At 38.5% G+C, this 256,759-nt stretch overlaps 5 protein-coding genes across 6 annotated transcripts; 3 read left to right on the top strand and 2 right to left on the bottom strand.

Moving 5' to 3' along the window:
• Window positions 1-29,112: 29,112 nt before the first annotated feature.
• LOC140233431 (neuralized-like protein 2) lies at window positions 29,113-30,554 on the bottom strand. The gene is made up of 3 exons (XM_072313539.1): window positions 30,011-30,554; window positions 29,735-29,953; window positions 29,113-29,231 (listed from the first exon to the last, which is right to left on the bottom strand). The coding sequence occupies exons 1-3, from the start codon at window positions 30,552-30,554 to the stop codon at window positions 29,113-29,115; spliced, it is 882 nt and encodes a 293-aa protein (XP_072169640.1).
• A 7,806-nt stretch (window positions 30,555-38,360) lies between these two features.
• On the top strand, window positions 38,361-55,973 carry LOC140232480 (nucleoporin SEH1-like). Its single transcript, XM_072312574.1, has 12 exons — window positions 38,361-38,492; window positions 42,587-42,637; window positions 43,868-43,973; window positions 44,539-44,579; window positions 45,340-45,420; window positions 46,662-46,739; window positions 47,541-47,593; window positions 48,799-48,891; window positions 49,459-49,599; window positions 50,957-51,029; window positions 51,602-51,680; window positions 52,357-55,973. The coding sequence occupies exons 1-12, from the start codon at window positions 38,382-38,384 to the stop codon at window positions 52,581-52,583; spliced, it is 1,134 nt and encodes a 377-aa protein (XP_072168675.1). The 5' UTR covers window positions 38,361-38,381; the 3' UTR covers window positions 52,584-55,973.
• A 13,651-nt stretch (window positions 55,974-69,624) lies between these two features.
• LOC140233463 (guanine nucleotide-binding protein G(s) subunit alpha-like) lies at window positions 69,625-170,641 on the bottom strand. Its single transcript, XM_072313582.1, has 12 exons — window positions 170,190-170,641; window positions 169,879-169,951; window positions 165,216-165,270; window positions 163,469-163,588; window positions 138,559-138,656; window positions 88,302-88,356; window positions 86,077-86,150; window positions 84,471-84,529; window positions 77,502-77,622; window positions 72,837-72,967; window positions 71,792-71,859; window positions 69,625-71,171 (listed from the first exon to the last, which is right to left on the bottom strand). The coding sequence occupies exons 1-12, from the start codon at window positions 170,326-170,328 to the stop codon at window positions 71,025-71,027; spliced, it is 1,140 nt and encodes a 379-aa protein (XP_072169683.1). The 5' UTR covers window positions 170,329-170,641; the 3' UTR covers window positions 69,625-71,024.
• Window positions 170,642-195,019: 24,378 nt separating this feature from the next.
• LOC140233521 (enoyl-CoA delta isomerase 2-like) lies at window positions 195,020-227,844 on the top strand. Its single transcript, XM_072313641.1, has 10 exons — window positions 195,020-195,150; window positions 211,197-211,353; window positions 212,113-212,211; window positions 212,930-213,124; window positions 214,417-214,489; window positions 216,449-216,551; window positions 217,690-217,810; window positions 220,810-220,899; window positions 222,631-222,774; window positions 224,714-227,844. Exons 1-10 carry the CDS (start codon window positions 195,083-195,085, stop codon window positions 224,864-224,866), a joined length of 1,203 nt encoding a protein of 400 aa, XP_072169742.1. The 5' UTR covers window positions 195,020-195,082; the 3' UTR covers window positions 224,867-227,844.
• On the top strand, window positions 195,260-208,299 carry LOC140232928 (caveolin-1-like). Of its 2 annotated transcripts, XM_072313039.1 has the most exons (5): window positions 195,260-195,393; window positions 204,073-204,292; window positions 204,731-204,969; window positions 205,608-205,700; window positions 206,498-208,299. In XM_072313039.1, the coding sequence occupies exons 2-5, from the start codon at window positions 204,250-204,252 to the stop codon at window positions 206,837-206,839; spliced, it is 717 nt and encodes a 238-aa protein (XP_072169140.1). In that variant the 5' UTR covers window positions 195,260-195,393; window positions 204,073-204,249; the 3' UTR covers window positions 206,840-208,299. The 2 variants fall into 2 exon arrangements, with proteins under 2 accessions (XP_072169140.1, XP_072169138.1); XM_072313037.1 differs by lacking the exon at window positions 195,260-195,393 and having other exon boundaries at window positions 204,007-204,292.
• Window positions 227,845-256,759: the final 28,915 nt, after the last annotated feature.

The raw sequence follows: 256,759 nt of genomic DNA, 5'->3' as shown, positions 1-256,759 counted from the left end.
CACTTCTTTTGTGACAAATCATTTCAGTTTGTCCGCTGCTTGTGTTGATGATGCTGGAGTCTTCTGCGTGGTCGCAGAGTGGCAGCTTTGCCACCTGCAAACAGCAAGCCGCCAGACATGGAACCCCTCCAAAGTGTCTTCGACGATGATGATCATTTAACTCGCCTTCCTAATGGGACCTTGCCGTCCGAAAATATCGAGACTTTGCTGCAATCGCTTCGTGTTGTCTGCATGTTACCCACCCTTGGAAAAAAAAACACAAACCAAACAGCAAAGATTTAATGATGCCGTTGAGTGCTGTCATTTGTGTCATTGCTGTTGTTAGATTTGTCCTTTATGATGTTTGTGTAGATGAGCGTTTTGGCAGAAAACAAAACTGTCACCTTAATCATGCTGAACATACAGGATTGTTGTGTCAGTTATCAGCCATGGGGCTGGTCAGTCTGTACAGAGTCTATGCAGTTGAAGTCTTTCTGCTTTTCAACCGCAGACGTGAAGTTCTCCTATAATGTGCTCACTCAGGAAAGCAATGCCGTAGATTAGCCAGAGCAGAAGTGATGGTGTGGGTGGGGTGGGGGGAGGGGAGGGGAGGGTGGGGGGCAGTACAATAGTAAGGAATGGAACAAGTTTGAGGTGAATTTTAGACCAGGAAAAAACAGGTCGGTGACAGGAGTGGTAGGACAGTTAAAAGTAAATGTAGAAGTGGTAATAATAGAGTTAAAGAAAGACTGCATGATAATATTTTGGATGGCATCTATAAAATTGTGAGACAATAGTAATTTTAATATAATTATACAGTTAATAATTAATGATAATAATTTTGCCTGTGTGTAATCAGCTTTTATCAGTTTTATTGCACTGAAAAAGAAATTTATGAATGAGTTATTTGGGTTGCAACAAAGAAATTTGTGGTAGCTCATAGTTGGTTTACAATGACCATTGTGCTCTTTTCACGATCAAAACTTTTTTTTTTTTTTGCTCTAGGTGCTAAATGAAGTATTTTAATAAAAAAAACAAGGAAAGAGAGTGTGACAATTATACTTCATCTTCACCTTATATTTTTTACTTCTGTGCTACACTTTCGCTTGATTGTGATTTTTATTTTTTGTTTCTCTGTATTGTGGGTAAAGGAGGCACTATATGCTGATTGAGTTATTTACAGGGTAAATTGTTCCTATTTTGTATATTTTGCTTCATGTTTTCCTCAAGATGTCAGAATACGTTCGGAGGTTAATTGTATGTGACGTCTTTGGACATTTTGGCCTTGGATATTCGAATTTTGTATAATTAGCACAAACAGAAGAGAAGCATGTTTGAATGAGGGGCTGTAAGTGTATTCTGCTGTTTAAAATTAGCCACCCCAGTACAGATACTATGGAAATTTCCAAACCCAGTGACTGTTAAACTGCAAAGTAACGAGTAATATGTGTTTGCAAATTTTAATTATGAGATTTACATTTGAAATTTATTGCATGTCGTGAACATGACAAATGATGGAAATCAAGCAACAAAGTTGCAATTACAAATTCAGATAGGTTTTGAGTCATCCTTACTATGGCAATTAAGAAGATTTATTGATGTTTCAATGGTCCTAACTCTGTTAATGTTTGTCAAACTTTGCTACGGTGTTGGCCAGTATGTCTCCTGTTTTCCCCCCATCATGTTTTCATAAAATATGTTTCATCTATGGAGGCAAGTTCTATACAGTGCAAGGTTTACTGCTTTAAATTGAGCATGATATTATCTCCGACTCAAGCTTAACCCCCTCCATCTCTTCTTTGTTATGTAAAATTATATTGTAGAATGATATTATTTTCCTTCTACCCACTCCTATGGCATTAAAGCGCACAGACCTCCCAGCCACTCTGACTTTTGTCTACAGTATGTATGCCAAAGTCTTCAAAGTTTGTTTTCCACAAAGACACGGCAATGCGCACCAATGCAAAATGTGGTATTATGGCAAATTTTGAATTAAAATACTTCTTAATTTTTGCTCAGATAGGTTGGGAGGTCCAGGGCACATTATTGGAAGTGCATTATAGTCTTGGTCATCAGCTAAGATTGCCAAGTTGACCACGCAACTGGAAAATTCTTGCTTAATGCTACCACTAGATTGGCAATTATCTTTTGTCTAATATCCTCTATATGCATTTCATTTTGGATGCTTGCTCCATGACTGATAGTTAAGCGTAGTTAAAGTGCGAATGTATGGAACCATGTGACTTATCCATCTCCAATGAAAAATGAAATAAGTTGAGCAATATTCATCGCTGCATTATCAGCAATTCCTTTTCAGAAACAACATCAAAGCAGAAATGAAATGAAAACAAGATTGGAAAAGGGGGGGGGGGGAAGAGAAAATCTGCTCAGGAATCAAGAATTTAAATCCACTGGACAGCTAGCCAGTCTAGTCTTCTCCTGTTGCAAGATGTGTTGGGATTTTGAAGGCTGTGAAGTGCGCCATTTTCTTGCCAGGATTTCGCCCTGCTGTGTTGAGTGCAGTGCGTATGAGAGAGGCAAGGAGCATAATGTACACATTCTTCATGCAACCTTTTGCCAGTTTGACTCACTTTGATTGACTTTAGTTTCTTGTCTTTTTTTCATTTATGAATTAATTTAGAGTAAAGTAGATGAGGATATTTGAGTGAGAGATTTCTGCAAAACTAAGAGATGGAAATTCATTTTTCTCCTTTGCATCTTGTCCTTTCATTGAACAGCTGTTGTGGCTAAATGTTAAGCCCAATTAAGCAAACAAAACACATACACACACACACACAGGATTAGCAGAGATGCCAGCCATTCATTTTTTGCAGTATTGTACTGTATTGGCCAAAAATAATGCAGTTTTTATGGAAAATACTGTCCCCCCCCCCCATAGTATTACTACACACATGTATTGCAAGAAAGTTTAAGATATTGTTTTCCACTCAAAATATACCTTTTCAGCCCTCAGAATATTTCAATGCTATTTACAAGGTTGGCATTCCTGGACTAGATTCTTACAATTGAAAGGTGAAAATTTTTATTTCTTCCTACTCTTGGAATGGGCGAGGCAAATGTGTGAAGTGTGACTTTAATGTTGAATTCTGCATATAAAATGTTAACAAGCCATTTAGTCTATGTGAAATTTGTTGTGAACATTAACACATTTATAATTTTCTATATCTTTGTCATTGATCCATGTTCCTGAAGGAAATGGATGATAGCTAACAAAGGCTAATCTCAAGAGCAAGTAGTGCGAAGGACCCATCATTTGATTCTGCAAACTTAATGGCAGAAGCTCTTCAGTTAGCCTGCATACTAAGGTACTCGGACATGTTAATACTTTTTAAGGATTAGTGTGTTATTTTTGGAAAGTTTTCTTATCAAATTGTGGTGATGACAGTCACTCCAGCGTGCCGAGAAAGTATTTAAAAGAGAAAGAAAGAAAGGGTAACATATAGCAACATTTTGTACTGCAAAATCAATTGAAAAATCATGATCAGCAATCAACGCTTGAAATGAGCTGTACCGAAGCATGCAACAAATATCATGTAGTGTGAGGAAGAAAAGCAAAAATTTCAGTGGAAGAATGTCATTATGTGGCCATGGTTGTTGCACCAGAGGAAATTTGATAGTAAGGAGTATAATGCTGTGATGTGCAACACTCTCTTCTAATTATGATGATTTGTGTATCAGAGGATTGGGATTTACCACAAATGTGGATTCAGTGAATACAAAAATATTGGTTGAACAGTATCTGAGAGGTGTGAGGAAAATCAGACCATCCAAGTTTTTAGAGTTACACTATGTGCCATATTGCTGTATGGGGAGGCTACATAGTGGGGTGGCTTAGTGACAAATATATTGATAATCGTGACACGCCGGACAAAAGTGTAATTTTTTCCTCAGACATTTGTATATATATGAGGATCAAAATTAGGGGGTGCTCCAAGAAATCCGCTAACAGAAAAAATGAGAAAATGCCCTTAATTTGTACATAACAATAATGTCTGAATTCAAAGACTATACACAGAGCATTCGCCAGGTTTCTGTACAATGCAATGCAATGTACACGGTTGCTAGTCTTAAAATTCAGACCCATAATACGACATATTATGTGCATGTTTACAGTAATGCACCATTTTTACTGGTTTTCCTATGGTAACAGGTGGTTAGTCTGTGTTGCAGACCTGAGGGAGGTGTGTTGGAATAGTCCAGTTTTCTTAAGCACCTTTTCATTAAATAATTTGATATAATTTCTGGTAAATGATTTTTTTAGTACTGTCTACCTCCTGTAGAGAAATGGCAAAGAGTGACATGTGACTCTGGCTCAGATAATTTAAATCTTGGGCAATGACTGAGCCAGGTGTAGGACTATGTCACAGCTCATTTTTTTCTCCCAGAACTACTAGTTTACCAGTAGAAGAGCTGCATATCCCATTGAGAACTTAAGGTTTTGGGTATTGCCCTACATACTTCCTAACAAATTTAACCCGTTTCCCCCAAGATTGTGTGAATTCCATAGGTTTAGCGCAGGGATTACCTGGTTCCAGTAAGCAATTTTTATAGTCTGCACTTCCCCTCTCTATATGTTTCTTATTTCTTATGGGGGGGGGGGGGGGTATTCAAATGTTTAAAAAGGTTAAAAGTTTGTTTTCATAGATGAAGTTGAATTTAGACAATTTGAATATTTTTAAAAATATATTGATATTTGTAATTTCACTCATAAAGACTTAAAGCGGTTTGAATATTTTTGGTCTGATAGCTATGTATAGACATGTTATTAAAAAGTAAAAGCAATGTTTGATTGGTTCACATTATCCAAAGAGGGTGGGATGTAGTTGGCTGGTGAACAAAGTCTATGGGGAAGTTTAAAAAGTTGATAGAAATAAAACAAAATCGGCTTAGAGCAGAATCTAAATCACAATATAATATGACAAAATTCCCGACCCCAAAGGCGGTTGATTCTATGATGCTTTATGTCAAAATACATTTCACCCAAAATACATGTGATTGATAGGAGGAAAAAGTATAGTACATTAAAAACAATATAGTTAACTAACCCCATTAGTCCAGCAGCATAATGAAATGATTGTTAAAGGGAAGATAAATCCCAAGAACAATGTGGATTGAGTGAAAGCAGCAACATTAGTAGAACACATCAGTGAAAGTTTGAAGAAAATCGGACAATCGATGCAAAAGTTATGAATTTTTAAAGTTTTGGTGTTGGAACCGCTGGATGAGGAGACTACTAGAGGTTATGACGTATGAGTGGACTACAATATCAAGAAAATAAAAAGAAAATACTACAAAAATCCATTTTTCATGAAAATTACAAATTCCATCAACTTGATATTGACATATGTTAAGGGTAGCAATTATTCCCCCTGCTTTCTGAAAGCGGTTGGTCCACTGCTCTTTCATAATTCTAGAAAAGTGAATTTTTGTTGAATATCCTTTATATTTTCTTTGTATTGTTGTCCACTCATACGTCATATCCTTTAGTAGTCTCCTCATCCAGCGGTTCCAACACCAAAACTTTAACAATTCATAACTTTTGAATCGATTGTCCGATTTTTCTCAAACTTTCACTGATGTGTTCTACTAATGTTGCTGCTTTCACTCAATCCACATTGCTCTTTGGGTTTACCTTCCCTTTAAGTTTTATCGCCTTGTCAATTGAGGATGATGTTACATAATGACAACTATCAAAGTCAGCTAGATCTACTAGTATATCAAGAAACCAAAAAGAAGGGGTGGGGTGGGGAGAGAAGAATGAAGTAAGTTATTAGTATCTGTAGTTTTGGTTTTCAGTATATTCATTTTAATTTCCTTAATTTCCGTTGGGTCATCATGGATTGGAGCATTTGTGTACTAGTAATCTGCCAGGAACAAACACAAGAAAAACTTCAAGGTCCTATATATACACTTTTGGGAGAGTGACTTGAAAAAAATGTTCAGGATATCACATTTTATGCATAATAGGTGTAGGTCTGGGGGCATTTCATGAAGCATTTTGTCCGACAAGTTGTCGGACAAATTTGCTCTCTGCCAATCAGATGCAAGGATTTCTGTAGTTTGTAACAGTTTGTCAGAAAAAAATATCTGACCAAACTGCTTCATGAAATGCCCCCCTGTTGTATCACAAGACATCCTACCATATACAGTTTTTGCAATCAAAGTAAACATATAAAGAGATATCAGTATTTTTCTCCTTAAAGCATAAATGCGGACGGTTTAGTCTGGAAACATGTTATCATAGAAATATTGTTCACATTTTGTGTTATTAACAATACTTAACATTGATTATACAGATTCATTTTTTACAGAGGTTCTTTCTATCCGTAATAATTTTCAAGCACTAATTTGGGGTTTTGCCTTTAATTATCCACAAAAAGGAGGACTCAATGCATAAAAGGTGTATGCTTTATTTTTGGAAAATGTTGAGGAGATCAGGAAAATTATATATATTGATGTAGATTTTGGACCTGAAGGAGCAGTTGAAGCATTTTTAAGAAACAATGCCTTGTGGCATCGTTCTTATCATCAAAAATTAATAATGACAAACTCAAATGAAAATTGGAGGGGGGGGGGGGAGAAAAGACGAACATTATGACATGCGACAGCTTGGTAAAGATTAAACGCTAAAATAGACAATGCAGCCTCTTTTCTCAGTTCATGCTTATCCAGAGTGTGTGCTTTCTTTCCAGTACCAGTATTATTATTTAGATAGGTTAGGGGAATCCCTTTGAATTGTGTGATACATCATTTTAAAGCTTACAGTCTGCTCTTTCAGAATCTGTCCTTAAAGGACAAGTCCACCTTCATGCACACGTGGATTCAGTGAATACAACAATATTAGTAGGACACATCACAGAAAGCTTGGAAAAAATCGTACAATCCGTTCAAAAGTTATGATTTTTTAAGATATCTGCACAGTCGCGGCTGGATGAAAAGACTACCACAGTGTATGATGTCAAATGCGCTCATTCTAAGGAAAATAGAATGAGAATTTCACAAAACCATACTTTTTGAATAAAGTTCACATAGTTTCTTTGACTTGCTACTGACGTATGTTAAGGGTAATATTGTTCCCCCTGCCTTCTGAAAGAGAAGTCGAGTATCCTTTTGTAAGCGAAAATAATTTATGTTGAATTGTCTTTATTCATTCTTTATATCATTGTACACATGTGACATTACAAGGTACAGTAGTCTTCTCATCCAGCCTCGACTGCATGAGCAGAAACTTCAAAAATTCATAACTTTAGAACGGACTGTCCAATTTTCCTCAAACTCTCACTGATGTGTTCTACTACTGTTGCTGCATTCACTCAACCCACATGCTATAAAGGTGACAAATCTTTGTCTGGCGACTTTTTTGTTGATCAATTACACCAACCCTGATGGAAATCTCTTCAAATTCATAAGTTCTGAGTTCTCCTTTAAGTTTAACCAAAATCTATATATATGTAGTTGCCATGGCAACATACCACTTAACACTAATGAAAAGTATTTCAAACCTCTATACATCCCGTCGATCAGTTGTACCTATTCAAATGGAATCTCTTCCAAACTGGAAAATAGCCTCCTGTAACTAACTTCAATTAAAAACCCTAGTTTTGGGTTGCCATGGCAACGCACAAATCAACAATTATATTTGACCCCTGGTTTATATTCTTGGTACCTTCTATACAACGTTCATATCAAATTTTGTGAAAATTGAATCTTCCTACCTGGAGAAATTAACAAAAACATGATTTTTAGAAAAATTTCATTGACCTTTGACCTTTGACCTTTGGAAAATTCACTCCAAATTCAATCAAAATATTTTACTTGTTCTCAATATTCTTCCTGCCAAGTTTTATCCAGATTGGATATTCCTGACCTGAGAAATAGCCAAAAAACCTATTTCACAAATAAAGGTCATTGACCTTTGACCTCTGACCTCCTTCCCAGCATCAATTTTCTTGGAGCACCCTATTTTTTGAGAAGGTACATCATGAAGTACCTTTGGTGAAAAAATCATGCTTTTGTCCGCCGTGTCACGATAATTTCACTAAGCCACCCCACTAACAGCAGTTAGCAATGTCCTAGTAGTGAAATCTACAAAGAAAGCACAAAAAGAATTCCATATATTTTCAGTTTTGTAGCATATTGAAAGAGCACTGTTATCTTTGACATATGCAGTGATGCCAAGTTCAAAAAATTTTTTATGAGTGAGATTTTCATGACTCGGCGTCGTGGCGCTCATGAATTAGGGGGTTACCTCACATTGATATATTCTGGATAAATTTCCATCTAACAAGATTGGCAATCAGTATGTAACCCATTGCAACAGTTACAGCTGTCTGGTTAAGTTCTATTTAGATTACTCAGACCTTTGTGTCAGTGGTCTCCTTCATGTCTTTTTTTTTTTTTTTTAAGTTTTAAATGCCTCTGCCACCAAGTGTTGCAGGAGGCATTCTGTTTTTGGGTTGTATGTCTGTCCTTTAGTCTGTCCATAATCAGTTTTGTGAATGACGCAATTAATGAACCATTTCAGGTATCCAGATGAAACTAGTCATATATATATTTGTGTGAGTAAACAAAGCGAAGCCTTGTGAGCACACATGCACATGGTCAAACGTTATATGTCAAGGTCAAATTCTAACATTTCACTATTTTCCCACATATTTATGTATGTGTATGTCTGTCCTTAGCTAGTCCATAACTGATTTTGTGGACGACGTAATTAAACCGTTTGAGGTATCCAAGTGAAACTAGGAATATGTAGAATATGTGTGAGTAGACAAAGCTGAGCCTTGTGGGCACACAAGGTCAAAGGTCATAGATCAAGGTCAAATTCTAAAATTTCAATATCCCCCCCCCCTGTATTTCTGCAATCATTTACATTACAATGTACACATACATATATTACTAGATCAAGATTTTGTAGAAAACGTTTTGGGGCATTGGGTTAAAGGTCAAGATAAAGATTCTAGAATTTCTCTTTTTTTCCCCTCCATATCCCCGAAGTGACTTTAGGCATCTTCATGAAGCTTAGCACATGGCAATGATGCTCTGAGAAAGTTTTGGGTCATGGAGTCAAAGGTTAGGTTAACATGCTAGGATTACGCTACTTATCGATGAAATTATACTATTTTCTCCATGCTTTTTTAAATGTATACACTCAATAGAAATTAGTGTATACATGCATGATTCTGTAAGGAAAAGCTTTGAGCTATGGGGCCAAAGGTCAAGTGAAAATAGTTCAAAGTATTGTCATGAAAATTATCTACTGTATACGCCGAATATTTCGCGAGGTTTTTATTTTCGCGAATTTCGCAAGTCAGCTGCTATTCGCGAAATTTAAGACACGCGAAAATATTGAATCTAAAGCCGATATGAATGTGACGCACGTGTATACATTTCTCCATTAGGTACAGGACTCCACGATCGCGAATTTAACCACTCGCGAAATTGTTGGGAAGTCCTGATTCGCGAAAATTTAGACTCGCGAAATATATGGCGTATACAGAATTCAGGTTACCAAATAGAGACTATTTGCCAGTCATTGAAACTGTTGTCTCACATTGGCAAGGTGGTCTGTAGATGTATGGAGAGAATTATGGGATATAGTGGAGGCACACCAATTGCCTAAGTGACATTTCTAGTTTAGATGGGGAACACATCTTCATTCGCATTCAGATAGAACGAGTGTGTGCTATCTTATTATATTGTGTGAAACTACATTTGAGGTTTGAAGTCTTCCAATATCACATGAACAGTAGTTGGCATGAATGGTAAAAAGAAGACAAAAAAAAAGGACCCCATTCCACAAAGTTAATGGTCCTGTTTACCTTTGGAAGCAGTGATTTGAAAAATTTTCAAAATATCACATTTGATGCATATGTGTAGGTCAGCTGTGTCACAAAACATGCCACCATATACAATTTTCGCAATAAAACCTTAAAAAAATTAGATATCACTATTTTTCGTAAGAAACTATAACTGTAGACAGTTTAGTCTGGAAACATTCTTATTATAACTATTGTTCACATTTTGTACATTTAACAATACTTAACATCCATTATACTGGTTCAAATTTTTACATTGGTTGTTTCTATCTCTAAATCACATTTTAGAACTATTTTGAAGCACTAATGCTGGGTTTTTGTTTCATCTGCAAATGGTAAATTATGCCTTTAAGTGGGTATCTCATTGGTTTGGAGACTATTTGATGACCTGGGGCCCCATTTCATAAAATGTTGATATGATAGCAACTCTTGCCGGAATGGCAGTTGTCATGGTAATAACAAGAATCCAGCTTCCTGAGTGGCTGTTGCTATTAGAAGTTGCCATTCCGGCAAGAGTTGCTATCCTGACATCTTTCATGAAATGGGGCCCTGGTGGTGGCACGAGTCTCACTGGTCGCAGAGTTCAATTCTTTTTAAAAAATTTTGGAGACTTTTTCCAGTCTCTAGCTGGTCGTGGAGTCGACTCATTCCTGAGTTGCGGCCATGTCACAGAGTCTGCAAGGTCGCTGAGACTTCTCCGCGACCTTGTGGAGACCCATTGGTGACCTACCGGAGACTTCGCAGCGACTTTCGGGCAAATAAGTTGGCATTATATTTGGAGGTGTTTTGGTCGTTGCCCTGGAGTCGCCTTCTTGGTGAAAGCGCAAGCCATTTCTTGGTCTTCAGAATCACACAAGTCGCAGCAGTCATAGCAAAGTCTTCTCTCGTGAGATAGGTCCTTTACCAGTGAGATAGGCCCTTTACTGGTAGTTTTGTGTCAAATGGGGCCTTGCTTTCTGTATGTATTTAGTGGCCCAAAGGACACCAGTGGAAAAGGTCCATGTATACTTGAAAATTTCTGCCATTAGTGTGACAGGGCATCCACTAAATGCAATCCTTCAGAGAGAGAGAGAGAAAAAAAAAATGGGTAATGGGCCATGAAAATGTGTTATGGATTTGTCAGCCCATCCCCAATCACTACAAACTGTCTAAGACTGAATGGTGTTGCTCGACCAAAGAAATGTATTTAAATCAGGCACAGAGCTCAAAACTATCAGTGAGGGACAATTGATGTGACATAAGAAGGAAAAATGCACAAACCAGTGAAAAATATTGTGATTTTATATGCATTCTCAACATCTTTAAAAGATGTAGGTATGATATATCACTGACAGGTATTTCTGTTCTTCATTTTTTATTTTTCATTCCCATGGTGTGTTGATACTCTTGTGTGACATAATAATCAATCATGCACTTACTCAGCAGTTGTTGACGTCATTGTGATTGTTTTATTCTAATTTCTTTCTTCTTCTTTTTTTTTTTGGGGGGGGGGGGAGGATGTGGAATAAAAGTGTGCAAATCTATGGTTAGACAATAACAAGATGTGACAAAAATGGCATGGATGCTGAAAACTTTCCTACTCCTTACTTTCCTTTCTAAGAGCTTTCAACCAGCTTTCAACCAGATGTCAAAAAGTGAGAATGTGTTCTTGGTGTGATGTGATACTTTAAATCAATAGCTCCAGCTCTTCAAGGAGGATGTGTGATCTACTCATTTTGTTTGTTGTTGTTTTGTCATGTGTGCATCCTGTACAAGATTTTGTTTGTTTGTCAGGCTCTTGAGATTTCTGTATCATGGTGGAGTCTTTATAGAGCAGGTAACCACTTACAGAAAGTAAATGTATGAGGTTACATGTTTTTCCAAAAAAGTATTTTCATTTTCATATTTTGGGTAATAAACATCTATTTTTTTTTTAAATATATATACTGATATTATCATTGTCACTGTATACATGGAGAAAGTAATAGCTCAGATAGTATTGAAAGCATAGGAAATTTCTGGGTACCATGCTTGATACAGGCCATTTTCCTTTATTTTTGGTTTGTTTTTCATGGGTAGGAATGGTCCCAGTCCTTTACTGTGTTTGCACTGTGAGGGCAGGGAGGTGGAAAGAATATGAAAAGTTGTTGGTTGTTGAAGCTGTTGAAGTAATGATATCAACTAAATACCAGTAGAACTGAAAATATTGATGGCCTACAGTGTAGCTTGTCCTACACAGTGGCACACTGTGATTTGGAAATGGTGTTCTAGAGGTTGAGGGATGCAATGCACTGCTTTAGAGCTAGAAAATATTTTTGCAAAAATGTCATGATTCAAACTGCAAACAAGATGTTATGTCACATTTTAGATGTTACATTCTGAGTTCAATAATGAAGTTGTCACCAGGAAAATGAAATTTGTCATAGAGTATTTTGCTTTTGTTTGGTCACAGCTATATGTAGGTACCCTTGTGCTTATGGAGGTACATGGAGAGAATATGGAATATTCAAATTATGTGTATATGTAGAGTCTTTGAAATCACGACATAGAAAACACACACAAACAGAATCTTGCTGACACACACATACACACATACTCTTGCAGTTACATTTAGCAAAATGTCCTCGTCTTCCAGAATGTCAAGATTGTTCCACTAGAGTACATCTACAAGAACCAGTGCAGAGATCACTAGATTCATTCACATTGTGATATATGTCACATAGATTAGTCACTCTCCTTAAAAACCTGTGTGTCATGTGTGAAAACCACCACCAAAAAAAAAAAAAAAAAAAATTACCAGGTTATCCGTGTGCAAAGAAACCCTGTCAAAACAAGGTTGCCAGGGCTGCAGATTTTACCTCGCTATACCTGGTACCTCCTCATAAACATATTGTAGAAGTGGAAATTTTTCTGCATTTTGCACAGCCAGAGACTAGCGCAAAAATAAAAGCATGCAAATATTTTTGCTTGCCATATGTTCCAGTAGTTGTCTTGCTTCTGCAGGGTTAAAATTAGGCGAAACTCATCTTACTAAACCGGGGCATGAAATATTACTCATGCGAAAATTTCCACTTTTACAGTACTTAAAGAGAGACAAGTTAATAGATACAGTAATGGAAAATTTGGACCACCAAATTCAGCTACATGTATTTAAATGGTGGAACCTTGTATTAAAAGCGAGCATGTAGTAACAAAGCTTCCCTGGTCTACACACACTAATTCACACGTGGCAATATATTATGATGCTGTCTCAGAGGTTACCTACAGAACCCCATGAACTTTCCGGTAAGTGTATGTTAGCTTTCAAGAGCCTCGTTGCATTGAATTTTTCAGTTTTGGATAGATAGTGTATTAAAAAAACAACCAAAGACAGCAGTTGATGTTATGTAGCTCGAGACCAAATTGAGGTACAATTTGTATTACAATTTTTACAATTGTTAATTTGCATTTTCAGTTGGTCACAATGCGATGGCCCACACTAGTTTGTTATACACCATACTGGAATTCATATTGTAGACAGTAATCGGTGCATATGTTTTCATTTTGGCATTTAAAATCGGAATGATTACTGTAAAAGGAGGAATGTTCACATGCATTTTAATTTCGCGAGAGCCAAGATTGGCGAAATTAAAATGCATGTGAAAGTTCTTGTCGCAACTGTATGCATTGAATGTTAGAGGCAATGCGCGAAAATTTCTTGAGGCGAAAAAGGCCATCGGCTCCAATTTGTGAAAATTTCATGCAGCAAAAATACAATATTGTATTGTGTTTTACAGTATCATTGCATGTTGACATCGGCACAATGGTTGTCTTGCCAAAGGTAAAGCTTGAAAAATTCCTGTCGCCAATGCATGGTGCAACTGTGGGTTTGGTTAGAACTGCTGGTGTTATCCAGAATCTGTGTGAATGTATGCAGTGGAAAGCAGTCCTTGTATGTATGAGGGATATTTCTTGTTTCATTTCCTCGAAACAGTTGCCCAATCTATCTACTTTCTTTGTGCTGTATGCTAGACTCATCATTCAATGTATTTCCTAATCAGATATTGTAGCTTTACGTTTGGAGTTTCCACTTACGTCAAGAACTCGCAAATCTGACGAAATAAATGGCAAGGAGATTTGTATAACGTGTAATTGTATCAGACAATGAAGAATACAGAGAGAATTGGAGAGAGTATTGATTGATGAACTTTGTTGTGATAGTTTTTTTCTGTTGCTTTGTTGAGAATCCATATATTGAGGTATGCATGTATATACAAAGACATAGCACATTATTTATTTAAAAAGTCTGAATGTTGCATCATAGAATTTGGTTTGTAGCGAGAACATCGTACGTCCAGGGCCCCCCTCTTACTGTGCTGGGCGGCCGTAATGCATACGGTGCACTGGAGAGATTGAACTGTATGTGTGAATGCACACTACTAGGTTTTACCAGTAGTAAGAAGTAGCATTCTAGTTTATGTAATATGGAATGTCATTTTATATAGAAATATTGTGGAGCAGAGGTTTTTTTTTTTTCCCCCCTCTCCATTCCACATGAGTAAATATTGATATTTTAAATGCTAACATTTTGTCGGTGTATATAGCAGACTTTACGTTCTGCATTATTGTATTTCAATGTTTACAAGCAAACACCACAGAGAAGAGGGAGAGAAGATTGAGACTGAACATGAAAAATTTGTGAAGAAAAAGCAAAAGTTTTGTAAATAAATTTATTTCACTGTTGTGTAGACATTGGTTTCAATAGCTGTGTGGTTTTTATGCCTCTGCCAACGAAGTGGCCGGAGGCATTATTGATTGATGCATTCCTTGTTGTCAGTGGCATGTGACATTTTTGAAGTACATGTATGGTGTGATGTGAAAGTGTGCTTAAGAATGCTATGAAATATGGAAAGCTGTCCTTTTTTACGAGTTCATCCATCTCTCTGCATGAAAATTGAAGACTACAGTGGGCTCTTGTAACAAACTCCCTGTAACATTTACCAGTGAAATAACTTTGTCACATTGAAGGTTTATTAGTGGAAAAGTTGAGCAAAGAAAATGGGATTCCATCGGGATGCGTTTGTTACATTTAAGGTTTGTTACATGTGGGTTCAATCAGTTTCATGGTTCTAATCAAGAGCTTGTTCGCTATGTTCTTAATATTTCAGGTGTACTGTATATGATCAGAGTGTAGAGAGCACGCTAAATCCTTGTCTCAGAAATCTTTCTCTCTCCTGCATCTTCATAAAGAATTTTCCAAGCCAGACAAGTAACGGGTAGTTGCCCTTTTGTAGTAGCCCAGTTCACTTACTGTTGCCTACATCTTGTTCTTCCAAATCACTGCTATGTTCAGTTTACAAACTTTTTTTTTTTCATTTGTTTGTTAGGAAATTGCATTGAGAGAGAAACTGGTACATCAATTTTGTAACTAAATTTAGCCCACAGACTTTACTTATTAATTTGTGTTTACAGGGACATGGGCCACATAGTAAGCCAGACTGGACATGGGTCTCTCCCAACTTTATGGCTAAACCAAACTGCCTCAAGATATTATTTCTTAAAGACCCAGTAGTGTGGGGAAACACTGTACCATGAAGTGGGAAGGCTGGCCCGAGTCGAATATGTTAACGAATCCCCATAACGATTGCATACAGCTTTATCACTGTTCTCTATGCAAGTACACACAGCTGTAGAATCTCGACTTGGGTCGACCGTCACCGATGAGCGTATGCTTTGATGCACATACATGTACAGTGCATTCCTGTTATTACAGAGTCCTCGGAACCAGCAATTTTGTTTCATTTTATTGACATTTTGTTATAGCTGAACAGGAAATTACATGAAGATATATAGATGATAATTTCAGAACCTGAATTTTTGCTTTATTGTAACAAGAATTTCTTTATAATCGTGTTTGGTAAAACGGGAGTGCACTGTATACACTGATGGGTGCTATTCATGGTTTTCGAATGTACCCCGTTGGACAGAAAATGAAGATACCGTAGTTCAATCAGGCTACCCATGTCCTATAACCCCACGCTACCCGGGCCCTGTTTCATTATTATCTGCAAATCTCAACTTTAGCTATTGAAATTAACAATGATTAGGAAACCCACTTGGCTTGCCATATTCCAGACATTCATAAAGTCGTGCATAACTTCACGAACAGCTTTTTGTAACGGGGCCCTGCCATGTCTTTAAATCCTTTACAAAGGAATACTGCAGCAATTTGCAGTTGAATCAAACATCACCTTAAAGGGATTGTACAGTATTGGTGGAGATGAGAATTAGGCTTTTAACTTTTTGCGAGATACCATGAAAACACTTATATGATATAGTACAGAGCATACCATTTTAAGAGGAATTCAAAGTTTATTTGATGAAAATCGGGTTTGGAATGACTGAAGCATCCAAAAAACAAAGTAAAACTAGAAATGTCGCTACGGCGACTGATGCCTCCGCCATAATGCATGATTCTCCCAATAGATGTATAGTACAATGTCTTGACAATGTGTGATGACAGTTTCACATAACTGGCAAAATATCGAAATAACAGGTTTGTCAGAAATATCTTGAATGTTCACTTTTCACGAACTGGGTTTGCTATAATTGTCTATTAAAGAGTGCAGGTACACATATTTGGGGAATTGAAAATTTTTACTTGACTTCTGACAGACCTTATTATAAGTTTATGCATTGAGTATAATTTTCAAGGTATGAAGAAAGAGTGTAATCACAGTACAAAATATTTTTTTTCATTTAAACCTGACCTTTGACCCTTAACCTTTGACCTTTGACCTTCTGGCTGGAAATTTCCAAGAGAATCTCCATCAAGTAATACATGTACATATTTTAAACACTTTTAAAACTAATAATGCAATCATTGCATATACTAGTATACATGTATGAGGGAAATACAGTAGTAACATTTTGAGGAGTTGACCTTGACCTTTGAACCCCTGACTATTGACCCATGACCCCTAAATTCCCTAGATAATCCCTGCCAGTCAGTACATGCATATGTACCATGTTCCATGAAGATACATTGAACCATTTGCGAGAAAAGTGATATTGCAACATTTTCACCTAACCTTTGACCTTTTGACCTTTGACCTTATGACATGAAACTCTCTCTGGAGAATCCTTACGCAGTAGTACATGTCTACACTAAGTTTCAAGAAAATAACTGCGGGCATTGCATAGATATGGGGGAAATAGCAACATTTTTAGCATTTGACCTTGACCTTTTGACCTTTGACCTCTTGTCAATGTCACTAGAATCTACTCAACTAATTGTCCCATCATACATCATCCTTGGACCAAGTTTGGTGAAAGCTGCTTCATCCAGTTTTGAGTTATCACATAAACAGATAAATTTTAGGATTTGACCTTGATCTTTGACCTTTGACCTCTGTCCGATTTCACTGAAAAACTAATCAAGTAATTGTCCCATCATACATCATCATCCAACAAAGTTTGGTGAAATTTGCTCCATACAGTCTTGAGTTATCGCGTAAACAGATACAATTTCATGATTTGACCTTGACCTTTGACCTTTGACCTTTAGCCGATTTCACCCAAAATCTTATCAAATCGTTGCCCCATCATACTTCATACTTGGACCAAGTTTGGTAAAATTCCAGTAAATAATACTCAAGTTATCGCGTAAACGAAAGCGGACGGACGTACGGACGTACGGACGTACGTACGGACGTACGTACGGACGGACGGACAACCCGAAAACATAATGCCTCCGGCACCACTTCGTGGCGGAGGCATAACAAAGCGATCGTAATAAAGTGTGGGTCCCACACTTTATTAGAATCGCTCTTTTTTGGATGTCTCAGCCATTTCAAAACCAATTTTCATCAAATAAATGTTAAATTCCTCATAGAATTACATGCTCTTTCATATTTCATAAGAGGTTTCTCATTATCTCACAAAAAAATGTTAGAAACCTGATATTATGTCTCAGCCAAAACTATACGATCCCTCTAAGATTAGTTCACAGCTTTGCTCCTCCATGAAGAACATTTGACTTTGTAACCAAACCCCTACAATTAATCACCAGGGGGGTGTCTTATAAAGCTGTTCTTGAAGTTAGGAACGACTTAAGAATGACTGGTGATCCTTTCTTGTGCTGAATTACGGAAATTCTGATAAGTATAGCACATCAAAACTGATCACCAGTCATTCTTAAGTCGTTCGTAACTTTAAGAACAGCTTGAAGAAACACCCCCAGGTTCAACAGCCTCAAAGCAGCCATGCTCTCAAATTCATCCTCAGCACACATACAGTTCAAGTCCCATACTGTAAAAGTAAAAATTTTCATGGTGTTGAAATTTTTGCGCATTTCGCGCAACCAGAAGCTAGCACAAAAATGAAAGCACACAAATATTTTTGCTAGCCATATGTTCCAATAGTTGTCTTGATTTCGCAGAATTAAAAACACAGGAAAATCTTCTTACCCAGCCGAGCGTGAAAATATCCACTTTTAAAGTACTTTACAGGATTTGCCTTGAATATCTAGCCATTATCAGAGAACAAATTCAAACATCTTCAAACCAATTTTGTTACCATGACAATTTACCAGTCCTTAAATCTGGCTATAATCCTAAACATATCTGCCAGGACTTTCTTCAAATTTCCTTTTTGATTGATACTGTGCGCTTCATTTACATATTTAAACTTAGGAAATTACGATGACAGTAAAGGAAGTTAAAAACACTTACTTACATGTCATTAGGGTGGAGTTTTCTCCCATCCAGAGTTTCAACAGTATTTGAGGGCACACTCAGGGAAATTTATTTCCAAACAGACCCAACTGGACCAAACAATGCACATACATTTTTGTAGTTGTGGACTCCTTTATTTTAGTCCTGCATTTATTGGCCATTCAATACAGATAAATACTGAAATTCCACAACTGAACTGTTATAGAGCATGTGACATGTCTTTAAAACTGAGAGATTGACACATGTAAAACCATTTATGATATAAGCCTAAATCAACAGCCAAGTCTTTCGGCACAAACCAAATGAAAACGAGTCGTCTACTTGAGCCGAATTAATACTGCCATCTAGCCTTTCCAGTTTCTAATAGTCTTGGTGCACATATGACATTGGTTCCACAAACTAAATGACATGTGGCCCCATATTCTTTGTATGTTAAAAACAGCCACCATTAGAGGGAAAAGTCATATCATACCCTCTATAAATATTCATAAATAAAGTTACATAGTCTATAGCAACGCCATCCTCAACCTGCTCAGAAATTTCTTTCACAAACAGAATGGACCACTTTGACCTAGGATTAAGGACAATGGAAAAAAACCCTAATATCAGAAAGTGGATTGAAAATCTTACTTAAAAAAGATGATAGGTGAGAAATATATCTACAGGTGCTACTCTCATGATTGGACATCCCAGTATTGATCAGCGGCTGAAGTGCAAACAAACCCATGGCCATGATCACTGTGTTTGTTGTTAAGATGAAATTGTCTACTCTTCTTCCATACTTGGTTTTGAAGTTCCATAAAATTTTCAAATATGGTCAATCTTAATTAACAATTCTGATAGCCTCAAGAAATATTATTGACAAATTATGGAAAGAATGTACATCAAGGATTCTAAATGTCAATGCCAAACTGTTGTCTACATCACCACATAGATTCGTACACTGCATGCTTATTGTGCATGCAAAGCATTCACGCTCAAGTTCCCTACTTATACTGTGGGTACAGTATTGAGACATAATGGAAGTGACGTGTACCTGACTATGAGGAAATATCTGTAGGTAATAATAACACTGATATCCCCCCCCCCCCCCCCACATTGTCATACAGAAAAAGATACAATGAGGCAGAGTTGAATATTGAGTTGAACTTGAAGTCCCATTAACATACTGACAAATGAAGTGGCTTGCTATAACGGTTTGTATTACAAGAAACAAATGAGGTTGCAACATCCTGAGCAAAGAGACATATTGGACACAGAACTCTGAATGTATGATGCTAACATGGCTCACTATACTGCTATAGGTGCATGTAAGCACTGAGAAAGATGCATATAAGATATACAGGCTGAGGCTTGTATCACAAACACTGATTATAGTGAGATCTTTCATGGTGGAATACTCATTGTTTCCCTTAACTTGCTTTCTTGTTTTGCTCGGGTGGGGGATGATCAACTTCCCAATACATGTATTGTGACTGTTTGTAGTCCTACATGTGTATATCTACGTAGCATCCTGTGGGCACTCGTTTTGAAAAGATTTCTTCATAACAAGAACATATTTGTGGTCCTGTACATCTCAAACTGGGATTTGTCCATCTTTAAAAAAAGGAACAATTTATCTAGCAGTAATATGCCATGTATTACATTCATGTTGCCGTGATAAAACAATGAAAAAATAAAACAGGAAAAAATAAAACAGAAAAAACAATCAAGGTGCATTCTCTTCCTGTTATGTAAATGACAAAACATTTCTCAGTATGAAATGAGTGGTTACATAATCAAACTGACTGAATACTTGTCATGTTGATGTGAAGCAGGTTAACACTCTTAAAACAAACCAAGCATCATCTACTGATGTCCAATAAGGAACAGAAATTGCTTGCCTTATTCCTTACATATAAAATCTCTTGTGGATCATTAATATATCATTTTGAAAAACAATATCACCCCCTCCTAAAAACAAAAAAAACAAAAACAATTCAGCAACACTATGAAGGTGAGCATTAATGGGTACATTAATCCTTATGACTACTGGTACAATATTGTCATTTTTGCTCATATGGTATTGACATCGTCTTAAGATCACTACTAACACTCTGTACACAGGGCATTATTTTCTGATATATGGGGCTGCTCAACTGCCAAAGTATACAATATACAAATTACACGTTGTAAATTCTGTAAAAAACATCATGGGAAAAATGTTGTCTCCAAACAACAACTAGATCAAAACTGGGTCGGTTCTATAGCTATGGCAGCTCCCTTTAAACATTGAATAGAAATGAAGTACTCATTTCAAATTCACCTTCAGCAACAATTTATTACAGTGATACAGCCTTTCTCTTGCTTAGTACAGATAAAGTGGTTATTGAAAGATAGTTTATATGATAATGCACAGTAGGCCCAGGTGGTGTGAGGAATCATGCATAAATGTGTAACATTTTCCAAGAGCCTGCATCAGGCTAGGCAGTTGCCATGAAGGCTACAGGCTCTGTCATGTTTATGTATGGTTACCCAAGAATGAGAGGTCTTGCTGCTTGAAGACGTGATATACTTTATTCAGGTGACGTAGTCGACTGCCGCTTACAACAGCTGTTTCTTACGACATTAAAGTTCCATAATGAATTCAGTGAAAGCCGGCATATTTTGAAAGAGTGCGGCTTTGGTAATATGATGATGTGATGGACAACTATGAGCCATACTGCAACCTCCCTGCATCGTACCTGAACATTCAAACATCATTGATGAATGAAAAAAAAACCCCAAAAAAAAAAACAACAAACAAACATATGGTTTTATTTGTGATGAGTTGTACATGTACTTCATTCTATTCTATAGGATATAAAAAACAATGCCTCGGGCACCCTTCGGGCGGAGGCATAAAAAAAAAGAGAAAATATTTGTTGGCCAGTATTAGGCTGGTTTCTTCTCTCTTTCTCATTTTTATCTAACAATAAAATACTTTTTTTATCACTTGCTCAAATGGACATTTATCATGCCTTGAGCCAGAGGATATCACGCAGAGCCTTACTGCTGCATGCACACAATTCAGCAATATGGTACAAACTCAACATTGTTTAAAGCTGAACTTTTAAGAGAATCGGTATGAGTTGAATTTCTCCATTGTTAAGTTTGTGCTATTCTTTGTTTTTAATGTTATCCTTGGTACATTGGTGTATATTTCACCAAATGAAAAATGTATTTCACTTTCAGTGATAACTACTCTCACATTTCAAAAATGCAGGCAATAATAACTCAGTACAAAAACCTTATCATTATCATAATCATCATTTTGGCCAGACAGGTCAATTGAAGAAGCAGTCTTTTGAACCATCATTAGAACAAAAACAAACAAACAAATGCACCCCTCATCCTTAAATTCAAATCCATCTCATAACCCTACCAAAATACACTATAAACATCCAGGGTGTTCATAAGGCCAAAAAAAAAAAATTGTTGCATTGGCGTAACCCGCCCGACCCTAAAAATTCCGCCGACCCCATGTTTTTTTATTTTTTTTTTTGCTATCGATATCAAATATCTTGTTGATTGCGATCGCGATCGCACAAACCCGGAAGTGGAAACGGCTCTGGGGATATCGGATGTACGAGGGAGAGATCTAGCGCCTCGCATAAGCCTTCCTTGATCAGTACGTCATCTGTTTCCAACACGGACATGTACTCTACAAAGATTTATTCAGTGTATACGTAGCATTCAGACTGCGATGTATTGTGCACAGTTTTGCCATAGATTTCTTGTGTGGAGAACTTACACGAATCTGTATATGTGGGACTGTAATAGAGATCGCCGTGTGCGATGAAAAGATCGTACATATGGGTCAATTTGCATCTATCTTATCTAAGTCAAAATAGTAAAATATGAAGTGAAAACATTCAGGATAGGGATTTCAACATCTTTAAATTCTGTGAAGGGGTATAATTCCAGTAATATCGGCCTCATAAATGATTTGTAGAATAGATGAACAAAGCACATTCGGTGCAGCAGTTGTAACTGTTTACTGAGCTGAGCACGAGTTTTACACGTAAAATGCAGGTAGCAAAAAAAAAAAAAAAAAAAAAAAAATCCGACCGACCGACCCTATTTGAAAATCTCATGTTACGCCAATGCAACAATTTTTTTTTTTGGGCCTAACTGCTCAGTACATTCTTATGTATACTGCCCTCTATGGCAGCCATGATCATCACATGACTGCAAGTGTGTAGCTCCTGCCTAGATACTTCTCGAAATGTCAATGGCCATCGTCAGAAATCTAGACAGGCCTTACTCCCTGGAGAGTAAAATGTTATACATTCACAACTAAGAATAACATAAAATCATAGGGGGGGGGGGGAAGAAGGAAATTCAAGTTGCATTCATATACATAGTCACAATCTATATATTTTTATACAGTATTCTATTCCAGTTGGCTATGATAATATGTCCCCCCCCCCCCCCCCCCCCCCACCCAGGTTAGGAACACCTAAAACTGTGCAGTTATTGTCAGGAACGACTTTTTTCTTGACCAGTTACACATTAAGTGGATTACATTACTGACATTTCTTTGTGTACAAATGGATGTGACTTTATTTTTGTCAATGTTTGTATCAATTTATTCATTCTTGCGTTGCTTCATGCTTCAAGAAATGCTGAATAAATCACATCATTTGAAAAAAAAAATATTGCACTCTTCAGAAGGATTTTTTAAAAGCGACATAAAAAAAAAGAATCATAGCCCACAAAACAATTATTTTAATGTGATTGTGCGAGTCTTGCAAATATCCTGCTAATGTCCAAGTTCTACATCTTTTTAACAGCTGAATAAGACAAACAAATTTGACAATGGAGTCCTCATCCTAGTATCATTTGCTGATCACAATTCTTGTACATTTTGCAATAATATGGTACAAGAATTCACCAACTAAAATGTGCATGCAGATGCCTAAAAATAAAAGGAGGTAACAGCTACTTCTCAATTAAATACTCTTCCCTCTTTAAGTGAAGAGCATCCGGAGAGGTACAGAACATTGTAAGACAAAACATGAAAGGAAATTGATGTCTAAGAAAATCAAGTCATCGAAACAGAAAGAAATGATTATCTTGTCCTCTGAGAAGATTGCATTGAAATGGATACTTTCAACTTGGAAGGATTTAGCTTATCCTCGCTTAACTCAGGACTGCTAAAATCTTTTGGGAATACCTTAAACTTGAATACATTGGTTCAAGCACTGATTGATAATTATCAATACCTGATTCCCAAACAGCATCAACTCTTCTATCTGTGGTGGTCCCATCGTTCTCATCTGTTGCCAATTTGTGACATAGTGTAAAACGAGGAATGCTCACGTGCATTTTAATTTTGCAAATTTTGCGAGAGCCAAGATTCGCGAAATTAACGTGCACGTAAAAGTTCTTGTCTACACTATATGCATTGAATGTTAGAGGCAACTCACAAAAATTTCATGCTGCGAAAAAGGCCGTCGGCTCCAATTTGCGAAAATTTCATGCCGCGAAAATTTTGTGTTTTACAGTACCATCAGACTGGTGGGACCTCAAATCAATGGGAAGCGTATGTGAGGAAGCCTTCCAGTACTTCTCTGCATAATCATAAATTCCCTTCCCACGGTAACAGAAACATTCATCTGATGCAACATAAATATATCAATGCTTTGGTCAAATGCTGAATACCACAGATGATCATAGGCTACAGTTGCCTTGCTTGAAACATACTGCATGTTTGACGTCTCTTGCGCTCCTTTTTGAAGAGACTCACAGCTTTTGAATACTGTATACGCCATATATTTCGTGAGGTTTTTATTTTCTTGAATTCCGCGAGTCAGGCGCTATTCGTGAAATTAAAGACAAGCGGAAATAATGACTGGTCCCGATATGAATGTGACACACATGTATAATACATTTCTCTGTTCAGCACTCCAAGATCGCAAATTTGATCACTCGCGAAATCGTCGGGAAGTCCCGATTTACGAAAATTTAGACTCACTAAATATATGGCGTATACAGTAGTTGAGTAATTCATACCCGTCATTGTTTTTGTTTGTCATTAACATCCCTGGTATCATTACTATTGGACACCTGCATGCATCTGTTGAGATGGTGATATTTATTTGAATCAAGAAAGTGGAAATTAGCTCATTTATAGTGACATTTTGCCAATCATCAATTGGCTTCCTCAGACCAAAGAAGATCCCATGTATGGAACAGTCCTTACAATAGTGCAAGATTGTGCACAGGCAGTGCACACTGGACCTTGTCCAGCATGCATAGATGGTTTAGAATCCTGCGAACGGTGTGGTCTCATGTGTGTGACAAATTGAAAAGGAGGTCTCCTTTCTTTCTTTCCAAGGTGTCTTTTGCATGCTGGACAAGGTCCAATGTGCCCTGACTCTGCACAACCTTGCACTATATAAGGGCTGGTCCATATGCGGGATCTTCATTCTTCCGAGGAAGCAAATTGATCACTCAAAAACGTCGCCACAAATGAGTTCATTTCCACTTTCTTTATTCAAATAACTACACATGTATCACTTTCTTGTACTTCGACTGGATGAAAGAGAAGAATTTAGCTCAGTCTGTTGGGATATGCTTGGTAGAGGGTCTACAAAAATTTCTTTGGGCATGCACATGTAGCATACCACATACCTATCACTGGGATAACAATCAAGCCACTTACAGTCTACATGTTACATGAGAAAACCTGAGAATAAATCATACTCTAAGTGTAAGACAGTAGTTTAAAACAAAAACAAAAACAACAACAAAAAGCAGGTAGTGCTCCGTCATACATTGTTTGAATATTGATATCTAGTCTTCTGATATGTTCTTCACAAGTGAAAATGATATTCCGCCCCTCATCCCTCGATGTCTCTCTCTCTTTCTTCTCTGAATTGTAAGAGACCTGTAATTCCTTTCCATGAGGACACATATGGCACGTTAATGACAACATAACATTTATCCAACCATATGAATGCAACATTCCGAGTGAGAACGAAGTGGGGAAAAAAGGAAATTTTTGCATGATGAGTCATTATTGGTGCAATTAGCCACTTCCTCTCTTCCACAGAAGATGAACCCATTGCATGGAAGTACATGTACGTGCAATTACCGACATTAACAGTCATTGCACTTGTATGGCAATCATTACTAAATGTTCTCAGTTCATTGTATATTGTCACGCTGTTGTCATGGTAGCTGTAATTGTGGCAAATTGCAACTGTTTTCACTGCTATCCAGAAACAAGTGTCTTAATGACTGCATTCTCTTGCACTGGCAATATATTGCTTGTGTTTGACAATGAAATGAAAATTAATAAGCTCGAAAGGAACTTTTCAACAATTGTTATTCTTCTTCAGCTGTTGAATGTCGTAATATGCACATTAGCAGCGGTGAATTCTCTTAACATACTGTCCAATCATTTTTCCACTTTTTTCACAGGAGAAATGCCATGCATATTGTACATGTACCTTACAGACATAAGTCATAATCTCACAGTTATTTTAAGTCTTGCCATAAGTCCACAATGACCCATGTTTGCAAACTGGAACCTGTATCTGTGAGCAAGACAATCATACATACAATCTTATACAACTTTCTTTGGAAGCTGTTAATTTGCTTCCTTTTTTTTCTTTTTTTTAAAGAGTTGCACAAAATGATTCAAGCCAACTGAATATCATTGGTAACGTGTAGGCAATTTCATTTTACACAACCTACACCCATACCAGGCCACTGGGACATTTTGAGATGTAAACTGACAATCCAATGTGCATCAATAGATAGAAGAAAAATGCTACAGCACGCTTGCAGGTCATCAAAGACATGGTACATCTATTCTTTGTGAGCTTTATCACACTGAATTTGCGCAATGGCTGTCATGTTCAAATGTACTTTATTCAAATGAAACATTTTATCTAATGTCTCTTTTCTTGCTGATTTCCAAAGGAAGTACTATTGGAGTAAATCATTCCAGCCCTCCAGATGACAGCATTAAACTTAAATGACTAATGCTTTCCTCCAAAAGTGTATCTGCCTACGTAACATTACTAGTTTTCCCAAGCAGTTTAGTTGGCATAAAATGCAATCTTTTTTAATGTTCTTCTGATTTTTCTGTAGATTTTGATTAATTCAACCTGTTCATATCTACGCTTTCTCCAGGTTCCATGACATTTGCTCTTGCGACAATTAATGCTCCCATGCAATATCTGCATACTAAGCCAAACAAATTCTACGGGTCAACAAACATAACCCTAACCCTAATTCTAATCCTCACATCAATCTAAACCTAAAACCTTAACCCTAACCCTAACCTAAGTCCTAGGAGAAACTACCGTAAGACCCGAGGCAATTGTTGCTGGAGCAAATGTTGTGTTACCCTTTGTCCAATACTGGATGAGCACTTAAAAATCAGAGGTGCTGAATAATCATTTCAACAGGAAAATTTTCCACACACTTAACCCGTCGAGGACGGACTGATTTTGCTACAACACACATTTCCCTTAGACACCTGCCCGAGTATACTCGGGACTCATCCTCAACGGGTTAATGGGCTAATTCTAATAGTCTGAGTCAAGTTCTTGATCTTGTGTAGATGTAATAGCTTGAGATATATGAGATCTGATGAGAGGTTCATTTTGGAAGTTAGTGGAACTCAAATATCAAAGAAACAAGTAGATATCGGTAAGTGTTATACATACAAATATGGCAGTACAGATTCTCCCTTCCTGGAATCTTAACCATGCCAAAGATATTGTCACTGATATCATTATTCAGCATTTCAAATGGAATAAATTCAGAAAATATGATGCAAAATGGGAACAAACTGAGCTTCCCCGAGTGTGCTTCTCCAAGTTCACGAGCAGGGGGAAAAAAAAAAAACAGTTTTGATGATACCATGGCCCTTGTCTAACTAAAGTATCTTTAGGTGACAGATCCAGGTGTTTGATCCCAAAGTCACAACCACTTGTCGCAAGAGGGGCAGGGACATAGATCTATGTTTTGCCTTCTTAGAAAGCTAGATTACAGAGCAGCGAGACACTTCTGCTTTAATGATAATAACCTTCTTGTTGGTTGTGAATACTGTCAATGGCCTGCAAAGGCAATATCTGTGGGTATCATGCAAACAGTACTGAGGAGATCAAATGAAGACGCATTGTACACAAAAATTGCACAAATGGCCAAGATAATACATGCACAGATAATTGATGGTTTCAAGGAAAAACTTATCTTTGGTAAGCCCTCCATACTTCTGTGAAATCCTGCTTGAATACGGCAATCTGATAACAATAATCACTGCCGATTCTGACAGTGTCTTTTCACAATGCCATGGTGTTTCAAAGTGCTTTGCAAAATATTTGTATAACTGGTAACTGGAATTAATTCTGCACCCTGAGTGCACTCAATCCAGCCACATTTCATTTGAGACCCAAATGTGCCATAAAAAATGAAATAATAATATTAAAAAGAATAGTGATAACATCAGCCCACATACAATGCCACAAAGTTATCATAACTAGGATGTGAGCGGTAATTCTATTTAGATGAAGTTCATTTCTGGTAGAGACCACATTCATGTACTTAGAAATGTAGCCATTGAGAGTTACCTGCTTCCAGGCATTTTATCCATCACTGACATCAAATTTCTCTGCCACAGAATTGAAGTTTAAAGTAAAAAATCTGCAGAAAAGCAAAAAAAAAAAAAAAAAAAAAAACCCAAACAACAACATGTCAGCCCATGTACAGCATCAAATTGTCATAACTCTTATAGGTGATCTACCAGGTGAGTCGTCATTCTATACTGAAGGTGGTCCACTTCTGGCAGAGACTAGCGTATGATGCTTTGCAAGTTACCACTGCATCCTTTGCTACATTTCTTTCACCATGGGCATGAAATTTCTTTGCAAACAGAACAAAAAAAAAAAAAGAGAACTTCATGTTGTGTCCATCACATGAGAGTATCTGGGCCTATCCATGTGTTAATGGATAGAGAAAAGACTGGAAATTGTTTTATCTCTCTTTGCCTTTAAACATAGCACAGGGAATCGGTGATGTATGGTTAGCATTACGCTTTTCACTGGACTGGCAAGATTCTACAAGCAGCTTTGGCTACCAAAGGAGGGCATCCCCACTACTTGACCATTACAATCCAGGTTTCAGATATATGCATGGGCCTTGTGATTCTTTGAACATTCTGTGAGACTCTCCCGTGAGTGGCCCAACTTACACTAGCATCGTTATGCTCCTTGGAGTTTGGGAGATCACTGTAAGAATACTGCAACACTCCGGCGTGCAAGTCGATTATTGGGCAGCCAAGACATTTTTGTGTGACGATCTTTTCTTGCAAACCACAAAACATGCAGTCAATCCCACATGGAGAGTTACAGTGACTGTCGCTCACTACATCCCGTACGTAGCTACATTAGCGTCGAAGGCAGCTGCACTGATAGATAAATACACAACGTCATGCTTCACACAAATTAGCCTAGCATGCAGTAACAACGCAAAAGCACAGACGAAGGAAGGAGGCAAGAGCAGTAGGGTAGGACCTGGCCGCCAGATCACCATTGTCCTGCTCTCTCCTTCTCCTGCTCATCTCAGAGCAGTTCGAATCGGAGATAGCTCTTGAGCTTGGCTGGCAGTGGTAACCTCTGCACCTCCTGCTCCTTGATGGCCGTTCGGATGCGCATCCGACAGCACTCCTGCAGCGTGGGTACTGTGAGGGAGAGAAGAGGAAACTATCCATGAGGCCGTTATCAGCACACAAATTGTGTTGCATTTGGATATATCACACAAATGAGATTAGAAATTGGCTGTATACAGTTTGCAAAGCCTCAAGTGGGTGGAACAATGTCGGTGTTTATGTAGACAATATATGGTGTTATAACAAGATTTTGAATATCAAAATCAATATCATCCATAAGTACATCACCTTGTTTAAAGACAAAGAATGGTCCTCTAAAATACAAAAAGGCATGCTACAATATCCAGTTCAATCACTATTCACCTTGCATATATACATAATTATGTTTTGTACATATAATTTACAGCCAAGTTCAATTTTATTACAGATAACCACTTTATTCACACAAAAACAACATTGTATCATTTTCACAAGCCACCCATGCATTTTTATTCTTAAACTCTACTGAAAATGGTTTGTTTCTACTAGTACCATCACTATTTCCAGTCCACATATGGAAGAGTACTACAGCTTACCATAATTCAGCTGAACAATTCTGACTTGCTTGGTAGTGCCATAGACATCCACAATAGCGTAGAAGGGGCTGTGCAGGTCTGCTTCCTCCATCAGTGATGGCCCCTGGTCTTCCCCATTGATGATGAGGTGCATGTACGCCTTGCACTCTGCATTCACATTCTGCACTTCGTAGGTGATCCCGATTCTGCTACCAATGGATGTTGCATGGAACCTCACTCCTGGCGAGGTTGGCGAGTATGGCGCAAACTTTGCACGTGACCCGAGGGGATCGTTACCGTTGTGGGTGCCCAGCCCCTGTCCGCCATGTGCAGTGTTCAGGGCAATGTTGCAGAAGTCTTTGACCAGGAGGGACTGTGGTAGGATCTTGTTTCCGACCTGGAGAGCATTGCCGCAGTTCTGGATGAAGGAGCTGGTCTCTACCTGCTCTTCATCATCATCCTGTATGGTGCGTGGCACCTTGTTGTGGTGTTTGGTGATGGCAAAAATCCAGGACCGACCCATGCTGGTCAGGTCCGGCATCGAGTACTGCGGGATCAGTGCCTCTGTTCCTTCAGCGGTCATTTCTGTTGGCATAAATGGTTCCCCGTGCCGCACTGGCATCATCTTGGAAGGACAGTGCTGGGTGAGTCCGCATCGAAGATGGCCACTCCATCCAGACTCCTGCTCATCTATCTCTACCATGAATATCTCTCCCGGTTGTAAGGGTTTCTCGCTGAAGGTGATGGCGTTGGCAAAGCTGGTTGTCCGCTTGGCCACCTCGCCATCTGAACTGAGGCGGACGTTGACGCCATGGTTCTCGTGAAATCGGTACAGGGGCATCTCAAAGTTGTTTTCTTACAGCGCCATCTGTAGTAACATTAACATCAGCAATATACCTTTTAATTATTACCATATTAGTATTACTTACAACATGTATAATAACTACTGAATTTATCATCAGGCAATATGTCACAAATCTTACTACTTTTTGTGAAATCAACTTGTAAGATTCTCATTAAATTCTCTGCGAGCATGAGCATTGACAAACTATCCTCAGTTGCTTGATAGAGATATATTGCTGGACTAGACTATACCTACCAGTTCAATTGATACTGCACTTATGTTCTGTCCCATGTTTCCATTCTTTTTTAAATGAAATATCTTTCACATTTCTTATGAACATCTGCAATCTGCAATTTTCTGTAATGTAGAGTAAGTGTTGGGGAATAATCAGTATGAAGTGATTAGATCTTGTTTTGGGTACTTTGTCTTTAGCAATACTGGCAGTAACATGCCCATATCATCACCTCAGGGTTCAGGTTCTGTCTGTACTCCCAAATTGGTATAAAGACAGCTTAGCTCCACTTCCAGATCACACAAGACGGAAGAAAAGAAGATGTACACAAAATTACTAACACTACATTTTCTTCCATAAAATGCAGGTTCCTGGCTTTATGCTTAAAGATTTATACACACTGTTTTTATAAGGGTAGGAAGGTGGGCCACTTCAATTGGTTACCACCCTGCACTTTAAGATTAAGATGAATGAATGAAATGGGATCTTTTATGTGTGTGAGCCATGACTCTCTCACATGTTGAGTACATAACCAGACTGTAAATAGCATGCCTGCCCTTCATTCTCCTTAAAATGGTATTAAATTCTTTTCTGTGCATCATTATCTATGGTCAATTTGTCATAGTAATTAACAGTACGGTATTCACTGGTACTGTAAGCCGCCCAAAATTTGACCATAAAGCCATCCAAAATAAGAGCGCCAGCTACAAGTAGATACCTCGATGCTTTTGCCGCACAGTTGAATTTTGGTACGGGAGGTCGAACTCTGGTACAGTATTACAGGTACTGATTACCGAGTATAAGTCGAGTACTGGTAACACTAAATTATGTCACATAACAAAAGCTGCCCATAATTCAACCACAACACTGTCCAAAATTTGACCGCCTGCTATATACATTTGTATGTAGAAACCTATGAGCTTTTGCGCACAGTCGAACCTTGGCACGGGAGGTCAAATCTTGTTGCTGGTGCCGTACACTATGCTGAGTACCAGGTACTGTTAGATTTATATCCCTAAATTCTATCCTTGCACTGTGGCAAGTTGCAGCATGTAGCTCGGATTAGGAACTTTATTTAGACTATTTGTTATTAGCAAAAACTATCTCTAACTTATGGCATTGGTGTACTTTTACACCTCCTCATCAATTGATCTCCAAACATGCAAAAACTCACTCTAAATATCCAACAATCACGAATACTTGCATCTCAGTGAGACCCAATCCGGAGCAGAAAGCACAGCATGGTATCATACAGGTTCAGGGCACAGCAGGGAGCACCACAAATGCAACTGATCTGAATGTAGTGATGTCATACTATAGCAATCACAGCAAGTTCTTCTATAGTATCTTTAGACAGATAAACCTATTTTTCGGCCTTTCCCTCAGCTTGTACCAAGTCTTGCGGTAGCGATTGATTGAGGTTTAAGGTTGTTATTCGAGTTGTGTGTGTATGTGTGTGTATGTGTGTGTGCTCGTGTGTGTGATGGTGTATGTGTGTGAATGAAAGAAGATTGTGAAAAATGTGGTTATAAGACATGGGTGAAAGAATATAAAGAGAAAGGATGGAAAAAGGGGGAAATTAAATGAATGAAAAGAGACCAAAAAGGTAAAACTGGAAAAATGAAACAAAAGGTTTACAAAATAGAAAGTACACTTAAAATGAAAACAAAAGATAATGGAAGGAAAGAAAGAAGAGTTTTTTTGCATAATAAAGGAAAGGGAGAGATGGATATGTTTGAAAAGAAAAGCAGAAAAGCAAAGAAGAAATAAAGATTGAAAACAAAGCACTAGGTAGAATAACAAAATGAGAGATGAATCAACACTGGATAAAAGCAAACTCTAAAGATGAATAGGAAGGAAAGAAAGAATGATACAAATTTAAAAAGGAAATAAAGAAAAATAAAAATAAAGGAAAGGAAATTAGAGAGGAAAGAAAGGAAAGGTAGATGATGGGAAAGATAAGTCATAAAGGAAATAAAGAACAATTAGGCAGAAAGTAAGATTGAATAGGAAATTGAGAAAGTTAGTCAAGAGGAAACCCACAAAGAAATGATTAAATAGGAAGGAAAGAAAAAGTTAGAAATACCTGAAAATGAAAAAAAAAAAAAAAAGAAAAGAAAGAGAAAGATATAGGGGGCTGTACACACACACACACACACACACACACACACACATTCAACCGCTTTGTGTAGAAGCTACAGCTGCTATCGCAAGCCTTGGCTGAGGAAACAGGAAAACACATTTTAGCTTTTCAAAGACAACATAGAATGTAGAAAGCTAAAGAGCTAGTGTGATCGCTACATTCAGATCAAACAATCGAGCGCTGAACGTATTAGCCAATTGCTGGTGTACAGAGCAGCATTTCAAGTGATCAAGATTTTCCAACACTTGTAAAAGACAACTAGCTGTGTTAAAACTTAACTTCTACACTCTAGCTGTAGACTAACTTAACTATACACAGCCCAGTTGCTGTACGATATAGGTTCTGTAATACGTTCTCAACGCACACGCCACGCTCGCTGAAGGCGCCATTTTGAATTCTGCAACGATGAACCCCGACGGTCAAGAATTGCGCCAGAAATTGTCATTTTTTTGTTCCACGGACTTATCACAAGGGCTCTCTATGGACCAGGTGTGGCGAACAATGCTTCTGTAATACATGCAAGCATGCATTTAGCGTGAGTAACATATTCTGTTTCAGAAGAAAAGTATAAATTTTCATAAGTTTTGTAGTTTTGTTGAGGTTCCCCACTTTGAAGCTGCCTGCCTCGCCTGTCAGACGCTGTTTTCGCACAGCGTAGTAACAGCGTCCAGTCGGGCTAGCTGTAGACCATCTACTTGACTTTCAGAGACTCAGATGCAACTATTTTTATTATAGGTTACTGAATTAAATTATGGAGAGTTTGTGCATGTTTTCGTAATCATTTGACAAGGAAGTGCAAAAGTACACTAGCGCCCTAATTTATGAATAAATTTGTTCAGTAGAAAGAATCTCCTTTCTGCTAACAAGCCCCAGCTTCTTTCAATTCATGAATGTTCAATCAGGATGCACTTGTCGAAATCACAACACACAACTTCACACAAGACAGAGCAGAGCAGTGCCAGAGGTGTATACAAGTTACAACCAGCTGACAACCCTGTAAATTAGCTTAATTATGCCAATGGTTGGATTTGACAATAAATAAACATTTGGACAGGGACAGAATATCCATTCAGATACCTGTCGTCAAGAAGTTTACGTTGAAGTTTAATTGCAAGGACAAAGTTGCTTTGCTTGCTCACCTTTGTGCAGACCCCTGGCCCTGTGTTGTTGGCTCATATAGCAAGAGGGTCCGGTCTAAACCCTCAGTCAGTACGCAGTAGACTGCAGGCTTATACTACACGAATCTCCTGCAGCAGAGCAGGGGCGTCCCTGTACGTCGTGGCGGTGGTGGTGCGACTGCCTAATTTGGGCCAAATATTACGCGTCGGATGAATAAATTGATAAATGACGTAATTTTCTGAGATGCTAGTCATCGGATGGTGTTAGTGGAGGAAGTCTTCAAAGGACAAACTCTCAGAATTCACTATTTTCCCTAACATCTTTGTTGCTACTGTCCCGAACGATATAAACATCGTACATCAAGTTGATTTGCCACGAGATTGCATTGCACTGAAACGATCGCGAAATTGCATACAGTACGTACAGTGCGTATCACTTTAGCGCGTCGAAGTAATCGGCCTAAAATAAATTACATGGAGCTCGGAGCGCGTCCACACATCTCGATCGATTCGGGTGGCTACGTGTGTTCGATGCAAATAAAGCGTGCATACAAGCATACCACAAGAATGCTCTACCACTAACATAATTGTACTCACACACCTTTTTTTTTTTCCATTTTTTTTTTTTTTAATCAAGTGATGAGGAATGAAATAATACGCTTATGATGAACAGTAACAAAATTAAACATTTGATCATTATCGATAAAGCATGTAAACAAAATCGGGAAAAAACGCATAGATTTAATTATACATGCCTACTTTTTATGCAAACATACAAACCAATGAGAAACCAAATAGGTGCTTATTGTAATTGCATTTTCTACAATGTAAACAAATCTACATGCAGAGACTCCAACCCCAAGCACCTTCTGACCGTTGCATAAAACTCCAACCCCAAGCACCTTCTGACCGTTGCATAAAACTCCAACCGGATTTTTTTTCCGGTTGAAATCACAAAATTCCGGTTGGAAGCTCCCAACCAGAGTTTTTATGCAACGGATTTTACATTCTTAGATTAGCAACCTTAAAAAATTCAGGTTGGGCAAATCCCAACCTGAATTTTTTAAGGTTGCTAAAAAAGTTTTATGCAACGGGAGGCTGGAGATTCTCCCGCCCGAAACCCCTAACAAACGGGAGACTCCAAGTTGATGTGTGCGAAGCGCGAAGTTCCTAGGGTAGATGTTCTCTGGTGCTACCTAAGGCTTATTTTTTAAACATACGATAGCAATAAGTAAGAAATGCTTTCCACCGGGAGACACAGAGCCAGGGCGGGAGAAATCAAATCTCAAGCGGGAGAACGGGAGATCTTGCAAAAATGGGCTTTCGGCGGGAGATCTCCCGTCGAAAACGGGAGAGTTGGAGTCTCTGCAAATGACTAAATCAATCAACAATTGTGGACTATGGGGAAAACATATAAATGTTAAGATGCCATAATTATCGTTGTTTTGTTGATTGTTTGTTTTTAGATGTATGATTTCAACTAACTTCTACTATTATGTCTGTTTGAGTTTTATAGTCTTTGTTTTTAAGTCCTTGATGTGGTATAGTCTAGAACACAGAATTCCAAAATTCTTCAGTTTTGTTTCTCCACTTTTACAAAGATGACATCATTTTGACAAATCAACAATGTTCACATCAAAATACGTCAGTGAGTAGGCCTATCTGACATAAAAGAAATACCAGAGTAGATATACATGTATCACAGTACAAGAAGATAATAGCCACAAGTGGACGAGACTGTTATCAAGAAGCAATTTGTTTGACTGATTGGGATAACAGCCTCTGCTGGACTGTTTACAAGTCTTTTGTAATGCTCTCTCTAAACAAAAACAAAAAATAAATAAATAACAGAAAGAATAAAACACAAACTGGCCTGTTTGAACTCCTTGAGTATCTTCAATATCATGTCACTTTGTATAAATAGTATATTCCTACTGGGCATTTTACCCGATATAGGTACCTGGGTTATAACAGGTAATAACGTTGTTATAACCACGGTAACACCAGTGGGTAGTAATGGGGAAATAGTAGACCAATCTTTCCCCGTTATTACCCAAACCTACTCCATTTACCAAATATTACCCAATATGATGTAACCGATATTTCCAGCATTTCCATGTTATTACCACCAAATATTACTGCACTTACCCAATACACCCTGATTTTACTGCATTTACCCAATGTTACCCGTTATGATGAAACTGATATTTCCGGCATTTGCATGTTATTACCATTATATTACTCTATTTACCCAATATTTATACCTGGTATGATGTAACCGTTATTTCCAGCATTTCCACGTTATTACCACTCTATATTATGGGTAAAATAAAGATTAAGGATTGAATTGGATATATTAGTTATGAGATTATGTTAGGCACAATTTTGGGATTAATATGCCCTACTCCTAATCCTATCCTAACCTAACCCAACCTGTTCCTAATAATGTCCTATACCGAGGCGTCTACAGTATATACCTACTACATCCTATTCCTAACTAACGTATACCTTGGTACATTATCACATTTTGTACCATATACCTGCAAGATGTTGCAATGCGTGAAGACATGGTTACTATTTATCTATTACTAGTAGGTCACAAATTTTCTCATTTGAATATCATGAATATTCATGATACGGAACCACTAATTACCCCATTTACCCATCTATAATTACCCGGGATGATGAAGCTGATATTTTCGGCATTGCCACGTTATTTCTGAGAGGGCTGAAATGATGCCCCCCCCCCCCCCAAAAAAAAAAAAAAAAAAATGATAAATAAAGTTTGACATTTTATGTAAATTTACAGCCAATGTAGGAGTGCGTGAAGATTGGGAGCCGCTGGCATCTCCATCCCTTCAAGAGGTACTAGTATGATCACAGACACACACACCTCCTTTGACCCCTTCTAATACAAAGTCATATGTAATACAAGATCACTGAAAATTTCTTGGTTTGGTTTCCTTATCATTTATTATGTTAATGAAATTGCAGCTCCTGTTGTTTTATTATGAACTTTCACTTTCTGGAAGAGAGAAGTTTCCTCAGCTCTGTTAATATTAAGCCCCCGTTCCACTATGCCGTTCTCGCTACGATTTGACAATTTTCTCAGGTCGGGAAGGATCGGGTAAAACCTGAGCCGATCTGGACACAGTACGATGTTAGAACGCTTTAAGTACGCTGCAGTTACGACTACCAAGTGCTTGCTACGCTCTTACTACGATGATCGGGAATGAGACATTGCGATATCTGCCGCTGCCGGTACGCTTTAGAACGATGTAGCTACGCTGTCAGTGCGATTTTGCCGATGTTATCCGATCGATGCAGGCTGTATCTACGCTCTGAACGATCTATACGATCTTATCACGCTGTTACCCCGTTCAGAGAGCTGAAAAGTGCCCGATGTGCCCCGATGTACCCCGATTCGACTGTCGGTCTGCAGTCAGTCAACTTATTAGCATGCAGAACCGAAGAAATTTACTGTGGACCTCGAAGAGGCTCCTCAACTCAATGTTCTTTTGCAGCAATGCATTAAATAAACAATTAAAGACGTGCTGATTTTTCCAAGGCTTTTTCTTGATGTCCTTGCTTTTATAGTCAGTCTTCCTCCAGTTGTAGATGATTTCATATTCTTCAAAATTATGCTATGCCCTCTTCCTCCTCTTTCAGCATCACGTGCAGTCTCTCTTTCTTCGCCTTTTGGGTAGCTGCTTCGCTGCTTTCTTCTCTTCTTTTTCTTCATCTCTTCTTCTTCTTCGAAAATTACAGCTAAAATTACTTCCCGTTCTTGTGCCGATGTTACTACGCTCAGAAAGACCTTGTTACGCTCATCCCGCTGCGTTTACGCCGTCACTACGCTCTCCCCGCTGCGTTTACGCTGTCACCACGCTCTCCCCGCTTGCTGTACGATTAAAAATATGTCAGTTTTGATCGGGGAGATCGGGAAGAAATTTTGAACTGGTTCAAAATTTCTCCCGATCTGAAAAAATGCCCGCTCCAACCCCGACCTCCACACACGCTGCTGCTACGATGCTTCCGATCCCCGTACGCCTTTGCCGCTCTCTCCCGATCTGCTAGATCGGGACAGATCGGGGTCCAAATCGTGATAGTGGAACGGGGGCTTTAGTTCATCAGTCTCACAGCGCGCCAACATTCGCTCGCTCGTCAATGCTCACGCTCCGCTCAACCCATACAAAATTGTACACACAAAGTATCGAACGCGAAGTGCATTGCATCGCACACTAGGCGGCGCGGCGCGGCGCGGCGCGCTCGTTTATATACTTTATTACTCGGGATTATTCGCACAGGGACAGGTGAAAGAAGGAACGATCATGTTCACGGCGAAGAGTATCTCAGCAGAACACAAGGATCTGATCCACGATGTAGCCTTCGATTTTTATGGCCAAAGGATGGCCACTTGTTCGAGTGATCAAAGTGTGCAGGTAACATGTAAACAATCACCCATTTCCTGCAACCACAATAAATGGCATATTGCTCGGGATTATTGAAAGTGCCTAGTCCCATACATTGCATGTGGTGTGGTTAAATTAATGTGAGGATATAGCCATTGGCATTGCATGCATTGATTAGTATTAGCCTAACTAACCTAACCCAGCCCGGCCCAGCAGGGGCGCTCCTTGCGACCTTGTACACAGTTATACTGTCGCGTTCGGCGTTCGGGCTGTGTTTCGCAGTTATACTTGGCCTAGGTAGACATGGCATGGGTTCTACAATTTTTTACAATGACTGTATTTTGTATGGTAGGGGTCCAACCCACCGACCGGGTCCATAACGACCGGCCGCGCATTATAATGGCATTGCGCGTACAGAAAGAAAATGTACGCATGGGACTACGCGCAACGGTGTTCGATTCTTCACTGGGCTACGCTACCGAGTAAAATGTGGCGAAAACAACTAAGTATTCCCTCTAAATTATCGAAATTTAGCAAAATCGAATAAGGTTTATCGTGTAACTACATATAACTAGGCCTACCTTTGCTGACTCGTTGTTAGATGTAGAGGCGTATCCTTCCGTAATAAATTTGACGATTTTGACCGCAAAATTGTCACCGCCGCTTGTACGATCGTGCACAGTACGTTACACATACACATGACATAAACATTTTGTCACCCGCTTGCGCTACGACCGTACGAGTTGATGCAGAAACGAGAAATGAATACCGTGAAAAAACAAACCGACTCATCTAATTTATTTCAATTACGATGAAAAGTTTCCTAATGAAAATCAAGTCAAATTCATCAAACAGTCCTTCAAAAGTAATATCGAAGGATTCAAAATATATTCAAATATTATTGGGGAAAAAATTACGACTAGAAAAAAACAGCAGCTTGTCGAAAAAACGCGTTTAAGTACGCTTTATACGTATTGTCAATAGAGGGCGGGGTGGTCGGTCGATATGAGCCGGGCAACTGAGTGCGGAAAAAATGACACCCCACGCGTTCGAAGCCGCCATCTAGAACGCGTACCTCAGATTGCATTTTCAGTGCGCGCTTGTGAATCCGGAGTATTTTCTCCACACGTGAGTAAAATTTCAGGCAAATTGTGAGATTTTTCACGTTTCTATTGATAGAAAAACGTTAGGTGTCCGATATTATGGACACCCAACCATACTGTGTAGGACCTAGACCGTGTAACGTTAGACGCCTATCATGTAACCACAATGTCATGATGTGACTGAATTTGAGACATGCCGGACTTTACCATACCACTAACTGACCCACCTTATGATATAGTCATACGTTAGAACTTACTAACTGCGACCAGCGCCAATGCTATCGCTACGCGTTGGGGCTGGGCATTGTAGGATTTGGAATCTGGAAAGGCATAGTAGGCCTATTGCAGTTAAATTTAACCTTGTATACTAAAAAATGTGTCAATTTGAATACTTACCGATGTATTCCAATTATTGACAAGAGGAGTCTCGGAACATAATAGTCCGTTAATAGTCCATTTCTGTCTAAATCGATGACTTTAAGTGATTCGGTCAGCAGGGATCTCCGAGATCAACAACTGCTCACGAAGACGGGGATTTGAACCAAAGAATGAACGGGAGGTACATGTATATGGAGATGATCTTGTAGAAAAAACATCTTTTCAAGACTACATGGGATAAATGTGGAAATTAACAAGTGAACATCTCGTATGAATAAGGTAAAGAAACGTACGTACATTATAAAAGTAAGCGTTTTGTTGGTAAATTACGAAACTTATAGTTTCCTAATTTTCGCAAAAATTTACATTGCTTTTCCAACTTACAGAGATAGCACTCTTTTGACTCAGGGCGCTCCCACAGTATAACTGTGTACAAGGAGCGCCCCCTTAAGAACTTCATATCTTTCTTTGTTGAAATGGCAAGGAGAAAAATGTGAAATGCCATCAATTTAAAGGTATTTGTGTATGTGTAGATCTATCATCTAGACTAACTGCGAAACACAGCCCGAACGCCGAACATGAAGCGTTCGGGCTGTGTAGGGAAGGATATTGAGTCATGGTATGGGGGAGTATCGCGGTTAAATTCCAACTTTGATAACTCAAAATTTCTTCAATTTGAATACTTACATATTTGGTCCAATTGTTGATAACACTCACCGTGGAACGTTTTGCTCCTCCAGTAGTTCCTTTCTGAAAATATTGGAGACTTTAAATGATCCGGTCAAGAGGAATCTGTGAGAATGACAACTGCTCCGTTCGACGGATTTGAAACCTGTACGCATGCGCTAACCAGAGTGCAATGTAGCCTTTTCACAAGGCCTTCTCGCTGTATTGCGTTGCTTTCTGGGCAAATGAAGAAGCGATATCCCAGCCGAGCGTGACAGCGTGAGAGCGAAAGAGCGAAAGGGCCTTGTCCAAAGGCAAAAAAAAACGTTGCGCCTTTCATGCATATTCATATCGTCAATGCGCTATGTGCCTTCGCAAAGGTCGTTTCGAAAAACGAAGGGAGGAATGGGGAGAAGGGAGATGGACTCGTACTAGTTGTAGTAAAGTATCTTTTCAAGACCATAGGATCAGTTTCAAAGTGTGCATCAGAACGGCAAGTATGAAGCAGATGAGAGACTTATGTAGAGTATAAAAGTAAGCCTTTTGCTGGTGAAATACGTTACTTATAGAGCTGCTAATATTTGGGTTTGTCTTCCAACGTTCAGTGACAGCACTCATTCAACTCAGGGGTGCTCCCACAGTATAACTGTGTACAAGGAGCGTCCCGGGGTTACATCTAGACCTACTTTATCATGTTTGATTTATCTAGATCTAGATTTTCTAGATTCTAGATCTATTAAACCATGAACCTTGAACCTTGATGAGATAATCCCTGAAGCAGCTCTTTCCAAACTAAGCTGGAATGGGATGTGCTGTGACAGTAGGTGATGGTGCAGTCGTAGCATATTTTCAATAAAAATAGTGATGTGCACGCTAAAAATTCTGTAAGATTTACAACAACATGGAACCCACAGGAGGTTTCAGCCCTCTGATGAAAGGAAGGGCAGCCTCCTGGAAGGCAGCTACTATTGGGGCAGTAACTGCCATGGTTGGCAACTGGTTCCAGATGTGAGTGGTTCGGGGATAAGTTCGGGGATAAACATTGATTACCAATAAGTTGCCACTACCTGAAAGCTAAAGTCGCCAGTGCAGACATTTGCATCGCATGTAACGTACGCTGCGATCGGAGATCAGCTAGGGCGACAAATTTGCATCGCTCTCAAAAGACATTTCTAATTCACCTTTTTCCTCCACAAAAACACAAATAATTGTAATCCAAATGGAAATTTATTTTACCATGTATGTAACAGGTGATAAAACCATTTTTAATGCGAGAATGTTTTCTATTTCAAATGGATTTCATGTGGCAGATTAACAAAATTTTTCAAACGCTATGATGCCCAATGCATCCTACATTGAAGTATGTGTAATAACACATGCACAAATAATACGTGGAGCGCTATAGGCGGCGAACTAATGCAGTGCCTATTTCATTTTTTCATTTCATTTTGTTTATTTCATTTCCAACAGTGTAGAACATTTTCATACACAAAATAACAACATTAATACAATGTAGCAACAAAGAAAAATATGTGTAGTTAACAATACTACGCATCACAAAAGCAAATGACAATTGAATTAAAACTAAAGTTGCAGGAAATGGAGGAGACGTGCTAAAAAGCTAAGCTTGTATTTTGCAGTCTCCTCGTGGACAAAAAGACTAAATAGCATCAAAGAAGAAATTTGCTAGATAAAATATAAAAGGTGCACAACACATACAGACCTATACAAACAAACAAACAAACAGACGGACAAACAAAAACAAGCAGCCTCTCTTGTGTAAAGAGAAAGATAGAGCAAGATAGAGAAAAAAAAAAAGAATATGCTAGTTCACCAACCCGGGAGTGCATAGAAAATACACGCAAGTGGCGACTAAGCAGTAATTGACGTTAGATCTACATCTAGTTCTGTATAACCTGTCAATGTGCACTTTTTTTCTCTCTCTTCATTTAATTTGTCATTTATTTCATTTTGCAGGTGTGGGATCTTGGTGAGGATGGAGAATGGCACTGCACAGCAAGCTGGAAGGTAAGCAATAGTAGAGGGACCTAGTGACCATCGCTAGGGCATAGGGGATTCACCACAGACAATGACTATAGAGCTTACTGTAAAACAAGAAATGTTTTACATGCATTTTAATTTTGTGGATTTCCGCAAGAGCCAAGATTTGTGTAAGCTCTTGACTGCACTACATGCAGTCACAATCACAATCACAATTTGCGAAAATGTCACGCTGCGAAATTGTCTTGCTTTGCTGTATTCACCTTTGATTTTTAAACTAATGGCCAATCACATTAGGAAGGGAACTACCGCAATTATTTGGAAACTTTATGCAAATGCTCCTCAGCGGTAGGTGTGGATACATGTTGCTGCTCTTGTAAAACCAGTAAGCAGTTAGCCAACTCACTCTACATACTTTGATATGCATGAGAGGAGTAGGCTCTGCTTTAAAATGACAATTGTTTGTTGAAAATTTAGGACTGAGACTTTCTGTGGTATAGGTAATATAGTTATCAGAAGAAGGCAAGTGACCAACGGAACAAGGAGAGTAAAGGATTCGCAGAAATTGGTCAATGTGTAATTTCATTTAATTTTACTCACATCTTTTTACTGTGAAATAATGAATAGGCTGTTCAATATAGCTATCTTCACATGCTTGCCAGAATATGATCAGATTGAGCCAGTAATCTCTCAGTAGAACTGTTCCTAAATTCAAAACATATTTGATGAAAAGAGGCATGTGTTGCCTGACACTTTGTTTCAAAGAGAAGTCTCCACGAATAAATACGCTACAGTTTTCAAGCATATGATTGTTTATTTTCATTTCATGTTGTTTTATTTATTTCATTTCCAACCAAAATGCATTGCAATAAGACATTTGAATACACATAAATGCACAAAATCAGTTCAACATTATTACAAAGGAAAATACTATGAACAATAGATATTGTGAATTTTATGACAAAAATTATGCAGATTCAAAATTGTTTCAAAGGAGGGGATTGCTAAAAGGAGGGCCTGTAGTTTGCAGACTCCTCATAAACAATAACATAATTAACTAAAAGATTTGATTCATAACTGTAGAAAATTAACTAAATTGAGGTCCACAGTATCAATCCTATGCTTGTTTTGTTTTTGTTGCTGGTTGTTGTTGTTGTTATTGTTTGTTTGTTATTTTTTTTGGGGGGGGGGGAGGGTTGAGGGTATTTACTTCTGTTCTAAACGTTACCGTCATTTCTGTCTGTTGTGACCCAACAGACACACAGTGGATCAGTGTGGCGTGTGACGTGGGCTCACCCAGAGTTTGGTCAAGTCCTAGCATCGTGTTCCTTTGACAGAAGTGCAGGGGTGTGGGAAGAGAGAAGTGAGTATGATGATTGTCCAGTTTTCATAAGTGTTGGGTTAGACCACTCCTGCAATCATGTAAAGTTTGGGAGTACGGTAATGAAGAATTGTGCAGTATTGTTTATTGAATGACAGTTATCATAATCTGGACCTCCGATTATGGATTATCAAAGTTTTTATTTACAGCAACAGTTGCAAAAATGAAAATTACCTTTCTAATGAAAGTTATATCTAGATTCAGATGAAACATGAGTCGACACACTCATTTCATTCTGGAGTGTATGTTACATAAAAATTATACTTCCCAGTGAATGCATGGTACTGTAAACACATATCTCAGTACATTAATTTTTGTGTATTTAGCGCTTCTTCCAGCCAGCGCAAATTCTAAAACCTGTGAAAATATCTTTTTAATGAGTTGACAATTGCACAGCGCGAATTCAAGAATCTGTGAATATGTTTGTGAGCCGCTCAGCACAAAAAATTATAGAAAAAAAAAAATATAGACGTTTCCAGTATTCAGCATTATGCAAATGCACAAAGCTGTTATTGACTGTACTTTGTTTGTCTTTCTGCTTTTGCAGTTGGAGATTCAAGACCAAATGAAAGAGGAAAACACCACTGGGTAATAGGAGCAATGCATTTCTCTCTATCTGTTTAATCTAACAAAGCTCAGAATCTCTTCATTTCCAAGTGTAAATACCATCTCAAAATGTATCTTCATGAGAACACTTAAGTCCTGCTTGGCATACAATAAGAGCTGAAATGAAGGATTGCAAAACAGGGCAGATGCAGAATTTAAAATGTTCCTGTGCCATGTGAGGTAATTTGCTGATTTGCCATAATGTCCCAACTAGTCTAGTGTCATCCAACTTGCTACTGCATCATTTATGTAGCTTTAGTGCATTTCTTTGAAAAACAGCTGTCTGTTATTGTTATTCCCCCTTTATTATCTGTTTAGCATGGTAAGAAAACCCCCTGAAAAGAATAGAAGTCCTTGGGGAAGAAATCCTGTATAGAAATGGATGTAGATTATTGTTACAGAGAGATTGGTTTTCACTCACAAAAAAAAGGTAATTCTTTCGTAACTTGGTGTTTAATTCCTTTTTTAAAAAATCCCTTTTAAGAATTGGCAAAAAAGTACTTCTGTAAAATTTACACACAGTATACGGACCATTCTGCAATAGTAGGGAATGCGAAGCTTAATGATATCAATCGCTGATCTTGTCACAATGCATGAACATTATTGTTTTATCGTGAAGATATCATATGTAATGGAGTTTGCAGTACATTGTATGTAAGGGATGGAAGCATATAATGTACGTTCAGCCAATATCCCTTTCATTCCACATTGAGAAACATCTACTATTTTCCTGATGACCTAGGCAAGAGGGGCCATGCTTGTAGACAGCAGAACATCAGTCTCAGATGTCAAGTTTGCACCCCGTCACCTTGGTCTACAGCTGGTAAGTGTGTTTGTGACCCCTCACCTCAAAATCCAGCTGAAGTTGCCAATATTTTTATTTTTCAGAATCTCTAGACTCTAAGCCTTCTTAAGTAGTGATGTACGATTTTTCACACCTTGTTTCCATAAACCTATTTCTGAAATTGACTATGTGACCACTCGCTAGATAAGCACAGTTTGTGAGAAAATTGGTTTTGAAGTGTAGGTGCAGATTACAGATTTTGTAGATGATTACAGATTTTGTAGATGGCCTTCAGCAATACCTTTCCAATTATCCTTTCACTGGCAATTTTTTTCATTCATCTTTTCTAGCTGACCTAAAATCCTAATGAACATGGTGTACTACAAAAAGCTGGTCATCATCAGTGCCCAGTTTTCTACTTGTTCTTCTGCTCGTTCCTGTGTCTTCTTCTCCCTTTTTGTCTCTCCTTTTTCCTTTATTTCTGCCTCCTTTCCCCTATGTTTGTTGTTGTTGTTGTAGTTGTTGTTTGGCTGTAGGAGAATATGCTGCAAATTTGTCATTGTAGGAAATATAGAGACGTTACCTAATGATAGAAAAGTGATAATGGAGTGGCATTTTAAGGGCTGACCGGGTGTGAAATGTAGCAAAACCTTTTTGCGAATACAGTATACACTTCATTGCTGTCTTTGGGCCACAAGTGTGTGATTATTAAAAGCTGATCTATTTACATAATGGTCAGTGATTAACTAGATGGTCTGATATGGTTTCAGTTACAGTGCATAATGTTTGTACATCATAAAGCTGCCTACGACATGATTTTGGGCTTCTTTTCTGTATCAGTTCACATTGTACCCAACTTGCATCATATTAGTTTTATTTATGTATTGTACTTGTCACATTTTGTTTGTGTGATTGTGGGGTATTTCTGATTCACATAAAGCCACTTTTGTAGTAAATATCAGTGCCCTTCAATGTCTCACATTGAAGAAAAGTATCTAGTACTGTATTCGCCAAATATTTCACAAGATTTTTATTTTCTCGAATTTTGCGAGTCAGGTGCTATTCTCGAAATCAAAGACATGCAAAAATAATGACTCTGATCCCCGATATGAATGTGATGCACACATATTTCTCCGTTCAGTACAGTACTCCACGATAGCGAATTTAACCACTCACAAAATTGTCAGGAAGTCTCAATTCACGAAAATTTAGACTTGCTAGATATATGGCTATAAAGTATCATAATTAAAAAGTGATGTTCATTTCATTTGTATCTGTAGGCAACCTGTTCAGCAGATGGCATAGTCAGGATATACGAAGCTCCAGAAGTCACAAATCTAGCAACATTCAATCTTCAGGTAAACTGATATGACACAAGTCTGTAGCAGCCAAATCTCAGTCTTCTCTGAATGCCTTTTCAATTTGATCTCTCTGATTTAGAAGTGCCAGCTTTGTGATAGCCCCCAAGTGATTTTTTTTTTCCACCAGCAAAGTTATGTTGAGAGAAATATATTTGTTGCTGTTGAGCAAAGAGAAAGAAAAATCATATTTTACTAAAGAATGTAGGAGACATGAATGTGGGTACTTGGCAATGCGAGGTGCTACAATTCAGCTGTCTAGTTGAAAGTGAATTTGCACACATTTCTTCATAGTTTTTTTGGGGTTTTTTTGAGTATGAAAGAAAGATAAAGTTTCATAATCCTATAATTCAGGTTTTCCCACAGCTATGATCATAATGAAGGGCAGGGTTAGGAATTCCCTTGCAGAAAAATGAAAATTGTTCAAGAAAAATATACATGAATGAGATGAATGATTAATTATAAAGATGTGAAAAACAGAGAAAGTTACAGATGTTTAGATCATGATACCAACTTGATATTTATGAGATTTACCGATGTAGCAGTTATGATTTAAGATTAGGTGTGGATATATCTGGAGGCAGTCAGTTTGTTGAATAGCCAGAAGATTGATGTATCTCCAGAGATGGTGCCTCTTTAAGTCATGATTACTTCAGTTGTGTGTTACTTATGTACTTTTATTTGCAGTGCTGAGTACAGGGTATGTTGCACAATAAGGAGTGTGATTGTTGATAGGCATTAGAGGCAGAAATCCGTTTCTATGAGACTGAAGTGAATTTTCTTCATGTTTTTGCCTCACAGGAAGAAATCCACACCAAACTGAATTGTAGTTGTTTGTCATGGAATCCTTCAAGGTACTGTAAAACTAAAAATGTTTGCATTTTAATTTAGCAAATTTCATGAGAGCCAAGATTCGCAAAGTTCAAATGCACGCCAAAGTTCTTGTCTACATTACGTGCATTGAATGCCAGAGGCAATTTGCAAAAATTCTCACAAAAAAGGCCGTCGGCTCCAATTGGTAAAAACTTCATGCAGCAAAAAATATCTTACTTTACAGTGAGTGCTGGAAGTCTTGATATGTGCATGAAGTAGAATGTTAACCTCTCTTTGTGAAGCTCCTTATGTTGCACTCCAGAATTTCATCTTACACTATGTTTGGTACCAAAAGAGAATTTGCCAAATTTACCTGTATGAGCTTGCGAATGCTGAAGAAAGGAGTAACAGTATCATTGAGTGTATCTTTGAATATTGTGTGTTCACATAATTCTCTAAAATCATGTTGGACCACATGATCTGTTTTTTCAAGTAGCTTTGAGCTCGACACTGGTCAAGATTCTCTGCTACCACTAATAAAGTCTGTAGAAATGCTTATCAATGAACATGACATAATCATCAAATTACCAATCTGCATAAGAAACATACTTTTTGTAACTAAGTGTCCACTCTCTTGACCATTGGTAAATAGATTGAAAATCAGTGCTATTGGTTTCTTTTGCCCATCCCACTGTAGCAAATTACAGTTTTGCTCTGGATAAATGAAAACCTAGTAAAGTGGTTTGACTCTATGGGGTTATGGAAAAAGGGATGTTCCCACATTTCTAAAGATATTTTTAGTGCTACAGTTTTTCATTTTGTATGTTCTGATTTGGACTCAGAAGCATCTTGTGTGTGTGTGTGTGTGTGTTTGTGTGTGTGTTCTGCACAGAAATATAGGAAATGGGTTCTGAATTTTGTGTTAACAGGATGTACATGATCTCCCATTTCAGGAGAAAAAAAAAATGCAAGCATTATTTGCTTGTTATCAGAGGTTGATTTTGCCTGTTAATTCTCAGTCTCACAGATCTAGTGTCTTCTTGTAGCTGTCTCTTGAATAGAGAAAGTGATTTCCACATGAATGTTTTGGTAATCGGGGTCCTTTATTGTTGTAGTATGGGAGCTTGGCATGACAAACATGAATTTATATTGTCTTGAAGAGAGTGTGAGTGAGCCAGTCGGTAAATTGGCCACTTCTTGTTGTGTCATATATGTGATGTGTAAACCTCTGTTGACATGGTTTCAGAGTCCACCCACCAATGATCGCAGTCGGAAGCGACAGCTCTGACCCCTCAGGAGGAGGCAAGGTTCAAATCTACGAGTACAAGGAGAGTGAAAGGTCAGTCTCTCTTGTGTTTCATTAAAACTTGTGCATACATTGAATAGTGAGATACTACAAGCTGTGTAAACCCTACGATATGTTACCAGTCAGCTCAAATAACACACAAGTATGAGTTACATGATCAAGATCCCAATTTCTAGATTCAAGAAGAATACATTGCTTAATCATCTTTTTAAATGTTTTACTGATAACCAGAATCTCAGGATGATCTTTTATGTTTGACATTTCCCAAAGTGTTTTCATCATGCCTATTCGATTGGTATCATTTTTATCTCCGAGATCTATATTCCTCATGGGGGATGAGTATGGTGTGTCATATATGCAGAAATTCAAGAGGATTTTTTTTTACATTTTCTTTCAGTGTTATAGGGTGTCTCCCACCTCTGTCATTGTCTGTTCTTGCTATCTTTCTCTGAAACTTATTGTCTATCCTCTCTCCTCTGTCTTCTGCTTTTTTGTTGTTGTTTTTTTTTTTTTGTCACTCTCATGCCTTCTTGTACTTTTATTCTTGCTCTTTTTAATCTCGTGCTGTTTTTGTGCTTGCGCATTTTCCTCACGGTGCAGAAAATGGCTGAAGATCGAGACGCTAAATGTCATCACGCAGGCCGTCCACGATCTGGCGTTTGCTCCCAACCTGGGCCGTTCCTACCACATGCTGGCGATAGCTACCAGGGAGATACGCATCATGACCCTCACACCAATCAGGTAGGCTAGACTTCTGTTGTTGTTGTTGTTGTCGTCGTCGTCGTCGTCATTGTTGGAATTTATTTGGCATTTATAATTCCCCCAAGAATATTTCGTTGCTGGGGCGACAAGACCTCGTATCTACAAAATGTCAAATGTTCAGGAGAGCAAAGAGACCTGGCAGCCAAAGCACTGTATCCAATGAGATAGACATTTCTTTGACATGCCGTGGTGGCTTTATTTTTGGGGTAAGACATCTAGGATTTGTACAGGACATCACTTAACTGATTATCTGACCATTAATCCAAAAAAGTCATTTTCACCAAAATTGCAGATACAAGGTCTTGTCACCCCAGCGACGATTTGTGCCAAATATTTACTTATAAACTTACTTTAAATTTCAAATTTTACCTCACATTATTTTCATTTTATTAGGAAAATAATCTATAATATCAACTAAGTCTCGCTCACTAGCCTTAGTTCAAGTTGCCCAATCGAAGATCGTATTTTCTGGTACCAAAAAAGTCGGAGTTAGTCTCGGTCCCAGGCTGCTCATTGATTTGTTTATATACTTTTTATCAATATCTGCTGTGGTTTATGTGTCATGCATGGATGAGTGTCACATGTGGCCAGTAACTGCTACCAGTAGTGTTGTTGTTGTTGTTGTTGTTGTTGTTGTTGTTGTTGTTGTTGTTGTTGTTGTTGTTGTTGTTGTTGTTGTTGTTGTTGTTGTTGTTGTTGTTGTTGTTGTTGTTGTTGTTTTTGTTGTTGTTGTGGTGTGTTGGTGGTGTGTGTTGGTGTTGTGTGTTGGTGTTGATGTTGGTGTTGGTGTTGGTGTTGGTGTTGGTGTTGGTGTTGGTGTTGGTGTTGGTGTTGGTGTTGGAGGTTTGGGTATTACAGCGGTTGTCACTCAGAACTGAATATTTACACCATAACAGTATTATGTATCTTTCATAGTCTGGATCTGAGGCTGTGCTTTATTTTTGTCTTTGTCTTTTTCTGGCATGATTCTATGTCATGTATCAATGAGCATCTCATGAGCACATGCAAGTCATACTTGCCATCACCAGTCATCACAAAGTACTTTATAAAGATGTTTAGACTTGCTTTTGTCAAGCAATTTCTTCTTGGGCCACATATGCATAGATCTCCCAATGTGCAGCAGATCTTATGCTGTACGTATCAATGTCAATTCCTGTGAGCAAGTGCTATCTGTTCTCTCTGTGTGTTTAGTTTGCTTATTATAGATAGTCTCACTTTCAGGATGGATGTGTTTAGGAAAAAATGAATCCCACATGTCCATTCTCTCAAGGCTGCCATCTGTTAAAATGACACAATCCTAAAGTATCTGCATTTGGCTTTGTCCCCCTGATTTTAGGAGAGACCAGTCTGTGGGGTCAACCAGGTTTGAAATCAAGCATGCTGCCCAGCTGGATTTCAAGCAGAGTCAGGTGGGTATATTGACAATGAAGCCCCCTCTCTCTCTCTCTCTCTTGTTTCTTCTTCGACAGAAGGCCTATTACGTATCTTATCTCCCAAGTTGACTCTCATTTTCATACAGTATGAAATGCCACATTTTGCCACAGGATGACATCATGCAGAGTAGACTGCTTAAAGGCATAATTTACCATTTGCAGATGAAACAAAAACCAAGCTTTGGTGCTCATGAATAGTTCTACAATGTGATTTTAACTGAAATAGGGATAAAAACAACCAATGTGAAAATTTGGATCAGTATTGTTAGACATACTAAATGTTAACAATAATTAGAATAAAAATGTTTCTAGACTAAGCCGTCTACAGTTATGGTTTATTGAGAAAAATAGTGATACCTCCTTATATTTTAGGCTTTATGGCTGAATTTTTACATGGTAGGATGTTTTGTGATACAACTGACCTACACATATGTGTCAAATGTGATATCTAAAACATCTTTTAAATCACTGCTCCCAATGGTAAACAGTACTTTTAGATTGTTTCATCCAGGCTTTCTCATTTTTTTTTCCTTCTATTGTCATCTCAGGTCTGGAGAGTCAGTTGGAATGTGACAGGAACCATACTTGCAGCTTCAAGTGACGATGGCTACGTTAGATTGTTTAAAGGTGAGATAACAAGATTCACCAAGGATTTCAAAAGACTTTTGATAAGGTCGTGATTCATCTACTGTAGAAGCTTGATAAAACAGATTTGTAAGCTCTTTGTTTGTTTTTTTGTTTGTTTGTTTGTTTGTTTTTTACTGTGGCCTATCAATTGCCAAACATTGTATTGTCAATTTATGACAGAGATTGCCTCCAGCATCACCAAAAAATGTTTGTTTGACTTAACATCAAAATTTCCATTCTTACATACTGCAAAGCCTGTAACATCATGGACAAAGGAGGAAGTTGCTGTCATCTTCCCATTGTATATTTTGAATTTTCGGTTTAACGATCTGATTTCCAGCGCAGAAGATGAACGCATGGACAAATTACCAATGCATTTCACACTTTGTGGTTAACATGCGTGAAAGTCAGAAGAATTCATTCTCCAAGCGGAAAAGATAGTAGTTGGAATTAGATCTCTTTTGCCTTGAAAACTTTTGTTTGTGTGTAAAATATTACATTTCTTGAAACATAATGTGTCATTTTGTATGACACTGATATTAGGATGTGTTGGAATTTTTTATGCAGTTGTTTGTTGTTTCATTGGATAAAATTTTAGAAAAGAAAAATAAATGAAACAGAATAAATACGAAGCCAAAGTATTATTTACAGCATATCTCTTTTTTTTTGTGTGCAGCAAATTACCTCGACAAGTGGAAGTGCATCCAAGAGCTAAAGGGCAGTGACACAAACCCCACGGCTGGACTCATATCCAACATGGCTGCAGTGCACAAGGCTGACCACCAGTCACAGCAGGGGCGTGGCATGGTGGGCGGAGTCGCCGGCATGCAGACCAATGGATTTCCCACAGACCACCCTGCTCCGATGGGCGGACGCAGCAGGTATTCCTTCAAAACCCCGTGAGGGCGCTGTAAGACATCAACTCCCTTCACTAGTCGTCCTGTAAATGACGAGCAACATCATCACGCCCCCCTTATAGGCAGAAGCCTGCTTCAGCCAATTCCCACGATTACTTCATTCTTAGATCTTTAGTCGGTTGTTTGCATCCAAATGATCTGTTCAACTTTTCTGAGCAGGTGTTCCACCTTTAAAGTTTGAAGAATCTTCCACTGAGCGCTAATATGTGTAGAATTAGCTAGCACACTCTTCTTCACAAAGCATGAGAGACTGCAATCTTGTACATTAGGTTCAATGTAACATCATGTAATGACATTAGATGGATATATTACAAAATTTGGGGTCCAAATGGTCATCCAACAGCAGCAGGTGGAGGATGCAGCATGTTTAAGAAATGAGGAAAGAACAGCCAAAGAAATGTTTGACATTACTCAGGTGGAAAAGGAGACTGTTTCAAACCTCTCCATATGATACCATACTGATGATTATCACTATTTTCATTATGCAATATTGATAAGGCTCGCAAAAGATGATATTTTAGCCTCTGCTATGCCTTGGTTGTGTGGTCACAGAGATCAAGAGGATATCATCCCTCGTGCAAAATGGCTGTTTGCAACATTGCTCTTTACCCTGTATTTTTGCAAGTGGATTTCAGGCTTCTCATTTCAAGAGAACAGTGCAATTTTGTTCTTTTTTTATACAGTTTTTCCATATTAGCTGTGTAGCGGAAGAAAGTTCTTATGATTGGCCATAGTGCGAATCCCTCTCTATTTATCTATTTGCCGATATTTTTTCTTTGGGGCAGATATGGGGTTTATACCCTCCTATCGCCAAAAACAGAGTCTGTTATTTGTGTTCATTTATGGTCGTGCCTCAAAGCATTTTTTTTTTCCTGGTCTTTTCTTTAGAGTGGGATCATTTGGTTTTGCCAGCCATTCTGCAAAAATTTCCAACATTTTCACTGTTTCCCTGCATAAGATGTAAGGACATTGCGCTTAGGCAGTGGCAGTGAGAACATTTCAAATAAATATACGAACAAGAAGCAAAAAAACTTAACAGGAGAAAAAAATGAAATCCCCAAAAGCATTAAATTATGGAATGATAAAGTTTAAAGAAGATAACTGTGATTGCAGTGTGTGGCTATGGGTATTTTTGACAAAGGTGTGTGTACCAATGGTTGCACTAGCCAATGTCAAAAGAACCCACATTGCATTGAAGACAATAATTGTAGCACCCTCCCCCAAAAGTTGCAAACCTTCCTTGCTGCACTGACATAGCACCCACATGTCCATGGTAAAAATTGTACAGCTGGTACAGTGGTAGATATTTCCCGTCAGTCTTCAGTGTGCTGTGTAGACCATCACCCTGTGTTGTAAGTGTGCTTGTTTGTTTGTATGCAAAGCTTATCATGCCTATTGGTAGTTCAGCAATCTCAGACATTATTTTGGCCATGTTGCTAGAGTTTAAGGCAGATAAAAGAGATTTGTAAGATGTCGGTAAAGGGAATGAGAATAAAAGTAGCATGACACTTTCATGGACAAGTGTCAGTTCAGCACTTCTTATTGTGATGTCATAATTTGAATTGCTATGCCTAAAAGAAGTGCAGCACAATCAGTTTCAAACTTGAGTTTTTGCATTGAAGGAAACATTCCAAGAACACATTTTTCTCACTGTATTTCCTAGCACATTTGAAAATGAATGGAAAGGGATATATTTGCTTTTTGTTTCTTGAACACAAATTGCTGGTTTCATCTACCTGCCTTAAATGTAGTATGTTCAGTTTGTTGTGTGTTTTCTGTCGTGTTATGGAAATGTTGATGTACCCGGTATTTTTATGGTGATTTCTCCCAGTATCACACTTTGTTAAGAAAATTGCACTAGCAGGTATCTTTAGTTTGTTGATTGCTTAGTTTTGTCAAATTATAACTTGTGGTGTGGCCCTTGCTGCTGCTTCATCATCGCAAACCATGTATGTGCTGCTCAATGGAACAATTTATCCTTTTGAGGATGAGTCTTGAGTATACTCGGGCAGGTGTCTATGGGAAATGCATATTGTAGCAAAATTGGTCCATCCCCATTGGGTTAAAGGAACAAGTCATTTTGTTTTCATTTAAACACACTTTGTATTTTCCAACAAAGACTTTCTCTTCTTGCTACATTTTGCTGATGACTATACTCAGTATCACCATGACTATTATCCAGCGAGTGTGTCTGAGATAAACTTGGCCCAAATTGTCATTTTGCTTACAGTGTTGCATTGTTTACAATTTTACCCCCCCCCCCCCCAAAAAAAAAAAAAAAAAAAAAAAAATACAGTGCACTCCCGTTACAACAGACATGGCTATAACGAAATTCCAGTTACAATGAAATAAAAATTCAGGCTGCAACATTATCCTCTCTCTGTTTCTTTATTGTTTATTTGTTCGGTTTTAACGAAATTTCGATAAAACAAAAGAAAATCGCCAGTCCCAAGGACTTTGTTATAGCGGGAGTCCACTGTAAACTAAATTTACAAAATGCATATACTATACATAGATATTCTAATGCACTGCAAGAGCATTTCATGTGTGTGAAATAATCACTTAGACCAAGAAATATGTCATAAGCTTAGATTTAGATATACTCAAGGATGCTGATTTCTGTAAGTAGGTTGTTTCCCTCGTTTCAAATTGAATTTCTATTTCTGTCATTATTAGTCTAATATCGTGTTGGGCAAATTTATTTTGTGAACATTGTGGGAGATATGTTTAGTCTTTACACAGCAGATAAATGGGATCATGAGCTATTTCCCATTGAGTAGTGACCTAAATATTCTTATCAAAATGCTGACACAGGAAGTAAATATATACCAAAACTCTGATCAAACTGTCTTTTTTCACTTTTTTTCACTTTTTTTTTTTCTTGCATATTCAGTTTAATTAAATCAGTGAGATTTGCTGTCTTTATGAGCTCGAAAAATACAATGTGATTGGCTGATATTAATGTACCGGTATGCAGACAAACATACAGCTTGGGATATACTTTCCTTTCCAAAGTTTGCGTAAACAGAAAAATTAACCTTCAAACAGTCTCTCGTGGCTTTGTTTTCATAAACAGAAAGATCAACCTTGAGACAGTCTCGTGGCTTTGAAGGTGATTAGCTTCAAATTTGGCAGGGAACTGTGATCATTTTAATGGTGCGTGTCGTCACCACAAAATTCATGCAGGAAATATTTCTTCCACACTTTGTATCCTGAGTTTACTACCACAAATATGTGAAAGAGTGTTGGGTATTTCTTGTACAGTGTCATCATCTTTTGTTGGCCTTGCCTTGTAAATGGAACTTTGAGATGAGAGATGGAATATTTGTTCAACCGTTGGAACACATTTTGTAATAAAATTTGAGAGGTGAAAGAACCATAGATTGCCTTCTCTTTTTACTAGTTGTCTCACTCTCATGAGCATGTTGTTGATCAACTGGGGCATACAGAATTGCTTGCTTAGAATGAGGAACGTAATTTGTAAATCAGAAATATATTTGAATGTTAGACTTCTGTCCCCAAGCTGCAGTCAGTGTTATATGGGAACGATAATTCAGCAAGAGTTTTATCTTTTTATCCTCAAGCCTTGAGCTCTTTAATTGCCCTCAGATGCCCCTCCAAAACTCACTATATGCAAGAGTGTCTATGCGTGCCTCTTTAGAATGCAGTGTGTGGACAAAATGTAAATGTGTGTGTGTGCGTTTCTTTGCCTTAATAATTATCATTTCTGTGTCATCCTAATCTGCAAGTTTATCTTCATGAGCATATAATCTGATTTAGGTAATCGTAATCATGTGACATGCACTGCTTATCTTTATTGTGTGGCAGCTGGCATAACAGGAAACTTTCAGGTGTGCAAGGGTTAATGTAATGGAAACAAAGAAGAGAACTGAGAGGAAGAGTTAGAAGGGAGAAAGAAAAAGCCTCTATGGGAAAATTACAAAAGCTTATGAGTGCCACATTTTCAATTCCAAAAATGTGAAATGGTGAGATTCGAGATCTCATCTTCTTGACTTCTTTGGACCGCGAAGGCGAAAAGGCTAGTTGTGAGATGCTGTCTTCTTGGCATCTTGAGTCCGAGAAGGCAAGAAGACGAGAGCACATGGTCATATCTCACCTTCTGGCCTTCTTGCCTTCATGGGTCCAAAAATGCAGAAAGACAAAGATGGGTCTCTGACCCCAGAAGTCGAGAAGAAAAGATCTCACAATCCAAATTTTTGCCATCTCAGACCAGGATATGTTGAGAAGGCGGGGAGTTACCTCTACTCAAAGGCAATCACAAACATTTGTAGAACACGAAACGTACAAAGACGTGTGAATATATGTACATAATATGCATAATATGATATATGCATATGTATGTATATGTACTGTATATAGTTCACACAGGGAAACTTATTATACTGACAGTGGTTAGTGCTGGCTCTAAAAAGTGTCGCATACATACCTTTAAACAGAGTGATTCCTTTGATATTTAAGTTAAGAGTTTTGGAAAAGATGGAGTGAAAGTGAGAAGAGGAGAAACAGAAAGAAGAGCAAAGGGAAAGAAAGAAGGAAGAAAGAAGAAGGTCCATCTTGGTGATTATTACAGAGACAAAAAGTGTGAGTTACAACTTACAGTGCAATTCCACACTATGTTCGAGTTGATTCAGATGAATAGAACAGTGTAGGTCATACTGTAAAAGTGGATATTTTCGTGTGACTTATTTTTCGTGCTTGGCCGGGTAAGAAGAGTTCTATGTTTTTTTAAGTCCGCGGAATCAAGACATCAACTACTGGAACATATGGCATGCAAAAATATTCGCGTGCTTTTATTTTCGCACTAGTTTCTGGTTGCACGAAAAGTGCAAAAATTTCTACTTTTACAGTAATCCGACAAAAAAGAGCAAGGAAAGAAATGGACCCCTTTTGACATGTTTTCATTGAACAGTGATTGTGGTTGCAGCTACAGATGCATAATAGCTGAGTTGCTAATGTCATGCTGTCACAACGTTTTCCTCAATTTGTGCACAAAAATATCAATAGAAATGAATGTTTTGAGTTAATAAATTAGTTCCTCCCTAACTTGAAATAGAAAAGAGGAAAATCATTATCATTAGGCTATTGTAACACAATAAAGATTTGACATAAAGGAATTAAATTTCTGTTTATTTCGGGTCCAGAAAGTTTAGTGATGATTTGTGCATAGGTCAGTGGTAGACTTGTGAAGTTGTGACAGCACCTCGTCCAATTTGTATACGTGATTGCTACTAATTTCACTGTATCATGAAAACATGAAACACTTTTAAGATTTCATAACCGTATGTCCGCTCTTGATGAGGCCTAAGATTTTGTTTGTTTGATTTTAAACTTAAACATGGTGTGAAATTGTACATTATTGCCGCCGTATTTCTTGAGCTTTGTGATTTCTTTTTTCTGCCTCTCATTGTCGGCCATCCGCATGTTTGCTCGCAACAAAGAAACGCACAGGCATTGGCTGTTTACATTCAGCGACTACATGGCCCAACAAACACGCAACATGTGTGCGCCAAATTGCTGTTTGACTGATGTTTTGCATGAGTGTGAAAAGTGTAGAAGCTTCTTTGTGCAAGAAAACGCCTTTTAAAATAGCATTATGTTGTGATATAGCAGTATATTTCAATTTCTTGGTGCAAATGTTTTCAGCTGGAATTTTTGTCATTTGCTGCTCCTTCATGCAGTCCTCACAGCCATCATTCATTCAAAAGTGTGACAAACCCCTCTCAAGCTAAAGTTGAGTTTTCTTTTCCGATGACTTGTGAGTATTTAGTAAATGCATGTGACAGGAAGAACTTTGCAAATGATTATTGAGGGAATCCCTTCATGGCATCGTTTAAGCAAAAATTTAACTTCACTGGCAATTTAACATCCATACAAACCACACTGTCTTGCCCCCTTCCTGGCTGCCAGCTAACTTTCGTTCTTGTATACATTCCAGCTCAACAGAGGACTACGCGTTTGTGCGGCTTTCCCCAGAGCCTACGACACCCTCTTCCTCTCCGATATCACGCAGCATCCAGGAGTCCTTCCTGGTCACCCCCTTTCGTCTCCTCAAGGAGCAGTCCTCTGCCCTCTTCTCGGACCGGAGTGCCGACAAGCAGACCACCACTGCCCACCCCATCTAGTGCCTGAAGGCCTCCAAATTCCCCTCTTTCCCCTCTTAGACCATTACACACACACACACACACACACACAGACACACACACACACACACACACACACACACACACACACACACACACACACACACACACACACACACACACACACACAATCAAAGGGAATCACTTTTGTTTTGTTCTCTGGTTTGGTTTGAAACTTTTCTCATCTTCTGTAGAGGAGTATAACATAGCATTTTATCATGTTGGTACATAGAGAGATACCAGTATTGCTATGCTTGTCCAGTGATGGGGAACTGCTTTATTCTATGCAACAAATTTTGCTCATTGCCATTAGACCATGCTCCGCTCCCCGAGGTCACTTTTTGATTTACACTCTAAACACTATCCCTTGTTATGAATCCTGATATCAAAATAATCCAGATGAAATCATCACATGGCTAAAATTCAATTTTTCTGATCATAACATCTACCTCTTAAAGTATCTCAAACAGATCACAGCTGATTATGATGCTTTAAAATTGGTAACGTGACTGTCTCTCTTGGTAGCACAGTGTGTGTCTATCAATTGCCATGATTGTCAGGAGGCATGACAATTCCGAATGGTTTGATGTTGTTCCCATGTACAGTCAAACCTGTCTATAGCAGCTACCCAAGGGAGATGAAGAAAGTGGCCGTTATAGACAGGTGGCCGCTATAGGCAGGTTATCCAACTTTGTGCGCATTGCCTGCATGTACATGTATCATTGTTGCGTACATCTATACAATGTACTTACATGTACGTGTATTGTATGTGTGTACATATGCACACGTGTGTTTCATGCATTGAACAATGCCGGTGTTTATGAAATTGTTGCACAGTAGCATGTGTACAGTCGTGAAGAAAGCTTAACACTAATGCAGTATTATGACTGAGTGAGTGATGAATGCAGTGGTGGCGATCCTGGAATGTTGCCCATGAATGACTGGCATGGCTACAAAGCAGAAAAACACGCTGAATTACTGGCTCGGCTACGGCTCCATCGGGTCTGCGGCCGCTATAGACAGATTAAAATCTACCGTGGGAAACAAACTTTGTGGCCGCTGGCCACGTTAAACAGGTGGCTGCTATACACAGGGTCTTTAACAGGGTTTTTCTCTCGGGGGATTTTTCAGTGGTTGCTATAGACAGGTGGCCGCTAAGGCAGGTTTGACTGTATTGTTTTGTGTGGGATGATTTGTATGGGGCACCCTTTTCAGCAAGAATCCTGCAAAAGGGACTTTGGGATAATATGGTGGGTTAGTTGATCCACTTTATTCTGAAGTTCAGCCCTTACTGTATAAGTGGATATTTTTGTGCGACTAATTTTTCGCGCTTGGCCGGGTAAGAAGAGTTTTGCGTGTTTTTTAATTCCGCGGAATCAAGACATCACGCACAGGAACATCATGGCAAGCAAAAATATTCGCGTGCTTTTATTTTCGCGCTAGTTTGTGGATGCTCGAAATGCGCGAAAATTTCAACACCGCGAAAATTTCCACTTTTACAGTATATTATTTGAAAGCCAATTTTCAGTGGAACTTAAAGAGCAATATGTAGGGCATATCATGTCGTGCTGATTAAGAAATATGCATTTGTACCTGTATTAAGTGGTCCCACAGACAATTTAAAAATGTTTGTAAAGTAGCACAATTAAACCTTCTGGTGTGAACTGAGCTAGGGCATTGGGTTAGTTGAACCAGATCTGAATTATTCAAAGAGGAATGCAAGAAAACACACAATTTAACTCTAGTATGCATTTTCATTGAAACACAAACACATTACAAGACATTCTTTACGTTACAAGATTAGTTAGATTTGTCATGAAAAATCTGACAATTTCTATTCTATTAGCACGATTGTTTGTGTTTTGTTTGTTTGTTGTTGCTGTTATTTGTTGTTTTTTACTCTTACACCAAGATTACCAGTACTCATACAAACACCATTCCAGGTAAATGAAGCCAACAAAGCATGATGTACAAATACTTATGAACAAAAATATTGAGATTTGTTTTTTAGTAAAGCACATATTAAGTTGGTCATATGTGGCTCAACAAACTCTCCACTCTGTGCTTCAACTAACACCAGACCCTATTTTACATGAACATGCCTTTAGCAGGAGATATGAATCTAAAAATTAAACCAAAACAAACAATTCCTCTTTTTTTTTTTCGTAAAGATTATTAAGATTAATCTATGTAGTGATGAAGATATGATTTTACCAATTGTTTTTCCGCCATAAATCAACTTGAGAGGCAAAAAGCACTTTTTTTTTTCTATATTAGAGATACTAGGGATTTCAGTCACAGTCAGAACATACAGTTGCGAGCTCTCTACGTGACAGTATGTGGCAGTCAATATTTTGCAAGCTTTTTGGAAGGGGTAGCCTATAATCTAGGCGAAGGATGCAGCTATTGTCTTTGCTGTTATGCAAAACGTCTGATGCGGTGAGACGACATACAGTGGATGCCTGCAAAGCATCTACCACCTATATCCACTCATCTTGCTTTAGTCGTTTTTTAATTATCGATTTTAAATCGGTGGCAGTTTTTGTACGCAAATCTACAGCGATTCATAGTTGATAATAAGAAACCGACTAAAGCAATACGAGTGGATATAGGCGGTAGATGTTTCCTCTGTTCGTAGTGTGGCCGCATCAGACGTATCGGTTAGCAAAGACAATAATCTCATTGCACCAGACAGTTAGTGTTACAGCAAAGACAATAGCTGCATCCTCCACCTAGATTATAGGCTAGGGATAGGGTGGCTCACCTAACCCCCTTTCTTCCCCACTACATTGTTTTTATCTGAAAACATCAATTAAGTACCCAGAATAAATTGAGCGAAGGACTGAAATACTGAAATTTGTGCTTACTTCCTCTGTAGATGTCGGGAGTCAGTGGATGGTATCCAGTTTCATGTAAATATCGACTCATTCTGATTTTTTCTTTGTTGAAAGGTTTTTCCCTTAAAAGTGAATGAAACCCAAATATATACGTATGATATTCATTCATTCATTTATCATATGGATTGAGTAAATGCAAGAATATTAGTAGAACACATCATTTATGTTTGAGGAGAGTCGTACAATTTGTTCAGACCGTATGAATTTAAGTTTCGGTATTGCCATTGTTGGATAAGAAGACTACAGTTTCTGATGCCACAGTAGGACAATATAAAGAAAATATTAGAATTCCACAAATTTAATTTCTTCATGAAAATACTAATTCTTTCCACTTGTAACCGAGTCATGTTAAGGGTAATATTATTTCCCTTGCCTTCTGAAAGAGGCAAGCCAAATGCCTTTTCATGATGCCAAGAAATATGAATATACATTGTATGTTGTTATTGTTATATCACAACTGTTGTGATCTTCTTATTCAGCGATGGCGGTTACAAAACTTAATAAAATTCATAATTTCTGAACAGACTGTCTGATTTTCTTCATGCTACACTGATGTGTTCTACTAATATTTCTGCATTCTATTAATAAACATGTATTTTTGGGTTTTATGCGCCTTTAAGATCAATTATTTTATGTATGCACGTATGCCATGTGTGTTTGTGTGTGTATGCTTGTGTGTATATACATTTATTATTTAGGACACCATCATCACACACACACACACACACACACACGTATAAATGCATGCATACCTCACACACAGACACACACACACAACTAAGAACAAATGTCTATCTAGCAAAACTTAAAATTGTGCCTTATCCAATGTTTCCCATTCAAGGTAATAAGTACTACTGCCTTTGGAGTTTAGTACGATTCTATACACCATGTTATTAACTTTTTAAAAAAACTCCGTATCAGTGCAATGCCAGTGTGTTCAAGCTGATTTGGTTGAATAGAGTAACATCAAACATGAAGAATGGTAGAAGTGCCATCATAATTGGACATGAATTAATAAAAGTTACAGAACTTCAGCTTGCACTATGTCACCGAGCAGTGGATGTCATCGCATATCGTCGCTGGGGCGACAAGACCTCGGATCTACAAAATGTCAAATGTTCAGGAGAGCAAAAAAACATGGCAGCCAAAGCACTGTATCTAATGGGATAGACATTCCTTTGACATGCCGTGGTGGCTTCATTTGGGGGGTAAGACATCTAGAATTTGGACAGGACATCACTTAACTGATTATCTGACCATTAATCCAAAAAAGTCATTTTCACCAAAATTGCAGATACAAGGTCTTGTCACCCCAGCGACGATATGCTAATTGAATAATCTGTCATCATCATACAACTTGAACTTGCCCTCTGGCTTTAGCACCAAATTGGTTCTTTTATGTGTTTGTTTGTTTTTCCAATACTTTGACATTTACAACCTCTTCCTTCCTTAAAAGTCATCTAGGTTATTACAACACACTGATAATTTGATGTCAATAATACACATTTTTTTCATTTTTCATTTTTCATTCCTAAAAGATACTTAGCTCACATTGAATTTTGATAAGCATACTACCATTCTGTTTGACTGCACTCTATAAATAAACCGACTGGAACACACAGTCGAATTGTACTTTACTATGAACCCACACATACACACACAATCAATGAAAATGCATATGCACATGTACAAACATATGCACACAAACACACAATTAATGAATATGCATACGTCATACATAAGTATACCAGGGCTTGACATTAGCAAGGAGGTTCAAGAGAATGGAGTCACAACTGTCGTATTTCCTTTGAAGTCACGTTTGATGCCGCCACTCGAAAGTATTTGAAGCATGTGGCAAACTGGATCTGCCGCGCAGATAGGAAGACAATTGACTCATGTCTCATTGCATAATCATCAGCCACTTTCTAACGAAAATATGTCTTTGTGATGGTAATTACTTTTCGCCATCCCTACTTATAAAAGATAGGTGGTATATAATGGTGAAGACACAGGGATGCGCGAATAGAAATTGCGCAAAAAATGATGAAATGAAAATGAAAATTACTCGACTGGCCGTGCCTGGCCACTAATCTGATATATCTATTAATATAGAATTATACTCGAAGATTATTCCATATCAGTTTCATTTGGAGGAATTAAGTGGAAAAGTGATAAAAACCTGCTTTCCGGGAGGGTACAGTTTTAAACACTTTCACATGATACAGCTCTGATTTACACTTTTGCACATATTTCTTGAAGGGATTGACCTTTGTTTAATGAGCTTTATCATTAAGTGAGATTCTGTTTCATTTAATAGATAAACAAGCAAAATATAGCCAACATTAAGTTCACGTTCAAAATGAATCTTCAGATTGCTCAGCAAGACGGCGGCATCAAACCCCGCCACCAAAGGCACAGATGCACCTGTGGAATTCTTTTGTACATCAATAGAAAAGTGACAACTGTTTGAATAATTACAGCCAGTTGGAACTCCATCTCTTAAACCTCCTTGACATTAGCAATGGCCTGGTGGCCCAGGGCCACAAGAAATAGATGTCCAGCCTGCACTTTTTAAGAAACTGCACTGTATGTTTGGTGGCCCAAATGGGCAACCAATTAATTTTATTGTCAGGCCACCACAAAAAAAAAAAAAAAGTTAATGTCAAGACTTGAGTATACACACACATGATTAATGAATATGCTAACATGCATGCATATATGCACAGGATACAATGATCAAGCATATATACTGTAAAAGTGGATATTTTCGCACAACAAGTTTTTTTGCATTTGGCCGGGTAAGAAGAGTTTCATGTGATTTTAATTCAGTGGAATCAAGACATCAACTATTGGAACATATGGCAGGCAAAAATATTTGTGTGCTTTAATTTTCGCGCTAGTTTCTGGTTGCACGAAATGCACGGAAATTTCAACACCGCGAAAAATTCCACTTTTACAGTACCCATACAAACACACACAATACCATTAACATACATACACACATACATACATACCACAACTAAAGGAAGGAGTCAATGACACCGGACAAGCATGTTTTTATTTTTTTTTTCTTTTTTTGAACAGAATGAGCTAGTCTATATTTGACTCAATGAAACTTGTCGGCAGCAGACCTATGTAATAGTCAATTATGTGTACAGTACAGACTTGTAATGTAACCGGGCATCGTCCAATCAGCATCAAGTCATGATCCCTTAGAGACGGTCACCACAAATCAACACCACTAGAATTTAATCAGTTCAAAACGACCGCTGGAACTCTCACAATGACACTGAAGTGGGCTGCTTTTGTTGGTAGGTTTGTTTTGTCCATTCGAGACCAGCCACATTTTCTTGGTATCAAACTAACGAACTGCACATAAAAACATGATTCTAGCAGAGATTTTTTTTTCCATTTTTCTCTCAAGACGTGATATAAATGTTTACATACACGAGGATTGCAGGTTTGTGTTTATACAATTTGATTATTACACCCTCTTAAATGGAAAATTGTTACTACTACATACAATACAACGCAAGATCCAGTCATGATTTTTTTTCCTTCTTGAAAAAATTTATACATTTTTTTTTTTTTTGTCAACACCCATCACTTATACAAGTTTACCTTGAGGAAAAAAAAAAGAGACGTTCAATCATCAATTCTGATTTTCCATACACATGTATTTACAACAGTTGTCATGCCTGTATTGTTGACAGTTTGATCTGTATCAACAACTGCTTCAGTGAAAGCATTCGGACACAAATCGGTAGAAAACAATGACTGCACAATTGGCACTGGTTAACTGAGGCTTTCAAAAATCAGCAAACATCAATAAACTGACAGCTAGAAATAAATGACAGACGAGCTGTGAAAATCTTTGAAAAAAAGACAACAACAACCAAAAACAAGCTGCAATAAATCTCTTAAAAGGGAGGGTTTGGGGGAACAAAATTTGGATGAGGGGGGAACTGACAGTAATGACCCAAACCTTCTATTGTTTCTTCCGCATGGCCAAGTCTTTGACAAAGAATAAATGACGAAGATTTCTGAATTTTATTCATAATCTCATTCCACCAGAAAAGAACAACGTTTAGGGTTGGCTAGGACAAAACGGACCATTACACGCTGGCTGTTTTCACTTGGGGAATTTTTTTGGCATACCGGTACAGTATGCTCTCTCCTCCCCATCCCCAGAAGTTCCCCTTGACTGCAGTTTCCAGAACAGCCCCCCGATACTCTGCTTTCGGTGTGGGGATGAAATCTTACACAGAGCTGTCTACTGGCATTAAGATGAACATAACCACTTTTCTCTCATCTGCTGCCCCCGAAACCAGAACAGTTCTCCCTCAAACTGATCGAACATTGAAGTTATCCATTGCAGCTACGTGTCGTATTAGTCTCTTGTGGAGAGAGAGCCTAAAGAGTTCATAGCGAACATGCACACAATATTCCAAGTCCACAAAATAATATTTATTGTCTACTTCTTGTCGCATATCATAGAGGAGGATATTTCTTGAAATGCATAAGGTAGCTGATACACAAGTGACCAATGTTGGATATACACCCCTTCTTCACTAAGTTAAAAAGGAAAAAATCAAACAAGCAAAACTTAATGCAAAAAAAAAAAAAGTGTCACACAATACTTGCAATACTGGAGTCTACTTGAAGAACAGAAACCCTTCTATGCAACTTTACGGGAATGATAATAAACTTATTTCTAGCAACCTGTACAGAATTATATACAAATTACATATGTCGGACAAGAAGGAAAAAAGTGATCTCCACCATTTCAGGGGGAAATATAAGAAGAGATCTTATATATTGCCAAACATTATCTTTTCCTTCTCCTTTCTTTGCCTTCTCTTATTTTTTTATACAAACATTCAAAGACATACATCATCATGCATTATACCGACAAGCTGCTGTTTTACAAATTAAAAGAATTTCAAAAAAAAAAAAAAAAAAAACATACAGAGAGAGCGTGAAAAAAAAAAGAGTGTCTGACAATAATTATTGGCATGAAAGTTAGGGTTTTCGGGTATTGTTGTGCTGTATAAAAAGCCCCCTGGGCTTGAGGTGATTTGATGTCTGTGAGTGGTATTGGAAAGTCACTGGTAGTCTGTGCCATACTGTTTCTCTTCTCATATTAGCTGGTCGGACACAGAAAATTCTGGGTCTTCTCCTCCTCTTCCCTTATTCTGTTTATCATGGAAAACATATTTTCCCTTTTGAAACACAAGGGGGTGGGGGAGGGGGGCAAAATGACCAAAAATTTTGTCCACGCACAAATTTCACTACTACCCCTGCTTGGGTGTGATTGCTGACAAGGATTTGCGTTCCTGCTTCTACCTCAAACTGGCCAGCATTCGGAGGCATACTGTCACTCAAGGCAACACCCCCAGATTGTGGATTTTGCTTGTATGCCCTCAACGAAGTTGGGGAAACCTTGACTGCATGAAACCATGGGTCACCACATATTGTTTGGCAATTTTTTTTCTCAGTACATTCCTTGGTAAAGAAGGCAACCCACATTGTGCTCAGGTGGGATACAAAAAATACAAAAACAAAAGGCTGCATTTCAGTTGCAAGCACTAGCTAACAGGGAACATGTCATACACAAAGTGTGATGCCACACAATATCCCCCCACAAGAGAAGATGCAAACACACATTATGACATTGCGCAATAATTTCTGCTCCCCCTCCCCCTTCCCCCCAAGAAAAGTACGCACCCCTTAGCAAGGAGTCCCTAGAGTAGAGAAGTGTGACAATGGCGTCACAGACTCTAACACACTAAGACATACATTCCATAACACACTGAAGACCTGCCACCAAACACACGTCTGTTACCCAGGTCTGCTGCACAGTGCATTGCTTACCAATTCACATCATCAAAATTCCTGGCTAAACTCACAATAAAACCAAGAGATAGTAGTAACAGTAGTAGTAGTAGTAGCAGTAGTAGTGGTAGTAGTAGTAGTAGTTTCTTTTTTTGTGTAAGAGTTGACAACAGTATGTACGCACTGCCCTGTTTTCTTACTTTTTTCATTAAATATGTCATCAATACTGACACAAACACACTTTTTGCTAGTTTTGTAAATATCTACAGTTCAAAGTCATTTTTGTTTATCATTTCTTCACATACAATTATGGGTACATGATTTTCTTTTTTTTTTCATACAAAAAGCTTGAACAAGGAAAAATGGCAAAAATCAAAACAAGTTTACAAAGGTTGTCACTGGTTATTGATTGTTTTGAAGTCTCCTGTCTATACTTAAATCACACTGTACAACTAATGACATTGCTCCGCGTTTTTGTTTTCCCCCTTCTCCCTCCGATATAATCAATCAAATCATTTGATCTCAATTATTAACACACATAAGGCTATGAACAAGTCTTACACACAACAATCCCAGCGGACGACGTCAATTCTGGAATCCCATATGCGAACAAGTTCTCCTCTCAGCTAGAATATGACACAAACACGATAAGACTGTGTACAAGTCCCATCACACAAGGCTGTTGAATGTTTCACATACATTCCAAAACAACACATAGTTCATATTCTCCGTGATTTTCTTTTTTTCCCCCCACTGCTACAGCTTTGAAAACAGAAAATAAAAATATCAAAATCATTAAAAAAAGAAAGGAGAAAAAACAAACATTGTACTCGATACTGTAGATGTAGCGTGATAAATCTAAGCAGTCGGGTAGAAGCACTAAGGCTGTCAAATAAAACTCCATGCCATTTCCTTGGTGCGGTATGAGGTAACCCTCTTACGAGATATGGATTTTCCTTTAAACTGAAATTTGGGAATGCTAACTGAGAAAATGTTTTCTCATTTTGAACATCCTATGCCCCTATTCCCTTTACACTGCTCCTCTCAGTCCAAACGTTCTGTTTACACGTGATGAACACCATAAAATTACCCCCCCCCCCCAAAAAAAAAAAAAGGGGGGGGGGGGAGAGAAAGAGGGAGAACCCCCTCCCCCACCCCACTCGTGTCACTGGGGCTGACAGTGAGCCATCAACAACTACATGATTTTCTCCTCTTTAAATATTGAGAAACATTTCCAGCGTATGAGCTCCTGAAAGTCTATCGTTTCAGGCTTACATATATACCTTAGGGCAGCCCCTGAATATGTTATTGCTGTAGACACAAGAAGGAGGAGACTATGAGGAATTGTTTTCCCGGGTTTTTACTTGACAGTATGCTCTCTGCAGACGTTTGAATTCAATTCAATATGTAAGACTTACCATGAATTAAATAAATAAAAAAAACAAACACATAAACTTTGTGTTCCCTTTCCCATTCTAAATTCCTTCCAGTATGCAAGAATGAGATAAAAGTTCCCTCCAAGTCACACGGGTGTATCACAGACATCTGTCAATGTCATTTTCCTCCTGTTCTTCCACCATTGGTGATCTTAACCAGATCTTGAGGTTAACGAGTCAAGTTTGTGTCAAATACTGGTATGCATACAGATGTTCCCTTTCACCCCATCCCCCCTTTGGTTTGGACAGATGACCTAAGCATGACTCAAAGACTATATCGTAACGGAGGGTCAAAATGTCAGGTGCGTTTTGTTGTTGTTGTTGTTTGTTTGTTTTTACACTGACCTACCCAACCCAAATATTTGATGTGTATCGATCATATAAATATCCTCTCCTTTTTTCCCCTCACTTTCTTCTTGGTGGTGCTACTGGAGTATATCTTGTCTCACAGTGGTTCGACAACAGGCGCGACTGCCATGATACCTCAACCGTGTGCGCCAAGGGCCTATAGGTGGAATGGAGGGAACACACGAGGGCGCACTTCCCTATTAGCTGCCCAGTCACTGAGAGGTGTGCTCCCATGGCTACCTTGACCGAACGAGAAGGGAACAAATTCATTCTTGTTTCACCTCCGTGGTGCTAGCAAGGGTGTGTGTGTGTGTGGGGGGGGGGGGGGGAGAGGGGGAGGGAGGGGGACAGAAATGACAAAATATTGTTTGTGTGTGATGCTGCCTTTGATTTCACAGTAAATATCACACTTCTATGGGGGACAGCCATTGATATAAATATAGATAGATAACACAGAGAAAAGACAAATGGACAGATGAAGACATAATATTTACATAATTCTGTGCTTACATATGCATTCTCTACCAAAAAAAAAAGAAGAAAAACCAGGATAGCTGTTTGATAAAAGAAATGTTTGCGCTGAAAAAGTGCAATTATTCGTTATTTCTCTCAAACATTGATCTCCTGGTTTTTTTGAAATTTGTATCAACTGTTTTTTTTTTCCTTCAGTTTTTTTTTTTGAAATATTTACATGTTCTGCATGCTTAGAATAGTAAAAAGGACACAAATGATTACTTACGAAGTGTGGTCCTTATCAACCGATCTGAGGATTATTAAAAACACAGACTACAACTCTGCTGTTGTAATACAAAAAGAAGTCTATGAGGAAACACAAATTTTTGAACTAAAATGAGAGGTTTTGTGCCATAACCTGGATATGGCCCTGCAACTGTTACACTGGTACAGAGAGCCATGAAATTCTCTTCCTCTCCTTCTGTCAATCTCTCACATTCTCTTTCTCACTCTCTTTCACCTTGTTCTTACACTCTTTCTCTTTCACTCGATCTCTCTCTCTCACTCTCCATATCTACAGCTCAACGTAGAGCAATAAATGTTTATACGCTCATAGCTTCTACAATGCCTTGATGCTTACTACTCATAATTGCAACAGAATGACCTTTTAAAAACTCTTCAGATTTTTCACATACATGTATGTTCATAATTGTATTTTTTTTTCGTTTTTTGTCATTTTTTTTAAACCTTTGATATGCCACACATGCCAACTCCAAGAACAAATGTCCATCTAGAACAATCACCACTGTGTTGCTCGATCAGATCAGATTCTACGTCAATTACAATAAAATAAAAAAAAAAGAAACGAACATGAACAGAAAAGTTACAAAAATCAAGAAATGATTCTCCACATCCAGCACAGAGCCTTTATACAGCCACTAGGTATGAAAAAATGTCTTCCACTCACAATTCATTCTTCGCTTCTTCTGTCAATCCACAAAATCTGGTGGAAGGAAAACACAGCAGCTTGGATTGTTTAGTTGATTTTTTTCCTTTTTTTTACAAAGTTGGCGATTTATCTGTCTTAATTCCTAATATTTTCTCTCGTAACTTGCCCCACATCCACCTCTCATATCTCTTTCCTTCTCCTTCTCCTCCTCCTCCTCCTTCCTCTCTTGCTCTATCCTTCCATCTCTCCACAGGGGCAAGGGAAGGGGGCATCTAATAGAAATAACCATTAGTGCTGCTGCGCGTCGAGTCACCCCGCTGGCTCCGCGAGGGACTGGTCGGTCAAAGGTCACAGCAGCTCGTACTGCCGGAGGTGCATCCTCTGGATGATGTCCCGACAGTCGTCGAAGACCCGTCGGATGTTCTCCGTGTCCACGGCACAGGTGAAGTGAGGGTAGCAGTAGTGTCGGCCGTCGCCGCTGGCTGTGCTGATACGCTGTTGGTGTGGGTAGGGTTGATTGGGTTCGGGCAAAGAGATGACACAAGATTATTGGTGAGCTATCCAGAGTTTTCTTACATGCACATGAACTGTTTTGCATGCATTTTTTCTCTGGGTGGAATATGACCTATTTTATTTTCCATTAGACCTATTTCCCTCCAGACTTTGCTCTAACAATCATACTAGGGACAATAGAACAAGACAGAGAAAGGTAATTCCAGCACACATGCAATTCACAAAGAAATCTCAGTATGGTCTTTTTTGGAACTGAATAAACATGGGATTCTATGCAAGTTCAAGTAATTTACAATCACATTACTATGACAGGCATTAACAGTTCCTGTTGATATACAATAAATGAGTAATACGATGAGACAGAGTGAAGACCATGTGGATAGAGAAATGGGGACATGCTACCAGAAGAGAATAGGAGAAAGATATAAGATTGATAGATTAGAAAGATTAGATAGGATAGTTAGAGAAACAGAGAAAGAGACAGACAGACAGACAGACAGACAGACAGACAGACAGACAGACGGGAGAGTGACACTTCATTAAAATGGGTATAAAGAGTTGAAACTTTCAAGTTATGGGGGAGGGGGTAGAGCATGGCTTACCAGGAATTCATCGCGGATGAAATACTTTGCTCGCAGGACTTCCTCTGGCTCACCAGTGTCAGTTGCGGCTGTACAATACAAAAAATGGCGGGTTAAAATGATGTAGTTAATTCGAAGAAGAACTCTTTATTACATGTTTACAGAGCTTCAGCATTGGCTGCACTGAACAAACAGTTGGTTAACTGATATATGATCAGTTTTTGACAAACACTCACACCATGTTGAGATATCTCATCGACAGCCACTTAATTCAGGTCCTGCCTTCACACTCCCGCCACTATCACAGTTAGAGAGAATATCTCAGCACGCTTAAATGTGAACTAACATTCTTTTCTCTTTTCACTGTAACAGTTAATTAACGTACAGCTGAGAAACACAATATGGGCTGCTAAGTTAACCTTCTTTTTTTTTTTTCAATTTCATGAAATTTGTCTCTCTAAACTTTGATAGCTTTATTCATGTCAGTAAATTGTCAAAAGTCTAAGGATGAGTTTATCTTTTCCTCACACTTAATTGTTTCTTTCTCTCTATCTCGCCACTCCAAGACAGAGTTATCTGACTATCCTTCTTGAGATACATACAATATTCAGATTTTATTGAAGGAGGCAACTGTAGAAAACACTACATAAATTTCATTTGGTAATCACATATGCCATTTTGATCACTCCCAATCCTGTAAAGCATCTTCTAAATAGCCGACAAGAAAATCACATCGAATTCAACTTGCAGATATTCCGATGCCACTACACTACCACAAACTCTATATTGTCAAAAATGATGGCAGCAGAGTACGACAAGCAAAGAAACGATCAGGGCACCTGTCTTCTCTATCACACACACAAACACATCCTGTTCTTGCTCTGGTAAAGATTCTGGGCAAAATGATTCCACTCTCAATTCATTCGAAGCAAAATAAAAAGGAATAGACCTTCACGTTTCTGCTTTGATAAGGATTATCCTCAAATTTTCCCTACTTTCCACTCACATTGAAGCAAAATGAATATGCATACACTTTTGTGATATACGCTGGTGGAATGTTCCTTACCGTCGGGTGGGATTGTATACATTGCATACTCGCTGAAGTAGTCCTCGATCTTGGACCTGCCTGCAAGGACCTTCTCTGCCAGTAGGTCCTGCTTGTTGAGGAAGAGGATAACTGAGATTGTCCGCAACCACCTGCAGCCAAGAGGAAACACGATTAAGATTCAGATTAGATCAAGGAGATCACATTACGCTAATTCACACAGCCACTCTAATAGTCATATATATTTGCAGTGCAAAGTGTGTATGAACTTTGTGCGATATCACATTGAATGCAAGGTGCGTGGGAAAGTCAGGTCAAACGGGGCGACTTAATGTACGCATGTGCGGTTTGGCCTTGCTTGATCTGGTACAATTTGAGTTGTAATTTTTCTTTGTGAAATGACACCATTTGGATCACAATTTTTGTACTTGCTTGTGTACATAGGAAACAGAGTGCAAAAAAAAGTTTGACTCACACTTTTTAGGTGTTTGCAAATGGGCCTATTTAGCTCTCTTCCACCTTAGCTTGTCATCCTAGCAACGTGTTCTGCAGCCAACTGTCTACACAGACCATGAGAGTGCTATTGATCTCTTTTTCAGGAAGTCCTGTGAAACTGGGGATTTACACTTACATAATGTTTCTACCCACTTGGCCAGCAGGATGAATTTTACCAATGGCAGTATGTTATGCATAATATTTTGTTTGGATAATTCTTGTGGACAAAATACTACGGGCAAAATATTTGCATGTTTTTATATTTTCACATTGGACTCATATGGTGTAAAGTGTGTGAAAATTTCTATAAGACAAAATATGTTGCCTCTATTGTAGTGTATAATGACCATGTAGCAAGAATAACCTACCATAATTTATAAAGTATTAAAACATCTTTTTACCAACATTCAACCCATCAACTGACATTTTTTACTCTCACATGGTTGAAGGCTGAATTCTTGTTTAATTCCAGTAATGAGCAAGTTCTCGGGTGTTAACTCACCAATGACTATATCTGCATTTATCTGAAAGTACAGCTGTCAAAGAGCACAAGAGACATTTCAATAATGAGTAATTACTGATAGTAGGCACAAAGTCTTATGCAGTGATACTGAAGGCACTGTGTGTTTTGGTATGGTCTGTAGAGATATTAAATCCATGTTAATAGAGAAAATCTGGGGGGCATTTCATGAAGGAACTTGTCGGACAAAATATCTGACAAGTCAATTATATCCGACAAGTTCAGAGAAATCAGCCAATCAGACTAAGGAATTTCTCAAAACCTGTCGGATATAATTGACTTGTCAGATATTTTATCCGACAAGTTCCTTCATGAAACGCCCCCCAGATGTGTTCATAGGTAAGCTTATCTTCTCATACAGCACTGGTCTAGGGAGTATCCACTGATGTAACCACCACACACATAGACAATTTCTTCTGTGACACAAGCAGCATTAGGGTATCCAGTTGCTCACGCCAACTGAAAAGCAGATTTTGTAGGAACTTTGCTTCCATCTTCTCTTTCGGTAAACCTTCTCTTAGGGTAAATCTTCTTGTCAGCGAAGACAAGTAGGTTGTGTGAAGGTGAACGCCCTTGTGGTTACTCAACTTGCCTGCTCAAACCTTCTGAGATTTTGGGAAGTCTTTCCAGGAAGGGGTGCATCATAATGACTCCCAAGGCGAGCCGGAAATGGGCACTTTGTTCAGACGGGAAAAATTCACAACAACAGGAGAAGACTTACAATACTTTTCCTATTTTAATATTTGAGTTTAAAAAAAGAGGAAAGAAACTAGAAAAGCACTTGGAGAGTGCAGACCTCCACCAAGGAGCTCATTTCCATCCATATACGCATGCTGAAAATTGCTCAGTTTCCCCATATAGAAGCCTTTTGTTTACGTCATCACCTTCCAGCTGCACGGCGCCTAACCTGAGCAGAGCATGCACTTTAGTGCACATATGCAAACCTGAAATATGCACAGCTTGAACCCCCAAGTTCATTGACCCTTATTTGCCAAAAGATTCTTTGAAAAATCCTTCAAAAATTCATAAATTTCCTGTATCACTTCCAGAATTAAATCATCTGTTCCTTGTGTCATTAACAACTTTTCCTGCAAGTTTCATCCAAATCCATTGCAGACAGACAAACCAACAAACCAACCAACAAACAAACAAAGCAACGCCGGCAAAATATAACCTCCTTGGCGCCGGCAAAATATAACCTCCTTGGCGGAGGTAACCTAAAGAAAAAAAGTCTGTATATATTGCCAGATGACAGGAACTAGTAAAGTACGCAACTAATTCATGCACAGAAACATCGTCTGGCTAGAACCTGTTCTGAGGAGTATGTACTCATTGAATAACACATGGAATCGAAACCATTGATTTCCCCCCTTCACAATTCTCAGTCCCCCCCCCCCCCACAAAAGGGACCTTCTTTCCAATACATTGGAGATGTGTCCCCTCACATTTATTTTTTCATGCTCATGCAGACACAGATACGATTTGTCACGTGGCCAACACACACACTGTCAAGTCACATGACATGCCAGGGGTCTACACCAACGGCTATATTTCAACATTTTACCCAGAAATGTGACACAAAAGCCAATGCGTGCATACGTTGCATGGATTCATACAGCGACGACACACTATGTACAGAGAACAGTAACATGATGTTAGATTGGTGAACAAATTTTCAGGAAAGGCACGTTGCGAAAACTTTCCCCAAAATTGCGCAATATCTATTTCACATCAGGAAGAAGGGAGTTCAACCATCAAATGCAATGACAAAGATACTCAGCGCAACGCAAACAAGCAAGTGAACAAAACAGAACATGCAACCCCTCCAAGTTACAATCACAGCTTCTACAAAAGCTTGTATCAGCAACTTCTTCTGTCTTTCGAGTCTTTATATCAAAGAAGACATCTGCCCAGAAGTTTGATATGGGGATTGGATCCCGGAAGACTCCTTCATTTTAATAACCTAGTGCCCCTCTCCTCCGCTCCCTAATATCACTGGGAAAGAAAGAACCAACCATCCAAACAAACAAACAAAACAAATTACATTCTGGTCTTCTTCCCCCATTGAATGAAATATTCACGGTTCCCAAAAACACTTCAATAAGAGAAAAGAAAAAGGGAAGAAAAAGATAAGTAAAAGAGGGGAAAAGGGGGAAAAAGATGAGTCACTGTGTAGTGAGGACATAGAATGAATCATAGGAGAGAGGGAATCTTGATGGGCTAACATCACCTGGACCTGCCTGTTTAGGACCCTGGAGGGGTGATGGGTGCTGACAGGGCATCCGCTCCGGAATCAGGGGAATGGCGATTTGGGGAGGGGGTGGGGCTACAAAGAGGGGTCAAGATGAGAAAGAGTGGGGGGGGGGGAGGAGAGGAGGCTGTATAGTTAGATAGTGTTGGATAGTGAGTACTATGTCATGACTCCCAAAGTCACTTTGTTTTGGGCGTGCAGCCCTGGATATCGGTAGCAGTTCTTGCCAAAATTTTTTTCTTCTTCTTCCCAAAACATAGTAAAACACCCCTCCCCTCACTTTCCACTTTTACACAATCCCTACGATATGCGTCCTTGATCCCATTCCAGTGGCTAATAGGTTGTGATACACTCACTCTCCCCAGTCAAACCACATTCCAAGTTATCAGGTATAACGTTTTACCCAAAGCTCAGGTATATCAACCCTAGGCTCCCCCATGTCCAAGCTGTGTGGGATGGTACATTTTAGAGGCAATTTACGATAACAGAATGCAACTTTGCAATACCACCCCACATCATTCCTTGCTCATCCATTCATCAAATCTTTATCTTTAATTTCCTTTCACTTAAAAGACAAGACAGCTGTGTATCAATCAAAATCAAATAACTTCTAAATGAAAACAAAATGAGATATATGTACACGGTGTACAGTACAGTACATTGCAAAACATGTACATTGTCCAGAATTTTGGGGTAACTTTTTCTGTTTCATAACCATTTCTTGAAACCACTTCTTTGGTCCCATGCAGATATGTTGCATACTAAGCCACAATTGACAGTCAACGCCACATGAGGTATGCATTGTTCCTTGTTCAGGAATGCATCATTACAAGCAATGATCACAATGTTTTAACCTAGTTAGCCCCCTCTGCCTCCCCTGTACCCATCCCTAATGCTATGGACATGAGGCTTCAGATCACCACAACTGCAGCCGCCAAACTGTACACCAATAGGAAGGGCATTCCTGGTCCAGGGGCGGATCCAGGAATTCCGTAAAGGGGAGGCGCCTTTACAAAATCAAAAGGGGGGCCCTGTGCATTCACCTCCCTTCTTGTCCTGTTTGCTGGCATCCACTTTGGTTGAGGAGAGGCGGTTTGTCCGTCAGTCTCATACCGGAAGACAGTAGCTGTGTGCGAGCTGGGATTTGAACCCACGACCTCCTGATGGAATGCTAAAACATTTTCCTGCAATCCCATGATATCTCTTCTTCCCTACCTTCCCTTACTTTTTTCCTGCCCTTCTTCTCTTTTTTCTTTTTCTTTCCTTACATCCTTCATTTCTTTATTGTCCTTTTTCTTCCTTCTTTCCATTCCATATTTCTTCATCATGTCCTCTTCCCCAACCCCTCATCCTTTCCTTCCTTCCTTTCTTTGATTAGTTTGCTTTCTTACTTCACATATTCCACCATTCTGTCACCCACCTGTTATTCCAGATGCTCCTGAAGAGTTCCAGTGACTCCCGTAGCCGATTCTGGTTGGGGTCTTCCCTCAACACCAGGTTGTAACTACTGCAGGCAACCACGAAGATGATGGCCGTCACGTCTACGAGGAGGACAGATGAAGAAAGGAGGAGACAGAAGGGCAGAGAAATGGCAAGATGTGTTAAATCCAAGAAAACTTGGTGAGGTGAAACACTGCGAGGTGAGACTCTAGATTCTGTTTCATGGTTTCATGGAATGGCTGCAATATTTTATGAAGATGGATGGAATGCAAGCTACATTCATGACATTTACGTAATGACCATGGTGAGGTGACTTTCATGACGGAGATTACTTGTTTCGACAGATACTTCATCTCTGTGTGATGTCATCATAAGTAACAGTTGGTAAAATCTGTGTGGCTGGACTTTAAGTTCACATTCAAAGATGCTACTACATGATGAAACATTACAATTTCGATACATGATCACTGTAAACCCAGAAATATTGGTTAATTGCCTCTAGCATTCAATGCATAGAGTGTAGATAAGAACTTTCACATGCATTTTAATTTCACAAATCTTGGTTCTCACTAAATTCACTAAACTAAAATGCACACAAAAATTCCAGGTTTGAGTATCTTCTCTTGTATACTACACATATCAGAGAGAAATAGGACATGTTAGATCAATCACAGGCAATGGTTCATACAAACTGATTGTCATCAGATTTTTACATCAGTGATGTAGAGTCACAATCACTGAGTCAGAACAACCATTTTACGACACCTGGCCAAACTGGAAGGAACGTAAGCCAAGAGACCGTATACCAAGCTTGGTCTTGTCACTTCAACTGAACTTCTTGCATGCAGTATTAACCGTTTGAAGACTGGTCCTGAGTATACTTGGGCAAGTGTCTATGGGAAATGCATGTTATAGCAAAATCAGCCCATCCTCAACGGATTAATCATTAATGGTGTCAATCAATGAGTCTTCCTTGTGCAGTGATGAAAAAAAAAAAAGTATGACAGAGAGAAAGGCAACAGGCAACTGAATTGGCTTCGTGAAACAGGACACCCCTTTCCATGACCCTGTGAACACAGGCCAAGTTGGCTCACAATGCCAGAAGACAGTGTAGTACAATGTGAAGGGGGTTCCCCTACGTCCTCCCACTCCCAACAATAGACTCTACAAACTGTATACACCATATATTTAGCAAAGTCTAATTTTTCACAAATCAGGACTTCCTGACAATTTTGCGAGAGGTTAAATCTGCGACAGTTAGAGTACAGTGCTATCATGCACATGTTTCATGTACTGCCTACGTTGCTGGGGTGACAAGACCTCGTATCTACAAAATGTCATATGTTCAGGAGAGCCAAAAAACATGGCGGCCAAACCACTATAGCGAATGGGACACCCTTTCCTTTGATATGCCGTGGTGACTTCATGTTTGGAGTAAGACAGTTGGGATTTGGACAGGACATCACTTAACCCATTATTTGACTATTTATCCAAAAAAGTTGTTGTTGTTATTTTAAAGGAAGAAAGAAGAGATAGAGAAAATTGGGGTCCTATACAAATAATTTACCCCCCCCCCAAAAAAGTCCAAAAAAGTCATTTTCACCAAAATTGCAGATACAAGGTCTTGTCACCCCAGCAACGCACTGGTACCAGTTCATGTACATGTGCACATCGCAATCATGTTGAGATCAGTTAATATTTTTGCATGTCTTAAAATAAGTGAAAAGCACCCAACTGGCAAAATTTGCGTAATATGAAAAATATATGAAATATATGGTGTATACACTACCTGAAGCTGAGTGGTTTATTAGCATTTTACCACTTTCCCAGCCATATGAAAATCCTACCACATCATGAATATCATATTTGTTAACTCTTAAGCAAACACCATGACAAGAATTCTTTTTCTTTTCCTTCATGACTGTGTAAAAGTGCTCAAATGGCAAAAGTAACTGCATACCAGCAATCTTATTGTGTCATGCTACCCAACCCCCTCCCTAACACACACAAAATGTAGAGGACCATTAAAACCTGTGTACATGCACAATATGAAATGCTGGGACTGATAATGTATTCCACAGTGAGTATCCAATACATCTATGTAATGACATACAGACAGACATACAGACATACAGAGAGCGAGAGATTGGATGGAGATAAAGAGAAATCATAATCCAACACACTTCTCATGTTCATTATGTCCTTAGTTTCACTTTACAGGACAACACATCTATTCACATACATCACTGTGTATAATGCCATGTACAAAGCATTGTCTTTAGATAATTCAGTCATCAGAATACTTCATGCATACCATTTTATGAGCTATTCGCTATGTTTTTTCTTTCGTAGTGCAAACTTCCCCTTTTCTGCGAAGGAGGTCTGTGCCATACATTGTACACGGAGGCATAAAGTCCCGCCAGCATTCCAACACCTATGACTGCGAACCTGCGAACCAGAGATAGAGTCCTGGCCTAATTACCAACCACTTTGTAGACAAAGGGAAACCAACATCACAATGAGGTTTCATCGCCTTGTTAAACATCAATTGGGATGTATGTCTATGTAAACACCACTTCCTTTTCAATCGCATGAGAGACATCAATGTTTTGATGTCACATATGATTTACAGGCATTCCCTCTTACCAATCTAAATCACGATCGCTATTCACTCCAGTATTGGTACATGACTTCTCTCGATGGGAAGCATTCCGTTATCTTAGCACTAGAATCAGAAATTATCCAGCAACTGTTTGGAAATTTGCTGAAGGTTTGTAAACCTCCTGGTGCTGTTGATCTACTTTGGCTTGGGAGACAAATTGTAACCCACAGGTACCAAGGGAAGAAATGAAATACATATTTCTACCACTAAACCTTCTCTCATGCATATTTTCAGAAGATCACTTGCCCAGCTCTATATACTGAGAAGTGTCCCAGACGTGTACAATGTTAGCTCCTTGTGATTAATGCCTGCTGAGGTACATACTATAATGCTAGTGGTAATGATGCTTCCAACAGACACTCAACATATAGATAACAACTTTGTAGACACTCTCACGTCATATTATTTGTTTTGCTTAGTTTTGTTTTGTCTTTCACAAATGCTCTCATCAACTGTACTGTATACTCATACAGAAACACCCTTTCCACCAACCCACATCTCTCCTCCCCCCCCCCCAAAAAAAAATCTGAACAACGTTGATAAGTCATTTTCAGTACAAAATTGTATCGTTAATTTCTCACTGTCCTTACAAGCATAAAGGGATTAAGGGAATATTATAATAAGCATCCATACCAGCATTTCTTAAGCAGAATGTGCATGCATGTGTGCCTCCATATTTTTTTCTTCAAAAGTGTTTAGGCTGAAGGCTAGGACTAGCTAATGTGTCAATATTTGAACATGGCCCATATATGCATCTGTGTGTGAGTGAGCGAGCTAGCACTGAAAGGGGGGGGGGGGTGGTGAGTGTATAATATGTGGAACAGGATAGCTCTGGGAGTAGGAGAGGCTGGTGATATAGAGAGAAGGAAGTATACCTGCAGCTTGATTCAACACTTGTGGGCTAAAAATAGCACAGCTATTATAGGCCTGCCTGACAAATTTGACATCTGTAGTCTTTGCCTTTCAGACCCACTCAATCTTCTTTTTTCTTCTTCTTCTTCTTCCTTCCAGCAACCAAGACATTACAGAGCTAACTTTATGTAAGCTTTGACACATTGGAACAAGATATAACATCACCTACTTTTATCAAAATTTGGTTTACTGTAATAACATGAAATGTGGCAGTGATAAATGCTTAATGACTGTGATGTTGGAGGATGTGGACATACTTGACATAAATCTGCTGATAAAATAGCATGCCGCCTCAGTGCACAGATGGATTTGCACAGGTGGAACAGTGCATAAAACACACAATAAGCTGCCAGTAATATGAAACCCTTATTTAGCAACCCCCCCCTTTTTTTTTTTTTTTTTTTTTTTGACTGTAACTTCCCATCATGAAATTGCAGGAAAAATGGTCAAACTATCAAAGATCATATGACATCAAAAGATGCACTGTGATTTTACATGTACAGTTGAACCTCTCGTATCCGGACAAGTCGGGACCGGGGCTCATCCGGATAAGGGATTTGGCCGGATACGGGAGACTCAATGCTTTATACATGTACATATACATACACATGTACTGATGTAGCCCATTGTAGTACCACATGTAGTAATGTGTATACTGCAACCTTTTCATAATTGTTACACTCAGTAACAGACCCCAAAATAGAGGTGACTGTTAATGTTGGAAGTAATATGTAATTCATGTGTGTTTGTGTAGGAGTTCTCAAGGAGTTGGGAATCCCCCTTTCCTCCCGTAATTATTAAAAAAAAAAAAAAAAAAAATCACGGCGAGATTGCATCCGTATAATAGAGAGATCCGGATAAAGGGAGGCCAGATAAGAGAGGTTCAACTGTATTAAAAACAATGGAACATACTTCAATACTTTGTCTTTATCCTATAGCATCTACCCCTACAGACTTCTTTGTGAGGGTGTCCAAGGCATGACAAACCATATTATGGCACAAACTATGGATAGCCAATCACTGATAGGAAACAGAATGGGCATTTTATCTATATTGGTTGCAACTGTCCCTTTGTTAGTTTTAGTAAAGACATAACAGTAATGTGATTTTTGGGGGGTGTTTTTGTCTTCACTGAAACATGGAATTACATGTCAACTAGGGATGTGTTGAATGGTAAACAAATCTTTGGACTCAGGCTCTACATTCCGCAGTTGTTTGATGGAACATTTCACCATGTAACAATCTCAAGACTCTTTTGCAGCTCATAATAGTAGGCCCTACTAATCACATGCTTCTGATGATAAACACAAATTATTACTGCTTCTCGTAGCACTCAATCAGTAAATTTCTCCAATAGTAATGTATTCATTCAACATGTTTTGATGTCCCAGAGTCAACTGGTACAAAAACCTTGAAGACAATTTCTTTATGTACACATTTGACTTCATGAGATTAAAGGGTGTGTACAGTTCTGGTCGAGGTGTAGATTTAGCTTTTAACATTTTGCGAGATATTCAGAAACCACTCTATGAGATGTCAAAGAGCAGGCAGTTCTAAGGGGTATCAAAAGTTTATTCGATGAAAATCGGTTTTGAAATGGCTGAGATATCCAAAAACAAGGTGAAACAAAGAGCTCCTAATAAAGTTGGGGCATGTCGCCTTTTATTATTAGCACTCTTTTGGATATCTTAGCCATTTGAAAACCAATTTTCATCAAATAAACGTTGAATCCTTCTTAAAATTACATGCTCTTTCATATTCTAAAAGAGGCTTTTCATTATCTCACTTAGGGATGTTCAAAACATGAATCCCTACCTCAACCAGTACTGTACAGTCCCTTTAATAAACATTTACCCAAAAGCATATGTTACAACATTACAGCTTTCATTTTTCTTTTAAATTTCTGAACAACTACATGCGGCAATACTGTATACGCCAACTATTTTGCAAGGTTTTATTTTCTTCAATTTCGCAAGTCCAGTACCATTCCCAAATCTAACACCCAAAATTATTAACATTAATCTTGACATCAATACGACATGCAAACATACATTTCTATGTTCATCACAGTACTCCATAATCGTGAATTTAACCACTAGCAAAACTAGCAAAAATTAGACTCGCTAAATATATGGCATACACACCAGACTACAACCAGGCTAACTAACCTAAAGTGTTGCGCTTTACTCTCAGTGGCAATTAAAAAAGGGTCTGCACCTAAAGAAATACTACTGTAAAAGTTCGGAGTTCCATCGATGTGTGCATACCGGTATATTTCTATATGAACAAGAAATGGACCATGGCAATGAGCAAAGAGTTATCTCTTCTTTTTTTTTTCACTTCAGTCCTTGCAAGCTCCTTGAATGTTGCAGAGGATATAGCTCTCCCTTCTGACAATGCACTTAAAAATTCATCATCCCAATTCTTACGTCAGAGTCACACCAGCTACATTTTTTCTTTCTTTCGTCAGGCTACACGTGAGGCCCACAGAAATGAACACACTGTCTCATCCTTTGTTTTCACACATACTCTGCAATTCTTCTCTAATGCCCCATGTTGCCGACACACTTCCATAAGTGAACTTCGAACAATTAGGATTGAGAAGATGCGGAAAATTCATGACACCCTTTGGGGATGGCTGGACAAGGAGTTAATCACACACAGTAAATTAGGAGAATTCCCTGAAGAGCATTTCACGTGCACAGACAAAATGTGACACTACTGAAATGCAAATACCCCAAAGTAATAACAGATAACCATAATCATGCACTGAACTTGCATAAACTTATCCTCTCCCCTCCCCTCCCCACCCCCCCCCCAAAAAAAAAGAAAGGAAGGGAAAAAAAAAGAATTCTAAGTGTCCTAGTTTTTATCCCTCCTGCTGACGTTAACAGACAAGATCACATCCCATGAAAATGGCACAGGCTTGGAAATTTATGATGTCGTAAGCGATATGCCCACGCTACTGACAACTTATTTCGCCCTGCTGATAACTGGGGATAAAGTGTACTGCGAGAATTTGTTTAATACAAATTTCTCTTAAATGGCCGCCAGCTGTTGGACATATCCAAAGAAATATCAGGGGATGAATGAAATGTATGTTCGTGTAATCATAAAATGGTAGCTGTTTGAACATATACTGGAATTTAATCGCGTCTACACAAATGTTTTGTCTGTCAATGGCACAGTGCAGTATGGGCTTGTTAGGTTGTGTATATGCATGAAAGTAAACAGGGAACGGTGCTACAAAGTGGGCTATCTCTGTAGGCTGCTTCTGGGATAGCTCATCTTCTCCACTAGGCCCCATCGATTTGATTTTCAAACATCACATTTGGAATGACAGTCTCAATGTAGCTACATGGGATGCTAGTTTACCATTGAAACACTGGATCCATTTTCTCCTCTCGTCTCGCTGGCCTCCTACGTCGAACATGCTGTGTGGTGAAAAAAAGACAGAAAAACAAGTATAGTTTATGACGTCAAATAAAAACACTTATCGTACTAATGATATACAAGAGAATGAGAAAGGAACATACATACTGTCTATTTCAGTTGCAAACTTTCAAAGGCCTCTTTAATGCTTAATTTATCATTGATACTTAGTAGTAATATAAAAAAATCAAGGAATCTGACCATATTCTTCATCAGCAATTCTCATGAGCATATTTACTACATTTCAATCTTTTGACTTCTTATGCTGATGACCTTTTTGAAACTCTGAGAAAAATCCACACACACAAACGCACAGACAAAAGCCTCTCCAAAATGAGAGTGACAAATTTGGAAATGGGACCCTCAATCTCTGCAGTGTCTGGGACCAAAGTGCAAGATGGAATAATTTTTGCTTCGAGACTGGAATTGTCTTGGCTCAAGCAATTCATTGTAGACCTAAACATTATCATTATTGTTATTTATTTATTTATTTATTTATCTATCTATTTATTTATTTATTCATTCATTTATTTGGCAATTCAACATAATACAAACATAATATTATATTACATGATATAAACTTTGTGGTGATTCTAGGTGCATAACGCTGGTTGCCGGGGGAGAAAAAGGCAAATTTAATATTCAGAAGTTCCTCGGTGCAGTCATAATGGAAAGACATGCATTTCTCAGCAAGAATGCCATCGAGGCTAGAATCCCCTTTTTCCCCCTTTTTTTTCTTTTTTTTTTCTTTTCTTTTTATCCCCTTTTCTTATCTTCGAATCACTGACTCTAATTATTTTAGAAGTCTATTGTCACTGAGTATCTTATGATGTGGACAAGACTGAATAATGACAACTTCAGTGCCATTTTTGACTTGACTGTGGAGAGACAATCTTGGAGAAAAAGTTTGATGCATATCACACCACATTTCGGTAAGTTATCCCTTATGAGTACAGTTCGACCTCGATTATCCGGCCATGTTGGGACTGGCGCTCATCCGGATAAGCGAATTTGCTGGATATGGGAGACACAATGTTAATAGCTGCTGTCCAAGCTGCCGTCCCAGTGCACTGGCAGCTAGGCAGGTAGCGTACCCCGCAACGGTGGTGTGATCTACGCTAGCCTGTGCAAAATTGTAGTCCCTTCTTCACAAAAATAAAGTATATCTTTATGTGACAATCATACATGTTTTACCTCATTGGATATTGAGAAACCTATCATGCACATCTTATGAAATTAGTGAAATAGATCCATGAAAGTCACTGTTTTTTCTCAATTTTTGGATGAAAAAAAAAAAGTCCTTCACTGCGTGAACGCGTCCGGATAATAGAGATTTCTGGATAAAAGAAGGCCGGATAATCGAGGTCGAACTGTATTTGAATTAGGTTGGCCAGATTGCTGCAATGTTTTGGTGCTCGGTGGGCAGCAGCAGCAGTAGTGGCAACACAGCGACCTGTTCCCCCCATAGCTCTCCACGCGACAGATGGGCAGAGGTTACCCTGGGCCACTCGGTGTGAGCAGTTTGCTTGGAAATATGGCGACCACTTACTGGAAGTTGACCTTGTCAACTTGGAATTTCGTTTCGAAGATGCCTGACGTCAGAACACGACACCGGAGAATGTCCTGGAAATAGTAGCGACACACACATACAAAAGAAAAGAGAATATAAATGCAAAGAAGATGGTAAAGTGTAAAATTTGTAATGTAGGGAAATTTTACACATACATTAGAGGATCACATCAACATACACTACTATCTACACACTGCAGGTCATAATGGGAGTCCAATTATACCAAATGTAGTTTCTCTTGCAAGGAATAAGCTTTTCTGATCCAACAGGGGTCAGAAAAAAAAAAAAACACCACAGCTTATAAGCATATCTAAATGACCCATTGGTTTATGAAACATTTTCCATTCATCACAGGGTGAGCATATATGCATGTATGGATTATGTATGCATTTAATCTCTAGGCATGTATAATCTTCTGTAGAACATTACAAAATAGCTATATCATGCTATGATTTTTACCACGAAGGCAAACCCCCATCATGGGATTTGTAAATGCCATTGAGAGAACATTATTATCCAAAAACTCAGTCCAACTAAGGAGCTGTTCATGTACATCTTAGGAGTTAGTATGCTCCTAGACCTCCATGATAAAGATGACATTCTATGTAAGTGATGTTTTGCACTGCAAAGAATCCATGTATCATACTATGCTGATGTAATGAGACTTTTCTGTACATCAACAAGAGATGGTGAACTCAAGAGTACACCCCCTATCCACAAGATAGTGAGTGAGCGAGTGTCTTCGAGGTAGAGAATACTCATTGTCAAGCAGTGTGCTTTGAGGTCTTGGTCCAGGTACGTGGATAATCTTAGCAGAGAGAGATATGTGGGGTTGGTTTGTGGTTAGATTCCCTGTCAATTGTGGAAGAAAATAATGCCCCCAGAATATGAGCAAACTGACAAACACGCTCCATGCATTATCATTTTGAAGAAATCAGGATGCTGTGGAAGCAATGAGTCAATTAATCAAGGTTGGTCATGTCAAAATGCGGTAAAAAAAAAAATGCAATTTGGGAGAAATAAGGATGTTATGGAACTGGAGGCAATTGATCGAGGCTGTTGGGTCTTACCCCTTCCCAAGGGTTCCTGGCATCTGTTGCCAAATCATATCCTTCTAATGCCCAGATCTACATCCTTGTTCCCTTCCAATTTGCCCCAGCAATACCTCCTTGAATTTAATATTCCCTCTGGAGTAGATTTATGATGAGGTTCCTTTGAAGAGGTAGATTGAACCTACAACACAGGCTTAGAGTGTCCGGAAAGGTTTCCTGAAGGGAATTTCCCCATGCAAGTGCCTGCAAATTTTTGTTTTCCCCCTCTCCCTCCTTCTTAACTTTCACGCATACTTTCTTTGCATTTGCTGTTAAGCAAAGAACCCTCAAGTTTCAGAAATAAACCCTGATAATTTTAAAGAGTGCGTTTGGTAAACAGCTAATGAATTCCTGTCAAGGGGGAAGGGGTAAGCAACAATGGACATATTCTGGATACTTCTGGCCTTATTATCAGGTTTATTCTATTTCCACAGTATTATGCTCGGCAGGCATGACCATAAGCATAATTATGTACTGCTATAAATTCTGTTGCTTGCATCTTGGCTTTGTACTATAGATGGTCAATGAGTCTCCGGCACACTTGAGTAGACTGTGTAGAGCAGCACCTTGTGAAGATGAGCCGTATGTGTCACATTTGTTTTGCATTCATGTCGGTGTGAAGAAAATTCAAGTAATCGTCATTCATGTTTGTGATGTTCATATCGGAGAAACATATAGGAGGGGCTGGCTAGAGGGGTAAAGGAAGAGAAGCTGGGATGAGTGACGAGAAAATGAATTAAGGAGGGAGAAGAGGAGAGGGCAATGAGAGAATGAACGAAGAAAGGAGGAGGAGGGGACAATGAGAGAATGAATGAAGGAGGGAGAAGAGGAGCGGACAATGAGAGAATGAACGAAGGAGGGAGAAGAGGAGAGGATAATGACAGAATGAACGAAGGAGGGAGGAGGGGACAATGAGAGAATGAACGAAGGAGGGAGAAGAGGAGGGCGTGGTTGGAAGTAAGAGATGGGGGAGAGAGAGATGGATGAATGTATGACACCAAAGGGGGAGAAAGAGGAAGTGGTGGGGTACAGGTACGAGGAGAAGAAAAACTGTACATGAATGTGAATATATGGGAACACAGAAACAACAGACTGGTAGTTATCATTTCTCACCTGTAGATCGGGCGCGTAGTCTGGTCTTCTTATCGTATCAACTCTATCTAAAAAACTGTGGAAAACAACAGAGAAAGGAAAAGGGGGAAGGGGATAAAATGAAAAAAAACAAACACAGCGATTATCTTCCAGTCTATAATCAAGCCAATACAAATGACAAGGTTGTTAAGTACAAAAAGGTCTCTCGGTATCCAAGGTTACGAGCAAAAAAGACACATGCTGAATTACAAAAGGATATTGACCTTAGTGCTATGCAATATGCAGTTTGATAGTTCATAAAATTGAGCAATTAGCAGATTGCACGCACACAGTAACTGATCCAGTCACCCATGCAAAGGAATACAGCATAGGAAAAAAGGCATAGATAGTGAAATCTAATTAAAAGGACTATATGAAATAGCATTGTGGTACTTGAGAGTGCGGTACCTATCAAAAAAGCCAAAAACAAAGATGACCCTCAAAGGGATTATATAGTTCTGGTTGAGGTGAGGATTTAGCTTTAAACATTTTGCAAGATATTCAGAAACCACTCTATGAGATGTCAAAGAGCATGCACCTCAAAGGGGAATCAAAAGTTTATTTGATGAAAATCGGTTTTGAAATGACTGAGATACCCAAAATCACGGTGATACAAAAAGATCCTAATAAAAGGCGTGGCCTGTCGCCTTTTATTATTATCGCTTTTTTGGATATCTCAGCCATTTGAAAACCAATTTTTATCAAATAAACACTAAATTCTTCTTAAAATTACATGCTCTTTCTTATTTCATAAGAGGTTTCTCATCATTTTACTTGAGAATGTTATAAACCTGAATCCTCGCCTCAATCAGTACTGTACAGTCCCTGATGGTGACGCACTGATACTAACAGTTCTAACAGAACTGAAACTTAAACACTCTGTGCATTTTGGCAACCAGGACTGCCTTGTCTGCAAATCATCCTTGTAACAGTGTTATCAGTCAAAAGGATATGACTTCATAACATCAGTACAATTCTATTCAAAACTAAATGGAATATTTTCTCCTTCCAATATTAGAATTTTGTGCACTCTTTCCATGATATAATAGTACATATACATGTACATCATGCACTTACTGTTAACTTTGAGATTAAAGTGACAAAAAATATCAATTTCAGCAATTCATCCTTCAAAAAAACTGTGCTTCTTTTTCCATTTGTAGTACTTTCACAAGACAAAATATTGCACTTTGTTTAAAGATCACAGACAATGTGATCTGAATCAGTAGATTCATTAAATATTGCAACAGTAATGCCAATGGCTGGAAATTACTATTGGAATTTACTGCTAGATGTCTCCATACATGTATAACATTCAGTAAACATGGAAAACCCATTTGGGATTGAACATATGGGGTACCATAGCCGAGCAACAATGCCATATTTCTCCTCCATAAATCAAGAAGCATATGTTCACCAGCAGTATACTTCAACCCTAACCTGTGGTGCGTGGACTACACGTACGTTCATTGCTTGCCAAACAATTGTCACACTGCCATTGTACTACAGACTTCTATTCTCTCCTGACTGCTTTTGCATCACATCTACCCTCTGACTTAAAAAAAAAGGAAAAGAAAAAAAAGAGACTGTTAAAAGAATAAACAAATGGGGACAACGGGGAAAAAATGGATATCAATTATTATATAGGCATCCCATGTTGCTGTCAGGAACAGCAATAACATCAAACTTTTTCATCATTACTGGCATTACCATCTCTAGTACAACTGTCTTAAAAGAGAAGGAGAGGTAAGATATCCATGTACACAACATACAAATCTGACAATGCTCTCAATTCCTGGAAAACACAAAGAGAGACAAAACGAGACAATAGACAGAGAGATAGAAGAACTCCGGAGAACTGTCCAAGATGAAGGATCCAGGAACAGAAGGGGGGGGGGGGGAATGCAGGGCTATCCAACCTTGTGTACACAGCACATGCCCGCACAAGGCAGTCCAGCCGTGAGCTAAAAATAGAAACAGCTAGATTGGTTGCTCATGCGTACACCTAGTCTCATTTGCAAGACCCCACTACGCTGTAGGTGGCACTGGGTCTATGCATCACAGCTACACACTTGGCGACGTATCCAGCGAGATTCTTCAATGGCATGTGCTGCCACTTCTTGAATAAAGCTCAGAACCACTACAGTACATGGAGTGCCTAGTGTCATAGTTAAGGCATTCAAGAAATACTGCAGGCTCTGTGCAGAGACGAATCAAACACAACAAACTCTTGTCCTGATCTATTCTAAGTTTGATTCTCCTTGAGGACGCAAATAAAGAATAACTATGTAGTTTGAACTATATATGACCCTTCAGTCTATCTATCTTAAAAACAAAACAAAACAAAACAAAACAAACGAAACAATTCTTCAGTTATTCTTCCTGCTTATCACTTGCTGAATTCCAGCCAATGTTGACGAGGCTGTTGACACATGTGATGTGTTAATAGCAGGAAAACTTGCCACATCTTAGTTTTGACCTTGTTCCCGTGGTAACAAATGCTGTGAGCTTCCGTCCTCCAGTCATTACAGTTTGGTAAGGACAATGTAGCTGAGTACTACACGACCTTTTGATTTGGAAATAATGCATATTGGTACACTATCATTATAATCATTATAATTATCAGCTCAGGCAGCAAGGCTTGGTAGTCTGGTGTGTGGCATCACCTTCAACATGAGGACAACAAAAGTAGAGTGCATTGTAGTCATAGATGCACTTACTGACGACTCGCCTCACCGAACAATGGGCATCATTCTATTAATTACGATACCACACATGTGGCCACACCCACCTCCATCACAGCAAAAGTACCTCAATCAACATGACTATGACATTTTTTTTTTTTTTTTTGACGTCTGGTTTCTCTTCCATTATGCTGATTGCTACAATGTCATAATGGGACATGGAACTCTTTTGTAGAGGTAAATCATAGTAAGAAAGTGAAGTATATCCCGAATGAAAATGTGTTGTTCACGTGAATATGTCGTATGAGATAAACCAAAAAAAAAAAAAAAAAATGTACAGCGTTCTCATAACACGTACTGTAAAAGCGGAAGTTGTTGCAAATTTCGTGAAACATGAAACAAGCATTAAAAAATTGCAAATATTTCTGCTTGTATATACTTTGATTCTGCTGAATTAGAAATGTGCGAAATTGATTTTACTTGACAGAGTGCAAAAAATACTCAAGTGAAAAATTTCTTCTTTTACAGTACCCAGAGGAAAGTGTGTGGGTGTGTGTGTGGGTGGGGGGGGGGTTTAGAGGAAAATCCCTCCTCACATGAAAATCATACTGATTAAAGTAGCCTCATTCTCACACATAAAATGAAGGGTTTTTCAAAATCAATTCTTTTTTTCTTTTTTTTTTGCAATGGGGTGTGAAAACTGTTTACTCTTGTGCATGGAAAAAAAAATTGCGAACTCGCTGTAAATGGTCTATTTTGCTTTTTTTGGGGAAACTCTCGCAATTTGCCTCTCTCAGTGTGTGTAAATGGCATACACACACACACACACACATCTATTTCTCCTTGCCACACTAGGTTAGCACACTAGGATTACCAGCGTCATGTTCTGATCATTGTTTAGACATATGCAGTCTGGAGATTCAAAGTGAACAGTCATCTACAGTTAAATAATTTTGTTTCTTTTTCCATGTATGAATAGTGACAAGTACAGTCAATTTTTGCAACATGATCCGAATACTGATAACTCCTGTGTGTGAATGGGCATAAAATGTATGAAAGAGTAAAGTATTAAGTAAGATTGTCAGTGTGATTCGAACTGTTACAGGTTGGCACCCTCTTGCAACCTTGCTCTTAGAAATCATAATATTTGAAGCATGGGCGTAAATCCCGGGGGGGATGGGGGGGATATATCCCCCCCTGAAATGGAGGAGGGGGGGATGGCCTGTACAATCATCCCCCCCCCCCCCCCTGAATTTTGAGGGGAAAAAATGGAGGAAGCAGAAATGTGATTGTATCAATTTTGGCATATTGCATGACGTTTGTACGCCGGCCTTCAGACAGGTAACAGAGCTGAACAGTATTCTATCTTGTAGGAAAATGTATAATTTTCTCAAGCGCTCGCTCGCTTCGCTCGCTCGCGAAGAAAGTAGCATCGACATACACTGTAAGGTATGGCTCAGGCGTTGACAACGTCAAATAGTATAGGTCTACATATAAACATGCTATGACGCGAGTAACTGGGGACCATCTGCAAAATATGTACGAAAACATACAAACAAACAATAACAACAACTTTATCGCCATAATATTGAACCCCCTCCATTTCCTGAATCATTCCTGAGAAACGACAGTGACTGATGACTCAGTCAGGATACATCTATGGGCATACCAAGGGAAGATCAGGGACGTCGAATCTATAGGGGGCAAAGGGGCATTTGCCCCGCCCCAAAGGAAGTGTTTAGACAGACAAATCATTAATCCCCCAAGCAATTCCCGAGATGAGGACAAATCTCGCACTTTCTTAATGGAAAATTGTCCAAATATCGCCAGAACTATGCACCAGATCGTTGTATTGCAATCATGAACATGCAAAAGGTCCGCTATACAGGATAAGGGATAAACTTTGTACACTTTTGACATAGACGTATATTCCCTAATTTATCAAAGAGTGTGCAGCAGATCTTTCACTTAACAAAAGCAACCTAATATGTATAGAGGCGTCGATGGGGGGGGGGGATGGTTCTCAAATAAAAGTGGGACAAACAAAAGCGAAAAATATAGCTACAAACGGCAGTTTTTGGAGTGTAAAATTGTAAAATTTTAAAGCTCGCTCGCTCCGCCCGCTCGCATTTAACCGCTATGCCATTCTCCTGATGTTGCTGCCAGTGATTGACAGCAGGTGCACCCAGTGGCGTATCTAGGGGGGGGGGGGGCAAGGGGGGCACGTGCCCCGGGCGCCACTCCTTGGGGGCGCAAAAAAACGGGAAAAAAAACGAAGAAGAAGAAAAAAAAAGGCAAAAAAAAAAAGGAAGAAGAAGAAGAAAAAAAGAAAAGAAGAAGGAAAAAAAAAAAAAAAACTCGCCCGGAAGGGGGGAGGGAGAATGGTGGGGGGGGGGGGGGGGGGGGGCAGAAAACCAAATCAAACAAGATAAAAACTAAACATGATGATGACGTGGACAAAATGACAATGTTTATTGTGTTCACACAAAAATTCCATGTTCTGTGAGCTGAAATACAAAAATTTTCGGCTCGCTCGCTGCGCTCGCTCGCCAAAATTTATATAAAAAAGAAGGTAAGAACAAAACGTGATGATGAGAAAATGACAGTGTCTATTGTGTTCACACATGTAATTTTATATTCAGCAGGAAAAATGTTACACGGAGCAGCGTCTGCAATTTCATTCGTTCTGAAGCGATCGCCGATTTTATCAAAAGAGGACGCCAACGGTTTCGAACATACGGGGGAGGGGGGCGCAAAAAAAATCAAAAAAGATAAGAAAAAAAAAACCGTAATGATGACGCAGAAGTATACAAATTTCGGCTCACTCGCTCGTATATTAGAGTATTTTTTCAAGTCCTCACTTTGTTGGTGTAAATCGTTATCTATAAGGTCGTCACTATAATTGTGAGATTTGATAAGCAAAAAATGACAAGAATTCCATGTTTTGTAAGCTGAAATACAAACATTTTCGGCTCGCTTGCTGCGCTCGCTCGCCAAAATTTATATTAAAAAAGATAAGAACAATACGTGATGATGACGAGGACATATACAAATTTCAGCTCACTCGCGCGTACTAATTTAGAATATTTTTTAAAGTCCTCAGTTTTTTGGTATAAATCGTTATCTATAAGGCCGTCACTATATCTTGTTTAGAATTGTAAGATTTGGTAAGCAAAAAATGACAAGAATTCCATGTTTTGTAAGCTGAAAAACAAAAATTTTCTGCTCGCTCGCTGCGCTCGCTCGCCAAAATCTATCAAAATTCATTACATTTAAATCACCCTCAAAAGATCCCTTTTAAGTGCTTGAAAAAGCATCATGTGGACCTTGTTTAAAGTCTCTACCGGGATGGGGTTGGGGTTGAACACTTTTTCAGAAATAAGGGGCGCAATTTTCGTGCTTGCCCCGGGCGCCGTTTTCCCTAGATACGCCACTGGGTGCACCCGGCGCGCCCCCCTTAATTTCCAAAGCGAAAATATAGCTACAAACGACAGTTTTTAGGACTGGAAAATGTCAAAATTTTCAAGCTCACTCGCTTCACTCGCTAGCATTTAATCAGTATGCCATTCTCCTGATGTTGCTGCCAGTAATTGCCGGCAGTTGCGCCCGGTGTGCCCCCTTAATTTCCAAAGCGAAAAAATACAGCCACAAACGGCAGTCTTTGGACTGTAAAATGTCAAAATTTTCAAGCTCGCTCGCTCCGCTCGCTCGCATTTAACCGCTATGCCATTCTCCTGATGTTGCTGCTAGTAATTGCCGGCAGTTGCACTCGGTGTGCCCCCTTAATTTCCAAAGCGAAAAAGTATAGCTACAAACGGCAGTTTTTAGACTGTAAAATGTCAAAATTTTCAAGCTCGCTCGCTCGCATTTAATCGCTATGCCATTCTCCTGATGTTGCTGCCAGTGATTGTGAGCAGGTGCGCCCCCCTTAATTTCCAAAGCGAAAAATATAGCTACAAACGGCAGTTTGGGGACTGTAAAATGTCAAATTTTTGGAAGCTCGCTCGCTTCGCTCGCTCGCATTTAATTATTATTCCATTCTCCTGATGTTGCTACCAGTAATTGCCAGCAGTTTTCGCCCGGTGCGCCCCCTTAATTTCCAAAGCGAAAAATATAGCTTTTGGACTGTCAAATGTCAAAATTTTGAAGCTCGCTCGCTTCGCTCGCTCGCATTTAATCATTATGCCATTCTCCTGATGTTGCTGCCAGTAATTGCAAACAGTTTTTGCCCGGTGCGCCCCCTTAATTTCCAAAGCGAAAAAATACAGCCACAAACGACAGTTTTTGGGACTGGAAAATGTCTAAATTTTCAAGCTCATTCGCTTCGCTCGCTCGCATTTAATCATTATGCCATTCTCCTGATGTTGCTGCCAGTAATTGCCAGCAGTTTTCGCCCGGTGCGCCCCCCCCCCCTTAATTTCCAAAGCGAAAAATTACTAGTACAGCCACAAAGGACATGTGGGACTGTAAAATATCAAAATTTTCAAGCTCACTCGCTTCGCTCGCTCGCATTTAATCGTTATGCCATTCTGATGTTGCTGCCCGATTGCTGGCAGTTGCGCCCGGTGTGCCCCCATAATTTCCAAAAGCGAAAAAATACAGCCACAAACGGCAGTCTTTGGACTGTAAAATGTCAAAATTTTCAAGCTCGCTCGCCCCGCTCGCTCGCATTTAACTGCTATGCCATTCTCCTGATGTTGCTGCCAGTAATTGCCAGCAGTTGCGCCTGATGCGGCCCCCCTTAATTTCCAAAGCGAAAAAGTATAGCTACAAACGGCAGTTTTTAGACTGTAAAATGTTAAAATTTTCATGCTCGCTCGCATTTAATCGCTATGCCATTCTCGTGATGTTGCTGCCAGTGATTGACAGCAGTTGCGCCTGGTGTGCCCCCCTTAATTTCCAAAGCGAAGAATATAGCTACAAACGGCAGTTTTTGGACTGAAAAATGTCAAAATTTTCAACGCAAAGAGATTTCACCGTAGGAGGGGGAAACCCCCCTACCATACCCTCCCCCTCGCTTGATTCGTTCCCTCACATAACCACTCCTCCTAAGATCAAATCCTGCCTACGCCGATGATAGGCCCCATTATTTAGTAGGCCTTCACAGTGATGTCGCACAGCAAGAGCTGAAATACCACGATTTTGTCATTCAATAATATATTGTGAATATTTCATCTTCTTAGTGTTTTTTTTTAAAGAAAAGAAAACAAAATTTTCACCACAAGTGAGCACCAGATCGCTGAATTTCAGGTCTGAAAATGCAAAATCTTCCTCGTGTGGGAGAAGGATACCCCCCCCCCCCCCCATACACACCCTTCCCCCGTTCGGTCGTTCCGCTCCCTCTCACAGATATTTCCAACAAAAAAAAAAAATGTTTTCATACTTTTAAGGTCTGATTTTCCGCCGAAAGTCGTCTGACAAGCAAAAAAAAAAAAAAAGCAACAAGAACAAAAAGTCTTTATGTTGTTGCTGCCACTTTTCTCCCACTTTATATTTCATGCAAAAGAGTGGGGCATCCGATCCCTGTAAAGTGTTTGTGTGTGGGGGGGGGGGGGAAGGGGGGAGGGGGGAAGGGGGGCACAAAGCTTCTCCCCCACCCCCCCCCCCCCCCCCCCCCCCCCCCCCCAAAAAAAAGGCCTGCGCCGGTCCGGTTATGGGCTTGTAATCGTGGTGATGGTGACCATCCCCCCCACTCCTCAGTATGGATTTACGCCGCTGATTTGAAGTGAATGATTGTGATTCTGCTCAAATTCTGGTTCGTTGTTCGTAATCTGCTCATGCTGCACAACTCTCTTCTGAATTCTTTTGTGAAATACATAGAATAGATAAAATACTTTGTGGCAGAGAAGTTTCTTGAGCAGCCTTATATTTTGGAGATATCAAATATTGCACAAAAGTGCTTTCATCTATAAAATTATTAACAAGTAAAGTTTATTTAACTGGGCCAGCATCAGAACGCTAATCGAGCAGAGTTTCCACTTTTGCAGTATACTGTATTCCAAACACATAACAAATACTACATATTACTACTGTAATACTACTGCATTTTACTACCATATTCCTTGCTCTATATGCAGTGTATGCACTATGCTTTTGCTATGCAACATTCATTACATCACAGCCTTTCTCTGGAAATCAGCTCCATAAGCAAGGAACTTTTAGATATAATGTTGAAATATAACATAAACTTGACATGACATGAAATACATCATCAACTTTCAGGTCCTTTTTGCTTTTCTAATGATCTGATCAGAAGCTACACTCGGTTCAGGATGCTCCAACCATAATACGAGTGGAGAAAAAAAGAAGAGAAAAATTTACACTGTTACGCCAATTGAATCAATGTGGAGACAAATAGAGGTCTGTGGGGTCGAGACTAGTGTACCGCCATTAGAATTGAGGGGAGTACACTGGTTGCTATGCTAGGTGGAGTGTTATGTTGATGGCAGATATCAACACAAGGAGGGAAGAGAGAGACTCTAATGAACGTTGGTTGGATGGTAGAGCGGCAAACAGACGGACCGAACTGTGCGCGTATGCCAGGCCAACCCAGTATGCTGTGAACCTACCACCCTACCACCCCCCAACACCAACATCATTTCACGCTCTAGAAATATGATGAAATGGCACAGGGCTCTGTCTCTCCATATTGGTTAAGACAGCCCAGGCCCAAGGCAAGTGACTTCTTCACTCCAGCAGGTGATTTTTATGGGAGACCAAGGACCTCTGGTCCCTGATTGGACCACTGATTATACTTCACAAAGAACTATTTAGATCACAAACATTTGAAACCATGCTTTGATTCTGGAATCTCTTAATCTTGATAAAGAGTTTCATACTTAATAGTGGGAATCACACTGATGCCAATTTGCAGGATACAAATCATGTGATTTACATCAAGATTGTAATCTTGATATTTTTGCCTGTGTGGACATGAAAATCCCACTAAATGGTGTGATGAGCATTCAAATCTAAATGCCACAGAATCTTGCAATTGTTTTGGACTTGTCATGATCATTCGCAATGCAGCACGTGTGTGAATGCTGGAGAAAATAATCTCCGAGATTTCTCGAGATTTTTTTCTGTTTTGTCATTCATAATACGCATGATTGAACAGCATATGAACACACAAGGGCAAGGGTCACCATTTAAACAGATTTCAGGCGTGCAGTTTGGTCGACAAATTATCACAACTGGCAATTAGCACCATATTTCTGTCCATCTGAAAAACAAATGGCGCAAGAAATTTGAAGATTTGGATCACGATCGTTATCTCGCTATTTTGTCGGTGTGACTGCAACTATAGTATATTTGAGTGATTGCACAGGTCACTAGCTTTGTTTACTGCTTTGACGTTTTGGGTTTGTTTGTTTTTTTTTTTTTGGGGGGGGGTAATTTTGCTTTTTTCTTTTTATGGGGGTCAAATTTCCTCCATCTCACGATAAGTATTCCAATGCAATATATCTCTATCAGTGATAAACATCTGGTACATTATTCACCAGATCTAGAAATCCTACCACTTTACCATGACGACCATAAACTTTTTTTTTTTTCTTCTAAACAATTCTACATAACAAAGTAGGCATACATGAGCTAAAAAAAGAGATGGTTCAAAGTATGACACACAGGAAATCATTCAAGTCTAGAATGCAAAAGGAGCTGCAGCTATGGGATATGGAATACAATGCCAAGCTCTTGAACTTAGAGCATAGAATTTGTATATTTTCAAAGTTTGTACACTGTTGAGTGAATACTGTAGGCCTATACGCTGTTATTTTTGCGTACAGATAATTTCACGAATGAGGAAGTCATAGACATTTTTGCGAGATGTTTTTGCGAATTGACACCGACGCTAATGTCAATGTGCTATTACTCTAGCGCCTGGCGACATTTTCGCGTGTTGTTAAATTCGCGATCCAACTGTGATTCCTGAAATTCCTGAAAATTAAACCCTCGCGAAAATAACAGCTTATTCAGTACATAGTAGAGTAAGAATCTGAGGAAAATGATATAGAGGAAGACATAATTTGAATGGGGGGGGGGGTTGAGGGAAAAAAGAATAATGTAGAGCTCAAGTGACAGAAAAGATGCAAGTTAAATTTTGAATATTCCAAGAAGACTTCAGGATAACCACAATACGGCGTACAAGAAAATCCAGGCGATATCAAATATCTTGGCGGAAAATGGTGCAAACCAGGTACAACAACACCATACCTACTTAGCATTCCCCATCCCTGCTATGATGCCTACAAGTGAAGTCAGCTAGTAACACACCAGACATGCACAGACTGACTGTCAGACAGACAGACAGACAGACAGATAGACGGACAGACGGATAGACGGACGGACAGACAGACAGACAGATAGCCAGACAAACAGACAGATGAAGAGGCAGACAGACAAGAATTACTTACGAGGTAGGCAAGGAGAGTGAGGAAAAGGTTTCAAGAGAGAAGTAGGTTAGCCTGGATAGCACATGTGTTTTCCCTCGCTGAGGTCTCCTTATTGAATCAGCTCAGTCGCGGATTCCAAAAATAGCTCGGCATGAATTATGCAGACGAGGGAGAGGGAGCAAGGGGCTTGCCATCAACCCAGCCGCACTGGGGAAATGGCTGCGCAGCTAGATGTAAACCTTTGTGCTTCACTGGTTAGGATAATGGATTAGTGCACTCAAAAATGTATTTTATGATCCAGACGGGGAAAAAAAAAAAAGGAAAGGGAGAGAGACTGAAAGAAATAAGAAACAAAAGAGTAAAAGAAGGAGCTCTAGAGAGAGGGGTAGGGAATGAGAAAGTGAGGGATGAAGGGAGAGAGATATGTAGTCGCATACTGAAAAGGAAGAATCATCATCCCACTCTCAGGACAAGTCAAGAGCTCAAGATACGCACACTGACGCGTTTAACGTTTCATTTGCATACTGGAATACTTCGAGATATCTCCGGAAACGGTTCTCTCACATGATTTCACACAACTTGTGCTGATGCATGCATCATTGCACAAATATGTTTATACAGATATATTAATATTATCACTTGTCATGGGTATTTTTGGGCATGATTACTACGGATTGATTATGTGGCAGGTTGAAATATGATTGCAAGTAACGGAAGCCTCTGCCGAATGGAAGGCCAATACAGGTGCGCAGTGGTGCCTAGCAACCGCCTACCAACAACGGATAACAACGCTCGGGATGACTCCGGCGATGGAGCTGCTGAGACCAGACTGGTGATCCCTCCCTGGTGCTGCCTGCTTGCACAAGGATGACAGAGGGAAACAAATTACCCATCTGACATTCCCTAACTGCCAGGGAAGACAGAACCGGCAGACCAATGCGGCACTGGAATCTTAAGAGAGGATCTACAGCGAGCAGAGAGTTGGGTTGCACGACTTCCATTGACATGACACGCAGGGATCAGTCAAAGTATGAACAAAATTGGAACAAACTGTCAGATCTTGAGAGAATAAGAGTCACCACTGTCAACCATTAAACATAAGGTTATACATGGCACTTATTTGCAGAAAAGTATTCCACAGTCCGAATTTATGAGTGAAATATGTAAAGTGATGCATGTTTGATAACAGAGACATCTTTTTTCTTTATGTCTCTACTCAACATCATCATCATCATCATTTCATATCATCAAGATAGAGGAACGTGATTTCTTTAGTTGTACAAGAAAAAGACAAGCCTCATACCTTGGTCTCTTTATGTAGCAAACAAATCAAAGTTTCTAATAAAGTTACACGGTCACATGAGTTGCATGGCTATATCAAAGACCCTCCCAGAAGTTAAGGCAGCTAGCTTATCATCATTTAAAAGTACAAATTCTCAACAAACTGTTAATTTCACTGAACCTTTCACTGTGATTTTGTCGTTTCACACCCATTAGCGATCAATTCCATCAATAATGCATTTACTGGGCATCAATTCAAAACTTATGAATCAATTTCATGTCAACAGAGGAGAAGAAACATTATGATGTCAGTATGACTGTTAGAGGTATTTGAACAAAAATCGATTATAGAACAAGACAGTATGCCATATGTTACTGTGTGGGGAAGCCTCAACGGACCAACGAGTGTAAATGAAGAAAAGACATTCTGAATAAAACTTGCCATGTTGCACATGTAATCTGTTGTATTTCTGAAGTCCCTACACTGCATATATTAAATTGCACAAGGAAAGATTTAAGATCAATTATCACTGGTCTTATTGGAGTACTGTTAGTGTTTCTTTATCAACTTCATCTTATACATTATACTCCCGTACAAAGCAAGATACCACTCCCTCCCCAGTTCCTAGTAATCCATCACACACAATCATTTGCGTGTAACAAAATAATTTCCAAGCAGGTTCATCGCATTTACAACTAATAACTGACAGATAAGTGTCAAAGGAGAATGACAATGAAAATGGTATTTAGAGGTACTTGTACACCTGTATGATGCTCCATTTTTGTGTTGCTCTGCTATAGAACCACTGAAAATGTAGGCCTACTTGACAGGAATGCAACTACCAGTTGTTTTAACCTCACATTCACCTCTGACCTCTTGACCTCAAGTATGGTACATTCCTTGTATCTCGGTCATTCAAAAAAGCACCTACACTAGTAGAAAGCTTCTCTTGAGTAGCAGTATGTGCAATTAAAGCTTCGTATCCAAGGAGACAGATCATGAGAGAAGAACATAAGCACTGTCTGTATCTTCTTCGTGGTGGAGACTACAGAGAGAGGGCGTGGCTCCTGGAGGACACACAGTCAGTGCATCCCCTGAGATGCCAACCAGACCAGTTTTTCCAACATTGGACCTTCCATCCACACAGGCCTGACACGTACCCATTACTGGGTGATGACCAAACAGGCTGGTTATTCAGCTTATGTATTCTAATACTATGTGTATGAATTTGTTTTATGTTTTGTTTTTTTTTTCCCCTCTAGAAGTCCTTCAATATGGTCAGTTTACTAGAAGCTATGTAGCATGTTTTGATAATACAGTGGACTCCCATTATAACGAAGTCCTCGGGACCATCAATTTTCTTTCATTATATCGAAATTTCGTTATAACCGAACAAATAAACATTAAGAATACATAGACCGGATAATTTTGCAGCCCGAAATTTTACTTCATTGTAACTGGAATTTTGTTATAACCATGTTCGTTATAACGGGAGTGCACTGTAATTGGAATACAGATTACAAGCGTTCTATAGTCACATTCACACAGACAAAATAGTGGGATGATTGCAATCGCGATCCAAATACTGAGAGTTTTTGCACTCGTTCACATGGACAAAAATGTCCTGCTAATTGCCGATCGCAATACTTTGTCAACCAAACTGCACATGCCCAAAATCTACCGAAATGATGACCCTTGTCCTTGTGTTCGTGTGATGTTCAATCATGCACGCGTTAAATGACGGGACAAAAAATCTCGAAATTTTTTTTCCTCCAGACTCCACGTACTCGCCACGGTGCAAGTTATCGCACTATTTCTCAAATTATCACGATAATTCCGAAATAATCAGTAGATTTCCTGGGATTTGGACTGCAATCTGATCACCCTATTTAGTGAGATTTCTATGTCCCTGCAGGCAAAAATTCACAGATTCAGATGGTGATGCAAATCTTAAGATTCATATCCCGCTAATTCGTGTCAGTACGTTAGTGTAAATCCCACTATTTGACTACACTGGACAAGCCTTTTGGTTTTCATGAACAGCAATATTATTGTTCAGAAGGTATGCGTAAAGACTTGAAGGTGTCAGTAAACAAGTTAACTCTTTACTTAGCATAATGAGGCAGGTGGGTACCAGTGGTAAAATAACACTAAATTCCATCTCTGGAAAGTGTGACAGAAAATTGCTTCAGCTCTCGACACGCACTCAAAGGGATGCTGTTCGCGGCTACCGGGGGAAAAGGTGTACAACCAGAAATGTGCAAGCTGTCGGAAAAAATCAAAGGACACAGGTTCTGAAAATAGACGTAAATCATGAGATGCAGTACCTGGGGAAAAAGGTCTGCAGTCTGCTCCTAGGGGCTTGGGGAAACGGTTGCAGCATTAAGGAGAGTTTTTCAATGTGTTTCGGGCATGTCTGCAGGTATTTCTTCTGCTTCTCTCCTTTTAGCAGGTGCTAACAAGAGGCAAGACTTGAAGCTGAAAGCTTCAGTCTTAAGTGTACCACCGAATGAGATATATACTAACAAGCGCTCCCAGTGGCTAGTTGACAAATAACTCTTTTCAGAAGTGGATTTTGATAAGTACTGCAAATTCAACGGTAACAACGACAACTTGCATATCATATCGTATTTGTCTCACTGTACTGTACTGTGCTGTGAGACAGTGGGCTCACTCCAGACAAATTGAAGTATGTCATCCCAAAAGATGGCAACTCATCTTGTCCATCCAGTCTGAACCGATGCTACGACTTTCCTCCTAAACCTTTACCTCTCCTGGAGACAATTTAACGTATGACCTGGTGTAAGACTGGATATGGGAAAGTATGTAGATGCATGAACTCTTTATTCATTTCTGCCCACTTTCATTTTCTGTATTTCCTTAGGGTTTTTCATTCTTCCTGTACTGAAGACACACATAGGAAATATCCGCTATAATATCCCTCATATTTCCAATGTGTAGGTGAGCACTATTTCAGTCCCACACGACTATCTTACTATTACTACAGTCAGACACTACATGTATTTATGACATTATTATTTTTTATACAACACATGTATGGAATCTTGCCATCTGATTGGATGAATGCGGGTCACATGACATTCAGAGGAATCAGCTATCCAACGCTCACTGTCAATGGCAGTGCAATAGACCCTAGGACACACTGAACTTGTGTATCGTACACTAGCTAGCTGGCACTGATGGCATATACGCGCACCCGTAGGGTTTGCACCACAGAACTCTTGCGTAAGAGTTCTGTGGTTTGCACCCGTAGGGTTTGCGCTGCGCCAGCACGCAACCGGTTCACCACCACCATACCAGTCCACCGTTATACACGCACGACCATGCCACTACTACGTTATCATGGCTACGTAAACCTACTTGTACCTCTTCTCACCCGAGCTTTGTTCTCGTCTCTGATGAGGATCTCCGCGCATTGCTAATCATGAGTGAAGTGCAGCAGCAAATATTAATAAAGGGGTCAAATACAGTATGCTTTAAATAGTGGTAAGCAAACTCTCTAGCCCTATATATATATATATATATATATATAGGGTTTAGTTAGACCTTTTTTCAAGACCTAGAGCCATCCAGTGGCAGTACGCTACGTATAGCTATAGTAGGTATAGCCATTAGGCATAACGTTTAATAGGAGTAGGCTTTCGCATAGTTCTCGACCTACTTATTTAGGGTTAAAGCATATCTATCTTGGTCTAGACTCTAGACCATGCCTAAATATTTCGATATCCTGTGTTGTATAAAACAAATATTCAATGTTTATCATTCGTGCGACGGTACCGAATATTACATTCGGTGCAAGTTTAACCGTTCTATTCAACTCCGCTTCGCGTCGTTGAATAGAACGGTTAAACTTGCACGCTCATGTAATATTCGGAACCATCGCACTCATAAACATTGAATATTTGTATACTATTCCTCTCTGTACTGAGATGTAATGAGGAGAAATACGTTTACATCCTGAATCACTTTGGATTTCCTATTTGCATTAATTTCACATGGGTTTAAGGTAAACTGCTAGGAAGATGAATCACTTGCACAAATTTTGATCTCCCATGCAACCACTTTAAACCATGTTGTGCATTACCATATAAACACTGCTACCACATTGTACATGAAGGGCCTATTGGTAAAATCTTGATACAATTGAAAGTGAATATTTCTATACAGATTGAGATAAAGTTATTCAATGGTGCAGTTCAATTTCAAATTTGAAAGAGTAGGCCTATTCCACTTCTGTTCAAATCGTATACATGAAACCCGTTACAGCACCGTATGTGCATGGACAAATTCCTCCATAGGGAACTTCTCAGCAGTGTCATTGGGATTGTATCACAAGTATCATGATAAAAGCACTGAATCTTTCTACTGCTAGTACTCGCTTATTCACTGAATTCTTTTGTAATATATAGATGGAATATCAACAAGACAAGAGCCAAGAGGATGAAGAAATTCATCACAATTCATGTAATAAATCTCATACTAACAGACTTAGGATGCAAGAAGCAACACATGCATCTGCTTGTGATGTTTATAAAAAAAATATATGAACTAATATGCCAACATATTCTTTGGCAGCAATACAGCTTGGTAGAGAAGAGAGTTGTCCTTGACGGGGTCGTTCTTTTCAAAACTGACAGTGATAGTAACTTTCATCAAATAAGACCACCAAGGGATCAACCTGATAGTGAAAGTTCTTTGGCCATTGCAATGTCCGTCCTTACAATATATTGTAAATTAGAACAGAGGCAGACATTCTAAACCACTGATTATATATTTCTCTGTGTCTGGGATAGAATCTGCACACATGCTGAGATGAATATGATGATCCTACTTCTTACATGCCCCTGTGCCTAAGGAATCATTACCAGAGAATATTGTCCAGGGTCCACACCCAGCCCCTACTTGGTAAGTCAGGCTCTGCCCTGGTGTTTCTAATAATAGCAACAGCGCGCTATATTTAGCCCTGCCATTGATAGCTCTCTTTGGCAATGGCTAAGCTCTGATGCATACATCAAATTATAAAGCACACTGCTAGCTGCAGCGCTCTCTCCCTGTGCCCTGTGTGTAGGGTGCATCATGCTTCAGTGCAGCTTGTGAGGAGGAGGCTGAAAATGTATGTGTGTGGATGTAGCATGTGTGGTGTGTGTCCAGAGTGGGAGTTCTTTCCACAGTGCATGTGTTATGTGCATACATGTGTATGTGTGCATGGTGCCAGCCATTATGTGGTGATAGGGTGCCTTGGAGTACTGACAGCAGCTATGCGCATCTCTTGCACACTTACTGTGCATTTGTGCATGTGTATGTGTGTGTGCAAAAAATGCCTGTGTGTATACAGTGTGACTGTGTGTGAGCTTGTCTGTCTGTTTGTCTGTCAGCAGCAACAGCATCTGTAGTCCATAAATGCATATTTTAATTTTTATCTCTCTTTTACCCAATAACTATTTTTGCTTTCTACTGATGATGTACCTACTTCTTTTTATCTGAAATTTCACATTCTGCTTTTGACTGCAAATTCAACATTTTCACTTAAAAATCCATGCCAGTATAAAGCATATGTGAGAGCATTGTTTCACTGATACAGACAAAAAAAAAGACAAACATGAAACACATTTCATACAAAAAATTAGAATTCTGCTATATGTCCCAAATGCTTAATTTCATCGCCCCCTTCATTAGAGAAGAAATAAAAAATAAAAATATTCATATTGAGCAGAGTGCCTTTCAAAAGTGAAATTAAAACAAAACAATCTTTCCACAGAGAGAACACAGGAGTAAAGGTAGGTGTGTTTTTTGTGTGTAATTCACATAAAAAGTGAAATCACAAGGAAAAATAGAAAGATGAGGTCTACTTTTCTTTCAAATTCAGGACAGCCAAATAAAGCCAAAAAAAAAATGAAGAAAGGTCTGGACCCCACCTAAAACATTCAGACACAGACATTTGTATAACAGAGCTGACATAGCACAGTTGTAAACAAATCAATCATATTCAACACATCCTTAGATTCACATTTTCATTGGTCTCTATATCAATTCCATTTTATCTGTCTGCATTCATTTGTTTGTTTGTTTTTATCTAATTGATGATCAAACTCTTGATGGATCTTCATACAATGCAATTTGGCAATGAAAAGAAAAAGAAATTTACCGCTTATAAATCATGATTATATGTGCAAAATGAGCGCTTAATATCAATTTTGCTTTGAAATGATTCCTTTGAGGCATCTATCCTTGCTACTTTTTTCTATTTCTCTTTGTCCAATGCATATACCACCTCTCAGCAATTTCATTCCTAAGCCACATACACACGCAAACAACACACAGGCAAACACAAACACGCAGTCAATTACTTTGTAGCTAATCTATTCAATTACAGAACCCTAGACCACATCAAACTTCCCAAACACACAAAAACAGCTAAGGAGTTCTAATGCAAGTATGGTTATTTTTCTACAAAACAGGGGGGAAAAAAAAGGAGATTAAAGGCAAAAATCTGTAATATATGAGTGGTTCAAAGGCTATATAAAGTATATGCTTCGCACACATACTTCACAATCTCAAAATATTTCTCATCGTTCAATATTTTATGAGTACACATCACAAAATGTCATTGACATGAACCCAATATGTAATATCGCTTCTGAAGAGATATAAATACCGTTGCAAAACAAAAGGGGGAGAAAAATAAGTGCTTCAACGAAAGGGCCCAAGCGCTAGAATTTATGTTAGGCTGTAACCATGGGATGGGTAGCTAGGCAACCCTGTATGAAAGGATGGCCTGCTTAGTGATGCGCTGCCTCCGACATCTAGCGCCCGATTCAGCGTGGCAAGAGAAAATAATCCTCCCATGCCTTTTTTTTTTCTCCTTTAAACCTTAAAACGCAAATTGCACGCGTACAGGGTGGCTCATAGGTGAGTACTGGCAACACACACACGCACACAAACACACACACGCACACAAACACACACACGCACACTAACACACACACACACTCACACACACACACACACACACAAGAGGTTTGAGGAAAGAATATCACTTGCTGGGGGACTGCAAGTCTCTCGGCTTCTCTCCCCGTATCTTTCCCTCACTCTTGCCACCCCTCTCCCCACTCTCTCCGAAGTCTACCACAGAGCTGAGGAAAAGCGGACAGTGCAGCCAAGAATGGTAGGAAACTGGAGTAAAGACAGCACAGTTTGTTATAGGCTGAACTGTATCATCTTAATTAGACAAGGAAAGATGGAGATGGGGAGGAAGGGTTTGTAAGGGGGAGGAGAAAGGAGGTTCTAAAGCACAATCAATGTTTATCATCACTGAGCAGTTAATAAATGATGCTGTGACAAGGGGCTTTAAAACAATTTTACTTCCATACTAGTAGACTCTGCATCTTCATATTCAAACACTTCATAAGAGAAAAAAGACCACAAATAAAGATGCTTCACATGTACCACACATTACATCAACAAACATACTTTAAAGTGTACTCCCAACTACACACAGCATTCTCTCATAATCAGCAATGCCTGTTCCTGTTGGGCTGTTCTACTGCTATTTTCCATAAGTACAGGACATTTTGCATCATTAGTGACGCCACTAAACAATTTTTCTTAGCTTAAAAAAACAAACAAACAAAAACAAAGATGAAAATCATACTCGTTGCTTTAATGATCTCAATACTTGTCTGCCATTATTGCTATTAATGGAGAAACTTAGGGCGGCAACATTACGTGTACTTGGAAAATAAAATCCCAGCTGCCAAACGCGGCTTTGTTACTACCGCAACATCGGCCAGAGCTGTGGGCAAGCGTCCAAGGAAACGACACAAGAATCCACAGGTTTTTCCCCCCTTTCCTTCCCTTCCCTACCCAAAAGCCGCATTCTAAGTCCTCAGTTTATACAGATTCTCCATGCCACTGCCAAGACATCCCAACAGGCAGATCTGGGCCGATGACTCCTCACATGAGCGAGTGACGGTACCCAGCACATCAGCGGAAGGAGTTATCTTTAGGACAAGGATGCTATCGCCAGGGGGAAAAAAAAATCAAACTATATACCATTCACTGTACATTTATAATGCCACTCATACATTTACACCCTAGTCCCAGTTCTCTGGGTATGAGGGGAAAACAATGATTGGATTTTACTCTTGTAAAATCTATCCCCAAAGAGAATTCAAAGAGCATTCATATGGCATGGGGAAACACTATATTCATCAAGAGGGAAATATCTTTAGCAAAAATTTGAAGGTGTATTATTCCAGAAATGTGTAACCCTACTCTACTACAAATACTGACTTTGTTTGGCATTTCTGTTTGTTTGTTTTTGGTTAACTTAACTACACTACTAATCCTGATGAATCAGAGAATTGGGTATGGTACAGATTAAATTGACAAAATGCCATTATATTTCTCATATCTCTAAAAAAAAGAATCTCACCCTATCATTTCACACTTGAAGTTCTGTATGCCTTCTCTGTCAGTTACATCCTATTGCCTTAATAAAGAAAATTGAACGTAAACATATAGTAGGAAGCAACATTTTGATGCCTGTGTTATTCATATGCAACATCACATTTCTTCATAAGATGTGAACACCTTTCTACTTCACCTCATTCAAATTTCAGTTACGGTACACATGCCATATATTTTGTGAAGATAACATTTTGCAAAATGGGACTAGTATGGCAATTGGTTGAATTTGCTCATAAGAACCACATGTGACCAAGTGAGGAATATGTATCTCCGTTTGCATGAGAAAGGTAATACTGTATATGCTGTTATTTTCGCATACAGATATTTTAACGAATGAGGATGTCACAGACATTTTCGCAGGATGTTGTTTTCACAAATTGATGCAGAGGCTTAAAACTCACATTTTTTGCCGGGCATTCAATTGCTAACTGTCTTGGAGGAGTCTGCACCTTTGAATGTTTCTATAACAGATATATGGCACCATACAAATGCTGTGAATCATCATCATCATCAGAGGTCTTCATAAGCGCACTGTTACCTTAGCGCATGGTGATATTTTCGCATGATGTTAAATTTGCGGTCCAACTGTGATTTGCGAAATTTGCAAAAATTAAACCTTCATGAAAATAACAGCTTATACAGTAGTGATTTCCCCCTGGAAAAGATATACGGCGTATTCGAGTTGCTGCAGCCAATATTTTTGACAGAAGATATTTCTTCTTAAATATGACTTGACTTGTTAAATTCAAGTAAAAATATCGCAAAATGTAATAATAATATGTTTCCGTAGCCCCTGTGATATATCAGTGCCTGTGTGTGTGTGAGTGTGTGTGTGTGTGTGTGTGTGTGTGTCTATTTCTATTTTTCTGTCCATAACTACTATGTTTGCACATTACAGCTGGCTTGATGTGTGTCATATGAGATATGACAAAACAGGCTTTCAACTGGCAGGACGTAATCCTTTGTAGGCCACTCAGGTGGTTATATGAACTGGTGACCCTTTGCATCTCACAAAGGGAGATTTTAAGCACAAAACAAAGACTTTATGGTGCATGTCTCTATTTCTTATCTGCGATTTAATTCATACTGCTCTCTAAAACTTCTTGATCTTTTTATCTCTTTCCACCCATACTCCCCCTCCCCTCTCCCCATCTCCCCATCCCCCCCCCCCCCCCTTTCCTTGTTCCTAACAAGGGCGAGTTACAGGATGGCAAAAAACCATAAAATTCTGTTCCGGTGTCGAAGACTGCATGAATACAGTATATTAGATATGCACCACTGACATGGGAAAGCTAGATACAGAAGATGAGAAGAAGAGGAAGAAAAAGCCAGAAAGAGAAAGAGATGAGGAGGAAGAGGTGGAAAGAATGAGAGAAAGGAGGGACAGTCAGACAATTTAAGATACATGCAACATTCAGCAACCTTTTTTCTAACTCACTACCACGGGAATGGGCATTCAAGTCAGCTCTATCCATACATTTATCCATGTCAGAGTAGCCCGAGGTCGGAGACCTTTCAGAAGAAGAATAGGAGGTCGCAGGACACCCGTTACTCTTCTATGACATCAAAGAAACATATATCCATACACACATACACGCACACACACACACACACACAACCATCTCTTGTTAAATGATTCGCGTCAGCTGCCATGCAATGAGACATTAACATCTTCTCAGCATCCTTACAACATCTCCCCTTGGCATTCAGTATGCATGTTGCACAGCTCATGGAAAAGGGTGGGAGGTGGGGCTGTACTGGACCCCTCCCCTTCCATGCAAGGGGCAGGAATTTCCCCGGAGGATTCCATGTGGCCACAAAGCGAAGTGCCTTGGAATAAGAATAGCTGGTGATTATGGATGATGCACCTGCTTGCAGACCCCGAGAGCTAGATGGGTTGGAATACTCCATGTCTCCTGTTTAGCAGAACCTGCTGAACTCCTAAACTTACTTTATTATGTGGCAAGAGATACTCTACCAGCAAGTATAAGAACTTTAGACAAAACTGCCCCCCCCCCCCCACCATTCAGACTAATAAGTTTTTTTTTATAGCAATATACACTTCTACAGATTCACACGCACCTATTCCATGTTTAGTGTTTAAACGCTTGTATCATACCATATATATACATATCTGTTGCATGAGCACTTCACATAGTCCACAGTACTCAATAAAAATTTCCATCAGTATTCGTACTTCACACTAAAACACAAGGCAACCAAGGACACTTGTAAATACAGCTTTGACATGATAAAAAAAAAGTTCTTGAAAACTGTTTGTTTCTATCTTTTTTTTACAGGATGTACCGATATGATAACCTTGTACTTTAGTTCATGGTTAATCTAAAGCAATTTTGAACAAATGCAGTCTTTAGCCTAATAATCTGTTTACTCTTTGCTTGCCCATGAAATCCATACTACCTGGTAATCTGCAAATTCTATAAATAGAGACATGATTTCAAACAATTTCTGCTGAAAAGCACTTTGGTTCACAACCTACCACTGGGGCTACAGTACTGAAGACATGTCTGTTTTCAATTTCTTGTTTTTCTGCAGCGAGAAAAGTGTGTTAATTGATGTCAAGAATGTCACTTAATGGTTATCACTTGCTGACAGACACTTTCCTCCCTAGACACAATTCTAGGAAAAAAACTTCAAAGTGAAGGGTGGTGTTTCACCCGTGAACACGCCAGATTTAGTTTCATCCCATAACGCAGTTGCTAGCTGGGCCACATGTCTTGCCGAACATTGGTCTGTCTCTGAAGAATGAGCACATCCCTGTCAAACTCTACCCTCAGGAGGACACCGATTCCAAGAACTCTTCTTCGACATGCGGCTGCTCGTGTCTGCTCTTCGATTACCCTGGCACACATACATTTTAATGTGAACCAAATGTTTACTGGAATATGCCTGATCGGCTTAATTCTCAATCAAGGAAAAAACAAAAAACAAACAAAGTGAGATGATTTGATGAAAGCAAAAGTTGTTTTGAAGTAATTTTTCAATCACTTAATATTTGGCTCTCAAATATATCATTAGGGCTGCTTGCAAGGAACACAGTTTGTGAGTAGATATATCAGCTATCACATACTCCTTATATATTACAGCTCAAAATGAAAGATGCTCTGAAACATTTCAAGGACTGTTTCAAGGAACACATCCCATCCGCTCATTTTGAGAGTTGATTTCCACCGAGGTTCACCTAGACCAATCATGTGTGTCAATTAAATTCCATCATGCACGAAAGCTACATGCATGCCGAGCATGAAATGCATGACTAGTCACCAATACACGAACTGCTTGGAACTTCTACTAGGCCAGGATCCGCTAAAATGTCCTCCAAACCCATCTCCCTCAAAAAGCCAAGGTCACTTCTGAAGATTAAAGTCGGCCATAGCAAGCACGAGACTCATTTCAACACCATCTAAAAGTGGCTTAGAAAGTGGAAATTCACCTAGTGTAAATGGGAGTTGCATAATAATTCTACTGTGACATTACTTCTACAGAACTCGCTTTCGAGAATTCAATGCAAAAACTTTTTTTTTTTAATGTCAACCAGAGGCTCAGATAGGGCATTTCAATTCCATTTCAACATCTTTCTCAAGGACAGCACCCATGAAAAGGACAACTCTACCTGCTGTTGCTAAGACAAAACAGTGTTTGAAAGATTGAAAACACAACAAAAACATACATCTAGTTGCATAGCTTTTAAAGACTCAGTAGCACGGGGAGATATGGGTGATCTGATTGAAATGGATCTTCACTTGCTGTAAACCTGGGTGCATTCGAAAACCACAAATACCATCCATCAGTGAATATGTGCAACAAAGCAAATGCTCATCAGTACCGGTTCACTCCCGTCAAGATTCTTCCGCTATTTACCAAGAGATCAGTGATAAAGCTGTAGGGCTACACAATTTGTTAGGGGAATTCTCAGATACATCCTATCCAAGCTGGGTTGCAGCAGCCTTTCCACTTTCCACATAGGGCGGTGAGTTGGCTCAGTCGGTAGTGCGTCTGCCTCATGATCCTAAGGGCCCGGGTTCGAACCCGAGTCTGGACTGAGCAATGTTGTGTGTAATCATAACGTCCCCTCTAGCAAGAGGCAAAACACTCTGTCCCTCGGATAGGACATTAAAAATGGAGGTCCCGTGTATGAGAGAGTCACAACTCGTGCACGTAAAAGATATCGCTTCATTCATTCATCGCAAAGAGCAGGGTGTTTAACCCGGTGAAGTGGTCCCGCCTCACATCCAACTGGACCCCATGGAAGACCAGCTTAGTGTAGCTGAATATGGGCTATCCAGCCATCTTCACAGATGGAAAATGAACAATAACAATAACAATAACCACTCCATGGTATCCCCACGCTATTGGCTCTTTGATTCTTAGAAAGAGCATACAAATGAAGTAAACAGTAAATAGTTTCTCCAGCTCAATGATATAGAAAACACCGACCCACATAGATGCTGGTAATATTTTAGTTACATGGAGCAAAGCCAGATACAGGTGGCTCTCTTTTAATGCTTATTAATCCAATATGACATTGCTTAGTAGCAGGCACTTCAAAGAAAATCACACTTAACCTACTTCTCTCTCTCTCACATCTAACCTACATGCTGTACTTTTCTTTCTTTCATCTACCGAATCTTACAACCATGCTGCCAGCAAGGTGGCATTCTTTCCAGAAACCCTCCATCAATAACTTTTCAATAAAGTTTTATTCAAAAGCATTTCCGAGACTTCGAGAGGTTCGGATGATGTGTGATGTTTGCTACACAAGTATACATTAAAATGACACACCGTGCACATGCAAGGCCTAAAGGCCTAGGGTGCGTTCCAGCGCTCTCCTAAAGCGAACTGTACCGTACTGTACCGAGCCAAAAGTGGACCACTTCCCGATGTGCTCCAAATGCGTACCAAAGCGTACCAAAAGTTTGCTGTAAAGCATGCGTGTATCATGCGCATACGTCACAATGCAAAGACATCATTCTCTTTGTTCGGACAGCTGCAAGTAGTTCAAGCGTCAGGTGGATGGCATTCTTGCTACAAAATGCGTGACCTTTTCTAAAAATAACTCGTGAGGTATGCTTTCTCGACAGAGCGCTCGAACACTTCAAATCTGGCACAGTTCGGTACGGTACGCTTTGGTTCAGTTCGCTTTGGTTCGCTTTAGAGTGCTCGAACGCACCCCTACATGGTACTCTGACATAACACTGATGTACCACGCGAGATAACTAAAAAGTACTGAATATCACTAAAATCATTGTCTTAGAACCACTCATACAACTGCATCTACAAGTGTAGCACCCACTGTGTGGATACCTTGGGATGCTGGAAATAATATTTCCAAACAATCCCCCAAATCAAACCATTTATCATATCCTGTTGATACTGAAGACATTTTCCACCCATGTGAATGGCAGTCAAAACATACCCCAGTTTTAAACTGCCAAATTTCAATGAGATTTCATGATTTGAGACATTAGATGTAAGATCAGCTATTTTGAAGAGCACAAGTGACAGCAAGTCTAGCAGCACATTGAAGAGTGTATCCCTGATTTCCACTCAGCATTATTTCCATTTATTTTAACAACAAGCCAGTTTTGTAGCTGCTACTGGACAGGAGGTAGGATAGTTTCTGTAAATGCAATACCTTGAGGATAGACTAAATGTGGCCATTCATCTCCTTTGTACTACATGTGCTTTCATTTTACATCACTGTGAGTACACTTCTGTTTGAGACTGTCTCAACTGTTTAAAAGTTCTTCCAGTACCACTATCTTGGAAACTATTTAAAAGATACTGAATTTGCCGATATAATTTTAAATATTTCTCTTTTCATTTAATTCTTTGGGTTTCATATTTCAGGTAACACAAAGAACAATGTGGTTTAATGTCCCTTTCTGTTCCTGCCAAGAGGCTGTTCATACTCTCAATAAAGACATACAATGTATCATTTCAAGAAAAACAAGAAAAAGAAAAAGAAAAGCATGACTGCCAGAAAGTTACCTGCAAATAATGCTGGTATCCCACGTGTTGGAAAAAAACTCATTCAACGTTCTTCCCATTGCAATTATATTTCAACTCCCAACATGCCTGCGTTGATTGAGAACTGTGTCTATTGATCTGTCGCCAGGAAGGGCCTCCATAGCAACCATGCCAAACAGAAACGGCTGACAATTTTAATACCATCAACACTAGTATCTCATTCTAGTTTACATGCATGTATCCACCAGCACTCCATTCTTTCTATATCTTTCTTTCTCTCTCTTTCTCTCTCTCCCTCTCTTGTTCTCTCTTACTCTCTCCTCTTTTTCATTATATCTATTTGTAAATCCATATAGCTCCCTTGGTCTCATCAACTTTATTAATTTTTCCATCTATGTCCATTAGCCACACATGATATCTATTAGTTAATATTGCATACCAAACTGTTGTGATACCATAATCATGCATCCATCTACTGTAAAAGCTGTTATTTTGCATAGACATTCTCAAAAATTTGGAGGTCACAGACATTTTGGTGAGATGTTGTTTTCGCAATGAGGCTATCGTAAGCGCACTGATCATTGTCTGTTCGCAAAATTTTTGTGTGTTGTTCAAAATGCAACCCAACAGTGATCTGCTATATTCATCAAAATTAAATCCTTGTGAAAAAAAAGAAGCTTTTGCAGTATTTATCCATCTACCCCAGGATGCTGCACTCTCCTTTCCTGCTAGATTGGGGCAACTAAATATTACGAACAGGCAAGTACAATAAATGGACATCTTCCAGTTCAAAATATGATGCCTTGTCCAACTGACCATTTTAGCAAGTCGCAGAAATATATTTTGCATTGTCCTGGGGGGCATTTCATGAAGGAACTTGTCGGATAAAATATCTGACAAGTCAATTATATCCGACAAGTTCAGAGAAATCAGCCAATCAGACTAAAGAATTTCTCAAAACTTGTCGGATATAATTGACTTGTCAGATATTTTATCCGACAAGTTCCTTCATGAAACGCCCCCCAGTTCATATCTATCTGAATCTATTATGTATTAACCATACACCTTTCTTATAAGTCACATATATTGTATACTCAACTGTTATAGTCTCTGTGCACAAAAAAGCACATTCACATAGACTGTGCCATTTCAGCTACAGAAGCACACAACCACCTACATTTGTGGCATAACACCACATGCAACAAGCAATTCATACCTACAGCAGAGATACAATAATATTATTTATCTTTTAATGATTGTGAATTCTGTAATATCATTGGTCAATCAACCACTGAATATATCCCGTATTCCGTGATAAGGTCATATTGTGCGCATGCGCAAAATCCACCACTGAATATATTCCGTATTCCGTGATATGACGTCATGATATTACACAGCTAGCTGCGCGTGTACCAAAGACGCTTATAGGAAAGTGCGCGCTAATCCTGTACAAAACAAATGGACAGCGCGCGGTCCTCAAGCGTATTACACACATAACCTGAGACCATTAGACGCTTGATAAACGACAACAGCAACTTACGTATATCTGGCTACTGCAGTATCTTATGGCGTGTACGTATTTGTATGCGCGCATACAGTAATCAGCTCGCGAGACGTAGGCCTAAGTCAACATGGTCATGGCTGACAGCCGGCGATTTCAACATCATTCACGAGGGGAAATCAGCGAGAAGAAGGTTAGCACTTACACTAAAAGATAAAATTATTACCCCCTGCTTGTTCTTACGAAATACGGGATATATCTACGGTCTGGTGCCATATTCTATTCAGCCTGCGGCCTCATGAAATATGGCACCAGACCGTAGATATTTGCCCGTATTTCGTGAACAAGCAGGGGGTAACTAATAGTATTACTTTAGGAGCATTACTACTGGCTTGTAACGGAACAAACATACTGTCAAGTTTACTTTGCAGTGGATATCTTTTTCTCTTCATCATTTCCTCTCCAAAGTGGCAATGTGACTATTGTATATAATGCTAAATATGTTGCGAGGTTTTACTTTTTGTGAATTTCACGAGTCCGGTGCTATTCACAAATTTAAAAACACACAAAAATGTCAACTCTGTCCCCAACATGACTTTGACATACAGGCATACATTCAGTATGGTACTCCACAATCGCAAATTTAAGCACTCGCGACGTTGTCAGGAAGTCCGAATTCGTGAAAAATTAGATTCGCCAAATATATGCCGTATACAGTATTTCCAAACAGTGTTGTAAACTACTTGTCTTTAACAACTTGCATCCAAGTTTTCCTTCTAGGCACAACTTTCTTCCTTCTCTCTTTCCATCTCTCTCCCTCTCCTTCCTATTCTCTTCCATTCTCTCTATTTTTTTTCCTATCTTTCTCTCACCAATAATACCACTGAGGGCCCTGTGTCCTTCCTCACCAGTAATTCATGGCTAAAGGAAAATTAAAATCACATTCTTCCGACAAACCACTTTGGAAGCACTCCAGCCACGTAATTGCAATTAAGACATCTTCTTGACGTAGCGAGGTGACAGTGAGAGGCCATGTTGGAAACTGCCTTATACCATTTGTAATGACAAACTGCATCTATTTTGTTGGGGGGGGGGATTAAAAGAACAACAAATTTCTGCAAAGGCTTCAATGCTTGGAGCACATTTCACTTGGGTTCTTTTGGGGAAGCAAATTTGGGAAGGAACAATTCATTCATGCATTCTGGTGGACAAGTATTATAGGATGCTCTTGGTATGAAGCATGTGTATTTGATATAATGACACGAAACATATCACTGATATCTTGATTAAGGATTACATGATTTAAGGATCATTAAATTAAAGATTATGAAGAAAAGAATGCATCATTTCTCTCTCTTTATCCCAAATTGAAGATGATATTTTTAAACTAGAAATTCACAACATATTATAGAATAGAAATTCTATCAACCCCAAACTAACTCAGGTAAAATAAATGTTGACTTTAAATTGTATGCATCCCTATGTACAAAAATAGGAAGCCAGGTTGATTGAGTTTCCATAGCAACAAATCAAACCATCAATTATCATCTGCAACTTCCAACAGATTGTCTTACAATATCATTTGTGCTTCCAACACTTATCAGTTGTCAAACTGATATATATTTGGAACCAAGTAGGCCTACTGATAACCATTTTGCAATCCTTGAATGACCAGGTAACATGGGGATACTATGCAGTGGAAAGACTGGCCTGGCTTGGATTTATTCGAGAATTCCCGTAACGAATTGCACTTTTAGCCTCATCACTGATCTCTATGTAAGTAAACAAACAACCAAATAATCTTGACGGGAGTCAACCGTGAATGATGAGCGTACACAGTATGCTTTGATGCACATATTTGCTGATGGGCGCTATTCATGGTTTTCAAATGTACCAACATGGTCAGCAACTGAAAGTCGACTGAATCGGGCCACCATGTATCCCCATGCTCACAGGTCTTTAAAGGGAAAAGCTAGTAACTGATCAGTGGGAATCAGTGGAAATGCTGGGAGATGATTGTTCCAATCCTTATGGGATTCATTCAAGAGTTCATTGTATATCTATTGTTGTGTGAAAATGATTTGCTTCAGAATGGTCTCATATTCAAGTAATGAGCAGTTTAATGCTTCCAGGTTAGCGTCCCTGGTCAGTGACGGAGCATTAATCTGCACATTACTTGAATATGAGACCGTTCTGAAGCAAATCATTTTCACACAATAATAGATATACAATGACCTCTTGAATGAATCCCATAAGGATTGGAACAATCATCTCCCAGCATTTCCACTGATTCCCACTGATCAGTTACTAGCCTTCCCCTTTAAAACCTATTGCTGCCATACAGCACAAAACCATTTTTCCCTCTCTCTCTCTCTCTCTCTCCTTGCTCCTTCATTATCCACCCCCACCCCCCCCCCCAAAAAAAGAAATGATATTCTGATTTCAAGCCTTTGCACTGTACCTTGGGATATTCAACGGGGCAAGAAATAAGTGATCTCTTAGTAAGTAGGCCTACACACAGAACCAAAGAAAGACAACATTCAGCACGTTTTTTTAGAAATGCCTTCTTTCGAGCTGACAGAAATACTGGTAGGAGAAAAATGCCTACTTGGACAACTTTCATGGCCAAAACACATGAATTAGTGTCTACTTGCCATAGTAAATGCCTTAGTGTATGTGTGTGTGTATGCACATACATAGTACAGAAAGCAGGCTAACAAATCTGGGGAGGAAATTAAGACTGCACTGACCCTCGTTGCTAAAAATAGCGCAGCGAGGTCACTGGGTGATCAGAAAGGACTGCCCTCAGAGAGAGATGTCAACACACTCACGCCCGCGACATCGCTGTGTGACACTATACCACCGACAACTCATCATCTCAAATCACTGCGGGCAGCATGCCTCTCTTTACTGCTGCAACTCGTGCATCTTTACTTTCAACAAACCTTGTATCTGCTTGTCCCTTTTCTCTGCATGACTTCTTTCCCCCTACAATCACACAAAATTCAACCATAATCTGCCATCAATCCCGAATCGTCAGTCTGCATAATCTGCCGCTCTGTATCAAAAGACTTGTCTCACCTTCAGGGGTTGTCTGTAATTTCTTATATAGGAACACAATGATCATATCACACTTGTGAGCTAACACTACATGTTGGCGATGGGGTGGGGGGGGGGGAAGGATGGGGCAAAGTAGGAAACAAGAAAGGGAATTCCCACATTATATTCACTGCCCACCATGGGCATATTATCCATGGATGTCAATTTTGCGCTTTGTCTTGTCGGAAGCTCAGATGTATTATGACACCCTCTTTCATGTGACGTGGTAGAAAAGCAAAGCTTTGTACAACATCATCTGATGCTTTCAGAGTCCCATATATATTTCAGTTGTTGGTACCTACTGGAAGCAAAATGTAACTTTATCTGCCTTCATACCTTTTACGGTACAAGTTTTTGAGTGGGCAGTTTTCAATTCTCTTGATATTTGTAATTTTACATCATCAAGAATGCACAGGAATTTGAGTCTTCAAACCACTCTAAATGCAATCAAATTCATTTTTTAAATGTAATTTCACTGCACATATATATTATTCCAAGTCTGAAAACAGACTTCTGAATAATGACATTGCAAGAGATTGGGAATACTGTGCACAGAAGCACTGTACGTTGAAACGATAGCTCATCTGAAATAGAGCTCACATCAATCCATGCCACCCAGGCAAAACTTTTCTGATATCACATGGAATGATGCACCATGAGACGAATGGAAGACATCATCCATGGACACAGAACGTAGAGGCAACCGGAAGAGAAAATGTCTGTTTTTTACACTGCACGGCTATCGTATGCTTTATGAAGCATCAACAGAGTTCACAGTAGACACAAATAATTCCAATTTGAGGTACAGGGTACCATCTTCTGACGAGACTTGATAGAAACAGGTAAGTCTGCAAAGTAGGAATCCTAATTCGTGAAAGGAGTGGGGCTACACTGTTGCAGAACATATCAATACAGCAGATTCAAAAGCATGGCTTCTGGTTGGGCTAGCTGATGAAGTAAGGGTGCAGTATGGCATACAACTAGACTGACTCACAAGCTGAGCTGCCTCTGTTAACTTGATGGTGCTCAGGCACAGTTTAATACACTTTGGTGACATTCAATGTCCATTTTCACTCCTGGTACGTAGCTCTATGCAGTATCCTTGACAAAAGACTACACACCAATTTTGCCCCTTGGTGTTAAAAGGATGGCATAGTTTTGGTTGAGATGAGGGATTTGGATTTGAACTTTTTGGGAGATGATTAGAAACCACTCATGAAATATGAAAGAGCATACAATTGTCAGAGGTTTTCAAAGTTTATTTGATGAAAATTGGTTTTGAAATGGCTGAGATATTCAAAACGAAGTGATCCTAATAAAAGATAGGACCAACCTTTTACTAGGATCGCTTTGTGTTACTTTGTTTTTGGATATCTCAGCCATTTGAAAACCAATTTTCTTCAAATTAACTTTGAATTCCTCTTAGAATCACATGATCTTTAACATTTCACAGAGTGTTTCTAAGAATCTCACAAAAAGTTAAAAGCTGAATCCTCACCTCAACCAATATTATACTATCCCTTTAAGTACAGTGTGTAAGTACCAAATAAACCTTGGAAAAGATGTTAACAATTACATCTCAGCATCACTTGTCCTGTAAGTTCATACATTAGTCCACCTGCCGTAAGTATTGGAACTGCGTTAACATGTTGAGACACACAAGGCACTTCTGACCACACATTTGCGATACCATCAATTTCACACTTTTTTACTTCAAAGTCACAGAACACGGTCTGTAAAAGACTTTACATGGTAAACTCTCCATTTTTTTCCAACCCTAAGTACATTGTAGGGAAGAAAAGAACTTTGTTTCTCCCAAGGTTCCCATCCCTTAAACGGACATCAAAGATATTTCCATGGGAACCCCGTACAAATTGGCCATATGTCATCATCTGCTCTGGTGCCGCAAATTCAACAGCAATGCTCCATGATGTTACCTACACCACATTGCTTCACCATGAATAACTAATGATGTGCAGTCAAGTGAAAGTGGCATCATAAATATGTCAGATTTCCAGAGGTCCTGGGGAGTGACTCACAAACTAAAAGTGAACACACAATCAACATGGCCGCTGTCATTAGTTGGTTAGCCTTGCTTCAAGGCCGAGACAAATGTACACAGTATCTCTTCAGCCTGGTTTGAGAAGAAACTTGTCAACCAATTCAGAGGCAGCACTGAAATCTATGTGCACCTCAATACTCCTTTTAGATGTGGAAAGGTATCAACACAGAAAGTTAAAAGCCTAATTATGGTGCTTGCCCATCAACTAGGCCTTCAATTTGTATCATGATGATATCAACATTTCATACATTTGGGGACAAAGTTCTGCTTTTTATGACATTTTCCCACAAAAAAAAAAAAAAATCTTAATGTGGATCAACACTGAAACAAGGAGATGAGCCTAAATTGTCACAAAGCACGCACAATATACATTTTGTGGGCAATTCACAAAGCTTTGTTATAAAATTTCTCAGTCTGGACAGAAATGCACCCTCATTTGCTCATTAAATTATTAAAGGCAAAATCGATATTCCCACTAATTTCACATTAGCATGAAATATCATTATCTTTGTCTGGTCTCATCTTCTTGATTAAAGGGATTTGATATTTCTCCATGTCTGAGTCTACCAGTTGTTTCTCTTTTGTTAACATCATGTGCAGCTTACAGAGTGACCTATAGTGATCAACCTAGCAGTCACAGCTTGGTCTCACTGTATTCATTGAGAAGAGAAATCCAAGAATGACAATAGTCAATGCTTTCAACACTGCCCTGCTCACCTCCTTTTGCTGTCTCTACATTATAAAACAGAAAGCTATAAAGCTATTAAAGTGAAGCTGGACATAACTGCGTTTAGTGTAACTGTCCTTGTCGTCAGCATAAGAAGTAAGGCTTCCATGTTCACCACAGTGTCATCGGTCCTTGTCTTAATGCCATTTACAGCATTAAAAAAAAAATGCAAATCACATGTTCCATGAGATGGGGACAGCCCCACCTTTACGCATCATCACATTCTCTGGTCATGCTCTATAAGCCGGGGCAGACCCCCGTACTTGTTTCTCTTTCAAACGGACAGCGAGGCAGTTCCATAAGTATGAGTAAATTTCAGGCGGATTCCCTGCACACTTATAACTGAAGTGGCACAATTCCCCAGCTAGTCCCATATATTGAAACCTTACAATACACGTACATGCAAAATTACTTCCTTGCCCAAGCCCTTCCTTCACCGATTGTACATAAGGGCCCGAATTCACGAAGGTGGTACAAATGAAACCATGGTTTAAACCATGGACAAAAACCATGGAGTGCCAAGTGTCGCATGGAATATTTCTTTACAAAATCAGTCATTTCGTCGATGAAATGATGATTTTGTAACGAAATGACAACATTTTGTAACTAAATGAACATTTCATCCACGAAATGATAACTGCGTAAACTAAATGGTCATTTTGTCAACGAAATGACCAATTTCGTAAACGAAATATTCCATGCGACACTTGGCGTTTCATGGTTTTTGTCCATGGTTTAAACCATGGTTTCATTTGTACCACCTTCATGAATTCGGGCCAAGGTGTTGCTCACGGCACTCACTGCTCTTGAGTTTAACATTTGTAAGCTGCAACTATTGTACACTTAAATACCACAGACTAACCAAGTGTTTGCCAGTGCCATGAGTTTATTTTGCCATGACATTACATAACATTGAACCTGTGCACTGTTCCAGGTGTCACAAGAGTTTTCTTTCTTTTTCAGTGCAGTAGTAATTTTGAGACACTTTCAGTTCATGAGCAGAGTGAGCGTCCCCCACTAGGGATGGATACCACAGGTACACTGTATACTCTGGGATGAATGAACTCCATGTAAAAACACTAGAAACAGTTGGTATCTTTTTTTTTCTCCTCATTTTTGTATGTGGAAGTTATGTTTGAGCTAAAGTGTAGGATTGTCTTGTTGCACCATACCCTGTGCAGAACGGGAGGGCATGATGGGCCCTGACTCATCAATAAATATCTCAGACTGAGCGGGGGAGAGGGTGCGCAAGCGAGCGAGTGAGCGAGCGAGTAAGAGGGGAGAAATGGAGAGAAGGGGTAATTTGGTTTGGGAGCACCATTAGAATTTTCACCCCACCAAATGAATGTATTCCTTCCTGACGACATCTCACCCTCCCAGTGCAAATTGAAGCGTGTGTTTCTATAAATAATCCTGCCATGAATGCCGAGGATCATCACAGCCTGTACGGGAGCTGGAGAAAAACTCTCCCTCCGAGATGCATTTCAGGGTGTCACGTTTTCTTACACGTTCATTCCAAGGAGCTACCCGTAAAAATTGTGTGAAAGTTTAGATAAAAAGAAAAAAAGAATTGACAGAACAGTTTGGCCCTTTGATGGTGTCGAAAAAAAGTCTATATACTCATCAAAACAAATATTGTTTGTCACATGGTGTGCTATACATCCCTGAAACCCATAATTGATGATTTTTTGAATACCCGGTAGTTTCTTTATCTTTAGAAACTGGCATTGGTCTAGAAGAGAGTGTAGAGCATATGACCTTAACTCTAGCAATAAATATAAAACATCTGCTAACATTCCATGTGTTTCTGCAGTGAATATGATGCCTTGACAGATAGAGTTTCACCACTCAATTAATTGTGACACTTGAACCATGTTCAAGATATTGCCAGAACTTCACTGATCCATAATTTTGATGTCTATTACAGGATGTGTTGTATGTATCACTTTTTTTGTACCACTTCACCAGTCAGGCAAGCAGCTTTTCAAATTGTTGCAGAACACTTGCCCTAATGTGAATTTTACTTGCCCGAAAGGAAAGTCCCAAAATATATGAAAATGATATAGAAGATCACTTGTAAGTCAAGGACTTAATAAAACACAATCATTTGAATAAACAGCACACATTGATTTGTACATTTAAACATATTCGAGTAACAAACTTGGTAAGATCGAAAGTTGGTGTTGTGTTGCATTGGAGCTTCTTCGTGTAAGTGTACTGTTGGAAAGTTGCTGAAATGAAATGAAAATGTATTCCATCACTACACAGTCATTTCGACCTCTGTATGATTGATTTAATGGGTTTGTGGGGGGGGGGGGGGGGAAGGATGAAAAAAAAAGGTGGCTTCAAACATTTTTGCTTGCCAGAATCGGGCAAGCATTTTTTTCTCCTTGTCACAAATTACTTGTCTGACTTTGATTTTCACTTGCCCCGGGCAATGGGGCAAGCGCTAGACTGTAACACCTTGCTGTTATGACTGCTATACTAATTGTAATGATGTCATCAGTTGATCCTTTTCTTAAATCTTCAAATAAGAACAAGCCTCCGTAACCCACTAAAGTTATATTTGCACTAATAACATCATCAATTATTTCCCCTTCGCTCATAAAATGCATTTAACCCTGCTTCCCTACCCATCTGAGTCTGATAATCCTGTTCCCGATGCAACCGCCTTCTAAACTTTGGGAAGTAAAGAATAGAAAAAAGAAAAGGGGGAAAAAACAGAGAACATTCTTCTGACTGGATACAATAGCCGCAGATGGTTGACAGTGACGTAATTTATAATGTATCTAGCCAATATGAGATGAGGCAAGATATTTTCATACAGTACAATACATACCCAACTAGTGCAAATTATCATCCAACATGCTTACTGTATGTCAAGCATTATTCTTCTTGTTGAACTATTTTGTTTTACTCTTCTTTCTTTTTTTAGCTTTCCACCACTCCACTGTCACGTGTACAAGTAGTGTACCGATGCAGTGCAACCTTCAGCCAAGAAAAAAGAAAGAACAAACTACATCCACTCTTCCCGCTTTGGAATACTGACAGAGATAAATATCGTCTTCAATAGAGACACACCTGATGGCGGACAAATGTCCACATTTATCGTTAGCCGAGTTCATATCGCAAAAGTACCGCTCATTAAAGCAAAAGCTTTAAATAGGTACAGCAATAATACGCATGACCTTTCAAAGATACTTTAATTGTGCAGAAAATGACATCATACTTCTTGACCACAAAAGCATACTTATTTTTAAAGCACCTCCCCTCCGTATCCGCTCAATCCACATCTTTACTCTCGGGAGAATTCTCAACATCAATTTCTCTATAACAACTTGGCATGAATGGAATCTGCGGATAAAAATATTTCTTTACTATTGAATAGCCAATGACTGACTCGTTTCTCATTGTGCAACACAGCTCAGTGCTGTCGTCAAATACTCACTTTCTTTCCCCTCTAGAATAGATGGCTATTATCATGATATTATTGAAGCATCAAATAGATGCATAACTCCTTTATCCTTCCTCCATTTTTTTCATTTTTTTTTCTACCATCTTTCAATGCTTATTATTACTTTCTAGAGACTGCTTTTCACTCGGTGCAACATGACAAAGTTATAAATGATGCTGGAATACCGATCACTCAATGTTCTCACAGTAGACATGTTTTTATTACCTGTACGGAATATTTAGGTTATCGTCCACACATCCTTTCAGCTTTTCAGGATTGTTACATTACAGCAATCTTTCAAACTTTTTTCTTTCTTTGGCAAAGGCTTTCTAGTTAATTTTCAATTCCTATAAATTTCTGACTTCCATTTCTGACTTTCATGAGGTACCACCACACCATTCAGTCTGATTTTCATCTTTTTATTCAAGCCACCTGAACATGGAATGAAAATGGGTATTTCCACTGAGAAGGGTACATTTCAAGGATGTCCTGCTTCCAGTATGCATTATGCAGCTGTCATTTGTATGACGCACCTCTTGACCCCCGGGAAATGTGCGTCATGGTCGCGTCAAGTACCACCAATTTGATGACGCGTGGTGCCGTCACGGGAGCAAAATGTCCGTCACAATACTGACCCATTATGTGCGTCATAGTCGGTCATTTAACCAGAGTGTGTCAAAAGGATCGTTAATGGGACCGTCATGTAATTTTGCGAGGCTTCTTGCATGGGGCATGGTATCCGATCCCTCCGTAACAGAATAAAACAAACTCGCGATCGCGAGTCGGCCGAATTCACCGGCTCCTGGAAACGCGAAAATGACACAATTTTCAATCAGTTTTATTATAACATACTGATACTCACTTCATTCTCGTATGTCTTCTTTTTCTATCTGATGTCAGACTAAAGGTCTTTTCAGAAAGTTTGAGTACAAATTTGCTCCAAAACCACACTACCAAACACGATTTGTGATTAAAATCATCACATACAGCCCGCAGCATCGCGAAGCTCGCTATCCTTCAATCGCATTCACTGTAGTGTAGCATCGACCGTCGACCGTGGAACCTGCAGCAAAACCACGTGCGTGATGTCGACCATGTGGTACATGTATACATACAGTACACGCGTACATACGTATACAGAAGGCGAGGCATGGCAGAGGCCAGGCCCCAAAACACATACAAACGATTATGGAACTAACATTACTGAGAGTCTATTAAAACCTGCATTAACTTAAAATAGTAAATTCTATTTAAACACTAGCCATATAAACCATGTACCTAACTTGGGTTTAATAAGGTTCGTGTTTAAATAGGCAGGGGCTTCAATCAGGCTGTTTTCGAATCGGGGAAGGGGAGGCGGGAGGTTACGGAAAAAATTACTGTGGCCACGCCATAGTTTCGCGAAACTAGATAGTTTGCCATAGCAACGTGTATATCAAAACACGCGTTTCTATGGGATGTCCATGAACTAGGGAACGGTTTAGAGAAATTCGAAGTCATTCAAGGTTGAAGTGGTTTTTTCCTACGCATTTTTTTTTTTTGTTGTTGTTGTTGTTGTTCATATCTAAAAAATTCGATTTCTTAATTTTTTTCAACTGGTATTTGGGAGTCTTGTAATATATTTAAAATGTTGATAGAAATTTCTGAATATATTCAGAAAGTACGCCTAGGCGCCTACTGTTTGGATAAACGGTAAACATGCAGTCTACGTTCGATACGAAGAAATCATTACGTCTTTCACGAGGAAAAACATACAAAACAAACAAAAAACACCTACGAACGAATGTTGATAGCCAAAACTTTGATAAGTAATAAGCAGTTATCGTGAGCGTGAACTGAAATTAATTGTCATGATTTTGTTGTCTAACCAGGTGATGACTGCATCTCATTGAACCTACTCGTAGTGAATTTCTCTGGGCATATACGAGACCTTTTAAGTATTTCTGGCTCAGTTGCATTTTTAATTGACTGATTAATCGATCTTTTTTTTATTGTTCAGGGAACATAAGATATTCGATCAAGTACATTATATTCGACTGTTTGATGTTTCCTACTATGCGCCAAAAGAAAGGCTATAGAATCACGATATCTTTGCAATGATTCCTTTAATTCAACTAATGAGCTGGTTCTTCGATCGATATTTCCATGATATTTACACGCTGTTTATTCCAGTGCGCGCATTCTTCCGTCTGGCACGCACCTGGGTGTGGCACCTGCTTTTGTGGAAATTTCCACAAGGGGAGAGGGGTGGGGTGTCAAGTTTCTTCGAGCCGAAGAGACTGCGTGTAAAACAATCTCTTCGCTCTAATTTATTGTCATTCGTGCTTTCCCCTTATTCTTTGCTGATATTGAACATTTAGATTTAACTTTACGAAGGTTGGTAGCACGTGGTTCTATTTTGTTGTGAGGTGTATGTAATTTCTTTTTTTTATCATTCTTGGAAAGGAAAAGAAGAGTAAGGGGAAAGAAGAATAAGAGGGAAAGTAAAATGAAACGAACGGCACGTACGCTCAGCATTCACAGTAAGCCGTCTTTTTACACCAGCATAGTTATCACATGGAGCTACTAACAGAGAGTAGCTCCATGGTTATCATCATCACCATCAGACATCACTCAGACCATTTTAGCCTTTTCCTATCAACATTAAGAAAAATAAATAACAAATACAAAGTATCAACACCTCCCAACAACACAAATATTTAGAAAAGACAACACACGGCACACCACAGCGGCTGGTATCAAACTTCGTCGCTTCGATTCGAAAAGGTATTGCAGCAAAGCGGAGAAATCGCCGTTACGAAAATAGCAGTGCGAGACACTTGAAAGAATTACGTCAAATACTTCAAAGTATAAAGGGAACGGATAAAGTGATATAAAATGGAAGAAATCGTACCAAACGATGTGTGAGAAACGACAGTGGAGAACGGTAAGTTTAGTAGTAGGCTTAGTTAGGCCCTAGCAACAGTTTACAGCACCGAAAGCTACGCGAAAATAAGGTGAAAATAAATACACATTGGAAACTCGGTATTGCGACAAGATCCTTAGGATCAAGTCAATAAACGATACAAAACAAAGGAAATCAATTCATTTTGACCGGAAAATAGTTTGTTATAAGTATTCTGTTGTATGAGATCTCCTTTGATAGGCCGAGAAATACATCGAGCTTCCACGATACTCGGGAAAGACAGTTCGAACGCTTTTCACCTGCACATACTGCAGTGCACATCAATACACGAACAGAAACTCACCTCTTCCTTGCAGAAAAATGATGCAATAACGTTACAAAAAACACACACAACACTCTAAAAATCATTTCATACTTGTGAGGCAAAGGACAAGCGGATGAAGAAGAAGAGAAAAAGAAGCAGACATTGCACAACAGAACGCTTCTACCCCGATTCGAATCGAAACAGGGTACTGGAGTGTAGTGGCAGCTGGCTACAGTGTGCAGCTAAGCTACTATACTAACGCTCCCCAGCCGCCCACACAATCATGGGGATACAGTACCACGGCGATCGAAGTAAACATCCAGGGTCCGTGGGCGACAGGGATTCACGCGGGCGAAGTTCCGTTCGGTGTACACAGTTCGCAGGCAGCGAATTGCGTGAGCGCACACAGAGCTCTGCAGCATTCCAGTCTGGCACGTACTGCGAATAAACATGTGCGTCGAGGGTCAGTCATTTTCACGAAGAGGTGCGTCACCATTTTGACTGGTTAATGCGTCAATGTCTCATAGAGGTGGGTCACTTTTTGTGACGGAGGGTACGTCATGGTACCTAAAAGGTATGACGCACATTGGTACTTTGACGCACCTATCCCGGGGGTCAAGAGGTGCGTCATACAAATGACAGCTGCATTATCCCCCAATACAATACGATCTTTGAGAACACTTTACTGAGAGATAACTTTGCCCCCAAATTGCTTCAAACAGAATATATCAAAATTTATGCCAAAATAGAAATTTTGGGGTGAACGTTAGTTACACTGGACTGAAATCTTAGATGTACTACCATATGTAGGTCAAATAATAAATGCTCCTTAAAAATTAATTCTTTTTCAACTTAATGGCCTGATATTAATTAGAAATGAAATCCTTTCGATTCAATTTAACACTGTGTTCTATGCCATTTCTAGACTCAGTGGTGAATGGACTGAGAAAACTGTCTTGTGTGTGTGTGTGCACTTTAATGTTGTGAATCTTGGCTCTGATGAAATTCGCGAAATTAAAATGCACACAAATATTTCTGGTGTTTACAGTTCACTGATGACACAAGTCGTGGGGATTTCAAGTCATATAAAACTGGATGGAATCAATTTCAGTTTACTTGCAAAAACAGACTACAGGTGTTACTTTCAGGAGGTGGCTTTGCAAAGTTGTGATCTGTATGAATTGATAGTCATTGTCCACAACAACTGTGTGATATAAACACAAAGGCCCGAATTCACGAACATGGTACAAATGAAACCATGGTTTAAACTATGGACAAAAACCATGGAGCGCCAAGTGTCGCACGAAATATTTCGTTACGAAATTGGTCGTTTCGTCGACAAAATGACCGTTTCGTTTTAAACAAAATTATCATTTTGTGGGCGAAATGTTCATTTAGTTACAAAATGTTATTTCATTACAAAATAATCATTTCATCGATGAAATGACTGATTTAACGAAATATTCCATGCGACACTTGGCGCTCCATGGTTTTTGTCCATGGTTTAAACCATGGTTTCATTTGTACCACCTTCGTGAATTCGGGCCAAAGGGTATACTCTTGCAGCTACTCCTCCTCCTGCACTATTACTACTGCTACTGCTGCTGCCCCTCCTCCCCCTCCTCCCCCTCCTCCTCCTCCTCCTCCTCCTCCTCCTACTACTACTACTACTACAATTACTACTACTACTACTACTACTACTACTACTACTACTACTACAATTACTACTACTACTACTACTACTACTACTACTACTACTACTACTACTACTACTACTACTACTTCTAATACTACTACTACAGCGTTGTACTACTACTTCTTCACTGTCAGATGCACACATTGCCTATGACCTCCAATCCTGTTTGGTTGGGCATGTATTTAACATTGCCACAACATGGCACTGAATTCATATAGGCCTACTGTACACTGTACATAAAATTGATACAGTGAAGGAAGAAGAACATGTGTGAAGAGTCTGCATAAGAATCAATTTAGCATCTACATGTACACGTCTGTATTATGCAAAGTTGTACACAAGATGATAATTTGGGAAAAAGAAAAAGAAACGTTATACTGTATGTGATGATAGGCATAAAGGGGGTTCATGCTATGCGTTATATATGGATATAATGGATTATATAAAAGGATGCATATTGACCAAGACAAACCTCAGTTTTTACCAGAGACAGAAAAAGAAACAACAAAAGTAAAAATATCCAAACAAACATCTACAAATGTTTTATACCCTTTGCTGTACAATTCATACTCTGCAATGAGAAATATGAAAAAAGGGTGCATGCACCTCAGCAATGAACACATTTGCCCTGTGCAGTTTTTTCTCAGGTTTCTAATTATTATTATCATTACCTTTGTTGTTCTTGTTGTGGGAGGGGGGGGGGCGAGAGTCTAGTTATAAGAAAAAGAAAAAGGCAAAGTCGGGAGACCCTATTTCTCGCATACACATGATGAGCAGCCTGCTATATCATGGCACACTGAGCGGCCATGCCCGGAACGTGCTGTGCAGTTCACACACTGCACTGACACACCCTTTGCCCACATAGCACTCTACAGTCTCATCGCCATAATGAATGCCCAGCCTTGGCTATTTCAGGAAATTGCGTTGCTATTTATAGAAGCCCATTATTGATCGCTAGCTTATGTAGGAGAGAATGGAGGGGGGGGGGGGGAAGTGGTTGGTTCCAGGGAGAGAGAAAGAGATGGTCCTATCCAACACCTGACAGCATGGTAAAGACATATCATTACAGGTTTTCGTCTAGACTAAAAAAATGGAATGGCGTGTACTGGCCATCACTGTACCATCACATGAATGCCATGACCGAATATACACAAGCTCTATCATACTGGGCATGGGTGATATACACAAGCTCTATCATACTGGGCATGGGTGAGACCCACTGTCAAGATTTAATCCTAATGGCATGCAGCTTGATAATAAAAAAGCAAAAACAAAACTAGAAAAAAAAAACAAAAAAAAAAAAACCCACACATGCCCTTTTCTTGATTACATACAGTGTAGTATACACTATTGTCAACTAATACCAATGCCTCTACCCTGCAACTGGGATAACTTAATCATGCTAACCATTGACATTGATGCCGAATAAGTATGATTTGATACATTAGCCTACATTTTAACTGAATCCATCTATTACAACATCACAATTATCAGTATAGGCCCTATCTACATGTATACCTAGACGTGTAACACATCATAACAACTGTTCTCTCTCTATCTCCAAAACACACACATATACACTCACACAAACAAAACACAAACACACACATTCCACACAGGATTGTCTGCAAGAATGGATCAAAGGCACGAAATATTTTTAAAAGATGTGCATACAAAAAAAACACACAAATTTCACATGGCAGAAAATTCCACCAGAAATACCTTATTTTTTAGGATGCCATATTAAAGTACTGTATAAGACACTGAAAATGTGTTTTACAGATCAAGAAAGATAATTGCAACTTAAATTACAATGTAGTTTGTCCAGAGTACTACACACACCTACACAACTGCAGCAGATCAGTATAACAAAACAATTTATTGGGAAAGCAGATGAATGCATACAAAGTTATAAATATAACATTTTGATCATTGGTCAATATTCTATGAAATATGGACCGTGATAAAAAAATGCAACAAAAATGGCTTGATTTCTCTAGACATTTACCGACTGTACCGTCTATATAACGTGTTACCTATTCATGAATAAATATTCTGAGATACCATATACTTCTTTTGCAAAAAAAAAAAAAAAGTGGGATGGAAGGAAATACCTGTCTTACTGCTCTGCATGGCAAAACAAAATATATTTTTATGAAGTAAATGAAATCCATCTCCAAGTTTCAAAGGAAATGGGGGGGGGGGGAGGTTGAGTTATTGGATTTGTACCATTGCCAAGGTCTTGACAACTAAAAATGTTTATTGAAGTCCATGCACGAATCACAATTTTGTACCAGGGTCATTCTCTGTCGAAACTTTGCTTAGGAGTGAAAGTAATTCATTGGCATTTACAAGGAAGATGGGGAATACCAGCGCACAGCTCTGGGTATAAATACATGAAACATTTGCTCCTACCTCAAAGGCATTATTTACCATTTGCAGATGAAACAAAACCAGGCTTCAGTGCTTTAAAATAGTTCTAAAATGTGAGTTAGGGATAGAAACCACCAGTGTAAAAAAAGTTAATCAGTATAATCAATGTTAAGTATCATATACAAAATGTGAACAATAGTTGTAATAAAATTGTTTCAAGACTTAATAGTCTACAGTTATAATTTAGTAAGAAAAATAGTGATATTTCCTTATATTTTAGGCTTTATTGCAAAATGTATATATTGTAGGATGTTTTGTGATACAACTGACCTACACATGATGCATCAAATGTGATCACTCGAACATTTTTTAAATCACTTACCTCCCAATGGTAAACAGTACCTTTAATTACACAGTACTAGAAGATGGACAATGCAAATATCATAGGAATTAACTACTTTGTTGTACAAACAGATAGCTGGCAAAAAGCTTTTACACTAAACACAATATTTCACAGCCACACTAAACAGCAAGCCTCTAGTTTGGAAAGAGAAAGAAATTATGGCAATGCATATTGACAATTTGCGCAATCATAAATGACTGATACAAAAAGTTGAATGAAATGCCGTCAAGTATCGAAGCACTCTTGTCGTAAGGATAAACGTTTACAATTTGACTGCCTCCTATCGACCCTTGGCTTTTACCAGCATTGCCTACAAGTACTGTTGTAAAATTACAACAGTGCATTGTTCCAGAATGCTAACAATCTGTACACAGTGCTGTGAAGTCACCCAACACATTTTTGATGTTTTTATGAAAATGACTGAATTCCACACCCTCTATACTAAACCAGTTACACCTAACCTTGGCTTGGTTTGTCTTTATTTTTTAGTTCGATACGTTTAAACAGACACTAGATAGATGGACGGAGAGATAGATCGCAAACTGAATACCTCATGAACCTAGGAGCATGTCATTATTTTGTTGGAGTTGTTTAAACTTACGGCTGCTATTCAAATCCCACAGTAAGATGATGCAAACTGCACGAGGTTGCTAAACCTATATGACGGACTATCTCGGAATGCTAACAACAACAACAACAAAAAAGAAACTGCCGAAGTGGCATATTTGTAATTTCAGCTTGATCTCTGTTTTAATATGCATTTCTTTGGAACATCCCGGTCACTTGAAGGAAAATTGTGCGCCCCTGAAACTAAAACAGGCTGTGGCTTGTGCGCAGGAAAATGTGGTAGTTCTGTTCCCCTTTAGGCTCTGACCTATCTTGATTCTACTGAATAAGCAAAGGCTTCAGCCGCTACTTCCTTGTGTACGTATGGCATCCAGGTCTTCTCTTGGATAAGGCAGGCCAAACATTTGGGTACAAAGGAAGACTGCCATTCTTTTCCAAGTAGAGGATAGTTTCAATGGTCAAGTTACACAGCCGATCGTATTCAAGGTGACATAACTCAATGCCTTGAGATATCATGTTTACGCTTGAATTAAAGAAGCCTTAATTTTGGACATCTGACTTTAATCCTCACAATGCATATAATATGAGAAGGATTCACCCCATGATCCAATGCCCATATGAGATCCTCTGAGCCACAGTGATGATTCAAATCTCATAGAGAAGCTGTAATCATGAACTAGACCTACAACCCCTTTTTGAGCTACAATACTACAGTAAATAGCTTCAAGTACAAGTAATGCACATCATTCTGAGGAATAAGTCTACCATTAAAAAAAAAAAATACAAATAAGTTCTTTTCACCTAACCAAACAAAGCCATTGCCATACAAGTACAACTATGTACTGTTTTGTCCTTGACCTTACAGTATGTGAATGTTTTTTTTTTCAAATTTTTTGCAAAGCAAAACAGTTCCTGTACTAAAGCAATGAGCACAGAGGTATTTTTCTGCCATACCAACTCAAAAACGCAAGAGAAGGAACTGTAATTTGAGCTTGAAATTGTCACAAATGATAATTTGCTTTCTCAATCATAATTTCTCATCACCTACGCACAAGTGGGCAATGTTTTTGAACGCCATTTGCTTGTTTGTTTGCCTGTTAGCAATGCCCCATGAAAACTTACGCACAGATTTTGATGAAATTTTCAGGATACGTCAGCCCATTTTGGTAAAAGGATGAGGTGATAGTGTTTACTTGTCATGATGATCATACTCTGGATCCATCTTTTTTCTTTTCTTTTTTTAAATTATTTTTTAGAGGATATGTGAACAGTGTTGTGGTGTTGTTGGTCCTGTGACCTCTAGTGGAGGTTTGCCCCCTCCTACTGCGTCTAGTTTGATAAGTCTAGTTTTCCTTCAGCAATCTCTTCCTATCTCGTTGTAGCAAATGAACCAAAGTGATGTTTAATTGTACGCGGTATGACAGACAGCCGTTACCTTGCCTCACTTGGCAAGCCCAGTACTGATAAAACGAAGGAGGCCAGGCGCAGTTGTCTTTAACATGTGTCATCATTCACATGCCATCACAAACATACATCAATACATACCTACACACAAACACACACACAGACACACAGTCCATAAATACACATCCATCCATTCTGCATCCACCTTCATGCTGGCCCCTCGCTAAAATTAGACACACACACTCACAGATACCAGGTATGCGTGCGCTAATAGACCCAGATGAAATTAGGGGGTCTGAAGCCGTGCACAATGCTCAGAAGATGAGCACGCTGAAAGCTCTTTCTCCCGACTTGCAGAAGGCATCACTGTTACAGACACTACCCATATGACTCCATCTCTCACGTATTGCATGCTCAAGGCAAACTAGAATATGCACACACTCATACTCACACACATACACACATAAACAAACAAATAAACAAACAACAAAAACTATCTGGCAACTGCAAATAATGCAAATGATACAGTGCTTGTCCAAGGGCCCTTTCAGACGTATTGACTTCTTGTATATATTCATATGATGTATGGATGGATACGACGTATTGATATGAGTCCATTCAGATGCAACATCCTGTTATTCGATAATCGTATGGGAGCATTCAGACATCGCGCTCAGTTGAACTTATGTTGGGGAGCTTAATGTACGAGTCTCTCTGTTGCGCAGTACAAATTTTGTGAGGGCTCTATGCTTCGTGTTTATAAATACTTTGTGCTAGACTCATCTGTAGTGGAGGTCAGGCCCTACGCACACACTGCGAATAAGCTCGGCATACTTATACGACGTATCATTTTGAAAAACGAGCTTTACAGAAACGACATATCTAAATGAGCCCATTCAGACAGGAAAAAACGTGCTATATCCATACATCGTTTATCGTTACAAGAACTTTCTTGTCTGAAAGGGGGTGAAATGTTAAAACAAAAACCTTCAACCACTGAAGACTAGTCCTGGATATATTTGGGCAATTGTCTATGGGAAATGCATGTTATAGCAAAATCTGCTCCTTCTCAAAGAGCTAGGGGTGAGGTATCCCCAAACAATCGGCTGAATGTAACTTTACACCATTAGTAATTTCTGTGTGGACCAAAATTAACTATTTCTTGCAGACAAGCAACTCAGATCTATGATGCACTGTCCAGATAATAATTTTCACCTTATTATGAAGGGGGGTGGGGGAGAATGTACTGTATACGCCAAATATTTCGTGAGGTTTTTATTTTCGCGAATTCCACGAGTCAGGTGCTATTTGCAAAATCAAAGACACGCGAAAATATTGATTCTGATCCCGATGTGAATGTGACATATGTGTGTACACTTCTCCGTTCTGTACAGGACTCCACGATCGCGAATTTAACCACTCGTGAATCGTCAGGAATTACCAATTCGCGAAAATCTAGACTCATGAAATATATGGCGTATACAGTATCTTCTACCTTTATTCAAGATCCGAGGATGCTTCTAAACGTGACAGAACATGTAAAACGATATCAGGCAAACCACAGGCTTCTTCCCACGGTCCTAAGCCTGACCTAATCAAACTGACATGGCCACATTCAAAAATGACCCTCCATCGGTGTATTTCTGTCCGATACTGTCCTCATTTTTTTCTCTTTTTCCCCCTTCTTTCGAAGACCTAATTTTCTTTGGTTGTGCGACATTGCATCAAGAGAAAAAAACTGCTGTGACTGCTATGTTAACTGCTTTATGCTTAACCTTTCACAAAGAATAAATAACTCAACCCTCTACACAGCAACAACGTCAAGATGAGATGGTAAAATTGTTCTCCTGCTGGCGTGATGATTAAGCGCACCGGATTTTTCCCAAACCCGCCAGGTGCTGAAAATAGACGGCCGATGCAAAGTGTTCGTTAAAAATAACATTTTCCTGCCAAATTTAGCTCTGGAAGGCTGCCAGAGGAATCAAACCCCCGTGCACGGCAAAGAAAAACGCCAATTTGGAGCATCGTCAGAAGAGCAAACCAGAGGTCTAGGTATAAGTTGGCAGAAGCAAGAACGGGGTGAGTACAGTGGCATTGAGTTCTTCGAGGCAACAAGGCGAGTTCTCTAATTATAGCACGCTTTGTCTGGTACTGTCATCACAGAAACCACAGTAAACAAACAAACACATATTTCACATCCGTATTATAGTCATCTCTTCTACAAACTCCATAGTTTGTGGTAGAAGTAGTACAATGTGCATCTGAGAAACGAGATTCCACAAGTCACCATTTTCTTGACAGGAAATTTGGAAATACAATACACAACAGACACACACACACACACACACAATAAATGTCAATCGTGTCACCTTTAAGCAAGAACAGTTTAAGATCTAGAACGTAACCAGATTGTAAAAAAGCAAAGTACTTCACACTGTGCCAAATTTTATGGAAACACTTGTTTTGCAATGCCTGTCAACAATATCAGAATCACAGGCATGTTTCATTGAAAGCTGAATATGACATTAAAAATGTTCATAGGAACGCTGCGACCTAATATGTAGTCACGTGGAATATTTCAAATATATGTACGTATGTAAGTTCGTTTATCTATCTATCTATCAATATACACATAGGTACGTATGTGGGTGTATGTACATTTTAATCAAGGCTTGACACAAATTTTTCTTCCGGTGGCTAGACAATGTAATTTAGTGACCCAATCGGGCCACCAAAACATATCTTTTCTTTAAGAATGGTGGCCCGACATCTATTTCTGATGGCCCCGGGCCACTGTTAGTGTCAATCCTTGCATAGCTATACATACATACATACATGATACATACATACAAGAGAAAGAGAGGCAGACAGGTAAAGGATTCTCATTGATAGGGTAAGACTTACTATTGTGCGCTATCTATAAGTTGATACTCGTGCGACCTCTGGTAGCAGCCCTGCACCCCGGCATCTTCCCATAAATGTTTCGTGTGTTCCCAGAATTCCTGCAAAAAAAAAAAAAAGGAAGCAATGAGAGAAATCAATTGCAATGATTACTGCTGAGTACTATAGTTTCCTGTAAAAGTGCTTGTTAAATGGATAAGAAGAAGAAGTCAAGACGTGGGCATACTACTTGGTACGAAGGATTTGTGCTTTTAAAAATACATGGTAACAACGCAAATCCTCCTCTTAGACAATGCACAAAATTCAAGAGAAAAGTGACACATTTGTAGCTGAAAGGAAAACTATTTACTATAAGATGCACCATGCCATACCCTGGGGTACCGTCACACCCCGAGTTATGACATTGAATAGCGCCATCTTGTGTTCATACGATGTACAGTTACACACAGTCAATTTTAGCAGTCGGCAACAATGATCCTGGTACGCGTATTCAGCTCTGTTACGACGTCTTTTTTTTTTACCGTAATTAGAATAGTAATAATTTTCATAATTTTTTCAATTTTTACAATCTTGAACAGTAATTCAGAAGAAGATTATTTCAATCCACAAACTCGTCCCACGATTCATAAAAAAAAAACCAAACAAACAAAAAAACTACTTTACATCTTCCATGTGTGGACCAGTGAGGCATAGTGCGGTGCTGCTGCCGGTGTGTGACACTGAAATCTCACCGGTGCAGTGTGTGATGAGCGCTCATGTTATGGTGCTGCCGCACTGTTGAGCTCATTGTTAAGAATTATGTCATATAGTTTTTGGTAACCCAGGGTACAGCGATTAAAAAAAAAGAAAAAAAATAATAAAATTAAACAAAACGGCCAATTTCTATTTTCAACTCAAGGGTACCAAAAGCTGGTCATATACAGATTCATACTATTATATCAAACAATTTCCTCTGAGTACTGATTCTGCCAAAATTCTGTTTGTTTGTTTTTTTCTGATCATGTAACAGTGATTATTACACAGAGAGAAAAAAAATATTCACAGAAGACTCGCTTATGGCTAAAAAACAGCCAAATGGGATTTGACTGTGTGGAACAAATCACTTTAGTATAGAATGACCCACACTCTGTTCAATGTCCCTACCTCTCCAAAAAAGAAAAAACAATGTTCATTACTGGTACTTTGAAATGGTGAAAATTGGAAATTTTCAAATGTTTTTCTTTTCTTAAGCAAAAAACAGCTGCACACATCTGTATAATCTGTGTGCTATTCAGCAAATTGCAAAATACATGGCAATCCCTGTAACATATGGTCTGAAATATCACATAACTGGCATATATTTTGCTGTTTTCTTACCAATGCAAATACAGGTGACAGGGCATCTGATGCTACCCTGATATATGCTGTATGTAAATACAAATTGATACTTCTAATTTCTTGTATCAGATCTCGTGTGGGACAAAATAAACACCTGGATTGGACAGATATCACAGAGAGATGGAATTTACAGTTAGGTTCGAAGAGAGCAGAGCTTGACAAAGTAATTGCATCGCAGTGTCTTGCTTTTGCCCATAAATACAAGAATATCACACATTGCAACAGAATCCCTTTTTGTGGGTCTCTGTGTTAAAGTGGGACACTCATTTGGGACTTCAACTTCCTCGTTTGGACTTCCTGCAAGGTGCTAAAATTAGTAGCAATATCGTTATTTATAGATTGTGCGAGAAGTGAAACAGAACCCTGGCACGCAGTAGTTTATATTACTAGCTACCACGCAAGTGATTGTTTCAGAGTCCCCAGGGTAGGATCTGTTGTCAATTATCACAAGATGTGCATTTGGGTACTTAAGATTCAATTTATCATTGTTTCTATCCTATCTTATTTTACATGTGCACAACCTCATCCCATCTCCCCCCCCCCAAAAAAAAAGTCAGTCCTGTGTACATAAGTTTTCAGTCACGATGCTACATGAAATGCAAATGGAGAAACTAACATTATTTCCAGAGTGTATGCCTTGCATGCATTATGTACTATGAGCACCATGTAGACCATACATGTAGCTGTAACGCTACAATGAAAACATGGCATCCCAATCTGCAATCTTTTCGGTAGCGTGAAGTTATTTCTAGCCAGTCAAAAGCAATGCACCATGACTGAATCCATGGACCGGTTGCAGAGAAATCAAACTTGCAGAACTTGAATTGCAACAAATCCCTGGCACAGTATAGAGGTCACTATGCCACACGGCAAGGCATTCTTCTCACACAAATTTCATGCAGTCAATGATAATAAGAGACAAAACTTCACATGGCAACAGAGTGTTTAAACTTTCTTTATCATTATCTTGCCTTCCTTCCTTTCTAGTATATGTAATGCGGAACAGGAGTTGTGTTGAGATACTGTAAAACACAATATATTCGCGGCACGAAAATTTCGCAAATTGGAGCTGACGACCTTTCTTGTGGCATGAAATTTTCGCAAATTGCCACTGGCGTCCAATGCATATTGTGTAGGCAAGAACTTTCGCACGCATTTTAATTTCGCGAGCTCCAACATTCCTCATTTTACAGTAACCGAAAAGCCTCCTGACTTCAACTTTGACACCAGAAAACTGAATGCTTGCAACCATTTCAAGCAAATTATCCTCATACACCAGTTTCCATACCTACAAACTTTTTCAGAGCAATTATTCATAGCAGCTAAAAGATATTGTCTTCACTGCATCCAAAGCCTACATATGGACCATCAACCAAATATACATAGGTCAAACCAATTCCATTTACTACAGTAATACACCAGCAGAGTTTGAAGCAGTGAACAGCTAATCACAAGGTCAAAACATTTCTAAAGGTATTATTTACCATTTGCAGATGAAACAAAAATGCAGTGTTAGTGCTTCAAGATAATTTTAAAATGTTGGTCTGGGATAGAAACAACCAATGTAAAAGTGTTGATAAGTGTGATCAATGTTAAGTATTATTGAATATACAAAATGTGAACAATAGTTTCATTAATATTGTTTCTAGACTAAACCGTCTACAGCTATGGTTTATTGGGGGAAATAGTGATACATGTATCTCCTTATATTTTAGGCTTTATTGTGAAATATTAATATGGTAGGATGTTTTGTGATACAACTGACCTACATATCTGCATAAAAAATGTTACTTTGAACATTTTTGAAATCACTACTCCCAATGGTAAACAGTACCTTTAAACATTTGAACACTCCTCTATTCTTACAAATATTCTCTTCTATTGTCATACACAAGAGAATTACAAATACCTTATCTGAAAAAAACAACAGCTGAAAAAAACTTTCATGCTTTCTTGAGAGAAGAAGAGACAATATTCCCACAAAATCTTATTTAAAAATCTTTTAAAATCACACTCCCAGAAAGTTAGATAAAATGTGCCATTTGCTATATAAATATATTCAAAAAAAAATATATATATACTGTGAATTAAACTCTAGGACAGTGCTTATTAGGGTATTGCTTTTAAACTCACATTTCATATGAAGACACCCAGCCACCCGCACTAGTGGTATGCCACCCTTGAGAACAGCTTATCAATGCACTGCAAAAATCAACTCTTCACTAAATTCCTCATATTGTGTCAGACATTACACACTGTTCAATTTGTAACTCTCTTTTGTACAAATGTCAAACTATGGCTTCCTAAAAGAAAAATTGCATAAGCACAAAGTTTGCATGTTTTAGTTTGGAGCTAAACATTTCCACACTGGGAAAATTTTCACTTTTACAGCATCATCGACAGGAAGCTCTATTTTAGCAGGGAACATGTGACATCAAACTCAGACTGCATGAAATGATACCCTTTGTATTCTGAGTTTTGTCTTCTCTGTCAGGAATAAAACACGCTAAAGCTGATTATCAACCTCTTTTCTTTCCTTCTTTTCACCGGTAGATAAACATAAGACAGCAGGCAAAACGTATACAAGAATCTACACTACACACAGATATACTTCTTGAGTGTTTTGCTACTACATATGGTATGCTGCATGCTTTTCTTTTCTATTAAAGTGAGATTTTGTTTGTGAGGCATGTCACCCTCCCATTCTCATACCGACATTCACTAATCTATCTTTGCTATCTATTGTATGCCGTCACACTCTGAGTAACTCACAATTTGCACTATGAGCGAAGTAGGATTGCCAGTTTTTCTTTTTTGTTTGTTAAAAACATGCTGTGTGTCAGCTGCAGTCTTGAGTGACGACAGTATTCAAATGAACTCTTTGAGTCATTATCGTGCTAGCTCCCAACGTTCGCGATTTTAGAAATTCACGACAAACTTCACACAAATGCAGGGGAGGGGGCAGAGAGGGAGAGTTTACACACATGCTTGTCAGGAGTTGAAAAGCTTGCTATCAAATGGGGCACTTTTGAATTTCATGTACACTGTACAATCTTCCCCAGATGATTGATCCAAAGCTTTCCTATCTTGAGACAACCAATGAATGTGAAATGAACAGCAGCCATAGAATCATAAGATTGGTAAGAAACTGACGATATATGAATAGCTCCTCAATAATCTGTGCAACGGGATTGTGGGTAATGAATACACATGAAAGTTTCCATTTATCAGCATCCTTCTCTTCAAATTACAGCAGACATCTTTCCTATTTTATTCAGAATAAGAAGGCTACTTTACTCTGAAATATGAAACATCGTATTTCTAAAAACCAGCATTTATATGTCAATCTGTGCTATGGACTTGAACAGAAATTGGGTGGGTCTTTGCAGGGAAAGTGCTGGCTGGAAACACCACCACGACATGCCCCTAGTGACGGGCCGCTGCCAGTCATTTCATTGGGTTTTTGCTTCTTAAACTCGTTTTTGAGACTTTAATCCAATTCACTTTCTCACTTGAAATGCAATTTCTACTATCTTGGTCATTAGAATCACAAACACTATCTCGATGTCTTCAGTACTGAAGGCCATTGGACAGAGGTCCTTACTGTAATTTAAACAAGCCGGAAGAAATGAAAAATTGAAGTCCTGTAAACTTGCATACGTACACTTTCCCCACATTAATGGAATTTCTATGGCTTCAGCCTAGTGTACCCAAATTTACATGGAAGTGGGAAAACAAATAAATGCAGTTGGCTTGCAATGAAGCTGAGGTCGGATGAATCACAGTTTACAGAAAACACAAATTCTGAGCAATAGCCATTCTGTCCTTCCTTGTGTCCTCTTCAACGTCTTGACCTTCTTCCACTTCTACAGATTCTGTTTATTTTCTCCGTCTGTCAATTTCTGCTCAAATACATGTTAAACTTCAATTTTATTTTTTACTTATACAGGGCAGACTCTGACACAATTACTTTTTGAGCTATTCTTTCAAATTTACATTCACATCGGCAGTGAACTTAAAATTGCATTGTCTTCTTCTTCTTTTAATGACAATGGCAATAGTTAGAGGAAGTACTACAGATGTATCTTTTCTCCAACTCCTCACAAGACCAACCACAACTGGGGTTGGTGATTGAAGGCTACTACAGCTATCAAGGAAAATCAAGTCCATTGCATTGCTAGCCCACTCTTCAGCACCCTTGACATTTGAATGGGGCAGCTCCTGAATAGCACCTCGCCCACTGCCCATCTGCATTATTTGATATTTAGACATCAGGAGCTGGGACCCTATTTACAGCAAGCTTGAGGCCGGCCCAAAGTTTGGTGTAAATGCACTGAGTGACGCAGGCTTGCGTCTGATCCCTTAAGGGACAGTCTGCAGATGGTGGCCTAAATGCAGCATTACTGGAAGAAGAGTGCAAAATTAAAGGCAAAACATCGTTCTCATAAGCCTGCAGAAAACACTGAATTTTATTCTACGATGGAGGCATTTATATGCAAAATGAAATGTGTCATATAACGCTGAGATAACACGATTTCAGATGGGTAATGATGAAAATGCGAAATATTACCCAAAAATGTACTACGGAAGTACCGCAGTTTCCGAGCATACCCAATCGTGATTACTATGTGATGTTTTATATTTGATTACCTGGTACATTGATTGTATACATCAGGCCATAGCAGGGGTCGCACTTAACTTTTTTTTTTAACTAGCCAGGTGGACTACTTAGAATCAATTTTAACACTGAAGCAATATTTTGGCTAGCCAGACGGACTAGTAACTTCAGATCTTTATGATTTTTAGCTAGTCCGACGTGATTTTGGGTGGCCAATGGCCAGCGGACCATCGCCAATTTCGAACCCTGCATAGCAGTATCTTTTTTATGAGAGGGAATCGCAAGCAGCAGCTTCTTAGCTGCATGCGATTCAATATCACTGCTAGGGCAAAATTCGATCATCACAGTCCACACTTCTAATGTTCTACCAACCCACTGCTGAACGGGAAGGGTGTTTTAGGAGCAAAAGTCGTGCACAACGATCAAAATTTTTTTACACTTTTGATCTCAAAATATTCCAAAACAACTCATCAACCTGGCAAATCACATCAGCCAGATAAGTTTCTTGCTAGACCCTTTCGATATATTGCAAATTCCATATATGGCAGATTTGAAGATGACTTTTGAGCCCTTCTGAGAACGATGTGTTACTTTTGGATAAAGTGATACGTTTGGATAAAGTTATTGACTCCATGGACTCAAAATATACATTTTAGGTTCATGGTGTAAACATTTCTTGAGAGCTGCACTGAAATGAAAAAAAAAAAAAAAAAAAGAGTGGCTGCATCACTATCAATTGTACAGATCATTCTGGAAATGACAAAATTGAAGATTGGAAAACAACAACATGATGCATTAAGATCCAAGATGCTCACAACCTCATCATAGGCGGGACCGTACCTAAATTTGGAAATCATGACAGAGAATTTCAAAGCAATGTGACTATTTTTGTCTGCAGATCTTGCAATTCAGGGCCCATCCATGTTGGAATCGATGTGATGACTTTGCATGGCTTCTGTTTATGCAAAGCACTTATGGTGTAAACATCAACAACCCGCTTGCAGTCTTTGTTGTTTCATTGTTTATCTTTAGATTTTGATGTTTGTGGCCCAACATAAGGAGTAAACACATCAGGATGCAAGGTCCATGCGAACAACAGGAGCAAATGCCTGTGAACTCATTACAGCTATCCTTGAGCTTTTTAGCTCATCCAAGATGGATGGTAAATTGATGAATATAGACCCATTCTCACTCTGAGGAAAAATAAAAAAAAAAATGATGATGCCCTGGAACAAAGCAAGACACACCAGTTCATTCCCTTGGACAGAAAAATGTACAAGATAGTGTATACACGTACATCAGTGACTTAGGAATTGTCTCTGTATACTTTATTATATAATTAGTACATTTTGTATCATGCACTATACTTGATTACAGAACAACATATACTAAATTATCCAGAGTGCCATTTTGTTTCAATGAGGTTGCAAATAATCTTAAGTCCAGTACTGGCACATCAATAGAACATACACTAATTGTTATAAATAGCATATAGTAAAACAAGGAATGTTCGCATGCATTTTAGTTTGGCGTATTTCGCAAGAGCCAAGATTCGCGAAATCAAAATACATGCGAAATTTCTTGTTTACACTATGTATATGCATTGAATGCTAGAGGCAACTTGCGAAAATATAAGGGCATAATTTACTATTTGCAGATGAAACAAAAACCCAGCATTAGTGTTTTAAAATAATTCTAAAATGTTAGTTAGGGATAGAAACAACCACTGTAAAAATTTGAATTGGTAAAATCGATGTTAAGTATTGTTAAATATTCAAAATGTGAACAATATTTATTACAAAAATGTTTCCAGACTAAACCGTCTAAAGTTACAGTTTATTGAGAAAAATACAGATCATCTCCATATACATGTATATATTTTAGGCTTTATCGCAAAGATTATACTGTAAAACAAGGAATGTTTGCGTGCATTTTAATTTCGCGAGCGCAAAGATTCGCAAAATTAAAATGCACGCGAAAGTTCTTGTCTACACTATATGCAGTGAATGCCAGTGGCAATTCGTGTATATTTCATGCCACAAAAAGGGCCGTCGGCTCCAATTCGCGAAAAATTCATGCCGCGATGTATGTTTCACAGTATGTGTTAGGATGTTTTGTGGTACAAGAGACCTACACATGCATTAAATGTCATATCTTGAACAATTTTTAAATCACTGTTCTCAAAGGTAAACAGGACCTTTAATGCCGCACAAAAGGCCGTCGGCTCCAATTCGCGAAAACTTCATGCCGTGAAAATATGTTTTACAGTAGACCCCTCAGTCTACATGTATTTTCCATAGGTCCACACCCTATCATATTACGGATCAAAAATTTATCCCACAGTGATTGGTTAAAAAAGTGGGGCTTCCATGATTACAAGTATTTGATTGAAAGAGCTTCCTGTGATTATAGGTATTTTCAGAGCTGTGTCAGAATGTTGGAATATTCGACACTCCATGCCTACTATTTGCAAAATGTCACTTTTATGACAACATTTTGCCAACAGTATAGATACCATATATGCAAATAGTATGCATAATACTGTATAAGCAAAATATTTTGCAGGGTTTTTCTTTTCGCAAATTTAACGAGTCAGGTGCTATTCACAAATTCAAAAACACACGGAAATATGAATGTGAAGTCCACACATACACTTCTCTGTTCAATGCTGTACTCTGCAATCGCAAATTTAACCGCTCATGAAATTGTCAAGAAGTCCCGACTTGTGACAAATTAGACTCGCTAAATATATGGCGTATACAGTACTTTTGAAATGATGTCATAATGCGCTGGTTTGTACTATCACTCTGTGAAATGTAACCATTTCTAACAAAACAACTGCGACATCACGAAGCAATTCTGACATCGCGCATTGCTTCATTCTTTCTCAATAGCCGCAGTCACACAAATTTATTGCAAAAAGTAATGAAGTTTAAGATCGCGATCTTTAAGATCTCGAAGTTTTGCCAGTGTGACCGCAAACTTCTCACGAAACTTCCCACTCCAACTGGGGATTTTTCCCCACCCCCGTCAAACTTCTCGATCTTTTGCCAGTGTGACCACTAGAAACTGAAACTTTGCGGATCTTAAACTTATCGATCTTTTGCCAGTCTGACCGAGCCTTCTGAGAAATGAAACAATTTCCAACAACACAATTGTGACATCACAAAGCAATTCTAGCATCAAGCACTGCTTTGTACATTCACTCTGTGAAATGTAACAATTTCTAACAAATTAATATAACATCGCAAAGCAATTCTGACATCATGGGCTGCTTGGTACATAGGATTCCTCCACAACATTGCATCGAACACATGACTTCTCGCATCACATTTTCCCCTGCTTTTGTTTACGTTCTTACAGTGTATTTTTAAAGATAAAAATAAAAAATCGTCAGGTGAAAACCAGAAGAGCACTATCACATTTTTTTTTCTTTTTTCTGTGTTTTTTTTTTTAATTTTTAGAGATTGATCTCCTTTACATCATGGTGTCAATTTTAAATTTATTTTCATTTTTATTAGTAAAATGTTAAAATCAAAACCACTAGGGTACTTTTATACCCGAAATTTGGAAAATGCTTATACATGTAAATTTATCTATATAATCTATTTTATTTCATGAAAATTGATTGTTTCCTTTTAAATGCTCAAATCTTGCCCAAAGTACCCTGCCTAATTTCTAGTTTCTGTTTAAAACTATAGAGGCCTCGGTACCTCTAAAAATAGTATTCACTTTGGGGCTACGCCCCTCAGTGAATAGTAGTACTTTGAAATTACCTCTGCACATAGTTTAAACCAGAAACTCTCAAAGCAAAGTACCGTAAAGTTCCGTGTATAAGACGCACCCGTGTATAAGACGCACCCCTACTTTCGGACCTAAAATTTAAAAAAAAAAAAAACACGAAAATTTCTTGCGTGTGTCATATATATTATTTCAGCTAAAAATTTCCCTAGAATGCAGCATTTATTTGCTCTATTTTTCGTTTCCTTTTATACTTTCTTTAAACAGTATTCATCGGACATCAGCAAAATATGGAAGACGCAAAATGCGAGACTTGTCTCAGTACTCACTTGCTATTGTTTCACCTTTCAATGTATCATCGTACTCATGAGTGTACAGTACGATCTTTGCTATCATACATAGGGTGTCTCGCATATTGACGCATGTCAGACTGGAAGGTTCATTACGAAAAATAAGAAAAACATCAACAAGTGTAGCAGAGGGATCGTACGGTGAGACGTACGGTGCGTACGGTAATTACACTCACTGTTATTTCGCCCGGAGGGATTACCAGTAACATGTGTGTCTCTTGTAGCATGCTTGTATGCACAGTGCGAGCCTTTTGCAAAAGGCAGCTCGCTATAATTTCAGCACACGCACACAAAGAGCAATGACACAGCGCGCAACGGGCAAGCGCGCTCCGATCCGATCGCTGTGTGCACGCGAGTCCATTGCGAGAGCCTCTCTGCAGCTGCAGCTGCTGCCTTTGCAAAAGGCTTGCAGCTAGCTAGCTAGCTACAGTGTAGCTATGCTATCTGGCCTCGTGAAGAGCAAACAAAAGCCATAGATATGCATGCATGCTTCACACATCGTTCACATTACGGTGACATAGTGTCGATCCTACTTCGTATTTTACAGCTTTTGTCTATGGCCATATTGCTACTAGTACATTGATAAGTTTTACGATATCGGTAATTTAGTAATGATACAGTACTTGTACATCGCGTATTTCAGCTACTAGGTTGGCTGTTGGTAGCTTGGTAGACAGTGATATACAGACCGTACATCGGTAGCTACAGCTGTTGTCTATGGCCAGACTGATACATCGTTACTACACAAGGCCGACATAAGTTTATCCCATATTTACAGCTGTTGTGTGTGTCCAGATTGAAAGATCCCTCATTTACCGTAAGTTTTAGTGATTGCTTACCCTCCAAACGTCGATGGGCATACACGGCCCCAAATTGACCTTATAAAATTGGGTATACGTGACAGATTTTTTTCTGTGATTCGACTGTACCCGTGTATAAGACGCAACCCCAATTTTCTATGTTTTCCAAGGAAAAAAAAGAGTGCATCTTATACACGGAATTTACGGTATATATTATACTAGATGCACTGCTACTGATTTTGTGCATGCAGATTATAACAATAATCTTGTTTTCATACAGCCAGCCAAGCCAGTTTAGTGCTGAGCAGACCTGCATATAAACTGCATACTTTCTGCATTGTGTGCTCTACGCATACATGTATGCCGAAAGAACTAAAGTAGGCTTTGCCCCATGTCCCCGCGCTGCATATCACTGTGTAGACAATTGAAGCGTAGGCACACTGTCTTTGGTTTAGGGCACGGCTCTGCCCTAAACCGAAATTTTCACACAATCATGTGATGCAATCTAACCAATCTCAACATATACTATGCTTGACGTAGTTTCTACATGACGATGACATCCATACTGTTATAAATTCATGAATGTTTGTCAATTCCCTACACATAGTGGAAGGCCTTTCTCTTAGCCGCGTCCATGACTAATATTTCCTTGGATCTAACCTAAACCATGTTAAAAATCAGTCCTTATCTCTCATTGAGACAGTCATCAGCTACACATCTTTTAGTTATGTATCAAATATTAACCTGCCTTTTCACAAATTAATTAGGCATGCCACATACTTACGACAGCTGTGCCCATGTGTCTTCTACAGTTGAGTGAAAACGGTTTTGTGTGTACATGTGTACGAAAGCGCACGCGTGTGTGTGAGTGAGTGAATGCATGCATGCATGCATATCTAGTAATGTTAAGGACATTGTTGCTACAACAATGTCAGCTTATGTGTTTTATTTACATCGTACACTATATGCTATAGAATAGCGTGAGACAATTTGGCAAATAAGCAGAGGCAGGTTCAGACCAAAAAAAAAAAAAAAAAAAAAAATCAATTTAAGGGTTCAACATCTCCCTAATAAGGTCTTAAGATGGTAAAGAATCACAATGTGACAGCCAGAACTGTGGGGTCTAAAACATGTCGGAAAAAAAATAATCTACCCCCCCCCCCCATGTGAAAAATTTGATGGGATTCATTGATCACAACATTATGCGGACAGTGCACAGCTTTGCCTTGAAAATACATCTTACACTGCTCACACCTACAGACACAAGATCCACTGTGCCATTCATTGTAGGCCTATCTCTTCATTCCTCGAGCTTAGACATGAGCAAACACAAAAAAAAAAGTGCAGAAGAGCTGGTACGGCACTGTGGCTCTGTCAGTCGCCGTATGTGACGCTTCAGGTCTCTGCCAGCCAGCCAGCCAGCCAGCCAGCCAGCATGACTTGCTTCCCTTGTCTGGCCCTGCCCATACATGCAAGCTATTCAGGTTCACGCTGATGTCAATATGTTTGGTAGGCGAGAGTTCAAACTTGACCTGGTGGCCCCCGCAGACCCGGGCTACAACTGCCAGACACTGCAGTTCAAGGGGGGGGGGGGGGGGAATAAAAGGAGGGCCTCCCTCTCTCCCTCTCTCTCTCTCCTGACAATAATACATGACAGGGGCTAAAAATAGAATTACCGGTACTCAATATTTTAGGGACATGCAGCGCTGGCCTCTTCATTTTCACAATATCTCTATTCGCTGCTCTCTGGGGAGTTGGGGAGGGCCGACACAATACCAGGATACAGCTTCTAGTGTTGAAAGGGAATAAAAGGTTGCTTTCTATACAAGAGACAGTGATGAAATAGCCATGGCTGCAGTCACACACACAGTGCTGGTACGTAGAAGCATACAGTCCATTGTATTACAAACACTGTAACATGGTCACAGGTCTTGGTACACACAGAAAAAAGCAACCACAACAAAATGTTGTCAGGCTATTAAGAATGCAGCACCATGTTGGTAAAGTACAGAAGTATACATTATACAGAAAGTCAAGATGTCTGTGTGAAAAGATGTCTCATTCTTCAAAATAAATTAACCAGCAGATTCACAAGAAAAAAAAAAGTAATATGCACTCTGGAGTTAGAGGACTACAAATGTACATCCGTAGTTGTGATGAGCAAGACATCTATGTCCAAACCTCTCCTGGAGAATGTGGATATTGGTGATATGGAACAACTCTTTGTTTTTTGGGGGGGTTTTTTGACCTCAGATATTCTACATATGACAGTCTGGTTGATTCAGAGTGTTATTATGGTGACTATATTTTTCAAAAATATCACACATAGAGAAATTATCATTATTTGTTAAATAGCCATGGTATAATACAAAACAACACTTACAAAGGTCAGCTTAATAGTCATGTTACACTACAAAATCTGCAAAATACTGGGGTAATATAAATTGCATTTACCAAATGTTTCCACGTAACAAAATCTCTGCTTCTGATAACTGTGAACAAGAAATACTTTCTTTAAAAAAAAAAAAAAAAATTTAGTCTACTATCTTTTTTTTCCACTAAATGATTGTTGAAAGAGAGGAGGTATTAATTCTACTAAAAACTCTGTTTTATGCATGATTACATTGAAAAGAAATGAGACAAGTGTAAAACATGGATGAGTGGGTAAATGGAATGCTCCCTGAATGCCAATGAATACAGCTTTTGCAGTTACTTGTTAAGTGGCCAGGATATCAACCGTTAAACACTTCCATCATTGCTATACAGAATAGAATACTTATGTGAATCAACATGCAAGTCAGCCCAACAGTACCTACCCCAGTAATTGACAGCAGGCCAGAAGTTGTACAGTCTGTATTGTACACTACTAAACATGCTACATGTACTTGTTTTATTTACCAGTGGGTCTAATTCTGTATTTTTTTTTTCTGTATTGTTCTAAATGTGTCTTTAACTGAGACATTCGTTATAAGGTAATCAAAATCTAAAACAAAATCTTATGATAATCTTTATAGGCATTCACTGCCCAGATGGTATAACATGACAAACTGTGTAGGTTATCCCTCCAATACCAACTCTTCCTTTATTCTATTTCTTTTTGATTGGTTGATAACTACTTTCAGAACTCTCTCTTTATCTATCAATCTACTATTCATTTATTCATTTATAATATATCTATCTATCTCTCTATCTATTCATCTATCTATCCTTCTAGTCATCCAGCTCTCTCGATCTGCTAAATGATGCTCAGAAAGGAAATTGGGACCATTCACTGACAATGTAAAATCTCACTACCTAAAAAAAGAAAAAAACTTCCAAGTTCAAGTTAATTCAGGTGAAAATTGCTAGGTAATTGTGCAATTATGGCAAGAAAAATAGCACACTGGAGCATACAACATTTATGTAACTTCAATGAAGTTCGCAGTCCACACCTCAGCTGCAGAAAAATCATAAACCGTGTGTATTCACATGACTGGTACCCAATGTTCAGATCCCTCCCTGCGGCTAAAGGCTAAATGTTACAACTAGCCAATCAAGCTACCGGTACTGCTACACCAGTTGCATGCTGCATACGGGGCATTATGGTAGTAATAACCCTACATTTTTCCCTGGTGCCCTGTCCTGATTTTCACTGCAGTGTGAATGGAAAGGTCAAGACATGGCAAATTTTAATGAGAAATTCTCAATAAGAACCTGCCTAGTAAGTAGCGACACTTGCAGGAATAATGAAAAAAAAAAAAAAAGAAGCTTAACAGAGATCTTCAAAATATCACTAAAATGCTTTGATATAATAGCAACTTGTAGGCTGCTTTTCTGTATGATTACATTGAGGACTTATGTGGTGTAAACCTCCATCTGCTAGCAATTCATACATGACCAAACTGTCTGTGAATTACATGTAACTTCCCAAACAAGTTGATATTTCCACCACTCCATTGTCAGGTATTAAAAGATGTGTGGGACAGACATTTTGTGTCAAACAATGCAATCAACACTCAAATGTGTTCAATACACTGTGCCTAGGATGAAGACAATTCTTTTCTCCTGGCAGAAAAAAGGATGGTTTTGGTTTAACTGAGGAAGATTCAGAAACTGCGACATAACGTACACACATACATAGCCAACATATCAAGCATTTTCATGCCCTAAATATGGTCCTCGCTACAAGTAAATATGCCAACTTTAATTTTTATAATCGCAATGAATAGTCAGTACAGGAGTGAGTGCACAAACTGGCTTACCACAGTGGGTACGGCTAGGAAACATGTGAAAACTATCATTACATTTAAAAAGACATCCATTGTCCTTTCACGAGCAAACAAAAGAAGACAATTAAAAAAAAAACAGATCAAAAGCTCAAGTTCAGTGTACACTAGAAGTATGGACACCTAGGTACCGGTATTCTATGTGTGCCAATTTACATTCCACAGGAGTTGCAGTTAAGGGTTTGCATCATATTGCCTTTAATGCGTTCAGTTTGTCTTCGCCCTTTCTTTGTTCAAGGAAATCCCCCCCCCCCCACCACACACACACACACAAACACACACTCATTGATGTACAACACTTCATTGAATGAATCATGTGACGTCAGAGAAGCTGGTGTGACCACATCACCAAGGGGTTGTCTTGAAGATGGTGGTGGACATGTAAACACTGGGCCCCAAAGGCCCTAATTCACAAAGGTGGTACAATCTTGTCCATGGTTTAAACCATGGACAAAGACCATGGGGTGCCAAGTGTCGCACGGAATATTTCGTTACGAATCAGCCATTTCGTTATTACTATTTTGTCGACGAAATGTTGTCATGTCGTTACAAAATAATCATTTCGCTGACGAAATGACCGATTTCGTAACAAAATATTCAATGCGACACTTGGCGCTCCATGGTCTTTGTCAATGGTTTAAACCATGCGCAAGTTTGTACCACCTTCGTGAATTTGGGCCTAAAAGTCTTGTCATTCACGCCTGCCTTTGATTTCATAATTCTGACGTGATATTGATGAGATGTGTGCTCACGCTTGGCACAAGTTTGCAATCAGCCTGTGGAAAAGTATAATCCTAAATGTGAAATATTTGAGACGTAAACATTTTTGCCCATGTCACACTCTTTGATACTGGGTCAAAAATGCATACCATGGTTTGTTTACTGTGATTTGTCAAAGCGAATCTATATCACTGAAAAATGGTCAACAGTTACTGAAATTAAACACACAGTCTTACAAGACTCAGAAAAAAAAAAATGATTTGCATGGATTTTCCATTTTCACAGTACACAGAAATATACTACGTTTTTGAAATTCCCATATGGAAATATCATACAAATAATGAATGTTTATGAGTGTAATGGACAGAATATTTCATGAGGTGAAAGATGAAATGATCCATTCAACTCGGCTGCGCCTCATTGAATGGATCATTTCATCTTTCACCTCATGAAATATTCTGTCCATTGCACTCACTGTCTACACTTCATCTTTCACCAAATGAAATATTATGTCCATAGCACGAATGAAAAACATTTATTATTTGTTTTAAACACCTAAAATAGATCATTGTCATTTGATGTTTAATCAATAAAGAACCAAGAGAGAATCTGAGACTGCGAGAGTGCTCACTGAGCGCTTTACGCTTAGCCTAGCGCTTAGCGCGCTGTCACATACACTGCAAACGCACAGTGTGCCGGGCTTTCAGCGAGCGTGCAATGGAGCAAATCGTATGGATCCAAAATTGCACGGTAAATGGAGTCGCAATTGCACGGGTGATGACGTCATAGTGAAATGGGCCGAATGACCAATGTCAAACAACCAATAAAATGACAGGGATCTCTTCAGGCATTATATAAAGCAGAATGCATCCACGGAGGAAGGCCAGAGGCTTTGTAATCGGTAAATTTCCTAGTTCACCTGCTTCTTCCAAGACTATTTCCTTTGTAAGGTTTTGTTTTGGTGCATTTATTGTTGCCAACCTCAAGAAAGATGTGAATAAACTTTGCGGGAGTGACGGATATATCAATATACACAAAGTAAGAACTTGCATCTGAATTATATTACATGTCACATGCCTTACCTGTATTTAACTGTCTGAGATTTAATCTTTGCAAAATGTACATCCCCTCTGCAGGCCCATTCAATTGTGCAACTGAGAGCACTGCGAATTCACTTCAGTGATAACCTTTCGGTTTTTAAGACAAGGGTACATACATTGTAAGGATGTGAGCAACATAATTATGTCAGATTTTGGCAAAGTATAGAGACACATATTGTCTAATGGTTTGAACGGGTTTGAATGTAAGTCCTTACGGATCTCATGCGGATTTCAATGTTAGTGTTGTTGGTCATGTGATGATCACAATCTATGGCATTTTAATAAAACATTGAATATGCATAGACCTCACCATGTGGTAAATCCTGTCATTTGCACTGTATGTCTTTATTTTTGTCTTTTTTTTTGGGGGGGGGGGGCATTTTTTTAACCTAATGTGATGTCTGATGGTGATCATTCATTCAACAACTTTTATTAAACAATCAGCAGTATAAGAAGTAGTGGTGTAGCTAAATGTATTTTAACATTTTCCTTCTGCACTTTAACACCTGTAGTCATGTGACATGAACATTCATGTCAGTTTCTTTAAATTTCATAGAACTAAATATCCTTTGCAAGTCATCACGTTGATTGCAAGAGCACAGCTTATAGTTTCGGTTTTTTACCTTTCAATACAAAAGATCATGTTCAAATAAGTTTTGACACTGGTGCAAAGACCATAGAATTTAGTCGCATGCAAGCTTTATCAAATGTATTTCCAAATGACTACCAACTTGAATACTGTACCTCCTATTTCTATGGTTGCCATGTATGTGACATCATAGAGCATCATAGAGCATGATGACCCTCTTCATGCATTTCAAGGATGTTCTAGTCTCTTCGGAATGATGCTGCAATACCGGCATGAGACTGCCCATGCACTGGTTGTTCACTGACTGTCACAGCTGATAGGTGTAATTGTCAATGAGATTACTGCCTAACTGAGCTGAGACACTTTCAAGTTACCCACTAAGGCTTCTTGTCTTGTCTTTACACAATTTCCTACAGCCTTTCACTGAATACAGCCCCATTGTAAAGGGATTAACACAAGAGATGAATGAGAGGAGGGAAAGATGGAAAAAAGAGGGGGGGGGGAGAGATTGAGAGAGGGGGGAGAGTGTCCCTCCTAGGTGCATGTCTTGCCAGGACAATGGGACCCAAGGACAATGGAAGAGTGCTAGTACAATGCAAAGGTGGACTGGTGGTCATTGGGGCTTGTGGTCAAACAAGAACTTTATGGCGAGATCCTGTACCTGGTGTGGTGTAGAGTGAGATCGTTGGTCCAATTTCTCAGAGATCTGACTTGTCTGTAGTGAATTCATTCAAGTGATATGGACACTAGGACTTTGACTAGCCAAAGCATGCAACAATGAGGCAGGGGCATGTCCATCTGCAGATCTTGTTAATCCAACAAAACAATGACTGACACTCTAAGGATTAAATATGCAAAACAATGATTTTTGTCTCAGTTGACTATAAATACCAGTATGGGGTTAACATACAGTAATTGCATCACACTTAGCTGAATCCATTAGCATCCACAACACCACAACACTAACACCACAAGCAAAAGCAGACACAAATGTATATTGCATGTGAAGGGGCTTGGTCTATACCAGATAAGAGAGAATGTGTATGAAATATGTGTGGGGGTAGGGTGGGAAGAAAGGAACTGCCAGCTTCGGAGGCTTATGTATTGATGGAAACTCCTGTGTGAATATACTGTGTACTATACTAATGTTTGCCAATGACCCAGAGTTTGTTGCAGTCACTGTCTTGCACCTGCCTCCTAATAGCCCTCTCCTACAAACCCAGTTAAACAAACAGAAAACCTGGAAAATCGAATGCAAGTTCATCCCCAGCTCAGTTTGCACTTGGTCACTGGCCCTATTTAGACAGCACAGACATGCCATGCTCAGAGCTGTGATCCTATCTAAGGTCTAGTTTATCTCTGTTATTTGATATCACATGCACCACATGCATATTCCCACAAATTGCTTACTGTATTTAACAACATACAGGATACTCCTGCTAAATATAGCTCCAGCCCAGGTTATGTTTGTTTGGGTTTTGGATGTTGTTGTTGTTGTTGTTGTTGTTGTTGTTTTTTTTTTGCACATATATAGCAGCACATTTATGAGTCTGTTTTGTTAACCTTGATTTGTTTTCATTATGCTGTAAATTGCATATAAATGAAAATTATGCATTATGGAAGCACAAGAGAAAATTGAAAAAAAAAATAGCAGGGAAAGAAAACTGTGAAATAGATACAGTTCAGATTCAGTTTCCTGATGGTCGTAGGCAACTATAAATTAGTATCTGGCAACCAGATGCATGTAGGCCTATACTGTAAAACCAGAAATTTTTGTGTGCAGTTTAATTTCATAAACTTGCAAGAACCACGATTCGTGAAATTAAAATGCATACGAAAGTTCTTGTCTATGCTATATGCCAGTGGCAATTGGTAAAAACTTCATGCCGGGAAAAAGGCCATCGGCTCCTATTCCTGAAATTTCATGCCGCGAATATTTCTTGATTTACAGTGTGCTATTTCTGTGGCCAGATTAGAATAACTAAGTACTGTATTTTGTTTAATAAAGTAAATATGTTAGTCTAATTGCCAAAGAATTACAGAGGGCCCATTCTTAATGGAAATATCCCTCACAAATTGTTGTTCAATGTCTGCACTCACACTGCAATGAAAAAAAAATGAAGCTTTTGCAGCTCCACATTGTATGAGTTTCTTCTGCCATACAGTATGAGCAAGTGCCAAAAGCTTGCAACATGGCAAATATCAATTTTTTTCTAATATTTTCTTCCAAGCAAATTTATGGGCTTTTCAATTTTTATTTTCTGTATGTGTGTGCATTTGTTATTGTTGTTGTTGTTTGTTTTGGGTTTTGTTTTGTTTGTTTTTTTGGTAGACTACTAGTACCCAAGCAACTCTTATTGAAATGTGTTTTCCTAACGTTATATTTCACCATCTATGTAAATGGCTCTAGCTAAATATGAATTTTCACCAAATTTAACTCAACCACTTCAAAATCTGAACAAAGAATGACCTTCAATATTTGTACAATGACATAAACAAAGACAACTTATCATAGAATAAAAACATTTAATAGAAAAATAATGTTTGCATTCGATGGTACTGTACCAACATTTGCTTTTAGAATATGATAGATATGTTTTCTGGCAGCCCTAGATTTAGTACCTTTGCCGTTATTTTCGTCACACTTACAGTAGGATGTCCCCACGATAACCAATATTTGAAAATTTGCAAGCCAATTTAAAACTTAAACTTGGTCAGTTTTCATATGGCTATTCTGTTGAGAATCAACAAGTTTTATTCAACAGCAACCTGATATCACAATGCCTGAGAGAGGCTAACAAAAATGCCTGTTACACAGCTAGCGCATATCTATTATCATTGGAATATGCACACCATTACATGAACATACACTGTATTAACACTCCATACAGCTATATATTTTCCATCCTATAAGCACAAAACAAAACAAAAAACACAATTTCTTTAAGCTTAAACAAGCTAAAAGTCTCATCAACACAAAGAACTGTAAAAATATTGCCAGAATTGATCGGCTTTCATACTTTCTTGCCGCAGACGAATGTGAATGTCCTTTTTTCTTTGATGCTCTTCAGATGGAATATTGAAAATGCCATTCCAGATGCGATTGGAATGAATTGGAAAGCCTTTAGCTGTCATTGCTACCTTTGTTTCTTCATTTTGACTAATCTTCAACTGTGATGAATGCATACTACCCCTTTTCTCGCTCCTACAATCATATCCGTCTGGCAATGTCACAAGACAGGCGAACACTTTAATATTTGAGTGGTTTGAAGATGAGCTCCGCTCCCACACCCAAGCCTTCCCTTGGCGCATGGGATCACCCCATTAGGAATTCTACGCTGATGGATAGGTAAACAGTGAGTAAGTAATTGAAAGGCTATTTATAGACAACTGGTGCTATAAATAGTGGTACACTGTTATTTTTAGACCCAGCTGGGCTATTTATAACAACTTGCAGCCAAAAATACATCATGATGTATGAGACTGCCTGGGGGAAGCTACAATTTGTTCAGTTAACATTTCACTGTAGAAACGTGAAAGAACTTTCAGGGAAAATACCAAAAACGAATTCAAGATAACGAAAAAATTCAATGGTTCATCAACCTCATCAACGGCTTTTAACTCATGAAGAGTGTCCGCTAATAACATTTTATAAAGTGCAGTTTGGAGTTCAGTTCACTGTACTGGTTTCTCCTCCTAATGTAGAAAAGGGCATACGTAACGTTGAAACATGCAGCGACTATGAACATGTTTACCAAATGCACTTCGCTAGCAAACTAAGTTTTTAGCAGTGACGCCGCCGAGAAAAAGATGTTTCCATGCAAACATCAATAGAGCAGCATGTGAAATGTATCACCTCTCGTATCATAACCTATCTCAAGGGTGACATAGGGAACATTTGCAGTGTAGGAGATGAGCTCTGTAATGATCACAATGGATGAATGTGGGCCCCTCCAGTACTTTATCACCATTTTATAAATCAATTTTGCTCTGATACCAATTATACGTAAGTGTCAGTACACAATTTTCCTCTGTTGTAATGGTATGTTGTTGAGACTTCCAATTTTTTCTTTAAATCACCCTCTCTGCAGAAAGCACATAAAGAACAGCCAAACTCTTGTCTCTCCAGTGTAATCAAGTATCAGTATTAATTTCTACAGTAACAAAGAAAATCATATTTCAGAGTGTCTTTTACTCTTATTTGCCATGTTCCTATAACATACTCTGCCTGACTGACCTACGCCATGCACACAGTCCTGTATTTTTCTCTTCTTTTTTTTTTTCATGTTTTAGTACTTCAATATCTCTTTTGAATTCTTGAGGGTAGATGCTAAAATATCTGAATGAGACAAATCAAGATTTTGACCAAGCATTGACAGATTAAGAGTTTACTTGGAAAGTACAGATACTGAAATTCATCTTTTTGAAGTTCTTTACACCTGTCAACTGCATTCTATGTGTAGTGACCTATGTGAATATCTGCATCACAACTAAACCTGTCAATCAATGTTTTCAAATTTACATGTATGTTTTGGTATTTTCTCCCTTTGAAATGGACCTTGCAATGAGCTATTCCATTCCCCTGTATAGATGCAATGCATTAAAACATTTACACTGTAGGGATCAACTTTGCATGATAAGTTGTGTCTATGTTGCCAGGGAAAGACCTTACAAACCCTTCTGGTTGTCAAGAACAACTTTTGTTTTCAAGGTATGTGGAAAATTTGTATGTTAGTAACCTAGTGAAATATATGGGCTTGTGTCATATCCAACATTTAAAGGGTGTGTGCAGTTCTGGTTGAGGTGAGGATTTAGCTTTTAACGTTTTGCAAGATATTCAGAAACCACTCTATGAGATGTCAAAGAGCATACAATTCTAAGGGGTATCAAAAGTTTATTTGATGAAAATCGCTTTTGAAATGGCCGAGATATCCAAAACAAGGAGTAGTCTTTTATTATTATCACTTTTTTTTTGGATATCTCAGCAATTTGAAAACCAATTTTCATCAAATAAACGTTGAATCCTTCTTAAAATTACATGCTCTTTCATATTTCATAATGAGATTATCTCACTTAGGAATGTAAAAAACATGAAAACCCACCTCAACCAGTACTGTACAGCCCCTTAAGGGCTATCTCTGAGTACATGTCTTATACTGGTATTGGCACATACATTGCAGATATATGTAAAATATAGATTTCTTTGTCATGAGTGTGGTCTCTCAACGGGTCTTTTCATTTTTCTCTTGTAGGATGATACTTGTCAAGAACAAAATCCAAATGGTGGACAGCAAATGAACAGATTGTTCTTCACCATGCAAATCAGAATGCAAACAATTCCAATCAATTTTGGGCACATTCAGGCCCAACAGATAGAATATAACCCAATGCGAATGAGAGAAAAAAAAATCTTGCAATGCAATACCGCACATCTCCCCATTACAGGATGCATTGATGTGCAACTACAGCAAATTATGCACTGTCCTATGCCCCTAAGTATTTATATACAATTGTAACACATCCTCACTATGAAAGTGGAATCGGTTGTGAGGTGGTGTAATAATATTTGGTGGAGTGGTCCTCTGCAAAGGAAGACATCATGATGTGCTTAAAGTTTGGCACAAGAGCAAGACACTGGAAGCATGAATGGCATGTTCTTTTCAACCACCAGGAGGTGTGGTCTAGAGGAGTGGTCCGCTTCAAGGAGTTGCTCACTCATACATGTAGGTTGTGGCAAAACCACCAATTAGCTGGCAGAGTAGTATGCCATCGAAAAAAGAAATTTGTACATGACTGTATTATAAGCTGCACCAAGCAGCTGCAAGAATGTGTGCATCTCTAGAATCTTGTAGGGCCTACATCTTTGCTGAAACGTATTAAGTTGATGAAAGTTGTCACAATATCACAAGCAATTTCTCAAAATGAGATTATGGATGTTAGAATGACTGTGAATTACAAATGAATTCTTTTGAGTTCAATGTAGGTATCACATGTATTACACACAATCATAGGTATAACAGTGATGCAGAAGTACGAAAGCAAAATTTAATTATTTTGTCTGCCATTCGAATGCAAAATTTAGAATGTTGATAACAAACAAACACAAAGAGATAAGCTTCACCACAAAATGGCAAAGGGGGACACTATGTTTTGTCTTAACACCATAACTAACAAAAGCACATGTATGAGGCAAACTTCTTCTTTTTTTAAGCCATACTACATGAAAAAAAAAAAACACACACACATACAAGCACACACACACACACACAAACACACACACAAAAAAATGACACAACCTTCATAACTCCAAGACTGCCCAAGAACCTGCTATTCACCCAACAGGCGACAGAAAAGAAGGAAAAAAGTTGGCATGGAAAAATATGCAGGACATTGGGAAAGGAACCAAGTGTCTTACCACAGCAGTCATTGAGACAAAAAATAGTAAGATATCTACTCGTGTCTTTTGACAAGGCTCATCAAGAAAAGAGACTCTTGCCCTGTAAATGGGTAAGGAAAGGATCCTCACTACAGTCCGACCTCAGTTATCTGGCCAGTACTTTTTTGAATCTGTATCCAGACATGGACTGACACAAGTCTCTGCGCATTCAGTGAGAAACTTTATTCAAAGTACAAAACAACAATTCTCTTGCATATCAATACCAGAAAATAAGTCAGTCATGACACAAATGTTGCTCACTATAAAGCCAGTCTTCAAACCAAGTAAAAGACTGTTGCTAGAAGGAACAAAGATCTAGAGGAAGGTATGTTTACTCAATTCCATTTTATTTCCACATTATTTGAATAATGCAACATTGCAAATATCAAAAATTATATCACAGTGATCAGTAAATTTGCAATGTCGTATGGTACCCCAACAAAACTTGCTTAAAAGTGTCATGCTTGGGCATATCTCACTTATACGCTAGTGTAAGTTATATGGATGGCAGCCAGTCCTGACATGGGTGGATAGCCAAGGTGAGACTGAATCTCAACAACTTTCTTGCATCCTTGTAACACAGTACTACAAGTAGCTTGTCTAGTACTAGCTTGTCTTATAACCTAAATAATTACACTGCTCATGCATTTTTCCCTTTTTTGTGAGTGAAATACAAAGAAAATGTGATATTGGACCACATTATGGGCAGCAGTAGATGTCAACCTCACAGTGGGCCATGATCTGACTGCATCTACAGTCCCTCCCCCCTCCTCCTATTCAAACCCCTCAAGTTTAAGCACTCCCTTTGGAAAATAATCCTAACCAGGCTAAATCCGAGGCATTTTCCAAACTACTGTACCACATTATAGTGTACCAGTGCTCGCAGGACTTACCCACACCCTCATCGATAAACTTACCTCTGGGTAGTCAAAGTCTGGTGAACTGGAGACATCTTGAATATAATCCAACCGAAATTGATTCTGAGGTTCTGCTAGTTGAATAGGCGGTGACAACGTGCTCATAGCCCCTGTTATTGTCTATACGGGGAGGGAAGAAGAAAAAGGAATGTGGAACATGTTACACATGTCTGGAAAAGCACTGCATAAAATGTACATTTTATAGAAGGGCTACAGAACGTAGCACAATCACACGTACATTGTAACCATGTGGACAAATTAATACCCGAAAATGCGTTTTCTTTTATTTATCAGCCTTAATGATAACTTACTTGGCAATCTAGGCAATCAAACTGATTACCTGCAATGATAACTACGTTGTAGCAAATATTTTAACATACATGTACATATTAAGGGTACACGTAGTGCTACAAACCCACTAATACATTGGTCCTGGGCAAGCTTTTTGTTGTTGTTGTTGTTGTTGTTGTTGTTGTTGTTCCTTTTCTTTTCTAAGAAAAATACACAATTAGGAGCAATACACTGTACATAACACCAAGACAATAACTCATTTTCACGTGTATTTTGTCAGTTTACGTTTTTGCAATTAATACAAATATGTTCTGCTTATACATTGTATATAATTTCTCTGTTTATTTTATGGAAATGAAAATAAATTTGAATCTTGAATCTCGAGGCCATTATGACCAAAATATGAGCACTGTTAGCACCACAGAATTGATTTCTGGCCATTTACATGTATGTCAGCCATGCTGCAAGGCAGGCATGAATGCTGAATGAACTTGTATCAAAATGACTTGAGAAGCTGAACAGTATGAAGCCATGAAGGGGTAGCGACTTTGGCTGTAATGTACAGCTTACATGTTACATGTAACTGCTCAGGCAAGCGTTATTAGGTACTGTTATCAGTACCTGCTACATGTACACTGATTTGCAGAACTACAAGTGTAGCAAAGCTAAAATGAAACTCGTAAGATTCAATCTGCATTTTCCCAAGAGAAATCAAAGTAGGAAGAAGTAGGCGGGCAAAAATAGCAAAGGCACATGACATCGTGTATAGGGGCCTACACTATACTGTATATACTGTGTATGCCTGCAAATATTGCTTCCTTGTAATTTCTTTACACAGGATATTATGACATCATATTCAGCAGCAAACATCTGTAGACCTAAAAAGAAACATATATATTCATCAATCCCTCACTGCATCTACAGTTTGATTTTATGTCAGGCATGCTGTGCCATAATACACACTAAAATTAACATATAGTTAACAAGTCACTCAGTCATCAATGTGTGGATATGTACAGTGTACACCCGTGTAGCATGGCTAACATTTCCACTATAATAATGCAGTCTTATGTGTATGAATTTATTATTCACATCATGGTATGCAGAGAAAGATGTCAATACATCAAAAAGAAAGCACCCCGATAGACAAATCGACTGAATATAAAATGTGCTGTAATAAATGTGCCATATGAATAAATGAATACTGAGACAAATAAATAACTATATAAATGAAAAATCAAACATAAAACATATATGAATATATTTATACATTTTCCATGATACATTGTCCCTATGTCTGAGTCAGAACAAAAGGAAAGTGCCCATGCACTTTCATCATGGAACAACAATATTTAGTTGTAGTACACACTACAGTGGGTCTGGCCTACTTTGCAAAACACATCAACTGACTAAAACTACAGTACAATTCACGTGCAATGGTACCGGGTATACTTACAAGAATTGCATCTCGAATATTCCTTCTTATATCTTCTATTTTCTTCTTCCTTTCACTGAAACAGAGTTGACAAAGAGGAGAGGGTTAGGAAAGAGTACAAGGTATCATGACATCAATGTACAAGAATGACCATTACAGTTAATTTACAATAGCTCTTTCTGTACAGTACTCCTGCAAACATGCAAGCTTTCAGTCTCTCAAGTCAACAGTTAGGCCTGCTGTATTTAGATGCCACATAGACTAAATTTCACTAGGTTTCTATTTTCTCAAATTTTGCGAGTTGGATGCTATAGACGTGAAGTTAACAACACACACACAGACACACACACACACACACATACAATCCTGTACTCACACACAATTCAAATCTGATCCCAACACGAATGTGACGTGCACACGTAATGTAAAGCTTCAAAACTAAGTCATTGCATCTGGACTTACATTTTTGCATTCAATGCTGTACTCCACAATCATGAATTTAACCACTCCTAAAATTGTCGGGAAGTCCCCAATTTCATGAAAATTTACACGTTAGACTGGTTAAACTTATGGCATTGGTATTATATACAGTAGTTTTCCATGCCAATTCAAGGTCTCACTAGAAATATACTTTTTAAAATAAAGACAGCATACATTGTATAAACTCAGAATAAATTTGAGATGCTACATGTCCTCTTGCCCAGCATGGAAACAATTACCAACATCCTCCCAAAGTCATCTTCTCTTTGCCGCACCCTTTCATATTATGATCATTTTCTCAAGTGAATGCCACATTGTAACAATTGAAATACACGCTCAGAGGTAGCTGGGTGACTTGCAGATTCCTTATTATGTTAAAGACCCTCCCCAGTACCTTACAAATGAGGGTCAGTCCAAGGGGTGGTCAAGTGCTAGGGGCGATACCAGCTTCCTTTCATCTAAACAGGCAGACGGCTACCCACAGTATACATTACGCACAACAATTGACCATAACAACTTGGTTAACCTGCAAATCAAAGGCAATAATTGGGCACAGCACGGTTCTGTGAAAAGCAAGATACAAGTACTAGTGGTAACAAGCTCTATTGTCTGCACCTGTTTGCATGCTACCGGTAAACCACAAGTTTGAATTTGCACCCAGATTTATTCAAAGGCCTACAAAATCAATCTGCATGTGTGTAACTTGTCCTGTAGCTTATGCCACAACTTACCAACGAATCCACTGTTGCCACTGGTACAAGGTACATTTCATAGAAGTACAAGCACATGACGTTTGGTAAAAAACAACTGGACAAAGGCCTGCATGTACAATGTACAACATTGCAATACTGAAGACATGTTCAGTTGATGCTAATGATATTATTTAAACACAACTGTGATGATCTGTATCCTTACATGTCCTTGTTTGGCCTTATGAAGAACTTGCCTTTTTTCTTCTTCTTCTTCTTCTTCTTCTTCTTCTTTCGATTCTTAGGATTTACTGGTACAATGTGTCCCTTGATGCCTACATTTTTACTGCATGCAAAATGCACAAATTCAAAAATATGCTAAAAGTACTGTGATACTTCTGCATATTGGCACATATACAATGTAATTATAAAGGTACATAATTTACCACTTACAAACTTCAAAACACTACATCGTGACTGCTTACAACAGCCATAGTAAAACATTTACGCTTACAAAAACTCCTTTAGTCAGATACTGAGTAGGCATAAGGGCTGTATAATGGTAAATGCACTGTACACAGTACATACCAGACAGCACCACCATTGGCACCAATAGTATACGGGGAAATATGAACACCGAGTGTCATTTTTTATCATGGCTACTGCTAAACACTGATTAATTGGTTGCTATTTTATGTCAATGTAGGGCAATTTGTCCATCAGTTGCAATAAAAATAACTTGACACAAGAATTTCAGTAATTTGAATAATGGACACTGAGTGAGTGTTTGAATGTTCCACAGAAGACTTCCTTCATTTAATATCATGATGAGGACCCTCATGATATTTGATCACATTCAAGGGTGAAATCTCACAAGGGACATATCCCTGAAGCTTGCTTAAAGTTTTACAGCATGTTCCCAGCGTGACTAACCCTAAACCAGATTCAAAATTAACATCAGTGCCAGCAAATGGCCATTATATACTTGAATTATCTATGTAAAACAAGATTTTAGCAAAAATAACAAATTGTATATAATTTCAATAAAACAGGAAAACAAAGGAAGTATAGATTTGACAAAAATTAAGAAAAATCTGACAAGTGCAAGAGATATTATGACCATTTGAAAGTCAGCAGATTTAACATCACTTCCTTCGAACATCTCAGAAGAGCAATCAAGCAAGATATCACTTACAGTGTACATGGGAAAGCATCACAGAAATCAAAATCACCTCATCAAACAAACAAAACAAAACAAACAAACAAACAAAACAAACAAAACCCACTCACAATTCAATTTTTACCAGGGAGATATACTTGATTAAAATTGTCTACAACAGCAAATCTGCTGTGCTCAAAGCCTCTGCAATGCACTGTTACATCTACAGTAACTCTCTGGGAAAATTGTCCTGCTCAAATATTACTCATCTTCTGTGTTCATAGTTATGGGCTGTAATACTTACTACTCACAGAATAAATAAATCAGGAATTCATTTTACTCCATGATGAATTAATGCATTCTGGCAAATTACTGATATTAAATTCTGCACTACAACATTGTAGCTTGAAATGAAAATGGACACTTGCACTTGCCAGATAATCTTAGCTTGGACTCAATCTTTTTATATTGTGGAATTAACTTCAGTGTACATCCAATTGCTGATGTCTCATGGAACATACAGTATGTGAATGCGATATTTACATTTTCCAATCATTTCCCTTTAATGACAGGTACAGTAGGCTACATTTTCTGATCAAATACCGCAAGTACAGAGAAAATGGTCTTAAACTTCTGGTCGAGTTGTAGAATGGAAGATCTTGACTCCTCAGCTTGTACTTATTCTAAGGTTCTTTCACTTTGACATCAAAGTTGGCTGACATTGCCACTGCAAAGCACAAGGAAACTTTGCACTAGGGTGTACATGATGATATTAACTTGTAATTTTTAATGAGAACATGAAAGCTGCACAATCCGCCCTTTGGAATGTTAGACCCAAAGCCTAATTTCTGCAATGATTCATCATACAAAATAAACTATACAATATCAGAGCTACCAAGTCTCACGCATTCTGCGTGAGACTCAAGCATTTAGGGTCTGTCTCACGATCTCACGCATGACACCCATTTTTCTCACGCATCTGGTGAAGTCTGCAATTTGGGCCAAAAATAAGGAGCATAGCTCAAAGGATTTAGAGTGATAGTTGCAATTGAAGGTATTATTTCCCTTTTGCCTTTCAAAATTAGTAAAAAATAGTCACTTAAGTATGCACCAGATCGCATCATTAAGAGCTAATAATTGAAAAAATCTCCCTATCATGGGAGGGGGACACCCTCCTCGTTCGCGTGCGCATGCGCGCAAGTGCCGAGACGCCAAGTCATAAAAATCTCACTCATAAAAGTTTTTTGAACTTGGCATCTCTGCAATATGGAAAATTTAAACCGTCATTCCTTCTTTTCTATTTCAAAGCCTTTTAATCAAACTACATTGTACACACATCTTTAAGTTATGAATGAACATGTGTTGATGTACATGTTGTACTTATTCTAAACTTGTATTACATACTGAGGTATACCAGTATGCCTGAATATGTTCTGCCTCTGTCTCACTGAGGAAAGAAAAAAAAAAAAAAAAAAACCTCTCTGAGTGAGTGAAAACACTCAAAACAGGCAAATGCTACATTGTATTTCTCTAACAATTGTTATGTCTGGGGAGATCAAAACAAATTTGGTGTTTACTCAGACTGTAAAGGATTCACCATTTTTCTGCAATGCTTATGTACATCCACATTTGAACTTTAGCACATTGAAGAATAGTAGACTATTCGTATTTTTATGTGTCTGCAGTGATACATTGTATATTACGGTATTCTGAAGCAAAGCTGAAATGTGCGATCGCGATCTTAAAATGAACATTTGTTTCCTTTAAAAAAATCATGTTGCACACTGATATATTTCTATAACCACTCTGATCCAAATCTGGCCCTTTTCGTCATTTCTTTTTTAAACTCCAGCACTAGAATTGGTCTAGATACAAAACAATTCACTAGTTAAAAATCTTCACAATCAAACAGGTTTATGTGATGGATCATAGATCTATATATGTACCTGTAAACTATTTTATGTATTATCTGTAACTTTAGACTTGGCCCCTCCAACTGAGGTTTCATGGAGAGAATTACACTAGAAAGAAGAATAAATTAGATGAAGTCTAGACTAGTCTAGAATAAATGATTAAATATTCTTCTTCTTTTTTTTACCACTTGCATGGAAATTATGTAATGCAACATGAGGCAATTAAATACCTGCCATCCTAAGGAAGGCAGCAATGTGAGTGTAAAATAAACTCCCATGGGGGTCAAAGATTAGAATATGACACTAAAAATAGATCACAATACAAAGTAACCCGATATGATACAGAGCTTCTGATAATGCACTGAGAAGCGCTCTGCCGATTTGCAACTAGAGTTCTAGACATGGTCAAGATTGTAGGAACGAACTATGGCCTGGTTACTTACTCTGGTGAAAATCCATCTACATGGAGGATTCTCATTTGTTTCACGATGGTACTTTTTCCTGATTCACCAGCACCTTGAGATAAAAAGGAGAAAAAAAGGAAGAAAAATTAAGGGGTGGGAAAACAACATGGAGGAACATTGTATTGCTTGGTCGCTGTTGCGGACCGCACACGGGTATCTACTTCGGTATTGACATGTTGATTGCACAGTGCACACACGAATCCACAGAGGCTTGAAACTCCCAGTAATCATGGAAACGGAGGCAATACTTTAGATACAAACTAATTTTCCGAGGTTGCGATTGCACTAACCAAGCAGTAATAGCCGATGCGTTGCTCTGTATATTTGCTTGTCCTTCTGGAGTTGCTTTTCGATCTTCTTGTTAGCCTCCTTTCGCTTCTTTTCCTCATCTTTCTCTTCGCTTGACAGGCCGTTCCCGAAGCAACCCATCGCACGCACGTTGCAATGCGGCTAGCCGACCCGTAGCTAGCCGAGTTGACAACTCTCAGGCAGTGAGTGCCGTTACGGGCACAGCACGGCTACTAACAAGAACACTCAATCCAACAAAAATGGAGCACAAGAAGCACGTAACCGCTCCTCTGGTGATTAAAAATCCGTAGTAATAGATCCAAAGAAAGTGGTTAACCAGCAGAGTCGAATCCTTAGGTGAAAAGGCGATGAAATCGCAGACAAATCTGAGTAGAATATGACATGGAGTGCAAGTTTCGTACTGCACTACAGCGAGTATTTATATGCACACATAATCGCGATATCGGATCATGTCATATGCATGTTCTCAACACAGCAACAGTGCATGCATTCAGTGTACCGAATTGTGTGTGTGAACACACAAATGCAGTACGTACCATACCTACAGCGCCAGGGTGCGGTTGCATGCAGTGGCATTATGGGTAACCCCGAATCATTAGCAATTACAATACCTGTACACAAGTATGCCAGGCAAAATAACAGTAAACATAACTAGTATTTTGTGCAGTTCATGCTTAATTGATGTATCATGCATTGACAACACTATTTTCATTGGTTGCTTCAGTTTGAATCAAGTTATATACAACTTATTATAGATTTGGTTTCACATCTCGCCGGAAGGATAATTCTATTTGGTCAAAGGACGAGTAAGAATGACCGAAGAGAGTTTCTCTGTTGTTATCGTAGAAAATGTGGTGTCATTCAGATCGTATTTTTCCTCAAAGTTAATTTCGGCATTTATTTGTCTTTTATTATACCAAAAGCAAAAATAAGCTGCAGATATCAATTATCACCTAAGAAATAAATTTGTTTATACACATGTCGATTTGCATTGCTAATTACTTCGAAATATATACATTCACCATTTATTCATTATTGAGAAAAAATGTGACCCATTTGAGAAATAAAAATGAGTTGTGCAAAATATGGACGGTAATACTAACAGATTGAATATAACACAGTGAAATGATAACACAGGATACTCCAGCAATGCTGCTGGAATATATGGTAAATGTGTTACATTTACGAGCAACGTTTATGTAAGAATTTTACGTGGAAATATTCCACAATAAAGAAACTTATTATTTTATGATATTTCACAGTGTGTCGAATTTATTGTAATTATATTAACTCATTTTTCCTTTTTCTATCAAGTTTTGTTGTTATTTTGTGGTTTCTATTAATGTTACTATGGCTGATCATAGTCCGATATGTACATCATTATCCACATCGTAGTATCAATACCAATGCTATTTACCAACTAATAATAATAATGATAATAATAATAATAATAATAATAACAATAATAATAATGGTATACCATTACTATTATTGTAATTACTAATGACAATATAGTTATGACTATAATACTGTTGATGATAATGATTATCATTATTATTATGATTATTATCGTTATTGATATCATCATTATAATTGTTGTTATTGTTATTATTATCATATAAATGAGCGTCATTCATTTCATCATCATCATCATCATCACATCATCATCGGCATTGATACTGCAACTCATCAATCACTAGGTAACTAGCTGAATTATATTTTTTTCTTTTATTCAGCAGATTGCTGAAAAAAAAAGATATATATATCAATAATCAAGGAAAAAAATCACCATTTCATATTTCATAAATCATTTCTCTGTAATACCATGAAAAAAATAAAAGTGGCATAATTCATCTTACAAACTGTCAACCGCAGCCACCTCAGAATGATAATGAAACTTGTTATCGTTTATTTTCCTTTTTTTTTTTGTGTTATTAAATAATGAACACTTTGTCACTTCCCATTAAAAAGGGACATAATTACCGAATTAAAACTCATGGGATAATGATAATGTTTTCATATGCACTTTCAATTCAATTCAATTCAATTCAATCATAGTTTATTTCCAATCAATCAACGAGAATCAAGAAAAAACATAGTACAAATTTCCAATCAACGAAAATCAAAACATAGTACAAAGTATACATGTCATGAAACGATATTGTTCAAACATTTGCAAAAGATTCATGTAGTATCCGAGATAAATTATATAACAACATATGTTTGAGGAACAATACATATATACTTCGTCGACGTGCGGAAAATAGATTCGATTGTGGAAAATAGTGATCCACTAAAAAGCAAAGCTTGTGGGACGTGGATCGCTAGATAAGTAATGAGTAAATAATATATTATTCGAGGGTTTTTTATAGCTATTATATTTGATATAGATTATTTAAATCATTTGTAAAAAAATATATATATATGTAGTTATATTGAGATACGCAGGTCGGGAAAAAAATATATAAAATATCAATGCTAATGCCCGGACACTGTTCACTGACCTCGTGTACCGGGAAAATAATATGACAAGGACAACACACACGTCCGCACATTACCCACATTACCCACACACACAGAAGACGCGAGACAGTATACCGAGTACCAGTACTTTGATCACTTCAGAGTGACTTCATTCCTTTCGTTTGGTTTATGAATGAATAAAACACGCCTTTTGCTTAATTGAGTGAGGGAATAAATTGTCTTTCTCCTCTATGATAATTCTGTCTATATCTCGTTTGATTCTTCTCAGTAATAGTTCCATCTTTTGGTTACGACATTTATAGTGTAGAATATAATATTCAAACTTTCAGATACCTGTACAGCTCTATCAAGATGATGAAAAGAAACAATTAAGCCAACTGATCTTATTTTCATTTAAAAAGGGTGAAATCATAATATGCTTGATGTGTGAGACAGAAAAAAATGTATAAGAAGATGAAAATTTGTAGAGAACATTAAGATGTTCAATGCAGAGGTACGGTACAAAGATGCAGTGTCATATAGATATACAACAAAATTCAGAATCAAATTTAATGTCTTTGTACAATGTAATCATTTGAATGAAGGTGTCACAAAAAGCGCACACGAGGCTTGTTGGAAACGTCCCCCTTTTAACAGTCAGCATTTCATATTTCAACGGATCAATAATCAAGCAAATTCACGTGGAAAAACAATGGTGGAAGATTCAGTGAAGAGGAAAAGAAATGGCAGGGGAGGAAACATTGCATTCTTATACATGTAATTTCAGGTACATTTCATCAAAAAGATCTTTTTAAAAAAACTCAACAAATCCTTGTAAACTGACTTAAAGTCTTACTACCCTTGATTGATGGGAGAAGAGTATTTCAAATAAAAGTGCCATTGTAAAATATGCAAGATTGAGTTTTTGAAATCCGGTTCAACGGGATGTAAATATTTTGAGCATTCTTTGTGTTGTGATTAGGAATGGAACAATTCAGAATGACTTTATTGTTAAATATATACCTCAGGAAGAATATTGTTACAAACTTTAAACATGAAAATTATTCTTTCAAAAGAAATAAATTCCTGAACACTTCAAAATTTTCACTTAAAAAAAATATTTAAAGGAGGCTAAATGAAGAGTTGGTTATCAAACGAAAACTACGTTTCTGTGATCAATATTTTTCTTTGCAGTGAAGCCCCAAGCAATGTTTATGATATCATAACATTTTATGTGACATGAAACAAAAGAATAATATAGCATCTTCATTTTTTGTGGGCGAATTTATCATTTATATAGAACACCAATACTCTTAGATATGGTTGAACATTATGTTATTCCATAATAATTTATCATCTATATATAAAAACACACACATACACACACACACAAAAAAATCTAAATCATGAACTCGTTTTGTTTTCGGATTTATGAACCTTCGGAATAACGAATCGTAACACAACACACAATATGTGTATTAGATATTGACCTAGTTGTAATTTAATGCTGGCATAGAAACATCAACAGTTTATAAATAGTCCCATTTCAGCCAAAGAGTTGACTCTTTATATGCAGAAACTTAAGTTAATCACTTGAATCTGTGAAACAAAAAAGAATGAACGTTGAGAACACTGACAGTATTTAGTAGCACCCTGGCCTTCCTCATCAAAACCAAAACTTGCTCTTATGATCTATTTCTGGCCTTTGAAACAATGCAAAACTTAGATTATGGATTTGTAACTATCTCTTCCTTCTCTCTCTCTCTTTCTCTTGTCTGAAGTAGAATTAATAGATAAGAGATGGTGCCTGGAAGAAGTATTCTTTTTTTTTTATATTATTCTCATGCTTTTTATTCTCATGATTTGGGTTTTGGCTGTGGTCATAATATACATTGTTTTATATCACAGATAATTTTCCCAGGGGTCAGCTTCGTATTGTATTGCGCCCAGCTGTGGATGAAATGCAGGCCATGCAGTCTTTCATATAGAAACCATCATTAAAACATGTTTCGAAGAAAGTTTCAGTTGGTTTACCAGGTGCGTGATACTATCTACTTTGTTCAAGCTGACTCCAGTTTCTTTATTTCCATAATACAAAGTATACAAGTATTCTTAAAGAAGTGAAGAAGTACAAGTTGCATGTAAGATAATGAATGTAATAATGTATAAGAGAAACAATGCATGTTTTGCAATTAGAATGACATTAAAGAGTAAATAAAACGATGGAAAAGGGTGATCCAATGAAAGTAGAGCTTGTAAACAATATGCAAATAACATTTTATCCTAGATCTATCTATGTTGAGCAAGGGCATTTGTTAGCTGTTATGATAAAATCATTATCACTATCTTCAACAGCACTTTTGATATAGTACAGAAGATGACAAAGATGTCAATATTGCAGCACAGACAATATCAATTGAGCAGGTGTGCTGGGAAAATGTCGGTAACAAGAAACAATACATACACATACACATCAGTTGGTCACGCGAAAAAAAAAATAAGAAAAGAGTTCATAAGTTCATATTTTAATGTAATGAACTTAGAAGATTCCTATCCAAGCTATTCCAGAATCTGGGTTCTGTATAAACAAATGTATTTTGGTGGCTGGCTGGAGCAAAATGTAAAAAAAAAAAAAAGAAAGAAAAGAAGACGGGAGCAAACAACTCTTTCGTTGACACTAGAAGTGGATACAGTAATAAAAAAAAAAAGTGTTTTTATGAAGCAGTGACATCGTTCACTATCACAAAATGCAAATTTGAAGAGGAAATCCAGTCCAGATATAAGTTAGTCTGATTACAGTTAAAAAAGAGTAAAATCTTTTGAGTTCAACAGTAAAGATTTTACTGAAATCGGATGAAAAATAAGGAAGTTATGACATTCTAAAGTTTTGCTAATTTCTGCAAAACAGTTCTTGTATACAGTGGATATGAATGCGCAAATGAGTGAGCTAACCATGTCATACCCTCACAATATTCCTTTGATCGTGTATAAAAAAAATGACGAAAATTCAATGTTTCTGTCATTGAAGTCTGAAACATGATGCTATTCTTGGTTGAATAACTTCAGAATAGTGATCAGTTAGATATATATATATATATATATGAGGATTTCAGCCTCGGGAATAATTGCGTTTGAAAGGAAAAATTGGAAATTTCAAAATTTATTTGTACAAACTATATGGTAAATCGTGAGAGATGACATGCTCACTTTTCCATTTGCATATTCATATTGACTGTTCAAGAACTGTTCCCCCCCCCAAAAAAAAAAAAAAATAGCGAAACTTCAAAATATCATAACTTTCTTATTTTTCATCTGATTTCGATCAAAATTATACCGTAGAACTCGTAATGCTTTACTCTTTCTTATCAGCTAACTTCTTTTTGGACTGGATTTCCCCTTTAATAAGGCGATGGTGTCATTGCCTGCATGGTCTGCCAATGATATGCGCACGAATATTTTCATTTTATATATACATTCCAGTTTCTTAAAGTGAGTAAATGTAAAGCAATTTAATACCCTTTACATATGCAACTACTTCACAATACTGTATACAATGATAGCAATCTATTATGTTGATGGTGGCTTGCCATAGTTGTAATGACAAAGACGTATTTTATCCCCTTTTCAGAGCAAATCAAGAAAAGAACTATGGCTGTATTTACTACCTCACCAAGTGGATCAGTTACTATATACATGACCGGTGATCATTCTATTTGAAGAAAGTAAAATTCATAGTTGTATACATTTGATTTTAGAGTTTGCTAGTTTAATTCAATGAAATTTTCAGTATTTTCTTAATGCTTCATTTTACTTCTTCTTGTAGCAAAGTCAAGTTGAACACGGGTTCGTTTTATTGATTTTAGATGACAACACAATAGAAATGTTTCTCAAAGACATGCACTCCATCAAGTTCTGTCAAACAAAACGTTTATCACTCAACATAAGAGAAAAGCATGCTTGGAAATGATTAAGGGAAGGTAATTCAATACTAGATCTTCACTTCTTAAAGCCAATTGGGAAGGGAAGTGGGCTTATACCATCTCCTTTTGGAGATTTGGATGGTTGATAAGAAAAGAGGGATGTTAAAAGAATACCTTAGATAGCCGTGGAACCCGCGTGGGATTCCTGCTGAATGGTGTTGACTGAAAAAAAAAAAAAAAAAAAAAAAAAAATATATATATATATATATATATATATATATATATATATATATATTTGGGATTGTAAGTCATAGTGCCTGATGGTATTGTGATGAACCAAGTGCCAAATGTAATCTTTTTCGAAATCAGTATGAACAATGTTGCAGGAAGAGGTCTCGTTAACATCATTTTCTTTTCAGTTGCTTCGATTTTTATGAGTCCTTCAGGCAGTTCGATTTTGCATGTGGACTTATTCAATCGCTATATACATCTGTATTCAAATTTCATCGATCATTTTATCAGCATATTGGCGGCATGAATATTCGCTCCCATGACAAGCACATGGAACTGTAAAATTTGACGGACAACAGAGCAAAGTGATGCAATTAAAATTAGTTATTGAAGATAATGACATCAGTGTTTTTAAACAGTCTTATCGAGTTCCTCCTCTGTACTGGATTTCTTTCTTATATTGCTTTCCCAATTCTCTTTTTTTTTTTCTTTCGACGAAGCAACATGTTGAAAATCATTCAGTATTTCGACCAGAATTTTGTCTGTAATGTCGTTGTCCAAGATATTTTTGATATCATGGCATTGAGCATCTTGATCATATTCTAAGTAGATCCTTCAGAATAAAAACAAAGAAAGTGCCGACTCGACGCCCACACACGCAATCATGCACATGCAGGGCAACACTTGAGAATAAGCGATACATGTATACAAAGTCATCTACCACCCCCCCCCCCTCTCTCTCTCTCTCTCTCTCTCTCTAATGCAGCTCAGTTTCAGTTTCTAGTGAATGGACACGAATTATTGACAGAACAAACCAAGAACATCGTTTAAAGAAAGTTTGATCTATATTTAACGTACAGGGAGTGATTATACATTATGTATGTGCACGGTTCAAGGCAACAGAAACAATACTCCAGGGCATGTGAAAATTTTTTAGATGCGATGTTTTAGATAGGTACAAGGAGCACATTATACGAAACTGCGATATGATATAGTGCACACATTATTCAGATTAAGCCTCTGCTTACATCATGCCGTGTGGAACTTTCATACTCACGGATGCCTACATTTGCATGAGAGTATAATAGCACTCTATTCTTTTCCACTCCATGATAGTATCCAGGGTCTACACTCTTTTATATAATATATATTCATGATTATGCTTTCTGGTAATTGTCTTGATGCATTCTCATGCAGTCTCTCTAAGTGATTCATTGCAAAATCACCTTCTCCTGGCCAAACAGGGGGATATCTTCATTTTGGAATCTGAACCTTATCTCTTCCAGCGCACATGAACGTACACAGAGTTGATCGTTCATATATATTGTCATACAGAAAATGAGGTGGTTCGAGTTTAGAAAGGCACATTATTATTTCGATTTATACATGCGCATTGCGCGCAAAAACAAACAAAATAGATAAAACGTAAGCATAATACCTAGATTATGAAACATTCACGATCAAAGTATTGTTGAAATAGGGGAAATTAATGCGACCAAAGAGGAAATACGTTTTCTTCCGCAGATAGTACCACCGATTGCCAAAGTTAGCATGCAGGGGCACGTGGAAAGCTGTACTAATGGCATGTAAATGTACCTTAGACTGGTGAATAGAAGAGATTTTATATATAATTCATTATGGTGAATAATGTCCTCGAATTTCTTCCTTTCCGGGGTTTGTACGTCCTTGGACAAAATGTCTTATCCAATTTGTCACAAAGAACAAATGGTGCTTTCTTGATGTAATTTGTTTGTTATTTCGGATTTGTTTCCACAGAGAAGTATCATCAAAATCCTGCAGGTCCTGCTCTTCCAGAGAGCCCTGCAATTGATAAAAATACATGTATATAAACCTTAATCGTAACTTAAAATAACAATCACTCATAAAAGTGGAACAGTAAAACATAAAATCTACAAGATTGCTTACTTATTAAAATGCATATAATCAAAACATCAAATTGAATTATTTCGATAAATATATTACTTTACACAAAATAGGAGTGACATAACCCATAACCCCCCAACCCCCTCCCCCCCCCCCCCCTCCAAAAAAAAAAAAAAAAATACGATCGAAGCTTATGATCTACACTTGTGTTTCTATGCACATGTCACAACGGCAATCTTGGCAAAGAGGCTAAACATTGAACGGTGACATTAGTCACAAACACATACCCGTTTTATGCAAATTAGATGAGACAATGATGCCATTACCACTATTATTCGATCAAAAATTTTGTTTGTATATATAAAAAAAAAAATGTTACAGATGACATTATTGGTATAGATAATTTTGCAATTACCACAGCCTCCACTTCAAAAGCTATTTTCGCGAAGTTTTCTCAAAACTCTTATTGTATATTTCATGAAAAGAACATCTTCACTTCATCTAATTTGCACATACTTTGCAATGTGATTGATTATAGTATATTATTGTACGTCACCTCACCGTTTCGTGCAAAACATGTTAAAAGCGTTAATTCTTCGTTCATCTTCACGAAAAATTCATCTAATTTGCACATACTTTGCAATGTGCTTGATTAAATCTAATTGTACGTCACCTCACCGTTTCGTGCAAAACATGTTAAAACGTTCAAAGCCACAACTTTCTAATTATACTATACCGATGTGCTTATAAAATGTTGGATCAAGATAAAACTTCAACAGTTCTGCTTGTTGGATTTACTACTTTTGTTAATGACAATATGAACATGTAGAGGAGTTTTCATGTTGTTGACCATCAATAACCACTACAATCCATCGTATTCAGGATAAAGCAGGAAGGTAGTTCCCACCTCCCTGTCTAAAGCTTTTATTCCTCTCGTTTGGTATAGAACAAAATCGAACTTATACTGTACATGGTGGCTCATGGGCTGAACGTATACACACATTATGTGGAAGACATGCACGCAAAAGATTCAAAATCCAAACAGTACAAAAACAAAGAAAGTTGAAATGGACTCATCACAGAGACAACCTTTTCTCCTACAATAAATCGTTTGGTAGCCATGGTAGCTGAGGCTGAATTTTGAATCTGATGACGTCACACATCGTCTTCGAATTCTCTAGATATTCCCCTCCTTGTGTGTGTGTGTGTGTGTGTGTGATGGGGGGCTGATAGAGTTCACTGCTTCAGTGGTTTGTTTGTTTGTTTGTTTGTTTTTCTCCACATTGCGCAATTGTTGGTAACACTTGTTCCTCCGTCCATAACTTTACATCTTTTGGTCAAGTGGTGGCGCAAAATTATGAAAACCATGGTAACCTAGAGATATATACGTATATGAATAATATATATGTCTATATATTGCACACATACAGTATTACGCCAACGAGATTGTTATGCTAAGTATATAAATGATGTCCATTATTCCGAAAGTTCGTTCATCCGAAAATAAAATAAGGGTCGTTTTTCCGAAGTTTCGTTATTCTGAAACACACAAATTACCCATACTTGCAGATGTTAGTTCATTGCAGAAAATGAAACAGAGTTTGTCAATCCGAAAATTGTGGCGTTATTCCGAAGGTCGTTGATCAGAAAATGAAATAAGGTTCGTTATTCCGAAAATGAGAAAAAGGTTCGTTTTAAAGAACCCTCGGACTTACGAACTCTTTTTTCGTTTTCCGATAAACGAACCTTCGGAATAGCAAACTCTTTTTTGATGTTTTATTTTATGCGATATTTTTTTTTTTTCATTTTCGGGTTAACGAACCTTTACGAACCGTAAGTCATTTTTGGAATTACGAACCTTCGGAATAACGAACCTCCGGAATAACCAACTGATAACCCCCAATAGTCTTTTTGACGCCTATAAAGTACTCTACTCTGGTCTAAACATAATAGGTCCTATCTCCTGCAAGTGTGCAACACAAGCACAATGCTCTTGCGCTTTGACATGTGTTTTACTTCTCTGTCCCCCCCCCCCCGAATCTCTCTCTCCCTCTCTGTATTTCCTACCCCCCCCCTCTCTCCACCTGTAGGTAACGAATATCATGTATGCACTCTCTTTCATCTGCCTTACTCAAGTTTGCCTCACTTTTTGTCGCTTTTTCCCCTCTCATGTTAGCATGCAATTACGGGAGTGGTGGGCACTATGCATCTCGTTCCGACTCAGTTAGCATAATTAATCACGACATGCTATAAATAGCCACGCGTTGCTATTTATACGATCTACCCTAACAACTATTGGCACAACTGTTGAAGATGGATATTAGTTGTCTCCGAGCAAATTGAGGTTGGGAAGAGTGAGAAGGGAGGAGGAGGAGGAGGAGGAGGGGAGGAGGGGGAGGAGGAGGGAAGAAGAGAGACTGAATGAGAAGGGGAATACATTTTAGTGTCTGGGGGAAAAATAATCATATAAATGTGAATAAAACTGCCATGACCAAAATGTCAGGAAGGATCACTTGTAAATAATTATTCCGTCAAATCAATGTCATTATGTCTAACGTTAATAGCGTATTTCTATGTTCACAGTGCTCATAACTGTCTGTGTATAGTCATATTACATGATTTATGCTTTATGTTTGTTATTTTCATATAAGGATAATGTACATCTGCGTTTATGTGTATGATTTTTTATGTTCGATACGTTATTCTATCTTATTATCATAATGATTGATGTTCGAAATCGTCACTCTTTTATAAATAACAGACAGAGAAAAGGTACTATGCAAAACTATTCTGTATATGCTTTTACAATATTACTATAATACTGCTCATGGATCTCCGCGTTAAAACATTAAAACCAAATTTCTCTCTCAAAAGGAAATTTAATGCAAGAAGACAGCAGTATCAGTAACATTACCATCATCAAATAACAACAACAACAACAACAACAACAACAACAACAACAACAACAACAACAACATCAACAACAACAACAACAACAACAACAACAACAACAACAACAACAACTGGGGTCTCCCCATCAACAAAAACGTCACATCACAGTCAGGTCATATCGATCAGTGAATTCTTGATGAAAGGTCGCTTATGTATAGCCTTCTTTGTTGGAATCATGAAGCTGATGAATTCTCGGATTTTAGGCGCACATAACCGATATACACACTCTGCCTCTACACACAAACCTTCTAAATTCACACGTATGAAATTCTTTGATAATTTCTTTCTAATAGCAGACAAAGTGACAAAAAAAGTGCACTTGCAAAAGAGAGAGAGAGAGAGAGAGAGAGAATTCGCGAAACTCTTGAGGGTACATAATGTCATGCCGATAATGTAAAAATCTTGTGACCGTTCTTACTGATGAATTTACAGCTAACACATCAGGAAAAGTGAACATCATGACGTGGCCCTAGTATTAAATGAAGAGGAGAGTGTGTGCTAATCTATCTTAATAGGCCCGTCTTGTGTTATCTTTTACGTTTTTTACTATTGCCCCATCAATTACTTCATCTGGAACAGATTATTAAAGTCTTTATACTCTTTGACAAATGTACAAACCAACAGAGAGCACAATCGCTCTTTTTTTTTTTCTCATGTTGTTCACTCTGCGAGTACATGCTAATGTAAATGAGAAGTTGTACAACTACTCATTTACAAAATGAAAAATACACACAAGAGATAAAATATCCACAAATCGCAGGATATGCCTCTTGAAATCTAATGAGACAGATTTTCTTGTGATAGGACATGTTTTTTTTTTTCTTGTTGCTTTAGCGTGAAAGTGTTTGCGTATAATCTACACGATATAGAGCATAATTATGTGTGTTCTGATATTTTTTTCTTAACGTTTACGTGTAGTATATTTCATTTCATTTCGTTTCATTTCATTTCTTATTATTTCTTTTCTTTTCATTTTAGTTCATTTCGTTTATTATTTCTGCATGGTACAAAATGCATTATGATCTATTCGAGTGAACTTATGTTTCGCATTTTGTTTTATGTTTCACATTTGGCAATCAGGAAATAATAGATAGAAAAACCACACCGTTTAATGTTAGGAAATTGATAAATATTTACATGACGTCATACAAGCCTCTCTTGACAACGCTCGGCATGAAAAAAAAAATAGTAATAATAAAAAGGTTTTAACAGTAGGCCTATGCTATACACTCCTTTTTCCTTTGAACAGTCTTACAATTATTGTTTAATTATGAAATCAGTATAGCAACTATACAAAGACAGCAAGTTAGGGCTCAAGTCGCTACAATGCAAAATTAAAACACTGATTATCTCTCAACTTGTCTATTTGAAAGAGAATGTCAGCTAAGTGAATGATGATAGTACTGTGTACAGTTCTAAGCACATCTGTAACACTTTGGTGAGACGGAGCAATAATCATGATCAGACTACGTAGAGGGCGCTCATTCACTAGTAGCAAAGCGCATTATAAGGTTCTTCTAATATTAGCCTGCTGTTCTGTCAGACCAGCAGGTGCCCAGTTTTTCCATCTTTTACTGGTCCATTCCTGAAAAAGTTACTGGTCCGACAATGATTTTTACTGGTCTGTCTGTCAGGCCAGTGGGTGCCCATTTTCCCCCATCTTTTACTGGTCAGGGACTGTCGGACCAGTGCCAGTGTGCTGCGCTGTATAGGCCTGTATATTATATTGTAACTATCCTATGGTACAATAGGTTAGGGAGGGAGACTAGCTTCTCTTGGAATCTATTATGACGTAAATTTTACCTCCTTACATTTCCTTATCGTCTGCTTAACTGCTCATACATGGTACTTATACTTATCTCCAACCTTACTACGTTTAGCTACTAGACTAGAGTGTATGAACGTCAGTATCAAAGAACTTCAATTTGCCTTGGCGATCCAGGAAGCATAACACTACTTCAGACAAGGTATAGTGGCATCTATTATTACAACAATAGATGACATTGATCGATTTATCATTATTATGTCATACTTGAAATATTCTCTGAAACTTAGCGATTATCATTAGGTATCACTTACCAGTGTTGACACTATAGTCAATGTATCCAGTTGTTGTCATTGATGATGAATAGACTTTTATAGGCTCCATTAGATTTCACGTTGATAACTTCGATAATTATTGTTATAGAGTTGGAAACTTCGTTGTGAGGTATTATCAGGAAATTCCCTTCATGATAAATCCATGTGTTTAACGGTTTGACATTTCCTTAGAATAACGGAGCCGCTAGAAAAGTACGTGTTTCTCCTTCGGAAGTAACCTTGAAATGACAGAGTTTACGTAGTAGTCGTTTACGCATTACACATTACGCGCGTCCTTTAGCGGACAGTGCGCGTAGACAGTAGTGCGGAGTTTTATGCATGAAAGCAGAGGTTGACTCCGTATCCAAAACCTAGAATATTAAAACTCATATTATTGTTTAAATTTAATCTTATACACTGAGGGAAGCATCTGGTTACCGACATAAATGGTAATTCCACGGAAGTTTTTGATTGGATTAACGTACAGATATTTCAATTCTATGAATTAAGACATGTTATGACGGATCGGTTGTAAGCCCGTGTATAGCTATGTATTGGAGGCATGTATTGACGTGCATTGTACGGTAGTGAGGTTCGGGGAATTTCCTCGTTTTGGGCCTTACAAGTTTGAATTTGAAGATTCTTTGGAATAATTATAGCAATAACCTGAAAAAGAATGTTTTTCTCTTCCCTTTGATGTATGTGTAGCATTATAAGCTATTCCGGTTTTTAATATTAAGGAAATTTTGGTAGTCAAAGAAACACATTTCAGTTCGCACTGCCAATTCTACGCGTAGTACGTACGGACTCCGCGTCCGCGTAGGAGTGCTCTCTCCAACGTCCGCATAAGGTGTATAAATACCGTAAAATTTTAGGCAGCTCGGCAGAGCGGGGGAGAGACGCCGGAACTAGAAGAACTCTCTAGAGACGTGGAAGACCAATACCAATGTACGCTCTTAGATGACTAAGATGACTAAGATGGGAAACTATGAAAATAGCTAAGAGTTAACCCCTCCCCCCCCCCCCCCCATATTCTGCCAGATGAATGGTCCCTAATAGAAGATGTTATAACTCCTCGGACTTAGACGCCGGAAAAATCCAAGAAGACGTGGTACTATAGGAACTTACAGATATTAGACGCCGGAATGCTCCGATGAATAGACGCCGGAATGCTACACGAGACGCCGGATAAAACTCTGAAGTCCACTCCATAAATATTAGATGCCAGAACTTTCCCCCAATAGACACTTATAAAGATTTCGCCATTTAGTGTATCCATTTTCTTGGCTAAGTTCGGCTTCTCTTAGAAACTCTATCAAGTTTACTCAATAATTCCACTGGGCTAATATTATATCAATTATAAACTTCTGGGCTTATATAAAGCTATAAGTTTGATTTGTAACAGTGGCGCATTACATATGTTGTATATTCTGTGAATAAAGTGTACATTTTTGTTTTTGTGTTGAAACTGAAATCTTAGTCACAAACCTTGAATGATTATTTTTGTGTCCCATACTCAAGTTTGTTATTGGATTTATACTAATTCAATTCGAACTAGTATAAATCACTTTCGTTGAAGTATACACTTAGATAACACGGTCCAATTTATAAGTACTGAGTAGCGAAGTACCTCTATGCATCAAGATCATATACTTTGATCGAAACGAACTTATTCATTTGGTGGATAGTGCCCCCTGTCATATTGCGTGAATTAGCTTCAAAGATTAGTTAAAGTCTTTCCGCTCGGGACTTAATAATCTTACACTCGGCCTGATCACATGATGAATCCTGACAAACGACAACACAAGATAGAACATGATACAACACTAGCCAAAGATGGTATAAGCTACACTTCCGAACCTCCAATAATGATGAACGAGGAGAACAACGACGTTGATGACAGAGTAGAAGCAAGAGGGGGCCGCCACAAGTTTGGTGTCAGGAGTGGGATGATGTCATCAGAGGTAGAAGAGGCTACAGACGAAAGTGACTTAAATGACTCCTCCTCAGAAGAAACATTGAAATCCCAGGATTCAAAGAAGAAAAAGAAGAAGCATGGCTTGCAAACACGCATTTTGGCTCAACTAGCCCAGCTCATGGAACAAATGGCGATGACCCTAACGAAGAAGTCTAGAAGACGCAAGTCCAAAAGACGAGCCGGTTCAGACTCAACCACTGAAGAGATGTCAAATTCTTCGGGAGATAGCGAAGTGGAACTCAACTTTCACAGAGGAACAATAGTGAAGAATGAAGAACAACACTTGGAGGAAGAAGAAGAGATAAAGGAAGACGATCATGATGTTCACGCCCCAACAACCAATCTACCAAATCATCAGGAAATAAGACAACCGCTGACAGAAGTTGATCTTAGATTCGCCCATCAGATGAAGATGAGAGAAAGCAACATTCGTCCATCAATAATGCCGGACAAATATGATGGCAGCACCGATTGGAAAGACTACTCTTCACACTTCGAATCTTGTTGCGAAATCAACAAATGGAAAGACGAAGAAGCAGCAAAATATCTGGCAGCAAGTCTGAGAGGACCAGCTCTCCGACTTCTAGAAGAACAGAGAGGAACTAGATGGGACTTTGAAGAAATGAAGAAGAAGTTGTCCTTCCGTTTCTCCTCAGCAAAGCAGGCGGAAAGTTACCTACTGGAACTTAGAAATCGCAAGCGACGACAAAATGAATCACTCCAAGAATTGGGACGACATATCAGAGAGCTCACAACTAAGGCCTACTCAAACTTTGATTCTGAAGGACTCGATAGATTGTCTAGAATTCATTTCACAGATGCCATCCGAAGTCCCGAAATCCGTATGGGCATATTTCATGCCAAACCTACAAGTCTTGACGAGATGATTCAAGCAGCAATCACAACTGAGACATTCATACAGACGGAAACCGAACGAAGTGGCTGGAAGAAAACTTCGTATAACAGAGTAATAAACTCCGACTCGGATGTAGAGAAGACTATCAGAGACGAGGTTCAGAAGGCCGTAGGACGTGCCATGGAAAGTTTCATAGAGAAGAACTCAGAAGTAAAAAGACCATGCTCCTCCAAGTCTTCGGCACAACCTCCAGACATGACAGAGTATGAGAGAAGAAGTAGGAAGAGGGAAGATGACAGAACACAGAGATGTTTCTACTGCGACCAACCAGGCCACTTTGCGAGAAATTGTCGCAAGAAGCAGGAAGATGAGAGAAGACGCAACTACCGGTCAAACGACCAGTGGTCGCCCCAACGGGTCATGGTGCGGCCAAGCGCCCAAAATTACAGAAGACCCAACCAAGAAAGTCCCCTAAATACCCTGAGAGAACATGTACTCCAAGCATAAATCCAAGTGTAGAAGGTCTCTACGTACCAGTTAGAATTCATGGGAAGGAATACAAGTTCTTAGTAGATACTGGTGCCTCCGATTCTTACATAACAAGAAGAGTTTATGATGAGATTGATAAAGAAGTAAGACCTCAACTTAGGCACAGAGAAGGAAGAGCACACTTAGCTGATGGATCATCCTTACATTTTGATGGAGATGTGACACTCGAGATGACAATTGGACCAAATAAAGGGTTTACCACTGTGATAGTAGCTGACGTCAGTGGAGATGGGATCCTTGGCCTAGAAACCTTAACGAAAATGGGAGCAAAAATAGACTTAGAAACCTTTGAACTCACCACGAAATGGGGTAAAGTAGAATGTAAAACGGAAGAAGGAGAAAAGTTAGTCTGCCGCGTTAGTGCCTCAGAAACTACCACGATCCCAGCTGGTCATGAAGCCATCATACTTGGAACAGTGAATGAAGGAACCAAGCCCAACGCATTAGGATTGATAGAGTCAGGGACACAACTTGAGAAGAAGGGTCTACTAGTGGCCAGAACACTCATCAAAACAGGGGAAGTAGTACCTGTAAGGGTATTTAATCCGTCAAGCTCAAACAAAGTTGTTCAGAAGGATACTAAGATCGCTTCAATGACAATCGTACACAAAGAAGATGTAAGTGAGGATCCGAAGTACATGGCACTCAAAAACATAGAAGTTCCCAGCCACTTGATGGACTTACTGAAAAGGAGTACAGAAGACATACCAGACCAGTATCACCATGACGTAGCGAAACTACTAGCAGAGTTTCAAGATGTATTCTCCAGTACAGACGACGATATTGGAAGGACTAATCTGGTACAACACAAGATTGACACAGGAACACAACAACCAATCAAGCAACGACCACGCAAACACCCTTTCGGGCAAAGGGAAGAAATCAAGAATCAAGTCAACGAACTTCTTCAGAAGGGTCTCATAGAACCAACTGACAGTCCATGGGCTGCGAATATTGTACTCGTGAAGAAGAAAGATGGAACTCAGAGATTCTGTGTCGATTACAGACAGCTCAACGCAACTACAGTTAAAGATGCCTATCCCCTGCCTCGAATTGACGAAACTCTAGATGCACTTTCTGGAGCAAAGTGGTTTTCAACACTAGACTTGGCTAGTGGATACTGGCAAGTAGGACTAGACGAAGATGCAAAGGCAAAGTCAGCATTCTTAGCAGATGGTGGATTGTACGCTTGGAATGTAATGCCTTTTGGTCTCTGCAATGCCCCAGCGACTTTTGAGAGACTCATGGACAAAGTACTCGCTGGACTTCATTGGGAAACACTGCTAGTGTACTTAGACGATTTGATTATCTTTGGAAAGTCTGTACCAGAAGAAATCAACCGACTGCGACAAGTATTTCACCGGCTACGACAAGCAAACTTGAAGTTGAAACCAAGGAAATGCCACCTTTTCAAGACTCAAGTAGCCTACCTAGGGCATGTAGTGTCAAACGAAGGAGTTTCAACTCAAGAAGAGAAGATTGAAGCTGTTAGATCTTGGCCAACACCAAAGACTGTAACAGAAGTTAGAAGTTTCTTAGGTCTTGCATCTTACTATAGACGCTTCGTAGAAGGCTTTGCAAGTATCGCCAAGCCTCTTCATCAACTGACAGAGAAGGGTCGTGCCGGACAGTTCGTATGGAGTCCTGTCTGCCAGGCCGCTTTTGATGAACTTAAACGAAGATTGATAACTGCACCCATCTTGGCATACCCTAGTCCCGAAGGAGAGTTCATCCTGGATACGGATGCCAGCAAGGAAGGAATAGGTGGAGTTCTTTCCCAAGTACAAGACGGAAAAGAAAGAGTCATTGCGTACGGTAGCAAAGTTCTGAGCAAGGCAGAACGAAATTACTGTGTAACTCGAAGAGAACTTCTCGCTGTAGTCACATACCTCAAACACTTCAAGCAGTATCTCTATGGAAGACACGTCAGAGTTCGAACAGATCACGGAGCATTGCGTTGGCTCACAAATTTCAAACAACCAGAAGGTCAACTTGCACGATGGCTCGAGGTAATCGCTGCATACGACATTGAGATAGTCCACCGCGCTGGCAGGAGTCATGGGAACGCAGATGCCCTGTCAAGGAAGCCCTGTCGCCAATGTGGAAGAGAATCTGAATGTGTGTTAGATGAAGGACACACATGTCACACTCGTGTCATTCAGATGACAAATGACACCGAGAAGACTGAAGTGAGACGAGCCCAACTAGAAGATCCGAACATTAGACCGGTACTTGAAGCTGTAGAGAAGAATACTCGACCAACTAAGGAAGAAGCCTCCTCATGGTCCTTCAAGAGTAAAGTGTTACTTGAACATTGGGAGCAACTGGAGATTCGACAAGGAATTCTCTATCGAAAATGGGAGTCCGAAGATGGAAGGGAAGTGCGGTGGCGACTGGTGTTGCCGAAAGAGAAAATAGAAGGAGTCCTGACTGAATTGCACGCAGGTTCCTTAGCTGCTCACTTAGGAACAACGAAGACGTTGAAAAGTGTTCAGCGGAGATACTACTGGGTAGGGATGAAGGCCGACGTGAGGTCGTTCATACGGAAATGCTCGGCATGTGCCCGACGCAAAGGCCCAAGTAAGAAGAGAAGAGCACCCCTTCAGCAAAGGCTTAGTGGAAGCGCAATGGAGCGAATCGCGCTTGATATTCTCGGACCGCTTCCAGAAACTGATGAAGGAAATAGATACGTGTTAGTCATAGGAGACTACTACACCAAATTTGTCGAAGCATATGCAATGCCTGATGAAACTGCAAGAACAGTTGCACGGATACTAGTCGAAGAGTTCATCTGTCGATACGGAATCCCAAAGGAGATACACACTGACCAAGGAAGGCAGTTCGAATCCAAGTTGTTCAAGGAAGTTTGCAAGTTGTTAGGAATAAGGAAGACAAGAACCACGCCATTTAATCCCAAGTCTGATGGAATGGTCGAAAGATTCAACAGAACCTTGTTGAACATGTTAGTCACAATGCTGGAGCCCGAAAAGCACCAGCGCGACTGGGATAGGCATATCCCCTTTGCAACAGCAGCCTATCGAAGTACGGAGCACGAGACAACGAAAGAAAGCCCAAACATGATGATGTTCGGCAGAGAAGTAGTTCATCCCCCGGATCTCTTTCTTGAATCGCCTAACTACGATGAGGAGACAGATTACGTCAAAGGACTAAGATGTAGAATGGAGAATATCTACTCAAGAGTGATGGCACACAGCACACGAAATCTCAGACGACAGAAGCGGAATTACGACAAAAAGACAGCTGGGTTGTCATATGAACCAGAATGTTTCGTGTGGTTGAAAAATGATCTTAGGAGGAAAGGAGTAAGTCCGAAGTTATCCTTTGGATGGGACGGACCTTTCAGAATTATGAACAAACTGTCAGACGTCACATACAGGATTCAAGCTACACCACGATCTAAACCGAAGATTGTACATTTTGACAGACTGAAGCCATACGAAGGAGCTACACCGGATGAATGGTCCAATGTAACCCAGAATGATGAAGTGGCAAACACAGCTCTGTCGAGGGAAGCGCCAGATCAACCAAGTTCATCAGAAAGAGAAGTACAAACTAAAGAAAAAGAACGAGGGGTTCTTACAGATTCTGGTTCAGGGCGCTACCCTAAGAGAAAAAGGAACCCTCCCAACTATTTCTGGAGAATCGGGGAATGATTCTTAGGAGGAAATAGTGGAATAAGTTTGGATATTTCATTAAAAGAAGTATATGTTTAATGTTTTGTTTTTTTTTTGTCAGATGGGCCGCTTCGAGCGCAAACTAATGACAATCAGCCGGAGGCCCCCTGCCTACCGATGTCGTTACTGCAATTATGTATCGACGATCATCGAAATGGTGAAAGCACACGAGAGTTCTAGTCACAAGCAAGAGAGGGCACCTCTGACTAAGGTCATTCCCCCTCGGAGACGCTTGGAAGTAGTAACAAGGCGACCATCTGAAATCAAGAGGAAGATGTCTACACCGGATCTGACGGCAAGGAAGCCCACAAGGCCACTAGTGCCGTCCTGCAAGGCCAGGAGGCTTGCATCACCAACACCCGTGCCTTCACCGGAAAACAACCCCTCGGAAGAGGCAGTCTCTACCCCTACGACCAACCGAGATGTCCCGCCTGAAGAAGAGACAGCCACGTCCATAAGCCTCCACGAGGACGACTGGACTGAACTAGAAGATGATGTCGATGAGTCAACACAAACAGAAGTCAGCACAACGGAGGCAGGGACTCAGACAGACAACGAGACCAGGCTCCTCTTTGATGAATGCCACGAAGCACTTCATTCCCACTCATCGTCTACCCAGTCTTTTGCCCTAGGGTCTACTCATGGTCGTGCCGGTACATACGTCGTGGAGACGGTCCACTTGCCGGAGAAGGGTGTCGTTTACACGAGACACACGTATCACCACAGTGAGCAGTAGAATCTGCGCGAATAATATGATATTATGACATGTTTTCTCCTTCTCCTCTTTCTCCTCTTTCTCTTTCTGATCTTCATCTTTGAGAATTGTAACGCCACTGATGTAAATATGTATATAGGGATTGTACTTGTACAGGGGATTAGTGGGAATCTTGTGGAATCGCTCATCTTCTAAAGTTTAAACGATTTCAATAAAATATGTCCTCCAGGATTGGGCATTTGGCTTATTAGAAGATGATATAGTTGTCACATTTCACGATGCAAATGTAAATATAAGGTGATTGTGATGATTACGAGATGATCGACGGTGTTGACTTGTTCTTGATGATGAAGACTAATTACATATACATACGTTCTTTGGATGGATACAGTGAAATGAGACAACTGTAGAATTTTCTAATTGCCAGAATCTTTCGGTTAATGATACGCTTTTCAAGTTCCGGTCAAGCATGCTGGATTGAGCATTTCAAATTGAGCATTCCCAAGATGTATTTTTATTTCATGGGATCCGTTAACATTGATTGTAAAATGCGAGGACGCATTTCGTGGGGAGGGAGGCTGTGTAACTACCCTATGGTACAATAGGTTAGGGAGGGAGACTAGCTTCTCTTGGAATCTATTATGACGTAAATTTTACCTCCTTACATTTCCTTATCGTCTGCTTAACTGCTCATCTCCAACCTTACTACGTTTAGCTACTAGAGTGTATGAACGTCAGTATCAAAGAACTTCAATTTGCCTTGGCGATCCAGGAAGCATAACACTACTTCAGACAAGGTATAGTGGCATCTATTATTACAACAATAGATGACATTGATCGATTTATCATTATTATGTCATACTTGAAATATTCTCTGAAACTTAGCGATTATCATTAGGTATCACTTACCAGTGTTGACACTATAGTCAATGTATCCAGTTGTTGTCATTGATGATGAATAGACTTTTATAGGCTCCATTAGATTTCACGTTGATAACTTCGATAATTATTGTTATAGAGTTGGAAACTTCGTTGTGAGGTATTATCAGGAAATTCCCTTCATGATAAATCCATGTGTTTAACGGTTTGACATTTCCTTAGAATAACGGAGCCGCTAGAAAAGTACGTGTTTCTCCTTCGGAAGTAACCTTGAAATGACAGAGTTTACGTAGTAGTCGTTTACGCATTACACATTACGCGCGTCCTTTAGCGGACAGTGCGCGTAGACAGTAGTGCGGAGTTTTATGCATGAAAGCAGAGGTTGACTCCGTATCCAAAACCTAGAATATTAAAACTCATATTATTGTTTAAATTTAATCTTATACACTGAGGGAAGCATCTGGTTACCGACATAAATGGTAATTCCACGGAAGTTTTTGATTGGATTAACGTACAGATATTTCAATTCTATGAATTAAGACATGTTATGACGGATCGGTTGTAAGCCCGTGTATAGCTATGTATTGGAGGCATGTATTGACGTGCATTGTACGGTAGTGAGGTTCGGGGAATTTCCTCGTTTTTGGCCTTACAAGTTTGAATTTGAAGATTCTTTGGAATAATTATAGCAATAACCTGAAAAAGAATGTTTTTCTCTTCCCTTTGATGTATGTGTAGCATTATAAGCTATTCCGGTTTTTAATATTAAGGAAATTTTGGTAGTCAAAGAAACACATTTCAGTTCGCACTGCCAATTCTACGCGTAGTACGTACGGACTCTGCGTCCGCGTAGGAGTGCTCTCTCCAACGTCCGCATAAGGTGTATAAATACCGTAAAATTTTAGGCAGCTCGGCAGAGCGGGGGAGAGACGCCGGAACTAGAAGAACTCTCTAGAGACGTGGAAGACCAATACCAATGTACGCTCTTAGATGACTAAGATGACTAAGATGGGAAACTATGAAAATAGCTAAGAGTTAACCCCCCCCCCCCCCCCATATTCTGCCAGATGAATGGTCCCTAATAGAAGATGTTATAACTCCTCGGACTTAGACGCCGGAAAAATCCAAGAAGACGTGGTACTATAGGAACTTACAGATATTAGACGCCGGAATGCTCCGATGAATAGACGCCGGAATGCTACACGAGACGCCGGATAAAACTCTGAAGTCCACTCCATAAATATTAGATGCCAGAACTTTCCCCCAATAGACACTTATAAAGATTTCGCCATTTAGTGTATCCATTTTCTTGGCTAAGTTCGGCTTCTCTTAGAAACTCTATCAAGTTTACTCAATAATTCCACTGGGCTAATATTATATCAATTATAAACTTCTGGGCTTATATAAAGCTATAAGTTTGATTTGTAACAGTGGCGCATTACATATGTTGTATATTCTGTGAATAAAGTGTACATTTTTGTTTTTGTGTTGAAACTGAAATCTTAGTCACAAACCTTGAATGATTATTTTTGTGTCCCATACTCAAGTTTGTTATTGGATTTATACTAATTCAATTCGAACTAGTATAAATCACTTTCGTTGAAGTATACACTTAGATAACACGGTCCAATTTATAAGTACTGAGTAGCGAAGTACCTCTATGCATCAAGATCATATACTTTGATCGAAACGAACTTATTCATTTGGTGGATAGTGCCCCCTGTCATATTGCGTGAATTAGCTTCAAAGATTAGTTAAAGTCTTTCCGCTCGGGACTTAATAATCTTACACTCGGCCTGATCACATGATGAATCCTGACAAACGACAACACAAGATAGAACATGATACAACACTAGCCAAAGATGGTATAAGCTACACTTCCGAACCTCCAATAATGATGAACGAGGAGAACAACGACGTTGATGACAGAGTAGAAGCAAGAGGGGGCCGCCACAATATATTATGTAGTTTGTTGACCATCTGCTTCTTGAAAATGTTGCAGAAGAAGAAGAAGAAACATGAAAAAGTGGAAGACACTTCATCGCTAGTGCTTTCACCTATATGAGAGTGGAAAGCTGTAAGCGGGGCTGGGTGGATAAAGCATTCTTCTGCTTTTAAAAACGAAATGTGGGGAAAAAATAATGATAAAAAAGCATGCTATATGAGAGCACCATGCAAAGGCTAATAGATAATTTGATGAAAATATGAACACTGAAGGGACACAAGTTGATCAGGAGCCCCGTTTCATATTAAAAGATAAAATCAATTGTAAATTTCCTTACCACATAGCACATACAGTGAAGTATTCTAGGCCCTACAGATTTTTGTTTTGAATGAAGATGCTCAAAGTATTGATTGCTTTATTCATTTAATTTATTTATTTTAGTTACATTTAATTTGTACTGTCATTCTGTTTGAATTGATATTCTATTTTTTATTTATTTTTTTTTTATATACCGGTACTAGTATACTTTAATGTTGATCAAGACTAGACGGCCAGGGCCAGCTACTTACTAAGTATTCTCTTTTTATTTAATCGCGATTGGTCAACTGCTGTGGCCACTCGCAGGTCGCGAAATATGTCGGGGGAGCTAGAGGTAGGTGTGGACCTCTGCTAGATATAACAAGTGCTTGTGCGCTGAACAGAAGGTGCTTCGCGACCTGAAGAAAGTCATGGCCGTTCATCTACGCATTGGCAGCTTTGGCCTACTAAAGAAATTTGCCCAGTCGTCATTTAACAGGTAGAGTTGGCCGTACAGTTACCCAGTATGAATACACTATACAGATAAGAGTCGATTAAAGTACAAGCGTACCTTTTTATCAAAAGATTGTCAATCGCGAATCGAGTCGGCTGCTGCTGGTGCAGTGCGGACGCCGCATGCCGTCTGCTAGCAATAGCGTGCAAACAGCGCAACGCTGCATATAGTGCACAGTCCGAGATATTGAATCCTGTGTCCTGCAATGATCATCGTATACTGTAGCTGGTACGTTTTGCTTTGCTTGGTGATTTCAGATGAAATAGCACTGAACTGGCACTGTTACTAGTGTTAGTGGAATGTTGTTGCGCTTTAACCAGTAACACGAACCAACGTGTTGGGTCGCCAGTACGGTTATGTCAAATGCTTGATTTATAGCTTTTTCCCACTGTATTGGCTAGTCTAGCTAGCCATCATTGGCTGCCGGCTAAACTAGACCTATAAACTCGTAGCAGAATACCCATGTGACCTATGTCTAAATGTAGTTCTAGCTCTAAACCTTACCTCTATACGTCTAGCCAGACAGGGAGGTGGTCCCACCTCTCTGTCTAACTGTTAGACCTAGGCCTAGACTCTGGTACAGAGCTAGACCAGAGGAATGTCGTGTGAAATCCACATTAGATCTAGTGTGATGTTGTTGATATCACTTTGACTTGTCTGTGTCACTTATGTTGTCAAAAGGACAAGTTCACCTTCATATAGGCCTAACGTTACATGTGGATTGAGATAATGCAGCAATTAAGTGGAACACATCAGTGAAAGTTTTAGGAAAATTGAACAATCCGTTCAAAGGTTATGATTTTTTAAAGTTTCTGTGCAGTCACTGCTGGATGAGAAGACTACTGCAGTTGTATGCATACAACGATATTGAAAAAAGTACACTTTCCCTCAACTTGTAACTGATATATGTTAACATTAATATTACTCCCCCTGCCTTCTGAAAGAGGCAAGTCGTGTGCTCTTCTATTATGCGAGAAAAGTGAAAATATGTTGAATTTTCTTTATAGTTTCTGCATGTGGTTGTACTCATGTGACATCACAAACTGTAGTACTACTAGTAGTAGTCTTCACATCCAGCGATCGCGGAACTGAAATTTCCAAAATTCATAACTTTTGAACGGATTCTCCCAATTTTCCTCAAACTTTCACCTATGTGTTCTACTAATATTGCTGCATTCTCTCAATCGTCATGTTTATGAAGGTGGACTTGTCCTTTAACTTCAGTGTTAACCGTACATCAGCATCCCTTTTTAAATTGTACTCCACATTGCACAACAACAACACTTGTCACATCATACTGTAGAGTGTATTAGATATTCTATACCTTAGGCTAGGGAGAAAGAGTTTTCATTTTCCTTCAATTATGGAGCAAACTCTATTTCCCAACCCCAGCTCTAACCCCATTCTTCCCTACCTAACCTACTTAAAACTAAAAAAGAAACATACAATGTAATTATATTTCAGATTTCAGATTACTTATTAAAGGGTTACACAATGCAGATTATGTTGATTAGATCTATTGTTTGGTTCATGATAGCCTGATCATCACTTATGACTATGTTGATAAAAGAATGCCAAAATATATGCCTAACCATTTTATGTTTTATAATAATTTTTCTACTTTATTTGTCTTCTGATTACTATGATAGTTAGATATGCCCCATCCCCCTTGAACCTTGAATGGGTAATCCTTGCAGCAGCTTGTAGAAAGCGAAATTGGGATGGACTGTGCGATGACGACATTGGCCAATGGTGCGTGAAGGTGCCAAGATATGCCCCTTTTGTCACAAAAGTGAACTCCCCCCCCCCCCCTATCTAACTGACCAAATAATTGACCCACCATTACAGGCAAAGAATCCCCCAAAAGACTCATCAACAACAAAAGCAGCAGCAGCAACAACAACAATGCACACATGTGATGTGCCTGAAATTACAGCAACAATTTGATGCCCTGGTGACATATTTTTGGCATTATTATTTATTTATTGTTATCATTGGTGTTTTGTTTGTTTGTTTGTTTGTTGTTTTTTTTTTAAGGAGCTGCTATGGCATAGTGGATTAGACATATAAATGTATACCTGTCAGAGATCAGTGGTTCAAGTCCCCTGGCAAGAAACTTTATCCTCATTGCCTAGTCCTTCAGAGGGGACTTGGAGCCATTGGTCCCATGGTTTGCCTGTTTACAAGCATGCATTGCTTCCTTATAAGCAACTTTAGACAAATCATAACACAAATTGAAATTTTAAAAAAGACAGTATGGATGCGCCCATTTTCTGGCATTGGAGGTACTGTTTACTTTGGCAACAGTGATTTTAAAATGTTTGAGTTATCATATTTGATGCATATGTGTAGGTCAGTTTTATCACGAAACATCCGACCATATAAACATTTTGCAATAAAGCCTACAATATAAGGAGATGTCACTATTTTTTTCATTATACCATAACTGTAGACAATTTAGTCTAGAGACAATTTTATATTGTTCACAGTTTGTATATTTAACAATACTTAACATTGACTACACTGATTATCTTTTGTACACTGGTTGTTTCTATCCCTAACTCACATTTTATTTTATTCATTTTGAAGCACTAAAGCTGGGTTTTAGTTTCATCTGCAAGTGGTAAATAATACCATTAAAATGATTTTAAGTTATCATCAGTAACCTATCCTTCCAGGGGAGGGAGATGCACAAGGTATCACCACAATGGCATTTGCATAGTCTCAATAGACCAGTTTACTTTTTACTTATCATGCAACAAAAGTTGTGGGTATTTTGTTCCGTGAGGACCTTTAAAGCAATTTCATTCATGCATTCCTATCAACGGCGTAAATCCGTACTGAGGAGTGGGGGGGGGGGGTGGTCACCATCACCACGATTACAAGCCCATAACCGGACCGGCGCAGCTTTGGGGGGGGGGGGGGGGGGGAGGGAAGCTTGGTGAACCCCCCCCCCCCCCCCCCCACACACACACACCCACACACACTTTACAGGGATCGGATGTCCCACTCTTTTGCATGGAATAAGTTATAGTGGGAGGAAAGTGGCAGCAAAAATATGAAGACGTTTTGTTCTTGTTGCTTTTTTTTTTTTGCTTGTCAGATGACTTTCGGCGGAAAATGAGACCTTAAAAGTATGAAAACATTTTTCTTTCTGTTTTTGAAATATCTCTGAGAGGGAGCGGAACGACCGAACGGGGGGAGGGTGTGTATCCCTCTCCCACACGAGGAAGATTTTGCATTTTCAGACCTGAAATTCAGCGATCTGGTGCACACTTTTGGTGAAATTTTGTTTTCTTTTCTTTAAAAAAACAATAAGAAAATGAAATATTCACAATATATTATTGAATGACTAAATCGTGGTATTTCAGCTCTTGCTCCGCCTGTGCGACATCAATGTGAAGGCCTACTAAATAATGGGGCCTATCACCGGCGTAGACAGGATTTGATCTTAGGAGGAGCGGTTATGTGCGGCCACGGAGGGAGCGAAGCAAGCGAGGGGGGGGGGAGGGTATGGTAGGGAGGTTTCCCCCTCCCACGATGAAATCTTTTTGCATTAATAATTTAGACATTTTACAGTCCCAAAACTGCCGTTTGTAGCTATATTTTTCGCTTTGGAAACTAAGGAGGGCCGCACCGGGCGCAACTGCTGTCAATCACTGGCAGTAACTTCAGGAGAATGGCATAGCAATTAAATGCGAGCGAGCGGAGCGAGCGAGCTTGAAATTGTTGACATTTTACAGTCTAAAAACTGCCGTTTGTAGCTATATTTTTCGCTGTGGAAATTAAGGGGGGCCGCACCGGGCGCAACTGCTGTCAATCACTGGCAGCAACATCACGAGAATGACATAGTGGTTAAATGCGAGCGAGCGGAGCGAGCGAGCTTGAAAATTTTTGACATTTTACAGTCCAAAGACTGCCGTTTGTGGCTGTATTTTTTCGCTTTGGAAATTAAGGTGGGGGGCACACCGGGCGCAACTCCTGGCAATTACTGGCAGCAACATCAGGAAAATGGCATAACGATTAAATGCGAGCGAGCGAAGCGAGTGAGCTTGAAAATTTTGATATTTTACAGTCTAAAAAACTGTCCTTTGTAGCTGTATCTTTTTGCTTTGGAAATTAAGGGGGGCGCACCGGGCGTAAACTGCTGGCAATTACTGGCAGCAACATCATGAGAATGGCATAATGATTAAATGCGAGGGAGCGAAGCGAGTAAGCTTGAAAATTTTGACATTTTACAGTCTAAAAAACTGTCGTTTGTGGCTGTATTTTTTCGCTTTGGAAATTAAGGGGGCGCACCAGGCGCAACTGCTGTCAATCACTGGCAGCAACATCACGAGAATGACATAGTGGTTAAATGCGAGCGAGCGGAGCGAGCGAGCTTGAAAATTTTTGACATTTTACAGTCCAAAGACTGCCGTTTGTGGCTGTATTTTTTCGCTTTGGAAATTAAGGTGGGGGGCACACCGGGCGCAACTCCTGGCAATTACTGGCAGCAACATCAGGAAAATGGCATAACGATTAAATGCGAGCGAGCGAAGCGAGTGAGCTTGAAAATTTTGATATTTTACAGTCTAAAAAACTGTCCTTTGTAGCTGTATCTTTTTGCTTTGGAAATTAAGGGGGGCGCACCGGGCGTAAACTGCTGGCAATTACTGGCAGCAACATCATGAGAATGGCATAATGATTAAATGCGAGGGAGCGAAGCGAGTAAGCTTGAAAATTTTGACATTTTACAGTCTAAAAAACTGTCGTTTGTGGCTGTATTTTTTCGCTTTGGAAATTAAGGGGGCGCACCAGGCGAAAACTACTGGCAATTACTGGCAGCAGCATCAGGAGGATGGCATAATGGTTAAATGCGAGCGAGCGAAGCGATCGAGCTTCAAAATTTTGACATTTTGCAGTCCCAAAACAGCCGCTTGTAGTTATATTTTTCGCTTTGGAAATTAAGGGGGGGGGGGGGCACACCGGGCGAAAACTGCTGGCAATTACTGGCAGCAACACAAGGAGAATGGAATAATGATTAGTAATGCGAGCGAGCGAAGCGAGAGAGCTTCAAAATTTTGACATTTTACAGTCCCCAAACTGCCGTTTGTAGCTATATTTTTCGCTTTGGCAATTAAGGGGGCGCACCGGGCGCGACTGCTGTCAGTCACTGGCAGCAACATCAGGAGAATGGCATAGCGGTTAAATGCGAGCGAGCGGAGCGAGCGAGCTTTAAAATTTTGACATTTTACACTCCAAAAACTGCCGTTTGTAGCTATATTTTTCGCTTTTGTTTGTCCCACTTTTATGGAGGAACCACCCCCCCCCCCCCATCGACGCCTCTTCATAAAAAAACTGCTGTCAGTCACTGGCAGCAACATCAGGAGTATGGTATGGCATAGCGGTTAAATGCGAGCGAGCGGAGCGAGCGAGCTTTAAAATTTTGACATTTTACACTCCAAAAACTGCCGTTTGTAGCTATATTTTTCGCTTTTGTTTGTCCCACTTTTATGGGGAACCACCCCCTCCCCCATCGACGCCTCTTCATAAAAAACTGCTGTCAGTCACTGGCAGCAACATCAGGAGAATGGCATAGCGGTTAAATGCGAGCGAGCGGAGCGAGCGAGCTTTAAAATTTTGACATTTTACACTCCAAAAACTGCCGTTTGTAGCTATATTTTTCACTTTTGTTTGTCCCACTTTTATGGGGGAACCACCCCCCCCCCCCATCGACGCCTCTTCATAATATAAGATCTGCTCCACACTCTTTGATAAATTAGGGAAATATACGTCAATATCAAAAGTGTACAAAGTTTATCGAAAGGGATCCTGTATAGCAGAGCATTTGCATGTTTATGATTGCAATACAACGATCTGGTGCATAATTCTGGCGATATTTGGACAATATTTTCCATTAAGAAAGTTCGAGACTTGTCCTCATCTCGGGAATTGCTTGGGGGATAAATGATTTGTCTGCCTAAACACATCCGTATATAAATAGGGGCGGGGCAAATGCCCCTTTGCCCCCCCCCCCCCCAATAGATTCGACGCCCCTGATCTTCCCTGGGTATGCCCATCCTGACTGAGTCATCAGTCACTGTCGTTTCTCAATAATGATTCAGGAAATGGAGGGGGTTCAATTATGGCGATATATTTTTTGTTATTGTTTGTTTGTTTGTTTTCGTACATATTTTGCAGATGGTCCCCAGTTACTCGCGTCATAGGATGTTTACATGTAGGCCTATACTATTTGACGTTGTCAACGTCTGAGCCATACCTCGCAGTGTATGCCGATGTTACTTTCTTCGCGAGCGAGCGAAGCGAGCGAGCGCCTGAGAAAATTGTGTATACATCTTCCTACAAGATAGCATATATTGTTCAGCTCTGTTACCTGTCTGAAGGCCGGCGTACAAACGTCATGCAATATGCCAAAATTGATACATATCACATTTCTGCTTCCTCCATTTTTTTCCTAAAAATTCAGGGGGGGATGATTGTACAGGCCATCCCCCCCTCCTCCATTTCAGGGGGGGATATATCCCCCCCATCCCCCCCGGGATTTACGCCCATGATTCCTATAAATGAGTACATTTTAATCATCATTATCAAGTTTGCTTCCATTATTTCATGCTGAGAAAGGCATCATCATGATGGCATTTGCGTTAATCTCAATGAGCCAATTTATTAAACGATAATACATTAGAATTCGTGGCTATTTTGTTCCCTTAGTACCTATCAAGCCATTTCATTCACCTGTCCTGTTGAGTACACTAATTAAATAGGTGTAATCCAGTTTGTCTGCATTTAGTTACTTGGTGAACAAGGTATCACCAAGTGACATTCATATATGGATTGCACTTAGTCTCAATAGTCTATTTTAGGCCCAACAGCTGTCTTGCTTCTCCAGCTCGAGTTACCATCATCTGTGGATGCAAGTGTATACATTACCCACATTCAAAGCATGAAGAGAAGAAGTATGCAACAGCTCCATCTACAGGTTGATAATGGTACAGGTCTCTTTGGCTCGCTCAGGGAAAAGCATGAAGATCGCAAAAGAGATAATGTTAACTTCTACACTCAAACTCAAGAGTGGGACCTACGACTTGAACAAGCTTGCTTTTAAGTAGGCCTAATCATTTTCCTCGTACTTTGATCACAATCCAACACTAGTGTAAACAGACCTTTGTGTCGTATATTGAGACAGACTGTTTGACATTCAGGTGAAATTTGCCTAATTTGTATTTTGTAATTTTGGCACTGCTATGTTTGTTTGTTTTTTTCTGTGCCATTTTCATAAGAAATATGAAAATAAAGTAAAATGAAATGGGGGAAAATAAAGATGACATAAATTGACTGATGTTAATTATTTCAATGCCTGGCATGGGTTGATGTACCAGTATGAATTTGCATTAGTGCTAGCCATTGTAGTCTATGGTTTACAAGTCAGTAATTTTGATGTACAGGTATATATAGAGAAACAGGATGTGAATGACTGAGAATGCTACTATCATAGTAATGCAAAAGTAACTTGGATTTGATGTAAATCTGAAGGTAAGGTGATTTACTGTATACGCTGAATATTTCGCGAGGTTTTTATTTTCGCGAATTTCGCGAGCCAGGTGCTGTTCGCGAAATTAAAGACGTGCGAAAATATTGACTCTGATCCCGATGTGGATGTGACGTACGCATGTACATATCTCCATTCAGTACAATACTCCACGATCGCGAATTTAATCACTCGCGAAATCATTGGGAATTTCCGATTCGCGAAAATTTAGACTCGCGAAATATATGGCGTATACAGTATGCTAATTTGTTTCCTGGCATCATTTGCTATTTCATTCTTAGCTTGCATAAATTTGCAGATGAGTAAAAAGAAAAAGATCAGTGTTGGATTACTTGCAAGTTACATTGTGAGATACTATCTATCACCGTGGATGTACTGTGCTGATAACAGTAGATACTTACAAGAGGGCATTCTAGAGTTTTGTGATTGATGCTTCAGAGGCATGTCATTCCAAGGATCTCTGATGTCATTTATACAAGTGATGCAACCAGAGATGCCGAAGCAGCCGAAGGGGGCAAGATGGGGGATTCCTCCTCCTTAGATACTGAAGATTAATGAGAAAGTTAATGGAACTGACGATAGAAGTCAGCTCTAAAGGGGTAGGCAACAGGGATAAAGTGCCTTTAAAAAGGGCACAACTACTGCTACTTGTGGACTCGAACCAAGGGTATTATCTATTGAGCCAACTAACATACTATGAAAATATGAAAATATTTTGTTTAAGCTATCTAGGAATTATTTGACTATTTAAGTATGTGTGAATACTTTTTACATTTATTTGTATGCAAACAACAACAGAAACTCTTTATTGGCTTATTTAGTGATGGAAACTTTTTTAATGGGTAACAAACCTCCATCTAATCAATGACCTATCTGACTTTCCGTCATGGATTTATTCTTTAATTGATAGCATGCTCCTAAAGAAACTAAGCAGCAAGATTTTGAACATTGTGAAGCTTCTGATGGAGTCCTTTTATTGCCTTCAAGAACACATGTTTGGACATTCTACTAGTAAGAGCAAACATATGTCCAAGGTTGACCGGGAAATTCAGACCGAAGCTGATAACAACATCTTAGTTCCTGTATCCGGACTTCTTGGGTACCCGCTTGATGGAGTGGCGCACAGTCTTAGGGCATTACAACAAACTCCCAAAATAGCTGAGATATTACCATCAGAAAATGATGTCATAGGCTATTGATTGTAGAGCAAATTGTGCTGGAAGTTCCAGGTGATAGGGAATATCGTATGTCATGTATTTGAAGATATTGGAATTGTGTTTCAGCTCACATGTAATGCTGTATAGCTGATGAATCTCTAGGGTTGAAATAAAGTCTTAATTTTGACTTAATTTCAGCAAGATATCAAGCAAAATGACAAAGCAAAGCTCAACTACCCCTGTGGAAAGATTACAGTGGAACAGTCCAAAGCCATAAAATTTGATCACATGATCAAAAAGCACTTGATAGAAGTTCAAATTCCAAGTAAATTGGACTATATCAGTGGAGATTAGAGCGCGGACTCGGCCACAGCAATGACTACTACATCTCAGCAGCAGGCGCTTTCTGCATCTGAAGGTAAGCCGATGTACATGTGAATATTATGTTTGATTTTAGTTTTTGCAATAAACCAGAAAAAGAATAGATTTTTTTGTTAAAGTTTGAAAATGCTATATTGTCCATATGTTATTAGAGGCAATTGTAGTAGGCTTGGTTTGACCCAATTTTTCATATCAACTGATTTAAGTTCATTATCTCCTTAATCTTGTGATATAGGCATACTTGGATTAGACACAGAAGAATTAAAGACCGTAAACTATATAATTGTTCTAAAAATATTTAATATGTGAGATAAACATATTTGAAAGTCACTCATGAATAACAGAACTGATGTTAAGTATATTCTGTTTGGATTATTGCCAGTGAAGAAATGGATTTAAAATGATAGATAATGATTCATTTGCAGTCAAATATGATTTATATCTTCCTCTTTATCTTGATCTCTTTACACTCAAGAAAAGCACCAATTAAGCCTCAACATGTCCCCCCAGCCCGGTCAAGAGCAGAACCATGCTGCCTCTCCGGCCGCTACCTTTCTGGTGGCCCAGAGCGGAGGCTACTACCCCCTATACAATCAGCCCAGCGAGCTGCCCGTGCCCGCCAAGCGGCCCTGCTGCAATGGGGCCTTTGAGCCTGCCAAGCAGACGGCCAAGTATGATGACACGGATCTGTGCTCCCTGAGGCCCAATGTGAATGTAAGGAATGGAACAAGCAATAAATTAAACTCCACTAAGAGGTTTATAGAGATATCAGCCAATCAGACCAACCAAATAACGAAAAGACAGATATCTAAAAATGGCTTGTTTGTAGAAGTCTCATTTGTCTTTTGCTCAGAAACTAGCTGAAACTCCTCTTGTTTGTATCAAATCACAATATTTTTATTACAGGAAAGAAAAAAAAAAGCTGCAAATGAGAATTGACAAATAAACCATACCATTGCAAAACAACAACTTAAATTATTTGTGTACCATTCTGTAAAATCTACTTGCCTTGAAATGATACACATTGCTGGTATTGATGAATCAGTTGTTTTGACATGTCTGCTCACGGGCTGTCATAGTCTTATGATTTGAAGTGTCTACAACTGATGTGCATGAACAAATTTCTAATGATGTAAACAGTGTGCAGAACACTGTATGACATGCAATCACTCATATCCATTGACCACACTTTCCCTTTAAAGTTCAGTCTAAACATTTATTTCTATATCTGTATGAAACAAATACTATTTTTTTTTTAAATAGAATCATTACCTGACTTACATTGTGGTGAGTATTCTCTGAAGTAAGACATCAAGAGTGATGCTTTGTTTCATATCTGCTTTTGTTTTTAGGTTGACTTTTCTGAAACTTTCCAAGAGTCTCCAGGATCTGAGAGTATTGACATTGTTTGGAGGTTCAACAAGACAATCTACTCAGTCACGTCGGTAAGTCCCATTTCTTTTATAGGCTTTTTGCCTTGAGATTATATTCTTAATTGAAAGTAGAAATTTTGTTCCCTAAATTTTGTAGTTCAAATAATTAGAATTGACAAATGATTAAAGATAATTTGACACGAGTTCAAGTTCATTTCATTGAACAGATAAATACATGTATATCAGTCATAAAAAAAACCCCCAATCATTTGATTACCACATATTTTCTTGGAAGGTTTGTGTTAGAAGTCGCCAAATATGTTAACCACACCCTTCATGTTAAGTGTAACCATGGTAACTGATCATAGATATTGTGTTGCAATGATGATAGTATGTTTCATTTGCATAGTACTTTATTACATACCAGTATTTAGTGTCTTATCAACTGTCACATTGTATGTAAAGCAGTGGAAATCCCTTGGATAAAGTTGTTAGACACTGCCTGTCAAGAATTCTTCGTGTGCTGAGTACCCCAAATTGCTCTAGCAGTGATGCAGATCTTGGTGGTTTCAGTGTGGTTTTATGTGGTTTTTAAGATGAGCGCTGTAAAGAGTCCTTCCACAACCTTAGTTCAGGCAGGCGGAAAGGCATACAAATCAATCATTCCGTGCAATGTGTAGCTTTGAATCTACCCATGTGTCTGTTGTACCCAGTGTGCCGCTACAGTTTCCAAGTTTCCAAGTCATATTTAATGTGCTTAGGCCTGTCCAGAGCCTCCCGTGGCTGTTGTGTGTGTTGTCACTAGGTAAATGCTGAATTTCTACTAATTCCATCCACCTCCCACCCTCCTCTCTCCCTTGCTCCCACAGAGGGCCTTCTACACATTCCTGGTGGGTCTCCTGGGCCCCACCCTGGCTGTTGCATGGGGCCTGGTGTTTGCTACCCTCAACTTCACCATGGTGTGGCTTGTCAATCCGTTCCTCAAGGTGATCTTCCAGGTCACCAGGCTTGTGGAGATCCTGTCCCGCATTATGGTCCGCTCCACCCTGGATCCCCTCTTCCAGTCCTTCGGCCAAGTCTTCACCGCCCTCAAGGGCAACTTCTCCCTCAATCTGGCTGGCCTGGAGGCTCTGAACACCCCGAAGGGGACCAGCAGCAACTCCATCTCTGCCCGTGTGCCCCCGTACTCTAGCAGCGACTCCAATGTCTAAGGAAACTGGCACTTCCACCCCTCATTCTCTGATAATATAATAATGACTAATATGGTTACTTACCTGCTGATCTTACAAATATCTCCATTATTGATGACATCAGTCAAACCTGTCTATAGCCGCCGCCCAAGGGAGACAAAAAAGTGACCTTTACAGGCCAAACTTTTTCTCTCGGAGGGAACTTCAGCTGACCATCTCTTCCTCTCCTTCTTTCCTTTCTCTCCCAAACCTTTCCCCATCTTTCAGCATGCTTGATGCTGGTTATTATTAGGAGTAAAACAGTGACCAATATATGCGTGTGTATTTTCATTGAAAAAAGAAAAGATGTCACCTACAGTAAAAATTGGTATAACTTAGCCATGAAAAACTGGATTGTAGTCTGACATTCTGATGCTGATTTTTAAGACATCAGTCATTCTTTTTGGAAAGCCAATGATTTTCATTCAAAAAAGGAGACAAAGACAACATCTAAATACATGTAAAACACATTTCAGGCTTATTTTTCAAATGAAAATCTTTGATATTTTGCCTGTGAATGTTGAAATGTTAGAGGTTTATTCAAATGTCTCATAGGTAGCATGCTTATACTATTCGAGTATTATCTGAAGGAACATGTGGTTTGTTTGATATGAGATACTATGATCAATTTAAACCAGGCAAAGTAACTATGAATGTAGTGCGCGGAAGGAGTGTAATTATGCCTGTCTATTTTGCTGATGAACACTTGTCAATTAAGTTAAAAATGTAAGTCTTTTTTTCAAACTCAGAATATGTTCACATTATCAAAGTGGTACACCTTTTTAGAGAAGATTGTCCTGGCAGATTCCAGTAATTTTTAAGATTGTGGCATAGGTAACATTCATTTGTTATATGCGCTATAAAAATTTCATTATTATTATTATCATTGTGACTGTAATCTTGCTTCTTATTATTAAGTGTTTGTCATTTTATAAGATTAAATGTTTCATTTATGAAGCTGGTTAGAATATCATCTTGAAAAGAGCTCTGTAGTGTGTATTCTTTCAGGTTTTCATCCGTGCACTTTGTCTTTGTGTAATATTTATCAACAAGTATGTACATATGTAGGTATGACGCTATTGAAGAGCATGTCGTTAAAAGTGTTTTCTTGTTATCGTGTTGTTTTATTGGCTTCAAATAAATAGTGTGCCATGTTTATGAGTTAAGCTTGCTGAGGGAATGTCACAATTTTATGTGTTTGCGTACAAGGTGGTATGAAAGATAAGAATTCAAACAATCTACAAACGTCACGACCATCACCTATTCTAAGCAACACAGAGTCATTGGGTAAAGGCTGAGCAAGATTATGACTTTGCTGAATAAAGCAAATCCATAACCAGCTTTCATCTGAGAAGTAAAGAAGGAGAAATAATTTATTGTGAATGTTCTAGCATGTAGATTTGGTTCCAGCTGATATAAACACTGAAGACATCTGGTGCTGGAAAGAAATTTCCACTCTCAAGTCCTGTGTTACCTGCCTCATAAAAGACCTTTGCAAGTTCACTGCAGTGCATATTTGCATGAACTGATTACAAAGTTATAAGAAGTGACATAAACTTTAGAAATAGAGTTCTGTGGAGCTTGATAAGAGACAAGAGTGGTATCAGGTGATCTAAGAAACTCAGATAAACTCCGACTAGTGTGTGTGTGTTGACAATGTTATCCATGATTAGTGTGTGTGTTGACAATGTTATCCATGCACACACAGAGCAAAAAACGTATCTCTAATGATCCACTTACGTCAAACAGCTAATGATTGTATGCCGGAAGGCGTCACCTCCAAAATAGAGAGCAAAGGTAAGAGATATTTATAAGAGCAGAGAAGAAGGAAGGATTCATATTTTGGGGTGTAAAATAGATTGTCACAATTGCGTGTTACTGTGATTGTACAAACAAAAAGGTGGATAGTGAGAAGAGACAAGAGACAAAAAAGAGAACACTGAGTAGGAAAGAGAGAGAGAAGGGAAAGAGGAGGAAGAGAAGGAGGGAAGAGAGATACAGAGGAAGGAAGGGGATGAGGGAAAAAGAAGACGAATGTGAAAAAAGAAAGATAAATATTCAGATAAGGCTAGGGGTAATTTAGGAAACTAACACAGGAGTAAAAGGTTTTATCTTTTTATAACAGTTTTTGGTACATAACATATATGCTATTGTACTGACATAGACTGGCATGCCGAGTGTGTCCTTTTTTATCATTTTTCTTTTTTTTTTTTTTTTTGGTACATTACTGGATATTTTTTTTTTTTTTTTGTGGTACATTACTGGATATCTTTCTTTTTTTTTTTACTACAAGTTGTATATCCAGGTAAAGTTGATGTAGCTGGGTTTTGTGTCAATATGTGTGTGTGTGTGTGGATGCTGAGGTTAAATGAATTGTGTTTGTGTGTGTGCATGTTTGTGTATAAGTGTGTTATATGTGTATTGAGATATTTTGAAGTACATGTATTGGTAGTTAAAAGGGTGGGTGCTTCAGTTGCGTGTATGGAAAGAAACAAGGCTTCCATGAGCTGTCAGTGTAGGGTCTATCTACAAGATATCCAGAAGAGATAAAAAGGGGGGCTGCTTTTTAACTCTGCCACCCATCAAAGTTCATTTACACTATGAACTATAGGTTCAAAATGCTGAACGCTTTTCTGTATACTCCTTCTCAGCAGAGCTTTGTCCAGATCATAGCCATGTCCTATGTGCTGCCAGATTTTGTATAGCTGTAGACAGGATTGAGGTAAGGCATTTCTGGTGTGCTCTGTCACAAACCTTTTGAAGCTTTTTGGGATAGAGTATTTGATCAATTTGGTAGGCAATAAAATGGCGGCTAAATTACTTGCTGAGCCGTCACAGTTTTAATGGAATACTCAACATGATCTTTGGACCAGGGGGAGGTTTGTGTGAGGCATTTGACTTGCCCAATCTTGCAATATTTTATGGCGTTTCATGCCAAATGGTGTCTGATTACCAGTAGATAAATGGGTAGCATGTGATACATTTATCGTGCAGGTGGTGGTTACAATATACAGTCTGGGAATACTAATTGTGTGTTTGTTTGTTTATGTGTGTGTGTGTGTGTGTGTGTGCTGGAGTATGCTGTATTTTCTATTCTTTTTATGCCTTTGACAGAGGAGAGAGAGAGAGAGAGAGAGAAGAGTCATGCTGTAACTTGTTTTTATGCTTCAGATTGAGTTATATGCATCAATTGTAAACAAGTTTTTATAGATACTTGAATAAATTACTTATTTATAAATACATACTGATTAGATTCACTGTTGATGGTAAAAATCTTGCCTGACCTGTGAATTCAATCTAACATGTGGTGCAGATCAGACACGTTTCCTTTGAGCATGGAGTTTGAATCAATATGGGAGTGTACTGTCTTCTGATATGAGTGAAAAGTAATCTCAGATCCATTGTTCCAAAATATTATGTTTCATTTCAGCTGTACTTTCAATGACAATTATTCTGTACTGTAAACTTGGGTATTTCACCCAACATCTTTTTTTTTTTTGTTGCAATAATGCAGTATGATTTTTGCTTTTTTTTTTTAAGGATAATTACCTTGTTATTAGGCAGTAATCTCAGAATTTGAAACACTAGCAAATCTCTTTTATAATGTCCTCGGACTGAAAATGTTTTCAGTGTAGAATCTCTCACCCACCCGTATGAGCATTCTGTTATATTCTCCCCCTCCCCACCCTCCTTCACCAGGTAATTACCTCTACCTACACTGTAGGAGGTTATGCTTTTGCTGGCATTGGTTTGTTATCTGTCTGTTTGACTCTTTGCAAAATAACTCAAAATGTTGTGAACGGACTTTGATGAAATTTACAGGAAAAGGTGATAATGACATGAGAAAAAGATGATAGAATGTTGACAGTGATCTGCTTCACTGTCTAGATGCAGGAAAAAAAAAATTAAAGGATTCTTCATCATTGGGGAAAAAGGGCCAGCAAACAAAAGAATTCAAGCTGTGCCTGTTTGAGCATGTGCTCGAGGTGCAGCAGGAAGCTTTGCCAAAGACACTAGAAAGGATTCTTCATCATTGAGGAAATAGGGCCATTTTCAGTATATGCATACATGGGAGGAAATGAGCTGCATGGCAGAGGTGTGCACTGTTGAAGTGCTTTTCTACTAAATTATAGAATTGAATATTGAAAGACATTGTCTACCTGGAGGAGTAGTTCGTAGTACATAGGCAGTGAGCATGCTAGCACCAACTTGCAATCAATGATTATGTAGTGGCCATATTGTCATTCCATTCAGCACTGGTATTCGCGCTTTACCATACAACCTGAAAAAGGTCGTATTCATAATCCGATTTTCCTTTGTCTTTATTCTTTACTGACAGAAGCCAGGCCCTTGTGTCACAACGACTTATCCACCGACCAACGGCCCTCTTCACAGCGACAGACTCAGAATTCAGTGCAGCCAAAGACCGACTCGGCACACTAAAAGGGGATCCTGGCAACGACGTCAAACTTCAGATTTATGCTCTCTTTAAGCAGGTTAACATGAAGTTTTCTTTAAGTAGGATGAATGCAATACATATTGTGATCAATAGCTGAAGTTGTTAGGGTTAGGGTTATCTCGTGACAGGTTCCTGTGTTATATTTGATACTGTTTGTCTACTTTAGGTTTATTTGTTTCTGTTTGAAATAGATGTTAACTCTTGGAAGATGTTAAATCTTTTATGAAAGCTGCGATGGGTCCATTTCTTTCCATAATAGTACTTCATCCTTCTAAAAGAGCCATCTTTCTGTTGCAATATTTCGTTAAAGATTTTTAGCTCACCTGAGCCAGAGGCTGAAGTGAGCTGTTGCGATCATTCCTCATCTGGTGTCCATTTTGCATTGTCTGTCATCCATCATGCATAGACTTTTTTTACATTTTCATCTTCTTCTTGAGAACCCCATGACCGATTTCCACCAAACTTGGCAGGCAGAATCCCTTGGGTGATAGGGTCTCGACCAAAAGAGCACCATGCCCCCAGGGGGAGCCCAAAGCCCCAAAATTAATGAATCTTTACAGTTCTTTTTCTCTGGAACCAAAGTGAAAGTGATGTTATGCTAAGTTAGTGCTATGAGTAAGTAGATGATTGTAATCTCAAGTTTTCACATTGCAAATATAATGCTCTATCTCATTATTGCTTGAGCAAGGCTTAGGCTTTGACGCAAGTAGATTCTGAGAAATAGTATACATACATTGATATTCTTTTATGTATTGGTTACACCAATGTTAGTATTTGTTTTACTTTTTATGCACAGGCAACTGTAGGCAAGTGCAATACCCCCAAACCAGGTGCATTTGACTTTGTTGGCAAAGCTAAGTGGACTGCTTGGACTGATCTTGGTGATATGACCCAGGTTTGTGCTGAATTTAAGTCTGTCAACTTTCCCATCAGCGATTTACAAAGCAAAACAGATGATTAAATTAAAACAAAGTAACACAGTTACTGGTTTACAGGTTTATCATTCCCAACTCATCTTGTGAAAATGTATTAAGCGATGTAGTTATGTTGCTCAGATGTAACTAGCATCGAAGTAAGGAGGAAAAAAATAAATCAAATGTTATTATTTACTGTGGATACAGACAGAAATGAAGTTCCTGTTCTGTTGCGCTGACTGAATAAATGTATAAAAGATATTTTAACATGTAATGGTACATTGTGATCATAACAAGAAAAATTATTGTGTGGTATGTTTTTCACCATGACATAGATAGCTGGGTGATGAATACAGTGTGTCATTCTGAAACCTCATGATATGTTAATTACAGTTAGCTTTTGGCATTTTTTTTTTTTGAGGAGTAGCATGGATATCCTCCGATAAATTCTTGGTGCAGCTTGACGTATACTGAAATGAAAACAAGATTATATGTATATGTGAAGGAGAACAAAAAACAGGAGACCTCAATATGTCAAAATTACTGCAAACTTTTCAGCTGTTTGAAAACTGTTCAAATCAACATGTAATGTTTTTGTCTCTTTGTAGTGGTTACATGTGTAATGGACATTAGCATAGCTTTCTCTCAAATATCCTTTTGCATTCTGTTGCATCATATGTTACCATTTACTTGAAACAGGAGCAAGCCAAAGATAAGTACGTCGACCTTGTGAACAACTTAGTGGCTGCAGAGGGGGGAACGGACACTGACGGAATGGCTGCGTCGACAGACTCAGGAACGCAGGCCTACACTGGTCTGCTCTACACCGTGGTGGATGGGGTGGCAACCATCACCCTAAACAGACCCAAGAAGAAGAATGCCATCACAGTTGCGGTAAGTCATGCGGAGCCGCCCAGTCTCCCTCGTTCTGCCGGAGGCATCGCGAAAATGTCGCTAGGGAGATTATCGCGAAGCGTATGCTCAGAGGAAAATAACCTGTTCTGAGCATGCCCAGGATTGCTGATCAAATCAATCTATTTATAGCTCGCGTCGTCTGAGTTTTCACTACGCGTTCTGGGCTAATTTTTATGTCCGCTCAATTTGCGACGCAGAGAGCTGCTTGATGTGCTGATTATATGGGGGCACCATTTTATTTCTTATAGGTTGAATCCTTGTGTAATCTAAAGCTACTTTTCAACATGACGCAGGGAGAGAGAAAGAATGTCTAATGCAGTTGTAGTCTCGAATATCCGCATCACAAATCTAAAGCATCCTACTATCTCCTCATGTCTAGATAAAATAATCTAAAAATCTCCTTGGTTCTGGAATTGTTAGTGCCCATTGAGATGCATGTCACACGAAAGCATCTCCGTGATTGCACTGTGGAATCACCCTGACTTTGGTTCATGCATGTTAATAGCCCTTGGTCTTGCAAAACTCCATAACAGGCCTAATCCCACATAGATTTGATACTGTTTGAAATAGGGATGTGACATTACAAGGGAGACATTATTAGGATGCAGAATACTCTTCTTTTAGGTAGGTCTGTGATAAAAACATTTTTTCGATATCTTTCAAAGCAGATAGCATCCAATCATCTTATTGAAATATACATTTATGTGTAGTCATTTTCCATTTTCAAATCCTTCCCTGTAGCCTATTTCAGAGTATCAGTAGTTGAATTATTAAGGAAGAGTAAAGTTGTGTCTCTTACATCAGTAGATTTATTTGATTGTGTAATCTTGACTCTTCTTCGTCATTGCAAGCATAAACATGTTGTTTGAGCACCTTGCAAACCCTCAAACATACTACTCTAAATGCTGTTGTTTTCACATACAGAGGATGTCACAGACATTTTTACAAGATCTCACTTTCACAATTTGACACTGAGGCTGTTGTGAGTGCACTAATGCCCGTCCTCTAACCATATTATCATGTGTCTTAAATTTTTCAACCCCACAGTGATTCATGAAATTCATGAAAATCAAACCCCTGCTGAAATAACAGCTTTTAATGTATCCAAAGTGATTTTCATAAATTTGTGTTGTCTTTAGCTGATTTAAACAAATGTTTATGTCTCCCTTTAAGCTGCCAGTAATAATGAATGCTATGAAGCCCTGTCTCTATTCATGACTACAGAGCTATATGCATGTATGTATGTGTGATGCTATAATTTTTCTCCCCAGATGTACACAGAGTGGGCTAATGCCCTGAAGGCAGCTGGTGAAGACAGCAATGTAGTACTCGCTGTAATAACCGGTAAGTTGTCTCTCTGTCTGTCTGTCTGTCTGTCTTCAGTATGTCTTGTTTTTTGGAGAGCATTAGTGAGTGTGAAACATATTAGATATGTGCATCTGTTGGTCTGGATCTGTATGTAAACTTTTTGTTCTACTTTGTTTTGTTTTTAGTATGTACTGAGCAAAGGTTGTCTTGATATCTTACATGGTACCAGACTGAAAATTATCAGTTAACTTATCAGTTTAAATCAAGTCAACGGCGCATAATATCGAGTATTCGGCTTGGTCAGTGAAAATAAAAAGTCCCATTTAATGTTAAAAAGGCTTACATGTCTTGTTGGTCTGTATTCATTTTACCTCCTAATACAGAAAGGAAACCAATAGATACTCATTATTATTTACAAGCTGTACTTCTCACTGTAAACACATATAAGGGTACAAGGTGCAAACTGCCTGATATCCATTCCACTTGACATTGTCAAAAACAACAAGATCAGATACATGATATATGATGGAGAAAACATAAGATAAAAAGTTGGCCCATGAGGACCAAAGTAATGTGATATTTATTGGAGTCAAATGCATGTTCTGTTAATGTATGCTAAGATGATTAACCCATTGCCAGCATGGATGTGGGAAGCTGTGTACAAAGCATATAGGGATTTCAGCATTTCATGGGGGGGGGTAAATTGGTTCCTTTTATTCCAGGCAGAAGGCAGTGCTGTCTGTCCCATTTAGAGTTAGTATCTGTATCCAAACACAATGGCATGTCTTTATACCACACTCTATGTGGTAATTGTCCCCGCCGAACGAGTTCGAGCAGGGGACTATGAAACGGGCTCCGTACGTGTGTGTGTCCGTGCGTCCGTCCGTGTGTGCGTCCGTGTGTGATCAAAATGTTCAATTTGCTACTTCTCTGTCATTTATGACCCAATTTTGATTGTGTTTGCTTTATATGATAACACTACATGGGAGCTTTAAAACTTCTACACAGAATTTCAGTTGTGACCTTTGACCTTGACCTTTGACCTATATTGTACATTTTGCTACAAAATGCTACTCCTTCGCCATTTCTAACCCGATTTCGATTCCGTTTGCTTTATGTGATGGCACTAGGTGAGGGCTTCAAAACTTCTACACAGAATTTTGACCTTTGACTTCTTTGACCTTTGACCTTGATTTTTGACCTATATTGTACATTTTGCTACAAAATGCTACTCCTTCGCCATTTCTAACCCGATTTCAATTCCGTTTGCTTTATATGATGGCACTAGTTGAGGGCTTCAAAACTTCTACACAGAATTTTGACCTTTGACTTCTTTGACCTTTGACCTTGATTATTGACCTATATTTTGCATTTTGTTACAAAATGCTACTCCCTTCGCCATTTCTAACCCGGTTTTGATTCCGTTTGCTTTATGTGATGGCACTAGGTGAGGGCTTCAAAACTTCAACACAGAATTTTGACCTTTGTCTTCTTTGACCTTTGACCTTGATTTTTGACCTATATTGTACATTGGCTACAAAATGCTACTCCTTCGCCATTTCTAACCCAATTTCGATTCCATTTGCTTTATGTGATGGCACTAGGTGAGGGCTTCAAAACTTCTACACAGAATTTTGACCTTTGACTTCTTTGACCTTGATTTTTTACCTGTATTGCACATTTTGTTACAAAATGCTACTTCCGGCGGGGACACATATTACGCACCGCGTAATTTCTACTTTTCCTTGTTGATAAATGCACTGGCTATGTATGAAACACCTCTCAAATTGTTCATTAAATTCCATATATTAATGAAATTAGCACCAACATTGTCTCTGCTAAAGGTCAAAGTGCATTGTTTTCAAAAGTTGAAAATGAGGAGAAATTAATGAAAGCAATAGACAGTCACTGACATTTATTACCAGTGAAAATAATAGATTTAAGAGCAAAAGTGAGGCAATTTAATCAGAATTAATTTTGGTCCCCTGTAAACAGGTGCTGGTGATTATTACTGCAGCGGTAATGACCTCAACAATTTCATGGGCATTGATCCTAGCAACATGCGTGAGGAATCTGAGAAGAGCAGTCATCTGTTAGAGTGAGTATTGATGTATCATTAACATTTCAACAGCCTTTACTCCATAACCTCATAGATTTGTGTGATTCCAGAGAGTGCAGGAGGGAAGTTTCAGATTATATTACCTGTATGTTCTCTTTAGTAAAGATTAATGTTCTTTGAATTTTGAATTTTTGAAAAGATTGTTGTGTATTTCTTTAAACAACGCTGCACACTGGCACTGGTCCGACGGTCCAGGACCAGTAAAAATCACTGATGGACCTGTAACTTTTTCAGGAATAGGAGCAGTAAAAAGCACTAGAAAACTCTGTACGTACTGGTTTGACAGACAGGTTGGACCAGTAGAAGAGATGAGTTGGTGTGCAGCCCTGCTTTCAGTCTTCAAAAAAGATCGCTGTCCTGTTGAATCAATATGTGTAGTGTGAATTGCTGTATCTATTTTTCATATTATTTGATACAGCCTGTGTCATATAACATTTTCCTCCAAGCCCATTATCTGGTTAAGTTTATCTCTGTGCTGTGGTTATGTTTCATAAGTGTTGTAAGTGTGTGCTGTAACTGAGCTACACTGCCATTCAACCAAACTGGTTGAAGGTTGCTGGTTCCCCTTATGATTCATGGGAGACAACATTTCATTGACAGCCGTTTCATCAGAAGGGCATTTTTGTCGGACATTTTTCTTACAAACTGTTACAAGCTACTGAAATCCTTGCATCTGATTGGCTGAGAGCAAATTTGTCCGATGGCTTTCTCGGACAAAATGCTTCATAACAACACTGCCACACAACTGTTGTATTGAGGTGTAACAACAGATATCTTTAAAAGTATTTATGAAAATCTTTTTTGAAAAGGATGTGTTGCCACATATGGCTCTCGGAATTAATTAGATAAAAAGGACCATTTACTGTTCATTTGTTTGTGAGCCAGTGGTAGATGTATAAGATGATGAAATCATCAACCCATTCAATGCAACAGTATGCATGATTTCTACCAGTATCATTAGTTTGAAAAGATGTGTGTAATCCAGATTTTCACTTTCTTTGCCCGTTCTAATGAAACTGTGACTGTGATGACTTGATTTGATGGAATCTTTTTAAAAGTTAAGTTGGATGTGGAGTGGAGTTTCTTGCTAGGCAAGTGTTTATTCTTTATCCAACAGAGGCTTTGTGAATGCCTTTGTGGACTTCCCCAAACCTCTGATAATAGCAGTCAATGGGCCAGCTGTGGGCATCTCTGTGACAACCCTGGGGCTGGCAGATGTCGTCTATGCTTCAGATAGGGTGAGTTCCTCAGGAGTAGGCAGAAATACTATGACAGCGACAGACTTGGTGTCATCATTTCTATTCACAATTTATCTTTGTTTCACGTCTTCAGGAGTATACATGAGAGCCAAATAGATGTGATTCAAAGACTTTCTATGACATCTGAATTTCATTTTGACATTGAAAGGTTGAATGGTGTCTGGAATTTGTAAATAAATTACGCACATTTTACCAGGTGAAACTGATATGTTCCACCGAGGAACATCTCAGGATGTGAAGTACAAAGTCATGCTGGCAAAATGAGAAAAGAAGCTAACAATGGACTTGGAACAAAACAGAGTATTAGTCTCATGTTTTAACTAGTAATTATTCAGCGCAACGTTGTCCTTCAGTGTTTGTTAGTAGCTAAATAACTTCACAGCTAACACTGAAGAACAATGTGCTGAATAGAGATAGGTATTTCTTTTTGTAATCAATTTTTTATATTCCACTTAAGAATATACAGGAACCTGTTCTATCTATACATGCGAAATTTCTTCCAAGTGATAGTCATGTGAATGGTTCACTAAGACCCTCTTTTGGTCACACTTCCATATAGCAGACTTGTTGTAACAAACAAGTAAATGGGGAAATAAAATATAAATACCCAGAAAACATACCAAGACAGAATTGCAGGTCTGGATACGGTTCAGTACAAGGTTACTCTCTGTGGTCTCAGTTGATTGAATCGGACGCAATGCATATTAAAGAAAAAAAGAAAAAAAAATATTACTTTGAAGCCAAATCAAGAAAACAGCCATCAGTGTGACTATAAGATTCTGCCCGCATCAAATCTCTCATTTGTTCTACCCTCCGGCAGGGGAAAATCATGGGAAGGAAAGTGAATGAGGAAACAAATGAAGAGTTTGTTCGCAAAAACCGATAAGTCCGTTTTTGAAGATTTTGAAGTACGGTCTGTGTCATAAAGTACAAAATAATACCTTTTCAATGATATATTGGTCACTACATATAAAGTTCCGTTTTTGAAGTTATGGTCAAAAGAAGCATAAATTTTCTTATTCTCTTTATTTTTCTTGACCTTTAATCGCAAATATCTCCATTTGGCAAATATGGACTTATCGTTTTTTGCGAACAAACTCTTCAAATAAAGTCTGTTAAATTATCTAAATAGTGCAATTTTAATTCTCCTCAATCATTCAAAATGCCCAAATATGAGCAGATTATCTAAACAATGACATCTAAACTCTAATCCATCATCCCAAATGCCCTAATATGTGCAGATTATCTAAACAATGAGATCTTAACCCTGATTCGTCATCCCAAATGCCCTAATATGAGCAGTTTTCACAATGAAAGCTGATTCAAATGGCGATTTCATCTTGTATGCTTTTCACTTTGAAACTGCTTGTTACTTTCATCTGATGCTGCATCCAATCTGTCATTGTGATTGGGTGTGGATGTGGATATAAAGAGTGAGAGATTGTCATATTCTGATTCTAAATCCATCTTTAGTGAGGACTGTAGCCTGTTGGCGCATAATTTGGTTTGCCTGCTAAATGTGTGTTTATAATTGCTTTGGCCAAATTTTGTTCTCTGTGTGTGTGTGTGTGTGAGCAATGATACCAAGTACAAGTCTGCGCCTTGAGTGCCAAATGGCTGTGTCAACAGTGAAGTGCAGTGACGTACCTCGTGAAGATAATGAATGTCAACAGAAGTTGTCAGCATAGAGTTTTTAAAAAAGTATATAGTGTATCATGACGTAGGGAAGTTCAAATGACCCATTGTATGATCTTGATTTCACTCCATGATGAGATCCAAGATATCGTGTTGATGATAAAAATCAAGTTTGCCGGTGCTGTTTGGCACGATGGAGGAGGTAGATATGTTTGAGCAGTCCTATAGGACTTCAGACTGTCAAATAATGACAGTACTAAGTCAGCATAAAGTTTAATGTGAAGATCTTCCTCTTGCCTTGTTTTAAATTAGTGTATAAAGTGCTTACTCTCAGAGTACTTTTTAATGATTAGTCACACACTACTCTTGTTTATGCCATTGCTCTTCAGCTTGATGCAAATCCATGTTCCAGAATTTGTCCAATATTACTCAATGGTTGACAAAACTTACATAAAATGTGAATGAAATGAATACACATTATTTTGATGCAACTAAATATTTCCAGTCTTTTTACTGTTCCCATGTAATGCCACTCAGGAAAGAAGTGTGTCCCCAAGGATACATTGAATGCATGTTCAATTTTGTGTTGTCAGCCTTTGCAAGAAGTTTAATTCACCTGTGTCAGTAAATGCATCCCTAACCATGATAATCGTATGATTATCAGGCATAGCATATTAAAGGACAAGTTCACCTTCATAGACATGTGGATTGAGTGAATGTAGCAATATCAATAGAACACATCAGCAAGAGTTTGAGCAAAATTGGACAATCTGTTTAAAAGTTATGAGTTTTTGAAGTTTCTGCTTAGTCACTGCTGGATGAGAAGACTACTACAGCTTGTGATGTCACATGTGTACAACTATATAAAGAAAGTATAAGGAAAATTCAAGATATTTTCACTTTTCTCGCATAACAAAAGAACACTTGACTTGCCTCTTTTAGGAGGCAAGGGAAATAATAATACCCTTAACATACAGATGTATGTCAGTTGCGAGTCAAAGAAATGTGCACTTTTTTCAAAAAGTAACATTTTGTGAAATTCTCTTTATATTTTCCTTATATCGTTGTACGCATGTGACATCGAACACTCTAGTAGTCTTCTCATCAAGCAGTGTTTGTGCAGATACTTTAAAAATTCATAACTTTTGAACCGATTGTCCGATTTTCCCCAAACTTTCACTGATGTGTTGTACAAATATTGCTGCATTCACTCAATCCACATGTATATGAAGGTGGACTTGTCCTTTAAACTCTTGACATGAGCTTGCTTACCCATATGTATATGATATGATCAGATACTGTGAAGTGTTTGCCCTGGTGTTGATATTCACCCCTCCTTTCAGGCAACGTTCCACACGCCATTTGCATCACTGGGGCAAAGTCCAGAGGGTTGCTCGTCGTATACATTCCCCAAGATCATGGGAACAGCCAAGGTAAGGGGAAGTGCACACCAAAATATACTCCACATAAAAACTGTCCACCTTCTCTGCAATTAAGATACCAGGTATCAATGAAATGAAAAAAAAAAAAATTACATAAATTTACAGTTATGTGATTCTTCTGTAATACAAAGAGATGTACACAGACTTTGATTGGCCCTTCTTCAGGAATTCATTAATACAAATTTATGTGAATAATTGCTGATACAGCAGACACTAGTGAACTTTTTTTTTTTTTATAAACACAAAATTCTCAAAGATGAGGATATCAACTTTATGCAACTGGGATCACTGATCTATGTGTAATCTTAAAGGGATTGTACAGTTTTGGTTGAGACCTAATTTCAGGTTTCTAACATTTTTTGGTGAGATAATGAGAAACCTCTTATGAAATATGAAAGAGCATGTAATTCTATGAGGAATTAAACGTTTATTTGATGAAAATTGGTTTTGAAATGGCTGAGATATCCAAAAAAGAGCTATTCTAATAAAGTGTGGGACCCACACTTTATTATGATCGCTTTGTTTTACTTTGTTTTTTGGTTGTTTCAGTCACTCCAAACCCGATTTTCATCAAATAAACTTTGAATTCCTCTTCAAATGGTATGTTCTGTACTATATCATAAGTGTTTTCTTGGTATCTTGCAAAGAGTGAAAAGCCCAATTCTCATCTCCACCAATACTGTACCATCCCTTTAACTTTGGTACTGGCAAATATAAAAAAAAAAAAAGAGAAAAGAATAAGGAAATTCATAATCATGCGACAAGAAATGTGTCGGCAGTCCATTTGCCTTGTACAAAAAAAAAAAAATAAACTTCTTTCTCGATACCTTAGTATGTGATGGACCAAAATACTGGGACTCTCTTGATTTTCAAGTTTTGTCTGTCTGTATTGAGACATAAACTGAAGTCACATTTTCTCCAAAAATATTGCTTTGATTTTTAAACATCTTAGTCATATTGAATGCTTGTATGTCTTAAAGATATCAATGTAAATTTTGTAGTCAATGATACATATTTGCCTTTTTTCATGTGCTTATCGAGCATGCAGTCCCCATTTTCCTCTCTCTCTTTCCTGTTCTCTCTGCCTTTGTCTTTCCTTTGTTATGTGTATTTAACGTTTTATGCATAACGCCTGTGAATAGCCATTCATTGATGTACCTGTGTAGATATGTTTTGTGTTTGTTTGTTTTTTTTATCTATGTACAATCAGTTTGTTTTCCCCATTCTTAATGTTGAACTTTTGTTGTATGTATGAGGGACTTTTCCACACAAGTTGTCCTTTTCCAAGGTCTCCTCATCTTTGTTTTCTCTTCAGTATGTGAAAAATTGTCAAAATTGTTGTATTATTTGAATTAAGAAGAATAAATTGAATTCCAATGAATGGAATTTTTGGCTTGGTTGGTAATTAACTTTTATCAATATAATGATTATATTAAGGGTAAAGATAGGATGAACCTAAATGAGTATTAGATATATCTGTCTGAATTTATAATCATGCATACACAAGACTCCTTTCAAAATTGCATTGGAGTTTCAGTAAGATGGTATGATAACATAAAATATAATATAATCACTTTTTTTTTTTAAAGTCTTTGTTCGTGATTTCATTAATACTGAAGACTCTTAGTCTGTACGAGAAATGAACCAATGTTATGATTGACCCGTCACTTTTCGTGGCTTATGGCAGTCTTAACTCTCTACAAACTTGTGTCTGTCTGAAAGGCCAACGAGTTCCTGTTGTTCGGAAAGAAGTTGACGGCAGCCGAGGCGTGTGAGCGCGGTCTAATCACAGAAGTCATATCAGACCCACAGTTCAGGTCAGAGGTGGAGCGGCGTGCTAAGGAATATGCAAAGCTGCCAAAAAATGTGAGTGATGCCATCTTTCTTACCTTATTATACAGCTAGTAGGCAGAGTTAGGGTCAGCGAGTGGTTTGGCTTTTTCATCTTGCTGTCTCTAGTGGTTTTCCTGTGTCATTTTCTAGCTGATATTAAATTCGTTTCACTGGGTAATGCCATCCTGACATTTGCCTGCATTTGGATTTGTGCATGGTTTTCACAGTAGTACATACCATTTTGTGCCAATGCGGGAAGCATTCATTACAATGTACAAAAAGATGCTGTCCTATGTAGTCAATGCGTGCAATGCATTGCAGAATTTACAACACGTTCAAAATTTTACCACGACTAAATTTGGGGGCAAAAATTGGGTATGGCATGAAAAAACAAAGTTCACATCATGTCCAACAAATGTTGATGAGAGCATTTTTGTGCAAAATTACATGAATACTTTATCTAGCCTTATCTTGTGCTTTATGATGGACACATGATTTTAGTTTCTATAGAGCAGTCATTATAATTCATGGAGATTGATGAGAAATAGTTATCTTTGCCTGAGCTTTGCTTTTCTCTTTCCTACACTTGATAGATGAAATACATGAAATGTTAGAGACATATTCTTAAGGTTGTCTGTCTGTGTATTGGTAACCAAACATCAGAGGATTTGAATTTTGAATAAACTAAGAAATGATCAGCGTAATGAAAGGAGAGAGTATTTTTTTTAATGAAATTAAAAAACAAAATGTTAACTATCATTTCACTGGACAATCCCTAAACTAGGTGAAAAGTAAGATGGAATGTAATGTGTGTATGTCGTGTCATGAGTCAGCAATTGAAAGTTTTGTTACCTACCAAAAACCTCAAAAAGGAGGAGAAAATGTGAAATGATATGGGATATCTGGTTCAATCCAAATTCTATCGTAAGCAATATTCATGTCTTTTTGTGTCAAAGTACTATTCCTCTCCCCTGCTGGTGACATGCTGTTTTTAGTGTTCTGATTGTGAGTGTCAGCAGTTTTCTGTTTTAGTGAAGCCATTAGGTTACACTGGTGGTATATTGTGTACGTCATGCTCTAGGGACAACCTTGATGATGTCTCTAGAGGTAATTAGGGGTATGTCAAGCCTCTGATGTGAGGAAGTACAATATAAAAAATCAGCTTATCATACCATACTGTCCTTGTCTAGTTTTCCCATTGAAATGTCTCACTCATATCCGGGATCCAACTCTCTTCCAACTAATTGAAAATAAGCATAAATGTTGTCATGGAAACTGGGTAAACATCAGGTAAGTTGACCTTTTTCCCCGTCCTAGTCAGATTGAATATTTGATTGATGAAACCGCAAAGATCCCTTTTTGTATGTGGTTCTTTTAAACGTTTAATAAAACACTGTCCTTGCTCAGATTTAGTGGACTCCTGACATGCATCTCCTGCAAATTTCTTTTTTTTCATGTTTGTGTGTTTTCATGTGTGTAGCGGAGTATGTTTTTATATTTTGTATGCTATTTTGAAAGTGTGTGAGTCAAGGTTAGCTGCAACTTGAATAATGTAAAACCAGAAATTACTGCGTGCATGAAACTTTCATGTGCTTGAACACTAGTGGCAATTTGCATAAGTTTCATGTCACGTTTGTTCCTGGTTTTACATTTATCTCATATCATCGTGTTGGATTCAAAGGATTATAGCAGACTTTTTCAATATTATCACAGTGAGTACAAGACTGTACAATAAAATGAAAACAGTGTAACAACCATAAAAATATACAGAAATTCAGAGAGCAGTCCAATCCTTTGAATTAGATAGAATAGACTCAGGGATGCAATTGAAAATTAAAAATGGACCCAGCAAACATTTTCTCATTTTCAATATTCCTGGTGAGGGCGGGCACACATACAGCACGGGACAAGATAACTACATACTCTGATACTCAGCAAACTCAACCACTTCCGTCACTCTTTGTCATTACAGGCCCTGCGATTGGCCAAAAACCTCATCCGCGATGCCGAGCGCGAGCACCTCCACAAGGTGAACCGGGCCGAGTGCGATCTCCTCGTCGATCGCTGGACGTCGGAGGAGTGCATGCAGGCCATCATGGGATTCTTCTCCAAGGCCAAACTTTGAGTCTGAGATGATGTGGAGAGATTCATTAATCCTGTTATTTTCTCATCAAGTGCTGATACACAGCTGTCATGGACAGTGATGTTTTTCATTGCTTTAACCCTTTACCGCCGAGAACCTGGTTTGATCCTGGTTTGATCCGTGGAGAGTTTACTGGGATTTCGGAATCTTGAAGGGGAAAGAGTTAAATAGAGTTTCAATACGTTTAGATTACACCATCTTCTTTGTTACATATAGTTTGTACAATAAGATTATAATGCGAGTATAAATGCTTTGGGAAATATACTGCCCCCAAGTTCATTAAAGGTTTGCTGTTTATATTGTTTTCTTATCAAACTTCCGATATAATCCTCACAGAGATCTGGATGACACGTATTGGTAAGACCTGACAAAACTTGATGCAAGGACAAAAGTTCAGTGGTAAAATAACTTCATACTTCCCCACACAAAGGGTATATACAATTATGTTTTACACACATGCATCTGTTCAAACAACTTCCAAGGTGCATTTTTTTTTTTTTTTTGGCAACAATTTCTTTCCTTCTCTCCAAAGCTGGCTTACACTTACCTAAAATGAATTTGCTTTAAGTTGACAGTATGATTGATGAAAGCAAATTAGACTCCCTCTACAGTACCAGACTTAGAGCAATATTACACTTTTTCACCATTGTGTTCTCAGTGAACTTGCACTCAAAGTTTGCTTTATAACTCCAGCAACTGTGGAGCAGTAATAGAAGATATGATATCACTTTCAAATTACAAGAGAAGATGTCTTTGCTCTTCTCTAAACGTTTGGTACACAAAGCTGTCCATGAGTGACAGATCGTCAGTATGATGTTATCTTGCCTTGAGTATATCCTATCAATCTACCTGTCACTGTTTGGTCATTTGATAGTCATGCTTTGTTCCTTTGGGAGAGTTGATTGGAAAGTATACAATGTGATATATCTTTTGAATAATACCCTGTTAGATATTGCGCTCTGTGGTTGCCATATTTTTTCCACTCTTGAACTTTGATATTGTACATGTATTGGCCTTGAGCAAAACAAAATTCATTGACTAAATGTGAGTTTGAAGATGGAGGGGGAATAGGAACAATATTAACCGAATGTTTGTGAAACAGCGTCATACCCTGTTTCCAGCGGAAATCATCAGTATTTTGGGTTTATTGTCATCACAGCCCTTTGATTCTTTTCCCTACTTTCTTACTGTTGCTACTCAAGAAATGAAGAAACGAAGTGGAAGCAGTAATTTTTTTTTTTCGTTTTGGTCATTTTGGTCATTTTGCAAGGTTACGACTCATCTGGTGACAAAGTTTTGATTTTATCAAGAATAATTTATATGTGTTTTTCAGTTGTAAGTCGGAATGACAGCAAACCAAAGAATTTGAGATTAAAAGGGTAAAGGAATCATTTTTAGATAAACATTGCCAAAAGCCACATGTTAAACGATTGCAATGGCATAATTTCATTCAACAATCAGAATGATTGGGTTCAAAGAGGGGAATCTATTGTATGCCCTTTGTAAGCTGCAGGTGTATTTGACATGCAGTTCGACCTGCTATACATTTCCACTTTATTTTATGTCTTTGTGTACGTGCATAAGAAGTATTCATTTTGTATACATGTGTCTATGTTTTGTGAAAGGGCATGGGCATGAATACTGAATTTACTTCAGTGTAGTCTATTACTTGTATGCCTAATGCAGCTGAAATTACATAGATTGATTTGAGGTGGTGACATTAAATACTGCAAAATATGTGTGAAACATATGTATCAGTAGTACCCTCCTAAGAGATGTTCATACAAAATGGACCATTTATCGGAAGAATTCATGTCCACAGATTTTAACAATATTTTCTGTTGCTGAAAGTAGGCATTAGTATTGAGCAGGGTGTGATGGAATGCCTTATGTGAGAAAATTTAAGGAACGAGTTTGCTTATCAATGTTATTTTGTGGCATACTATTTCCATGTTTAAAGGTCCTTACACTCGAAGAAAATTAGGTTCAACCTTTCGTCTTTATACCAGTGTCATACTGGAAGCACCTTTAAAGGTGCAACTTTGCACTCTTCTGGTCTGAAAGGTGCAAAGATGCACCCTAAAGGTGCTTCCAGTGTGACACAGGTAAAGGTGCAAAGTTGAACCTATTTTGCTCAGAGTGTACAGTGCTCTGTTGTTAAAAAAAAAAAGGAAAAGAAAAAAGAAAATGAATGAAAATAAAAATGTTACAGACCATGAACATGTTTTTAGGATGTTTATATGGCTTATTTCTGATCGTTTTCACCTCATAAACATGCGTAATTGTGGACCATTTGGGCATCTACTTTACCGTAGTCACCAGTTGTTATTATATTTCTAAGCAACATGCGTGTCAAGTCATCAACGAGCTGACATCATATTTACCTTAAACTACTGGAAGCGACTAGCGTGGCTGTAGAACAATTTGTCAATGTTATACTGATCTTACAGCTTAGTTAGCAGCAAAGAATCAATTTTAATAGCTTTACCACAAGGATACGAAAGGCAGAACCACTCCTCATACGCAAATGTAGAAACTTGATCTAATGTACAATTATTCAGTGAGTATCTAGCAAACAATGACAATCAAAGCCACTCTGTGTAAAATTCTGACCTCTCCGAGATATGGTCATGTCATGAGATGCAGCCAACATGCATATTGACACCACAGAGATATGTACTAAAGGACGATCGACAGCAATTAAAAATTTCCCAAGGAATTGCTGAATCGCTCTGTTAACAGCTTTCAGATGGCTTTCAGACATTAAGCAAATAACAGTCTGCCATACTCTGTTGATTAAAATGAGCACGTAAAGTCAGATGGTGTCTCGTGTTCAGTGACTTTAGGTGACATCAGAGAGAGATAGGATCAAAAATTGATATGATTGCATTTTTTATATCCCCAACTCTGGGGGCTGCAATAAACTGAATGAAATGTCAGTGTGACATGTGAAAACCTGATATATGATAATGATTTCCTTTGGTTGATTGATGCCAGACAGTGAGACATTAAAAAAATGGTGGATGGGAAGGAAAGAAATTGAACAATTATGAAAAAAAAAGAGAAAAAAAAGAGAGGAGAACAACAGATTCTTTGTGAGGAATTTTTAAGGAAGATCATGACCCCCTGTGTGTGTATGTGTGTGTGTGTGGGGGGGGGGGGGCTGTATGCGTTTGAAATCCATTTCTTGGTATAGTTATACATTTGTATTGTGTTGTCATAAAAGTAGAACAGTTAAAAATACTTCAGCAACTGATCAATAAAAACTAGGGGTGCATCTATAAACACACATGTACCAACAAGTAAGAGCGTCTGTAAAGAAAGGGAGAGAATGCAAAAGAACAAATTTTAAGATTGACAGGCAGAGAGGATCGTGAGAAAACAAAGTAGAAACTGAACCATTTTGGCTTAGTATGGGAAAAGGGATGCAATTCAAGTCATTATAAGGGGGGGGGGGGTAAACCGAAATGACAATGTGAGCCTCGTCGATTGCAGGAAAGAGGAAAGTTTGAAAGCCATTAAAGGAGTAAAGGGAAAGTGCCTATATTTGGTCGGTACTTAGTATTTTGAAAGGAGAATGCCTTGAAGAACACTCCCATGATGTCCCCATTAAATTTCCAGGTATCTTCAAAATCATCGATTAACCAGAATTCCATTGATGTCACTCGTCCGCTGGAAAGCTTACTACTGTTCAATTCAGATTATCCAATATTTTTGGATAACATGTTTTGTCTTAAAAAGACAAAATATCAACAAACAAACATAAGATTAAGCAGAACCAAAGAATGATAACAAAAGATTAACAGTGAGTCAAACTTAAAGTTTTAAATAATATTCGTAATGTTTTTAAAGTGATAGGAAACAGACTGGAAAACTATATGCTTTATAACGTGTAAAATCGTGTAATATAGCCTGCATAGTGTGTTCATAAAATGAAAATGAGAAATGCATTAGTATAAAGTTATACATCTGTATATCATTATCTAGGACACACATGGACAATGAATCAAACTCAATGACGGTAGTTTTTAGCGGAATAACACCTGTCACTTCAAAAGCCATCCGTATTTTGTCCATGAAAAGCCATCAGCGAAATGGTAACAACTAAAAGAGAGCTTCCATTTAAAAATGTCATGACTTCTTTATCAGTCTTCATTTCAGATCCATTAGCAAAGTAGGCCCTTCTGTCCGGGTATTTTCTTTATATTCATTTTTTTTTTCGAGGGGGGGGGGCTGGTTGGGTTGTGGGGTGCCTGTGAATTAAAGATTTCTTTTTATATGTGTGTGTTTTTATATATCTGAGTGAAGTTGTGTCTGTGTGTGTGTGGGGGGGGGGGGGGAAGGAAGAAAAAGGGAGAGGGTATTAACTCCGTTGTAGTACTTGTATACATGTAATGTGATCGTTTTGTATGTTGGTTGAGTGGTGTAATAGCTGGTTTTAAACGTTTTTACGGACTCGGAGAGTGATTAATTGCGTTCACAAACTTTGCATTTGTAGACAATCAAAACTAGATTTTCAGAGAGATCAAACTACACGGCACCCCGCACGCGCACACACACATACTTACGCCCTCTCTCTCTCTCTCTCTCTCTCTCTCACACACACACACATCCCGCAGTAGAGGAACGTGAATATGAATGTGATTTAAATATTTGTCTTTATGTGTTCTACAATTTCACTACGAGAACGATTGACTGCGGTCCACAACTATTCAAGCAATTGATTTGTTCAAAAACTGAATGAACAAAAATACGACCTTTCCTAGTTCGGAAGGTAAAAACTTCACGAGCACAGTTTCTATGTTTTACATCATGTCATAATATTGAAGTGAACTTCTTTATTCGACATTTTATTTCCCCTGTCAGCTGTCAAAATGTAAATTTCCAGACTGTATGTCTCGCGAATCACCTTTATCAATTCCTGTCAACTCGGTGGTGTACGATGTTTGGTGGCAAGATACCCCTATAGGACTTCTTAGCCTCTTCTCTTTCCCAAAGACAAACTGAATAAATGTCATTACCGGAAGAAAGCCTACGAGGAGAAGAAAAAAAAAAGTCAGTCAGTGTCATGCCTAATTGAGGTGGTTGTCACGGTTAGATGTATCTCGTGCAATTATGCATGAAAAAAGAGAGTGTTACAGCGAGGACACGAATCATTCAGATTGGGTTCAGTTGACAGCTTCGTTACCTGCACTTGAATACGTCTCATCCATTTTCAGCTGCACGAAGGTAAATTTGATAATAGACTCTATCACTGCCATCTCTGATATTAGTGAAGCTAGATGACTTTTTCCCCGTGCTCGCAATCAATTCAGCGAGTCTGTCGTTAATTTCGTTTAGAAATCGGTGACAACAGCGCACTGGGCTCTGGTCGAAATGCTGACAACAATGCGACACTTTTCAGCGACATGTTCTATGTATCTTCCGGAAGAGTGTCGATATACGACTTAAAATGTAAAATGTTTGAAAAAACAAAAACAAAAACGGCTCGCAAACAATCATAACAGAAAAATGTAAGGCTTCTGGTATTAACACTCTGAGTGCCACGTTGATTACCTGCCCATAGGTTTGTGTGTGAAATTTGTGTACATTTGACCCATTGTCACAGAAAGGTTAAACGTTCCCACTGTATTCAGCAGAGGACTATTCGAGTGCATGGAGATCCTAAATGAAACTTTAAAAGGGTGGATCAATATTGTAGCAGGTGAAGGAATCGAACAATGTTGTTTTGCTGATGGAGAGAGGAATAAATCGAGGGAGGAGGGGAGACAGATGCCGTCTTACCGTAGCTTAATCCATGACACGTAAATGATGGTAAGCATAAAACAAAAAATAATAATAAAATTGTCTGGCGTGAAATCAAACCAATACATGTACCAAAACATTAAAAGTTTCAGCAATTGTCAGACATTAGCTATCAAAGTGAAGGAGTTCTTCAAATTTCACGTTTCACGAAGCAAGTTATATAAGCGTACCAAGCGGTGCAAAGTTAAAAGATTTCCTGTCATTTCCTCATAATTTTTATGTTGACCATGAAGCACACAAAATTAATCTTCGTGTTTTTTTTTTCACATGGTAAAAATAATTACGATTATGTTCAAAAACTATGACAGAAATGAAATAACATAACTATTATCTCTCTCTCTCTCTCTCTCTCTCTCTATAGGCCTATAATGTGTGTGTTTGAAAGTTTGAAAGTTTGAAAGTTTGAAAGTTTATTTACTCACAACCCAAACTCTGGGTATCGGAGTCCAATAAAAAACATATAGCACATTATAATATCAATAAATAATAATTGCAAATAACTCTGAAAAGTGTACAAAACAACTATAACAAACAAAATAAGAATGAAATGCGATTGATGAAAAGAAAAAAAAATGTACAGAAATATACAATATATACACAAAAACAAACAAAAAAAAACAAAGAAAGGAAAATATGACGAGAGAGAGAGAAGGGATATGGAGTTGAAGAGGGAGAGTGAGAAGGACACAAGACTGGTGAATTAACAAACGATATACGAGTGACTTTTGGTTCAGGAAAAAAAAAAGAAAAAATAGAAACAGAAAAAGAAAAACGCAAAGACATACGGAAATGAATCCATACGCTAAGTGAAGAAGAATGAAGGAAATATGGAGACGGGAACGAGAAGAAGAAGAAGTAGAGAGGGGAAGAAAAAAGGAGGAGAGAATGGAAAGACAAATAAGTTACATATCAATTGTAAAGAAGGCACAGCCTGTAAAAAAGGCATGTATAGTATTTGCAAAAAGGATAAAAAATACTAATAATCTAAACGTGTGTCATTATATAATTACAAAACTATATGTGTGTGTGTGTGTGTGTGTGTGTGCGCTCGCGCGCGTGTGTGTATGTATGTATGTATATTCATACGACTGTTACGGGGAGGGAGGTGTAATTCTTATCATCAACCAAACAACATGATTTTAAACGGTATCAATTTATTTTTGTATAAACCAACGGAAGAGTTGTCAGCAAAGATCTTATCATCACCTTATCTAATTTACATAAATTACAGTCGTCAGCCTGCTCCAGGAAACTACAGTATGTGAATGTACAATTTATTTTCATGACTTTTCAAATGTTCAACATCGATAGAACTTATACTACCATGCTTGTTTTACTTTGCTACATTAGTTTATTAAACTCATCGATAATGATATGGGGGGGGGGGGTGGGTCAGAGGCCGCTTGACATCTGACACAGACACCGCAGGACCATTACAGACACGTGGTGCACGGCCAAGTCTTCCTAATGGTCTGATCTTAAGTATTAACGATGCTTTTGTTGCCACAAAATTTGGAATTAAAATCGTTGTACAAACACGGGGAGGGGAAGGGGAGATGTAGATCATTCCATACGAGACGTAATGGCGCCGTGACAGACGATCATACACAGCCAACAGTGAATGGCGCCTTAACGGACAGTCACAACCAACAGGGAAAGTGAGCGGATGTTAAATTTATGGACTCCCCTGCACTGTACATACAATAACTACCATCGTTGACAGCCACTTTGCCAGCTCTCTGCTTGGAATCTTAACTTACTTTGCATTTTGGTGTATTAATTATTTACTTTAAATCACGCTCATTGAGCTTGGTTTGCAAATCTAATTCAGTTACATCGACGGTATATATAGCAGATTCTATTCAGTTTAAACTAAAATAAAGTGAACTGATATGATTCACAGCCTCTTATACCTCTGAAGTAAGAATGTATTTTAGAGCTGGAGTATTACAGGCCTACATATTTGGTATGATTATTCTGGTATTTATTTTTATGTTCAAAGCGAAATATTTCCCTTTATTTGTCAGAGAAAGTAAGTGATGAACTTCCAGTGAGTCTTGATTGACGAAACTGATCCGATCATGTTTTGGTCTTGTTTGATATAATATATCCCGTATTACTTGCGCATGCGCAGAGTAATTTTCGGGGCTGAAGGGTGTATAAGATTGCATGAGAAGCCGAGGAATCATCAGTATCAGTCACAAGCAAGCCAGCAAACCCGAATTGCGAGATACCTTCTGAAATGATCTCGTGATATCTCATTGATTAAGGGATATGAGGGCCGAAATCGATAACCAACTTCAAGTGTGGATTTCCTGAACCAGATCGCGGGTGAGTAAGTGCAATTTGATCTAATGTGTGCGTGACATTCTGGTCCTGTAGATTGCATTTACTAGATAACATTAATACGTTATGTGAGCACAATGTTTGAATAATGATAGTGATGATGATGATGATGATGATGATAGTACTGGTTTTTTATGATAATTTTTTTTGATATGTTTTGAAGATGCGGCATAATCAAAATCGGCAAAAAAATTAGTTTGCACGATAAAAACTTTGACTGAATTATAAAGAACAAGTTTGAATATAGCACAGTGGCAATTTTCGGAACGATATTTTCACCATGAATACCCCATTTTCACCTATTCTTCATTGAACAAATCAGACCATGATATTTTGTATTTGCTTTACATGAAATGTACGTGTCGTCTGATTCAAATTGGTGGCGTTTGTTTGTTTTTTTCTTTACATCATTTGAATGATTTGAAATCAATTCTATCTTGTCTATGTTATTAAAATTTTAGTATTGTTCATGTGCCTCTTCAAGATCTACATTTTTGAAGTATGCCTTCAGGACTAGAATTATTTTTTTACTTATGTTCTTATTTGTTGAATGTCTTGTGAAGATTCGTGGCATTCACCCTTTCCACTGCAAAATGATATAACGTAATATACCGAAATTGAAATTGAAATTAAATTTTGAAATTGAAAAGGTGTTTTATTGATCAATATCCATCCCAGCCCGCAGGCTGAATTGCAGGCATTGTACACCAAGTACAGTACCGGTTGTGTAATGATGATAGGACAGATGCCTAATACAATGTAATGATAATGACGATGCTTATGATGCTAATCAAGAAGCTTACTCTTGGGCATTATAATCACTTGGAACTATCCCGGAGGGTCCTATGTAGAATTAAGCTTGAATTCCCGCTCCTACGCTCTCTTAGAATCTTTTTGCAAATTGCGATTGTACTTATCAATACAGGCTAAAAGGACAATCTCATTTATTCACTTATTAGTCATTTATTTTGTTTAATTTGTGTACGCTCTATATCTACTGCACATAATGAGGATTTGCTTTGTAACTCCAAAATTTTTTCTCACAAACAAGAAATTCCATTCAACTGTTGATATTACATAGAGATAATTTACACATGTTGATATCAATCTTAAATCAAAGAACTAAATTTTACATTTTAGGACAAGTTCACCTTCATTGACATAAGGATTGAGAGAATGTAGAAATATCAGTAGAACACATCATTGAAAGTTTGAGGAAAATCGGACAATCCGTTCAAAAGTTGTGAATTTTTGAAGTTTCTGTACAGTCACCGCTGGGTGAGAAGACTACTGCAGTGTATGATGTCACATGCGTACAACAATATTAGGAAAATATAAAGAGAATTTCACAAAATTTCATCTTTTGAAAAAAATACACATTTCCTTGACTCGTTCCTGACGTATGTTATGGGTGATATTATTCCCATTGCCTTTAGAAAGAGGCAAGTCAAGTGCTCTTTTATTATGCGAAAAAAGTGAAAATATGTTGAATTTTCTTTACATTTTCTTTATACTGTTGTACTCATATGACATCACGAGCCTTAGTAGTCTCCTCATCCAGCGGCTCCAACACAAAAATTTTAAAAATTCATAACTTTTGCATCGATTGTCCAATTTTCCTCAAACTTTCACTGATGTGTTCTACTAATATTGCTGCATTCTCTCAATCCTTATGTTTATGAAGGTGAACTTGTCCTTTAGATAAAAAAAAATTTGTAACAGTAATCTAATTAAACTTTATGTATAAGTGTTGAAGGAGCAAACTGATTTCGAGAATTATATTGCAACTTATTGTAAACAATATTGACGAAATTTGAATGGCATAATATGTGTGAATAATGTCTCTACGATCAAGGGAAGGATTTTTCCCCTTCATTTCAGTAAATAGTCGAAGAATAGTGGCACGGTGAATCATTGGCGCTGACTAAACATAACTACTTTTGCAAGCCTCAGCATGGTTCTCGTGGCTTCTACTTACCTGACACACTGTATACCTTCGTGGCATCGTAACGGACTTTTCGTCTGATATAATTGATGAATAACATGCGATCCATCAACAGGAAAGTAGTGACTTTCTCTTTTTTTTTTCTGTATAATAGTCCAGAATTTCCTATGGAAAACGCAAAAATAAAACCCAAAGTGCTTCTGTCCTTGTTTGGCCCACTTTTTCATACGCCTATGTTGATCACTTGTTTCATAGTTTCGTGTGACCCATTACGTGTCCCCTCTAAAAATGTTGAAGATTTGATTAAGACCTTTTTTTTTTCTAATATAAGATGATTATGTCCTCATTACTTATTTTCAAAATGGATAAAAGACGAGAAGTCATCCCTTTATAGTTTCTTTTATTTGATGAGAAATTGACATCAGAAGAACAAGGTGGCTTGCAGTGGAACTAACACCAAGACAAACACACACACACACACAACACACATTGTAGTGTGTACACACAGACATACAGAAATATATACACTTGTACTTATCATTACAGGAACCGAAAGAACTGCATGTGCTATATTCTCCGTATCGATTCCTCGAAGCGTTCGGCCATTATGGAGCATTTACAAATTGTCTTGGTTCTTGTTTGGTTACATGGTTTGGCCGAGTGAAATACACTGTGTATATGCGTGTGTGTGTGTGTGTGTGTGTGTCTGCCTGTAGACAATGTGTTTCCAGATTATTTTTTTTTTCCTACTAAGAACGATGTCCCTGACAAGCGACGTGTCGGTCCTGATAGATCCATTAATGGATTGTCTTAATTACTTGCGAGGGCAGGTGATGGGTGTTTTGTCATTAATATCAATCAATCTTTAATCAATCACAGTCATCATTTAAGCCAATTTCACGATGATTGACCTTGAATTTTGACGTGTTTGACTGCCCTAAGGCCTTGCGGGGATGTGTACAATACCACAATCAATTTCCTGTGCTATTAAATAAGTGATTTACATCTAAGGCCTTGCGGGGATGTGTACAATACCACGGTCAATTTCCTGTGCTATTAAATAAGTGATTTACATATTAAGCATGTCAAAAATCGCCAGTTTCAACAGATTATTAACAGATATTGATTTCTCTTTCATTTGATGTGCACGTAGCTGTCATACACTCTAATTACAGACGACAAGATCTCATGTGTCTTACTACAATGGCACAGCGTTTTCAGCTATGGATTGTTTCTACACTAGCAATCACAAGCACATTGGTTTACGACGTCTCTTCGAAAGGTACGATCGCCATGTTTCTTTTCTTTCTTTTTTTTTCACATAAAACAAAATTACTGAGCAAAAATATCATTATCGGAAGAAAACCTCCTATAAGCGACTTTACGAATGTTTGAGAAAATATCCGAAAAACCAAATTATGTTCGTGCACACAAACGAACCTTCGAGATTACGAATCTAATTTCGTTTTCGGATTAACGAACCTTCGGAATAGCGAACCTTGTTTCATTTTCGGATGGACGAACGTCGGAAAAACGAACCCTATTCATTTCCGGACTCACCCGGGAGACTATTACAAACCTATGAAATGATGAACTGTGACCACGTCATAAATGGTAATTTCATTATAGCAAATGTCGGTATCAGGATCAAACGTATCATGAAGAAGATGTGGCTGGAATGCTTAAGTTTGTTTCCACAATTAAACTCAATATAAGCACAGATACAAAGGTACTGAGTTAAAATACGCAATTGTTATGTATACGACTAGAATATATTATATAGCAAATATATTCATGTAGATAAACAGCATAGTGACAAAGATTGACAAAGGAGTTGAGAAATTGTGCGGAGGAATGCAGAAATAGGTTATCGGCCTTTCGAGGATGAACCTATACATAAGTTTATAGATTTGAATTGAAATGAAAACAAAACCCAATACACTGATATAAGGATAAAGTGGATAGGCTACACATACTTATTTCTTAATCACCTTCAACCTTGCGTACTCGTAACTGTGACAACTTCCAATATGGCTGTCAGGTATTAATTCTGTGTCAACCAGGTGTGCACATACGCACTTTCTTAAGATTACAAACGTTAGAGTGTTGTTGGGGTTTTTTTTCAGTCAAAAATGTCGATCTAGGCTGAATGATAGGTACATCAAACGGTAAAACCGGTTAAAAAAAGTAAAACAAGTACATTTTCATACACTTTTCATCCCTATGATTTATAGACGACCCGGAAGGATTGATCAGTCAATTCAAACGAAGTCAGACATTCATCCGATCTAATGTTCCAAGAATCAAGCAATATATAGCCCTCCTCCGAGGATTTCAACGGCTGATATAGGAGTAAAATATCTGTATTACGTTACCATGAATGAAATTTGTCCGCCTTGGCCATGTGCAGGAATAAAAAAAAAAAAAAAACCTCCCCTTGTCAGTGCGAGGTTTGAGGAAAATCGGACAATCGATGCAAAAGTTAAGAATTTTTAAAATTTTGGTGTTTGAACATTCAACATGCTTCCACTTTTCTGGAAAAGAGCACTTGACTGACCGCTTGCAGAAAGCAGGGGGATTAATTACTACCCTTAACATAATTTATGTCAGTATCAAGTTGATGGAATGTGTAATTTTCATTTTCATTTTTGTGGAATTCTCTTTATATCTTTTTATATTGTTGTCCACACATGACGCCATAAACTCAAGTAGTTTCTTGATCCAGTGGTTCCAACACCAAAATTTTAAGAATTCATAATTTTTGCATCGATTGTTCGATTTTCCTCAAACTTTCACTGATGTGTTTTACTAATGTTGCTGTTTTCACTCAATCCACATTTCTCTTTGGGTTTTGGTTTCCTTTACACGGCGTGTTCTTCCTATCACTTCTGAGAAATATGTATGAACGTGTCCAGAACAAAGTTTAAGAGTGAACAATATTTTTTCCTCATCCCTTTGTTTCTCTCTTTCTCTGTCTCTATGCCAAATGGTTACCGCAGAAGTTCAAGTTTGTGGGGAACAGGCAGTCGTACTGGACATTGGGACGCCATCTGTCGTTCTTGCTCCTCCGATTCATGACGTAACTGAGGATGTATTCAACTGCCTATATAACATCTCTTGCCCATCCACGATTCATCGCATCGGCTTTCAGATTTTGAGGGCAGATTTCAGGTGGTTAAACAAGATCCCAATGACCGATTAATAATTTACTACTGATGAAATGGAATTGACTCTAAACGTTTGTTTATGATTATAGTGTGTACTTTTTCTGCTTATTGAGCGCACATGATGTGAAAGAAATACTCGCGTTCATGCATTATCATGTTGAACATAGACGTGCAGCAGGTGACAAGTAGGCCTATACAAATAGCCACATGTCTCATTCATTAATTAATTTCATAAAATCAAACATGCGCTACGCTACTGAGTAAACTATATCGTTGGTCGATCCAGGAAGGATGTTATTGTCAGAGAAATATTAAACAAAGGCACAATGCGTCAGGGGAAAAAAAAAGAGGAAAAATGTAACAGCACATAAAATCATTGAACATATCATTCTACTGCTCAATCCGGTATACTTCTGTCAAAGACAAGTGCACAGCTATATCAGGAAAAAGAAGACCACAGTGTCGCGACACATAAGCTCATAGAACATGTATTCTGTGCTGCTCAATGTGGTTTAGCTCTATACAGTCGATGCCAAATGCGATGAACATTTACAGTGTGTGAAAGTTCCCTACGTCCGACCCCTTCTCATTTTCAACGGAGACGAACTCATGGTTACTTTGTTGCTGATAACCTGAACATCCCATGCCTGAATACATCTTACAGCTTTTCGACATTTTCACTGTCTCTCGGCGACGAATTCCACGCCGGAACGCCGACCTCGTGGACTACGTCGGAGATGACCACGGCCTCTCGGAGATGGTACGCCTCGTCGAACCACCAGGCCTGGCTGGTCGTTGGTAAAGACGCGATGAGGAGCGGGTCACTGAACTTTCCTGGGAGATCTATAGCAAACAAATCCCAGGCAGCACCTTTCACAATAGAATTGAGCCTTGAGCCAAGCAGAGGTACGGTTAGCGGAAGTAAACCGAAATGGAATATAGTAATCACAAACACAGACAGACAGACAGACAAACAGACAGATAGATAGATACTCCTCTTATTATATAATGTTGTTGTGATGGTCTTAACTCTGAATAGTTTGTCTCTTCGAGTAATCTTTAGCTTCATTCATTATCAAATTATTTCATGTGTAAAACTGGATGATTATTTTTATTTTTTCGGGAGGGAGGGGGATAAGAAATATGTTGAAGTGTCTCTTAAACTAAATTCACATAAGCAGTTGCCTCCCTCCCAGACGTCGAATATCAAACACTGTCAAATCAATAACATAAAATGCGTCAGGCCTTTCCAGACCTGTGACAGTAATATGCTACTTAATCATTCTTTCTTTTTTGTTTTTGTTTATTTGTTTGTTTGTTTTTTGGTAGAAAAAAAGTACGACAGTTGCTTATACAGCTTGGTTCAAACCATGCATTTCCTCATTTTTTTTTTCTATCAAACAATAAAATGATCGATTTCTTAGAGTAGAAGCTCATCTGTATTGACAGCTGAAAATTCCGGGGGTAAATATCTTGTATTGAAATCAAAAGTTTAACACCGATTTCAGATTATCGATTTCTGTAAACTGATTTCTAAATCAATGCTTTAAATTCAATGCATCATGATTATGACTCATTAATTATGCATCCATCAATGCATTCTTGAACAAACGCACACCAGCCCTCACAAATTGACACGAAGCCTCGATCAACTCTCTTTTCTTTCACCAATGATTTTGCAGTCGAATGTGGTTTACATGAGATATCTTGCACCTCGGGGCTTCACTGCATTGAAATAGTGCAGCGCTGTGACGGTTACCCACAATGCCCCGACTACTCAGACGAGCTTGGCTGCTGTGAGTTAATCCATATCATTATTTTCTTTTCATTTCTTTCAAATTGTATATAAAAATTAATCAGACTGAATAGGATAAATTATTTACATCCACTGGTTGATATCACCGCAATTGCAAATCCGTCTATTTCGTATAAAGTAAGACATGAAACTCATAACATGATATTGCTTTCCCTTTACATCCCCGTAGCAATTTCTCCTCGCAAGACTTTCATCGCCCGGGAAAGTCGAGCTAATAGTTTAGAATATTTGCCCCAAAGCACTGGGCCATCATGTTTTAACTTTTCAGAATATATGTTATAAATAAACAATCAAAATCCAATTGATAAAATAATTTGTCAATATCAAAATTATCTTCAAAATTCTTCAAACGATAATAATTTTTTCCTGTATGAGGTTCAGTGCCCTGTTTCATAAAGCTGTTCATAAAGTTACAAACAACTTATGAGCGACTGGTGATCAGTTCTGATGTGCTGTACTTATCAGAATTTCCATAATTCAGCACAAGAACTGATCACCAGTACTCGTAAGTTGTTCGTATCTTTACGAACAGCTTTTATGAAACAGGGCCCAGTTCTTTTGAATGCTAAAATCTTATTCCTTTTTGTAGTTGGATGCCCACATGACCAATTCACGTGCAAGACAGGTGACTGTGTACCTAATGACGTCATCTGTGATGGGATATTCGATTGCCCCGATTACAGTGACGAGATCGATTGTGGTGAGTGAAATTATGGATGTGGATATGATAATGATTATTATGTTGATATATGAACTGTTAGGCCTATCGGGAGAGCTCAAACGTATGAATGATAACTGTCATTGACGGCATCAATTAGATATGATTATATAATCATATTTCATTTCGATTATCATATTTCTACAACTTCATTATGATCAAAGAGAAGCAAAGAGTTCGAACAATTTTCTAAATCTATCAAAACTCAAATAAAGAAACAAAAGACACGAACCATCAATGACTTGCTCCCATTCCTCCTTCACGGCTGTTGCTCCCGGATTGAGGCACTGGACTGGGACATTATGAGGGTCATCTCACAAGACTGACATATCCACGAGTCATACAGCCTACGAGTTCGACACTGTGTCGGTCTCGTGAGCCTTGTTAGCTTTAGTGTCGAACTCATGGATTGTATGACTCGTGGGCTGTATGTTCGTGGGTGTCGAAATCGTGACGTGCATCCCATCATGTGGTACAGGTTTATGAACCATAGCATTGCTCAAAATGTTTTTATTTTGACAGTCCTTAGGGAGAATGCGACACATTTTAAAGAATCAAGAGAATATAGGTGAGGGCCATAATTCATAGGGGTTCAAAAACCTCAGGCAGCGACAATTCACTTAATCGACCTATTTCTTCAGGCGGTCACACTAATTCTTGTTTATTGTTGAAGAGTAAAAAGTGTACGACTGCCCATCCCCCCTCCCATCCATGAGTATATTTAGCATCAAACTCTGCCTTGCTGTGCCATTGAGAATTTGTGATGATGATTATATCAACTAACAGTGTACAGAGACACGAAAACAATAGTTTTTCTCTAGAAAACATTAGTGACATAATTATAGTTCAAGTTCAAGTTCAAGTTTCAATAGTTTATTTCCATCATCACAAAGAAAAGAAAAGAAAAAGTTGACATAATCCAAAGTGATACAATTTTTTTTTCATTTCTCTTACACTCGTCCGATAAAGGATTTTTTCAATACAATATAAAGTATATTATACACGAATGATGTCGTAAAAAAGAAACAATGCACTTTGTCATGGCAACAAAAATAGTAAACAATCACAATGATGGAAAACAGTGTTCCACTAAAAAAGCCACGCTTGTAAAACGTGGAACACTGGAACAAAACAACAACAGCACCAATTTGTTATACCAATAAGACATATTCATTTTAAATTCTTCTATATACTATTGTACATTTTACTCATTGATATAATGATGTTGATACTATGAACAATACCTACTAGGATTTTAGGATGCAAACGTATAAACTATAACATATCACATTTGTGGCACAGACACTATGGGGCCAGGTGTGCCAGGAAAATTGAACTGAAAGGAAGATATGCAATCGGCCACAAAAAAAAAAACATAACGACGACAACAACAACAACAATAATACAATACACAGAAATAACAGAATTTGAGGAAAATGCACTCAGACAGATACTGGACAACGAAGAACGAGGAAAAAGGAGCAGGGAAGAATAGAGAAGGAAAAGGAGAGGGATGGAAAAGGTCTGTGGACACACTACAAAATCTCAAGGAAAAGTGAAACATGACGGATTTTTTCATTGAACAAAATTAACTGGTATATCTAGAAAACAAATATTTTTTGAGTTTATACTTAAATGTAATTAACTTCACAGATTCTTTTAGATCATTATCTAAGCTATTCCAAAATCTGGGTCCGGTATAAACAAATGTATTTTGAGTGTGAACAGTTCTAACTAAAGGAAGATGAAATTCTTTAAATTGTCTAGTGGGATAATTATGTACGTGGCTGTTACTGTGAAATAAAGAATAAAATATTTTGGGTAGATGATTGCAGTTGTAATTAAACATAAATTGACCAAGTTGAAACAAATACAACTCTTTTATTTTCAGAATTTTGTGCTCAAGGAAAAGCTTGTCAGTATGTGCTCGGATATGAAGGTTAAAAACGATTCTGAGCGCCATCTTTTGTAGAAGAAAAAGTTTATCTAACAATGTCGAATATGTATTCCCCCAAGCAAGAATTCCGTAATTCAAGTACGGCAATACCAAACTTGAATAAAGCGTAATCAAAACCGAAGAAGGAAGATAATATTTCAATCTATTCATTACGCCTATGTTACGTGCAATTACTTTACAAATATTGTTTATGTGACACTTCCATGATAACTTATTATCAACACAAACACCTAAGAATTTAATAGACGAAACCTCTTCTAGAGGAGTAGTGTCAAATATAACATTACCTGGTAATCTATCTAAAGAATTACTGAAAAACATATACTTTGTCTTCTCAATATTCAGTGACAATTTATTTGCATATATCCATTGTGAGACATTCTTCAATTCATCATTCACTGTACTAATCAAAGTATTAGGGTCAGGGTGGGAATAAAAATGATTGGAATCGTCTTCGAATAATATGAAAGAAAGTTTATCTGAAGATCTATAAAAATCATTAATGTAAACTATAAATAACAGTGGGCCTAACAAACTTCCTTGCGGAACACCACATTCTATTTTCTTCATAGAAGAATCAAAACTGTTCACATGTACATGTTGAAATCTGTCAGATAAATAACTCGTAAACCATTGCAAGGCTTTTCCGCGAATACCATAATGAGATAACTTAGAGAGAAGTATACCGTGATTAATCGTATCAAAAGCCTTTGAAAAGTCCAGGAAGATGCCTATTGTATGCGAAAATGTATCAAGTGCATGTGTAATCTTTTCCACAAAGGTAAGTAAAGCGTGGGTGGTGTTGTGATTTTCTCTGAATCCAAATTGAAAATTCGTAAATATATTACTCATATTGAAAAATTTTACAGTTCGGATATATACTATTCTTTCCAAAATTTTAGAAATTGAAGTTAATAACGATATTGGTCTGTAATTATTGACATCATTTTTCTCCCCTTTCTTATATATAGGTATAACTTATATCACCCCTCTCCAACACACACACACACACACACACATGGAAATACATACAAACGAGAAGCTTCAAGTAAGTGACTTAGGCATAACTATAATGATATGACTGGTATCTAACATCCTTTCAACCCCACCACAAACACATACACACATGTACGGTATAAGAAGCATTATCACATAAGATGACATTTTTCCGAGTTTGCCGTTTGTTCACATTGCCCATGATATGATATGATTCAAAATGTTTCAACTTTTCACTTTGTTCATGCACCGCATATCCCTCTTTTTCTTTTGCTGTGATTTCCTTGTGGTAATATCAAAGTCCTTTGATATACCGTAATTTTTCTTCCTTTGATATCTTCAACACATATGACCTTTTCGTTTCCAGTTCCTTGTGGGACTTCGTTTGTCAATTTGACATCGGTCTCCAAAGTCATTGATGTGACGTCACCATATTACCCACAATCCTATGACGGTAGCTTGAGCTGTGTGTGGCACATTGAAGCGCCTTTAAACAAAGAGCGCGTCTCGCTGCGGCTCAGTCCATTTCGATTGGGCCTCCCTGACAAGCCTGGTGAGGAAGCTCAGTTCACACTGGAGATAGGCAGGGGTCACACACCGAGGTCACCCGGAAGTAGACTCTTCTACCGTGAAGGGAGTAATGTGGTGCCAAAGGAGATCTCATTCAAGGAGACGAAACTGTGGGTGTCCTTTCAAGGCCTGTCGACAACTCTCTCCAGCGTCTTCAATGCGCGCTTCGAAATTATTGCCGAACAAGGTTAGCAATTCTGAAAAAAAAGAAGGAAAGCTAGATCTCCCTCTTTCTTGGAATCAGAAACAGGCCTATGAAACTGTGATCTCCAACAACTGTGATCACGCCATGATCAACTATTTTATATTTATAGACGATTAAAGTAGTGTTTTCGTCACGAACTTTATATGTAGTTATGCGCTTTCCAACTAAAAGAAAAAAAAATGAAACTGTTTATACAGCAAGTTTCAATGAATCGATAAGCGTGAATCAAAGTAGAAAATGTAGCCTTGAAGAAAGATTGATTTTCTATTTACAAAATAATTTCCAGTTTGATGATAGAGTCTCATGATTTGTCATTTGCCACTTGATAACTTCAACAACAGCAATTTCAACTTCCTATCGGGAATTTATTCACATATTTCTATACTGACATAGATGCCAAGGCAAAGCTCAAACCCTGCATGGTGCACATCCCACCAGACCACGGCACCTCCAGTGTTGTCAATATGGAACACTGACCATGCAAATCTGAGGAGTAAATTTTGAACCTTTTTGCTCTGATATTGAGTATACATATAAATACTCTTGTCTGATCTGTCGACGCATTCAAGTTTCTTCCACAACTGACCCTTTTTTTTTCTTCCGGATACTAAAAGATTATTTTTTTTTTCCACTTTAATTTCAACCGATGATCAATACAGAGTGTGGTGAGGACGAGTATCCCTGTGAATCTGGCCTTCAGTGTGTGACCAAAGAATCGCGTTGTGATGGCTACCCACAGTGTCTGGACTCCAGCGACGAGTTTGGATGTGGTAATGCTACAACAACTTTTACTTAGTATATTTTACGCAGAATCAGGTCTTTAGTGTTCTAACTACTCTCCCAAAGGTTTTTTTTTTCATTATAATTACCCATTGTCAGATACATATTTATACAGGGCCGGCGGAGCGTTTTCAAAAGTGGGGGCCCACTTCCGGGTTTTATGAGCTAACAAGCAAAAAAAAAAAAAGAAAGAAACAAAAATGGCCATGTTATAGACCTGCGTGCAGTGGGTAAAACGGGGTCATCCCAGACGAGTTAGACACCCACGAGTAATACGGCCAACTAGCTAGCTTCACATTAAATATAGGTCCTAGAGTTATACGCTCACCAGTTATACATCTCACTAGCTAGACAGGATAGGCTAATGAGGCCTAGTGTCTATCTTGTGAACCGTATAGTTCGTGGACATGTTTCACTTGTTTTCGAGTTCGTGGGCCTTGTTCAGTTAGTGTCTAGCTCATGGGCTGTATGACTCATGAGCTCTAGAACTCGTGGGCTGTATGACTCGTGGATGTCCAGCTCGTGACGTGCTCTCGTTAAAACACCTTGTCGGGGCATGTGTGCATAAGCAGGATTCGAAGCCGAGAATCTGGGGTTTTATATACTGTTCCATCACATTCTATAGAATTTTGATGCAATGACCATTCTTCTTTTCTAATAAGTAGGGCCTAGATACACCGTTGCCATCATTTTGTGCAGTGGTGATTTGTTAGTTTTCTGTGAGCAATGGAATATAATACATTTGAATATGAAATTATAACAGTCTTTCAATAGCTTCTGTAGTGATTAGGTGGCATCTCATTTAGCTCGTTACAGATAATTATCGTGTGCCTATACTATCTGCATTATTGTCCTGACGGTCATTGAAGTAACATACAGATTGATGCTATGATAACATTTTATTGTGACAGGGAACTGTCCTGAATCAATGTTGCTCTGTGGTCCCGGCCGGGAATGCGTGGGACGGGACAACTTGGCTGATGGGGTCCCAGATTGTCCAACATACGTGGATGAAGTACATCATGGTAAGACGCAGTAATACATGTGTTCACATACACACATCCACATCCAATATATGATATGAGCAGTATTTTATTGGAAGAGCTTAGTATACATACATGCCCGCATAATATAGAGGTATAAGAAGAGCAACAGAGACACCAAAAGAATGACAGATAGATAGATAAATAGATAGATACATAGATAGATAGATAGATAGATAAATAAATAAATAGATAGATAGATAGATAGATAGAGATAGAGAAAGAGAGAAAGAAAGAAACAAGAAGAAGACGGTCAGAGCCTGTATAGTAATAACGACAATGCAGATCTAGGAGCATGTAAAAAAAAAGACTGATCAGCTTTAATTGCCATGTGTTAGAATATTAGATGATGATGAGAAACCCCTCAATGATAAAAGACACAGCTTTTAAAAATCCTACCTTCTACGAAGGCCTTTGGTAGTGAAGTATCATAGGGCCAGCAATATATAAGTCAAACATTATTATTTTGTTGAACAAGAACAGAGAGAGAGAGAGAGAAAGAAAGAAAGAGATTGGGAGAAAGTTTTTCTTCGTTTTCCAGCTCTGATGGCAACAGATGACAGAGTCCTGCTCAGCCCGTCTGAAAGTTTCAGCATTTCGTGGTTGACCGATGTTCTTCGTACGGCCGATACGACTTCATACTTCGTGTGGTTACTAAGCGTCGATGAGGCGACCTCAGTAGGACGTGTTCAAAGAAGTCGCTTGAGAATGCATGATATCACCATCGTTTATCTTTCGGATAGCACCAATGATGACCTCAACCTTAAGGTGCACCATAAACATGTTTTCCAGAAGGAATTTGTAATCAAACAAATATCGGAAATAATGGTTGTGTACTCTAATAGTCTTTTTTTTTTCTGCTCCCGTATTGTCAACAAACCTTTCATTCAATTCAAGTTGTGCATTTTCTTTGAGTTTGTTCAATCGTCGTTTCAAATCGTCTCTCTTTCTGAAATAGTTATGATGAAGTTAGACACAGGGCATTTCATTTGTCTTTCCTACACCTGTCCAGAGGTTTCACATTATTTGTACTCATAATGTATAAAGCTCAGCTATGTTATGCAACTTTTCTTGGGCTGCGGCTCTAATATTAATATTATGCTCCATACTAACACATAAATGTTAACCAAAATTGATCATACCGAATATTGTCTTAGTTTCCATCATTTTTCTTCCCTCTCATGAAGGCTGGAAGCGGGCATGTACCCAATGACGACGAGACTGTGTTATTCTCCGCCAACTCCGCTTTCTCCTATTCCAGGACGTATAGCGATATTGTGTCCGACAATACTCGCATGTGGGTTACTCTAGAGTATGACATTGATGATGTTACCAAAGAAGAGACGGTCTTTGACATTCGTTTAACCTTTTCATCCATCACGGAAATAGGTAAGGATCCCAACAATTGTCATCAATGCATAGAATCGTAGGATATGGTGACGAAGGATGCTAAACATGACAAAAACGCCAGTGATTGGAAGAAAAGAAAATAACTGCAGACATTCAACTTTGGTAAGAGGGTGTTGCTAAGGCAATAAGTAACATTGAAGTCACTCGATTTTGGTACATTGAATGATGATGATGATGATTCAGCTTATTTTGACGAATATATCGTGCGGATGGTGAGATAAAGCAATCAATCAATGTCTCCGATACGGAAATCATTTCATAAATTTGAAATTTATTGACATTTTCCAGAAGTTACGAATAAGTCGAATGTAAGTGAGTTAGGTATCCAACATGTGCGGTCGTGATCCTTGAGATAAGCCTTGCCATTTTTTTTTTTTTTTTAACTTTCATCAGATTGCAAGAAGGGTGAGGTTGCCTGTAGGTCTGGTATCGAGTGTGTTCCTGTGGAGTCAATCTGCGATGGGGCTTTCCATTGCCGAGATTTCTCCGACGAGTTTGGATGTGGTGAGTTTAGCCATTGAAATAACTCTTTATCAGCTCGTTGGCGATATCTGAAAAAAGGTAAATTTTCGTCATTGTTCCAAAGACTTTTTTTGTCACTCGTTGATTGTAATAGTCATTTTTGCATGTTAATCTCGAGTGTCCAGAGCGTGTGTAATAAGTACACCGTCAAATGATGAAAATGCTTCCCATGGTTTGATTCTTTTTAACGCACATAACTGTTTTAGGAAATAGACCACTAGTCAAGCATGAGGGAAGAATTAGATGTGGGTTGCGTTTATTCATGATGGATATTTGTTCATATTCAGATTTGTTTACGCTACCTCTACAAACCACATCAAATTACATACGCACATAATTATAGACAAACACACACACATATGCACACACGAATGATGTAGTATGAAGTTGTTTTGTCTACTGATCGTAACAGTGAACAGCTGTTTTCGGCCAGTTTCAAATCAAGTGTTAACTGATGCTGCTCCTGCCTGAGTTTTGAGTTTTGAGGTGGTTTTGGGGTAAAACGCGATTTGTCTTCTTGCGTAAAAACTGGAACAAAGTAGGGAAAATTTCACCGAATTGTTTGGGTCAGGAGCAACACAGGAGAGAAGGCATAGATGGTAACGTTTTCTATACAAATACAACTGCATCTTTCCTCCACAACCCGCTCCTCCCAGCCCCCTCCCCGTTGATAAAGAAAGAAAGAAAGAAAACGATAGTTGCCCCTATACACTTACTTTAATTCTGCCCATTATGCCTCCCTAACTGGCACGTATATAGGCAGCAACAAAAGCTCTCAACTCCCGTCTGCTTTGGGCCATTCTCAGTAGTGATCCCCAGGTCTGGTGGAGGTTAACCATTTTATTTTCCACGGTCCATCGCCAGGTGTTCCTGGGCCTCCCCGTCTTCACCTTCCTTCTGGAGTCAAATAAAGAGATGCAGTCCTCGTTATGTCATCAGGACTCTTCTTTAAGATATGCCCAATCCACCTCCATCTCCTTCTCATTAGTATATCTTCTATATTCTCCTAGATCTCTCATACAGCTTCTCATTGGATTGGCCCGAATATACGAAGCATGCGTCTCAAGCTTTTGGTATGTGAAAACCTGCCAGCTTCTATAGGTCATTTCTTGTCATCCTCCAACATTCAGAACCATACAATAGAGCAGAGATTGCCTATATATAGGGAGCTGAAAATCGATACTCTCATTTTTGCTTACTTTTCTCAGGCGTGTGTCCAAATGATACGTTTTCATGTCGAGGAGACTTTGCCCATGACTGTGCGCCTCGCCACTCTATCGGCGATGGGCACTTCCATTGTAACAACGGCGTTGACGAAATCAACTGTGGTGAGCATTCGCTTGAAATTCATTCCGGAAATTCATTACATCGTCATGTTCGATATAATGTCTAAGATAAATCAAACAGGCATGAGAACTTTCAGTAAACTTGGACAAAATAAGAAAATTCTAGATCTTAAACATTTCACATGTTCTCCTAGAAAAAAAAAAAGAAGAGAGATTTTGGCCAACAATTACTTGTACAGAAATCAGAAGGGGGATGATGTTTCGGTATTAAGGAATTCCTTTTCTTTGCTTATGATTTCCTTTCATCGTTTTAGAAGCATGTGGGAAAACGTTTATCAGCCTTACGGCCAACCAGTCGGCAACCATCTCAGCGCCAATTGGACCCTACCCTCACTTCGTAATGGGTCCCGCCAGCTGTCTCTGGCTTGTCTCGGCCCCACCGGGTCATCATATCGAGGCAAGCTTTTCCCAGTTCTGGCGACGACTGATCGACACGTTCTTCGGGGACAGACTTGGCGAGGGGCACTATGGGCCAGTGAAGTACGATGATGAGGCCCAGAACGTCGTAATCATGGCGCCTGTTCATCGAAGTCGAGTTTACTTCCGGGTCAACTTGATTTGGATGGTACACGAAGTGAACTCTAAGAGACATGAACACAGTGCGAATTTCACCGTCACTCTGAGTGCGTTCCTACCTGAAGGTTCGTCAGTGCATTTTGACAGACGCAATATCTAGGGTTTCAATATCTTGTGTGGAACGTAAATGTCAAAACTCATTACATCATCTTTTATATTATGTATTTACACATACTTGATAAATTATATTAGCACAATTACTGAAACCTACATTTCTACTACATGAAAAGTTATAAATGACATAAAGCCTTACGAATTTGGAGAGATTAATGAAGCGTGAAGTAGCACAGAGAGCGAAAGACAGAGACAGGGGAGAGAAGGAAGGAGATGATAATTTTGACTAACACAAAGCATCTCTTTCTTTGTGAGTAATAGCATCATTTTAACGCAGGATGCCCACTCGAGTGAATAATGGAGATTAATAACTATAATATTACTGTAGGCGAAATAATACTTAGACAGAAGGGTCTACATTACAATCCCTACGAACACGCGCCCTCATCATGGAATGTTTTATAACTTCAATTCATATAAGAATGATCCCTAATGGTATGATATGGCTGATTTTATCGCTTCAGACGAATGTCCAACAGGTTACGTCGCCTGTCGGTCCGGCGCAGAATGCATCAACCAGTCGCTTGTCTGTGACGGCTTCATTCACTGTGCTGATTTCTCAGATGAATTTGGATGTGGTAAGTACTAAATTATAAAGCGATACTCACTGTCCAGTCAAGATATGACACCATTATCTGGTAAACTACCACGGTCTCTGATAATCAAACTTAGCAGCAAATATCTAACCAGTAGGTAGTCAACGATGATATCGGTCTTACATGAAACTGTTGTCCCATTCATGGCGCTGTTAAATTTTGTAAGCTTACAGTATACTTTTTGGTCACAGTACATGGTATTTGAAGCACTCTATCCCTTGCTCATAATACTTAACCAGTATTACATAAATGTAATGCCTAATTTCATCATTCAAATGTTCATTAAATGTTTAGTTTTGACATGCTTTTCTTGATTTCATCGGGCCACCAATCCAGGGATGACAATCTCAACGAACTTTTACACATCAATCTGCGACTTACACCCAGTCAAAGGACTGTCACCGTGTAGAACGTCATCCCTGGATTTCAAATGCTCAAAAGCAGTATACTGGTTGTTTTAACTGTGGCGAACTAAACCATAAGAAGAAGAACTGTAGGCATGGAATGAAACTCAAATGCGATACTTGTTCTCAATTCGGACATAAAGCAAAACTGTGTCTAAATCGTACATATAACTAAGATCACGGCAAAGAAGATCTTGCCGTTACCACGTCCCCTCCCATATCTACTACCTGTAACTCTTCTGCCAATTCACCCCCCAGTGATGGTATTTCTAACACCATTTTGAATGAAATTAAATCCCAATTGAGGGGTTGTCAGGGTCTAAAGTTAGCTCACATCAATGTGTGTAGCCTCCTTCCCAAAATTGATGAAATTAGATTTTTGATTCTTACGTTAGACCTTGATGTTTTATGTATTTCAGAAACTTGGCTTCATGAACAAATACCAAATCATGAAATTGTCATTGAAGGCTATGATATTATAAGGAAGGATAGGCTGGATAAGCGAGGTGGAGGTGTATGCATGTACGTTAAAACACAATTTTAGTAAAAGATAGATGTGAATTTATTAGTCAATTCGACATTGAAACAGTGTTAATTGAAATTCAATGCAAAAAAATGACTATTAATTTCCTGTATATATCGTCCTCCTACAGCAACTGCTACCTTCTTTGATGATTGCTCTGACATGCTAGAAAAAATACTTATGGATGATAAGGAGTTGATGATACTTGGTGATTTGAATGTTGACTATTGCTCAAACCCTAACACAAGTATCCATTCTCTTGAATGCCTTTTTTCTCTTCATCAACTAGTAAACAAACCAACACGTGTTACTGCTAACTCGTCCACGTGCATTGACCTTATAATGACAACAATGCCAGAAAATCATTATGTCTGTGATGTTGGTCAAATCTCGCTCAGTGATCATTATATGGTATTTACTTGTGTTGATATCAATGCCAAAAATGCTGGTCATAAGATGGCTAGATTCAGAGACTATAGTAACTTTAACCAAGATGAATTTATTGAAGATATATGTCATTGTGAATTATTAAGTGATCCAAATGTATTATCAGATATGGCATGTGATGATATTTGGGCACATTGGGTCAATGCATTTCTTAAGATTTGTGATAGACATGCACCTATCAAAAGTGTTAGGGTCAAAAATAGATATAATCCCTGGATAAATTCTGAAATTATAACTGCTATGTATAAACGCGATTTTCTTAAGCGTAAAGCAACTAATGATGCAGCCTTACTTCATGAATATCGTAAACAAAGAAATGCTGTCATTAGTGCTATTCGTAAAGCCAAGACCGAATATTTCTCCACCATTTCTGTAAAATATCGTAATGATCCCAAGAAACTTTGGAAAAAGCTTCATAGAGCCACTGGGAACTCCAAATTTGTCAATAATGTGCATAATGATTTGACTCCGGATGAGTTTAATGATTACTTTGCTCAAGTAGGGAAGACAATTTCTGATTCCTTCCAACATGAACCACTGAAGTGGAGAAAACCGCCATGTCTCCACAATTTCAAATTTTCTGAAATTCTTGAGGATGATGTAATCAAACTTCTTAATAATCTGTCTAGTTATAGTAATTTAGATATACTTAATATTGATTGCAAATTGCTTAAAATAGCTGCATCATTTATTGTTCGCACACTTACTGCAATTTTTGATTTCTCGCTTAAATCAGGCTTTGTTTTTGAAGATTGGAAGTATGCACGTGTAACACCCATTTATAAGGGCAAAGGAGATAAAGATGTTCCGTCAAATTATAGGCCTATCTCTGTTGTTTCTCACCTTGCTAAAATTCAAGAGAAATTGGTTCAAACTCAATTCATTTCTTACTTACGTAGACATGAATTCATAACAATCGAACAGTCAGCTTTTTTGATGAACCATTCTACTGTAACCTCTCTTCACAGAGTAGTTGATGACTGGCATGCAATTTTGAATGACCATGAAGTAATTGCGGTGTGCTTCTTTGATATTTCTAAATGTTTCGATGCAATATCTCATGAGTTATTAATTTTAAAATTACAATACTATGGGGTCCATGATACAGAACTTAACTGGTTTCAAAGTTATTTGAGTGGAAGACAGCAATCTGTTAATTTGAATGGTAAATTATCCAATTCAAATATAATGACTGTAGGAATACCCCAAGGAGGGGTGCTTGGACCTATCCTTTTTCTTATATTCATTAATGATATTGTTCAGAGTGTTAATGCAGGAACGTGTAACATTTTTGCAGATAATGTTGCGATATATACTAATGGTAATAACATCAAAGAAGCGGAACTGAAATTACAAGTTTGTATTGATGAAATTGGTGATTGGTATGAAAACAACAGACTAAAAATCAATGTGGATAAAACGAATGTTATGCTTATATCATCAAGAAAACATGATTCAAATGAATTAAATGTCAGTCTTAATGGCACTAGCCTTAGGCAAGTTGACTCTGTCAGATATTTGGGCTTAAACATTGATAGCAGATTGACATGGACTGATCATGTTAAGCAACTTTGTAAAAGTTTATCTTATAAAGTGCTATCATTACGTCGTTTAAGTAACACACTCAGTACCCCCCCCCCCCTCTTAAATACACTTTATAAATCTGTTATACAACCATGTATTGATTACGCTTGCTCAGTCTGGGGAAATTGTTCTTTGAAAACTCGTGAATTGATACACCGTATTCAAAGACGAGCGGCCAGAATTGTTTCTAAGAAGTATGGTGCCCGTGACATTAGTGACACTGACTTAATCAAGGATTTAAAATGGCAAACTTTTGAAACCAGGAGAGACTATTTTTTAAGTATGTTGATGTATCAATGCATACATGGTACCGCCCCTGTACGACTTTCTAATGAAATTGAAATGTGTTTTGATAGGCATGGTTTTAACACCCGTAATGCCAATTCATTAAATGTGGTAGCACCAAAACCCAATACTGAAATGTTTAAACAATCTTTTGCTTTCTCTGGCCCGAAAACGTGGAATTCTTTGGACGATGAAATAAAAAATTCCCGTACCTTAATGTCTTTTAAAACATTATATAAACGTAAACATTTTTGAGTATATGTGTTTTACAGCACCTTCAATTAAGCATTATTGATTATTGTTTTATGAATTGTTTTTCCATATAGTTTGTCTTCCCTAATCCCCATAATCACACAATGTACTGATAATCGTTGATTCCTTTATTTTTTACCTGCAATGTATTATTTATTCTTATATAGTAGATTTTATCTGCTACTGTTGATCTGTTGAATATCTTTGTAAGCTTTTTCTAATGCAGTGGATTTTCCTTTACAATAACCCGGTCAATTACTTTTTGTAATTTCCACACTGTTTTTTTTTTCCCCTCCAACTTGCTCATTGGATAAACACGGTGATTTGGTGTGTAGCAGTTTTGTACGGTATTTAATTTAAGCATATTTCGGTAATGTGTGTGAGTTTGTGTACCTGATTTCGACGCTTGTGTGCATGGTATTGGGTAGTGTATGTACATGTCTTTGATTGTGCGCATGCTTGCATAAATTTGTATAGTGTGTGCTTTTGCCTGTTTTGGCTTAGTATACTCTTAAATGGGTGTGTGGGCTCGGCGGTGCGGGTCTTATCATGAGTTGACGGATTCTACTATGTCCCATTCATAGTGGATGGGGCATTGGGGATCTGCTGGCGATTGAGAATGCTCGTACCGCTGAGCGAATAAGTGACATTCTTTGGATGTATTTGTTTGTGCGGCGTCCGGGTAGATCTTTGTCACATTCGGGTGCGGACGGTGGGGCGGGGCTTGGGTGGGAGCGTATTTGCACGCTGGAATGAAACCGCTTTTCGCGGTGCGTCGGATGGGTTTTGATGGCACGTGGCCTATGGTCCTCACCCTGGTGACACTGATCTGCCTGGACGTTGCATATTTATGCTATTTTAGAGTCATTATTGCTGTTCACCTCATCACCGTGTAAGCCTATTTGATAATTTCTAATTTAATGATTATTTTCATTATAAAATCACTCAATTGATATTTTAGTTTGAATAATACGATTCAACTTACATAATTATGACATGCATGAAATCCACTGCATTAGAAACTGCGTATGAGACTGTTTTTATATGTATTTTAATACAGGACATTGTTGTAAAACAGCTTTTGGTGAACTTTTTATCCTGAATAAATATATTTTAACAAACAAACAAACAAACCAAATTTCGTATTGCAAGGCAATCAAAAATATAATTTGATGTAGAAGTATATTCGATATCTAATCGACGGAATGACATATTTTAAAAAACAACATCAAAGCGAAAGAATGTCTTAAAAAAGAATATGTTTGAGAAAAAATGATGAAGTTAAATGACACCTGAGGATGAAAAAGACCACGAAGGCAGAAGAAAATAATTGGCAAGGTGATGAATATTAAACCTTCAGGATTCAATAAAAAAAAAAACCGATTTCATTGTGCGTTACAATCTACCCTCGTCAAAGTTAAAACTCAACTGACAGCCCTTTCTGTTTCACTAATTGGAAGGTTCGTGTGAATATGATGAGTTCACATGCCAGTCAGGATTATGTCTGTCACCAACTGATTCCATCAACAAGGTCTGTGACGGCTACCGGGACTGTCCTGATCTCCTGGACGAAAGACACTGCGGTAAACTACCACAAACCGACAAAAACGACACGCACGCACAAACACTGCATACAGACGAACAGATACACTCATGCACAGCATGCAATTAGATTTAGGCCTATATTATTCATGAACTGTCATTTACTAACTTATCTGAAATCTGTAATTGAACCCCCAGCCCTATACCTTATTGGATTCTCATCAATGGAAATAGTGAACAAAAGCGGTCATTATGTGATATGATAATATCGACGGTGAACGGGCGAAAATTGATGAATTGCTATTCAGACGTGAAATAATATTTTAGAATGTCATTAATTTAATTGCCTCAAACAGCACGGCGTTGCCCAGTCCTTCTCATATAATAAGTTATAGCTTTTTTGGTATCCTTTGCTTCATCTCGTCCGTTTGTAATTTGGGATTCGGTATTGTACGAGACACGTTCGTGGCGGACTATGAATGATTGATTGGACCCCATAATAAAAACGATGCGTGCTATATATGGTCGCTTTGATCAAGGAGGAGGGTACTTGATGCACGTAGACGGGAAAAATAATATTCTTGCAAAAACGAGTTAGCAAAGTAAAAATCAACTGGAATAAACGTGATAGTGTGATAACCATTTTTTAATTTTGAAAATATTGCGGCTGATTGATTGTGTTCATGTCACCTGATACGCTGTATAGAGCGTCCTATCTTATCCTTAGCCGACCGATTTCGCTCAAATTTCATTGATGTATGACTTTCGCATAACTAGTATCAAGAAATGTAAATTTTTTTGAAAGGTACATTCTTAGTTCTGTTAATACATTGTATGTAGTATGTAAACAAAATAATGCCACCATCACCAAAAAGCATACACAAACATACATGCACACACAAACAACAACAGCAACATTGAATGTC

Source organism: Diadema setosum, chromosome 9, assembly GCF_964275005.1.
Source record: "Diadema setosum chromosome 9, eeDiaSeto1, whole genome shotgun sequence".
Lineage (NCBI taxonomy): Eukaryota > Metazoa > Echinodermata > Echinoidea > Diadematoida > Diadematidae > Diadema > Diadema setosum.
Note: the sequence above shows the minus strand (reverse complement) of the source record. Positions and strands in the feature narration are given on the sequence as shown.

Coding starts and splice junctions, on each gene's coding strand:
- LOC140233431 (XM_072313539.1), bottom strand. CDS start 30,554: ATGCCCCTGTACCGATTTCACGAGAACCATGGCGTCAACGTCCGCCTC. Junction 29,954..30,010: donor GGGGCTGGGCACCCACAACG/GTAACGATCCCC, acceptor CAACCTCGCCAG/GAGTGAGGTTCCATGCAACA. Junction 29,232..29,734: donor AATTGTTCAGCTGAATTATG/GTAAGCTGTAGT, acceptor TCTCCCTCACAG/TACCCACGCTGCAGGAGTGC.
- LOC140232480 (XM_072312574.1), top strand. CDS start 38,382: ATGTTCACGGCGAAGAGTATCTCAGCAGAACACAAGGATCTGATCCAC. Junction 47,594..48,798: donor TTGTCATGGAATCCTTCAAG/GTACTGTAAAAC, acceptor ACATGGTTTCAG/AGTCCACCCACCAATGATCG. Junction 51,681..52,356: donor CTACGTTAGATTGTTTAAAG/GTGAGATAACAA, acceptor TTTTGTGTGCAG/CAAATTACCTCGACAAGTGG.
- LOC140233463 (XM_072313582.1), bottom strand. CDS start 170,328: ATGGGTTGCTTCGGGAACGGCCTGTCAAGCGAAGAGAAAGATGAGGAA. Junction 165,271..169,878: donor GTAGATGGATTTTCACCAGA/GTAAGTAACCAG, acceptor ACTCTGTTTCAG/TGAAAGGAAGAAGAAAATAG. Junction 86,151..88,301: donor ACTACGCGCCCGATCTACAG/GTGAGAAATGAT, acceptor TACTATTTCCAG/GACATTCTCCGGTGTCGTGT.
- LOC140233521 (XM_072313641.1), top strand. CDS start 195,083: ATGGCCGTTCATCTACGCATTGGCAGCTTTGGCCTACTAAAGAAATTT. Junction 216,552..217,689: donor AAGAGCAGTCATCTGTTAGA/GTGAGTATTGAT, acceptor TTTATCCAACAG/AGGCTTTGTGAATGCCTTTG. Junction 217,811..220,809: donor TCGTCTATGCTTCAGATAGG/GTGAGTTCCTCA, acceptor CCCTCCTTTCAG/GCAACGTTCCACACGCCATT.
- LOC140232928 (XM_072313039.1), top strand. CDS start 204,250: ATGACTACTACATCTCAGCAGCAGGCGCTTTCTGCATCTGAAG. Junction 204,293..204,730: donor GGCGCTTTCTGCATCTGAAG/GTAAGCCGATGT, acceptor TTTACACTCAAG/AAAAGCACCAATTAAGCCTC. Junction 205,701..206,497: donor CAATCTACTCAGTCACGTCG/GTAAGTCCCATT, acceptor TTGCTCCCACAG/AGGGCCTTCTACACATTCCT.